General features: G+C 52.3%; 15 protein-coding genes across 24 annotated transcripts; 6 read left to right on the top strand and 9 right to left on the bottom strand.

Annotated features, from left to right (window-relative positions):
* Window positions 1-397: 397 nt before the first annotated feature.
* On the top strand, window positions 398-2,646 carry PERCC1 (proline and glutamate rich with coiled coil 1). Its single transcript, XM_058849704.1, has 2 exons — window positions 398-625; window positions 1,780-2,646. Exon 2 carries the CDS (start codon window positions 1,812-1,814, stop codon window positions 2,511-2,513), a length of 702 nt encoding a protein of 233 aa, XP_058705687.1. The 5' UTR covers window positions 398-625; window positions 1,780-1,811; the 3' UTR covers window positions 2,514-2,646.
* Window positions 2,647-3,299: 653 nt separating this feature from the next.
* Window positions 3,300-22,998, bottom strand: CLCN7 (chloride voltage-gated channel 7). The gene is given in 27 exon segments (XM_058849870.1): window positions 3,300-4,460; window positions 4,551-4,631; window positions 4,735-4,911; window positions 5,263-5,322; window positions 5,417-5,549; window positions 6,036-6,121; window positions 6,287-6,414; window positions 6,714-6,765; window positions 7,056-7,225; window positions 8,462-8,555; window positions 8,782-8,920; window positions 9,415-9,475; window positions 9,974-10,028; window positions 10,354-10,470; window positions 10,931-10,995; window positions 11,374-11,467; window positions 11,625-11,708; window positions 12,370-12,432; window positions 12,820-12,900; window positions 13,573-13,682; window positions 14,081-14,213; window positions 14,783-14,848; window positions 15,070-15,141; window positions 15,810-15,881; window positions 22,868-22,954; window positions 22,956-22,976; window positions 22,978-22,998. Coding segments are annotated over 27 exon segments (2,409 nt in total). The 3' UTR covers window positions 3,300-4,373.
* An 825-nt stretch (window positions 22,999-23,823) lies between these two features.
* PTX4 (pentraxin 4) lies at window positions 23,824-25,821 on the bottom strand. Its single transcript, XM_058849811.1, is given in 3 exon segments — window positions 23,824-24,040; window positions 24,042-25,175; window positions 25,298-25,821. Coding segments are annotated over 3 exon segments (1,614 nt in total). The 5' UTR covers window positions 25,697-25,821; the 3' UTR covers window positions 23,824-23,959.
* An 844-nt stretch (window positions 25,822-26,665) lies between these two features.
* ECI1 (enoyl-CoA delta isomerase 1) lies at window positions 26,666-32,698 on the top strand. The gene is made up of 7 exons (XM_058849945.1): window positions 26,666-26,750; window positions 27,034-27,180; window positions 28,126-28,253; window positions 28,823-28,969; window positions 29,825-29,946; window positions 30,671-30,849; window positions 32,192-32,698. The coding sequence occupies exons 1-7, from the start codon at window positions 26,711-26,713 to the stop codon at window positions 32,356-32,358; spliced, it is 930 nt and encodes a 309-aa protein (XP_058705928.1). The 5' UTR covers window positions 26,666-26,710; the 3' UTR covers window positions 32,359-32,698.
* Window positions 32,699-32,816: 118 nt separating this feature from the next.
* On the bottom strand, window positions 32,817-36,011 carry LOC131584613 (deoxyribonuclease-1-like 2). The gene is made up of 8 exons (XM_058849946.1): window positions 35,865-36,011; window positions 35,490-35,578; window positions 34,464-34,547; window positions 34,249-34,349; window positions 34,062-34,174; window positions 33,679-33,833; window positions 33,469-33,565; window positions 32,817-32,981 (listed from the first exon to the last, which is right to left on the bottom strand). The coding sequence occupies exons 1-8, from the start codon at window positions 36,009-36,011 to the stop codon at window positions 32,931-32,933; spliced, it is 837 nt and encodes a 278-aa protein (XP_058705929.1). The 3' UTR covers window positions 32,817-32,930.
* A 1,521-nt stretch (window positions 36,012-37,532) lies between these two features.
* LOC131584611 (deoxyribonuclease-1-like) lies at window positions 37,533-41,311 on the bottom strand. 2 transcript variants are annotated; one of them, XM_058849943.1, is made up of 9 exons: window positions 41,215-41,311; window positions 40,498-40,645; window positions 39,950-40,115; window positions 39,712-39,795; window positions 39,502-39,617; window positions 38,638-38,750; window positions 38,202-38,359; window positions 38,035-38,131; window positions 37,533-37,756 (listed from the first exon to the last, which is right to left on the bottom strand). In XM_058849943.1, the coding sequence occupies exons 1-9, from the start codon at window positions 41,263-41,265 to the stop codon at window positions 37,703-37,705; spliced, it is 987 nt and encodes a 328-aa protein (XP_058705926.1). In that variant the 5' UTR covers window positions 41,266-41,311; the 3' UTR covers window positions 37,533-37,702. The 2 variants fall into 2 exon arrangements, with proteins under 2 accessions (XP_058705926.1, XP_058705927.1); XM_058849944.1 differs by having other exon boundaries at window positions 39,950-40,038.
* A 1,889-nt stretch (window positions 41,312-43,200) lies between these two features.
* INTS15 (integrator complex subunit 15) lies at window positions 43,201-51,624 on the top strand. The gene is made up of 6 exons (XM_058849324.1): window positions 43,201-43,465; window positions 44,731-44,952; window positions 46,261-46,426; window positions 48,118-48,645; window positions 50,263-50,302; window positions 50,860-51,624. The coding sequence occupies exons 1-6, from the start codon at window positions 43,274-43,276 to the stop codon at window positions 51,065-51,067; spliced, it is 1,356 nt and encodes a 451-aa protein (XP_058705307.1). The 5' UTR covers window positions 43,201-43,273; the 3' UTR covers window positions 51,068-51,624.
* A 1,073-nt stretch (window positions 51,625-52,697) lies between these two features.
* Window positions 52,698-72,217, top strand: NAA60 (N-alpha-acetyltransferase 60, NatF catalytic subunit). Its single transcript, XM_058849326.1, has 7 exons — window positions 52,698-52,843; window positions 63,839-63,954; window positions 65,064-65,193; window positions 66,382-66,478; window positions 68,651-68,885; window positions 69,610-69,793; window positions 70,200-72,217. Exons 2-6 carry the CDS (start codon window positions 63,845-63,847, stop codon window positions 69,764-69,766), a joined length of 729 nt encoding a protein of 242 aa, XP_058705309.1. The 5' UTR covers window positions 52,698-52,843; window positions 63,839-63,844; the 3' UTR covers window positions 69,767-69,793; window positions 70,200-72,217.
* Window positions 72,218-72,695: 478 nt separating this feature from the next.
* NUDT16L1 (nudix hydrolase 16 like 1) lies at window positions 72,696-75,571 on the bottom strand. Its single transcript, XM_058849325.1, has 3 exons — window positions 75,298-75,571; window positions 74,620-74,880; window positions 72,696-73,704 (listed from the first exon to the last, which is right to left on the bottom strand). The coding sequence occupies exons 1-3, from the start codon at window positions 75,520-75,522 to the stop codon at window positions 73,258-73,260; spliced, it is 933 nt and encodes a 310-aa protein (XP_058705308.1). The 5' UTR covers window positions 75,523-75,571; the 3' UTR covers window positions 72,696-73,257.
* A 485-nt stretch (window positions 75,572-76,056) lies between these two features.
* On the bottom strand, window positions 76,057-130,043 carry MGRN1 (mahogunin ring finger 1). 6 transcript variants are annotated; one of them, XM_058849280.1, is made up of 18 exons: window positions 125,193-125,396; window positions 117,618-117,736; window positions 115,339-115,427; window positions 108,356-108,502; window positions 98,772-98,889; window positions 95,640-95,706; window positions 92,770-92,822; window positions 90,457-90,504; window positions 87,430-87,498; window positions 85,373-85,532; window positions 83,560-83,669; window positions 82,641-82,712; window positions 80,129-80,352; window positions 79,021-79,144; window positions 78,499-78,544; window positions 77,787-77,894; window positions 77,202-77,246; window positions 76,057-76,704 (listed from the first exon to the last, which is right to left on the bottom strand). In XM_058849280.1, the coding sequence occupies exons 1-17, from the start codon at window positions 125,278-125,280 to the stop codon at window positions 77,206-77,208; spliced, it is 1,683 nt and encodes a 560-aa protein (XP_058705263.1). In that variant the 5' UTR covers window positions 125,281-125,396; the 3' UTR covers window positions 76,057-76,704; window positions 77,202-77,205. The 6 variants fall into 6 exon arrangements, with proteins under 6 accessions (XP_058705263.1, XP_058705264.1, XP_058705265.1 ...); XM_058849281.1 differs by having other exon boundaries at window positions 77,202-77,213; XM_058849282.1 differs by lacking the exons at window positions 77,202-77,246; window positions 125,193-125,396 and adding an exon at window positions 129,372-130,043.
* Window positions 130,044-130,354: 311 nt separating this feature from the next.
* On the top strand, window positions 130,355-138,468 carry UBALD1 (UBA like domain containing 1). Its single transcript, XM_058849291.1, has 3 exons — window positions 130,355-130,650; window positions 136,256-136,315; window positions 137,341-138,468. The coding sequence occupies exons 1-3, from the start codon at window positions 130,543-130,545 to the stop codon at window positions 137,662-137,664; spliced, it is 492 nt and encodes a 163-aa protein (XP_058705274.1). The 5' UTR covers window positions 130,355-130,542; the 3' UTR covers window positions 137,665-138,468.
* A 4,553-nt stretch (window positions 138,469-143,021) lies between these two features.
* CDIP1 (cell death inducing p53 target 1) lies at window positions 143,022-162,887 on the top strand. 3 transcript variants are annotated; one of them, XM_058849288.1, is made up of 6 exons: window positions 143,022-143,133; window positions 159,570-159,668; window positions 160,199-160,297; window positions 160,713-160,859; window positions 161,132-161,396; window positions 161,638-162,887. In XM_058849288.1, the coding sequence occupies exons 3-6, from the start codon at window positions 160,213-160,215 to the stop codon at window positions 161,747-161,749; spliced, it is 609 nt and encodes a 202-aa protein (XP_058705271.1). In that variant the 5' UTR covers window positions 143,022-143,133; window positions 159,570-159,668; window positions 160,199-160,212; the 3' UTR covers window positions 161,750-162,887. The 3 variants fall into 3 exon arrangements, with proteins under 3 accessions (XP_058705271.1, XP_058705272.1, XP_058705273.1); XM_058849289.1 differs by lacking the exon at window positions 143,022-143,133 and adding an exon at window positions 143,162-143,667; XM_058849290.1 differs by lacking the exon at window positions 143,022-143,133 and adding an exon at window positions 158,776-158,971.
* Window positions 162,888-163,219: 332 nt separating this feature from the next.
* Window positions 163,220-176,030, bottom strand: HMOX2 (heme oxygenase 2). Of its 2 annotated transcripts, none has more exons than XM_058849286.1 (6): window positions 175,891-176,030; window positions 167,665-167,767; window positions 165,881-165,998; window positions 165,130-165,621; window positions 164,067-164,187; window positions 163,220-163,985 (listed from the first exon to the last, which is right to left on the bottom strand). In XM_058849286.1, exons 2-6 carry the CDS (start codon window positions 167,742-167,744, stop codon window positions 163,861-163,863), a joined length of 936 nt encoding a protein of 311 aa, XP_058705269.1. In that variant the 5' UTR covers window positions 167,745-167,767; window positions 175,891-176,030; the 3' UTR covers window positions 163,220-163,860. The 2 variants fall into 2 exon arrangements, with proteins under 2 accessions (XP_058705269.1, XP_058705268.1); XM_058849285.1 differs by lacking the exon at window positions 175,891-176,030 and adding an exon at window positions 171,336-171,477.
* Window positions 171,678-176,029, bottom strand: LOC131584323 (zinc finger protein 501-like). The gene is made up of 2 exons (XM_058849284.1): window positions 175,891-176,029; window positions 171,678-173,440 (listed from the first exon to the last, which is right to left on the bottom strand). Exons 1-2 carry the CDS (start codon window positions 175,985-175,987, stop codon window positions 172,254-172,256), a joined length of 1,284 nt encoding a protein of 427 aa, XP_058705267.1. The 5' UTR covers window positions 175,988-176,029; the 3' UTR covers window positions 171,678-172,253.
* Window positions 176,031-177,197: 1,167 nt separating the features above from the next.
* Window positions 177,198-199,871, bottom strand: SLX4 (SLX4 structure-specific endonuclease subunit). Its single transcript, XM_058849276.1, has 15 exons — window positions 199,787-199,871; window positions 197,491-198,192; window positions 196,447-196,686; window positions 195,515-195,689; window positions 193,639-193,854; window positions 192,501-192,715; window positions 191,320-191,633; window positions 189,588-189,867; window positions 188,234-188,322; window positions 185,081-185,227; window positions 184,054-184,223; window positions 180,811-183,278; window positions 179,836-179,938; window positions 179,171-179,623; window positions 177,198-178,574 (listed from the first exon to the last, which is right to left on the bottom strand). The coding sequence occupies exons 2-15, from the start codon at window positions 197,849-197,851 to the stop codon at window positions 178,214-178,216; spliced, it is 5,592 nt and encodes a 1,863-aa protein (XP_058705259.1). The 5' UTR covers window positions 197,852-198,192; window positions 199,787-199,871; the 3' UTR covers window positions 177,198-178,213.
* Between the last annotated feature and the right edge of the window lie 9,694 nt (window positions 199,872-209,565).

Genomic DNA, 209,565 nt, shown 5'->3' with positions numbered 1-209,565 from the left:
CACAGGTTCTAAAACCCCTCCCAGGGCTGGTCGGGGAGCCCAACATCCATCTCTAAGGGGCACAAGGCTGGAGATGAGTGGTCTGAAGCTGCATGAGGGTGGTGCAGGACCTGGGGGTACCCCACAGAAAGGCTTTGCCCACTGCAGCGGCAGCCCCTGTTTGCAGAGGCATCGCTCGATACACAGTATGTTCTTCAGAAGATCCCTACTCCAGGAGTCAAAATAGCATGAAATTTAATTTTACGCCTATTTGACAAAGCTTGATTTCGCCTCCAATCAGCAGGGAGATAAGAGCCCTCGGCACAAGTGTGAGGGCAGTTTGGCAGCTGGGGCTGCCGATTTAATAGGTGAATTTACAGGGACAACACTTGAAAATCCCCTGGCTAGTGAACCATTAAGGTGAGCCCTGCCTTCCGTCCCCGCGTCCCTCCCCGAGCCGCTCTCCCGTTGCTGGGTGCTAAAGCAAACCCCAGCTCTGTTTACCGAGTCTACTATTACAATACGGCTACCAAATATTTGCCAGCCGTCAGCTCGCTGCTCCGCTATAAATACTTCAGGCCCAGGTGGAGGGACGGGCAGGGGGAGCGGCGCGGGAGCCTATGCATGGCCAGGCAGCAGCGCCAAGGTGAGTGCGGAACCGCGGCCCGGGCGATGCCCTCCTGGCCCAGGGGTTTCTCTGGCTGAGGGTGGCGGTGGGACAGGCTGTGGTGGTCCTGCTCCTCTCCCCCCACAGCTCAGAGATGTGTGCTGCCTCGTCAGGCTGAGCCCCCATAACCCAGCCTGCGGCAGAACGGAGGCAGCACCGGGGCTACCGCGGTGGGGGTGGCACAAAGAGGGACATGGAGATGGCAAGGACAATTTTAGGCTGGGAGCAGGTCCTGGCACCACGCTTGGTGTGGTAGGAGCAGGTCTGGTTACCCAGGTCTGGGGACCCTCTCAGCATGGCCAGGGGTGTCCTGCAGCGAGGCAGGGCTGGGGACACTTCAGCACAGGTAGCATGAGCTACAAAGGGGCCACATCTGGCTCAGCGAACCCCAGCTGTGGCCAGAGGCCAGCAGGGCAGGGCAGGGACACGGTGAGTTCACTCTGTTGCAGGGAAACCCAAGAGGCCATTGTGTGGGCAGGGCATGGGGCCCTGTGGCACTGAGCCCAGAGGGGCAGGGTGGGTGCTGAGCCCATTCACCTCCATGCAGAGCCCCGGGCTGAAGGGGAACATCCCTCTGCCCCACAGTTCTGGATCACGCCCTCACTGTCCTGCATCCCATGGCCTGGTGTGGACATCCACGTCCCATGGATCAGTGCAAACGTCCCTGCTGCCCCATGTCCTATGACTTGGGGACATTCCCATTGTCCCACACCCCATGGCTTGATGGGGACATCCCTGTTGCTTGATGTCCCACGGTTCAGTTAGAACATCCCCACTGTCCCATGTCCTGTTGCTTGTAGGGGAATGGCATTTCTGCTGCTCCATGTCCCATGGCTCAAGGTTATGCTCCTGCTGCCCCATATCCCATATTTTGGTGGGGACACCCCTGCTGCCTGCTGTCCCAGGGCTGAGTGGGGATGTCCCAGGTGGATACCCCCACTGCCCTCTTTACCATAGCTTGGTGGGGACATCCCCGATGCCCCACCTCCCACACCCCATTACTTGTGGGGCACATCCCTGCTGCCCTGCAGCCCCACCTTAGCCATGGTGTGGCACAACAGGGTCCCCTGCCCTGTCAGGGCTGCTGGGAGGTGCCAGGTGTGTCACCCTGACCCCGCTGTCCCTGCCCACAGGGTGAGTCCTGGGGGTGCCTCTGAGCGCTGACATGGCTGCGGGTGTCATCCAGCCCCTGGCCGAGCTGCGGCTGCCCTCGCCCTTCCCTCACGGCCTCCTGCTGCCCACGCACCCTGAGCCCGACTTCCCCGACCTCTCCGAGGAGGAGGAGGAGGAGGAAGAAGAGGAGGAAGAGGAGGATGTGGAAGCAGTGGAGGAGAGCGTGAGGCCGGAGCTGGCCAGTGTCTCCAGCACTGCCGAGACCACCCTACGTCTCCTCAAGTTTTCGGAGCTCATCAGCTGTGACATCCAGCGCTACTTCGGGCGGCGGGGCCGGGAGGAGGCCAGCAGCCACCCCGTGCCCGCGGACTGCGGCTCACCCCAGAGCGCTGAGGCTGTGCCCGAGGCCGTGGCCCCGCGGGCCAGCCCGGGGGCCACGCACAGGCTGGGGCCGCTGGCCGAGCTCTTTGAGTACGGCGTGCACCGGTGCCTGCCCGCCCGGGTGGCCGGCGGCAGGACGCAGCGGCTGGAGAGGAAGTACGGCCACATCACCCCCATGCACCGCAGGAAGCTGCCACCCTCCTTCTGGAAGGAGCCGGGGCCAGGCCCCGCCAGCCTCCTCCACACTGGCACCCCTGACTTCAGCGACCTCCTGGCCAACTGGACAGTGGAGCCAGGGCCAGAGCTGCCAGGGGCTGGGCGGGAGCTGCCGGGTCGCCCGGGGCTGGAGGCAGAGCCCTTTGCTGGGCTGTGACCCCACTGTGGCCCCGGTCCCGCCACGTGCCACCCAGTTAATGATAAACCTGGTGGCCCCAGTGCCAGCGCCGGGGCACTCGGAGCTGCCGGGTCAAAGCTGGTGACGGGACGAGTGAATAAATGACTCCCGCCAGGCACCAGCGTGTGCGGTGTCCTTTGCCACCCGCCACCGTGGTGTCCCTGCTGCCAGACACAAAGGGGCACGGCTTGGCATGACCCTCGGGGGCTGCCCCTAAAGCAGAGGGAAGAGGAGGGAAGCGCGGTGGCGGCAGGAGCCAGCAGCCCGTGTTTACTCTGCGCCCCAAGTCGCTGGATCCCATCCCCTTATCTCGGCCGCGCCAGGGCAAAGGGCGAGCGGGGCCTCACAAAGAACCCGGCTGTCAGCACGCAGGGGGGACCCAGCACTGCCCGGGGCACCCACTGTGCTCCACAGCTCCCCTGCCCCAGGGCACGGCCAGGGATCCGGACCCACACAGGAGAGCAGGGCTGGCTCTTCCCCACGGCCAGACCTGGCTGTTACCAGGGCCCAGCTGAGGCATCCTCTGCTTTGTGGTGGCTTTGTGCTGGTGTTGAAAGGGAAAAGAACCAGGGAAGGGGCAGCCAGCCCCTGCCTTGAGCCCTGCTGGGGGGCAGCACCCAGGATGCAGCTCCCCACACCCCCCAGCCTGTGCCCTTCCAGCAGCAGGAGGGGGGGGACAGGGATCAGTTCAGCCCCAAGGGGACACCTGAGCCTGGACAGTGGCCTCAAGGGAAGATGGGAAGCAAGAAGCAGACAGCACAACAATCAAAGTACAAACAGACTTTATTTCAGCACAGATCCCGCAGTCAAAAGCCTCTCCAGGCACCAGGTTGCCTATCTCCAAGTGAGGAAGGGGCAGTCCCAGGGCAGGGGGCAGGGCAAGGCCAAGGAGAGGAACAAGGATGGGGGCAGATGGAAGAAGTGAAGTGCCAGGGCTGGCTTTGCTCCCACCCTCAGCCAAATCCAGGACTGGTGGTGGAGGAGTCTGGGGAGCCTGGAAGGCCCCAGGCTGCTGGAAAGGGCCAGAACATGCCCCAGGACTGACTCTGGATCCCAGTACAGGAGCAGCAGTGGTGGGATGACAGCAGGAGTGGCAGAAGGGCACAGGCTGCAGGACCAACATTGCCCCAGCACAGGCAGCTCTCCCCTCCCCATCCCTGCCCCAAACCCCAGGGCTGTCTCCCCACACATGGGTCGGGGTCAGAGTGGCTGAAGGAGCCAAGAAAGAGCCAGAGGCAGTAGCTGCAGAACCAGGGGAGCCCTTTTATTGCACAGCCAAGCAGGGCACGTCCCTCTCCTCAGTCCCAAGGAGCAGGGAGGCAACCCCAGAGCTCAGCCCAACCCAGCAGGCAGGACCACAGGGCAGCAGGGAATGGGGGTCTGGGGGCAGGAGGGAGCCCCATCGAGTCCCCTCTGCTCCTCTCACAGGCCCTGCAGCCGAAGCTGGGGCAGGGCTAAGTCCCAGACAGCCCAGACTGCATGGATGAGGCAACAGAGGCCACGTGCGGTGTCAGAGGAATGTGCCCAGCTCAGTAGGGCAGTCCTGCTCCTCATGGAACACTCTAGCCTTCACCCAACCTTCGAGGAGAGCCTATTCCAGGAGCTAACAGAGCCAAGGGTGAATTTTGATCCCTCAGGGAAGCAGAGCAAGGGGTGACAAGAGGAGGCAGTAGACGTGGGAAGGCAGCAACAGGCAGGAGGGCCGGGGCAGCACGGCCATGCCAGTGCTCCAGGCACCGTGACACCTGCATGGACTGGCCCAGTCCTCTCCCCACCTCCTGCAAAAGGGGGTCCCCAGCTCCAAGGGGCCGGGGCACATCTCTGCTGGGCCTCACTGCCTCACGTCTGTGCCAGCGAGAGCTCCTCCAGGCCCTCCTTCCCCAGCCGGTACCTGGCGAGGTCCTTGCGGGTCACCATTCCCACCACCTGCCAGGAAAGGGACAGGTTACAGCCTGATGTGGGCACACAGAGCTGGGGGACAACGTGTCCCTGTCCCCTGGAGGAGCCCAGACTCACCTCATTACGATTGTCCACGACCACCAAGTGCCGCAGGCCCAGGGCTCGGAAGAGCTTGAACACCCGCGGCAGAGACGCCTCCTGCAAGGCAGAACGGGAATGGGGGAGCTGCAGCACCCCCAGCCAGCCCCCACTGCCCACCCTGGTCCCTGGGGAGCTGTGCAGAGGGGTCCCTGGCTGTTACCTGGGGCACGGTGTAGGGCGAGGGGTTCATGAACTCGCTGAGGTCAATCATGCACTCGCGCTCGTCCTGGGAAACGTGAATGGACTGGATGGGGGGGAAGCGGGGGTAGGCATCCCGAAAATCCTTCAGCTTCAGCCGCCGCTGCACCAGGTTCAGGTTGGCCCTTTCCACAAAAACCTTGGGAGGAAAGAGATGGTTGGGGACTATCCCCACAGAGCTCACCGGCACCAAGACAATGCACAGGGCCAGGGAGGGGAAAGGGCAGAAGTGTGGGACAGATGAACCATCTGCAGAAGCACAGCCTGTTTCCCTGTTTCCCTCTCACTCGGGGTTTGTGAGCCCAGGGGTGTGAAGGATGACGCTGGGGTGACCCCACCACCGAATGGCAGCACCCACCATCCCCCTGGGTGAGCTGAGGGAGATGACAGGGACCCTGTGCCAGCTCCTCCTGAGCAAGGCAGGCAGCAAGGGGCCTGAGACAGGACTGGAACAGCAGCCACAACCCAGTCTCCAGGCAGCATCACCCACCTTGTGCTTCAGCAGGACGATGAGCTGGGAACGCAGGATCAGACCCCGCAGCCCGGCAACCTGCAACAGGGCACCGTGTGTAAGGGTCCCGCTGTGAGGGTCCCTTGTGTGGCCACCCCAGCTGCATCCCCCTCCCCAGGGCCACCCAGCCGACCTGTGTGGTGTCAGGGTTGCTCTCCACCACAGGGAAGCCGTTGTGGTTGGAGGAGGTGTCACTGAGGATGTCCACGACGGTGCCCACGCGCTCGATCCTGCGCAGGCAGGTGACAGGAGTGCTCATCACCTCCCTGCAGGGAAAGCTCTGGGTGAAACACAGCCCCATGGCAGCACACACTGAATAGTGCAATCACACATGGGTTGGGTGGGAAGGGACCTGTAAGCTCATCTCATTCCAAACCCTTTCCATAGGCAGGGATACCTTCCACTAGACCAGGTTGTTCCAAGCCCCACCCAGCCTGGCCTTGGACAGTTCCAGGGATCCAAGGGCAGCCACAGCTTCTCTGGGCACCCTGTACCAGGGCCTCCCCACCCTCACACCCTAAATATCCCCCCCAAAACACACAATTCCTCAGTGCTGATGCCTCCTCTGTCCCCAGAAGCTGCCAGGGAGAGAGGAAGGAAGACACTGCAGATCACATCCCTGCTGGGGAAGAAGCTGGGCTGTGGTAGCAGGGGACAGCAGGCTCCTGTAACCAAAAGGTCACCTCTGCTCCCAGCTCAGGCCAAGAGTGTGGTTCAAAGGCTGCTGCCACAGCAATACCCAGCCCACCTACCTGGCTGTGAGGGAGTGGGATGTCACTGGGGCCTCCCAGTGCAGGAAGGGGACGCTCTGCAGCTGGATGTGCATGTCATACAGTCCCTACAACAGGAGTCAAGCCATCAGGAGAAGCCTGGTGAGGTGCCAAGGGGCACAGCCAGGCAGCAGCTCATCCCTCAGAGCAAGCACATGCCTGTCCTGGCCCCCCACTGCCCCCCAGCACCACCAGCCCTGACCCACAGTCCTGGGGAGCACACCAGCCCTCACCTCCACAAAGTAATCTCCCACAATCTTTGCTGTCATCAGCACCAGCATGATGGGGAAGCCATAGGTGACGTTGCCTGTTGCCTCCATCATGATGACTGTGAGACTCAGCGTCATCCGCACTATCCCACCTGCCAGAGGCACCCAGGGAGGTTGGGAGTTTGGAAGGGCAAGGAAACACAGAGTGAGGGCATATAGAACACCTGAGGGCCCTGAATCTCTCAGTGATCTGCCTGCCCAGAGGTGCCCTGGGTGAGCCCAGCCCTCACCGGTGTCCCAGCACTGCCTGTGCTTGGCAGGGTCATGAGGAAGATGAGGAGGCTGACAGCCAGGCTGGGCTTCAGCTGGGAAGGAAACTGTCAGGGAAGCAGGGAATGCTTTTTCCCATGACATCTTCACCCCAACCACCACCGTGCCATGGGGAACTCACCCAACTGTGCAGCAGCTCCCATCAGGGCGTACTTCCCAGGATCAGCCCAGATCTGAGCACAGGAGAGAGAAGGAGCCAAGTCACCTGCTGGCTCCAGGGCATTCAGAGATAGTCAGCAGAGTCTTGGCCCCCAGAGCCCCCTCCAAAGTGGGGAGAGGTGCCTGAGGCTGCATTAACAACCCAGCTGCTGTCAGGGCTCCACTGGGACGTGGGGAGGCCCAGACCCAGCTCATGAAGAGAAGAGAGGAGCCAGCCCCCTTCAGCGCTCTCAGCCAGCTCCAGGCACGCTGTCTGAACATGCCACCAGCCCCAGGGTGCCAGGGCTGCCCGGGCAGGACTCACCGAGCCCTTGGTCAGGTAGGACAGGGAGATGCCGAAGAGCCTCCCCCAGGCTGCCCCGATCAGCAGGGAGGGGATGAAGACCCCTGCAGACACTGTCAGGCCGTAGGTCCAGCAGGCCAGGAAGAAATACATCAGTGTGAACATGCCCAGAGTCATGGGGTTGTAGGAACCTGGCATGGGGACAGAAGAGATTCAGTGCTGATCCCACAGCCCAGGGGACACTGTGATGGGCTGGGGCCACGGATCAGGCAGCAGCAGCACCACGACACACTCCCAGCAGTGAGAGCACCTCTTCTTGGGCTCTACCTCCTGCCCTGGCAGAACAGCCCTTTCAAACTGGCTCTTCAGGCTATTTCTGTCCCCTCCAGCACCCCCCACCCAGCCAGTGCCATATCCCAAGCCCTCACATCCCATTCCTCCATCTCGTGACTCGTCCCCTCCCAGCACTGTGGTTCCCAGACTCCCATGATGAACTTCAAAGCCCCAAGGGAGGGACTGCCAGGGCTGAAAGACAAGGCTGGGAGGACAGAGGTCCCACTGCCAGCTTTGGGATCAACTGAGCAGGGCAGGTCCTGCAAACTCCCTCCCATCTTGAAGCTCCCACAGCTGCTCCAGCCAGTGCCATGCTGCCCCACAGCACAGGCTGTGCCATCCCAGCGAGACCCTGCTGACCCCACAACCCAGCCAAGTGCTATTTTGGGATAGCTGAGCAGCCCAGTCTAGTTTAAACAAGTACTCAGCAACCTCTCCTTCAGACAGAAGCCTTGAGCCAGGGAGGACCCAGCACTGCAGGGAGCAGCCCCAAGACACAGGATGGTCATCTCTTGGCTGCAGGTGGCCAAGCTGCACCCTCTGGGCTGAGGATCTCTCTGTTCCCCACCCACGTGCAACTGGGCACAGAACTCAGACTCCACAACAGGCAGAGGAGACACTGGGGTTACAGCAGACCCAAGGAAAATGGAGCTAGAACCTTGGAACCAAATTGCATTTCTCAAGCAAATCCAAATCCCAAAATCCACCTCCACAACCTGCCCAGAAGGTAAAGTCATTATAGGGCAAGCAGCCCTGCTAATTAAGAAAACATCCCAGCAACATTTCCAGAACAGACTTCAGACAGACAGCAAGGGTCAGACACACTCTCACACAACTCAGAAGCAACACAGCCTGCAAATGTGCACGAACAAAACCAAGTCCTTGGCCCCACAGCCTCCCAACACCACAGCCCTTTGGCCAAGCTCACAGGTGCCACCAGGCACAGCACCCATCCCTCCTCCTTCCACCACTGTAGCGCAGTGTTTTGTGAAGCCCTCATGGGCTGATCATCCTCTGCCTTGCCCCAGGAGCGGTCAAGGAACACATGGACCCTTTCTGCTCACGTTCAATGCCTCACTGCTGGGTGCACTCACCTGGAGGGTCATGGAAGAGGTTGACGACGCTCTTCTCGGGTGTGTTGAAGAAGGCAGTGGCCATGGAGTTGTACTCTCCATCAGCACAGAAAAGCTGAAAAGGCAAGATAAGAAAGAGCTGGAAGTGGCAGGGAAGGCTGGGGGTCCTGTGCCAGTGAAGAGGCAGCTCTGGACAGGGAGGACACCTACAGCATCCTTGGGTCTCCAGCTCTGCTTGCACTGGAGGGCATCAGCTGCAAGGTCCAGTGCCCCAAACCCAGCAGGGTTTTGTCTCTCTGCTGAGCCCCCCACCCTGAATGCTGTTCTGCAGCATGTCCTACCTGCAGGGGATATGCCACAGAGCTCCCCTGGATGGGCTGGCAATCTCTTGAGCAGTAAATCATGACAAATCCCACGGTCGCTGTCACTGCTGCCACCAGCATGGCCTCAACCACCTGGAGGCAGGGCCGGTGGATGTACCTGTGAAGAGAACAGAGGAGCAAAGGTGGCACCCAGGGGTGTGGGCAGCATCAGCCCCAGCCTGGCTGGGCATGTCACATCAGTCTGGCTGCCTCTGCTCCTTGCCCAGACCCTGCCAGGCTGTCCTGCTGCTTGAAAAGCTGGTAACAGGTATTGCCTGGGGCAGATTGGTCTCAGTTTGCTTTAGCAGCTGTCTCCCTTCTTTTAGTCCTTTCAGAGCAGGTGACAGTCAGGTCTGCACTGTCTGCACCTCTCTGAGCCCTCGAGTCACTGGAGGGAAATACTTGTCAGGGTCAGAGCAGTGCTGGGATGCTGTAGGTCACAGCCTCGGCCAAAGGCAGTCAGAGGCATGTGCCATCTTTCAGGAACTGCTGTTGCTCACATTAAGTGAGAGATTACAGCCTTGCTCCATCTGGGAATGCCCCTTTGAGGGAAGGCAGAAGGCACCAGCCAACCCACATCAATCCCCTTCATTATCACCTGGGAGCTCTTACCTGATCCGGAACATCGTCAACCAGTAATTGAGGGCATTGAACAGGGCTCCAAGGATCCCTCCTGCCAATGGGAGAGAGGAAAAGCTCAGCACACAGGGCCCAGGCTGCCCACAACACAAGGGACCTCTGGAGATGATCCACAACCCATCCAGAGTGACCAGCCCTGGGACTTGTGGATGCTGCCCCTGCAGCCAGCCAGGACCTGGCACCACGAGGAGCCTGGCACCAGCAGCAGGTAGCCAGGGGCCAATATCACAGTGCTGGCACCAGGCAGGCAAAGGACAGGCCAAATCCATGGGGATATGGGCAGCTCACATGGCAGCAGGACTGCAACACACTGACCCCACTCAACATGGGTTAAAGAGGCTTGATTTGCTACTAGGGCTGGGCCAGGGTCCAGCTCTCATCCCTGCATAAGGCCCACAAGTAGTCTCTGCTCCAGAATTTAATGGATTCCCCATTTTCCCCAGGAAACTGGATGCCAGAGCTTTATAGACGCAGACAGAGAGCAGAGGAAATTATTCAGACTAATCAAATTGAAACAGCAGCATTCTCTTACCAACTACTCCCATAAAGATGAAGATAGGAATTTCCTGGATTGTGTATCCCATTTTCTGCAAGCAAGAAAGAAGTGGGTTTCAGATCTTCTGGCCCATCTGCAGTCCCACAGTCAGTCACAGACTGCTGGGACAGCACCACTCCACATTGGCACAAGGTTTCCAGATCTTCCCCAAAGTCTCCCCTGAACAGCCCACAGCCTCCAGAAATTCCTTCTGCTGGGGCTGGTGGAGCTGAGATCTGGCCAGACCCCACAGCCTGCTAAGACAGAGCCTGCCTCAGCCCCTGGGTGAGGTTACAGAAAAACTGATGTCCCCAAATCTGCTAAGGGCTGTTTCCAACCCCCCACCAGAGCCCCACGTGGGGAATACCTGTGCCTACCTCGCTATCAAATCTGCCAAAGTTGATAAGCCCAGGGCTGGAGAGATCCCAGGCATTGCCATGGTAAACGCTCAGGACAGAGTTCAGCGTGAAGGTGGAAATCATGGAAGCAAAGAACTGGAAGGAGATGCAGCCCAGAGTCACTACCCATGCCTCCAGCCCCATTTCCTCACCACATGCCCTGTGCACTACCCCAAACCACCCCCAAGGCCCTTGGGCAGGGCTTGGTGTCCCTGGTGTGGTGGGGACAGGAGGCCACAATCCCTGTGGCAGCACTTTGGGCAGCTTACGCTGACCAGGGTCTCACTTCTCCTTTTGCCTCTCTGTTGTCCTGGGGCATAGCCCAAAGCAGCTCCTTTGGAAAGAGGCTGGCAGCAAAATGGAGCTCAGCCAGGCCCAAATTCAGCCCCTGAGGAGCAGGGCACAGGGGGGGAGCTGGGATGCTGTTCCCTGGGATGGTTTACCCATGGGTCCTGGCTGGAGCAGGGGTGTCAGGAGGCCTGGGGCTGCAGGGCACAGGGAAAAGGCAATGCCTCACACCAGAACCAGCAGCTCTCCACTGCTTTCCAGCACTTACGATTCTCCATGTCAGGAACTGGTTCCAGAAGGATGCCCCTTCCTCCAAGCTGAACAGGACACCCCCTGCAAACACAAGACACAACAGCTTCACAAGGGGCAGGTGCCACGGCCCCTTGCCTACAGCACCAGCTGAGCACCCAAGATTCACCCCAGGCCATGTGCCCACACCACCCAGACGCTCTCACAGGCAAGCCCACCAAGCCATCAGTGATGCACTGATCACAGCAAAGCCCCCCACTGTCATTCTCCATCCCAGGGAGGCAACATTTGGGATCTGAGGCAGATGAGCCCTTTGGCCTTGGGCAGGGCCAACACTTTCACAGCAGGAAAACTTGGAAGGCCCCTGCAGTGCCCTACACAGATCCCAACAGCTGCTGCCAAACAAGTGGGAGCAACCTCCTGAAATCCATGTTCTCAGTGCCAGAGAGCCAAGACACACACCCACGGGGGCACCGAATGCAGCCGAGACACCGGCGGCAGCTCCAGCCGACACAAAGTCCCTCTTCTCTGTGTCTCTGCGGAAGTACTCGAAGATCTGAAACAGGAGTGAAGGCAGCCTTAGGGCTGGCCACAGGCTTGAGTTTAGGTGAGACACAGGAGATGACATGGATGATACCAAGCCAGCAGTGGGAACAGCCTGGTCTGGCACAGAGGGGCTCCTCCAGCACAACCCCTCAGACCTCGACACCAACCTTGAAGTCTCGCTTTAACGATGTGGATCTTCCCTGGGAGATCCCGGCAGCAATCACGGATCCAGAGTGAATCATGGGTCCTTCCTAGGGGCCAGAGAGCAGAGTCAGATCAGGGAAGGAAGAACAGGGATGGCTGAATGCTGCTCACCAGCTTGCAGTCCTGAAGCTGGATGGGAGTATTTCCCTCAGGGAAATACAGACCTTGACATCTTCCCCATTCCCATCCCAGAAGTGCTCAAGACCAGGTTGGAAAGAACTCTGAGCAACCTGGTCTAGTGGAAGGTGTTTCTGCCCATGGCAGGGGTTTGGAATGAGATGATCTTCAGGATCCAACCCAAACCATTCCATGGTTTTATGAAATCCTTATTCTAGCATGTCCCTCCCTTGCCCACCTTCTGCTCCCACCAGCAGAGGAAACAAGTGTTTCCCTTGCCTGCCTTCAATCCCAGCAAACCAGAGAGGTCCCAATGGGGCACCCAAGTCTTCCCCATCTCTTTGCAGGGACAACCCACTGATGGACAGAGGCTGCTGCTCTCCTGCCCTCAGCCAAGCCCCACACAGGCTGGCACCACGTACCGCAGGGGCTCCCCAAGCTTGGCAGTGCCGTGGTCTCCTTGGCCAGCAGACACCAGGGAATAACACTGGGAAGTCACCACAGGGCCCCCAGCACAGGACCGGTGACAGGCTGTGACACAAGTGCCAGCAGCAGGGACCAACACGTCAGAGAGCGCTTTGCACACATCACCTTCCCAACTGCCAGGCCACCGACCACCGAGAGGATGACCCCACAGACTTTGATCACCAGGGTCTGCAAAACAGAGAAGGGCACAGCACATCACAGGGGTGGCACGAGGAACAGGACCATGGCAGCCACAGGGGACACACAGCCAGTGGGCCCTAAGGCATGGGAGGATCCAACAACCCCGAGGGAACTTGTGACTCTCCACCCCACCACTGTGGCAACAGGACTTGTCAATTTTCTTCTTGGTCAGAGCAAAAATCTACACAAAGCTGCTCTTCCCAGTGCCAGCTGCTGGTTCCAGGGCAGGAGATTTAACCTCTGGGCACTGGGTGTGGGGGAAACAGCTATGGAGCTGGGAGCTCAGGCCAGCTCCTGCTGTGCCACAAAGTGGGCAGGGAGCACTCCAGGAGGACACAATGTGCTCAGGCCACCCCATCACCTCCTGCTTCCTACCTTGAGCCGGACAACATGTGGAATCTTCACGCCATTGAGGTAACATTTGATCTGGGGAATGCCACTGCCGGCTGCCACGGGCTGCAGGGAGCAGGGAGAGCTGTCACACTCAGGATACCTTACCCCTGTCTCTCAGCACAGGGCACACACAACACACCCTCAGGGTGGCTCTGAGATGAGGCCAAAGCTTATAAACAGGCTCTGGAGATAGGCTTGAGGGAGGCACCCACTTCATAAGGGCAAATGTGCCAGGGGAAAGGAGCTGGCTGGGTTCTTGGGGACACTCAGGTGTTCCCCCACCCTGTCACAGCTACAGAAAGGTCACACTTGGTGGCCAGGGAGAGCAAGGGCAAAGCCACAAGGAAGACACTGTGGATTAGAGCGATCCATAGGGACTCCAAGTCTCTGCCTCGTCCTTCAGAGGCTGTCCCTGAGGCACCCAGCCAGACTGGTCTCTGCTGGTACTCAGGTACACCCAACACAAAGAGGCTCAGCTAGGGCCAAGGCTTGGAAGAGCTGCGCCCCTGCCCAAGGCCAGGGCACAGCCTCTGCCCCAGGCTGCCAGCACATCCCAGCAGTGTGACAGCCCCACAGAAACCCCACAGCACAGCTGGAGCCAACACCAAGGAGCTGATGCTGCCAGGAGCCAAACTTGCAGAAATACATTCACTGTTTACAAAATTTTGCATGTTTTCTGGAAATGTGACCCTTCTTTGCCCATGTAAAGAGCCCAGAACAGTTTCAAACTCTTACCTCTATGAAAGCAACGATCAGAGAGCCCACCATCACCACACTGGCATTCAGGGTGGCCCAGAGTAACAGGGAGAAAGAGAGGCCTCCTTTGGCTGTGAACTTGTCAATGTCTGGGGCAGCAGCTCAGGGAAAGGCCAGTATTGCTTGGGTACCATCCCTCCCACCACAGCATCTCACAGAATCACAGGATGGCTTGGGCTGGATGCAACCTTACAAACCATCTAGTTCCAACCCCACTGTGTGGGGCTGGAACCTCTGGGATGCCATTCACTAGACAAGGTTGCTCCAAGCCCCCGTCACTTAGGGCATCCAGGGCAGCTGAAACGAGCCTCCTCTGTTATGGCAATGCCCAACCACAGCTCAGCCCTGCAGAGCAGCTGGGCAGCAGAGTCTGTGCTCCCAAACTGGGGCGAGAAAGCGCTGCCCTCTTCCCCCACGACCCCTCTCACGGCTCCCAGGAGATCCCAGAGGTCCCAGCTGGCCAGCAGCCACTGCTCTGTGAGGATACTGTCCTTCACCACCCGGTACTTGAGCCCAGCCAGGTTCTCCACCACGATGTCGATGAAGCAGGCGACGAGGCCGGTGAGGATGCCGATCATGGCGCAGATGACCCAGCGCTTGATCTCCACTGTCCGGAAAGCCTGAGGGGCAGACAGCAGTCACACCCTGCTGCCATCCAGGGGACCCCAACACACCTGCCACCCTCCCCAGCACAGTCCCAAGCCTGGGAAGCTCTGAGGAGGGCCAGGGAGCACCAATGCTGGCTGACCCGTCCAAGCCTGGATGCAATTTACTGATTTCAAGCAGTGCTCTTGTACCTCTGTGGGATCCCAGCTGCTTTTCCAGCTTGCCTGCCTTCATTAGGCCTATCCTGTCAGGACTCTTGCTGTGGCACTGGTTCCCAAAGCCCCCAGGGCAGATGTTTCACATGATTCCAGAAGTCCCTCTGCTCAGGGACCTGCCCCAGACCACCAGGCAATGCCACCACATGCAGCCAGATTAGCTCCCATTCCAACCACCTCATGCTGGGTCCGCAATACTGTGGCTTCACAGCTTGTCACAAGCTGGACAGTGCCCATAAACCCATCCCAGCTCAACCTAGGCTTTAAGCACAACCTCCTGTGGCACAAAGAAGCTCCCCAGCAGCCAGGCAGAGGGAACAGCTTGCCTTGTCCACCCCACCTGAGATGATTTGCCCAGCAAGACTCACCGCATGGTTTATCCTCCTTTCCTCCTCCAGGAACAGCTGGTTCTCACTGTTGTCATAGTCCAAGCTCTAGTTTGGGAAAGGGAGGTGCTGTTATTGTCTATCAGGCGCAGACACCCCCATGTTGGGGGGTGTTGCCTTCACCCTGCTCCTGTTATTATTTTCCTTCCTCAATTCCACTCCTTCTGCACTGAACCCACCCTCACTGGGCTGCTGTGAGCCCTCAGCCCTCACACCTCACCTGCTGCATCCCAGAGGGCAGACCTGAGATGGGGCAGACGGGCACTTACCTCGTACTTGAGTGACAGGAGCTTCTCATTGTGGGGGATCTCGTTGGGACGCTGCCGAGGGACCTCTGTCTCCTGTGGGATGGGATGCACAGCTCAGGATGGTCAGGTTGGAGTCCAGCCCTCCCATCCCCATGCAACTGTCAGTTTAACTCCTTTAGATGATCAGAAGATGCACAGAGGACTGTGCAGGTGCCAGCTGCCTGGCAGGCAGGGATCTGAGATGGTTTTCCACCAGTTGGTGGGTGTGTGGGATTTCAGGCAGCTGGACCAGCTGTCAGGGGTGCACCCTTACCAAGCACCCCCAGGCAGGATGTCTCCCCAGGAGCAGGTGGAGGGTTTGCCAGCTGGGTACCACACTGCCATGCTGACCTGGCACTGAATCCAAACAACTCCATACTCCAGTGGAGGGCAACCTTTCACCTTGGCAGGAAATTCCTTAGGCCAAAAGCAAGGAGCTATTTCAAGCAAACTCATGTTTTTGGGCAGAAACCAAGTTCTGTTTCCCAAACGCCTTTGACCATGCAAGCTGTTCCCAGCTCCGAATTAGGGCATTTACTGAGGATGCCAGAGGGGCCCCTGGGGCAGCAGCAGCTGCCCATGCCACAGAGGTCACCCCACCCAGGAAGAAGCGCTGGAGTCCTTGTGGAACAAGCAGAAAGTTAAGGAGGGAACAGCAGCAGCTGTTACTGGGAGAAGGGAAGGGGTCTCAGAAACAGTGGGCCCCTCTCTGTGCCACTCACCAGCTCATGGATGTCCTCGTTGAGGTCCACATTGCTCAGCTGCCCGATGCGCAGGAAGGGGGAAGGAGTGAGCTGAGGAGAGAAGGGGAAAGGAGGTCAATTCCTGAATGCACTTCAAATCTCTCAGGATTGCAAGGTGCGAGATACTCGTGCTCTGCCTCCTTCACAGAGGAAGCCTTCACAGCCTGCCTGCTGCTGCCAGAGCCCCTCAAAATGCAGCACCCTGCCCTGAGGACACCGAGGAGGTGGGATCCAACACCCCAGAGGGAACCAGAGGCAGCAGCAGCTCACCAGGATCTGAGTGAGCTGTTCCAGCCTGTCATCTGGCAGAGCCAGCTCACCTGGGGAGGTGCCAGCCAGCAGCGGCTCGCTGGGGACTGGCCACCAGCAGCCCCCGGCACAGAGCCGACAAAGCTGTGCCGAGCAGCACGTTCCCCGCTCCCCGGAGGCTGGGGAGGGACAGAGCCCCCGGACAACGCGCCACCTCCGCAGCCACAAGCTCACCACGACGTGCCCTCGGCTGCCAGGCCCAGCCAGAGGCAAGGGACAGCTGAGGGCACGTCTGGCTCTGCCATCTGCTCCACAGCAGCAGTTCCCAGCCAGGAGAGGAGCACATCGCCTCAGAGTGTTTGTCACCCCCCGAGCAGCTGGGACCAGAGTGACAGCCAGGCTGGCTGCCAGCCAGGAGACACAGGAGGAAGTGGGAGCACTGCTCCTGCACAGCTTTGGGGACTCTGGGGTCTCTCTGAGCCGGCCCCAGTGTGATGCTGGCAAGCAGCATTTGCACCTCCCTCTGGGGAGCAGGTTCTCCTTTCACTGCTGATCACTCAGGCTCTTTACTGGCAGCACAGCTGCAGAGCAGGGGAGGTTTTGGACTGTTTGGGGCACCTCTGTCTCCTGGATGAGGCAGGCAGGGGCTCAGGCTGCAGCTGAGCAGTGCCACAAGGGGACCCAGCTGGAGCAGGTGGGCTGCAGTCCCCTCCATCGTTGTGAAACACAGGGATGCACAGGATCCGAGCACTGACCCTAAGCACAGCCCAAATACCACTCCTCAGCATTAAGATCCTCCCCTCCAGAGCCTTATCCCTTCCCAGCTGCCAGTGAAAGAACTGAAGGATAAAAGAGGGATGGTGAACAGAGGGCTCTGGCATGTCGGTCTCTCTCTGCTGGCAGGTCCCAGATTGAGCCCCTCGCTACTTTAATCCCCACGATCCCGTCTGGAACGTGCAGGCCAGAGCTGCTGGGAACCCTGCACGTCACTGCAGAGGAAGAATATCCCTTTGTGTTTGCAGCCTGACATATTTTCCCATTTTTCCCTCTGCTCCACATCCTCCTTCACTCCCTGACCTGCAGATGGGTACTGCCCCAGCTTCTCAAACCCTCTCTGGTGCCCTTTAGCCCTCAGCAGCCCCAGCCCACAGTGCTCCACGCTGCCATTTTCAGACACTGCTTTGGCAAAATCAGCCTGGGCTTTGTTTCTGCTCCATGATGGCTCCACATTCCCAGTGGAAAGGATCCAGGTGGACCCTTTTCTCAGCAGTCAGAGCAGACCACTCTGGAATTCTAGGAGCTGGGCACACACAGAGCTGTCACCTCCCTGGACAGGAACTTAGGGTCACAAGCTGGATACAGGAGCTGCCTGTCCCAGTGCCCAGCTGCTCTGCTGGCAGGCTGAGGTCACAGCCAGGCCCCCATCATGCTGGGGAGGAGGAAGGACACATTCCTTGCCCTGAAACCTGGAGGGACAAAGCTGACACCTTGCAAAGGAACACATCCCACCTGGACTGAGGAAGCACAAGGATTTCAGGCTCCCGTTAAGTGCTGCACATCTAGGGCAAGATCAAGGCAAGGAGATGGAAAACGTCACTCATGCCATGTCCCTTGTGTAAGATCTCAGGCAGGACCAGCCCTTCTTGGAAAATTCTCCTTCTGTTAGCTATGGGGTCTGCAGACAGACCAAATGGGGCTGAACCAGTGACACCCCAACCTCTTCCCTCCTTCCCTGTGGAAAAAGCAGCCAGGGCACAGCAGGACAATCAATTCCCAATGGGTTAAGCACCAGCAGGACACAAGTGCAGATGAAGGGAAAGGAGGTACAGTGAAGCCTGAAGCTGAATTTCCTTAGACAAGCAGCATGTTTCTAATATCCTTCCCCCGAGTCCTGGCACCCCTCTGGCATCTGCAAGCAGAGGCTTGGCTCCTGTCTCACCCACCACAGGGATCACATGCCAGGAGGGCAGGAAAGAGCTACTTCCAGCAGCATCCAAGAATGATAAGAGAAAAAGGAGAGATTCAGGCAGCCTGGAGCCAAGAGAAAAGGTTATTTGTGCACAGCTCAAAGATTCACTCAGCAATGCCCTCCTTGGGATGTTTTCAAACTCAGCCAAGGCAGCTGCTGATCCTGGGTACGTGTGATGTTGGTGTGACTGCGCTGTGGTTATCTCCAAACAAAAACATGCACTGCTGCCGAAACCCAGGGGGCACAGATGGGTTAACAGCTCTCCTGCCCCAGGAGAGGCTCTGGGACACGCTGAGCCTCACTCTGCTGGTGGCACACGAGCACCCAGACCTCAGCCCATTTGGGTGGTAAAGTTAATTCCATTCTGAGCTCTGCAAAGAGATGTCTGGAGCACTGGTGTGAATCAAAGTAAGTTATCATCAGTGTTAGTGGGCAGGAATGTTGGCAGGCAGGGCTGCTCCTCCAAGGGACCCCACCAGGCTGCAGGGAAGCTCCCAAATTCAACAGAGGCAAATACAAAGCCCTGCACCTGGGATGGATGAGTCCCAGTGGTCAGAAAGGAGCTTGGTTGACAAAGTCTTGCAGTGACCTGGTGGATGAGTGAAGAGGTGTCACTGGCACAGACCTGGGGTGGAGGTGGTCAACCCCCTCCCAGGTGATGCAAGATCACTGCCAGAAGGTCTGGGAAAGGAATCCCACACCTCCATCTGGCACCTGCAATAGCACACCTGGGACTTGGCATCCAATTTGGGCTTCCTGGGACAGAAAAGGCACAGAAAGTGAGCTCAGCAAGAGAGCTGGGGGTTGGAACACATGTCAAGATATACAAGGAGAAGCTGGTGCTTCTCAGGGAGCTCTTCATGCCATCTCCAGACACCAAACAAGAAGTTACAGATGGGACAAAGACTTCCCTCGAAGCTTTGCATTGATGGGACAAGAAGCAGTGGATAAACTGCTGTAAGGGAAGTTCTGCTTAGATATCAGAGCCAAACCTTCACCCTGTGGCTGGTGACACACTGAACTTGGGACCAAACAGGGTGCAGAATAGTTACCCAGAGCTCCTCTGGATGTGTCCCTCAGAGATCTGCTCTTCACAGGGACTGGACTAGAGACCCTAGCTCATGCCCCTCTGTCATGTTGGCACCCACTCTGAGACCAGCAAGAGCAACCTCAACATGAAAAAAATCTTAGCAGAAGATCTCAACCACCACCTTCTACTCATGCCCTGAATGCATTAACTCCATGATCCAACCCAGGCTGTGTGCACAGCAACCAAGCTGTGCCCCCCAAACATTGCTCTGGAGAACCATCAGGTTCAGACAGGGAGGGCCTGACTCTGCTCCACAGCCCATTTCACAGGGATGAGCCAGTGAGGCTCCTCCCTGCAGGACACGACCCAGCATGAGGAGACTCCCCCCAGACACTGCCCCTTGTCACTGTCCTGTGCTCAGTAACAAACTGGCAGCACGTGACTTTCTGTTATCAATGAGATAAAGCCCAGCACAGACCACAGGAGGAGCCCACAGAAGCTGTGGGAGGGAGGGAAGAGGATTTCCAGCCCCCAGGGCCCTCTTGGCAGCAGAACACTGCCCCTCGTACCAGCCTGGGTGACAGACTCCAGGCTGTGTCACCAGCACAAGAACCCTGTCACAGCTCTGGCAGTGAATGGGGGGATGAGCTACAGGGCTTTTGAAACCCCCCTCCTCTGACACACAGCCACAGCTGAGACAGGCTTCAAACCAGCCCAGCATCATCTCCAAAATGCTTCACAGCAGGAGAGAACAGGGCTCCTCACCTCCAGGCTCATCACAAGGGACAAAGCACACATACTTCCCCCAAGGTGTCACCACTTGGCCATGGTTTTGCTTCCAGGCTCCTGCTGCCACTCCCAGGGCACAGCTGCTCCTCGACCCATGCCTCCACAAGGATGGGAAATGCTGTCATTGCCCTGGCCTTTCTCTTGGCACCGGAGCAGCACAAGGATGAAGCACTGCCACAGTCCCTGATGGCCTGAGCAACCTGCAGAAAGCTTCCTGAAGTTCCCATGCTGAGGGAAGCTCCTGCCACCACTCGAGGGCAGTGGCTCTCCAGACTCACAAGAGCAGGGACAATCAGCCTCTCTGCCAGTAACCTGGGCTGTGCAATCTGCAGCACATCTGCCAGGAATCAAGGCTCACCCAGCACTCAAACTTCCCTTTTTCTGCCTCCTCCCACCAAGATTTCTTGATTGCAGCCTGGCCACTTTTTTGCACTCTGTTACTTGAGATTAAAGAAAACGAGACCAGCAACAGCCAGAGATGCAGAATAAACACACAGGGGCTAAGAAGGACAACCTGCCCAGCAGCAGCCTGGTCTTCATGATGGTGACCCCTTGTTCCAGGCAGCCTTTAAAGTAGGAGCATGAAACCAATCCCAAAGTCAAATATCTTACAGCATATCTCTGATGGTAGCGAAGGAGAAAGGCTCTTCAACAAAAAAAAGTTTCATGATGGAAATTGGCTGCTCTTACTAAGATTTTCCACCCAGTCCCCAGCCTGAGAACCAACACACATGGCTGGAGAACACAGGAAAGGGACGGCCCACAGCAGGCGTGATGCTCAGAGGTACAGGCTGCCTCTCACTTCTTGATATGCTCAAGGAAGCCTTGGTGAGAGGATGAAGGTTTAGTCAGCTCAGCTGGCCACACACCCTGGGAAACCTCAGGGACAGACCCCTCACACCCCCTCTATGGCCACAGGTATGTTTATCCAGGCTCTCCTCATCTCCTGCCCACCAGAACTCGATCTCAGTCCCTCACAGCTGTCAGCTGGGGAGCTACAGACCCGTGTTTCCTCCGGTCACCTTAAGATCACTTTCATTTCCATTGAACAGGCATGTGAGAAAGAGAAGAAGCTCTGCTAGGGGACATTTTTATTGTATTACCACAACCCAGGTTTAAATCTCTCCTGAGCTAAGCAGCTCCAGCCTCTCTTTATTTCTCTGCCAAAGCTGTCCTGCCTTCCTGCTTCAACCCACACAACTGAAAGTCATCTGGGGCAAAGGGAGAAGCAGCTGCCCAACACCAAAATACAACTCCAGCCCTACAGTGACAACCCAGCTGCCACTGCCAGGGGCACGTGTGGTCTGCAGCTCCAGGAGGGTATTCCCTCTCCTCCCCTGCCAAGGAAAATGCCACGCAGTACCATGCCACCAGCTGAGACCTGAGCTGCCTGCACTGTGAAGGGACACAGTGGCAATAAATCACATTGGTAGGGCTGGGTGTCCACCTCCAGCTGCCCCTGCTTCTTCCAAACCACCTTTCCTAATGACCCCCAGCCACTAGATCTGGTTAATCCCTATTCTAACACCCTTCAAACCCACAGAATTCCCTATGTGCTGTAAATATGTGGGGTCCTGTTGCACTGCCCAGGAGGATTACTTTCATTTTCACCCCAGAACAGCTGCCATGGCACAGCTGCCTCCTTCCAGCTGCCATTCCCTGCTCCCAGAGCACTACACAAAGCTCTTCCAGCCTAACGAGCCCTGCATTTCCCTTTAATTAGCCCGCTGTTCTGACTTGCCCAGGAGCAGGGCAGCACAGAATCGTGCTGGGCGAGACATCCCTGCTAACAGCTGCCAGAATCTGGCACTGTTCCTCCCTAAGCTCAAGTCTCCCAGGAAACTCTGCACAGGAAATTCAAGGATGCCACCTGGAAGCAATGCCTGTCCCACCTGGTGCTGGCACTGGAGTGCTCCATGGTCCCATCCTGACACCCCATCCACACCTCAGCCCAGCAGAGCCTTCCTGCCCTCAGCTTCACTCTGGAACAGGTGCTGAGTGCCTCAGTTTTCTTCACTGAGCTGCATGTGGGGGAGAGACGGCCAGGCAGGCAGCCTGAGGATACACTGGAGAGAAGCTCTCCTCTCTTAATTACCCCAAATTAACCTGTTAGAAGGAGCTGGCCTCCCTCTGTAACACAGCCCACCTTGGACCTGCTTTTTGCCAGTGCAGCTCCATGCATCCCACAGGACAGCCTGCAGATCCAGTGTTAGAGGCTCTTGTGCCTGAGCCCTACCTGTTGATCTGAGCAGCAGCAGCATGTCAGGCTCCCACAGAAAGACATTTTTAGCAGAAATTCATTTAGTACAAATTAATTTTTCATGGGCAGATACAGACAGAACAAGGAGGAATGGCTTCAAACTGAACAAAAGGAGAATAGATGAGATGTCAGCAGGAAATTCTCCTTATGAGGGTGCTGAGGCCCTGGCAGAGGTTTCCCAGAGAGGTGGTGGCTTGTACTGCCCCTGGAAGTGTTCAAAGCTAAGTCGGACAGGGCTTGGAGCAAGCCGGTGTAGTGGAATGTGTCCCTGCCCACGGCGGGGGGTAGAACAGATGAGCTTTAAGGTCTCTTCTAACCCAGCCCATGACTCTCCGAACGAGGAGAGCAGCCCCAGCGGGCAGGAGCAGGGCTCCTGCTGCCAGGGACGGTCCCAGGGCGGCGGAGCAGCGGCCAGGGGCTGCAGCAGGGACGGAGCCGGCCCCGCACGGCGCCCGGCTGGGCACTGACTCAGTGCCACGCTCAGATTTTCCCTCACGAGTGCCCCCGGCCGTGGCTCCCCCCGGGCCCTCCCCGCCGGGTCCCGACAGGTTCTGCTTTCCCAGCCCACGGGAGCCCGGAGCGCGACCCCGACCGTCCCCGCCCAGCCCCGGGGCAACGAACGCGGTTAAAGGCGACCGGGGGAGTGCGGGGGGGCGCAGACACGGCCCCGCCCCGCGGCCCCCAACCCTCTCCGAGCTCCCTCCGGCGCAGAGCCCCCCGCTCCCGGGGGCGGTACCCACCTGCCGGCCGCTGCCCGCCGCACCCGGGCCGGTACCGTTGAGCAGCGGGGTGGTTTCACCCGCACGCCCGTCCTCGTCGTCGTCGCGGGTCGCGGCCGGACCAGGACACCCTTCTTGGCGACGTTGGCCATGCGGGGCGGCGGCGGCAGCTCCTCCACCGGGCCTGCCCCGCCGCGCGGTCATGTGACCGCCGCACCGCCATCACGTGGCCGTCAGGGCGGCCGGGGGCGCCCCGAAGCATCATGGGAGTTGTAGTTCTGGTGAGGCCTCCTCGCCCGGAGCTGCCGCGGGACGGGACGGGACGGAATAGGATTAAGATTAGGATTAGTGGTGTGGGCGGGCTGAGCGGGACCGCGGTGGTGACGGCCCGAGAGGTTGCGAAGCCGCCTCGAGGCTTTGCCCCACACACACTCAGCCGGCAGCACGGCCCCGCCGTCCCCAGGAACGTGGGGCTTCGGGAACTGCGGGAGCCGACGCTGCTCCAGCTCTCCAGGCACAGAATTCCTCAGAGCAGACGTTCGGGAAGCCAGTGTGCTTCGCCCTGAGCCCCCTTGAGCAGCATAGCTCGGCCCAAAGCCCTGCCCCGCCGAGGAGCGCCGCGGGCAGGGGCAGCGCACGGGACCGGCGGCGGCTGCCACGGCAGCGCTGGCTCACCCCGGTCACGGGCGGTCACGGGCCAGTCACCGGCAGTCCCGTGCTCCGCTCACCCTGCTCTGACTCAGGGGCAGGGAAGGAGCACGCGTCGCCCGCCTCGGTTGCCTGTGCTGAGCAGCTCCTGCCCGCCCGTGAGCGGCACCGAGAGTTACAGTGAATGAGCAGGACAGAAATAAAATCGGTTTCTCTAATGTTCGGAGTATTTTAATAGGAACGATGGGCTGTACATCCTCTAGGAGCAGGAGACCTCCGGCTTTGGTCTCACCTCTGCCGTACTGGCTGCCATTTCCCTTTTCCCCTCCTCTGGTGGGGCTGGTCCTGAGATGCTCTCCCTGCTGGCTGTCCCATCACGCTGGGCGGATTCAGCTCGTGTCGGGAGCGGCACCATGAGCCAGCCGTGACCGCTGGTAGCCGGCACCATTCCTGCTGTCAGCCTCGTCAAAGGCAGCGCTGGAGGCAGGGACACGCCACCCTCCGCACCCCGCCCTGCACCGAGGCATCGGCCAGTGTGAGGAGAGGGGCCACGGGGCAGCCCCCTCCCGGTCGCCATTCTGGCCACCTCCCCGGGCAGGAGAGCCCGTCTCCAGAGAGCGAAACCAGCCAGGTGACCCACAAAACCTCCTGCAGTGCCCAAGTCCATGTTGGGGCCGTCCTGCCCCCAGCCCAGCACCAGCGAGCCACCAGCGGGAATTTCATAGCCCTGCTGGAAGCCGGAGCCGGCAGCCAGCAGCCTCCTGTCCACGTAGAAGCGGTACTGGCCCTGGACGGAGGACCAGGTGAGGCACAGGTGGTGCCATTTGCCATCCAGGAGCGGCACCACCGGGAGATCCCGAAATTGCCGGTCCCCCACGATGAAGCGTGCAGAGCCGGGGCGATCCCCACCGCGGCCGTGCACGGCCAGTTCGCTGTGCCCGTCCTCGGTGCCGTAGGAGAGGAGAGGACCGAGGCGAGGGGCTGGGGTGGCCAGCCAGGCACAGAGGGACATCGCCCGCAGCCCCCGCTGTGGCCCCAGCCCCAGGACGGCCCTGTGCTCAGCGGAGGAGTTGGGGAAGAGCAGGAGGGCACCGGTGCGACAGGCAGGGGAGTCGGGCACCGGGGCGGGGGGACCGTACCTACCCTCTCCCGGCTGCTGGGGGGCCGGGGGCTGCTCCCGGGGGACCGCGGTTCCGGTGAAGAGCACCGGTGCCATGGTCTGGGGTCCTGGGGCTGCATCGCGAGGGGTCTCCTCATCCTCCCCGGGCGCTCCACCAGGCCCGGCATCAGCCGGCAGCCAGTGCCCTTCTTCCTGCCGATGTTGCTGCCACAACGGGACAGCCTGGCCCGGTGGCTGCTGCTCCAGCTGGCTGCCCCGGCCCCGGGCAGCGTCTGGCAGACCGTGCGGTTTGGTGCCAGCCTCCACCAGCGCAGCCGGCGGGTGGGTGAGCAGCGGGCTCAGGGCACCCACTGTCCCCTCCAGCCTCTTCAGCCTGCGGCGCAGCCGCCGGCCAGCGGTGGCCAGGCGGGCCAGCTCGGCACCCAGGGCGGACCGGGCAGCGTCGGCCGCCTCTGCCTGCTCCGCCAGTGCCTGGAAACGTCCATCGATGTTGTAGGAGATGTTGTAGTTGCTGGCGATGCTCTGGAGATGGTTCAGCGTCACCTCCTGCAGCCGGAGAAACTGCAAGGGAATGGGATGATGTGGAGTGAACCCATGTCCCCATGTCGGGTCCCCGCCCAACCCAAAATGCTGAGTGTTCAGCACAGGCTAGGCAGCACCCCCTCCCCGCCCCGGGCACCCACCTGCTCCTCCAGGCGCCGCAGCCGCAGGAGCAGGGGGCCGGGGCGGGCCGGGGGCCCCGGGGCCCGGGACAGGCCACCCTGCAGGGCGGCAGCGAGGACCAGGCAGAGGGGCAGTGCCATCCCCGCCATCCCGCTGCCGGACGTTTTCTGCCTGCACGGCAAGGCCGGCCCTGGCCCCCGCCGTGTCCCCCCGGGCAGCCTCCACCGTGATGAGATCCGCAGCCAGCGCTGGCACGGCCCAGCACCGGGGCTCCCAGCGCCGATCCCCGGGCCAGAGCTCTGCGGGGGCGGCTGGCCCCGGCCCAGACCGCCCGGGGCTCCGGCGTCCCGCGGCGGGGGCCGGACCGGGGATATTCGGCTGAGAGGCGAGGAGAGGTGTGTGAGGAACACTGGGCACATGGCTGGGTGCAGAACAGGGGGGACAGTGCCGGCAGGACAGGACAGGGCAAGTAGGACGGAGTGGTCAGTGCCGGCCGGACAGGACAGGACAGGACGGGACAGGGAGGGTAGGACGGAGTGGTCAGTGCCGGGCGGACAGGACAGGGAGGGTAGGACGGAGTGGTCAGTGCCGGGCGGACAGGACAGGGAGGGTAGGACGGAGTGGTCAGTGCCGGGCGGACAGGACAGGGAGGGTAGGACGGAGTGGTCAGTGCCGGGCGGACAGGACAGGGAGGGTAGGACGGAGTGGTCAGTGCCGGGCGGACAGGACAGGGAGGGTAGGACGGAGTGGTCAGTGCCGGGCGGACAGGACAGGACAGGACAGGACAGGACAGGACAGGACAGGGAGGGTAGGACGGAGTGGTCAGTGCCGGGTGGACAGGACAGGACAGGACAGGACAGGACAGGGAGGGTAGGACGGAGTGGTCAGTGCCGGGTGGACAGGACAGGACAGGACAGGACAGGGAGGGTAGGACGGAGTGGTCAGTGCCGGGTGGACAGGACGGGGAGGGTAGGACGGAGTGGTCAGTGCCGGGTGGACAGGACAGGGAGGGTAGGACGGAGTGGTCAGTGCCGGGTGGACAGGACAGGGAGGGTAGGACGGAGTGGTCAGTGCCGGGTGGACAGGACGGGGAGGGTAGGACGGAGTGGTCAGTGCCGGGTGGACAGGACAGGACAGGACAGGACAGGGAGGGTAGGACGGAGTGGTCAGTGCCGGGCGGACAGGACGGGGAGGGTAGGACGGAGTGGTCAGTGCCGGCCGGACAGGACAGGACAGGTAGGACGGAGTGGTCAGTGCCGGACAGAGCGATGCGGCAGGGCCACCACGAGGGGGCAGCACGTGCGCGCCGCAGCGCAGCCGGTGGGCGGGGCTTTGCGGTGTGGGCGGGGCTTCAACGCGGCTCAGCGGGATCCCGCCCTTTCCTGAGCCCCGCCCCCACAGGCCCCGCCCCGTACCCTTGAGCCCGGCACAAGATGGCGGCTGTGGCGCTCGCCCGCTGGATCGGCCGCTCAGGTGCGCCCACACCCTGCCCCGACCGCTCCCTGCGGCGGGCTCGGCGTGTCCCCGAGCCCCCGCTGCCTCTCTGTGCCCCTCCCTTACCGCCAGGGTGCCCCTTACCGTTAGGGTGTTCAGTGTGTCCCCCTGCCGTGGGTTGGGCTGTCTCTATATCCTTCCTCCCTGAGGGGGTCAGGGTGTCCTCATGTCTCGCCCTGCCCGTGCAGAGCGGTTTTGGGGAGCGCACCCCACACCCCTGGGGGCTGTACTCTTCCCGTCCTTACCTGTGTGTGTCCCCCAGGTGTGGTGCCCCTGTGCTGCCGTCCCCCAGCGTGGGACAGGGCCGCCCGGCCGCCCCCCGGCCCCCTGCAGCCCCCTGGCCTCCCGCTCGCCCCGTGTCGTTCCTTCAGCAACAACAAGATCCAGGTGGATCTGGACGAGAGCTCAGGTACGGCGGGTGGCACCTCTGCGCTGTCGCCCTCAACCCACGGGCATTGTGGGGCACGGGCAGGGTCCCTTCCATCCCTGTCCCATGGCATGTGTGGCTCTGGGCATGGGAAGTCATCAAAGCCCCAGATGTTGCAGCTGCTTAGGAGCCTCGGGGAGAAGTGTTTGGGGCTGGGAATCTCACCAGTTGTGGGCACTTCAGGTGGTCGGTGCTACAGGCAGATCCTGGCTGTCATTGTCCTCTGCCTGTGCATTGTCCCCTCTCTGGGGGTCCCTGGTTTGGGCACCTGGTAGAGTGCCAGTGCTCCATCAGGGAAAAGCTGCTGGGAATTTCCATGACCTGGCTACCAGGAATAGCTGTCACAGGGCCATGTCCCTGCACTGAACAAAGGTGCATCTTCTTGTGGCTTCCCAGGTCCTGCTTCCAGGTGCCTGGCTGTGTCCTTACGCTGTTCCCAGCTGAGCATGGCTGCTGCACCCAGGCTAAGCACTCAGGGAGCACCTTTTGGGTAGGGAAGTGCAGTTTGGGCAGGGACAAGGGCTCAGAGCCCCTTTGTGACCCCCTGGACACAGGCTGTTTGCTGTGACAGAAGCTGCATGCTCAACCTTCCCCGTTGAGCCCAGAGAGAAGGGAACTGCTGGGCACCGTGGCCAGGAGGGTGGCTGGGCCTTGGGACACGTGGGGTGCCACCACACATGGCCTGGTCTGTGCTTCAGGTCCACCACCTGCTGAGTGACCCTGGCTCATGGGTGGATCTGGGCCAAGACAGGACCTTGCCCTTGGCTCTGCTGCTCTGGAAGCTTTTAAATAGCCAGGAGTGCTGTTGGTTTGGAGTGGGAAGACAGTTTGGTGAGGGAAACAGGGAGGTGGGTGAAGCTGCCCTGGGCAGGGCAGTGTGAGCTGCTGTGGGGTGGAGTCTGATGTCCCTGTGTTTGCCCTGCATAGGCATTGCCCTGATGAAGTTCAAGAGTCCCCCAGTCAACAGCCTCAGCCTGGAGTTCCTCACAGAGTTTTCCATAGGCCTGGAAAAGCTGGAGAACAACCGGGCCTGCCGGGGTGTGATCATCACCTCTGTAAGTGTTTGCCCTGGTTGGGTCACTGCTCACTGGCACAGGAGGGCCCCCAGGCACCTTGGATTGGCTCTGGGAGGAGGGCAGGGGGCTCTTGGAAGGGCCATGGTCTTTCTTCTGTTCCCTTTTCTAAGAGAAGGACAACAAAGTGTTGTTTTTGTCATGAAAATCAAATCTGCTTATCTGCCAACCTGACACATCCTGTGATATTTCCTGGCTCACCCACAGGGAACTGGTGGGAGATGCCAGTGCTTATTTTCAGATGTGCTGTGGGGACAAAGTGGTGCCTGGGAGTGGGACAGGACAGGTTTTTGTGTTGTGTGGCTGATGTTCTCACACAGGGACCCTGACAATGAGAAACTGTCTTGCAAGCTGAGGCCCAGCACTTCAGGCCATGGTAGTGGGATAATCCAGACTGTGGGAGCACTGGGGAAATATTTTCAGAACCCCAGAAGGCCCTGATTTATATCACATATTCAGCACTTTCCCTTCCCTCAAGCTGCTGGGCCAAGAGCTAAAGGGCCCTTCCTTCCCCGTGACTCTCAGTGACATCTGTCTTTTCCCAATTCCAGGCTGTTCCCAAAATATTCTCATCTGGCCTGGACATCACCGAGATGTGTGGGAAGAGCGTGGAGCACTACAGCGAGTTCTGGAGAGCTGTGCAGGAGATGTGGCTCCGGCTCTACGGCTCCAACATGGTGACAGTGGCTGCAGTCAATGTAAGTCCTTTGGGCCTGCCTTCCTTAGGGTGGGATTGTCACCTGCTGCAGCTTCTTTGGACTGTGTGGGCAGGGACAGCTGAAAAGCCAGGCTGAAATTCATCCAGGGATCTATCTGTTGGGGTGTTTGGGGGAATTTCATGTCTGTCAGTTCTGTGGGGCGTGGGAAGCTATGGAAGCGTGGGATGCTGCAGGCTCTGTGTAAGCTGCAGACACTGTTGGGTTACAGCAGCATTTCAGCATTTCCAGCAGGTTTTGCTCTTCCAGCCAGGATTCTTGGCCAACAGGGAAGTGCTGCTGGAGTCTCCGTGTCCATGGATGGGTCATGACATTTCTGGTGTCTTGTTTTCATTTTCCAGGGCGGTGCTGCCCTGGCAGCTCACGGTGGTGTCTGTCCACAGCCCCCCATTGAAGGCATTGGGTTTTCTCTCAGGCATCCTGTGCAGGGCTGAGCAGCACTGAGCCGTGGAAAAGATGGTCACAAATGGAAGGGAAATCTTCCCTGTGAGGGGGGTGAGGCCCTAGAACACGTTGCCCAGAGAAGCTGTGACTGCTCCATCCCTGGAAGTGTCCAAGGCCAGGCTGGATGGAACTCTGAGCAACCTGATCTAGTGGAAGGTGTCCCTGCCTGTAGCAGGGAGCTTGGGATGAAATGGGCTTTAAGGTGCCTTCCAACCCTTCTATGAAACCTTTATAAACTTCAGAAATCTTTAGGGCTGTTTCAAATCAGGTGATCAGAAATTTGGGGAACATCTGCTCTGTCTTCCTGGTATCTTCCGTACTCTGGAGTGATCAGCAAGGCTGGGGGGTGTTTGTAACCATGTCCTGGACTCACTCTGTCCTTCTCTCTGCCAGGGGTCCAGCCCGGCTGGGGGCTGCCTCATTGCCCTGTCGTGTGACTACAGGATCATGGCAGAAAACCCCAAATTCAGCATCGGCCTGAACGAAGCCCAGCTGGGCATTGTGGCTCCCTTCTGGTAGGCCAGTGCCTCCCACTTCTAGTATCATGTGTAGGTCTCTAGAAAGAATTAATCTTTAAGGAGTTAATTAATCAGTTCAACTGGTCATGGCAGTGTGGTTTGTGTGTCAGGGATCAGGTATTTGCAGCTGTAGCTGCAGGAGATGACACCTCATTTCTGTCCTGTCCTGCAGGTATCTGAAAAGCTTTCAGGCTCCAGAATGTCCTCACATCCTGCACCAACAAGGAGCTTATTTCTGGCCCTGCAATTAACTCCTGAACTAGTGCTGGGAGATCTCATGGGTCAGGCTCAGTCGGGGCTTTTCTCTGGGTACACACTGTGTACCTGCAGAATCCCATGGTGTGGAGATCTCTGAAAGCACGGGGGCACTAAGATACTGACACACCAAGGGCCCCTTGTTTGCCCTAGGAACATATAAATGTACTGTTGGGAAGGAGTTTTCAGTCACAGCAAGGGGGTCCCCACAGGCAGTGAGAGTAAAAGGAGCAGCTTTCATGCAGAGGAGGGGGAACTCTCTTGGGGTACTACCAAAACTGGCTCTTCTCACACCATTTTCACATCGTGACTGAGCCCACTGCTGCTGTTCAGAGCACCAAACCTGAGCAGTGAGACCAGGATACTCTGAGAGCCCCGAGCCTGGGGAGTGGGACCAGGATGCTGTCAGCTCTTGATGTCTGGGTGAGCTGCCCCTGAGTGTGGCTTTCCCTCCCATCTCTTGCAGGTTTAAGGACACATTTGTGAATGTTGTGGGACACCGAATTGCTGAACGCTCCCTCCAGCTGGGCTCCCTCCACCCTGCACCTGAGGCCCACAGGTTGGGCCTCGTGGACGAGCTGGTGCCAGAGGAGAAGCTCATGGAGAAGGCTGCAGCTGTCATGGCACAGTGGCTGGCCCTTCCTGGTAAACCTCTGGCAGAAGAGGAGGGGACCTGGTCTGAGGAGGAAGTGCAGATGCCAGGGCTGGTGCCTGGGAGCTATGTAACAGTTTCCATTAAAAGGGGAAGTTTGGTGGGCTGGGAGGTAGGAAAGGTCAGCCCAGCAGTCTTGGCAACCTTGGGCTAACGGAGAGGGACACTGTGCTAACGTTCAGAGCACGTGGCTCCAGCTCAGCTCATCCTGCTAGCCCTGCTGAGTCAGTCTGGAGGTGTCTGAGCTCCACAGACAGACACAATCTCTGTCTGTCAGTGGAGGTGTTAGCCCAGGAAAGCTGCCATGGAGCTGAGTGAACAGGCTGGGTGAGAGTTCCTGGTTGGCTGCCAGGCTGCTTTTGTGGTCTGAACTAACTCTTGTCACTCTGGATGGCAGTGATGGGGCCGTGGATGAGGGCAGGCAGACAGCACAGGCATCGTGTGTTTGGGCTGTGACTGCAGCACAAGGTTCCTGGGCTGGGAGAGGGCTCTTCACAGGTCTGAGCTGTCCCAGCCTGTGCCACTTCTCCTCCCTGCTGTCCTGGTGTTAGAGTGACACCTCAGTCCCCAGACTGAGTAGCATGTCTCAGGTGTGCCTTCTCCTGATTTCCAGGAGGTCCCCTGCAGATTCTTCCTCTAAATCAGAGCTGTGTCTGGGTGGAGGTAGCTTCAGCACCTGGAATTGCTGGAGCAATTCAGGGTTCCCAGTGTGTGGGTGAAGGGGGTCACTCCTCATTTCGTTATCTCTAAGTGCCTGAATAACCATCTGTGCAGCAGATGTGCTGCCCCATCACTGCACCTGGCTCTGTGAGGGTGTGAGCAGATGTGTGCTCCAGGCCTCAGTCAGCTCCAGCAGTATCCACATATCCATGTGGAATGGCACAGGCCCAGGGACGAGGTCGAGGGAAGTCTGCTGCCTTTTGTACAGCATTGTTGGCAGGGGCAGACTGAGTGAGCAGGGACTGAAGGCTCTGGTTCAGGGAAGCTTAGAGCCACAGCAGTTTCCAATAAGAAAGAATTTTGTTTGGCTACTGGTGTTTATTGGAGGTGGATATTGGGCTCTGGAGGGCACAAAGAGAAGGAGATACACAATTTCTTGTTGTCTTTGCCAGTAGATTAGTCATTTCCCCACTGAGCAGTACAACCATTATTTATTGTATGAGAATTTATCCAGTTCAGCTCCCAGCTGGAGGGTTTTTCTTACTCTTTTCCCTGCTGCTTTCAAGAGCACTTTGCTGTGTGATCCCTCCCCATTAGTGCTGCATTTGGTGGCACTGAGTACTGGTCAGGGGTGAGGACAAGGCATGTTCCTCATCCTTGCTGTCCTCTCTGCAGACCATGCCCGCCAGCTCACCAAGACCATGATGAGGAAGGCGGTGTTGGACCGCCTGGCAGCTCACCGGGAGGAAGACCTCAAGAACTTCATCACCTTTGTCTCAAAAGAGTCTATCCAGAAGTCACTTCGCATGTACATGGAGATGCTGAAGAAGAGGAAGAGCTGAGGATCCAGCTGGTCCCTGGGAGGTCGAGTCACCCTCTGAAACGCTGCAGTAGCTGTTGGTGTCACAGCGAAGCCACCTGCAGTGCCAGCAATTGGTGACGTGCCACCTGCTCCCACGGCCGCCCCAGCTGCCCCTTCCCTTTGTGCCTCGAGTGCCTGACACCACTGCTGCCTTCCCCAAGGGCAGGGAGAGCCCACTCAGCCCCCCGAGGAACGGACAGGGACAGGGTCTCAACACGCTGTGGCCTGAGCCCGACGGTCCTTGGATGTCTTCCCTCCTGTCCAACAGTTAATCATGAAATGAGGTTTGTCAATAAATCTTCCATGAGGTAGGAGATGGATGCTTTGTTCCATGGCTTGTCTGTGGTCACAGTGTCCTGGTTGGTGGCCTATCCTCAGGCTCTGGTTCATGGTGGACTGGGGGTCTGGGCACAGCCAGCTTCCATCTTTCTCCAGACCAGGATCTAGGGCAGCCCATGCACAGGACTTGTGGATGGGGCTGAATAGAACATCTTCATGGGGATTGGTGGTGGGAGCTGGAGCTGGATCCTGGTCTGTGGCTGCAGGAGGAGCTCAGGCTGCCAGCTTCACCTCGACAGGGTAGTGGTCACTGACTGCCAGGGCCTGGAAGAGGGCAAGAGTTAGGAGATGCTGAGTGAGCCACTCACCCCTCGCTTTTAATTGCCCTGCCAGAACCTTCTGCCTGCTGGAGGGGGAACACTGTCCCCAGCCCCAAGACACTCAACACACAAGGCCAAAACGAGAGTTTTGGCACCTCTCATGGAGAGGTGCCCAGGTGTGGCTTGGGGCAGGCATGACCACCTGCCCTCCAAGCTCCCATGTCTCATCTGGGGGCTCTGTGCCAGTCATGGGTGGTTGAAGGTTGGCTTGGGTTACCCCATACCTTGAGTCCGGCCCATGGAAGACCATAAAAAACCCTGTGCATCTCTTCTCTTCCCAACGGGGACAGGCAGTGACCCCAAATCCCCGGTTTCCACCCTTGGGTCTCTTGTCACCCTGAGCCCCTTGAAGAGACAAGGACAGCCCTGCAGCCTGCGCCAGCTCAGCTTTGATGCCTGCTAGAGCCCCCAGTGTGTGATCCTGGGCTCACCTCCTCCTGGTCCAACTGGAAAGCACGCTGAAAATTGAAGATACCAGCTGAGTTGGACACGATGCTTCTCTTCAGCTTGTTGCCACACACCACGATCCTGCAGGGGAGATTTGGATGGATTGTGGGTGCCACTCCTGCCCTGGCTGTCAGTGCAGGGCAGGCAGGGGGCCACTGGGGTGCCAGGGAAGGGACAGTGGTGGCAGCGCTCACCTGTCATAGGCACAGTCTGACTTGCCCACGGTGGTGTCGGCGCTGTCGGGGATCAGCCACTTGAAGATGTCGCTGGTGCGCAGGCGGATGGATGACCAGTCGCTCGGCTGGACGTAGGAACAGTCAGCATTGAAGTCCCCCAGGAACATCATGTTCTGCAGGGGAGATGGGAGGTTCATGCTGTGGGTGATGGGCTGTTCCTGCCACCAGTCCTCCCATGGGGGTGGCAGAGACCGCCCTGTCACAGGGCAGGAACAAGGTTCCCACCCCATGGCTCCTGCACCATCTGTGCTCGCTTCAAAGCAGGGTCCCAGTGTGGGTCAAACAGTCCCTGGGGCTCAGTGTCCAACCTCAGTGTCCCCCCCAGTGCTGGTGGCACTCACGTCAGTCCCCCACTTGTTGATGATGGCCAGGTAGACATCGTAGAGCGCATCAATCTCAGCGACAGCATCATGTGGGGCCGAGTGCAGGGGCACCAGCACAAACTCCTTCACCTCTGCCAGGGGAGAGGGATGTCAGCCCCATGGCCACCCTATGCCACAACCCATGGCCACTTGTTCCCCCACTTACTGGTGCTGGGTGCTGAGACCCTCAGGATAAATGGCTCCCGGCTGAAGACATCCTGGGGGTCCTTATATTGGTAGGTGTCCACCACAGACACAACATCTGTCCTGTGGGAGCAAAAGAATGGTGACCCTGGGACTTGACACAACCCGTGTCCACTCCATGGTGCTGGTGGCCCTGCAGTGTCATGGCACAGGCAGCAGCACTGCCAGCCCCATTACCTGTAGACAAACAGGTACATCTCCTTGTAGTTCTCCCGTCCCAGGGGGCCGCTGATCTCGTAGTCGTATGTGGATGTGGATGCGCTGCAGAGACACAAAGGCAGGACAGTGATGTGGCTGGGACCATCCTGCATTTGTTTTGGCATGTCCAGGAGCTGGGTGGCCCCAGGTTTTGTACCAGCTGGTCCTGCCCTACAGTCCCCATGGGTCACTGTGCCCTGGTTGTGGGGTGACATGAGGGTGACTCTGAAGTCCCCAGTGCCTCTCCCCCAGGTGGCTCCTTGGGTACAGCATGGCATTGGGCAGTTCCTGCCACCCTTTCTGTGCAGGGACATTCCTCACCTTCATTTGCGGCAGAGCTAAATTAGGTCAGTGAGCAGCCTGGGGCTCTGCAGCACGCAGCGTCACCCTCCCTGCCCTGGCTGCTTTGTGGCCTGCTGGAGGGGACACGGAAGGGGCGAGGACATGGGCTGGGTGCACATCACCTCCTGAGAGCACTAGCTGCCTTTTGACATGGCAGCAGCAGCTTCCCCATGCCCTCTCCCAAAACAGGGTCAGCACCCAGCTGGTGGAGTGGCTGCCACCCTGCTGGGGCAAGTTTTAGCCCACCCCAGCAGCCCCTTTTCCTCCTAGGGTGCCAGAATGACCCCCCCTCAAAGCATCATCCACTGCTGGGTCCATCCTGGGGTCACCCTGCCATTCACAGGGTCTTGGGGTGCAAGGTCTGTCTGTCCCTTCCTCCCCCTCTCTTGCTTCTGCCCTGTCCTGCTGGATTTTGGAGACAGAGCCTGCCAGAACTGCAGTTCCTTTCCATCCTGCAAGCTCTGGTGAGCCGACAGCTTTCAGAGGGGATTTGTATCACTTGTATCCCCATTCCCTCCACTGGGTTATTCCCAGGGTTGTTTTCAGTGTCTCCACCTTGCCCCAGCACATTTCTCCTATTCATCTTTCCAAAAATAAGCTCTCTGTTGATGGACAACTTTTTTTTTCCTCTTACTGCCATCCCAGTCCCAGCCCCTCTTGTACCTGTTGAGCTGCTCCATGAGCTCGGTGACGGCGCTGAGGTCGGAGTCGCGCACCTCCTGCACCAGCACCACATCGTAGCGGCGCAGGACCTGCGAGGCCGAGAGGGACAGCTCAGGGCCAGTCTCCCACCCATCTCCCAGCCAGGCACCTGGTTCTGGCTTCAGTACCCTGGGGACTTGCGTGTTCCTTGGTGCCAGAGCAGATGTCCCCAGGGAGGGCTCAGAGGGACTATGGGCTGTGCCTGACACCCCACCAAGCCTTCATCTGCCCAGCCACCCATCTTCAGCCACCTCCCCACATGTCTCTGGCACAGGAGCTGTGCTGGGGTCTGTCCCAGCACACAGACGATCCCCACGGAGCACTGGCTGCACTCACGTCGATGATGATCTCTGCCACTTCCTTGTTGGACATCTTGGTGTCACCGAAGGCCTGGATGTTGAAGGCACCGATGCGGAGCATGGCAGTGGCTGGGCACAGGAGAGCCACAGCCAGCAGGGACAATTCCAGTGTCACAGTCCCCATTCTTCCAGGATTGATGCTGGGTCACAAGGATGCAAGGATGGGAGATGAACTATTTTGGATTTGGAGGAAAAAACATGTAGATCCTTCCAAAGCCCTGGGGTGTGACAGTGTGTCATGGTGGGCATTGCCCAGAGCCGGCTGCAGAGCTGGTGTGGGCAGTCTGCCAGCTCACGAGTCCCAGGAGAAGATAAATCCTGTCCCACTGGTGTGAGTCTGCCTCTTCCAGCTCCAGGGATCACCCAGCTCCACTCCCCCAGCAGGATGTCTTCACTGCCCTCCAGCCCCATCCACCACTGCCAGCATTCCAGGCACCCCAGGCTGTTCCACATCCTTAAACTTCACCACAGCCCCCACTGCTGGGGTGAGGAGCGACTCCTCATCCCAACTCATCCCAGTGCATCCCAGTCCCACCTGGCTGGCAGTTGAAGGCTCTGAGCCCGGATCCGTCCTTGCCCTGCTGAATGCGCAGCACCTCTGCCCTCCCGGCAGCAGGATGGGCGGCTTTATCCCAGCGGAGGTGCCGGCAAAGCAGGATGAGTCGGACACCCCGTGGGGGTTTTGGCATAACTTTGTGCTCCTTCCCACATTGGGAAACCAAAAATCCCACAGGGCGACAGGGTGGGGCCAGCCCAGCCATCCCTGTGCTGACACAGCAAAGGACAGACAGGGAGACTTGGAAATGCTGGGGCATCCCTGTGGGACTGGATGGGTGTGTGGGACTTAGGGGGCTGCCATCTGGGGTGGCACCTGGATCACAGAGTGGGCACGGTGGCCAGGCAGGAGGTGAAGGGCGCTGGCCTTCATTGAGTGATTCAGATGGTGTAATTAGAGGGAAGAGAAGGAAATGGCCGGTGGCTGGGTCAGGCAGGTGAGCACTACCAGCCATGGCAAGAGGGGATGGCTGTGAACCCCTGCAGCAGCCCCAGTGTCACCCAGAACAGCCCCACTGGGGATCCAAAGTAGCCCCAGGAGGGCTGGCATTCCCCGTGGCAGTCCATGGCATCACCATGGCCCATGGCATCACCCCAGGATGACAGCAAAGCAGGTGGCTCTGATGGCTGCTCGTGCCAGGACTTGCCGGGTTCTCATGTGCGCCACCAGGTTTTGTATCCTCACACCCAGTCTCGGGATGAGTCCCATGTCCCTTGGTGTCATGTCGGTACCGAAACCCCCTGGGAAGCACCAAACCCCCTGGGAACTGACTCACATCCTCCCTGCACCCTCGCTGTCAGCGCCCTGTCAGCAGCCCCACGGCCAGGCAGGCTCTGTCAGGATGTGGCTCTGTGAGCTGGCAGAAGAGCATCCTGCAGCCTGGAAATCCTGGAGCCCCCCAGCCCCTTCCCAGAGTCCTGCCTTTTGCAACCATCAGCTGAGAAGGAAGCAGCTCTCACCACCCAATGGGTCCAGGTCTCTTAATGGCAGGAGGTGCCCCAGCCCTGGGGACCTCTCTGGCTGAGGGGCTGGGGCACCAGGGGCTGCTGGGGAGACTGAAGAGACCTCCCTTCCAGAGCTGCAGAGGCAGGAAAAGGCTCATTTTTAATGGAAGCAGAAAGCATTACACTTCCACAAGAGCTCAAGGACTCCTTGCAGAGACAGTGGGCAGCCTGGCTGGCACCACTGGTGCGTGGGCTCCCACGAGGGATGCAGGTGTGTGCTGAGGTGTCCTGGTAGCCATTGGTGTGGGGACAGGCTCAGCGAGCTTTCAGGGTCACCTCCACTGGGAAATGGTCGCTGACAGCCAAAGCCTGCATGGGAGGGAGAGCAGAGTCACCCTGACCAGAGCCAATTCATAAACCCTGAGCTCATCTGGACCCACTGCTGCTGTCATGGCCGGCTGGGACCCCAATGCTCCACTCCATACCCCAAAATGCTCTATCTGGAGCGTTGGTTCAGAACAACAGCTGGGGTCAGGCCACCCTCAGGTGCACCCTTGGGAACAGGGAGCCCTCCCAGGCTCCCAGGAGTTATGATGGGGCAGATTCCAATGCTGGTGGACTCGTGTCCCACCCAGCCCCTCACTCACATCCTTGATCTGGAGGTGGAATTTCTTGTCAAAGTTGTTGACGGTGGCGGAGCCAGGTTCAATGTCTTGGCGCAGGGCAGTGCCGCAGGCGACGATGCTGCCGAGGCATCACAGGGGTGTTAGTGCCCATCAGTCCTCCCCTTACCAGCCCCTGCCATGGCACCCACCGGTCGTAGGCACAGTCGGTGGTGTCAGCCACGGTGGTGTCGGCGCTGTCGGGGATGAGCCACTCGCAGGCGTGGAGGGAACGCAGGCGGATGGACGGCCACTGGGAGCTGGTCACGTAGGAACAGTCAGCATTGAAATCACCCAGGAAGATTATATCCTGCAGGGCAGAACACTGAGTCCCTGACCACACACACCTTACAGGGCAGCAAGGGCTCCCTAAAATCTTAAGAGGTGGCTACAAACCCCACTGAGGTGCCCCAGTGTGCAGGGACAAACCCCCAGTAATGGCAGGAGGGCCATCCACAGCTCCCTGCCTGGAGACTGCTGGGCTGGCACCTGCTCTGATGGGTACAAGAGGCCTCCCATGGGACATGTTCATCCCACTTGCCCACCTGGCTGCCCTGGGGAGGAGCCAAGCTCCCCAATGCTGCTTACTTTAGTCCCCCACTTGTCGATGACATCGGTGTAGACATCGTAGAGTGCATCAATCTCCTGTGCTGCGTGGCTGGGCTCGGAATGCAGAGGCACCAACACAAACTCCTGTACCTCTGCCAGACAGCTGACCATCAGCCCCTGGCTTGAGTGCAACCCCTGAGCAGGGAACAGGAACCCCTGGAAACCACCCCAGGCCAAGCCCCAACTACTGGCCAGGAAAGGGAAAGGGTGTGTTGAGTTTGGTGCTCTGCCTGTCCCTCAGACTGGAAATTCCAGTGGGGAGCTGCATGACTTTGTGCATTGTTTGGGGTTTTGCTGCTTGTTTCCCATTAGCATTTCCAAGCCAATATGGTTTTGGGCAGGAGATGGGACAGTGTGTGTATCCTGAGGAGGTTCTCAGGAGGTGGAGGTGATGGCACGGGATAGGTGGTGGAACTAAGTGGGAAATGGGACATGATGGGAGACAGAAGGGATGGAGATGACAGGTGATAGGAGGTGGGACATGATGGGAGATGGCACCTAGCCAGAGGAAGCAGATGGTGGGATATGGCACAAGATGGGAGGTAGCACATAATGGGATGTAGGACACAATGGGAAACAGCTGGAGGTGTGAAAAAGCACACAGCTGGAGACAGCTCATGGTGGGAGATGGAAGATGATTGGTAGGAGATGGCACATGATGAGAAACAGCAGGCATTGCTGGTCTTGCTGGGCAGGGACATAGGACCCCTAGGCACCCATGGGTGGGACCCTAGTGGAGGCTTGCAACCCCTCTATGCTTGGCAGGCACAGATCTGGGCTCAGCCCTGCGTGGAGGGGACCCTGTGCCAGGTCTGGGCATCCCCCAAGACCAGCTCTGCTCACGTGTGGTGGGTGAGGAGAACTTCACAATGAAGGGCTCCCTGCTGAAGGTATCGGTCCCACAGGACTCGCAGCCATCATCGTAATAGTAGCTATCCAGCACGGAGACCATGTCTGACCTGAGGGAGGAGACCAGGGCAGCCCTCAAAGGTACCCATCCCTTCTGGGGACTTCTGGGGAGGGCAGCAGGTGACCCCTGGCAGCATCCCTTACCTGTAGATGAAGAGGTACTGCTCCTTGTAGCTGGTCCGACCCAGGGGGATGCTGACCAAAAAGTTGTATGGGTGCCTCCCAGAACTGGAAGCAAGTTGTGGAGAGGGTGAGAGGAGGTTCCTGGTGCTTCCCAGCATCCATCAGGCTCTCTCCAGCTGAGCCAGAGGTGCCCTGGCATGGCTGGAATCCATCCAGGATCCCCTTTGCAGTCACTCCCACACCAAGCCATTGAGGTCACCTGTTGAGCTGGTCCATGAGGTCATTCACAGCACTCAGGTCGGCATCCCGGACCTCCTGAACCAGAATGATGTCGTACTCTGACAGGATCTGGGGGGACAAGCTCAGAGCTGCTCTCCCCTGGCCAGGAGCTGCTCTGGGGAGCACCCATGGTTGCCTGGTCTGGTCTGCAAAAGCTCCCAGGCTGTCAATGGGAGGGCAGCAGGGACCTCAGGGCCAGGGAGGGGATTCCTGTGATGGTGTGCTCTGGCTTGGAAGGGCCCTGTCTGTCCACCACCCACCTATCCAGCAGCTGCTCCAAGGGAGGAACCTGGGCAGCATCAAACGTCACCCAGCCTTGATTGGGGACCAGCAGGGCTGGAGATGGCCTGAGGTGGGAGATTCTGATGGGATAAGAGCAGATGGATGGGTAGATGAAGGGATGGATGGATGGATGGATGGATGGATGGATGGATGGATGGATGGATGAAGCAGATGTCCCGTTGCCCAAGCTGGCTGCATCCCAAAGAGCAGAGCACATCCAAGCCTGCTCCCATCCCCTCGACTCACAGACACGATGATATTTGCGATGGTCTGGTTGGACATCTTGGTGTCCCCAAACGCTTTGATGTTGAAGGCGCCGACCTTCAGCGTGGTGGCCACATTCAACAGGAGAGCTGCCACCAGCAGTGACAACACCAGCCTCGAGCCTGCCATCCTGTGTAGAGGTGCAGGAGGGGCTCAGCCTTCCTGACTGGGAGAGGGATTTGGGACAGACAACAGGGATAACTAGGGTATTTGCACTGGCCATACTGGTTTCACTGGGAGGTGTCTGTTTTCTGGTGAACCACCAGGATGCAGGAATTTTACACCTCTGTTGCATGGGGCCTCATCCTACCTGTTCTTCCTGGAAGGAGGCCAGATCACTCACAAGGCTGGAGTGGAAAATTTACTGGCAAACAAGTAAATGCCATTTCATGGTGACACAGAGCAGTCACTTCCTCATTCTCCATGAGGAAGAGCTCAGCCCAGACACCTCTTCTGGCCTTGGATTGGTGGCAGTGACCAGGGACCCCAAAATCCCTTGGCTTGTGCCTCTCCTGCCTTTCCCTGGATCAGTGACAGAGACCCCAAAGACCCTACAGCAGCTGTGCTGGGACAGAGCAAGGGATGGATCCTCCCTGACACCCCTCCCCACCTTCCTCACTGCCTGCAGCATCCTCACCTGGGGTAACTTATCCCTCCCCTGCCCCCCATCCCCCAGGAGTGCCCTTGCCCCTTCCTCACCCAGGATGGCTCCCTCAGGATCCTCTGCAAAGGCAGTGCTGCAGCTCCCATCCACGGGGGAAAGCGTTTGGGAAGTATTTCCCATGGCACTCAGCTCCCTGGGGTAATATTTCACCAGCATGTGGGATCTGAGCCCTGAGCACTGCCCAAGCCTGGGTTCCTGAACTCACCCAGAGCCTGATAAACGGGCTGAGAGGACGGGCAAATGCTCCAGCTTTTGGCGCACAAAATCTCAGCCTGAGGAAGGATTTACTGACCCCAGGCTCATTTTTCCTTCTGAGACAGCTGCTCTAGTTAAATCCTCACTTTTCCCACTTGCACTTTTGCTGTGAACCCTTCCCCCTAACACCACAATCCCTTCAGTTGACAGTGCCATGATTTGGTCATGCCAAAAATTGCCCAAAGCCCCATAAATCCTCCCCACTCCTGGAGAACACGGCAGCCTCTGAACCTCCCAGGCAGGTGCACCTACAAGGGGCATATTCATCCCTGAGCTGCACTCAGATTTGGCCCAGCAGAGCTTCGTGGTAAAATTGAGCTGGAGGAGGTGACACTGTCAAGGGGAGCTCCTGGGGGGTGTGGGAAGAGAGGGGAGCAGGACCTACCTTTGATGTTGTCCAAGGACTCTGGGAAAGGGAAGGATCTGCACCTGCATTTATGGAGAGGGACGCTCTCTCCTTGCCAGTTGGTTGCCCAGCCAAGGATCATGTGAGGCCGCAGGCTCCATATGGCATTTTTCACGGAAGCAGAGGTCTGCTCAGTGAAAAAAGAACCCTTTCAACCTTTGCCAGTGCCTCCCATCACAGGTAAGGCCGAGAAGGGATTAAAATGCCAACAAGAGCTCTGCAAGGTGAAATGGATCCCAGAGACCTCTTGTGGGTATCAGCAGCTTCCCAATACGTGGCATGGACAGATCTCACTAATCACCAGATACAAATTTTCTTAAAAAGTGTTTATTTCACCAACACGAATCATTCCCATCCAGCATCCCACATTTCCAACAAGCTGGGAATGTGCTGGGGCCAGCAGGAGCCATCCCAGCGTGATCTTCGGGTGTGAAGTTAAAAGTCCCAAAAAAATGACAAATCCCTGCCATGGTGCCCATGCCCAGACCCTGCTCAGGAGTCACCCGGCTCAGGCCCCATCCCTGGGAGGGGCACGCAGTGCTGGTGGGTGCCAGCCTTCCACCCCACGCACTCCCACAGCTCACACAGCGCTGTCCCAGCGACCTTGGCTGATGTCCCGGCACTCCTGGCCTCCAAAGGCAGCTGCTGTGTTTCCCAGGAGAGCCCCTGCAGTGTGCAGTGATCCTTCGGGGGCTGGGGGGCCCTGTCAGCCCCTCCCTGGAGCCAAACACCCTCCAGAGAAGGATCAAGGCTGGGCCTAGACCCCCCCAACAGGCCCCCAGGGCCAGGTTTCCCCAGCCAGGACCCTCCATGGTCAATCCCTCCTCAGTCCCCTGGGAACTCCCCCAGGGGCCAGACCCAGGACCAAGGCCCTCCTGAGCCAAGGTCCCTCCAGATCCTGTCTCACCCAGGCTAAGACCCCCTCAAGGCAGAGTCCCAGGGCTTAACACCATTTCCGGGCCAAGACACCACTAAGATCAGACCCTTTTCATGCCAACACCCCCAGGGCTGGACAACCCTCAGGGCCAGTTCACAAGCCCCTGAGTGAGCCCAAGGACCGCAGGGCCGATAGCCCCCCACGTCCAGACCCCTCCAGGCTGAGACCCTCTGACCCAACCCCAGCACCAGCCCCCAGGGTCAAGACCCCTCCAGGGCCAAGACCCCCTCATGGCCAGGCTCCTCCCAAGGTTGAGACCCCCTGTCTCAGTCCCTCAGGGCAAGCTCCCCGCCATGTCCAGGTCCCCCGGCCCAGGCCCGGTTCCCTCCCGGCCGAGCCCCCCTTACCCCCCGCGGGTGGGCCCGCCAGGGGGCGCTGCCGGCGGCGGTAGCGCGTGACCATTTTTGTCCTGGCCGGGCCGCCGTAGCGCCCGCCTGTCCGCGCTGCCGAGGGGAGGCCGCGCCGAGCGGGGCCGGGAGCGGGCCGGGCCGGGGCCATGAGCGACATCCGGCACTCGCTGCTGCGGCGGGACGCGCTCAGCGCCGCCAAGGAGGTGCTGTACCACCTGGACATCTACTTCAGCAGCCAGCTGCAGAACGCGCCGCTGCCGCTCGTGGACAAGGGCCCCACCGATCTGCTGGAGGAGTTCCTCTTCCAGGTCCCCAAGGAGCGCGGCGCGCCGCCCAAGGTGCGGCAGGGACACCCCGGGCGGAGCGGAACGGGCCCGGGAGGCGGGGGGACACAGCCCCGGCGAGTGGGGAGGCAGGGCAGGCCCCAGGAGCTCAGGACAGGATCCCTGCTGGAGCCTGAGGCCTCAGGACGGGGCTCAGGCTCCCTCTGGCACGAGCTTCTGCTGGAGACTGAGGGCTTAGAGGGGCAGGATTGGGTCCCTGAGGCTCTGCTGCTGGAGACTGACGGCTGTGATGGGCAGGACTGGGTCCCTGAGGCTCTGCTGCTGGAGACTGACGGCTGTGATGGGCAGGACTGGGTCCCTGAGGCTCTGCTGCTGGAGACTGAGGCCCCAGGACGACAGCACGGGGTCCCTGGGGTGCTGGTGACTGAGGTTTTTTGGCAGGAGGGGGCTGGTGGCAAGTCCCTGATGGATTGGCCAGGGTTCCGGACCTGGAGGCCCTGGGGACTGCCCACAGCCCCGAGTGCTGCAGCTGGGCCCTGCCGAGGCTTTTGGGTGGGCATCGGATGAAGCTGGGAGTGGGGGGACTCAGAGGAGCAGTCAGAAGCTGCTGGTGACTATGAGGGCACATGGCCCTGCAGCCTTCAGTGCTGCTGAGTCCTGTCACTGTTGGACACGATGTAGAAGTGTGGATTCTGTGCAGCACACCAGAACGAGTTGCTAGAAAAGGCCTTTATTCCCCAAACTTTTCAGCCTTTTACAGGGTATTACGCTACAGGTTTAACATGATTGGTAAAGGGAACACCACCTCTTGTCCCATTGGTGGGATAAGAGAAGAACACACTAACCGCAGCTGTACAGAACTGTTTTGAGAAAATGAAGTAGTTTACAAAGATTGTCCTTGAGCGAGAGATGCTCTCAAGAGACTTTCCCTTGGGAACAGATCAGCCACTGTCAGGCTGTAATTCTCTCAGGCTCAGAAAAATCAGGTCCACAGAGTCCAGCTCTGCCCCCCCAGCTGCCCAGCAGTGTCCTCAGTGCTGTTATCTGCAGAGGGAGGAAATATTCCCCTCCCAGCAATGTCAGTCAGCAAGCACCAGCTTTGGATATCCAGGTGTTCAAGTGAAACCTGCAGCTCTTCAGTGTCACCAGTTAAATGCAGTGGTGGTTCAAGAAGCTCGAATGTGTGTGCTGTGCACAAAGACTGAGTGCCTCAGCCCAAAGGGAAGCTCTCAGCCTTTACTGTTCCTGTCTTCTCACTTGGCTCATGGCCCTTCAAGAGTCTCAGTCTGTTTTACAGCTTTGCTTTTGTTTTCTTTCAGAGACTGACCCCACTTCAGGAACTTCAGCTCCTTGAGATCATGTGCAATTATTTCCAAGAGCAGACCAAGGATTCAGTCCGGCAGGTCATCTTTTCATCTCTCTTCAGCCCCCAAGGGAACAAAGCAGATGACAGCAGGATGGCTTTGCTGGGGAAGCTGGTTTCCATGGCAGTGGCTGTCTGCAGGGTTCCTGTGCTGGAGTGTGCTGCCTTCTGGCTGCAGGTACAGCTCCTGTGCAGGCAGGGATGGCTTGGGGAAGGGGTCAGGGCCTGCTCCATGGTGGGCACAGTGAGCTGGGGCACAGCTGGTCACAGTCAGCTGCTCCTCCCTGGCAGTTTCAGCTGCCCCTGTGTCTCTGCTTGTGTCCATCCCTGTGCTCTGGCATCAGGGAGAGCTTTGCCAATCCATTCATGTGCTGCAATGGAAGGAAAAAATTGGGTGGGTTTTTTTTACTGTCAGTGAAGGTTTTAATAATGTCCCCCAAATGCTGCATATTGAACGGGCTCAGTGGAGGGTTTGACCAACACATGGAGCAGACCTTGGCAGTTGTGGTCACATTGCCTGAAGAAGCTGACTCTGGAGTTTGGGAAATAAACCCTTCCTGATGTGCAAGTTTGTGTGTGGAAGAGGCAAACCCTTGTCTTGAAATTTGGGCACAAAATACCTGTGTCTGTCTTCTATGAATGCAGTAGGTTGGGGATCTCCTCTGTCTTCTCCTTTCCCCAGCTGTGGGCTTTGGGAAGTGCACCTTTGTTCCTGCTGTCCTTGTGGGATGTGCAGAAGTCACAGTTGACAGAGGGGCAAGAGCAGGAAGGCTGTGCTGGGAGAGAAGGTGGGAGCAGACAGACCAGCACTGTTTCCTTGGAGTCCCTTTCCTCCCACATGGTGAGCCTTTGGGAGGGCAGGATCCATAACCTGGATAGCAGAAGGTGTATTTTTATTTCAGATGGAAGCTTTTAAGTTACATGAGGATTCCACAGAATATTTTCCACATTAAAAATATCAGGCATGGCTACTGAACCAGTTCCTCTGGGACTGAGCCAGTTGAACTACAGACCTGTGTTAGAATCATGGAATCACAGAATGGTTTGTGATGGAAGGAACCTTAAAACTCATCCCATTCCACCCCCTGCCATGGTCAGGGACACCTCCCGCTATCCCAGGTTGCTCCAAGCCCTGTCCAGTGTGGCCTTGAACACTTTCAGGCCAGGTTGGAGAAGCCACAGCTCCTCTGGGCAACTTGTGCCAGGGCCTCACCACCCTCATAGCGAAGAAATGTTGCTGAAGGAGTAAAGAAAAATCTCTAAATCAAAATATTGATCTAAAAGGTTTCAATTTTAAGCCACAGATACCATAAACTCAAAATATCACCATCTATTTTAATATTGCAATACAGTGATTTTATTTCTGTGAGAGTGGATGTTTGAAGGGCTGAGAGAGAGCAGCCCCAGTGCCATGTGGGGAAGGTGGGGACACAGGCATTGCAGCAGCCTGTGACAGGGTCTAATCTGGTGTCCCCTGTGCCTGCAGCGCACCCCAGCTGTGTTCTGTGTGAGGCTGGCCCGAGCTCTGGTTGATGACTACTGCAACCTGGTGCCAGGCTCCATCCAGACCCTGAAGCAGATCTTCACTGCCAGCCCTCGCTTCTGCTGCCAGTTCATTACATCAGTCACAGCTCTCTATGACCTCTCTTCAGGTAAGTGTTTTCCAGCTGTGTCTTTTCAAGTGAGAGCTGCAGTGTAATACGCCATGAATTAACTGTTGCAAGAGAATCCTAATGAGGTGTTACCACGTAATTATTGCCAGAAGCAGCTCAGGGGTGTGGCTGTTGCCTCATCTGGCACTGGGGTGAGAATAAAAATAACCACTCTGTGGCTGACTTAGAATTCCAGCGTGGTTTGGGTTGGAATGGACTTTAGAGCTGATCTTTTTCCATCCCCTGCCATGGGCAGAGACACCTTCCACTAGACCAGACTGCTCCAGGCCCTGTCCAACCTGGCCTTGGGCACTTCCAGGGATTTGGAGTCCGCAGCCTCTCTGGGAAACAAGGGAGAGTCTTTGCTGGAGAAGCAGCCAGGAACATCTGACACAGAGGGCGTTGTCCTCCACAGAGGGCAAAGGACATGGGACCTTGTTGACTGAGCAGCTCTGGAAGTGAAAGTTGATCTGTCTGGGATGCTCAGTCAGCCCTGAGAGAGACTCAGGGCTGCCTGTCAGTCTGATCCCTTCCAAAAAGGGGAGAAACAAGTTCTGAATGTTGGCAAGCTGGAGCAGGATTTCTGTGGAGCACTGGTGAGAAACACAACAAACAACATAACTCCAGTGCACTTTAACTGTGTGTGTGACCTGCCAGTGGTACAGCCTGTCTCAGGTTGTTGCTCAGACACTTGTAGCTGTCTAAAATAAGATTGATTTAGCTCTACTCAGCCACTGAAAGCTCATGTTGGACTAGAGGACAGCCATACACTAAATACCAACACCACCTATAATCCAGAAAAGCAAATGCTACTATGGATAAAGGAAGTGCTTTGCACACTTTTCTCCAGATAAAAATCTTGGCATTACTGAAAGAGAGGTTCAGGCTTAGTCTTTATGCTGTTTTTATAAAGTATTTGATAGAGCTCAGAGTATATTTTATATCCCCCCATCGTGTCAGAAAGGAAATTACTTCACACAGGAAGTGATTTTTTAATTCCTTAGTTTATTTGAGATGTTTTTGGTGATGCAAGAAAAGGGAGCTTGCTCTTCCAATCCAGCACTCCCCCTGTGACAGGATGATGTGTCAGGGTTTCTCTTGTCTGTAGCCAAGTTCATGACCATCTTTTACTTCTCACCTGACGCTTTACATAATCTTATAATCCTTTACATGGGATCCACATCATGTGATTGTATTGTTGCATTGTGTTTTTCCACAAGACATGTTTGTTTAGGTAAGTAAGTATTAAAATAAATGAGTTGAATTATTGGCACTTCCTTCCCTTCACCCAACAAGTTTTTCCTATTTCCCTTGCCCGTTGTACTTCCTGTGGCAAGGGATAAATGGAGACTGAAATTAGGGAAAAAATGAGCAGATGATGGGTGGCAGAGAAGAAAATGACAAAAGAAGCTTTGCTGGGAAATGAAATAAATATCAGTGTTTGGTGGTATCTTTGGGATAGGTGAGGCAGCTGAAGTTGACAGAAAGGAAGTTCCAGAAAGACAATTGTATCTTCCCTGGAACAAGCTACCTTTAGTGTCTTGGGAAAAGGAGCAGAACTGGGGAGGTTCTGAAGCTGTAATTGGGACAGTGTAGGACGGGTGTGTGTGAGAGACTAATTAGAGCATAAATTAAAGTCCTGTGCTTCAGTGCAAGGCTCAGTTACCCAACAATAACTTTCCTGTCTCCAGATGACCTCATTCCTCCCTCGGATCTGCTTGAGCTGATTGTCTCCTGGATCTTTGAAGACCCTCGTTTGATCCTCATCACCTTCCTGAACACTCCCATTGCAGCCAACCTGCCCATAGGGTTTTTGGAGCTCACGCCGCTGACCGGACTGATCCGCTGGTGTGTCAAGGCTCCCTTGGCCTACAAAAGGAAGAAGAAAGCCTCTCTGTCCAATGGACACACTCCCAACAAAATTGCCAAGGACTCGACTTCAGGAGAAGACAGGGATTGCCACCAGCTGTATTCCAAGCTGCATCTGAGTGTCCTGCAGGTTCTTATGATGCTCCAGGGACATTTAACAGAGAAAAACCTTTATGGGCGCCTGGGGCTGGTACCCTTTGACCACGTGGTTCCTCTGGTGGAGGACATTAACAGACTGTCTGATGAACTCAATCCTCTCAATGCATCCAAAGAGATTGAACTCGCTCTGGACAGGCTGGCTCAGGCTTTGCAAGTGGCAATGGCATCAGGAGCTCTCCTGTGCACCAGAGGTGAGTTGTCTGTGGGGCTGGCAGAGACCTGGCACTGGATTCTTCTCCTCCAGGGTGCAGAAGTTGTAAGAGGCAGTTTTGGGGTGAGGGGAGTAAAGATCAAAGTGTTCACAGCATAATTAGTAGTTTTCCCCTCCTAGAAAGTGATAGTGCACAAAATAGTTCAGGAAAAATTGCTGGATGGAGAATAGGAAAGGAGAGATCACTGCTGTGGGTGAGTCAGGCAGTGCTTTGCAGAGCTGGGGACTGATCCACAGCCCTGCACTGTGCACCAGGATGTTGTATCTGTGTGTCTGGCATGGGGACACTTTGTTCCCCTCAGAATTGCCAGTAATTATTAAAAAAAAATTCCCTTTGATTTTGCTTCAGTTTAAGTTCTCTGAGTTTACTTGCCGGAGAAGAGGCCATGAAGCACATAAACCCCTGGGTGGGTGTGCTAGACAAAGGATTTGAAAAGCAAATAATACTTCTTAAACTGAGACTTCTGTGACTTCAGCTCACCTATAATGAGACCCCATTACAGTGTGTCCAAATTCAGTTAACTCAGTAAAAAAGGGCTGCTAATGTGGCTTTTGTCTGGCTTTCCTGTCTCCAAAGCCAGATCTTTCCAAAAGACACGCAGAGAGATAAAAGGGAAGTGGCCCAACACAGGGCAGGGTCAGCCACACATTTTCTTGTTATATTCTCTTGAAAATGGGCAATTTTAGCTTATACCAGAAGGCTTGAAGCTCTCAGTCAGCTGGGACATTCAGTGCAGACCACAGCTGCAGAGTAGGCCTCTGCCTAAGCAGGGATCTGATGCTTTTGTCCTGACAGAACCAGTGCTGCTGCTCAAATTTCAATGCTCTTCTTCCTAATCTTTTATAAAGTAACTCTGAGTGTTATAAGAACATATAAGAAATCGGAGTTTTTTGGTGTGAGGGCTGATTTGAGCAAGGTTTGTTCTTAGCTGGAACATTCTGAGCGCTTGCTCTTTGTGTAGAAGGTAATTCGGTGTAAGGGGCTGCTGCAATACCAGATATTTCAATGTTTTGGGGTTGTGTTTGTCTACAAAGGCAGCAGTTTGTTCTCAAGCTATTCCTGAAAAAACTTAATCAATGGGATATGTTGTTAAATTCCTTGGCTCTAGCTATTCTGCTTTAGCAGAAGTTTGAAGATGGTAAAAAAGGTGCAATTTCTACTTGATAGATTCAACAGAAAAAGCCCAACCCATTCTTTACAGTTGCAGTGGTTAAAAAATCCCAAACCAATACAAAACAGGTATTGGGCAGAGTCACACCTTGTACTTCCTGTGTCTGTTACATCTTGTTGGTGTATTGGTATTGCAAAATCCATCCTAAGGCTTGTGTGTCTTAAGTGTCAAACATGCAAAAAAGGAGCTGGTGGGGAAAGTTGGTGAAATGGAGAAACGTTTTCTCTCCTGTGGAGGTTTTGGACCTGAGAGAGGGATTCTGGATTTCCTGCTGAGATGATGATGACAGATGACTGATCATTCAGTAGTCAGTAATTATTCAGTAAAATTACTAATTATTCAGTAATCTGACCTTCCTAGAAAAGACAGCAGAGAGAAAAACCACTCTAATTTTTGCTTATTGTTAATCTTGTGTCCTTTTTCAGATGACTTGAGGACTGTGTGCTCCAGGCTACCACATAACAAGTAAGAGACTTTTTGCAGCTGTGTTGGCTTTGATGCATGTTCCAAGACACTCGAGGGCTGCTGAGACAAAATCTCCTCTAAAAACTTGTCTGTGGAATTTGGCCTTTACTCATGTGCACTTTAGAAGAAGGATGAAGGTGACACAGTGCTGGCTGCTTCTTCCCTGGATTCCTGACAGAAAGGGGCTTCAGTGCTCCCAGCTGTAGGTGATCTTGCCCAGCCTGTGTTAGAACAAAAGCACAGGAAAGGGAAATTAAATTCCAGCAAGGAACCTGCCCCTAAACTGTCCCATCTCTAAATCCCCACTGGTTTTACCTGACTCTTAGCTCAATTGCTTCTTGTCTTTTTGCAAAAAGAGCAGAGCTTAAAAAAAGTGGGGAGAAAGGGAAAAAAAGGGGGAAAAAGGGAAAAAAAGTCTTCTGGAAGCTGTTAAGAACATAATTGTGTCACTGTTCTCTTGGGTCTCAGCAGTGCTGTGAGTTGGATGTGAATTGTCCTTAGAGCCACGACAAAAGCTCCTCTGATAACCTCCCTCCTGTCTGAATTTCTTTCCACAGCCTGCTCCAGCTGGTGATTTCAGGTCCAGTGCAGCAGCCGACCCACGGGGCTCTGCCCCCAGGATTTTACCCCCACATCCACACCCCTCCCCTGGGATACCCCGCGCACGCCGCGCACCCGGCGCTGCCCGCGCACCCCGCGCTCCCGGCTCACCCCGTGCAGACCTTCATCCCGGGAATGACATTCCCATACCGGCCTATCCGCTAGCACACAGAGTCTCCCAGCTTCCCTGAGTCTGAGGAAGCCTCAGAGACAAGAACCAAACGCCTGGGAACCACATTTTCCTCTTTGGAGCAAAGCTGAGCTCCCCCCGCGCCAGGAGTCGGCCTCGGGCGGCGCACGGGGGCTGCGGTGGGTTTGGATGTGGGATGCAGATGCTAAGGGAGATCACAGGGACAAAAGGAGGGGATGGGAATAAGCAACATCAATTCCAAACCTCTGCAGTGTGTGGAAGTTGTTTTGCTCCAAGGGTATGATATTCCTCAGTCGTGTTTTGCAGCAGTTTGGGGCTGTTTACAGCGGGGTGAGCCCGGCTGCTCTGGCTGTGGGAGGGCCAGAAGGGAAGGCCTTGGGTGATTTTTTTCCAAGCTATTCCACTCCAGCCTGCTTGTTTCTTTGTAAATGTTTGTATCTATAGCTACAGAGTATGTGTACACTGTATATTTTTGGAAGGCAAACGTTTGTTTCCGAAGCACAAGGTAGAGTAAAGCAGCACTTCCTATTAAAGGAAACAATTTAAGAAGCATTAAACAAATCTGCTGCTTTCTTTTTCTAACAATTAAAAGAATTAGAACAATTTCAAACAATTAGATTAAATCACTCTTTCCAGTGATCAGAAGGTCCAACTCGTCAGACCTGTGCTGGGGTGGGGACAAGACCCATCTGTGGCTGCAGTGACCCATTGACCTCTCTGCTGGGAAAACGCCCTGTAAACACCTCAGTCAGTGCTTCTTGAAAATTTGGGGTGAGATCTGGGGTGTTTCGTTAATTCTGGCTGGAAAACCGGCCAAAGGCTGGCAGTGCTGTGCTGGGCAGCTCTGAGTGCAGCATGGGAATGCATGGAATCATACTGGGAAGGACAGCAGAGCTTGCCAAAGGTCGGGTCCAGCCCTTTATTGTCTTGCTGGGCTTCTCTGAGCCCCCCTCTGCAGGATGAAAGAGCAGCAGGAGAAAAGGGATTCTTCCTACACGTCAGAGGTGGTGACAAAGGCCTCTGCTGCTGTCCCTGTGTGAGGTGTGGCACCTGTGGTTCCACAATGACTGCCAAAAAAACCGGGCAAATTAGCTGGAAGGTGAGAAAATTGATTTGAATGGAACAGCTGGCAAGAAAACTGCGGAAATGGAAGGTTAATAATAATAATCATGGAGTAGTTAGGGTTGGAAGGGACCTCTGGAGATCACTAATCCAACCTCCAGTTCATCTAGTTGAACCTAGAATAAAAATAGCATCTTTAACTTTTGGTCAGGCAGTTGGCCTAGGCACTCCTTTTAGGTACTTTTCGACTGCAATATCCTGCCTTATCTCACTTTTTAGCGCTTCAACGAAAAGGCAAAACCCTTAAGAACGTCTAATTTCAGGATTAGAGCCATTAATGGCGTCAGGTCCTTATACTGTATGACACTTCTACCTCCTGTTCCTTTGAATGACTGAGGGAAATTTCCGGCCAGGTGACCCACGGACGTGACCAGCCCCACCTCCTGTTTCTCGAGCGCTTGCGCTCAAGGACGCCCCTTTAATTAGCGCTCCGTTAATTACCGCCAGCGTTCCCCGCTCGGCGCCGCCCACGTGGCCTCGGGGGACCGGCGAGCCCCTGTGCGCATGCGCGGCGCTGCTGGTCACGTGCTCGGCCGTCAGCCAATGGGGAGGCGCGTTACTGCGCGGTGCCCCGGTTGAGGAAGTGCCGCCGGTGCCCGTGCCCAGCGCTCCTCCGTCCGGTTCCGCCTCCCGGGATGTGCTGAGGGCGCGTCCGCCGCCCCTCCCAGGTGAGCGGGGAGGAGCTTGGGGGGGTCTCTGCGGTGGGTAGGGGGGCTGGCGTTGTCATGGCGATTTCGCCTGGGACGGGCCCGGGCCCGGTGCGGTCGCCATGGCAACCCCTGCTCCCCCCGCCCTTAGGTCGCAGCGGGTCCGGGGCCTCCGGGACGTGCTCCCGTCCTTCCCGATAACCGGAGAGCTCGCTGCCGTTGTCTTCACCTGTGTCCGTCTCCATTTCCTCCTCCGCAGCCCAATTTGGCCCGGGCAGGCCGGGATGTGCCGCGTGTGGCCGGGTCCGGCCGTTCCCCCGCGGGGCGAGCGGAGCTGCTCGGGTTTGCTCGGGGCTGTTGTTGAGGGCCGGGTGTTTTCCAAGGGTGTGTTGATGCCACCGACACTGCTGTGTCCAGCCAGGAGCTAAAACCTATCTTGGATAATCCACTCTTGATTATAGGCACCAGATTATTGTCGTATCCCACTGCAAGCTGTCTAAATGTTTGATTATGTGACCTATGTTGAGTTTGAGCTCTGCCCTGTACCTGTTTTGATTTTGTTGTGCTACAGCAGCTCCCAGCCCGTTCTGGGTGATCTTGCTGAGCTGCTGAACCTCGGCCACGCTTCCTTCTCCTCTGACATTTTATTCACAGACACACAGAGACATGAAATAGCCGTACCTACCTCAGGCCACACTCTTTATAGTCGGGTCTTTTCCCACCTCTGGGATTGTTCTAATAATTCCCTGTGTCCTTCTTTGCTGCTGAGCCACAAATGTTCTCAGGGAGCTCATTGTGAGTGTGGCTGCTGTTCCCCCTTGCAGTGGTCAACACAAATTGGAGATGTTTGCATTCCTTCAAGATGCATTCCTTTTTTTTTATCTACAGCTTACAGTTTTACTTGGCTTTTAGTACTGTGGAAGCTTTCTGCAACTGCCAATAGCTTTAGATTTTCCCATCCTGGAAATCTGTGCCCTATCTCAAAGGATCATCAGCCAATTTGGTTGCATGTCTATTCTTCTCCCATCTAGTTGTTATGAACCTGCTGAATGAACCTCTTTTCACTATGGATTCATCCCAGATGATTTTAATCTAATTAATTCTTGTAATTAATTTATTTTAATCTGCCACAGACTCTCCTTAGCCCAGGTCAGTATCCTCAGAAGCCTTTATGGAGGACACTTGTGGGAGCATTTTGGGAGCACTAGAACTTGGTGTGTTTTCAGATTATTCAGTTGTCTGCTGGAATAAACTCTAGCAGGTGTCTTACAAGTGAGGTGAAAAAAAACAAACCAAAAAAGCCACCAAAACTCCCCAAAACTGCTGGGTCTGTGCCAGTGTGTGATAATTAATGTGTGAGCTCATTTACAAGATAAACCTGAGCAGCCTCAGGAGCAGTGACAGGGACCAGGCTTTTAAAGCAGAAAGGTTTCTCTTGCAGGTTAAAAAGTAGTTCTATTACATCTTGTAAACTGCTCTAATTAGTGTTCCCACACCTGGTGGCAAAGGAAAAAAACATTTGTTAGTGGTGCTGAGACAATGTTTTGCTCTTTGCTGCTGCTGTTGCTCTCAGCAGGTTGGTTGATGTTCTTAAGGCAAATTGACCTCTCATGTCTGACTAGTTGGGAAGTGGCTGTCCTGTGAATGCCTCTTAAAACCTGTGGCATTCTTAATTTTCACCTCTTTCCCTAAACCTGTGCCACTCATCCTGACCCCAGGTATCCAGACTGGAATTGAATGTGATGAAACATTGTGGGAACTGCCAGTGGAATTCAGAAAATGATCTTTAGTCAAAGAGCTTTTAACAGAGCATGTGCATTTATTTTTTATTAACAAAGTCTGATGCTTCTCTCGTGTCTGGTGTTATTTCTTTCCCAGTAAGGATGATCTTTATTTGTATTTTTCTCCTGTTGGAAGGTTTTTTGGAGGGTGTTATTAATGCAGAGGTTGGGCCAGTATATTCTGTCAGTCAGTGCCTCAGTGCTGGGCTCGGAGCCTGCCAGCTGATGGGAGCTGCTCCTGCCACCCCAAAAGCCATCCTCTCATTTCCTGCCATTTTCCACCTCTCTGGCCCCCACCCCAGCCACTCCCAGTGTAATTTCTGGAGTGAGAATGTGAAACTCACCCGGGCTGACGCTGGGTGCCAGCGCTGTTGTAAATACCTGAGAAATTACGGGTGCAAACTCCGGGACTTCCTGCAGAGCTGATTGAGAAATCCTCGGAGCTCTGCCTTCCTGCTGCTCACAGGCTGCTGGGCTGGAGGCAGCCCCGGGGCATGGACAGGGATTCCCTTCCGTGACGTGTTCAGATGCTTTTAAAGAACCAATTGGGCTTCAGCTGTTTGGAGTGACAGCAGAAAAAGATCTGCCTTAGCTGAGCACCTCATCTACAAACTTGGAAGCCAAGTGCTATCCAAAATCACTCTCAGAGTGGGATCTCTCCTACCTTCCTGTTTTTTAACCAGTCACAGCATGTCTGGCAGTTTCAATGTACAGCGTTGCAAAACGACTTTGAGCTTCACATCTCATTCTGCATCCCCCCGCCCCCTTTCCTCCCTGCAGAGAGGTAGGAACAGGACCTGCTCAGTTTTCAAACTGAGTTTTTAATTAAGTTTTTAATTTGTGCTTCTCAACTTATTGTTGTGGCTGTCAGAGCAGACACCTGTGCCAGAATCCATTTTAAATATTGTTAGTTTAAAACAGCAACAGTGGAGTTTTTGAGTTGAACCCAAGTGTCTCATGCTTGGAAAACTGCTGGAGAAGGAAAGGAAAAGGAGCCATTTTGGCTCAAAATTTAAAGTCGGGATCTTGGGGAGGTGTTAAGTTTGGGGCACTTGTCTTACAACTGAGGAAGGAATGTTCTTTTCAAGCTTTTTCAAAATTTATTTTATTTGAAAGCACCTTGTTTGCAGTAACCTCTGGAAAGTTGTGTTGGTGTCTCCTGTGAGTGTGTAGGTGGAGGGGCTGGGTTTTGTTGATACTGCTCCATAATGAGGACAGTGTGTAGGAAATAGAGGCAGCCTCAAATTCCCTTCTGCAGGGGTTTGTAGGCTGCATTTCTGGCTGTTTTTTAGTCACTACACACGTTTTCTGGGTGGATGTTTATTCTCATTCAGAAGGGGCAGTGGGCCTGCAGATATGATGGATTGTTTGGGGTTTTTTTGCTTGTTTTCTGGAGGAAGAGGTGCCTATTGGAAACTTGCTGTGTATTAAATCTCCCCTCCAGCAAGGAGCTTGTTGCCAATGTGCCTCTTTTGTAACCCTTGGGTTTGAACTCCCCACAGTGCCACTGTCACAAAGCAGATTTTCCCTTCCTCATCTTAACAAGAAGAGATTTAACAGCAAAACCCTCTTAGAGATTCTTGTTTGCCATTCCCTGGAGGAATTGCTGTATCTGGGGCAGCAGGAAGCCAGGCCTTGTGCAGTGTGCTTTAAAGATACTTCATTTGGGGACTGGCTCCTGTGAAATCCACAGCTCCTGTAATGTTTCCAGAGCTGTAAGGTGAAAAAACAGCCCAGAAGGTGACCCACATGCAAAACATTAATGTTTTCTGCTGCTGGGAGTCTGACAAGTCCAGCTCTGAGTGTGTGGAAGATCAGGGATACGAGCATAAAAGGATTTTCACTAACAGTAAGTGTTCTTTATTTCTGATAAATAACCACTGCTTGCTACACAGGTAGAACTACATTTTGCCTTCTCATTTCTTAATATCCTTTGGGGGATTGTTTCAAATCCTGATCCTTCATGGCAGGAGGCCAAAGTGTTAATGACAGTGATTCTGGGTGTTTGGCTTGGAGGCTTTGGGTGCTGTGGTGTGCATACCTCGATGCGGGCAGAGTGGAAAATTGTGTGGTGCTGGTGACAAGGCACAAATGCGTTCTTAGAACCGTGTTTTCAGGATTTCTGAGCTGAGGAAAAATAGTCTGAGCCATTTGGGGTGAGCCTTTGGGAGGAAGGCTGATTGCCAGAATGGTTTTCCCAGGTTGTGTGTGACAGTGCTGCCTCCCCGGCTGTCAGAGTTCCACGTGCTCTGGCCAAGCTCTTGTAGCTGTTCCACACGAGGAGGGTGTAATATCCAATTGATTTATTTGGTGTATTTGGTGTTAGGTGGGAGTCTGATTTAGCAGGGTGATACAGCAACACGCTGAAATCACAGCAGAAGGTTAACCCATTGATGGCAGTGTGTGTTTGGATCCAAATTCAGGTGTGGTGCCTGTTCCTGGTCTCCATGTGCCCACTGTCAGGGTGCTCAAGAAGGGCTACAGGTTAAAGCCTGCTTTGCTCCCTTCAAAATTTACTTTTTTATTGTCCAGTTTTTATACTTTGGGCTCAGCTGTATATTCCTGCCACGTTGGTCTGGCTCTCTCAGGAAGATGTGATTCATTATTAATTGGCTCAGGGCACCTGGCAATTCACTGGTGCAGATGTCTTATCTCAATACAAGGTTACCCTGCAGCCTCCCTGGGGTTTAGACAAATTCAGCTTTCCTTACAACCCATCCCTCCCGGAGCTCACTGGGTTTTGCTCTCCTCCACTGTGGGGTGCTAGTCAAGCACACTGCCCTGGATGGATTTACTGGACAAGAAAGTCCAGGCACAGACAAACTCCTTTCTCCAGAGTGATGTCTCCAGGAAAATCCCATTAGTGCTTGGGATGTGCTTTGGGGGCAGATGGGATCCACATGGCAGGGCTGAATTAACCTCGTGTTCCTCGTGTGGCAGCCTGGGGAGCTGTGCCAGGGCAGGTGCTTGGGAGGGCAGTTTTCTGCTATTGGAGGAATTTAAATATGGAGGAGCTGCAAGTCTTGAGCTAGTGCACACCCCTGAATGATCTGGGGTCCACAAGGGGCTTTGAGGCCCAATGCTTTTGATTCTGGTAGAAAAGGTAGAAAAACATGGATCAAAAGGGCTGTTGTAAAGTCACATAGTAAGAGCCTGCTTCCACCCCTGTTACTGCATTTCTTTCAGACCAAGGCACAGAATCAGTCATTTTGTCCTAGATTTCTCATTAAGAATCTCACTCCAAGCTTCTGCTAATGTAGGGAATTAAGTGCTGGCAGTTTTGGGCAGCACTCCTGTGGGATGTGATGAGTGTACAGGGATGGAGGTGAGAGGATGAGCTCCAGGCTCTGTCGGTTTGCATAACAAAATGGGAATGAGGAGAGCTGTAAAACCTCCTGGGGTTTGTGTGCTGCCTGTCCCAAAAGAGCCCCTGTGGCATTCCTAGAAGGAGCAGGAGCATTAAATGGACAAACAGAGTGTAACAAATGTCCTGTCAGGAGTGCTTGCATTGCACACTGGCAGAGCTGGGGGTGTTGGTGCAGGCAGCACATTTGATGACCCAGCTTCCAGTTGTGCCTTTAGATCCAAAGGAACTGGTCTGATTCCAGGCAGGGTGAAGAGATTTGCTCCTCACTGACATTATGTGGGCCTAAGCAACCTGGTCTAAGTTGGGTTAAACCCCACAGGGTCTTTCCAGCCTATGGGTTTTTTTTTATTCTATGACCGTACTTGAAGTAGGAGCGAGAACTTGGCAAGCCAAGTATTTAAAATATTTTAAAATATTTGACTCCTGTTGCTTGGATAATGTTGTTCTAAGACCTGGAAGCACCTTTTTGAGATTCTTAGTAATGAATCCATGTTTTGAAATCTAGTTGCACCTTTATTGTATTAAATGAAAGGAGCTTGGTGACAGAGGTGTCTGTGTGGAACATTCCCTGCGAGACCAGTAACCTAAAAACACAGTAAGCTGAAAATGAAATGCAGCAGGGAAATCTTTACTGCTCTGTGGAATTAGACTGGTTCAGACTGAATGGTTTAATGTAAATCAAATCCCCAATGCCAGATGGCACAAAGTAGGGAGACTTATAGCCGTGAAATTCCTGTTTGTGTTCTGGAAGATAATAACAGACTTCATGGCTGTTTTGGGTACTGTGGTGCTCAGTCACAGCTAAAATCCTGCAGTGTGGTACCTTTAAGATTCTCTCTGGGCTTTGTTTGATCCTATTTACTTACAAGTGAGAGAGGATGCCAAATGTTATAAATTATTCTTCTCTGGAAATCTTGTGTCACTGGGATCTGAGGACTGTCCAGACTGTGACTGGAGCTGCAAACAAGGATTTGGTGGTGACACTGGAGCAGCACCTCTGGTGTGAGAGTACCAGGCACAAGGAAATCCATCTCTGTGCCTGTGTGCAGATCTCCCAGGGAGTGTCTGTAGGGTGAAAAAGAGCCACATGTCCTGCAGTGCAGGGCAGGAGCTGACAGGACAGGGCCAGCCCTGGTGCTCCCCCTGCCCAGGGGGTTTTTGGTGTCACTGCCATTCCTCTGGGACAGCCCCATCGTGGTGTGTCCTCAGGAGTCATCTGCAGGAATTTAATCTTTTCCTTGTGTGGAAGGACAGTGGATAATCCTTAATAATCCAGCAGGAGTGTGCTCAAAGTGAATGCTTTGGATTCCTGAGGTGAAAATCTTCATCTCAAGGCTTTGAGGATCCGCACTGTTTAGTGCTGGAGGTGCTGGGACACCCTGGGTGTGCCTGTAGGGACAATGCTGCCTGAATGATGGGATCCAGCTATAAACACCCACAGCCTGCCAGGGCTTCTGTTTCTTCTTCCCAGCAGCTCTGCTGCTTTCTGTAGGATGAATTGATCTCAATTAGCTTTTAAGTAAAGTAAAAGGTATCGATGAACTTCGATCCAGCTTTGTTTCTGCAAGTGAAGAAGATTCCTTCACGCTGGTTTTTGCGTGAGCACTAAATTTAAAGTCAATACATCCCTTACTGGGAATTAGAGTTGTAAACAATCCTAGTTACTCTCTGTTTGACTTTAGTCTTAATTACCTGGCTTTTATTCTGCTAGGAATTTTAGTGATAGTTGTTGCTAGATGATAAAATTTTTATTTCATGGGTTTATCTGCTTGGAAGCTGAAGTCAAAATAAAAATTAATGAAACCAGCATCTTGTTCAATGGTGAAATCCAAACCATTTTTGCAGGATGCACAAGGCAGAAACATTGTTAAAACATGTCTTACAGTGCTAAAGAAGGGAAATCTCAACTTGTAGAACCACTTGGCCAGGTCTTTGTAGATATGGAAATGCTCAAGGGATTTTCAAACACCTTTAAGCAGCTGCCTGCCAAAGCTTCAGGCTTTATCCTGCATTTGAGCACCCTGCTGGATTAAGAGTGGTGATTTGGTATGGCTGCCTGTTTCTCTAGAAATTGATCTTATTTAGATTTTATTATGATTTTTATTTATTTTTTTTTTTTTAATGCAAGGTCTCTAAGAGGGATTGAAAATCTCCTGCTCTTGAGAAAAGCTTGCACCTTGAGCTGAGGTGTCTTAGCTGTGAAGCATCTGGTCAGTGTAAATAAACTGCTCCTGGCCCTAAACAGGAACTGCTCCTTCTCCATAGGACCTGGAAGTGCTGGTGGTGGGAATGTCAGTGCCTCTGCTTGGCTCCATCATGCTGAGTGAGCAGGGACAGTTCCTGGAGACCTGGCCATGGCTTGGGCCAGTGCTGGAGCCAAAGGCTCTGCTGCCTTTTAGACAGAACTGTGAAATGCTGTTCTTTAGCTCATTATAGCTACAGCTTATTGATGCCAAAGATCTGTTACATCATTTTAAAATAATAAGTTCAGGCCTCACCATGTACTTTAATTTAAAATTATGTGTCAGGTCAGCTTATTTAGTAATGCATTTACTATTTCTTTTCATCCAACTTCCATTACTGTTAAATATTTGTCATAAGAATTTCACAGGTCCCTCTGAGCTACACTTGAGGCCAAAACATTTTGCTAGATTTGTTTCAATAGAGCGAGGCAGAAAACTGCTAAAAATGCTTACAGCCTTTATCCTTTCCTGTATTTTTGAAATGAATTTGTTATGCATTAATATCTGCAGGTTTTAGGTAAGAAAGGGAATTCAATGCTCAGTTTCTAGTTCTACTTGCTCCTGACTGCAGTATTTTGTAAGAGGGTGTCCGTGGTGCTTTTTCAGATGTTTATGTGCACTATCCCTTCATAAGCATGAAATGTTAAATAAAATATGAAATGTTGGCTCATTTTCTAATCCTCCAGAGCAAATGCTTGTTTTGACAGGAGGGTGAGGTCACTGTGCCCCCTGGGAGGAGACAGTGGGCGATGTTGGCCATGTCACCTCCCAGACAGTGGCCATCATGTGAACCAAAGGCTGACACCTGAGAAAAAATATATTAAAAAATAAAATAACTTCACTTTGGCTTTCCAAAGTGGCCATGGGCACCCTTGAATTAACCACATGTCCCTGGAGCCTGCATTTGGCTTCACAGCAGCCACCATTTGGTCTTAAAGGTCAGAATTTGTGTTGTCAGTGTTGCTGCCTCTAAACCCCCAAAGGCCCTTTTATCTTCCAGGGTTTTGTTTTACACTGATACTGTTTTTGTTTTATTTTGTGCTTTCAAACCTGTATTTTGTCCTCTTAAGTTGACTCTAAAAGTGATACTTAGGTCACTGTGTTGGTTGAGACCTGAGTTCAGGACTTTGGCTGTGCTAAGGACAGCATCGCCACAGGCTGTGCCCAGGGCCAGGATCTGCTCTTGGGTGTTTTTCCAGGTATCTGGGAAGACCCAGAGGCTGGAATTCGCCTGGAATTTCCTCTCTCTTGGTCATAGCAGCCACTGACCACAGCTCCTTCAGCAGCAGTGACACCTGGCCAGGGAGGAAGGGGCACAGGCCTGCTCTCCTGAACCCCTGTGGCAGGACACGGTGACAGATGGGTGTCCCAAATGTCCTTCAAATGTGCTGGAGCATCTGGATTAGGTCATGGAATGGATGGAGCGAGTCCCTGCAGACACAACCAGCGTCTGAATTTGAGAGGAGGGGGATTATCCTGTTCAACAAAACAGTCATGGATTACTTTTTTGAGGCTGGCTTCAGCTACAGGATAATGCTTAATGCTTGCCCAGCTCTTTGAGAATATGGTGTTAAATACACAAGGACTAATCCTCATAGGAATGTGTCCTGTGCTGGCTCTGCCTCTCCAGCAGCGCCTGCTCATTAGCAAAACCATGGCTCTGGCACGGTGGTTTCATTTCTCTCTGATTTATTAATGCTGAGAAGGGGTGTTCCCTTACAGGAGCATTGAAACTTTGCAAGAAAAACGATCCTGTGGTGTGTCACAGCTCTGAAATGGCTCAGCAAAGGGTTCAGCAGGGCTGGGGAGGGGGGTGTGAGACTGGGGTCCTCATCATCCAGACCCAGTGGTGTGAATCAGATGAGCCTCAGCCAGAAAATGTTTGCCTTTCCTTCTTCGAGGTCCCATGGGGTGAAGCTGAGGCTTCTTAAAAGGTCACTGGAGGCTGGGGGTGGGGAGCATGTGCAGGGTACAGATTCCAAGCCTGGCCTCTGAAGGCTTGAGCCAGTTCTGGAAGTGTAAAGGAAGTTTTAAAGGCACCAAGGAGTGCAGGTTTTGTAGGTGCTTAAGTTGTTTTGAAACTGGTGCCTGGACTTTGTGAATGCTGTGAGCTGCTCAGTAAACATGCAGCCACAGTCCTGGAACAGGCTGGGAAATAGCTTTGATGCTTTTTAAGGAATTCTTTGGAGAGGAACAAGTGATTCATTTCAGCACAGAGTGACTGTAACTGGCAGAGTAAAATCATAGAATATGCTGAAGGGAAGGGACCCATCAGGATCACTGAGTCCAACTCCTGGCCCTGCACAGGACACCCCAGGAATCCCAGCATGTGCCTGACAGTTTGTCCAAGTACATTTAGCAACTTATTAATTTACAATTAATTGCTGAAGTGTAAGTGTGGCAAATTAAAATTACCCAAACTGGCAATTGTAACTTTGCCAGTTACAATTTTTGTGTTGAAGCTGCTCAAATGGCATATGCAGTCCAATGGGGAGAGTGTTTAAATCTGTTCCTCCTTGGGCTCTGAGCTTTAAATCAAGGGCACTGGAGAGCTGAGCATCCCTTTTCACTGGAGGGCACAAAAATTGCTCTGTGCAGCTGTTCCCTTATAAATTGGCGCTTTGAAACCAAGACTTGAGACTCTTAAAACTGAGAAAAGAAAGTAAAAAATTTAAGTCATTTGTTTTTGTTAAGGGTGGTGGCTTTGGTTTTTTAAATTTGTATCGTGGTCTGGTTCTTTTACATGGGAGGGTCAGAGTGGGAGAGCTGAAGGAAATGACGACTCCTGTCTCTACTCACCTTGTCTGTCTCATGTGGGGCTTTGTCCTGCCTAAAATGTGTTCTCCAGTCATCCACCCAGGGCTACAAATGCTTTTACAACCACTTTAGCTATCGCTTCTTTCCCTCTGGTGCTTGTTAAAAAAGGCTGAAGACATTGCAGCAAGTGTTCTGTTTGTGCTCAGCAGATTGTGGCAGGGCTATGGAGAAAAGGTGTCCTGGGATTTCTGTATCTGAGCACTCTGTGCTGAGCTGGGAGGAGCTGTGGCACACAGGAATGAGGGGAAGTGGAACTAGATCTCATTTCACCAGCATAGGTTAAACAAAATGAATATTTTAAAGAGTTGGAATCCTTTGCAAATGTACTCACTGGAGATGGCAGGGTTGTGCAAGAGGACTTTCTAAATATTCCTCTGGCAGTGTTTCCTTTTTAAGCTGTTTGTTCAGTTTTGTTTTAACAAAACATTGGTCCTGCATGGACGTTTGAAGAGCTCCATGCAGCATAAGGTACACTTGGCACACTGTTGGCTCATTTAATGCTCTTTTTGGAAGGGCTGGTGGCCACGTGCTCCTCACACACAGAGTCACCAGACTGTGCTCCCGGGGATGGGGATGTGCCTGGATATGGGGCTGGAGGGATGGGTCAGGCTGAGCTGAGAGCTGGGCTTGCCCCATGGCCAACACAGCTTTGAGATCCTTCTCAGGTTAATGTTGCCGTGTTTTGCTTAATCTCTCCTGAAAACTGACTTTTCTGGGAAAAGCAGCTTTATCCACTGCAAGCCCCTCCTGGAGCTGTTGGATCAGAGCCCGTGTTCCATCACTCCTCTCGTGCTTCCTTCCCTTGCAGGCGTGAATGACAGAGGAGGTGCCCCCGACTGCACTGACGGATGTGAACCTGCGCCTGCTCTGCCACGATGACATAGACACAGTGAAACAGCTCTGTGGAGACTGGTTCCCAATAGAGTATGTGACTGGTTTGGGGTGGCAGGAGGGGACCTCGGGACAAATGGTGTCAACCCCCACTGGTCCAGCTGTGCAGCCTCAGGGCTGTTGCCAGGACAGCAGCAGGTTGGGAATCTTCTGTGCACTGTGGTGGTGTTGCTGTTAAAGGTCCTTTGCTGCCTGTCCTGGAGTCATCAGAAACTTCCTGTATGCGGGTTTTGGCAGGAAAATAGGTCATTAAAGGGATGGATCAGCTTCTTGAGAAAGACTGAATGAGATGGGGAAAGGAGGATACCTCCAGGAAAAAGAAGAGCATCCCTGTGCTTGTGAAATTGTGTCCTGGAGGGTGGTGCTGGGACAGCACCCTCAGAACCCAGCTGGCACAGAGCTGCTCCTGGGGGGACTGAGCAGTACTTGGGCCTCTGTTCCTCCCATAGTCTGGGGTAAAGCTGATCTCAGCCTGGCCCAGGCCAGCTCCCCAGACCCACATTTGGTAAATGCCCATGACTGCACAAGCACAGGAGCTTTTCTGTGGGACACTGACAGATTTCTGGCCTAAAGTATCCAGGGAAACCACAGCTGTAAACTTTATGGATTTTTAACTTTAGCTTCACAGAGGTTTATAGAGGATTCTAGCAGATTATAATTAAGGTTGAATTAAATGGAACAAATCAGCAAAAGCATTCATAATATTTTGAGTTTGTAGATTTTTTTTAAAGGCAAGACATGCTGAAATCTCACTTGAAAATAAATGAACATATATTAGTTTCTCTTTAGTTTCAGAAGGAGGAGGAGACCTGGAGGCTGGTGGTGTGATTTTTTTTTTTTTCTCCTATCAATATGGAACATGTTTTTTACATGTGTATCAAATTAATGAGATCCTTACACTCTTAGATGAGGGCAGATGGATCTTGCAGTTAAAAATAACTTGCTAAAGATGGATGTGAAAGCTCTGGGCAGAGACTATAAAATGAAAATGTGAATCTCTTAGCAAGGCAGGAAGCCATTATATGAGGAAAGAACCCATGGCACCAAATGGGATGCAACAGCTATTTCCAGTTGAGGAACATCTCATGCCTGTTCCCATGGCTTTGCATCCGCAGACATTCCTGTTTCTGGTTCCTTCCCAGGTACCCTGACTCATGGTACCGAGATATCACTTCCAACAAGAAGTTCTTTTCCCTCGCAGCCACATACAGAGGCTCCATCGTGGGGATGATCGTGGCAGAGATCAAGAGCAGGACAAAGGTGCACAAAGAGGTGTGTGACTACCCTGGCCTCCAGCAGGACAGAGCCCACCCCTGCCGGGGGGAATGGGGATGGGACCTGTTTGGGGTGGGGCTTTTCCCTCCCCTCTTCAGACACTTGATCCTGAATTAATGCAAGGAATGAAGCACTTGCTGGTTTCCAGTTAATGGAGCAGCGGTGGGTGTGTGGTACCACTGAGGCTCTTCCTGCTGGGGCATGGCCCCGTGGGGAGCTGAGGGACCAGATCCTGCAGGCTAATCCCTGGCCATGGCTGCTGTAGCTGTGGGACCACAAACCTCTGGTTTTCTTAGGAGCTTCCTTAGTGGTACTGGGTGAGTCATTCTGGTGACTTCCTGCAGAAACTCCTCCCTTTACACAGTCCCTGTCCTGAGCCCAATGGGAGGTCACCTGTCTGCAGAGAGCTTGGACTTCAGAGATACCAGAGCTTGGAGGCCAGGAGAGACAATCCAGTGCAGCAGAGAGGGAAAGAAGAGATGGTCAGCGAAGACAGCACGGGAGAAGAGCACAAAATAAAAAAGCAGGGGCAGTGCAGGGAGTGCCTAACTCCTGGAAGGCCCTCAGTGTTGTGGTTAAATAATAATCCCAACATGCACAGGAGCCAAGAGCACAGAGTAGCACATGGGTCTCTTCACCTCAGCTGTCTGGCTTCATCTCAAAGCTCATCAAAGTCAGAAGCTGCATCTTCAGCAACTTCTTGTTCCAGCCAAGCTTCATGAAAGCCAAAGGCTTATTCAGGCACTGCTCTGGGCCATTGGGCCTGTGGAATGTGCTTCTTGTCCTCCCCAGCTGTGCAGAGATCTCCAGCTGACACAGCTCAGGTGAAGCTTGCAGGCCACAGGGACTTGCTGGGTTGATCTAAACACTGCTGGATGACTCCAGAACTGGCACTTTGAATCCTTCTGGTAAAGAAAGCAAGGCTGTTCTGTCCCTAAACCCACAAATAATGTGCATAGGTAGGTAATAGCATGGTTTGTGTTCTGCCTCTGGGAGGATGATATGAAAATAGGAGTAGCCCCATGCTTGGATATTTTCCTTCCATTCCAAAAGCTTCCGCTAAGACTGTTCAGTGAAGAGAAATTTTCTGCTTTAGCCTTGTTTTCAGGTGTTCCAGTATAGGGTTCTTGCTTTCTCCTGTGCCTCCCCATTTAATATTTAATAACCTGTCCTATCTCTACACAGGATGGAGATATCCTAGCTTCCAACTTTCCTGTGGACACTCAAGTTGCTTACATCCTAAGTCTTGGAGTGGTGAAGGAGTTCAGAAAACATGGAATAGGTAAGATGCTGCAAAGTGCCAGCTGTTGGTGTTGTTTACCAGGTGTGCCCAGTGGGTGGGACTGAAGGAGCTCCAGAATCTCCCTGCAGTGTCCCATGGGAAAGGCTTAGCTGTCACTGGTACCAGCAGGTGGGATAGTGCAGGTCCACTGGGAGGTTTTTACTGGTGTGGCACAATGTGCAAATATTTCCAAAGAGTACAAGCCTTTGTCAGTTTTATTCCCAGGGGCCAGCTGAGCACACCAAAAACTCACACTAGTGCTGCTGAGACTGTCTGAAAGTGTAAGAACTTCACCCAGAAGTAGGGTTTGAAATCATTTTCTTTCTGGGTATCTGGGTCTGATCCCTGAGGCAGAAAACAGAGCTGCTTTTAATCTTTCAGCTTCAACAGCTACAACAAACTGTGAGAAAACCACAAAGGGAACTTGGAAATAGTAACTTGTGCCTGATTAGATCTCAAACCTACAAGTCAGCTCTGAATGTCTGTTGCCACATGCAGCATTCCTACAGCCATTTGAAATCCTGGAGCCAGAAAGGCTTTGTGTCTGTTTAGAGCAGTTGTGTTCTGTCACCCAGTGCTGCTCTTCTGGCAGGATGTGGATCTTTGATCTGCAGAACAGAATGGGCCAGGTTTGGCAGTGTGACCCAGGGGTGCACACCTGGAGTCTCTTCAGTGGATATGGGTATAACTCAGCACCTCCAAGTCCTCCCTTCTCCCCCAGGCATGTTTGGAGAGGTCTAAACTTAGAGGATAAACAAATAAATGACCACAGAGTCCTTGGTGAGAGCAGTGTTTAAACCTTCCATTAAAATGCCACTGGAGAGAATTTTCCACTAAAAAGAAGAAAGTGGTAGCACAGAATTATCACAGAGGGTGGTAAAGAGGTCTTTCTGTAAAATTGTGGTAGTTTTCAGTCTCCTCCTAATTTCCAAATCCTCTTTTTTTCCCCCAGTTCCATCTTGCTGGAATTTTCTCCTTTCAGAGTCAGTATTTCCTGTATCCATTCCATCTGCACAGTGTGTTGCTGTGCTCTCTCAAAAACTTTGAGCTTGCACCTGTAGCAACACAACCTAAAAAAAGCTGCTGCTGCTTTTTCTGAGGTCTTTGTGTTGAGTTTTTCTAGTGGTGTTTGAAGCTGTAGCCTTTCATGCAGGAGGTTTTCACTCCAGCCATGCTTCTTTGCACTAAAGCTCTGATTTTCCTCTGATTTTTGTAAAAGGGTTCAGTTTCTAGTTCTCTGCCGTTCTTTAACCACAGGACAGCTGCATTTCTGTGAGGTAGAAGACTGGAATATCTCCTAACAAAATTGAACTGCTCTGTTGTCGATGTCTCAGTGTTTTTTTCTTGGCTAATACATATTCTCACTAAGTGTCAAGAGAACATGAAGTCAGTGCTGTTGACTTCTGCTCTGAAATCCTGTGGGTCCTCCAGGTCCTGGGGATTGTGAAACAGCAGCAGCCATCTCTCCTGTGTGTTACCAGGCTGATTCTTTAGCCTGGTGTTACCACACCTGCTGGAAGAAGTTCCCATGCAGGTTCTGCTGGGTCCTTCATGCCATGTTGAGGTTTTGTGGATGAACCCCCACGTCTTGTCTCTTGGGGCTGGAGTATCCTCTGTACCCTTCTCTGGTTTTTCCTGCTGGCTGCAGCAAATCCAGATTGGATGAGACTGTCTCCACTCCTCCTTACATGGCATCTTAAAATTCCAGCAGTTCTTAGATTTTGATTCAAATTCAGCAGACACAAAACAATAACCTGCTTGTGAAGTCCTGTTTTGACGCTGCTGTATCAAATGACTTTCAAATAAATACATGTAAGGGGTGGAACTGATACCATTAAAAATGAGTCACTGACCTTCCCCAAAGCCAGGAGTTGCTCTGCTGGGGATGGACACTATTGTCAAGATTCTGCCTCATCCTTGTGGTTATTGAGTCAGAGGTTTGTATCTTTAGAATCTCTGGGTTTTGAAGCCGTGCTCATAGGTGAGACCATGTATGAAAACCATGTAGGAAGGTCTTGTGGGAACTGGGTGGTATTTGGGGTTTCCAGGTGTGTGCAGCAATCCCTGGTGAACAATCCTGGTGCAGGAGGGCTCAGCTGGGCCCCACACCCTCACACTGAGGGTCCCTGGGGCTGCACACACACTGTGATCCTGCTGCCTTCCCTTCAACAGGTTCCCTCTTGCTTGAGAGTCTGAAAGATCACATTTCCACCACTGCCCAGGACCACTGCAAAGCCATCTACCTGCACGTGCTCACCACCAACAACACAGCAATAAACTTCTATGAAAACAGAGACTTTAAACAGCACCACTATCTCCCCTATTACTATTCCATCCGAGGGGTCCTCAAAGATGGCTTCACCTACGTCCTGTACATCAACGGTGGGCACCCACCCTGGACAATCTTATATCCTTTCCCTGCAGGCTGCTGAGCAAAGGCAAACCCTGTTTTGGGTTAACAACAGCAAAGTTATATGGGAACTGAAACCTGCTCACATGTGGGTTTAATCTGGAGCCGGAAGGAAGGGGCTGTTAGAGTTATTTGATGTAGGATGGTTGGAGCACGTTGGATGCCAGTGAGAGCAAGTGTTGGTGTTAGGCCAAAGTGCTGGGTGTGCTTTGGCTTGTGGGATGCAGGATTTGGCCAGGAACAGGGCAGAGAAACCCGTGGTCTTTGTTCCTGTGACCTGGGATCCCCTGTGAGCCTGGGCTGGCCTGGATCTCAGCAGGCTGCTCCCACACTGACTTAGGGTTTTTGTTTTGGGTCAATGGATCACGGAGAAGAAACTTGATCCTTCCTGGGTGTAGCTGGTCAGTTCCAGCCTTCCTGGGCAGGTGGATGGATTGCTATCCTCACAGGATTTTCTGTGGAGTGCAAAGGGAACTGGCAGCTGCCTAGGGGAGGTATTTCCCACACAAGCTGGAGCTGCCATTTCCAAATTGCCATCCTTTACAGGGCAGAGCAGATCTGTTGGTAGAAAGGTGGAGGCAATGATTGCAAGGAGCAGATCTGACTGAGCTGAACAGCTTCCACTGTGTCAGGGGTCCCTGCAGGCAGGGCAGGTCCAGGAGCGATTTATGTTCTTTGCTAAGTTACAGTGTAAGTGTTGCTGTCCTTAACTGGTGGCCACTGACTACCTACAGCACATTGGCTCCACACTAGCCAGCCTGAGCCCGTGCTCCATTCCCCAGAGGATATACAGACAAGCCCAGAGCCTCCTCTGCAGCCTCCTGCCCTGGTCTGGCATTTCTGCCAAGAGCAGCATCGAGTACAGCCGGACAATGTGACGGACTGAGGGTGCACAGGAAGCACAGGTGGGTGCTGGGGACAGCTCCCTTCCCTGCCACGGCCACTGTTCTGTGACAGAGATCCTGGAGTGAATCTTGAGATCTTGGATCCTCGTCCTGCTGCTGTGGAAGCTGTGTGGGCATGGCTGTGCTCCAGCTCCAGACAGCAGCTGAGCTCCTGCTGGTTTCATCTGAAGGGAAATCAAGCTCTGACCTTGTTTAATTGAGCCCAAACCCCAATAGCAGGTGGAACCTGCTGTCCTTTCCTTTTCCCAGCTGCTGGAGCAGTGCCTGAGCCCTCAGAGTCCCAGCACAGTAACTGGAAGCCCCATTTGCTGCCAGTGCCATTGCACATGTCTGACATTTCCAGGACAGTGGCTGCCCAGCACACTTTCCCTGTTTCCCTAAAACATCTGCTCTTTTCTTTCCATAGGATTGTTTCTCCTTCCACCTGACACCTGGCTCTGCACTGGTTCCAGTGATGACAGCTCTTGGCCGGTGACCCAGCCCGCGGATGGGACTCCCTGCTCCACAGGGACTGACCTTTGGTAGAGCTCCACCCTGGGGCTGCAGCCCCGGCTCCCCACGTGGGCTGGGTGGGCCTGGCCGTGCCGCAGCCGCTGGCCCTCGGTGTCACCACTCCGTGCATGTTGCACTGTCCCCGCCACTTCCCTGCCCCGGTTTGCTCCGCCCCGCAGCCGGGGTGTCCAGGGCTCAGCTGCTGCTCCCGCTCCATCCACAGCTGCTGAGAGCAGCTGAGGGAGGTTCATGGATCCGCACTGAGGAACCACTTTCATCAACTGGGAGAGCCCCGGCAGGCCCCCACTGCCAGGGCACAGTCTGCCCTTGTTGCTGGGGAAGGGGGTGGCTGAGGGAGGGGAAAGGGAGGGAATGGGAATCATGTTTAGGTCCTGCCACATCAGCTGCTGGTGCGTCCTGTGGGTAACTTCCAGGGAGAGCAACTGCCTCGCATGAGAAATGACCCAGCCCCACCAGCCCTCTGGAGTGATGTACAAAGAACTATATAATTCAGGATGCATAAAGTAGAAGGCAGGGAATGAAATTGCTATTTCATAGTGAAATATATATGTATTATACTGTATAGATCTTTCTGCCTTTGTCCAGGATGGAATGTAGCAGGGGCAGGGAGCTTGGATTGTAGAGTCTGGTCCTGAGCCCTTCTCCCCTTCCTTGGCACCAGGCTGGACTTTGCAGGCTCTTGAGGGATGGGATGTGTGCACAGATCACAAGAGCCTTTCCTTGCTGAGGAAGATCCCCCAGCTGCTCAGTGTCGTGCTTTGGGCTGTGCTGGGCAGTCTCTCGCTGGCTGCCTGTGTCCTGGCTGCGGGACCCTCTGGCTGGACTGAGCAGCTCATGTGCAGCCTGTGTGGAGGCCCCAGAGCTGCAGCCAGGCTCAGAGCCCTGCTACATTCCCATGGCAAATCCCCCTTCCCTGGCCAAGGCTCTTCCCCTTTCAGCACCATGTTATTCCCACCTCATTTTGTAACTGGGACTGGAGCAGAGGGATCCATGCCAGGGCAGGGATGGGCTGGCACTGCCAGCTCTGGCAAGGGCTGGGCAGGACCTGGGGGTGACACAGGGCTCGGGCTGGGCCTTAGAAGAGCCAACAAGCACATGATGACCTTGCAGCCTGGATGGGCACAGAAAGCCCTGTCAGTAACTAAGCCCTTGGGTGGGAGTTCAGTAATAAAAGGATGCAGGAAATGAGTTGCTGTGACTAGTGCCAGGCTGGAGAGCAGCAGGCAGCCCCAGGGGCTGGCACATTTGGTGTCTCCAAGCAGCAGCAGGCTGTTCTGGGAGGTGCTGCTCCTTCAGGGGCTCAAAGACAAGGTAAAGAGGTGTTCATGAAGAGTCAAACAGGGCACTGATGGAAAGTCCAGCCTTTGACACCATCAAGCCCCAAGATGCCAGGGCTGCCCTTGGAGTGGGCCTCTTCCATCCTGTGTGATGTCTCTGTTCAGCAGTGTGGGTGGCACTGGGCAGGCAGCTCCTCCCCCAGCCCCAGTGCTTCCTCAGGGCCCCTGGCACCTTTCCAGCCTCAGTTGTTACCAGTTTGGGGTATTTTTGCTTATCCACTTTCACTTAACACATCTGTTAGTTGAGAGTTTCTTTAGCAGCCCAAGCCCCTGTTTTTTCTCAGCACTTGCTTTCTCTGGACCAGAATGAAGCTCTTCTCTCCTGACTGCCTGGGGCTGATGTGTGTCTGTGTCCCATTTCTCTCCTGCCCCTTGCACAATCCAACTCCAGTACTCCAAGTACACATCCCAAGAGAGCTGTGACTGGTCTGTGTATCCTCCTGTCACCCTGTCCTGAGGTGTCAGCCCTGTCCCCACCTTAGCCCTTTATTTATTGAACAACATCTCGCTAAATGTCTTCAATTAAACCAAACCTCTTTTTTGAGTTGTCTGTCCCTGCAGAGAATCTGCCTGTGACCAGCTGCTTGTTCTCTGCCCCATGGCAGGGTGACCACAGACCCTTTTCTCTGGGGCCAGGGGGATCCTGCGGGAGCTGCTCCTGCTCCAGGCCAGGGATGAGCTTGGAGCAGGTAGAGGGGGGACAGGGAATGGGAAGCAGCTCTTCCATGGCTGAGCCTGCCCTTCCAACAGTCCTGCAGGATGGGTGGATTTTCCTAAGGCTCTGCTGAAATGGATGGGGCCTTGTGCTGTTGCAGTGCTGGGCTCTTCCCTGGCTGTCCCCACTTCAGCCTGGAGCCTGGGGGAGCACAAGCCCTTCTGGAGCTCCAAACTCTCAGGAGCTGTAGTGGTGCAGCACCTGAGTCAGCCCACACCTCTCCTGCCACCCGTGGCTCCAGCCCTTCACCTCTGGCCTCTGTGCTCCCTGACCCTGCACCTGCCCAGCTCTGGGTGCCCACTGGCTCCACACCAGCCCTCAAGAACAATCCCGAGTGTTAAACTTTCAGCAAAGCCATTTATTCCACTTTCCTTCTCCCACAGATCTCCAGATAGGGACCCACATGAGCATCCCCAACACCCCAGAGGGAATTCATGGCACAGCTGCCCCATTGTGCCAACACCCCGAGTGGGAGCCCGGCCACTATCATGGGCAGAGGTGCTTAACTGAAAGCCCCAGGCCTCAGCTGTGCCCAAAGCCAACACAGCCACATCCAAGTCAAGATGGGGCATTTAAAAAATTTGATGTTTTGTTCCTTACAAACGAAAGGGGGACCTGACAGCAGCAGTGTGTCCCTGAAATCAAAGCGCAATTCTAAGGCTCTGGCGCCCTCACATAAGCACATGAACTCTCTGCAGGGGCTGTGCAGGTTGATCTGGGAAGCTCGCTAAGAGTTTAATGGCCATAAAAATAAAATTGCTTTTCCCTGCTTTAGACAAACCCAACCCCTCCCGGCTGGGCAGTGGGATCGCGTGGGCAGCCACTGCAGCCAGCCACGGGTCGGAAAGTTAGAAGTCTCTCAGCTCACCCACTTTTAATTGAGCGCCAACACGGCGGCATCACTCCATCACCTCGGCCACCGCCTGCTCCGCCACAGCATCAGCGCCCAGCCCCACTGACTGCTCCAGCGCCTCGGCCCCCGCCAGCTGCTCCGCCAGGGCCTGGCCCTCCAGCCCCACCAGCTGCTGCTCGGCCCCCGCGTGCACCATGCCCGGGTGCTCTGCCCTCTCTCCCAGCTCGTTGCCCGCTTTAGCCAGCTCGTTGCCCGCCTTGTGGGCAGCCAGGTGTCCTGCTGCCCCTCCGGCGTGGTCGATGGCCGCCTTCTTCGGCCTCTGTGTGGCAGCCACCGCCTCGGCCAGCTTCTCCTCCGGCACCATGTTCAGGATCTTCAGGGCAAACAGGAGCTGGAACTTGGCGGTTCCTACGAAGGAGTTGGCCAGGAAGTTGGGCAGCCCGCCCATGCGATCCTTCTGGGTGTAGAGGGGGACACGGACCATGCCCATCACCTGCAACAGCACGGGCACATCTCAGCAGGGGCCGCGGCAGCACCATCCCCCCCGCCCCGCACCCCCTCTGCCCCACACCCTCACCCAGTGCCCGCCAGCCCTTGGCCCAGGCTCGCCCTGCCCCAGTGCCAGGTCCTGTTCCTCCCTCCCACACCAGCCCCGGCCCTTGCCTGCCCTCAGTCCCACCAAGCCCCTACACTGCCTTCCCAAATGCTCCCAGGCCCCTGCTCTCCCTGCCCAGCTCTGGCTCTGCTCCCCCTTCTGCCCCTTTGGAGGGATCCCGCTGGCCCAGGCCACTATGGGGAGTCCCACTTTCCCCTCCAGCCCTGCCCTGCGTGGGGACACCACGGCTGACCCATGAGTCTCCCTCAACCAGGCCACAACCCAGGGCCCGCTGCCTCTGCTCACATGGCTGCCGACACCCACCGAGCGCCCCGGGGGCGCGCGGGGAGGCCCTGGCTCTCGCGCTCTGCCCCGGCCATCAGCCGGACTTGGCTGCCCGGGAGCAGGAAGGTGCCTCCCGCACGGGAGGAACTCGGCTCACAGCGACATCACCACACCGAGGTCACGATCCAGTCCGGGGCACTCAGCCCAGGGCAGGGGGAGATCCCCCCCAGCTGCAAACGGCCCTCGCCCACATCCTGAGGCCAAGCGGTAACACGGGGCTCATCCCTGCGTGGGTGGACACCGGGAAAAGCTGGAGCTCAAGCTTGCTATGCTCTGGAGCCTGTGGCACGACCCCGGCCACAGTTCCTAACGCCGATGCCACGGGCGGTGCGGGCACCTGCCGCCGGCAGCTCTACCTGCGGTGCATTCCCCGGCCGGGCTGGCCAGGGCAGCCCGGCAGACCCAGGAGGGAAGCGGTGCCTTCCCTGGGCTAACTGAGAGCTCGCACACCCCTCCCGGGTGTCCCACCTCCATCCCGTGGTCTCGGGAATGCACCGCGCTGATCTCGATGGTGTGCAGCTCCTCCAGGGTGAGCTGCCTGGCGTAGAAGTGTGCCACCACGCGATGTGGCCCCTCTGTCAGGTGCGAGCACAGATAGTCAGCTTCCGTCAGGCGCACACAGCCTAAACCCAAGCCCAGCACCCGATTCAGACCGTCCTCCAGGGACCAGTAACGGCGATCCACGAACCCCCCGGGAAAGCCCAGCAGTCCGTCAAATCGCATCTGCATCTGCAATAGAGGCGCAGGGTGTTAATGGGGCACGGCGCGGCCCCCGACGGGGGGCGAGGGGGCGTCTCGGAGGCCTCCGGAGGAGCCGGAGGAGCGCGGGAGGCGTCGCGGCCGCTCCGTCGCGGCCCTTGCAGCTCCGGCGCATCCAGGACCATTCACCGACAGCGGCCCGGCCGCCGGGGCTCTCCGCCCCGGCCGGACGAGCCCGCGGGCCCGGGGGCTCCCCCCTGGGCTCGGGCCCGGCCTGATCCTACCGCCCTGCACGGGAACTACCGCGGAGCCACCGCCCCTCAGCCCGCCGCCCCCGGAGCCCGCGGCCCGACCCAGCCCAGTCCGCCCCGACCCGGCCCGAGGGCCCGCCCGCCACCGCCGCCCTGATCCCAACCCCGGCCCGGCGCGGCCTCGCCCGCCCCTCACCAGCACGGCGTAGCGCAGCGGGATGCGGCCGAACAGCATGCCCGGGTTGGGCGCGTACAGCATTGCGTGGCACGAGTGGCTCCAGCCCGGGCCGAGCCGCATCGCCTCGTAGCGCGTGAGCGGCTTCAGCTCGGGCACGCCGGGCACGCCGAGCGTGGGCAGAGGCGGCAGCGCGCCCATGGCGGGCAGCGGGCCCATGGCCGCCATCGTCCCCACGGCCGCCATCGCCTCGCGCCACCGCCGCCCGCTCCGCGCATGCGCCGCGCCCACGGCGCCGCGGGGGCGGGACCGACGGTCGTCTCAGCCAATGGGAGCGCGCCGCGCGCCACAGGGCCAATGGGCTCCCGGCGGGGCCCGCCAATCCCCGCGCGAGCCAGAGGCGGGGCAGCCGGCGGGCGGTCAATGAGGGGCGGGCGTGCTGCGCGCGCCGCTCGCCTTATTAGGGCAGCGGCGCGCGCGGGGGCCGGAGGCACGCGCGGCCAATCGCAGCGGAGCGCGGGGGAAAGGAGGGGCGCCGCAGAGCACGCCGGGAAGGAGGCGGGGGCGGGAACGCGCTACCCCGCCCACTACGCACAGACCACGCCCCTTCGCACAATCCCCGCCCCATCAGTTTGGCCCCGCCTCCTGCGCATCAGCCCGGTACGGGCACTCAGCCCCGGCCCCGCCCCCCCGCCCTGGCCCCGCCCCTCGCCACAGGGCTCCCCCCCCAACCCCGGTCCCGCCCTCCCCCCGCTCCCCCGGCGCACACGGACTCGCGTGGCTGCTCCACGGGTTTATTACTACAAACATAGACGGGGAGGTGGGGGGGATGTGCCCCGGGACCCCCCGCAGAAGCAGAACAAGGCACACGGCGTGGGCAGCGCCGGGCTCTGCGGGACCGAGGGGCGCGGGGGTCACCCCGAACGGGCTGGGACGGGGCTGATCCCCGCGTCCCCCCCTGCCTCGGGGTGGGCCGGGGTCGGCCCCCGCAATCCCCCGCTCCCGCGGAGCCCTGCGCCCCGGCAAGGCAGGGAGGGCCACAGCTATGTACAGGGGCAGTGACAGCAAAGGGCTGTGCTCGGTAAGTACAAAATATACATCGGTAGTGTCCTTCATCTGCCGACTCGAACCGCAAACCCCCCGCCCCGGCCCCACAGACACCTCCCACGTAAAAACACGACACCAGCCCCTACCCACCGCCAGGGAACATGCACAGGCTGTGCCGAAACCGCGTCGGTGCGAGACCCCGCGCTGCGTCCCCGGGAGAGCCGGCCGGGCTCCGGGCTCCGGCGGCACGGGCAGGGTCCGGCCCCGCTCACGAGAGGCTCTGCTCGTCCTCCAGGTGCAGACGGGTCTGCTCGAAGAGAAGGGGCTGCGTGGGGCTGCCGGTGCCGCGGACAGGGAGCGTCTTGCTGAAGTCGGACGAGCCTGGGTGAGGAGATGGAGTTCAGCCTCAGTAATGGGAGCCCTGAGGCAAAGAGCCGTGGCTGGGTGCTCAGCCATCCCTCCTGCCCTGGACTGACCACGGGAGATGGGGCTGGAGCCAACCACTCATCCCCTCAGATGCAGACTCAGTGTCACGCGTGGGACACAGGACACCGAGGGGGAACACTGTCTGCCACAGCCTGGGAGAAGCCAGCAGGGGCCTGGATGTTCGTGGTGTCCAGGAGGCAGTAGAGCCCACGCTCAGCAGAAACCAGCGGGGAGGGGTTTCTGCTGCCCTGCCTGGTGTCCTGGCACTCAGGGGTAGCAGGGATGCTGTGCCAGAAATGGGAAGGGAGTGAGGACAGAGCCAGCAGTGCAGCCTGGCTGGTTTGCTGCCCCGATGGCCAGGACCAGCCCCATCCCCACTCTCTGCCAGCATTCCCAGGAGGGCCCTGCTGCCCCACACAACAGGGATGCGTAAGAAGAACGAGAAGACGTACCAGCTTACTCCTCTATACCAACAGAGCAGGAATCAGGACCCAGTGCTGCCCAAGACAGGAGGGAGGAAGGCAGACAGAGAGGGAAGGAGACATTAGAGAGGTAACTCAGAACAGACTGCGACTCTACGGAAGAAAACAGGCTGCAATGACAACAGTCAGAGGTGAGGACAGCACAGTGTCCCACAGGAGTGGCACATGGGGGACCCTCCCCACCGTGACAACACTGCCCCAGTCCCCTGGCCCAGGTGGTTCCCCTCCCTCACCCAAAAGCAGGAGCACATTTGGGAGCACACAGGAGGCCTTTGTCATACAGAACTGTGCCAGGGAGTTACTGAGGCCCAAAGAGAAGAAAGGAGGGGAAGGACAGAGACACAAGGGTGAGGGAGCAGGAGAGAGAAGGGGGATCAAGCTACCTCTGAATAAGCCCCCCTTGCCCAGCGCTCACTCTGCCCACTGTGAGGAAGTCGAGCCCATGCACCAGGCAGGAGCATTCCAGTCCCGTCCTAGGGCTGTGGGACACTGCTCCCCACACCCCCAGCCCTGGAGCCACGGAGGCAGCTCCGGCCCCAACGGCGTGGCCATTACCTGGCAGGAAGACGTCGACCGGGGGGTCACTCTCGGACCGCGTCAGGCTCCGGCTCTCGCCGCAGCCGCCGTCCTGCAGCACATCTTCGACCGAGGGCGGGCGGCTACCTGGAACCAGCCCAGAGTGCGGCCCCTCAGCCCCCAGCATGGACCACGGGCACTCACAGCCAGGGTGGGTTGAAGTCTTCCATGTGAGGAAGCTCCCCAGGCCCCACCAGCCCCACTGATGTCCCAGGAGTGCTGGTTGGATTGGCCCAGGTCACAGTGCCAAAGGGCCACCTCTTCACGTGCAGCCTCATGGCCCAAAACGTGCCCATCGCTCCTCTCTCACCTTGTGCCCTCTGCTCTGACTGAGCACCAGAGAGCCATCCCAGACACCCATTCTGCGTGCCCAGTACTGTGGATGTGCTCTCACCAGGACCCCAGTAGTGTCCTCACTGGTGCAAGGAGAGCTCATGGCATAGAAAACTCTACTTAAGTAAACCTCAGTGCAAGGTGAGATGCTTGGCAAATAAACCAAGGAGACCTGTGGATTTTGCTCCCTCACCAACAAGAAAAGAACCCAGAACCTTTCCCTGGTAAAGATCAGAGCCTCAGAGATGGACTTAGGGGGCTGGATGTTTCTGAGCTCATTTGTTCCTTCCCCAGTTGTCCCCATCCCACCACAACAGCACTGAACACTGAGCTGAGGTCTGGCTACACCCACACCTACCCTGCTGCATGGATGAGGCCTCCTCCATCTCTTCCCCTGCCACGCTCTGTAAGGAGAGACAGCACAGGTTACTTCTGCAGCTGGAGGCCTTTGCTGTGCCATTCTCCTGCTCTGGTTTTCTCCAGGAAGCTGTGCTCAGGGCCAGGGCTTATTCAGGGCAGGAACAGGGGGCTATTCCAGTGCTGTAGCACCACAGGCTGGAATGGAGGGGTCTTACCAGCAATGGGCACTGGAAGCTCCTAAGGCCCAGCTCCCACCCCTGCCCCAAACACTGCTGGGCTTGCCCAGGATGCTGGGGAAGGTCAGCTCTGCCATGGCTCCAGCTGAGTGGTTTTCCACTCCCAAAGAGGTGTCAGGTACACAGGGAGTGGCTACATCCTTCCCCATGGAGCCCTAGGGGTAAATAAAGCAGCCAAGACTCTTGGCTCCGGGCAATGGCCCTTCAGGAGGCACTTCCCATATCCCCAAAGCCCCCCCAGAAGAGCTCTGGCTCAGAAGCCCCACAGCAAAGCACACACTTACCTCTGGAGAGCTGGTCTCCCTCAGGACCAGCTCACCCCCACTCAGCACCGCCTGAGAGTCCGAGTCCTCGGAGAGCTTCTCCTCATCCTCCTCATGGATTGGGGATGAGGGAGACCGTAGTGTGCTGCAGCAAGAGAAACTCCATTTGCAGGGAGCTGCCAGCACCCTGGGGCCTGGAGGACTTGGGGGCAGCACAAGCCAACTCCCATGAGCTCAGACTGGGGAGCTGAATTTGCCAGGGCCTCCAGTATTGGCCACATGGAGAACAGCAGCAGCAGGGTGGGACAGAGCCAAGTGGTGCCGAACTTCAGCACAGCAACAAGAGACCCAGGTCCCACGCTGCTCCTCACACTTTCAGGGCTCCCTTCCCAGCTGAAAATCTGGGCTGGAGTACAGTGAGAAGTGCCAGGAACAAACCCAGTCTGATCTGATCTGAACAGGCCCCTATCCTCACCTAAACCCTCCATCACAGGGCCAACAGAGGAGCCTTCAGACAAGAACTACAGGATCTCAATTCAGCACTCTGTGCTCTGAAATCCAGGTCACTCCTCTCCCCATTCCTTTGCTCCTGAGGAGTTCCATGGAAAGCTGAAATCCAGTAAGGTTTGGACATGAAATGTAAATTCTAGTGCATTGGGAAGGAGACATTTCCACCTGAAGTCTTCACTGTGGGGGTGGGGAGGCCCTGGCACAGGGTGCCCAGAGAATCTGTGCCTGCCCCTGGATCCCTGGAAGTGTCCAAGGCCAGGTTGGACAGGGCTTGGAGCAGCCTGGGATGGTGGAAGGTGTCTGTCAGTGAGGGGCTGCAATGAGATGAGCTTTATGGCCCTTTCCAACACAAACCATTCTGTAATCCTATGATGAAATTCTCCTTGTTAAAAATCCTCTTTCTTTGGGTGACAAACCCAGCCCTTAGGAGACACAAGCTGTAACCTCAGGTTGAACACAGGGACAATGTCCCTGGCACAAGTAGCTGTTGGCCTCCTAAAATTCTGAGTTAGCTGTGCTAGCAGTGATGGGACCAGCCAGGTCTGTGTCCTGACTCCCAGCGCGTGTGGCCACCAAGCCTCAGGGCTTGCATGAGGAGCGGGCCCCGTGCTCTGCTGACCTGTCTGGAGACTTGCTGCACTTGCCCTTTTGGTGGCCACCCTCCAGGGCTCTGTCCATGGCCACGAGCGGGCGGCTGGTGGGAGGCATCCCGTCCACCACCCCGGAGTAGCTGATCTCGTCGTACAGAGGGGCCGAGGGGATGGAGGGCGACACCGAGCGAAGGCCGTTCAGTGCTTCCAGCAGTGAGATGGGCTCGTAGCCTGGGGGGATGTTGTCAGAGCTCTGCAGGTGAGAAACAGGGGGGATGTTAGGAAAATGTCACCAGGCTGGAAGCCTCCTGCCCCACAGGCAGCTCAAACCCACAGCCACCTCTCCAGAACTCCTTGGCTCCTTCCCTGGCAATAGCCACACATTCCCCTCAGGGCTGCAATGCTGGTGATGCTCCAGGTAAGTTCCCGGAGCAGTGCTGGAGAGATTGGGCATTGCCCTGATGTGCTTTCAAGAGCTAGTCAAGGGGGGTGAGAAAGCAGGCTCCTAAAAAGCTGCTATAAAATACATTTGGATTTTTTCCCCGGAAAGCTCTTCCAGTGGTTCAGAGACCCTTCCAGCTCAATGAACATCCCGCTTGTGCTCCCAGCCATGGAACATGCAGCTGTTTCACAGCACCACCAGTGTCACCAAGGCAGAGCTGAAGGAGGGGAGCATGTGTGCACCAGCTGAGAGATGTTTCTTGAGGCCTACCCCAATTCCACTTCTCCCATGTCCTCTCAGCTGCTAACAATGGCTCCATGCACAGTCACCTCTGCTAAAAGGCAGGAAAGGGATCACAGAACCACTGACCTTGTAAGGAGGAAGGAAAACCACACCAATTCCCATTCCCTCTGTAAATCACAAAGCTGCTGGTCAAAGGGACCCTTGCAAAGCCATTAAATCAACACCAGTTTAACTCCAAAAATCCTCCTGATCATAAAGACCCTGTGGGAACATGAGGTTTATGCTGCAGCCCAGGAGGCCACAGGTAGCTCAAGCCCAGCCTGATACAAATCAGGAGGTGACAGTCCCACAGTTCAGGCTGCATTAAATTGAGCTGTTTCAGCCCTGTGTCCTCAAGGAGGTGGTTCTAAATTGTACAGAGGATGGCACAGTGCTGCTAAGCCTGGCCATGAACCTCCACAGCTTCTGTGTGCCCCATGTCCCAGTCACACCTGCAGATGAACCTGCCCAGCAGCCTGTTCCAACACAGCCACTAATTTGGTGTGAGCTGAGTGCTGAATTGACTCACTTGTGGTCACAGGAGGAGTTAGGTCTGATGGAGAGGGAAAAATGAGTGGCACCTGGGGTCAGTCACCAACTCACATCCCAGTATTGATCCTGTGAGGTTATGAGGTTTGAAGATAAACAGCTCAGCTAAACAAGGAATGGGTTCCCAGCTACTGCCAGCTGTAGGTGGTGGGGGCAAAAATCTTTGCATCAGCAGACAGCTCAGCTGTACTGTTCTGGGTACAGAAACGTCAGGAAGACAAACCCCATTGGATCCCTGTTTGAGACTTTTTCTCTTGGCTGTGCAGAGCAGGCCCTGAGGGTTCAAAGGCTGCTCACTGCTGTGCTGAAAGCTCAGGTTGCACAGCACAACTCAGAGGCTGGAGGAGGATTTCCCAGGAGATGGCTACGACACCCTCACTGTGACACCGCTCCCTTCTGGGACACTCACACCACACCCCCAGGAACACTGACAGTCCCTGTGGGAGGCTTGCAGAGAGCCAGGTCATGCCAGAATGGGTTCAAACCTGAACCAGCATCAGGTTTTCTCCAGACCTGACAAGCCCAGCAAGCCATGTTCCTAAAAGGGCAAGCATCTGAGCCGGCTTGAGCAAAAGAAAACTGCAACCTCCTTGATAGAGATGACAGCCATGGCTGCATTTGATGGGAGTAAACAAAGAGGGGACAAATAGCCTTACTGGCCTGGGGGCTCCCTCACCTTTCCCCTTCCCAGCTCCTGGACCCCCACAACTGCCATTCATGCAGCACTCCAGTTACATATTCCCAAACCAACTCAGAGGGTCTCAGCCAAGACAAGCTCCATCCTTTCTGTTCCCATTAAAGCAAACCAGCCAATGCTCCTGAATGCAAGACCAGCTCCAGCTGCACCTCTACATCCCAGCACCACAAACCACACCAAGATGTGCCCACACCAAACTGCCAAGGGGATGAGCTAAATGCAAGGAAGCTTTTGGGTGACTGTGGGGACTGCAGCTTGCCCACAGTCCTATGAAGCTGTCAAAACATCTTGGCCAGCAACTATAAATCAGCCAGGGGACAGTCCTTGAGAGTCAGCTGTGCCAAGCTGCTTCCTTCTTGCTTGTTCCTCCACAGGCAAACCAGGGATGTCAGTGATCATCTGTGCAGGGTGTGAGCATCTCACTGCCAGTGTGAAGGATGTGGGGTGTCATAGCCTGGCAGGGGCACAGGCCAAACCCAGAGTGTCAGCAAGCCCTTGTGTGTAAAACTGCCACGTGCAGGTGACACTGCTGGCAGAGAGCTGCCAAGTGCAACCAGCCGAGTCCACTTACTGTTCTTACTTCCCTCCTAGGCTTCCTGCTGGGCAGGGAGACAGAGCTCACCTTAAGGGGTTTAAAGGGGTGCTGTCAAGAGAAAACCATGTTTTAAAGAAGTTCTTTCTTGAGGTTAGTGACAGGAAGAGACACACAGCATCTCCTCACCTCGCTGCAGGTGACAGTGCCCGCGTCCTCCACACGCCACACTCTGCTTCACAACAACCCTCAGGGCTTCTCCACCACCCTATTCCTCATCCCCAGCTGAAGGCAGCAGAGGGCAGATGGATAAACCCAACCTTTTTTTGTGACAGTATCTGTTCCCATGAAGGCCTGTAGGATGTTCTAGATGCAGCTGCCCTTCTCTTTATTTTAATCTTGGTGTCTCACCCAAGCCAGCTGTGCAACAGCACTGCTCAATGAGCTGCTGCCCTTACCACACTGGGGATGTGCAACTGGGCCCTAAGGCCACCAGCACAACACTTCCCATCCCACACTCCCTCAGATGCATGCCAAGACACCCAGGGAAGCTGCCACAAGGAGCCATGCCAAGAGAGAACCCCAGTGCCAAGGGCATTTCATCCGTGTGCTGCCACAGAGATGATGTGTGTGCAAGTCAAACTGGAACTCCTCTGGTCTGTTTTCACACCCTGTCATGCCCAGAGTCTGCCACTTCTCTGTTGGGACAGACAACAAGAAACCTTCCCATCCTGAGATTTCTGTGGATTTGTTTCCTCCAATCCAGTTGTGTTACTAATCCAGCAGGTTGATAAGAAAAGGTGGCACTGCTTGGGAAGCCCTCAGTGGAGGGTGTGACCAAACCTCCTGAGGTCCCAGGGCCACCAGCCAGCAGTCCAAACAAGTCATGCACCCACCAGCTGCTTGGTCAGGCTGAGACCAGCGGCCAGGCTTTGTACAGAGATCACCAGATACTCACAGAGTGCTCATCATGGTCCACGCTCTGTGCCAGGACAGGGCTGAACGACACCGGCGACAGAGCCCCCGGCTTCTTCCTCACCGCCCGGATCTGCAGCAGGGCACGGAAGGCTGGAGAGAACAGGAGGTGGTGACTGCCCAGCCCAGCAGGGCCAGGCCATGCCAGAGCTCCTGGCCTTGCCACAGACACACTGCTGGCATGGGGGAACTCCCCTGCGCCTGGGGAGTGGGGCGATGGAGCGCCCCAAAGCCAAGTGATGGGGCCGGGCTTCCAGTCCATTGATCTGCACAGGGAAGGGATCTGCTGGCTGAACAAGTCTGGGTACACAGAGCCCTTGTGGAGAACTGCCCCTGCCTGCCCCAGTGCAGCCATGGACAGGGTACTTCAGCTACTGTACAAGTGTAGAGGCCCAGAGAAGTTCCCCTTAAAGGTAGGTCACAGCAACATAAGAAAATTTTTTCATAAGAAAAACATGAGCACAGCCTCAGGAGTGCACTGTATGCTACAGCTTGGGTGGGAGACCCATTAAAACCTCTTTGGGTTCCTTCAGACCCCACAAACCTCAGCCCTGGGGTCCAGCTGTAGTGGTGAAGGGCTCCAGCTGAAGGGTTAGTGACTGTCCCCAGCACAGCCACCCCTCAGTCCTCCCACCACCACAGCTTTGATCTCCACTCCCTGCAGATCTCTTCTATCTGCAGATCTTTAATATTGCTTGTTCCTCTGTGCCAAGGGTGCATACAAACGAGCCAGACATCTGTACTGATACAGCTGTGAGAACTTGCCAGGCATCTCCCTAGTTCTTGCTGCAGCCAGCCCCTTCAGGATCAGCCTAGAGCCAGAGAACAGAGGTACAAATCTATCCTTGCTGCCTCTGCACTCCCCAGAAGCAGATTCCCAGGAAGTCTGAGATGGGGGCATTTTCCAAACAAACACAACCTACTCTCCTACAGCCTGCAGATGAGACAATCTGTGTTTTATAATGTGCTACTTATAGTCAAAGCTGTCTGGCGCTTCCTCTGGTGAGATCTTGCTTTTGGTTACTGCTCTTTGCCATGTTTGGACTTAACTTCTCAGGCCAAACATCCATCTTAGGTTCTTTATTTCTTTCCCTGAGAATTTTCAGTTAGAAGCAATCAAATACCTCAGAGACCAGGGGGCAAAACACACACTCTGCCCCTTCCAGCAAAAACACACATTTCTCAAGGGCCTCCCATGCCTCTGTGCTTTTGAGAAAATACACAGAATTCAGCAAATGCTGCCTGAGTGCCAAAACACGTATTTAAGTTTCTTCCATCTTTTGAGAGCTGAGCAATGAAGGGGTTAAGCAAATCCTCCTAACTCTTGGCAGAGCAAAAGACTCCAAACTGACTTATCTCATCCCTGCCTCCTGGTGAAATCTGGGTAAAGTTGTCAGAAGATTAAAAAAATCATGCTATGTACTTGAACAGCCCTCCAGTGGTACTGGCTGCTCTCTCAGCCAGAAATTCTCAGGATAAAGCTTCTCCATCCCTTCCTTTGGGGCATTTTCCATCATCTTCACCAAAACACAAGAACTGCTGACATGGCACAGCCCAGAGCACCTGCACCTTCAGATCCACCCCAGGGAGAGGTGAGTGGCCAGGGAGGCACTGGATAGAGAGCCACTCTCCTCTCCTGTCTGAGGACGTTTATTCTAGGTGCCAGCAATCTCCAGGTGCCAGTGAGAGCAGCAGCACGTGCGATGCTGAGCCTTAGGGTGGGGTATTCAACAGAGGCCGCTCCTCCCAGCCTGCTGTGCCTTATCAGGGGCTGGGGAGGGGGCCAGGGCACTCACGGAGCCTGCAGATGGGGCAGTTGTTGGCCTGGTAGCGCAGGGTGTCAGCACAGGAGTTGCAGAGGCAGAGGTGGCGGCAGGGCAGGATGAGGGTGTCCCGCAGGTCCGACAGACAAACCACGCACTCGTTGCTGTTGTCGCTGTTCTCGTCGTCTGAAGGCTGCAAGGGGAGGCAAGGGGTTGGCATGGGAGCAGTGGGGGCTATGCCAAGCTGCCAAGGGACAGGAGCCTGATGGAGTTTCCCACCCAAAAGTCTGGAAAATCTCTTTTTGCAGCTCTCAGCAGGAGCTCCTCAAGGAAAGCAAACTGTAGCCCACACAGCCCTGCTCTCATTCCTTCCTCTCAGGGCACTGTGAATTCATGGCAGAGTTGTCTTTCCCCAGAGCCATGTTCTATTCAGAGGGGACCCATTTTGGGGCAGGGATCCCCTTGACTGAGGCTGACCAGGAACAAGCTCCTGCCTCCCATCCTGGTGGCTCCAGGGTCAATAGGGAAGTGAACTCTTTGGTACTCTGGCCTTTCTTCCCCACAGACAGACCAGCCCCAAAAGTGTGCTTCCTGTCATTCCAGCTATGTCCAGCCCAGCTTCCACAGATCCCCAGAGCAATTGAGTGATTCTCCTGCACCCCTGTGCTGGCACAAGCTTTGATGCAGCTGCAGAAGAACCAGGCCAGGGTGCTCACCTGCCCACAGCTACCCTGGTAAAAGGCTCAGTGTGCACCCACTCAACATGAACACGCTTCACACCCATCTCAGAGCCCCACAAATTGGATCACAGACACTGATCAAGCTGGAAGAGAAACTCACACTCCAGCCACAAGACTTACACCAGAAAACTCCACAGTCTCCCCACTGATGTCACAGGAGTTGCCAGAGCCCACCATGATGACCCAGGATGGGGTCCTCTCCACCTTCACTGGGGTCCCCTTTGGTCACCAGGGCGAACACATGGGCAACCTCAGTGTAAAAACAGCAATTGTGCTGCTGCCACATCCTCACCCAGCCTTTTTTTGAAGAGAGAGCAGGCTCTTTGCTGTCCCACTCACATGGTCTGATGAATGAGGAAGAACAAAAATGGCCCCAGGCCACTTGTCTGATGGGCCAGGAACATGGGATTGCTGGATCACGAGAATCATCACAAGACCTTGGTAGGCCCAAAAAGAAACCCTCAATCCTGTCAGTAGATCCTGTGCAAGAAAAATCTTGGAAAATACTTTTCCCTCCTGCCTCTTTGGGTGCTACCTGTTGGCACAGGCAGACAGGGACCACAGGATGCTCTGGGAAGGACACTGGAGAGGAAATCCTGCTTGTCTTGCTCTGTGGCTACTCCACTGTGTGCAAATCATGGACTCCACAGCCTGGAGCAGTGTGATCCCAAGGCCAGCACTGGCTACACTCCACAGCCCAGGTGGCAGCAAAGGGCAGCTCTACAAAGGCTAAAGGAAGAATAAAGCAGTCACACAACCTGTGCAGGGCTGTGCAGCAGGCTGGGATCCAGCAGCAGCTCCTGCCTCAAGATGGGAAATGTTTCTGGTTATGGCATTTGCGTATACATCCCTTAGAGGTGCTGTGCTCCCTCCTGCTGGGCAAGAGGAATGTCTCTGGACACTTGCAAGTCCCAGAGAGCTCAGTTTGAAACACTACAGGAACATGCAGAACCCCCAAGCAGAACATGAAGGAGCCACAAGAGCAAAGCACAGACACCATGACTGCCTTGACTGCAGAGAAACAGCAACACTGGCTCTCTACAAGCCCTAAAAAATCCGACACACCCCTAGGGCACTGATGCCCTTCTCCCCTAGCAATCCCAGCCACAGGGAACATCCTCAAAAGCCTCATGCTGCCCAAAATTACCTCAGCACAACTCCACTGCCTGTTTGGGCCTGACACCAAGGATGATCTGCCATCCCTGGGCTTCCTGGGTGCCTGCAGGAATGACACAGACTTGACTCTGGGAAGCACCTCCACATTGCCCTGACAATCCCCATTGTTAAGCTCAAAAGCAGAAGGTGCAGGCAGGAAACTCCCAGCTGAGGGAGCCTCCTGGGCACCTTTACCTTGGTCTCCTGGTTGTTTTTGTTCTCGATGCCGTAGATCTCCTGAAGCAGGTAGCTCACCCGGTCAACCTAGGGGAGAACACCACAGCTGGAGTGACAGCTGCTCTGTCCTTACTGGTGTTATGATCACCTTCCCTCCCTCCCTGTGTCAAATGTCCATGTTACACCCAGAGCTCCCCTATAGTGACATGAAAATGCAACAGAAACAAATATTGCAAAGGACAGCTGGAGAATGAGTCTCTCCTTGCTCAAAAAGTAGAGCCCATCCTGCCTGGTCTGAGCAGAGAGTAACGAAAGTGGCTAGCTGGGATATCAAAATCATCTAAAAACAAGTACTCTGCCTGTCCCAGACATCAGGAATACACACCCACAGCTCAGATAATCCAGAGGCAATCACCCTTCTACAGTCCTCACCTCTGTGAGGCCCTGCTTAACTTTAACCAAGATGAACTTTCACCCATTTTTGCAATCTCAGAGGATGGGCTGTGCCAACAGCTCCTTACTGGCACACCAGTGTTCATCATGCACCTCTCTGTTCATCCCCTGGGAGCATAAGGTTAAGCTACTGAGGACAGACAAACCATGTCCCTTAGCAAGAGAAGCACTTGAGGAATAACTCTATGTTAGTGCAGTGTCATTTACTGCCATCCCCACACCCTTGGTGGCATCTCTAAATTTGGGGTGTGGTGGCAGAAGGTGCTTGAGGCACAGGTGGAAGTTGCTCAGAGCCCCAGCCTGGGAGAAATCCAAGCCATGACTTCTGGAAACTGGCAGCTGCCTGCAAACCCCACTGAGCAGCTGAATTCCAGCACTGAGGCAGTCAAGATTCAGTCCTGTTAAACATCTTCATTGATGATCAGGATGGGGGGATCAAATGTAACCTCAGTAAGTTCACAGACAACACTAAGTTTGGTGGGAGTGTTTATCTGCTGGATGGTAGGAAGGCTCTGCAGAAGGATCTGTAACACCAGGGGAGGAGCAGGTTGGACACCAGGAGGAATTCCTTCACAGAAAGGGTTGTTAAACATTGGAAAGGGCTGCCCAGGGAGGTGGTGGAGTCACCATCCCTGGAGGTGTTCAAGGAATTACTGATCTGGGTGGCATGGTGGTGATCAGTCACAGGCTGGACTCGATGATCTTGCAGCTCTTCCCCAACCCAAATGATTCTGTGATCTGGTGCTACACAGCAGCTTCCCCAGAGCAGGATGTGTTCCTCCACAGAAACCCTCATGACAGGTAAAAGGGTGGTTGCAAAGTACCAAAGAGGCACATCTCACAAAAAGTGGGAGGAAACACTTTCCTGCCATCTCCAGTAGCTGTCCAGCTCCCAACATGCAGTCAAGCCAAGCCACCAACACCCCAGTGCTAAAAAGAGCTCATCAATCCCAGTGCCTCTGTAATTTCCATGTCAAACTGGCCTCTCTCCTCTCCTCTTGTCACTGCTCAGAAGAGGAGTGGCTTTGCCCAGCCCATTTGCCAGTTCAGAAATGCTCTGAGCTGGGACACAGCAGTGATAACAAACCAATTCCAGAGTCTCCCTGTGTAACTCAGTGTGCAGCTCACAGACAATCTGTTCTAGGCCTGCATTTCATGGCAATGAGATCAGCTGTTGGACTGCTGAGCAAAATCCTCTGCAGTGGCTCACAACTCACCCAGGAAGTTTGGGAACAATTATGTGGGAGATGTTCTTTTGTAACTTGGCATTTCAAAGAGAGCCTTGTTCCAGCATCCTGACTCCTCAGAGGATCATGATGAGTGACTGTGAGTGCAGAAGTTGTCAGCTCAAAGCAGAGAAGAGGTCAGGAAGAAAGAGGCCCAAATCCCTGCAGGAATCTGTGTTCCTTTTGACTTCTTCCCTCTAAAAATCCTGAGGAGCTTCTATCCCAGTAGGGAAAGGGTGAGCAGTGCAACAAAGCTCTTCCTGGGAAAAACTCTAGGTTTTCAGAGTGGGAGTAATTCAGAAGGAGCAGGTAGCTGTACACAGTGCTTCACCTTCATGATTCTCCAACCCATCCCACACCATGTCATCCTTCCAAAGGCTCCTGCTGCTATTTACAGCCTCAGCAGATGCACATGGAGCCACTGGCCAAGTCCAGGTCATGGTTTTCTGCTGACCCATCTGTTTGTATTCATCCATGCTGACTTTCTTCAGACAGGTTGGTGCTTACACTACAACTGATCTCAGCACAGAGCAGCTCAGCTCATGCACTGCTGCTTCTTGATCGATGCCCACAAAAGGCACCCACAGCCCTGGCAGTGCAGGGAGGGGAAGGCAAAAGAAAAGCAGGAATGGCAAAGAATGTACAATGTTACACAGATGGTTTACTCCAGACACAGACTCTACACCTCTGCTCTGCTCTCCTAAGGGTGCAGATGCTATCTCAGTTTCAGTGGTGCTGTGTGTTTTTCTAAATGCCATCTTGAGCTATGATTACTGATACTGCTTGTAGTTCTTTTCCGACCCAGGGATTGGAATGAACATCTTAGAGCAAAGAGTGTCTTATTAAGGCGTTTAATGACCTTCTTTGTAACAAAAGGCACTTAATTCAAATCAGAAACCCCTAGCTACCAAGTAAGCAGATGAAGTGAAACCCATTTAAAGCTAAAACACAGCACACAGGTAAAGCTCAAAGGATCAACCACCAAAATTTCATCTCTTTCCTGAAGACATTTCAAGCTGATCCTTGCAGCAGAATCACTACCAGATTTCTTTTCAGAAGCTGAAATTCTTGGCAATCTTAGCAGCTTGCAGTTGCTTATGTATTTCTGGTTATGCAGGACTGGATGCAACCTCAGTCTTTGTAAGACACTACCCAGCTTCTGCACATCACACCAGACCAGGATGGGGGACAAAACTGCAAAATTAAGGGTGCCCAGTACCTCACTGCCTTTGCTTACAAGATCTGAGCTAAGAAGGTGAGATCTCAGGCTCCCAGTGAACACCAAAGCTTCCCACTGGGGACAGCCAGGCACCTGTGGGACACCAGCAAGTCTTTAATCAAGAGTAGAAAGGAAACAAGTACTTACAATTTGCTTCTGTTTTAGCGGTTTCACAGAAAAACTGCCATCAACGTGCTAGCAGAGAAAAAAAAAAGACATTAAAGCATTAAATAGCTGGAGTGTACAAATCAGAAAGGGTCTTGTTTCAGAGCTGGTGTCTGCTAGCTAAGGGGAGAGTAAGGTGTGTATCAGCAGGACAGTCTGGATGGCAGCAGTGCCCCCCAGCAGAGTTAGTGGAACAGGATATTGGAGAGCTACTGGTCTGCTCCAGTGCAGAGCCAGGTGGACTTGGCTCCAGTTAAACCTGGCTGAAGTGGGTCAGAGCCCCCACAAAACTCCCCTGGCATACTGGATGCTTTCAGGTCCAACTGGGTGCAGACACTTCTTCAGCCAGTCCAGCAAGACTTGGCAGGGATATTTATTAACACCCAAAATAACACCAAGTGACAGAATCACTCAAGGCCAGAGCCCTGGCAGAGCAAGGGGCTGCCATAAGGCTGAGAACAAGGTTTGTCCACTGAATGGAGTCAGAAACAAGTCCCATGTGCTCACATCCTCAGAGCTGTGGAGCCTTTGATTTGCTCAGGGGCAGCAAGCATAGCTGGAACAATTCTGTGTGTGCTTGGTGCCAGAATTAATGATGGGAGTAGGGTGCCAGTTGTACTTTCCCCATTATCCACAAGGGCCACTACACTGAAAGAAATGAACTCCCCTGCCATAGCCTAGGGAGCAGCATCAGGGGATGCTCCAGCAGGTCCTGTGAGCAGCTGCAAATCTGCATCTGTTTGCTGAAGGAGTTTCAGAAGGAAGGGACAACAGCATTGCAGCACAGACAAAACAGTCCTGTTTTCAGGCAAACAAGTTTCTGCCTTTGGAGGAGCTGCAAGGTCAGACTACACACAGGATCAAGGTTATTCCTCTGATCTTAAAGATACATACATAGCAAGTTACAAAGTCCTGCTGGTCTGTTTTTCCTCTGAACAAGCTCTGGGGATCAGCAGTGCTCATTTATCAAGGACCTCCCCTGGATTTATGGACCTAGACTTCAAAAGCTGCAATTACTTTAAGGATGGGGAATATATTTTAACCAAACAGGGAGGATGAGGAACTCAACATGTACTTTGTGACTTTTTATTAAAAGCAAGATTTTAATCTTGTTTTAAGCATTCAGTGGAAGATGAGAGGTAAGAAGTGGCTGAACTATGACTGAAGGATTCCAGTGTGTTGTTTTTTCACATCAGCCAGAGAGGAAACTCCAGTAACATCCCTGCCCTGGTCCTAGGGGTGCTGCAGCTGACTCCATCTCATTTCTGACAGGTGTCCAATTGCAGGAGTAAAGCTACCAACAAAGCAAATGCTAAGAGCAGCCTTTCTAACAGGGGAAAACTCACTTTTTCACAGACCAAGTCCAACAAAAAAAGCAACCTAGAACACTTAGAGCATCTTCCAACCATATGCTTCCTTAGGACTGACTGTGCTTGCCATGCCCTCTGACTCAGCTTGTCATCATCCACATTATCCACCTTGGAGGAACAGAATTAGGACCTGGCAGGAACCAGGCACACTGAGATACAGAAGTCAGCCACTTGCCAGCTGGGAAGTGGAGAATTTCCAAACAGCATAGCACTGATGCTGCTCCCTCTACACTTCCAGCTCTGCTCCAGCACCTCTTGCCTCACCTCAGCATGTCACTACAAGTATCACCTGCCCAGAAAATGTGTCTGCAGTATTAGCACAATCAGACACAACAGGGTTATGCTATGGATAGGTCCAGTTATGGATATTGCATTTGTTTCCAGGGTCCAGTTTCCAAGGGAAGAGAGTTTGTTATCAAGGCTTGTGCACACAGCTTGGCCCTACCATGCAGACAGGGTTCAGTTACATCAAACACACCACTCAAAAGCAGTGGAACTCAGCCTTTACACAGGATGCATGCCAATCCTTCCAAGAGGCCTTGGTCCTATGTGTAAACTCAGGCTAACATTGATGCAACAGAGTCTGGACACAGCAGATCCAGTTCTCCAAAAATCATGAAACCCTGGAAAACTGCATGGAAGCAGCCATGGCCAACACCTTTCACCCTCCACGGGAGGAACACACCCTTTCCACACACAGGAAACACCCCTGCTGTTCTCTGAGTGACCAGCTCGGGTACAAATGATAATTACAGGCTGCACAGGAGCTGCTGCAAACGATTCTTGGTAGTACAGCAGCATCCAGGAACCCCAATCACAGGCCAGGACTCGTCTGTGCCAAGTGTTATATAAATACAAACTAATGACCTGTGGAAATGTTTACATACACAAGAACTGGGAGAGGGATAAAAAACCTCTCATTTACCTTTTCAAATGCAGCCAGAAGAACATGGGCATGACCAGTGACCTCAACCACCACTGCAAAAAAAGAAAGGGCAGAACTGGTTAAACCTCTCAAGCAGCACAAGCATAAAAGTACCCTGAGCTGAATTTTAGTCCACTTACAATTTCTGAGCTGCCATCTGTTCTATTTTCACCTTCTCCTGCATTTAGAACTTTTCTTATCTTGTCATCAGGTTGGCTCAGAACAGAGCAAGAACAAAACCCTGCTGGGCTCTGTGATGGACCCTACACAACCATGCCTTCATTGTGCTGGGTGCTCCAAACCATCCCACTTTGTTAGCAGAGGTTGGAAAGGGACAGTAAAACAAAGCACTTAGTGGGATTCTCCTGTCCCCTGAAATTCCTGGGCTTAATTACCTGAATTTATCACAGATCTATCTGGTTTAATAGCAATTGGCAGCACTTGTAGCCCTGTTATTTATTACTTTATTTCAGTCTAGTCAGACATGCTTATAAAACATTTATTTCTCATACTGACTTCAGACACTGAAACATCCCTATCCAGCTTTGTCCAAAGATAAGCATTTTCTCTCTTCCAAACTTGAGGGTTCCCTCTTAATCCCACAGCAATGGGAAGGGGCTGTCAAAGGTTTCAGTATTGCATTCCTGGCTCCTTCAGCAAATAGAGAGAAGGTGAGGTACAATCCCAGTCTCTCTCACTCAGCACTCTGAGGCTCTGTTCAGCTCTAGCTGGCTGGATCCTTTCCCTGAATCCTCTTCAGACTCATCATATGGAAATGGGAGACAGAGCTTGTGAAGGAGTCCCAGAGGGAAGGGAAGGCATGGAAGCACTCATCCTGCTTGGAGTGATGAGGGCTGGGCTCAGCACAGGCAGGAGAGCTGCTGGGCAGCTCTGCCCAGAAGGTGCAGCTCAAGGAAGAGACTCCTGCTCTGTCTAAAAGGGAAAGGAGCTCCACAGCTTCCTTTGGACTCCCAGAACAGCAGAAACAACAGAGGAACCATTCACTGGACTATGGCACACAGACCGTGTTTGGAAACAGCTGTACGTGAAAGAGGGGAGATTTGCCTGCAGATTTGCTGGGTAACTGAGGTTGGTGATGGCAATTTGGAATCAGGAACACAACAAAATACAGAAAAGGGGGTTAAAACTGGGAATTCTGCTTGCTCCTCTCACTGCCAGCCAAGAGCAAGGCTACTCTATCTCTCAGAATAAACAAAATTCACATCCCTTCCCTCAGCCTGAATGGCCAAGGAAAGGTAACAATTCATATCCTCTGTGCATTCCAGGAGCGTGTGTGGCCAGAGTGGTGTGAGTGTGACCTGCTAACACTGCAAGCCATGGCAGAGTTCAGTCCAAACCAGCATCTCCCCAACTGCTATTTTAATTTACCATTCAACCTTATTTAACATAAGTGGTTCCAGGCCAGCTGTAATTTTCCAAACACACCACACCAGCTCCTTCCAGGCCCATCAGTTAAAAAAAAAAAGAACCAAATTACAAAATTTCCTCAAATCCCACTCAAACTCACACATTTTTTTGTGCTGATATTCTTTCCAGGAGGGGATTTAAAAGTTTAAAAGTTTTAAAGGTTTTCTAGGTTATTAAAATAGATGATAGTACATTATTGGCTAAGATTGGGCATGGAATGTACATAAATGTATGCTTCCCATACTGCCTCCTGTTCTATTTTTGATCCTTCTAGACATGCCCAACATTAAAGAGTATAAACACCTTGCCAAATGTTCCATAAACAGAGGAAGCTGGTTTATATTTATGGTCAAGAAATACACATATATGTCGATTTTACTAAGGGTGCCTGAAATCACTAAAAATAGATGCACTTTAGAAGTAATTTCCTTTATGTTGCACTGTGCTTTGTTAGTCACACTTCAAATTGGCTTATTCAGTTCTATTTCTGTCTGCTTGGAAGACTGTAAAATAATGTAATGAGTTTCTGGGCTTTTTCACATCTACAACATAAGAAACTGAGCAAGTGACTGACCTGAACAATGTGATCAACAATGGATTTTTTCTTTTCTAATTATCTTAAATTTTGTACAAAATGTTACAGAAGTGAAATGCTGGTCCTGCTGGCCATAAAACCCCCCAGTTTCAAAGAAAATGTGATTTCCTTGTGCCCTGTTTATTGCTGATACTCCAGATGAGCCCAAAAGCACACATCCCCTAAGGTAAATACCATGTAAGGTGGGTAATAATCTAAAAGCAATAATCTAAATAGTCACTGGACTACCCTCTCCAAAACAGCAGTGTGCTTTAAAAATAATCATCAATTAAACATAATTACGAATTATGATTAGTTATTATTTTTAAATAATCAATAATTATTTTTCCTGAAAGATTATGCTCTTCTATTATAACCATTCAACATCCTCCAAAAAAGCATCATTTTAAACTGCTGAATGAAGCTGCATTTGGCTGAAGAGTGACCTGAGTATTTTAAAGCCATTTCCTTTTCTCTGCCCTTTTCCAGGTTTTTAGGAAGACAGCTGACCCCTCAAGAAGGAGAAAAGACCAGCTCCACCCTCTTTGACCTATAAACTGCAAAAGCAAAACCCAACAAGCAAAGATGTCATTTGCTCTAATTTGTGTGCCTGGCACTGGTGGCAGAGCCAGGAGCTCTCCTAAACACTATTCCAACACTAAATAAATACCTGGCCATTTTTCCTGTAGAAAATGAAGGCTATTTTTAAAAGTATGTTTGTTATGTGGTTAGCTTGGCCCTTTTAATAAAGGGAAGTTTTGGTGAACTCCTGAAATATTTTTATTCCAAGGAGGTTAGTCCTGAAAGGGGTCACATAAGCTCAGAGGGAGCCAGGAGAAGACCATGGGAAGAGAAGAGCAATTCTTACCATCCCCTTCATCCACCACTGCTCGGATGACCACAGGGAACACGCCACGGTCCAAGTCAAAGTTCAGCTGAGGGAAAGAAATGAGTTGAGGTTACACAATTCACACCAGACTTGCCTGAAGACAGCACTGGTGATCATGTTAGTTCAATGAAGGGCTCTTCAGACAGACCCCCAGTTCCTGTTTTCAAAAGGACATGACAGAGCAGGAGGATTTAAAATTCCAAAAATTCAAATTCCAAAAATTTAAAATTTGAAACATCAACTTTAAAAGGGAGTAAACTCCAACATACACACACTCACATGGCACTAAACACCAGCAAAGCAAGGCAAAGGATCTAGGTTTGAATTCCAAATGGTATTTAATTCTCATTAATTCATGTATCCTAAAAGTCTTCTGAGGGATTTCCAGTAGGACAAATTTCTCAAAATATATCCAGTGTCACAATTTTGCCTACATACAACAGGATATATTTATTGGCTTTAGCACAGCAGCACATTGTGCTCCCAACACCACAAAGAGACCTTGGCTCTGGTATGAAGTTCCTGAAGACATAAGAGGAAAATCTGCAGAACTTCAAGCTCACATAACACTTTAACACCAGACTGATTTTCATCTCTTGGCATGTTATGAAATGCAGGTCCTTGAGCTTTTAATTGGTGAGAGTGAAAATTTGAGTGCAAGGGAAACAGTCTCGGTTTCTCCCTTTGCCCTACACTTCATTAAAGCACATCAAAAGCTCCGTGTCATCTTAGAAATACAAGGAAAAAGCAACCTTACAAATACTGTCCTAAGCCAGGAATGGAAGTGGCTCAGGGACTGAATTTCTGCTGTTTTTGTTAATTACTGACTTGGATGTTTTTGTCTCATCTCTTGCCAAGAGTGAAAAAAAAGATGTCATTTCACCCTGATGCTCCAGGTAATCTGTTTTCAGTTTCTCCATGAAAACTGAGACTCAATTCCAGGTGCTGCAGCGCTGTTCAGACAGTGTTTGGGGCTCCCACCACTTTGCCACAGCCCCAACATCATTTGCAGCCTGATTTGCTCCAGTCTCTCAAAAGATAAACCATTTGAAGGGAAAGTCTCATCACAGAACTGAGGTTGCTTTACCATATAAACTCCAGTGTTCTTGAACAAAAGGCCTCTTTAAGGCACCATTTCACATTAATTTTTAGGGCCCCGAACACAACTCACTCGACACAAGCCATACTCTATAATTTCCAAGCAAATCACTAAATGAAGAAGATAAAATAAACTTCTATAAAGCTTTTCACAGAACAACCCAACATAACATTAGTCTCCCTTCTTCCCCAGCCAAGACCTACGTCATATCCAAGTATTACACTAAGCAAAAATATTAAATAAATCTGGGGGTTTTGAACAACACCAATAACAAAGCTGGAAAGAAATCTGAAAAGTCAATTGTATGCAGCTAAGACACTGCCAGCTCTCTCAGATAACAGTGCTTCATTTTGGTGGCCAGTTAGGAAGATTTAGGACAAGGACCAATATGTAACACAGAGCTGACATGGGAGGGGAAACTCTTTGGAATCAAAGTGCTTGTTCCACATTTTTTCCAGCTCCCAGTAACACAAGTGAAAAAAGAAGAATCAGAGGATGCAGCAGAACAAGCAAAGAGAGCTGGAAACTCACTTTTCCTTTAAGCTGTCAAAGGGATGTGACTTTAGTACTTGAGTTAAAACCTTGCTGACAGGAACAAAAGTGAAAATTAAGCTTCTCAATTCTTTAAGAAGAAAGGGAACTGAGCTCTCTCAGACAACAGAAGGGATTGAAAAGCAGCTCTTCCAGGCTTTTGTAGGCTGAACTTGTGAAATCATCTATTGGCAGAGAAGCTAAGACATCAGGAGACCAGACTCTGCAGGCTCTTGGTAACTACCACAGCATTTGTTAAGGCACGGGACTGATTATAGTTGTAATTGTAACTTCAGGACAATAGCTATTCAATCTTTCAAATACATGAAAGATTACTTTTTTTTTTCCCTTTTTCTCCCCTTTTTTGTCTTTTTTTATTTTCTTAATAGGTAGAGTTATCTACCAAGGTTCACATACACAATACACTTGCACAGGCTTGGGTCAGGAAATGAACACCATTATCAGTGTGCACTTCCTGGGAGAGGGGTCCACATTTCTGTACATATTCTGTACATATTCTGTAGCAGTAGCTACAGAATAACTATTCAGCCTTTGAAATCTCTTATCACAATTCTGCACAGAGCAGGGGAAAGACCAAGGGTTTCCTTCCCTATGCCAAGGAAGCCCTTGGGTCAAAGTTTTAAGGCTCAGAAATGAGAGTCTTACTGTCCACGTTGGAATTTTACAGATACCAAAGATACCAAAATTAACAGGACTCCACAATGTTTGGTATGCAGAAAAGTCACAAAGCTTAATTAAAACCAAGCCCTGGTCTGTTTGCAGTTATGGGTTAAATTAAGAAGAGGAAAACATTCCTATATTCAGCATTGATGCACCAGTGTAAATCTGCCCCAGAAGAATATCCCTTCACTACACTGTACTGCTACAGATAATAGTGTAGGATGTGCCCCTTTAACAGAACAGGACTCTTCAGAGCAGTGATTTCCAATCTATTCTGACTATTCATATCATCTGTAATGTGTTTTGAGCACAAATTCCTAATATATGTGTGTTTATCATCTGTTGGTTATATACCTGTATTTCTGAAGTCCTCACCACACCCTGATGAATTGTATTGCATGCACCTCACTTCGGAGACCCCTGTTCTAGAGGACCACCCAAAAAACTGCAATATCTTAAAACTAAAACCCACAAAAACAGATCACAACAGACATTTGTTCCCACAAGCTCTTTGGCTGGCAGGGAGAAAGCAAAGTAAGGCAGGTTTTCCAGGAAAAGCTCCAGTGTCAATCTCTGCAGCCTCCCTCCCTCCTAAATCAGCTGATTGGTGATATCAAAAATCACCTCTCTGGATTTCCTCTGGCTTGATCTGCCTGCTCCTCCCAGGGCAGTACCCACAAAACACTCTGGAGGAACTTGGAGAAAGTGTCTTCCAGCCATAACTTTGTGACACTAAACAGAGGCCAGTGCTTCTGGGACAAGAGGGTGCAGAAAGAAAGGGACACTGAGAAGACACTTACCTCATCATCCTTCCACTCTGAGAAATCAATCTTGAAGGAAGGCAGGGAGAATTGCTGGCTTACCCCTCTCTTGTAATGAACTGTCTCGGACTGCAGAGAGGGATTCTTTGTGCTGTATCTGAAGGAATGGGGAAAAAGAAGAAAACTTGGTGTAACAAACAACTGCTCCCTGCTCGGCTCTTGCTCACTCCCGCCCATCGGCCTTTTCAGGAACCACAAGTGGCAGCTCTAAGGGCAGAGCTGGCAGGGGCTGGCAGCCATTCAGTGGGGACACAAAGAGGGAAGGGAAAGGTCAAAGCAAGAAGGTGAGCACAGGAAAGAGAAAGCAGCGCAGACAGGCAAGGTCTGATCGTGTCCATACTGACCTGCCTGGGTGTTGGAGTACAGGGGGGTGCAGCAGCTTGGCAAAGGCCTGCTCCCTAAATCCATGGCCTAGGCAACGCTGGCTTTAAGCCCAGCACAGTCCTGTTTCTGCAGGAAACCCAGGAAGAATGAGCTATGATCTAACACTGAGAGCAGACAACCCAGCACAGCACCAAAAGCTCTCCTGTGCCTCCCTAAGACAGCTCCACAGTGGGAAATGATGCTTGGCTTCCACCATCCTGCTAAGCCATTCCAATCCACTCCTCAATCCCTCCTGTGCTTCCCCAGGGGTGTTGCAACACCACCTCAGAGACATCAACCATCCTCCACCCCAGCCACCCAGAAAGAGTCACAATTCCACTGTCTCAAAGCTTGTCACTGAAACATCAGCACTGCCAGGCTGGGATAAACATCTGGAATGGGACCACAGCTGCCATCCACCATCTTCTGCACCCTGAGCCCACCTGGTGCTGTCCTCCCCAGGAGACATTTCCCTGCCCACTCCCCCTTTCTGGAGGGTGATGTCTTGAGCTGGATGTGCACAGCCTCTCCCAGTTCTGGCACAGGAGAGGAGGCAGTGAACCCCAAAGCAGGGTGGGAACAGCTGAATCTGCCTTTATCATCAAAGCCTTTCTTGTCAAATTACCAACTGTGTGTTCAGAGCACACTGACAAACTGGAGAGAGATCCCCTGCCCAAGAGACACTGCAGCAACATCCTCCCTCAGCACAGTGACAAGACAGGCTCCAGCTCTACAAGAAAATCCTTTGCCTTTCTCTGGAAAGCTACAACAGTTCCTGCACTCTCTGAGGATCCAGAAGGCCAAGTGTCACAAGATCCACGTTAAATGCTCAAAGGTCGTGACAAAGGGCAAGTTCACCACGTGCACTCTGCTCTTCCTACCAAGACAGGTGCATTAAGTTATCTATGACAATACCTTCAGAGCCCATTCTGTACTGTGCTGAAATTGTGCTGCTTTACTAGAAGGTCTCACTCCATCTTTTGCATTTCAAGCATGGTGAGGGGGAGATCAGAATGACAGGTCTTTTATATGTGAATTACAGAGCGAGCAATTGAGTGAAGTTTTATTTACTGAGTTGTCAAGCACAATGAATAGAGCTAGTCTGTATCTAGCTCCTTTTGTGGCACTCTCAAAGCTTCCCAGCTCTGCAGAGAAGCACAATTCTCCCTCCACAGCTGGGAAAGCAGGGGATGGAAGAGCGACTTATCTAAGGTGACAGCAAGTCAGGAACTTACTGGAAATAAAGTGCAGAGGAGAGAGTGGAGGTGGGAAAGGGGTGTAAACATGATGCTGCTGTGTGAATGCTGGAGGACTTGCATTTACAGCACCAGAAACCCAAACTAGGCTGCAACACAAAAACAAACAACACTCTTACAAGAAGGACAGGGCAGAATAATAGATTGACTTGCTGCTCTCATCGTCCCTGGGGAAAAGAAATAAGCCAAGCACATAGATTTTCTGAGCTGAAGAGTAGGACAGAATTATTAAGGAGCCTTCCCCAAGTGAGCTTTACGCCTCAGACTGTGTGACTACCTGGCCCCCTCTGCCAAAACACTTCAAACTTGGATCTGAACACCCAGATAACTCTGAACACATCCAGCCAGCAGCCAGTGGGTTGGTAAATTCCCTGGAAGTCTGATGACCCCTGACTGATTCACAGAAATGGATCATACTTCCAATGTGATGCAAAGGTTCTGTGCACAAGACCACATGCCCTGTGCTACACGGGAGGGAAACTTGACAAGCTGTTTCAAAGCAGATATCCTGCATATCAGGGTCTAAGGGGCCTCTACCCATCCCCTGCCCCTTTGGTTGGCATCTGCTGTATCCACAGTCATCTATTCCCTGCCCATGCTGCTGGGGGCTTACAGCAAACAATAGAAGGGAAGCTCTGTAGAGCTGTGCAGATGTGTTACAGAAAAAGAGAGCATGTATCAAAGAATAAAGGACAGCAGAGAAGCAACATGCTGCCTCTCTTTGCATGAATATGAAAGCTGAATGTTTGGGCTGCTGTTGTTCAGACTGCACTGGACCAGGCCTCCATCCAGGGGGACAAAACCCTCTTGTGACCACTGGCAGCTCAGGACAGTGGAGAAGTGAGGGAGGTCTGTCCTATAAGGTCAGGACCAAACAGAAATCCTCGGTCACATTATTTTAAACCTGTTTCTTTGCTCAGGTACCCCTGACAGCACAAGAATCACAAGCAACCCGAGGTACCCCCACTGCTGGCTGCAGCAGCAGCCCCCAGCTCTGTCCTCAGGGTTCCTGCAGCCCATCTCCTCCTGTGAGCTCTGTGACACACCTTTACTCCCAAAAAGCAAACTACACTCTGCACTGACTTCTTCTTCCCTAGTGTCAAACCTTTCTACCCCCAAAGCCAGCTGTGTATCAGAGAACCAGCAGGTCAGTGCCCCTGTGAGTATATCCCAGTGATTTCTGAGAGAACAGGAACAAACTAAAATTATTCCCCAGTCTTACTCTTCCTCTGCCAGCTGAGAAGCACTCAGTGCCTGCATGAAGAAACTCAATCTGTGGCACCTGCAGACCCTAAGCTGCTCCCTAGACTAAAGTGCCATGCTAGAGTTTGGCTAAACAGAGTTAAACTTCTGTTGCTACATGCTCACTGGGGTGTTTCCCCCTCTTCCTCATCCCTGGTCTGTGCCTGGGGAAGTTCTCAGCAGGGCACCAGTCCCAGCTCCTGCAGATTTCTTCACTGCTGTGCTCCCACTCAGCTGTGCCTGGATCTGGGGCTGTCTCAGGCAGGGCAAGGACAGTTCCTGTTCCCACAAGCACACTGGAACCCCTGGCTGAGAAATGCCACACGAGGATCCTGGCCAGGCTGACTTACACAGAACCCTGTCCAGACCCCATTCCTCAGGAAAAGCAGGATGCATGGAACAATGTTGCCCCTAGGTAACAGTTTTGACTAGAAATGACTGAAAGAATATGTGCTTTGAAGAACCTGTGGACAAAACAAGAGTTCTCTTGTTGCAGCTATAGGTGTTTCATGGCAATCTGGAAAGAACCAAGGACAAAGAGAGCTTCAGAGGGTACTCAGGAAACAATTCTGCCACTGCCACAGGCTGTGACTGCCTGGCAGGCTCCATGTCCTCTTAGAGGTGATGAAGAAGGAGTCAGTCAAGTTCTGCTGGTGTTCAACAGGGACACGAGGTGATGTGGAACAAGTATCCTCTCCTCTCTCTCCCACGTGCTCATTTTGAGGCAGGATCCCACAGGTCAGCTTTTGGGGAAGAGGGAAGTTGAACAAATGTTTCAACTCTAAGTGACTTTTACTGATAAAAGAAACACTACCAAACTACAGGAAGGCCATAGCCCTGGGTCTCAGTCAGAAGTAGATGAGATCCACCCCACAGAGGCTCCCACAAGGAGCATGCAGGTTAACCAGGTGCTAAGGCATTGCACTGCAATCTCTGAGTCTTCTCCTTCCCTCCTGCTTCCTTCAGGACCGAGTTTCCACTCCAAGCCAGGCAAAACAACCTCTCCCCATGCAGCTGAGACCCCAGTGCCCACATTCCCCTTCAGCCCCTGCAGAGCCGTGTCCCAGGAGCTGCTGGGAGCACCACGCTCCCGGCTCCAGCCAGGCTTCAAAGCTCACACAACAGCTACACAGAGAGGCACAAAGGCCACAACTCTTAACACAGACAGAGGGTTTGTGTGCTCGCTGAAATCTACAGAATTTGGCTCTCCAGCCTGTGAACTCTGCACACTCCAAGTGTTCCCTTGGGGACTGGTGTGTGCCTGGATCAAAGCCATAAAGGCTCGTTCCTAGCAAAACCCAGCGCTCGCCTCTGATTTCATCACACAGAAGAAATCTCTGCACAAAGAATTCATATTAATCACTACAGCCAAAAGCAGCAAGAGCACCTTTCAAAGGCCCTGAACAGGCAGAGGCTATTAAATAACCAAAGGAACATCTGAGTGTCTCTGTGTCCTACGCAAGCTTGAATGAAAACAGCCGCGGGCTGAGCTACTCGTTGGATTTCATTTTGTGACCCAACTCTTCAAACTTCCACACGCAGACAGAGCAGAGAATCATTGCAGTGTCATGTCCCCCATCAGCTCACAAGACTGTGGGAGGAGGTTTGGGATGAATGTAGCAGTCATTGCAAAACAAACAAGGAAATGGGGTTTATTTTTTTTTAATAAATCCATTTGCACATCAGCAACACAGACAGCACAGCCCCGGAAAGGGCAAGGATTGCAGAGCTAGACTGACCTATTTTCATTCTGTTTTCTCTTTATATTGAGAAAATAGAACTTGGCAACAGCACTGGGATATGGGAGAGACTCTTTTCTGTTCAAAAAGGAAGATATTTTTCATAAGAATGGACTCAAAGACTCAAACCTCTCACGTCATATTTATCATGAACTCCTGATCTGCCTGGATTGCTCATGCCTTCAGAACTGGCTCTTTTAAGTGCTTCCAGCTACAGGCTTGGTTTGACTTCTTCCCCTGAGGAAAGAACTGCTGCTGTCATGTTTGAACTGCACAATCCTTCCTGCTAGTCAGCAGGACACCTACAGCTGGAAAAGTCCCAGGGGCACTCCCAGGAGCAGGTTAATGGTGTGCATATCCAGGATTTTGCCAGACAAGGCAGGGATGCATTCACAGGCAGTGGAGCACTCATAAAAAGAGAATACAAATATCTCTGAAGCCTGCTCCAAAAACACACTTGTCTCCCAAACCAAGGGTATCTAAGGTACAAATACATGAACCAGGGCATGCAGAACCTGCAGGAGAAGGCAGGCTTCAACTGGAAGTCTTTTAACTATTCTCTACGAGCTGCTGCCAGCCCTGCAATGGAAATGCAATGCAGAGTACCCTCTCCTTTGTCTGGAGGGAAATTACATTATGGGCAATCACTAGTGAGTAGCTGAGGTACAGCTCACACACCCCCATGCTTCTCCTGATTTCCAAAACTATGGAAAACGGACACAGAAAAATAAATAAAGCTGAAGATACTGGGGGTCTTGAGCTCTTCAGAGACAGGTCAGTGCTAATTCCTTGCCACTAAAGAGACTTAGGCATAGACAAATCTCTGTTACCCTTGGGGTGATGCACTAGCTCATCCTCTGAGAACTGATGTGTTTAATCTTTAGAGTGAGTTCTCACCACAAAGTAACCAAGCAAAATACCATTTCAAACGTAAGAGAAGCAGTCCCCTCCAGATTTAAACTAATCTCTGTTTCATCCAAAAGGCTTCTACAGATAACTGCACTAGCACCAGGAAGCACAGGAACCTTCCCCTGGGCACAGGGCTGCAGAGGTGAGCACACCTTTATAATCATGAACACAATCACCCTCACCAGACCTTGCTGGTCATCTCTGCTCCCACAAAAGCGATGACACAGCTCCTTGTGAGTTCAACAGTTCAGGACAAGAGGCAGGCAGCTGTTGAGAGCTACGTGTTCCCAGGATCTTGGCTAGGAAACACTGCAGCTGAGCGTATCTCCCAGCACAATTACCTGGGAAAGTCTGCTGAACATACTTTGAGACAGGTTAGGACAGGACTGACAAAGCCACCAGCTTTTTAAATGGAGCCCAAATAACTCCAGGAGAAAGCTTCCTGGCTTGCAGAAAGGCTTCCCCTTGGTCATGGAAACCAGCTAATCCCAAAGCCAGGCCCAAGACACAGCGCTGTAGCTCTCAGGTGAGGAGAGGCTCCACAAGTAAAGCCACTGCTCAGGGAAAGCCACCTTCCCCCTTCCCTCCCCTCCCTCCTCTCACCCCAAACTGCATGACCATAACCACGTTCCTGGCAGGAGTTTTGCAGGAGTGCTGATACTATCAGGATCAGTGGCTGTTCCAGCAGAGAAGCAGGAATAACTTGTTTAGCGCTTCTAAGGAGCCATGCTGCAGGCTGAGAGCTGAGAGAAAATTCCTGCTTTTCACAGGGGGCCAGAAAGTTTCTCCCATTTTAGGATTCAGCATTGATTAAGGAGAGTGGAAAAAAAAAAGGTGTTTTGTTTTAAAGAGCATCTTAATCCAAATCAAGTGCAATAGAAGAAGTTTTGAATTTATACACAGGACAGCTTTTGCACATGCTTGTTCCATGAAGGCAGCTGTTAGCACCAAAAGAGATTGAGGAAAAGGAAAATCCACCATCCCAGACAGGGGAAAGCTGCATTCCTGTTAGTGCACTGAAAATGCACTCGCTCCACTCAGAGCTCTAAGAATGCAGCCCAGATTTTTTTTTTTCCACTAGAATTTCTAAAGAATAAATCAAAGTAATTACAGCACTGCCCTTACAGAATTGCTTTGCAAAGCTAAAATCAGAGCTTCAAAAGGTTTTTACTAGCAGCCAGCAAATCCAGAGAAGCAGAGATGCCTACTTGGGCAGCTGCGCTGGCCCCAAGACGTGCTTCAGGAGCAACTTCCACATGGAAAAATAGCCTGGGTTGAATTAAAGCAGCTTATAAAGTCTATATTTGTATCTGACTTCCCCCCTACACATCTGCACGAAATCAGGATCATGTCTTCCAAAAAGTTCCCTGGCTTCTGGTGCAACCCCTGCACCCACATTTACATAACATTTATTGTTCAAGCACCCCAGAGCAGAATCAGGCAGTTCATCATTCCTGTATTATGGAGAAATGAAAGTATGATTTATTAAATGAAAGGCCAGAAGTGGAAGAAAGAGTTGAATGTGGGTGCTTTGACCTTTTAGAAGGTTTAGTGCACCAGGGACTGCTGCCACCCCAGCAGGACAGCACAGAACCATCAGCTAATTTTTCATTAGTGGGGAAATCACTGCTGATCCTGGTTTCATGCAGAGGGTTCATGAACACAGGCTTCAGCTCTGCCATCTAACAGAGATCCCTCTCTCACTGAACCATGGACAGGGTGGATTAAAAAAATTCACATTTAAAAAAAATTCTCTGAAGTTGACAGCTCTGTTCATGTTCAGAAATTCTACCTAGGAATTGTTCAAATTTAATTTAAAAGCCATTGGGTAGTTCATGTTTGCTGCACAAGTTTTAAAGGACAGAGAACAGCACTGGTGACAGTCACTGGCTCAGTGCATGGCACTAAGTTTCAGAAAAAAGTGTTCTTTGAATCAAAACCTGTGTTTTCTTCCTCCAACCAACCAACCAAGAGGAGAGCTACTAGCTACAGAGGACTGAAAACACTCTCTGTCCAGAAACTGTTGGTTATATTTGGTAACTAAAACAATTATACTAAGCAATTATTCTTCAAGGCACAACTTGACAAGAGGGTCTCTTAAGAGTCCAACATGAGCAAAACAAGATCAAAAACACTGCTGGTCACTCAGGTACAATTCCAGCCCAACACAGCCTGGTTCAAGACGTGGGCTAAAAATAAAATTTTAAATGTTTCTTTTTAAAAAGATAGATTTAAATAGATTTTAAACTATATGGATATTCTTTACAGATTGTGGCATAAAAAATATAGCACAAGGTTTGATATGAAGCTCACTGTGCTGTAGATGCAGATGTTTCATTACTACTGACCAGTGACAATGAAATTCTCCTTCAGGTTAAACCAACAGGGGAAAAAAAGATTAAAATCAATGATTTAAACCAAGCCTTACTGATTTAAGCCATGGCTTAAGTCTAGCAATGTAAATACATCCACCCTGGCCATAGAGGCCCTCAGTTCTCCCCATTAGCCCATGGATGGTTTCCTTCTTAGGTCAAAAACCAAGGAACACTGCAGGGCAGCACGAGGGACACTCCATCTCTCCACGTTGTACCTGTGTTAGGGAAAGAGGACTTCAATCTCCAAGGCTGCCATTCCAACACCTTCACTAGCACTAAATTCACAGGAAACCTAAGGACCTAAGAGACAGAACATGGAAACTTTATCAGGATTTCTAAGGCATCCTGCTGCATTCAGCTCTGCTCAGGAAAAGCTGGATCTAAAGAGAAAGTGTATTCAGAGTTCGTTGAGAGAACATTTTCAAGCACATTAAAAAAGGAGCTCATTTATTACCTCCCAAAAATAAAGGCAGCCATAGGCTTCAAGAGAAGAAGGGAAAGGTGCCTAAACAAAAAATTCTGGATCAGGATATCCTCCAGTTTGAAGGAATGCATATCTGGATTGGAGAGTTAAGCCACTCTCATTTCTAAAAATACACTATTCATTGATCATTAGTGGGATGTTTATACTTTGCATAAAACAAGTAAGCCCTGTTATGATTTGTCCTAGATACTTCTCCCTGCTGCAGCCTCTGCAGGTCCCTTCAACCAAGGCAAAGTTTAGTCCCAGCTCCAGAGCATCATTGCAGAAGCCATCAGCACTATGTCCAGGGGCCTCTGGTCAGCCAAAAGCCTCTACTAGAGGAAGCCAAGAGCTTCTGTAGCCTGAATCTTCATTTACCCCTGGAGCCAAAGGAATTCTTTGTCCCATGGCCATTGGAAGTGCACCACACCACACCAGCAGCTCACGTGCACCCAACTCACACCAGGCAGAGCACATTCCAGCCACCTTTGCTCTGAACATAGAGAGGAAATTTTTCGTGGTCTTGTGGGATACAGTGTTGACTGGAATGGTTTAAATGTGCTGATTTAGATAAAAAGGTTTTAAAATCTGGAGGGGATGTACTGTCAGGATATAAGAACGTTCCCACAGATGACATTTGGGTCATTCTTTCCACAGCTAACCAAAGACTGATGTGTACATGGCAGGAAACACACACAGACAGGGTTTCAGGAAGCAAATCCTCTCCCATCTCCCAACATCCAGCGCTGAGCTGGGTATTTATCCCAAAATGGGCTTTGTGTGGGCCTCAAGGCTTGCTATGTTAATGTCAGACTGAACTTTACTTTGATGGCCCAGATGCTCCTGTCACAGGGAACACAGAAAGGCAGTGAACTGGGTGATCTGGGAAAAAAAATAGGTAGTATTTAAAGGGAAGGGTGGCTGGTTTTTTAATTTCACTGAACACCTCATTCACAAAACACAGCTGTGAGTTCCCCTCCTTTGTTGCACACAGAATGGTTTCCCTACACCATGAAACCAAACCAAAAAGGGAACAAGAGAAGATATTGGCTATGTGAGGGAATTGAAAGTAATATTCAAAGTTATCAGAAAAAAAATTAATTCCCACTCTACCATGTGTGGCAGCACTGCCACAGGGGTGATTAGTGAGAGATGTTTGACAGCTCATCATCCCAGCTCCTGTGCCCCCCCATGTGCCCACAAGCCCAGGACTTACACGGCCATGCCACCAACAAACTCCTCTGTAGCCTGGCAGTAGATTGTGATGGCAACACGGGCATCTGCATCAAAGGTGAATTCCAGGCTGTACAGGACCTTCTGCTTCCCATTCTCCTCAGTAGGGCTGTCAACATCATCTTTATACCTGAAAGATAATGCCAGAAGATTAGAACATATCTTTATGAAATATCAACAAGATCACTCTGGAAATAAAAGTACCCCAGCCTTGGTGTTCTGGGCAAGCAAAGCAGCTTGGGCTTCCACCTTCTGGGCTTCCCAGATTTCCATTCTTTCCCCTAAGGAAGGCCTGACTGAAGTTATTAAAGTGAGTTAATGATGGTTTTGAGGGATCTCACCCAGCCTTACAGTGCCAGGACACAGAATAAGACAAGAAAGGGAGATCCTGAATATCAAATGCTGAGGAGAAGAAACATTCTCCTTCCTTTTAAATCTTTACATTAGGCTCAGTATTTGGGCTAAAGAAATCCTGCATGGGCTTGAGAAATCTAAAGTGTAATTCTTTTAATTCTGCAATGAAATGGTGCATGACAGACAAAAAAAACAAGGTTTCTGTAACACAAAGAACTCCTGAAGCTCAACAAAAGGTACCTCCAGAATCACACAGAAGATGATATTTAGCTCAGAAAGCATCCAGATATAGGAATTTCAATCACCTTTAAATGTACAAATGATCAACTAAACCTCTGGTGCTGTGAGGGACTGGAGCTCACACGCATTTATCATATGAACAAAAATTAACACATCTAACTGCAAACAGACACATGATAACCAACAGTATGAGCTTAGAAGTTATTTCAATTAATGTAAAAGTGAACCCTAATTTGGCTAGGGGCTCCTGCACAGCTGGATCCCCCTGTGTGATCACCACTGCCAGGGTTAGTCCTTTCCCTACTGCAGGAAAAAGCACAAACCCAGTGAGGAAGGGGTGTGAAGCCAGCTCTGGGGCAGTGAGCTATGGCCATGGGGATGTACAGCACGCCAGGAGCGGCCACAGAAACCAGCTGATCTTGGAACAAGCAGCTGACACAACACACAAGAAAATTACAGAATGACAGAATATCTTGAGTGGGAAGGCACCCCTAAGGACCTCCAGTCCAGCTCCTGGCCCTGCACAGGCACCCCAACAACCCCACCCTGTGCCTGAGCAGTGTCCAGACACTCCTGGAGCTCTGGCAGCCTTGGGGCTGTGCCCATTCCCTGGGCAGTGCCAGCACCTCTGGGGGAAGAACCTTTCCCTGATCTCCAGCCTGAGCCTGCCCTGGCCCAGCTCCAGCCGTTCCCTGCTCCTGTCCCTGTCCCAGAGACCGGAGCTGCCCCTCGGGAGGAGCTGCAGCCCCTGCTGAGCCCTGCCCTCAGTCTCCTTTTCTCCTGAACTGATCAAGCTCTCCCTGCCTCTAAGAGCAAAGTGACAAAGGGATGTGATTCACTGTCAGGGCAGCAGCAAATTCTCCATAAATTCAAATCCCATGAACACTGTGAGCTCAGGCACCGTGTTGGAATGGTGAGGGCAGCAAAGCTGCTTTTGAGAGGTGTAACAGCACTGACCTGTCAGCCAGCTCTAGCCTCACTTGTTTATCAGTAATACCTAAATTGCCATGATGGCTGGGTCACAACCAAACAGCTGAACTATTCAGGTAAAGCTTGGCATTGTCTCTGTCTTCAGTGTCAGCCTCTCCCCTCACTAAACAGCTTTGATGAATACATTGTACTGTAAAAAATACACAGAAATGGGTCAGACATACCTCTATAATTCAATCTAAAAATTGTCAAGGGAATCCTTATTTACCACATTCACTGACATATAACAACTGCTGCCTCATTAAGAGGGTTCCAGCATGAATTTGATTGAACACCACACTGAACGAGAATGAAATGTTCAGTTTCAGTAATTTAATACAGAAGGTGCAAAATAAAATTTAAGAGCAGTATAATCAAATACCAAACACAAGTACTTGTACTAATGTAACCCCAGTGAGCCACTACAGCACACACCCTCACTCCTGTCTGAATGGCTTGGAGAGGCTTTTGCCAGAGATTCACCTAAGTCAGAGTAGCAAATCAAGCTAAAAACACCCATCATTACCATATAAATAAACCAACAAATCCCAAGAACTGGAGTCTTACCATCTGCAGAAACCTGGACACAATATACAGTACAGAGCAAGATGGTATTTTCACACAAGCTAGTTGCATTCAAAGTGAAAATCATTGAAGGCTGTAAAGAAGAAACACTGGGCAGAAGGGGAGATTTGCCTAAAGAACACTGGAACCATCAACATTTTGTGCTGGACTGATCCAAGAACACAGATGGCAACAACCCATTCACAAGTGCTGTGTGTGTCCAAGAGAGCAGCAGCACAAGTCACCTCTTGCTGTGCTGCACTCCATGGATCTGAGGTTGGAAACGAAGGATCCAGGCTATGATAGACTTGCCACTTCTTCCAAAAGCAGCAGGGTGGAAGAACCAGCACCTCTTGCAGGCAGAGGCTCCTTCAGACTCACCCCATGCACAGGTAGGTATTAAATAGAGATACCCAGCACACATGAGAGCTACAGCACAGATTGAGATACCTGTGACAATACCAAGTAACAACAGGGACACCTGGGCAGCTCACACACAAACATCATTGGCACAAACACTGCCTGCTTTGGCTTCTCATGGAAGTCACAAAAAGCACCCCAGATCACCCTCCTGCTCCCAACTTCACCCTGCACCTCTCTGTCAGCACTCAGAATGTGCTTCCATCCTTCCAAGGAGATAAGGGGTTAAAGCTAGGCTAGACTAGATCTGTTGCCCTGGGAAACCACTGAGGGGCCACTGCAGTGCCTGGAGGGAAGGTTTCTGAAAGATGCATCTGCTGGGAAGTAGGAGAGGCTGAGCCTTGTCTGCCTGGAACAGCACCACTGGAGCAGAGGGCAGCAAGGTACAAGTGCCTAAATGGTGACAGACACAGAAAGACTTTGCCCTTCTGCTCTAACATCCCTGCTGCTGGAGGCACAGAAAATCGTTCACAACCTTCCAGTACCTGAACGGTACAAAAAGATGCAGAGACTATTTACAAGAGCCTGGAGTGACAAGACAAGGGGGAATGGTTTCACACTGACAGAAGGCAGGGTTAGATTAGACAGTAGGAAGAAATTCTTCCCTGGGAGGGTGGGCAGGCCCTGGCACAGGGTGCCCAGAGAAGCTGTGGCTGCCCCTGGATCCCTGGAAGTGTCCAAGGCCAGGCTGGATGGGGCTTGGAGCAGCCTGGGACAGTGCAAGGTGTCCCTGCCCATGGTAGGGGGTGAAAGATGAGCTTTAAGGTCCTTTCCAACCCAAACCAGTCTGTGATTCTTATGATCTGCCACAGAGCAAAGAGTTCAGATGAGAAAAGATTGCACAGATGGTTGCTGGCCCAAGGAACAAGCAAAGACTACTTTGGTGCATACTTTGAGAGCATCTCATGTCTCACCTTAAGGTGCAGGAATGGTGGGATGTAATATCAGGGGTGTAACAAGACAAAAATCACATATTTTGCATTCCTCTTTCTTTGAAGGGGACGTGGCAGACAAGGAGGTGGTTCAGGAGTGGTTCAGGTGTTTCAAGAGCTCGTCTGTCTCCACTGGAATTTTATGGTGCCCATTTAGCCAAGCCCTACAGACAGTGTCCATGTGGGGTGGCCACAGATGCATGCACAAATTTGGGAATCAGTGACTTTGCTGGGTGTGCCTTTGGGTCATGCACAGAGGTGCATCACAGAGCCTTCACAATCACAGGTACAGAGGAAAGAGACTGACCACCTTTGAGAACAAATAGCTGATCCAACGTTTTGATGCAAAAGGCAAAGCAGGATGACCAAGGGAGCTGAGGCCACCTGGTCTGACATCACTCCTGGATAAAACAATGGAAATGCTGGAGCTTTTTATTGTCTGTTGAAGAATTAAAAGATAAAAATATAATTAACAGCAGCCATGACAGTTTTATAGAACAAGGTTGAGCCGAACACAATTTCATCCTTTGAGGAGATTCAAAAGTCTGACCAACACAGTAGACATGCAGGATAAATGTTAAATATCCCTTGACTGAGTGCTGTGAGATCTGCATTTACCCAGTGTTTGAGCAGGCAGTACATGAGAGCAGAATGAGTGACACCTCTCAGTCAGTCAGCACTGACTTGCACAGGGGAGAGCATCACCAAACACAGGGGTTCTCCAGTTTGGGGTTTCTGCAAAGATCTGTCCAGTTTAACACCATCCAGGGCTGCAGAGCAGGCAGTCCCAGTCCCTCACCACCTCCACCATAGGATGAATAGATCCAAGGACCAAGGTCAGCCCCTTTGTGCTGGAGAGGGAAGAGAAGGGATTTCATTTCTCTCACTCCCTGCAACTCAGCTGTCTCACCTCAGCCCCCACCATCCACCTCTCTCAGGACCTTATCCAACACACTCAGGGGTAGGACTATTGTCCATGATACTCCTGATGCTTCAGACACATTCCCAAACCACCATAGTTGCTGATTCCTTCAATGCTTTTGTTCCATGATGCTATCCAAAGCCCAGAAGCTGAAGTAGAGAAGCTGTCCCAGGGTGCAAGAACAGACATTGTCTCCTGAGCTGGTCTTCCTCCTGCAGCTGGAAGTGCTTTCATTTCAGGAGAAGAGGGAACAGCCAGTACCAGCACACCAGGTACTGGAGCTCCAAAATAAAGCTTCCAGTCCAAGGCCAAATGTGGGACACAAGACAAATAGAAGGAATTCTTTCTCTGTTAGTGGTTAAAAGCAAAATTCCTGCTACCCTGCTCTGAGGTCCACAGTATCCTCCTGCCAGAAATCAAACACAATTCACATTGAAGACTCAGAACTTTAACACCAATATCCACAAGTTTATTGTTTATCCTGTAAAAATTCAGGATCTGGCAAAGCTCAGAATTTTGGTCAGAGCTGGGTAGGAAGGTCAGAGTGGACGCTTTTATTCCTCCATGGCACTTCTACAGGGACAAGTTGAGAGTTGGTGGTGTTCAGCCTGGAGAAGAGAAGGTTCCAGTGAGAACTTAGAGCCCTTCCAGTGCCTAAAGTCCAGGAGAACTGGAGAGGGACTTTGGACAGGGGCCTGGAGTAACAGGATGAGGGGCAGTGGCTTCACACTGCCAGAGGGCAGGGTTAGATTAGACATTAGGAGGAAATGCTTCCCTGGGAGGGTGGGGAGGCCCTGGCACAGGATGCCCAGAGAAGCCTCAGGATCCCTGGAAGTGCCCAAGGCCAGGTTGATCAGGGCTTGGAGGAGCCTGGGATAGTGCAAGGTGTCCCTGCCCATGGCAGGGGGTGGAAGGAGATAAGCCTTAAGGTCCCTTCCAACCCAAACCAGCCTGAGATTCTATGAAAAAAAACCAAATGTGGGGATTTACCATCAGAACATACACTTATACACCTGGACACTTGGCTCAGTATCACTGTATCTGGTGGAGGATGTGGTAAATTGACCAGTTCTGGAAAGAATGAGCAAACCTCGACCACTGGTTGTGAATAAGCCAGGTTGGAGAGGGCACAAAGTGTCCTTTACTTGCACAGAGGGAGGAAGACAAAGCCTTTGGGCCAGAAGAGTAGAAAAGCACAAGACAGAATGTACCCTTGGGGACTGCCACTTAAAAACTCATTTTGAGTCTACATCAGTGCAAAATTCAATAGAGTCATGTTGGCAGTGTTGTCGTCAGCACTGACACAGCAGCAGCACAAGAGGCTGTGAGAGCTCATGAGGCAGAAAAGGAACTGCTAGTACCAGGAATTAGATGGATGAAAACCTAGATACTGTCAAGGTGCATGGACACTACATTCCAAATAGTCCAGAGCTGCAATTCTGCTTGGAGAAATGAGACGTGAGACCACAGAAAGCAGAATAACACAACTACGTGTACTAAAGCCCACCAACTGCTCCATCCACAGCCACGCCTCTCCCAGGGAAAAAAGCCACTTCCCATTTGGCACATACTCCTCTTTTTTCCTGGAGAAGTACTTCACCCTTATGGTGAAAAACCAAAGAGCTTTCAGAGCAGTTTACCAATGGTCACTTATTTAGAAGTTCAATCAGCTTTGAAACCACAGGTTTTGCTCATTTAAAAAACAAAACCAAACCAAACCAAAAAACCCCACGTTTTCACATAAAAACAAACTGAGGGGTTTTGGTTATGACTCAAAGTGCTCACGTTACACCACACTCTCAGAGCCACCTTGGCTGGGAGCTGCAGCTGGACCCCTGCCAGCGCTCCAGCCCCGAGACGCACAATCCGGAGCGACTCCAGCCAGGATCGTTGGGAAATGCTCTGCCTGGACATTTGCCCAGTGCTCTGACCCAAACAAAGCACTGAATGCTGGGCCCTGTACCTCAGCCATCTGTTGGAAAGGGGAGAGCTGCAGGTCTGAGTGTGAGCCAGAGCTTTAATCCAGCTCTGCTGGTTCAGATCTCAGCGTGGAGCAATGAAAGGTAACATCTCCATGACTGTCCTTCCCCCACGCATGGGACACAAGCCATCTAAACAAATGCATAACACTAGGACCAAACTTTATCTTGGCAGCAGGAGAAACCTGAGAAAGTTTCACTCAAGATCCATCAGTCTTCCTGGCTCGTGACTCGCACCAGAATCAGCTCCTTTCTGGCTTCTCCTTGCACAGGAATGCAGGAAGGAATCTGTCCGTAAAGTTTATTGACCTGACTAATATCTTCCGCTCGTGCTAATGATTTCATGGCTTTGTTTACCACTCTTGCAGAAACAGACACATCACTGGTGCTGTTTGGAAACACAGATTGTTTGGATAAGGAGCATATAAACCACTTGAAAGCTCAAAAGGGAAACAGAAACCTCCAGACATATCTAGCAACAAGGATCTGGATATCAGCCATTCTCCAAAACCTTACCAAAGCAGTTTGGCTCTGGCTGACAGATGACTGGGTTGAGTAAAATGAAAGGTTCAGGTAATGGCAGTACCTCACAAGTCGGAGAGAGTCTTTGCGGATGTTCACCAAACTCCTCAGTGTCTTCACTGGCTCATGTGGAGCTGGAGTTATATAGGGAAACTGGAACAAAGAGGCAAATAATCCTTCTGTTATTACACTATGAAAGGTAGCAGCATGTTACCTAGCATGCAATTTACCCAAATGAAGAAGCATGTAGCTTTCAGGGTACTCAGTACAGCAGCCACGAGGAACAGCAATAGCAGGTTTTATTTACAGATAAATCAAGCACCTTTCAGGGTTAAAATCCTGCCCTGGCCCAAAAACAGCTCATACTGGAAATACACACTTTAAAAAAAGGGCATTTTTACATAGTCTTTCTCTCCACCCTGAATTCTCAGTTAGGAAAACCCTGGTCTCCCAAGTTTTTATTTCCACTAAAGAAACCACCTCCAGCTTGAGCAGAAGAAATGCAGTTCTTTCATGTGCATTACAGCATGCAAGCAGTGATCTGACTGCTAATCGGCATGCTGAAACCCTGGATTACTGGGGGAAACTCTTTTCATTCTGAAACAATAGGGCAAATGTTCTGGAAAAGAAAAGAGACAGGGATAGGGGGCCTCATTCTATTCTACAGTCAAGAAACCTTCTCTCACAGATTGTCCTTTAAATAGGGACAATAATGCTTCAGACTGTAATTCTCCTTAGTGGGCACAGGATCTCCAGTGAGAAATGCAAAGGAAAGTGCTTATTGTGGTGATCACAACCTGTACAGCTGCAGACCTGCCTGCTGGGCACCAGGGACCACCAACACACGTTTCCTTAGAAATAAAGCAAGACCTCAGTTACTCCAAAGCAAGAACTGGGCCCATGTCCAGCAAACAGTGCTGTTGCTGTGTTTGAGTGGTTCTTTTTTTCCTTGAAGATTAATCAGAGCTGCCAAAGCATTTTAACTTTACATAGGCATACTATATTCCACAACAGCCTCCTTCTCTTAAACCTACTTGGCAAATGTCCCACGGTGTTAATGGCCTCTCACCCACTCCGCTCCAGAGAAATGATGAAACTCAGTGCTGGGATGTCAGCAAGGAAATCCAGGCTGAGACATGCAGGTAATTTAACTCTGCCAGGTCAGCCCCTACAGGGAGGGCCCCGTGTGCAGACGTGGCACAGGGGATGTGCTGAGCACCCCCAGGCCTGCCCATCACTGATACAACCACAGATTTCCAGCTCAAGTCCCTCCTTCCTAATTCTGTTGCCAAACTGCACCTCCTGCTTAAACAAAGACTTTCCAGATTCCTCCTTGTCCGTCCTGTGAACTGAGTGTGGTTCTAGAGTGACCAATGGCACAGCCTGAGGAGAAACTCAGAAAACAGAATGTGCCTGTAACTGCTCCAATTCCAACTTGCCTCAGCTTCCCCCACCTGTACGACCAGGATGATCCCAAACAGCCCCCAATCATTACAAATATGAATTTATTAATGGTCACAGCTTTTCTGATGAGGAGAACCATGACTTCTAGTTCTCATTTTCATGTCTGGAAGCTGCAGAAACAACTAGGAAAACAGTGACCAAAGCAAGCAGCTCTTCCCTTTCCTCTCCAGCACTCAGAAAACATCTCCAAATGGCTCATAGTTTTGGTTCTTTTTAAGCAGTTCTGAGATGCAAGAGAAATCCAAAACATAACACTTGCATAAAATTCCTGTCTTTCCCTCACAACAGCATTATTCTCCTTTCAAGAACAAGCCAATCACTTGAGCAAGTAGCTTTTCACAGTCTCACAGGCACTTGAGGGCCCAAAATTACATTTATGTTCCAGCTAGGAAAAGAGAAGGAGGGACTTTCTGAGCAGCCCACCAAGGTATAAAACCCACAAAATGTCAAGGTCTGTCTTAACACTGCCCTACACCCAGTCAGGCCACTCATACACAGAAAACAGCACGTGCTGAACACTGGCTGGAAGCCATCCAACATGCCCTTGGGAAGTTCAGGCTCTGCTTCCCAGACTTCTATGCAGCATGTTTTATACTTGCTCAGGCAGGCAGGCAGAATTAGCCCCAAATTCTGTGCTCCTGAGTCCCTGTTCTTCTTCCCCCACCATTAATTCCTTCTGTCCTGAGTGAAAATGAGCCTCCAAGGTGAATTCAACGTCTCAGTAAAATTCAGTTTGCATCTGAACAGACTGGAATGACATTCCCCAAGCAGTGAGGACTGCTTAGGTCTGTGCTACTCTCCTCTACAAAGCCTACAAAAGATTTTCTAAAACAGGCAGGAAACAGAAAAGAGTAAAACAGACAGAACACAGGAACTTGCCTGAACTGGTCTATTCCCAAGGAAGTTTAAGTCCATGTTCTCACCAAAAAGGTAACCCTCAGGGTGAGGGGTGTCAAACTTTTCGCCTCCCATAAAGAAGTGACTTGCAAAGTAGTTTCCTAGAAACAAAAAACACAAGAGAATGAAAAAAAAAAACAACTCTAAATGAGTGTTTCCTGGAGAAGTCTGTGCAGTTTTAAATTCACAAGTATAAAAGAGCCACAACACACAGAAAATACTTGCTTATTCACCCCTTTCCTGTAGTACTGAGGGCCACTGCCAACAGCAGAAGAGAGGAAAAAAACAAATAAACAAAACAAAAATCTAGGAAAAATATTACAGTGGAGATAATTCCATTCCAACTTTTTCCAGAGAAGGGACAGGGAACAGGAAAAGTCAGCTCTTTCCAATATTGCTCCATTCTGGCCAATTCTTCCTGTTTTCTCCACTTCCCAATGTGAAGCCCAGTCCCATAAACACCATGGGCCTCCTCAGAGAAGGATGAGGCTTCCTCCCACTGCAAAAGTTCAGCACAGCCAGAAGGTCTCCTGTTAGGCAAAGTTTGCCTTTTGTCCCCTCTTTCACTCCCACATCCCAAGCAAGAACCACTCCAAACCTTTACTGGGAGTGCTGAAGACTGCACTGAACCCTGATGCTGATTTAATTAATAACACTGACAGTTCTAAATGCAGAAATGTGGATGTCTGGGAGAGGAAACAAGGACTGACTAAAGTGAACATCATCTCTGAAAGTTTCACCACAAATTTGTTTCATTCCTCTTTAAGGTGATGCACTACAGTGCAAATTTCAGGACACAAAGCGTGTGCAAGGTCACTGGGATTCTGGAGCATGGAACTGACTGTAAAATGAGCAGAATTAATACAGGTGTGTGAGCCCACCACAAACATAGCTCCCTCCTAGAAAGACTTCAGGGAAACACTCTCAAATGTGAACTTCACAGAGTTACAGTTTCAGAGAAATAAGTATCAGGAGAGAACTGAAATAAAAGGCTCCATCCAAGCCACTTCCCTTCAAGTTTCAGAGAGGGGGATGAGAGGACTGAGCCAAATCTACATTTGCTTCCCTGGGTGCAGTGCACAGACAGCATAAATTTGTGTAAAAATGAGTCATTCCAGAAGCAGTAACTAATCATCTGAATGGCTATGGAGGCATTCTGGAGGGATCTGCAGTCCCTCTAGCTAGGAGCAAGCAGGATTTACTCTGAAATTGAAGGGTTTTCATGAATGGTCCTGTTTTTTCCATTAAGGCTTTTTTCCTTTATGCTTCAAGAAAGGCTCTTTTCACTCTGCACAGATGGCAGCGCCTTAATGATGATGGTAGGGCTCAGCTATTGCTGAGCTCAGCTTACAAGCACCCAGATGTTTGTAGTACTGAAACACATCTTCTTTCCAGATACAACAATCACCTTCAGCACAGGTCCAGCATCTACTCAGAATCTGCCCTACAGAATCAGAATAACAAAATCACAGAATCATTTAGGTTGGAAAAGATCATCAAGTCCAACCTATGACCTATCATCACCTTGTCAATCAGAGCACTGAGTGCCACATCCAGTCATTTCCTGGACACAAATGTAGGTGCTCCAAATGACAGGGAACCTTTTCCCACTCCTCCCAGGAGCAACAAATTAAAAAACTAATCCATATATAATCTCCAAGCTCAGCCAGCCTGACACTGCCTCTCCACCAGAGATACACCACAGTGGTTTGTGTTTGCACTGAGGTTCAGAGAACCACAATGAACGCTGGAGTTTAGGAATAGATTTCACATTTTATGTAGGTCAAGCAGGATTATGTTTTGGAACATTTTATTTGATCAACGGTGAAGATAATGCGTGTGCAGGATGTCTCAGTACCACAGCAGCTGGTTATCTGGGATCAGAGTCAGAGAACTCCCTCTTATCCAGTGAGAGAGAAAGAATTACAGAATCATAGAATTGCCTGGGCTGCAAGGGACCTTAAAGATCACACAGTTCCAACTCCCTGCCATGGACACCTTCCACAACACCAGGATGCTCCAAGCTCTGTCTCCAACCTGGCCTTGGACACTTCCAGGGATCCAGAGTCAGCCACAGCTTCTCTAGGCAACTTGTGCCAGAGCCTCTTCAGCCCTGCCAGGAAGAATTTCTTCCTAAAATCCAGTCTAACCCTACTCTCAGTTTGAAGCCATTCCCCCTTGTCCTGTCACTCCAGGCCCTTGTAAATAATCTTGTCCCATCCTTCCTCTAAGCTCTCTCCAGATACTGAAAGGCCACAATGAGATCACCCTGAAGCTTCTCTTTTCCAGGCTGAACAATCCCAGCTCTCCCAGCCTTTCCTCCCAGTAAAGCTGCTCCATCCCTCTGAAAATCCTGGTGCCTCCTCTGGACTCTCTCCAGCAGCTCCAGGTCCTTCCTGTGCTGGGCCCCAGGGTTGGAGGCAGCTCTGCAGGTGGGGGTCTCACCTGATAGGGGCAGATATCCCCTGATAGGGCCTCCCCTGCTGCCCATGCTGCAGGATCAGCCCAAGACATGGTTTGAGAGCATCTCCAGAGAGGAAAAGGTCTCTCTTGCTCAACTGGAACAACACCCAGACACAAAACCAGCACGTGCAAGGCACCTGCCACACTGTCACTGCTTGACTAAGAACTGCTTTCGGCATCTCTACCACATAGTTGAGATTTCTCACAAATCACACAGTAGATGGAATCACAGCTTCAGTTCCACATTCAGACTGAACTTTCTTCATCTTCCTGCTAAATCACCTCCTGCAATGTGAAGGAGAGAGGTTTTTTCCCCCCAAGGCATTTCCTTCACAAGCAAACAAGTAACAAAGTGCCAGGCACTAGGAGCACAGGGAAAATCACTCGGAGGTGCTCAGAGGGGAACACAGTGGTGAGCAGAACAACCCCGAGGCTCTGGCACTGCTGCTGCACACACAAAAGCTGCCACATACACAAGAGGTCTCAACAGACAAACAAACTAGAATGGCAGCAAACTGTCTCTGCAAATTTATAACACAGTTTTCAGCAGCTAAAAAAAGATATTCTGTTGCAAGCTTTCGGAAATCACTTGCTACAAATGACACCCAAAGTTCAGAGCTCTCAAGGTAAGACCAAAGTCATGCATTAATCCTCTCAACCACTGTTGCAACCAGCTCAGAGTTTGCCCAAGTCAGAGGCAGAACATTTTAAGAAAGCATTTCTTAAATATCACACCAGGGACTAAAACGAAAAGGAAACTTCCAGATGGAAAATATGAGGCATCCTTTTTTGCAGTCACTGTGACATTTAGGATTTTTAGTGTCTCTAACAGGCGTGCGTATATTTTCTATGCATTAGAACACTAGGTTCCATTTCCAAATCCATTACAAAGATGGCTTTACAACTTTAGCCAGGCTATCATGCCTCTGGAGCTCTGTTCTCATATGTCCCCCCAGACTATAAAACCACCTTAAGCAGGTGTTCCAAGGCCAGCTTTATACAGAGCTCTGCAGCTATGGGCACAAGGAGGAAGAAAAGTGCCATCCTCTTTGGCAGGAAAAAGGAAAAGAAAAAAATCCTTGGATTAATCCTTCACGAGACTGCTACAAACAGAAACCCTCCAGGAAAATGCAGTGACATGCTGACCAGGAAAGAATCACACATAAATAAAAAAGGATGGAATAGGATAAAAATGCCAGAGCAAAGAAAAACTGTGGCTTTACTTCCCCAGAGTGAATCAGTACAAAACACAGAGGAGTGTGAGATAAAAGAGAACATGACCAAGTGACACTGCTTAGGTAGCTGAAGCCCAAGCAGTGGTTTTAAGAGAAATTGTGGTGGAAAACTTTACAGTGGCTGGAAAAACTGGGACCACTGGGACACCCAGAGCAGCCAATCTGACTCGTTTGTTTGTCCCATGCAAAACCAAACAGGAACCCAAGGTTCCTCCAAGGCATCAAATGACACCAAAATACTTTATATTTAGTATAACATAGCGATGGGCGTTTATTATCATAATTGCACCGGCATTAAGCACCAGACTGCACCAGTCATAATTACCTCTCCCTAAACCAGCATCCTAATCCCATATCCATGCAACACACGGATGTGATGCACAAGACACACACTGGGAAGGGACACAACCTACAAGAGGCAGGAGCACAACTGTAATCCCATCAAAACATGGGCTGTGTCGTACATTCATTAACAGAAAGCAATTAGGTGTCCATTTAGGCTTCTTGCCATTAACACAATTAACAGTGAAGTGATAGAAACTGAGTTCTCTTTAGTTATTCAGCCAGACTGACAGCACAGTCCCAGGCACAGCCTGAACCAGCAGCAGTGTGTGAAACACAGGGACACTGACACTGTCATGGTACACAGCAACACAGAGATGGACTGGGTGTGCCTCTGGATACTCTTTTCCTATTTCAAACTGCTCTTCCTTTGATTAAAGCTTCATTCCCAAACAACAAAGCCTCAGCTTCAGAGAAAAGCAACCTACTTCCTTTTTTTCCTCACAGAAATCTCCAGGGAATTCTCTTCCAAGAGCCTACTCCAGAGGAGAAGGGCCATCCCAAGGGCACGTGCTCCACACTGCAGAGGAGCTCATGGAACGGGAGCAGAGCTGTGGGAAGCACTGGGCCACTGCTCACTGGTTCTAAAGCATTAGGGGCATGGGAGATCCTTTCATGGCTCCAAGCACTGAAGCACCACAGAGATCACGATTGTTCCCTGCTAAATGGGGAAAAAAATAACTCATTTTTAGCCTGTTTCACTGAGGCACTCTTCTGTACAAACAGGGCCTTCCTCCCATCCAATCAGGCAGGGACAATGCCAGCATGTGCTCCATAAAGCAAGAAATTTTGGTTAAAAGGTACCAGCAAAGAGGGGTGAGAGAATGGAATTCAGTATCACCTTATAGCAGCCTCAGTCACCCAGATGCAGGAGGAAATATGTAAATTATACCCACCCAGAGCCTTGGAGGAATAAACAGGGCATTTTCAGAGGATTTTTGACTACAGCACTGCACACAATTTCCAACAAAGCTGTTAACCAACCTGCTTCACTGCGGACTGGCTCATGCAGACCAAGGTGGATTCCACAGCAATCTGTTCCATCCTCCCCAGAGCACGTGACTGACCCAGCAACAACCACATCAAAAGCCAATAAAGGAGAAGTGAATATTCACCTCTGCCTTTGCAACCAGCTGTGACTCAACAAGGCACAGTCACAGTGTCCCTTTCCCCAGGCAGGTTGACATGCAGCTGAAATCACAGCCAGAATACCTGTATTTAGGGTTTATTTCCTTGCACAATGTGTCCTTGCGAGGGGGTATTTGCTCCTTTATCAAACACAAACCCTCATCCTTCAAACTGATGCCAACCATGGACAGCAGCTGAGCAGGCATTTGTAGTAAGTCAAGATCTGTTGAAACCAGAGACAAGGAGAGGTAGAATGGAAAAGGAGGAGGACAGCCCTTGGTGCTGCACACAGGATGGGTGACCTCAGGTAATGCTCCCTCACCACTCGTTCCAGTCTTTCAGGGGTGATCTCGGAGCCAGGAGTGCATGTCAGGCTCACTCTCCAGCACACTCACACACCCAACACAGCTCACAGAAAACCAGCTTCTTCCAGTCAGGGCTCACAGCAGCGATGTCCAGATAGAAATCATTTAGCCCAAGAACATTTTGTACTACTTCCAGCTTGCTTCCTGACATCAAATCCATACCCACTCACTTCCAGTCATCCTCACTGTCAGGTTTGGTACCAACCTTCCCATCTCCAAGACCATCACTCTGAAGATGGCAGGACCACAGAGGACACCATCCCTCTGAACATGCTCCACCTGAAGGAGGGAGGGGAGCTACCATCTTAACAGCCCCCACTGTTCTGGGCTTTGAACCTCCACCTCAGAGGTGTTCACCACCTCTTCTTCTGCCTAGAGCTTGAACAGCTCTTCTCCCTCGCCAGAGCCAAGAGGATCGTTGTTAGATAAACCCAAAGAATGTGAAGAGAAAGCCCTGGCTTAACACCAGCTTTCAGAAAGAGCACAAGAAAATGCCACAGAGAATTAATTAACAAGCCTCTAATTGCATCCAGAGCCTTTGTAGGAAATACAAATATTTTTATTTAACCAGCTGCTCGAAAGCACTGGCTGTTCAGTTCTACAAGGGAGGCATCACACATGGAACACTCTTTGGTAGCATTATGGTCCAGAGATCCCCTTCCAGGGAGCATGGTAACACACAAACCCAACCTCAGGTGTGTGATGGGGTTACCTTGACAAGCTCAAAACCCAACACACCATTAACTTCCAGTTCAACAGCACAGGAACAGCAGGATGACAATGTGAAAGAAGTTTAATGCCCATTGCATACAGTGGTTATAATTAATCCATTCCTCATCTAAAATGCTGTCACATGCAGATCCTGCTGCAGCCAAGCTGTGAAACTTGCCTTTCCCAGTTGCCAAAATCTAGCTCACAACCCCCTAAAGAAAGCAGGTTACATTTTCTAAGAGAGCCAACACAGCTGTTGGATTTTTCTAGGCAGGTTTCCCCTTCCACTGCCTCCACACCACCATTCCTGCTAAAGGCCAACCTGCAACACGACAAGGTGTAATGATGACAGGACTTTATTTGAGATGATCCTGCACCCCCTTCAAACCAAACAGGGGTCCTGGTCCCCTCCATCACACAGCCCTGAGGATGTCACAGCCAGCTGGTCATGGACACACACAGGACATGAATCTCTGAATGAAATGTCTTTGTATCTGAGAGCCAGGGGACCCAAACTGCTGCTCTGCAAATTCTTCAGCCTGCCAGGAAAAGCCCTGACAGAACCAAAAGCTAGAAAAAAATGGTAAGCAAATGGATATTGCAGGGGGAAAGAGCACCTGATCACTTGTTTTCTGAGAATAATAAGTAAAACTCTTTAAACACGTTAAACCTGGTCAATCTCAAAAGCTGGCCCAAGACAAGGTGAGACATGGGCTCATCCCAACTGCACACAAGTGGCACTGACAACTCTCCAAGCCTCCAGAACAATTTCCTGTGGAAAACAGCCTCCCAGTAGGCTGTGTCAGCCCAACAGCTGCTAGGTGAGAGCCACTGCCATTTTAAGCAGTTAAAGAGGGTTGTCATGCGGGAATGTGGCGATCCTTCATTCAGCCAGAACCAGTTCTGTTCCGTGTCCCCACCGAACTCCGCCGTCTTTACCAGCAGCAGCCGTCGCACTCATCAGCGACCAACAACTTGCTGAGGCCACGTTTCCATGGTGGGGAGCGGCCTCAGTGACCCCCGGGACCACGGGCGGTGACGGCACCAGGCGGGCCCGGGCAGCGGGACAGCCGAGGCCTGGATCCAGGGCACGGAGTCACCCTCACGCCTGAGCCCCCCGGGCAGAGCCGGCCCTGTGCCACCGCTGTGCCCACAGACATCCATCCACGGCCTCTCGGCCAGCGCGGGCGGGCTGGGCCGGAGCCAGCCCAGGCCGGTGACTCCCGCAGCCCCTTCCCCGGCCTCCCCGCTCTGCCCGGGCGGCACCGCGCCCGGCACGGCCTGTCCCCCTCCCCGGTCCCCGCGGCCCTCACCGGACTTGGGCGGGTAGCGGTAGGCCGAGTTGGCCTGGATGTCGATGTCCTCCACGCCCGCGATGCGCCGGCTGAGCAGGGAGCCCATGGCGGCCGCGGACAGGGCGGGCGGCCCGGGGGCGCAGAGCGGCGGCGGCGGCGGCACCGGGACCCGCACCCACGGCGGCGGCGCGGGGCACGCCGGGACAGCGAGTCCGCCCGCCCCGGGACTACAGCTCCCGGCAGCCACCGCGGCGGCGCCTACCAAAGGCGGGGCGGGGGGGGCGATGGCGCCTCACGGCCTCCCCCGGGGAGCGGAGTGAGCTCCGCCGGCAGAAGGCGCTGCGGCTGAAACGGGGATGGGAACGGGATGGGGATGGGAACAAGGATGGGAACAGGAGTGGGCCCAGGGATGGGCATGGGGCACTCTGCGTGGGAGGGGCATGGAGATCACCAGGGGGCACACCTTAGATGGAGAAACCCTTGGGACGTCGCCCAGGGAAGCACAGGAAAGATGGATGCCCAGGGACACACCTTGCACAGGGATGCACAGGAAGAATGCCCAAGGTCATGTCTGCACAGGATGTGCGGGGCGGATTCCCAGGGACACATCTGGCACAGGGAAGATGCACAAAGAGACAGAACCTGCACAGGGATGCCCAGGGAGAATTATCCACGACAGTTCCCAGAGGTGGGACCTGCTACTGGCTGAGGCTCAAAGCCAGCAGGAAAGGTGATCAGCCTCCCATGGGGAAGCCTCTCCATTCTGGGTTCCTCCCCTCACAGGTATTGCTCACACAAAAGCAAATAGAGATGCCTGAGGTTTGGATGCGAGAACAGGGAATGGCCACGGGATACCTCGCATGTGGGACACAACAGTTGGGAGGACAGCGTGGAGGAAGAGGCACAAAAAGCCACCAGTGTCCCAAGACCAAGCCCTGTCCCCTCTGGCACCGAGGAACAGAGAAAAGTGATGGGAAATACCATCCTGCACATATGCTGTAAAGGAACTGAGGACCCAAATTCCCAGCAGTGGAGTTGGGAATCACTGGGAGACATGAAGGAACTGAGGTGGCACATGTGAAATCACTAAAATTTGCCTTAGGAGCAGGGAAGAGGACTGGGATTCAGGGAATTGGGATGGAGCAGGGAGCAGAGCCTGCTAGCATGGGAGGATTTTGTGATAGCAAGTGAGCAGGCAGTGGGTGGAATTTGCTGGCTGTAAACACAAACTAAAACACGCCCAGCGGGAATAAGCAAACAATCCCGAGGCAAAACGTGCTTCCGGACAGTTCTTATCCTTGCAGCTGTTGTGGCCACACGAACACAGCCAGGGGGGCTGTAAGAGGCACAGGATGCAGGGGAACACGTGCTGGGGGTGAGGACAGAGCAGAAGCAGACCTTCTGCATCCCGTTGTGCAGCAGGGCTGGGAAGGAGGACAGGGAAGAAATATGGAATGAGCAACAAGTCCTGCTGGCCAACTACAAGAGTTGGGTACCCTGCACCTGGCACAGGGGAGCCCCAGGCTCTGTCTGGCAGTGCCTTGGCAGTAACTGTGCCTGTGTCCCCCAGGATGTGATGGTGCCTCTTGCTCAAGCAGCCTCTTTGTGCAAGAGTTTCTCATAGCAGAAGTTACACAGGGAGGGAGGCATGGAGTCTGCTGACCATCACAGTGACAAGGATGGAGCCTGCTGACCATCACAGTGAGAAGGATAGAGTCTGCTGACCATCACAGTGACACGTACACTGATCCAGAGCATGTCCAGTGCTCCCTGCCTACACAGTCATTGGAACAAGCTCTGGGCAGTGCCCTGGCACCAGTGGGGTGATGCAAACAGCTCCTGTGCCACCAGCAGCCCCAAACTGAGCAGGGTGAATCCACAACCCCCGAGGCCTCACTCTGCAGGCCAGCAGCTGATTTAGGGCTCAGTGCTGGAGCAGACTGGGCACAGCAAAGATCACTGGCTCCATCTCCCTGTGCAGTCCTGAGAACTGGTGGCCAGCTGGCCACAGTCGGGGGACAAAGCAGGGCAGTGTTTGTACCATGAGGCAGGCAAGGAAGGGAAGAGACAGAAGATAAGAAGAGTCCTTCTCCCTTTCCTCCCACAACCTGAGCACCAAGAGCTGTTCTCCAGCTCAAAGAGGCAACTGCTCCAAAGCTGTTCCCCGAGGTTTTTTTTGGGACAGAATCATGGAATCCTGGAACAGTTTGGGCTGAAAAGGACCTTAAAAATCATCTTGCTCCAAATCCACATTCTCTGAGCAGCTGCCCGTGCTGCTCACCGCGAGCCCGGTGCCACGTGGGTTAAGCAGGGGAGAGCCAGGTCCCACAGCCGCGGGGTGTTGGCTCTGCCCGGGAAGCTGCGGCAGGAGGTCTTTTGTTCGTGCAAAACCTCCACCAGTGGGAAGGTCCCTCCCGGGCCGCCCGGCTCTCCGGAGCGCTCAGAGGAAGCCGTCGGGCCCGTGGGGGTTTTTGCCATCTGGGAGGGCAGGGGCTTTAGCTGGAGAATCCGTCCCAGAGGGCTCTGCTCCGTGACAGACAGCGACAATAGCAGCAGCATGCCACGGCCTGGCTCAGCCCCTCCGCCCCGAATCCCAGGGCCCGGAGTGAGCGGAGCTGAAGGGGAGCAGCTCCTTTGCCCCTGCTCGGCCGGCGGGATGCAGGCGCTGACACAAACAAAGGCAGGATATTGCAACATGGCCTCCTCCATCCCATCAAGGGCCACTGCCAGCAGCGTGGGGAAGGAGAGTGGAAGGCCCGGGGCAGGGAGCAGGGCTACCCTGCCAGCCCCCCATAGCTCCTCAGGTGGGTCCCGTGGGCTGGAGGAGCAGCAGTCCCCCAGCCCATTGTGCAAGAAGCAGCAACAGCCCCACAAACCCTGGTGGTGGCACCTGAGTGGGTTTTGCACCTTCACCTCTGGGTTCCCTGAGATGTGTTTGTTCCTGTTTTGGTGCTGCCAGCCCCAGCAGGGTCTGCTGGCACCATGAGGGAGGAAAGCTGCAAAGACAGGGGGCCCTCTGTGAGACAGGGATGAAAATACTTCCACAAGGTTCAAGGGAGCCCGAGACCCCTGAGTGCCATCATGGTGTGGGGTGAGAGTGGTCAAACTGGGGAGGACCAGGGTGAAACTGGGCCAGGGCTGCTACCACCAGGAGGCTGCAGAGCCACAGGGGTGGTGAGGAGACCTCAGCTCCTGCACTGCCTTCCACCTCTGCAAAACCCACTCAGGAAAAGATGACCCTGGAGCCATTCTCCAGCACAATGTGGGGAAGAGCAGCAGGAGAGAGGAAGGATCATTTGAACCCCAGGAAGAAGAATCCACAGAGCTGCAGCTCAGGGGAAGCAGGTGGGCCAGAGGGACACCCACCCCTCCCACTGCCACCTTTCTCCAGCCACCCCCAGCTGCCCTTCAGGAGTCTCCTTGGACATGTCTGCTGAGGAGGCAGCTATGAGCACACCTGTGTAAACAAGGAAATATGTTTCCCTGCAAAGTTCCCGATCACCAGAGCAGCTCATCCAAAGTCCAGCTGCTTGGGGGTTTATTGCCCAGTGAGGCAAATTGCTTTGTGTCAGTTGTTCCCACTGCCACTCGCTGTGTTTGTCGGGTAAGTGTAGAACAACAAGGTTCAGGAGCCCTGGAGACAACGCACGGAGTTACAGCTCACCAGAAGGAGTGGTGAGCCCATGAACTTTGCCTCCCTGAACACTGCCCTGCTCTGGAGAGAGCTTACAACCCTTCCCAAAAGCCCTGCTGAGCCAGGCCCAACCCTTCTCCTTCCGAACACCAAACTCCAAGGTTTCTAAACATGCCTGGCTCTTTCAGATTAAAATAATCATTCAGGAGATTTGTTTTTCCAGCTGTATTTACACCTTGGTGACTACAAATCTCCCTGTGCCACTTTTCTCTGGGGGTTGTCTTGACCTTGTAAGAAATGAGCGGTCACATCTTGATATGTCCCACTGCCAAATACAGCTGCACTCTCACTTGGATTTAGGCAGTGAGATATATAGAACAAGAAAAAGGAAAACCCCTTGGCCCTGAAATTCTCCAAGGCTTGGAGAGGCTGAATGGTTGTGTAACGCCAGAACGGTTACTAAAGAACACGTGGGAAATGGTGACTAGCTTTGGACAATACCAGAGCAATTCCTGTCCACACAGTGGAGGCTGCAAACCCCACGGATCAAGTGTATTACCTACCTGAGCTTCAGCCATTTAATCCTCACGGCTCAGAAACACCTGCAAAATGCCAGCCAGGGTCAGAGGTGTTAGCGAACAACGCACTCACGGCCAGGCTAAACCCCTCCAAACTGCAGGAAACAGCCCAGAAGTACCGCTCAGGAAAGGTGGAGGCGGCTGGAGCGGCAGTTCCCTTCCCCCGGTGTTATTAGCCCCGGCCACTCAACCGCGTGTCCGTGCCTGCTTATCCTTAGCAACAACCATTGTGCTCTCTCCCGGGCCCTGCAGCGCCTGCCCGGCCGCGAGCTTTCATCTGCTGGGGCAATGCCGTAAATGTTCTCAAAGGAGCCTTTCACGGCGCCAGGAACCCCCCGGCACCTTCCAGAACCTTCCCTCGCTGCCGCCTCTCGCTTCAGCTCCCGTCAGCCGCCTCAGTGATGCACGGACACGCTGCGGCTGAGGGGAAAACGGGACCAGGAAGGGGTGGTAGCGCTGATGGAGGGCGCGGGGGCCGAGGGGCTGCGGCTCCACCGCCTCTCGGGCCATGGAGCTGTACGGCAGCTACGAGCCGAGGCGGCTCCACCAAACCCCCGTAGGCTGCAGGAGGGTAACGGCAGGGCCTGCAGAGGTTTTACGGTGCCGAGGGGCGGCGGCGCGGCTCGGCTCGGCTTGGCCCGGTTCTGTTCTGTTCTGTTCGGTTCGGCCCGGCCCAGCTCGGCCCCGCCACTCCCTCACGTCAACAGGAAACCGCACGCGGCCGACTGTAAACACCGCCCGCTCCCACGTGACCGCGCGGCCCCGCCCCGGCCCCGCCCCGCGCGCGGCCCGCCCCCGCCGCCCTCCCATTGGGGGCCGCGCCGTTGTTGACCATATACGGTCAGGTACTACCAAGCCGCGGGCGGCGGTTGGCCGGCCCCGCGCGTCACTCAACGCGCGCCAAGCGCTCCGCAAACAAAGCGGGGCCTGCTGGGAGTTGTGGTCCGGGCGGGGGCAGGGCGGCGAGACAGCGTGGTGAGCTGGAACTACAAATCCCAGCGGCGCCGCGCGGGCCGGGCCGCACCGCCCCGCCCCGGGTGGCCGTGGGCGGGGCTGGGCGGGCGCCGTGAGTCAGTGCCCGGTAAACATTGGCGTGAGCCTCCGGCCCCGCCGTGCTGGCGGCGCCCTGAGGGCGGCGGGGGCCGGGGCCGGGGCCATGGACGAGCTCAAGCACCAGGTGATGATCAACCAGTTCGTGCTGGCGGCCGGATGCGCCGCCGACCAGGCCAAGCAGCTGCTGCAGGCGGCCCACTGGCAGTTCGAGGTGAGGCCGCCGCCCCGGTACCGGCCCCGGGCGGGTCCCCGCGTGGGAGCATCCGGAGGGGGTTCGGGCAGCATGGATCGGTGCCCGGCCCTGCGGACGCGCCGCTGCTCCCCGGCCCGCCCACACGCGCGGCGGCGGCGGGGCGCGGGCCGGGCCCCCGGGGGTGCCCGAGGGAGCGTGGGCGCCACGCGGGGCGGGGGATCGGGAGGCCACGTTGCGCGGGGGGTGCGCACGGAGGGGTTCGCAGCCTGCCGGGGCCCCGCGCCGGACCGCGACCGGGCCGGGGGCGCCGAATCCGCCGAAGCCTCCTCCTGTTCCCCCCGCCCCCGCCCCAGCCCTCCCGCGTGGCCGTGGGCTGGAAAACCCCAGCGCAGCCTTTCCCACGGCCCTGCCCCGGGCAGTTTGAGTTCTCGGGCAGCCGAGGGAGAGGAGACTTTGTAGGTCAGAGCTTTTCTGGCTCCAGACGCCTTTTCCTCTCGCTCGCGGGCGGGATACTCGGTGACATTGACAGGGGTTAACGCCGCGCGTGGGGCGGGGGGTGCCGGGGGAGCTCCCCGCTGCCTTTCAGCGTGCTCGGCTCCTCCGGAGATGCCCGGACCTGAAGTGCAGGGAGCAAAGGGGAGTGCGGTGGCTGTCGCCAATAAATTGCTTTCTGAATGGGATTTTTCCTTTCCTTCTGCAGCTCCCTAGGCTGGAGCTGATGGATTTGACGCTAATGGCACCTCGGTAATTGAAGTGTCTGTGCTGTGCTGCGGGGACAGGTCTGAGTCAGGCCGGGGAGCGGGAGGCTCCGTCTGTGCCTCCTCCGGGGCTGGAGCACCTCTCCTCCGTGCCGGGGGGAGCGGGCGCTGCTGCCCGGGCCGTGCCGGGGTTGTTCCGTAGCGGAGCAGCGGCCGCACGGAGCCGGCACGTTCGCCGTCCATCGGTGTGCGGGCACGGCATTCCCAGATGCTCCATCACAGGCCATTCCCAAACCGAGCCGTGCGTGGCCGGGGAGCGTGGGGTGGGCTTGCAGGGATGTGCTGAGGACCGGGCCGGCGATGCCCAGCGCCGTGCCCGGTGAACGGGAGCACCGCTGGCGTGGGATGTGTTGCATGTGTAACGTGCTGCGGCGTTTGTTTACTAACACAGCCTGACAGTGGCCCTCTGGGACAGGCGGGATCCTCTTCCACCACCTCCGTGCGTGTCGCAAAAGAGCCGGGGAGGGATGACAGAAGTTTTAACGTGTCTTTCAAAGGGCTTTTTTGCAGAACTTTGCCACCGTTTGGCGAGTTGCACAAGTCCAAACAGCCGTCTCCTGCCGGCTGGGCACTCACATGACTCAGAGGAAGCCGGGCTGTAAACAAACGCTGCCGTTACCATGTTCCCACTCACTTTTGGTGCAACGGTCAGATAATTCCCTTTGCAAAATGGCCGCTGGGCACGGCTCCTTCTGGGAGCCACGCTGGGGAGGGATCGCCTCCCGACCACTCCAGCCTGCTCTCACCTCTTTCCTAGGATACTCCCGAGGCTTTTGTTATTCCAGTGCAGCACCCGTTCGCTGGCTGGTCTGCATCTGCAATGAGTATAAATCGGGGGAGTTCAGGCAAGTTCATTACGAGGGAAGGCAGCATAAATTAAGCATCTCCTTGGAGTCAAAGCGCTGCTCCAGGGGCACGGCGTGAATTGGATCAGCCTGTTTGTACCTGAGGATTTTGCTGCTGCCTGTGAGGCCACCACGGGGAGAGGTGTTCTGCACAGGGGAACCAGGCTAGCTCAGTGGCCCAGTGACACACAGCAGGATTTGGGTTGTCCCAGCTCTGTGCCTCTGTCAGGGCACTCCTGGCATCCATCTGCCCTGCCCAGGATCTTTCCTTTGTGGGCAAGTGTCCCACTTGCTGTCTGTGACAGCCCCTGGGGTATTTAGCAGGAGGGAGAGGGAGGATGCTGTGAAACACAGTCAGCTTTGGGATGCTGGTGTTTTGGGACCACTTCCCTATCCTTGTGTTGCTTTGAGGTTGGCTGCTCAGGGGCCATTGTGTGTAGGAAGATGAAGTGAGGGCTGCAGAGCAGGTTTGCTCTGTGTCTCTTTCCAGACCTGGTAGATCCAGGGTGGAAGAAATGTGATCCAGGACAGTGAGCAGGGTGGGAGGTCAGGAAAACATTTGGGATACCTTCACCTTTGGCTGTGGTGTGAGCTGATCAGAGTCTGTCCCATACTCAGGGGGTTGACTAAGGAGCCATTTTTTTTTCATCCCATCTATCCCTGGGGAGCAGGGCAGTTCATGGGTAGGGTGTGGATCGCCTCTCCCACTCACTGTGACTCCACTCCTGTTTCTTAGGGACCCTGGGCAGGCTTTCTCTTGTTGTGCCCAGTTTAGTTTGCAGCTCTTGCAGCTCTGGGGGCCCTTCCATGCTTCCAGAGATGGCTGCTGTGGGTTCCAGCCAAAATGGCACTGCCAGCCCAGCCCTCCAGCAGCTGGAGCAGTGCCATGGCTGATCCCAGGGGGAGGTTTACAGGCCCAAGAAAGCAACTTGGAGTGTCTCTGGGTGAAAGCTGGCACTCGGCCTCCAGGGCTTGGCTTTTTGGGAGAAGCCAGGGAGAGCAGCTCTTCCACGGCTGGAACCCAGGAGGTTGCCAGGCAGACATTTCAGTTTGCAGAGTCTCACATGGGGCTGGGCAGTGGATCAGGCTCTTTCTCTGGTAGAAAGATATTATTTGGCTTTATGTGCTCATTGCCCTTGGGGCTGTTTGGGAAGGATAAGAAACTGCTCCTAAAAAAACCCACCCATTCCTTCCTTTTCCTGGTGCTAAGAGCCTCCATTCAGTATAGAGAGGTTGTGTGTGGGGAGCAAGAGGAGCAGGTGCCTGGCTTTGCTCGCTGTGTTCATGGCTGGATTTTGCTTCCTCTCATGTATTTCTGTTTCATGAAGCCCCTTCCTTGGTGGTTCAAGGACGGGGTGCCCCCAGGGCTGCCCCTGCTGCTGGGTGCCCTGTGCTGGCAGAGCTCACACCTCCAGCCACCCTCTCTGTGACTGAGTCACCACAGGTGCCTCTTGGCACCCTGGCTGAGTCCCTGTGTGATCCATCTCCTGTGAAGCTCCTGGTTTTGCATCTGGGAGGGGGCACAGTGGCCTGGTCACATGCTGAGCTTGGTCAGGCCATGGATGTGGAGCTGTCCTGCTCCCACACACACCAGGGTGACACAGGCAATGGGGCCTTTGGTCCAGGGTCAGAGCTGAGCTGGGCTTTGGCTCCTTCTCCAGAAGAGGAGCCTTAATTGGCTTTGCCATTGCACCAGTCACCGTGGCACTTGTGATGCTGTCTGGAGACCAGGTGGCATCAGTGGCTTTGGTTACGTGTGTGTCCCTGGCCCCTGTGGCACCAAGGGGAGCATGGGGTCCTCACTCGCCAGGCTGGGGCTCTGCAGGTCCCTTGGGAGGTGACTGCATGTCCTGGGCTTTGTGCTGGGCACAGGGGCTGTTTCTGCTGTGCTTGGAAAAGGGCAGATGGAGGGGAAGAGACACTGTTCTAGACAGAGGGGCCTGCACTGGCAGAGTGCTTCCTCTGCCCAGTCACAGCTTTCATCCCAGCACTGGCAGGGATTGGTGGGCAGCTCAGGGGGACAGCAGGGACCTTTTCTGCCCCTGTCTGCCAGTGGCACAGTCCCAGATACGAGGCCATTTGGAAAACAGGAGCACAGAGCAGATTTAATCAGCTTATGGTATCTGGCTGTGCCCACACCTCTGCCTGTGTTTCCCGTTTGGTGTTGCCCCTCTCTTATCACGATCTGTCAGCGATAGGGCCCGTGGGTGTTGACATCCAACCTCGCCCAGGACGAAGGGTGGTGTGGCTGGGGGTGTCACTGCCTCAGACGTGTCTGTCTCTGTCGGACATTCCCTTATTCAGAGCTGTGTGCTGTCCTGTGCAGAGCTCTCTCCAGGGCTGCAGACCCTATTCCTGCTGCGTGGCTGTCCCTGGGATCCAGTGGGTTCTGCCTGCAGGAGCTGAGGGCTCTGAGCTCGCAGCATGGCCGGGTGCAGAGTTCAGGTGCTGCAGCTATTGCAGGGAAGAGCCTTGCCAGCCCAGCTATTGCACGCTCCTCCTGAGGTCTGGGAGCTGCCAGACTCTTCAGCAGGAATTGCTTCCCCCACCCAGGTCTGGGTCATTGTTTATAGACATCGCTCTGGCTGCCACCCGTACCAGTAGTTTTCTGCTGTTTAGCCAGGTAACCATAAACCCCTTTGCCTCCCCAGGGCCTGCCAGCCTGGATGTTTGTTGAAAACTAGTTTTCCCATTGGATCAATGAGCTGAGCTGACTTGCTGTCATTCATCCTGGCCCTTGGAATGACACAGGAGCATGTGTGGTGGCAGGACTGTGGCTGCTGCAGTTGAGCAGGGTTTGGTACAACCTCCCTGTGCTTCTTCCAGGCTTTTCTGCCTCTTTTTCCCCAGCAACTTGGGTAACCCCAGTCCCTGGCTTTCAGGAAGGGAGCAGAGTCTCGAGTAATGTGGCAGCACACAGCCACACCCCAGAGTGGAGACCTGAAGGCCCTGGGGAGAGGCCTGAAGGGGGCTTTTCCTTCAACCAGAACTGAATCCAAACCAGGTCTCTTACATTTCTATCAAGTCTCATCTACAACTGAATCATAACATTGTTTTCTAGCCCTGACTCAGTTGAAGCCTGGTGCAGAACAGGAGTCGCCATCATGGAATCACAGAATGGTTTGGGTTGGAAGGGACCTTGAAGGTTATCTTGTTCCACCCCTGCCATGGGCAGGGACACCTTCCACTACCCCAGGTTGCTCTGAGCCACATCCATCCTGGCCTTGGACACTTCCAGGGATCCAGAGGCAGCCACAGCTTCTCTGGGCACCCTGTGCCAGGGCCTCAGCACCCTCTGAGTAAAGAACTTTTCACCATTCCTGCATCAGCTCAGTGCTGTGCACCCCCAAACCTCCTGCTGCTTTTGCTCCTCCCAGACGTGGGCTGGGTGTCCGCCCTCCAGACCATCCTGTTCCCCTGGCCTTCCCTACCTGTGACCCTTCTTGTCTTCTCAATGCCTGTGGCACATGACTTACCCACGAGACTATTACTGGTTTTAACTGGAAGCTACAAAACAATGTCAGTCCTCATCGTGCTCTGTCTGCAACTGAATTGGAAATGTTCTGGCATATGGGGTGAGCACCTGCTGCAGCCCCTGCCCTGGGGATCTCCTGGTGGGAATATGGGGACTGTGATCATGTCCTTTTGAGGACGTGCCTTTAACTGGTTCCTCCTGCTGGGGTTGGGTTTGGTTTCCTTTGTTTCCCAGCACACGATGTCGTTGTGAGTTGTGAAATGCCTGCTGGGCTCTGCAGGTGCTGCTTCTTGCAAGGATGGTGGTCCCAAATACACATGGCTACCACCTGCCCTGGTGTGAGCAGATGGCAGGCACAGGTCCCTGCTTGGGGACAGGGAGCAGCTGTGCCCCATGGCCCCCCAGGGGATCATCTACTACACCCCATCTTTGGGGTCTAGCAGTGTGCAGGGGTCAGGTGGGTGCCTAGTTTGGATGCTGGTGGGTGCCCAATTTGGATGTGGGTAGTAACATCATCTTTCCCTTTTTTTTTTCCTTCCTTTCAGACTGCTCTCAGTGCTTTTTTCCAAGAAACAAACATCCCCTACAGCCACCACCATCAGATGGTAAGTGCATTCCCAGCTCCCCAGTGCTCTCCCAGGGCAGAGCACCAGCTGGCGGGTGCTTCAGGCTGGTGCTCACATCCAGCTCGCTGCTTCCCAACTCCAGGAGTGCAGGCAGGGAGGTCTGGCTGGGCACTGCTAGAGTTGTCTGCCAAGGAAGGTTTTCCTGGAGAGTAGCTGGTGGCATAGCCTGCCCTAAGCAGTGGGACAGCAGAGCCCTGCAGATGGTTTGGGGCTGCTCTTCCAAAAGGGATAATATGAGGGAGGACGTGTTGGGCATAGCCAGTGATCCACACCAGCCCAGCAAGGCAGAGAGCCTGGAGGAGCCTGAAGCACTGACCTGTGTAAATACACTCACAGATACATGGTGCTTCCCATCCTGCAGCAGCCACACACACAGGTCCTTGTGTGCTCGCTGGAGCGAGCAAATTCCTGGAGCGTCGCCGGAGTGTGGCTCTGGTGTGGCGTGCAGAGCGTCTGGAGGTGTGTAAACACCCACACGTGGGTGCAGCCTGCCTCTGCTCTCTTCCAGCTGTCCCCAGACTCCATCCCTTAACTCTCATGGCCTGGCAGCCCGTAATCTGCTTGGGCAGATGTGTCTTAAGGATTTACTGGCTGCTGCGGCCTTGTTTGACTCTCTGGGACAATTGGGGATTTGGAGCATGCAAAACCCAGCAGGGCTGGAGCGTGCCCAGTCTCCTGGAGGGTGGGAGCTGAGCCTGAGCCTTGTGCCCACAGAGCCAGAAAGCTGCAGGCTCAGGGTGGCACCAGTGGGTTATGGAGCAGACCAAGTGGGTTCCCGACTTGGCTGGGCACAGGGGGTCCTGTCTGGGCCCTCTGCCAGGACTTCTTACCGCAGCATGAGCCTTCAGACCCTTCAGGAGAGCTGCTCGTGGGCAGCACAGTCAGCAGAGCAAAGGTCTGGGGGCTCCATGTGCCACAGCAGGGGAGGCAAAGGGGTCTCGAGCCATGCCCTGGTGGGAGGCAGAAGATGGGGGCTCCCCTGACCCCGTGTCTCCTTCCCACAGATGTGCACTCCCGCCAACACGCCGGCCACGCCGCCCAACTTTCCCGACGCCCTCACCATGTTCTCCCGCCTCAAGGCTTCCGAAAGCTTCAACAGCAGTAGCCCCGTGGCCTCCATGGCGACTTCCCCGCCGCCCCCGGCCCCGCCGCTGCCCCAGCACGGGGCCTTCAACCCCGCCTGGCCCACGGCTTCGCCGCCCGGGCAGCAGCAGCAGAGCATGTGGACTCCGGCCGCGCCGGCGCAGCCCGCGGGCTGGCCCGCCGCCGTCTCCCAGCAGGCCAGCGCAGAACAGAAGGCCAACGTGACCATGGAGGCAGAGAGATGAGGCCGCGGCGGAGAGCGGACGCGGCGGGGACCCCTGCGTATAAATATATATATTTTTTTTCTCCCCCCCTCCCCAAAGAGGAGAGGAACTCCGCTGCCAGGGCGTCTGGCAGCCGCCGAGACACATGAGCAAATAGCTGCCTTGCATGGGTTTGGTTTGAAGTAGTTTTTACTTGTTCTCGAGCTGAATGGAGCTCCCCAGAGACAGCGGGAGGCTGCGTGGGACCGGTGCCTCTGCCTGGGACCCTGACGCTGCCAGACTCTTGGGGAGGGAGCACCCCCTCCTCTCTTGGGACACCGGAGTTTGCATGCCAGTGACATTTACAGAGGAGGTCCCTTCCTCAGGGTCCCCTGGGCCACCCCACCAGGCAGAGTGGGTTGTGCCTGAGTGTTTCCCCCCATCCCTCAGCCCCGATCAACTGGGTGGGGGGCAGACACCCCATGAGGCTTGTTTTTGTAAGGGGGGGAGAGAGCGAGGGCTGTTCCTGCACCACCACAGCCTCCACCCCACGTGCCCCGTCCTCGCTGGTGAGCAGGGCTGGGGGACACCGGCCCTTGGGGAGGCGTCTGGCCCCTCGCCCAGCCCCAGATGGGGAGCAGGGGGTGAGCACTGGTGGTCCTGCTGGGCCAGCACACCCTCCCCTCAACCTCCCAGGATGGGGTTTGCCCCAGGGCTGTTTTGCATGACACAGTGTAACCCTAGAGACTGGGATCGTTTTTAACCCCTCTGTTCTTTTCTCCCGGCGGCTGGAAGTCTCTCCGGATGCGCCGCAGCCGCTTGCAATACACGCTCTTCTGCTTTGAACCCCGTGTCTTTGCTTCGTTTGCAGCAGTGGCGGGACACAGGCAAACACTGAGCCTGGAGTGTTTCAGGATCCCCTCTCCCAGTGGCTCAGTGCACCCCAAGAGGGCTGGCTGCATCTCCAGCTGCTCCAAACACTCTGTTCCAGCCGTGCAGTGACTGCCAGCTGCTTTTGGCCAGGTGCACCCAGGGCTCAGCTCTGCCACATCAGCTGTGGTGACACCCCAGCAGGCAGGGCTGTGCTGAGTCCTCAGGATCCCCTGTGACATCCACAGGTCCTGGGTGTTTTGCTGTGACCTGGCTTCTATCCCCTCTTCCCCAGGTCCCTTGGAGGCTGCTGTCCCGTGCCCCTGCACTCCCCAGTCAATAATTAATTTCAGTCTCTTATTTGTGTTGCTAAAATAAACAATGTAGGAAGGATGGTTTCACCCGGGGTGCCTCTTGGACAGCCTGGGCAGGGCCTGGGAGCAAGGGCTGGAGCTGGGGCTGTCCCTTGTGAGCTTCCCTGCATGGAGTGCTGGAGCTGCCACCCTCAGTCCTGCCCCACTGAGATGAAATGTGCCAAGCTGGTGGGCCCTGGAGTGAGCCAGGGCTGTGTACCTTCTGTCTCAGCTGTGGTGAGCACATCCAGGCCAGTGTGGAGTCCTGCTGGGAGTGGGGATGGTCTGTGAGGTGTGGGGGTGCAGCACAGAGCCACCCAGGATACACAGAGAAGGGATTTGTCCCCAGCCTTGAAGAGAGACAACTGCCTGAGAAGTGAAGCCACACGGAGACCTAGGTGGTGAGGAGGGAACCTGTGACTGTCCCAGGGCCACCAGGATCCACAGGATTGGAAAATCATGTGCCAGACCACAGACCTGGTCATCTGGCTGGTCAGAGAGCTGATGGGGACGTGGCACAACCCAAAAGTGTCAGATTCTGGATGCCCTTTTGTGTCCTCAGGAGCTCAGGGACTGTACAGGGAAGGCAACAGAGGGGGGAGCATCTCTGGCCTGTGGTGTTACCCCACTGCAATGAGTGGGTGCCAGGGCAGTGTGACTCCAATTCCACCAGTCCCCCGAGGCCAGGCCTTGCTGCAGGTGCCTTTCTGCAGCCCCCTGTGACACTTCACAGCCCCCTGGCCAGCCTGGACACCTGAGCTTTGCACCAGCCCCCCAGGAGCCTGGGTTCATCACCTGCAATGCACAAGGACAAACAGCCTTTCATGAGGCACAACACCCTCAGCAGCTCCCCTGGGAGTGCTCAGCAGCACTGGGCTGGTGGCCCAGGGGACACTCAGGACAGGCACCTGCGTAGGTACCTGGGGATGCAGCGTGTCCCTGTTGGTGTGCCAGGAGCTGAAGGGGAGAAGCAGAAACAGTACAGGGGGACAGCCATCCCCTGCAGACCTCTGCCCTGCCAGCACCCCAGTGCCAGTGCTTGTTCACAGCCCCCAAGCCCTGCTCCATCAGCACCTTGTTCATACCTGGGTGCTTCACCATCTCGCCATCCCCTGACGTCCCCTCAGCCTCCTCGGAGCCAGCCACCATTGTTTGTCCCCAGCTCCGCCAGCATGGCATAGCAACAAAATCCTGAAACGCTGAGCTGTTTCTGAGTGGGGATGTGCCAAGTCTGGGCAATCCTGTACACAGCCTGGTTCAGGCACCAGCTGTGGCATGAGTGGCTCCTGAGCTGTGCCTGGAGACTGTCCTCACCTGGGTGTCCTCACAGCTTCCTGCAGCCTCATGCACTGCTCCTACAGCTGGGTCAGCACCTCCCTAACAAAACCCAGCCCCTGGGGAGGACATGTGCCTCTTGGTGAACCTGGGTGGCTGCAGAACCCAGGCAAGGCAGGAGGTGTGTTTATGGGAGCCCCAGAGAATGGCTAGTGAGAACTTCCTGAGAGATGCCCCAATGTGTTCCTGGTGAGTGGGATGTGGGGTTGCAGCCCCAGGCCTTTGGGCAGTACCTCCTGAGACCACAGGCAGTTGGGCACTTCCTACACCCTGCAGCTGCTTTATCTCACCCAGCACCTTCTCCAGACGGCAGCCACGTCCTCCAGGTCTCTGAGCTGGCTGAAAACAGACACCAAAACTTTGCTCTGGGCAGCACCAGCTCCTGCAGGCCCCCAGCAAAGCAACATCCCAAACCTGGGTGGACTTACAGTGGAGACCCCTTGGCACTGCTGGCAGGCCCTGGGCACAGCCAGCACTGGAGTGCCAGAGGACAGTGACCACATCCCCCCCATCCATGTCAGTGGCAGAGGGACAAGGGGGCTGCAGTGGCCTGGGGACTCAGATGGGCTGACTGTGGCCCTGATATTCGCCTTGCAAAGGTCTGGTGGCACAACCTGGCACAGTGGCCTGGCATGACAGAGGTGTCAGTGCCACGGAGCTGTCATGTGGCTGACAGGTCCCTATGGTCTCATGGTGCTCCAGGAGCCAGCCCAGCCTGCGTGGAGATCTGTGGGTCAGCACTGCAAGGCCTCTGGCTTCCCAGCCAGACCTTCTGAAACCAAACAGCCCCTGAGATTTTGGGGAGAGAGAAGAGCCCCAGCCATGCTGGAGCTAAGGGGCATTGCCAGCAAAGGAGCCTGGCACTTGAGAGCCTGCAGCACTTCACCAGCAGACACCTCACAGAGAGCTCTGGTACAGCTCCTGAGACACCTCCACTGTGATCAGGAGAAAAATCAGCCCTTCTGCCCTGCTCCAGGAGGGGAGAGCCTGGGCAGCCAGCCCCTGGGATGGGGCAGGAGACTCCAAACCTTGTCAGCATCCCCAGTGTCATCACATTCCCAGCCCAGGATATCAAAATTTTAGAGGGTAAAATCCTCCTGGCACTGCAGGAGGGACAAAAGCAGTGGAGGTGGCCAGGACACTGGGATACCAGGGATGGGTGGCTGCTCCTGTGGCTGGGAGGGAGATGTGGACCCAGGCAGGTCACTGCAGCCAGAGCAGCCTTTAGGAGGCTTCAGTGCATTTTCCATAAGGATTTGTGAAAAATTGTCATCGCAGTCATCACATGCACCTGTGCCATTCATGCTGGTCTCTGGGGGGCCCAGCCTCTCTGCAAAGAGCTCTCCAGTAAATGACCCAGCTCTGCTGCATGCACCTCCTGGAAATTTGTTCCAGCTGGGAGCCCTCAGCAGTGGCTTTCAGGGAGCAGGTGGTGGTGATCATCTCCTGCAGTATGTCTGTGACCTGGGGAACATGGGTTTGACTGCTGGTATTGGGTCCCACAGGCAGGGGGACGTGGAAAGAAGGGAAGCTAAGAAGTGTGTGGAGAAGACCAGGGCTTGGGGATGTTTCTCTGCGACCCACAGCATCAGCCACATCTGGCCAGCCCATAGTGGTGCCCATGGAGTTCCCCCAAACTGAAATGAAAGATGACCAAAGAGGACAAACGTCCTAGCTTCAGCTTCATCACACTGGCAAAATGCTGCTGCCTTTTCCCTTCGCTCTGTGGTTGTGCTCAAAGCCAAGGTCAGAACATGTGAGGTGAGACTGGCCTGTGACCGCCAGGTCTCACAAGGCATGAAGTGCCAAAATTGCTACAGACCAGCCCCATGCTGCCTGTGGAGAGGACAGGAGGGCACAAGGCTGCCACAAGACATTCTTGTGCTGCAAGGTGCAAGCAAGGCAGGTATTTCAAAAGGCCCGTACAGCATTTCCCACTTAGAGACTAAACTTGAACTTGGTGCTGTGGCAGTGTCTCCCACTAGACTGAGCCTTGATGTGGGGACAGCCTGCCTGTCCCACTGTCACCTGCACTCACTGTGACACAGGGAAGAGAGAAGAGGAGCCTGCAAGGCATACGGCTGTTCCTGCCTGGGGGGTGGGAGCTGTGTGCTCGAGCCCAGAGTGACCCCAGGCAGAGCTGCCAGGGCAGGATGTGACCCAGAACACCTAAATCTCAGGGCAAGTATCTCTGGAGCCCTAGGGGCAGGTGAGAAGTGACTGAAACCACCTGTGGCTGTGTTAGAATACTGCTCTTTTAATTAGTCCCTGCAGTGCAGCTAAGACCACTGGAGCCAGAGAAGTGCCTTCGTGGTTCCACAGGCTCCCAGGTGTGGGGGCAGCCAGAATGAATCCATGGCATGGGAATGTCACTGTGTGGGGCAGGACATCGGCCAGAGCAGGGCATCATGTGCGGTGTGAGCTGGGACACCTGGTAGGGAAGGCACCATGTACAGGACAGGGAAGAGACAGCTCCAGGGAGACCTCAGAGCTCCTTCCAGTACCTAAAAGGGCTCCTAAAGAGCTGGAGAGGGACTTTGGGCAAGGGCATGGAGTGACAGAACAAGGGGGAATTAAGATTAGATATATGAAAGAAACTCGTCCCTTGGAGGGTGGGCAGGCCCTGGCACAGGGTGCCCAGAGAAGCTGTGGCTGCCCCTGGATCCCTGGAAGTGTCCAAGGCCAGGCTGGATGGGGCTTGGAGCAACCTGGTCTGGTGGAAGGTGTCCCTGCCCACGGCAGAGGGTGGGACGGGATGATTTTTAAGATCCCTTCCAGCCCAAACCGTGCCGTGATTCCCTGAGCCCCTGACTGCCCAGCGCGGCGGGAGCAGGCCCGGCCCGGCCCCCGGCTGGCCCAGCGCGGCCCAGGCCCGCCCCGCCGCGGCACCGCCCGCCCAGTCCGGCCCGCCCCGCCCGCCGCCGCCAGGTGCCGGAGCTGCCGCCGGGAGCCGGTAGGTGCCTGTGGCCGGTGGGGATCGGCTGCGGGACCGGGGGGCTGCGGGACCGGGGGACGCGGCGGGAAGGCGGCCGGGCCCCCTCAGCCCCGGACAGGCCGCGGCGGCCTCCCGGCAGCGGGGCCGGCTGGACATACCGGAGGGGGACACCGAGCACCGGAGGGAGACACCGAGCACCGGCGGTGACACCGAGCACCGCGGGGGACACCAAGAGTGGGGAAACGCTGAGAACCGGAGGGGGGATACCGAGCACGGGTGGACACTCGGCACTGGGGGGACACTGAGCGCAGACGGGGACACAGGCAGGAGAAGCCCAGCACTACGCTCTTGGGAAGAAAAGGGATGGAAATGAAGCCCTGGTTAACTCTGGGAGGAGGAGGCAGGCCGAGGGAAGGGCTCGGTGCTCAGCCGCGGCTGCTGCGTTTGCTGAGGAGCCGGGGAGGTGCGGCTGGATGGGGACGAGGGCCGGGAGAGCAGCGGGAGGCAGCCCTGGCCTCGGACGGGCCTTTGACGCTGACAGAGTGTCGCAGGGTACTGCTAAAATCTTAAAAAGCTTCAGCTCTGCGCCCTCAGCAGTGCCGGGAAGGGGTGGGACGGGAGGGCTGGGTTGAAATTTAATCGTGTGGGTAGCGAGGTCGCGTACTTGGGAAAAGACTTGCCGGTGTAAGGCGAGCGCTGCTGCCCGGCCGAGGTCATGAGCTGGCGGGGGCTGCAGGGAGGGCACGGCTGAGAGGGGAGCAAATGTGATCCCGACAGATCCCAGGGAAACAGGCCTAGGAACGAATGCGTGTGTATCCTCTCCTGCTCGGGAGAGATGAGCTTGCCCAGTGATCAGGGATGATGAGCCCATTTTAGAGGAGCCGAAAGAAGCTGAGATGTCTTGAAAAGCTGGGAGAGAAATGATGATGGTGAGGATGATATTGGCACATTGGCAGTGTGAAATGAAGAGAGCTCCTTCAGTTAATATACAGCAACAAACACCAAGGAATAAACATTAGTGGGGAGTTGTGGGGTTTTTAACCATTAAAAAGGTGAGATCTGGGTTGTCCCTCCCAAGGGGACTGGAGAGGCAGAGGGTAGCAGTTCTAAGGCAGCGTTTGGTTGCTTTAGGAAAAGCATAGGGGGTGGTGATTGCTGCTAAACAGAGGAATGAGGTTGGGGAGAGCTCCAGAGCTGAGTAGAGGAGTGGGAACATGCAGGCTGGGGTGGACACTGCCATGCCAGTGTCCTCTGGATCCTCCACATGAGCCATGCTCAAGGTTAAATTTCTCCAGGTCTTTGCAAGCATAGGTTTGTGCCCCTTGGCCCGAGGAAAAGCTGCTCTGAGGTGGTCTCCTTGCACCAGTGAGAACTGGGGAGGGGTCTGGTGGTTGTCACATTCTAGGCTGAGCCTAAATTGTCAGGTGGTAGAGATGAGGTCAGGCACCATGATTTTAAGTAGAAATGTTTTAAATTATAATTCTAGTGGGTTTGGGCTGTATGTAGAACTCTGAGAAACTTTGGGAATATGCACAAGGGCCTCCTGCTTGTTCCCTTCACCCAAAGTACTGAAAATGGAGCTTTAATTTCAGCAGGGGCCCTGCTGATTTCAGAGTGTGACCAGAGTAGGCAGCAGGGAAAATTACAGTGAGTATTACATAGACATGGCGTGGTATATAACCACAGTATGTCATTAATTCATGTTCAAGAGCTAAACAAACCCCTGTGGAAAGCACAGGCTGAAAACTTCCCTCTCCCAAAGGCTTCTCTGCCTCAATGCTTTGGTGACATCCCAGTGCCCCAGGAAATCCCCGGAAGTGTTTAGCAATGTTCCTGCTCTGTTCTCCTTAGGTGTTACGTGAGGAGCTAATTCTGGCTTGGAGGTAGTCAGGCAGTGACTTCATGGCTGTAACGAGGGCAGGGGGATGGAGCTGTGTCCCCAAATGTCCCCAAGCAATGCCCCAAACGTGGTCAGTCCTGTCCAGCTGCTCTTACAGGGGTGGTGGAGCTGCACTCAGGGCTGACTCACGGTAGGGCTGGGAATGTGTGTGTTCCTACCGAGTAGCAGAACATCCTGCCACAGGTGTGGCAGGGACAGGTAACAGTGAGGGAGCTTCTCTGATTTCAGAACCTTTCCTAATAAGACCAAAGACCATGCTGAGCTTCTTGTGTTCCCTCAACAGGTCTTGCATCTCAGGTTTGGTTCTGAAACTCACTTCTTCGTGTTCCTGTTCAGCTCTGTCTCAGCTGCGGTTACAAAGAGGTGCAAATATCTCCCTCAGCACCTGGTGTTGGTTTATGTTTTTGAAGGTCGCTTCCAAATGGACTCTTTCTGTGCCTGGGAAGCCACAATGGGCACTGCTTTCCTTCTGGATGAAGCACAGGTGGCAAACATGTCCTGGGAGCACAGCTAAGGCCCTCCTGTAGCTGAGGGGTGTTCAGGCAGGGGCCAGACTGAAGCCTGTCCACAGCATCTCTGTGTTTTGGGTGGAGTTTGGGTCCTTGTCCACGGTGTTGGCACCTGCAGAAGTGTTGCTGTTGCCAGTCTTACTCACTAACACAGCCAAAGAAGGGATGAAAGTAATTTTATTATGTAAAAGAATATATTTTTTCCCTTTCAAATGTGAATTTTGCAGATAAGTGCATGTGTTTAAAGGATGTTGTTGATTTTCCAGTGTGAGGCTGAGTGGTTTTGGAAGGAAATACACATACTTGTTAGTATCAAGATCCAAGACTTGTTTTCTGCTTGTGGGTAAAGAGAAGTATGAATTTCAGTGAATTTCAGTATGTCTGTTTGTGGTACGTGGTAAAGCTCTACATTTCATTTCTTATGATTGCTTTAATCCAGAGAGGATATCCTGGCTTGAAAGAAACTAGATTTTTTTAAATAGTGGGTTTTGGTGGGTCTGCAGTGGGGCTGGTGCTTCACTCCTGCTACTATTAGCAGGGCTCTTTACCATGTGACAGTTTTCCTGTACCTTTCCAGGAAAGGCTGCTGGCTGCCAGGTGAGCCAGAGAGGCAATAAATAGCATTTCCATAATATGGAGAGTAAAATAATGACAAAGGCAGCAGGACTGAATATATCTGAGCTTCTAGACAGGTGTGCCAGCTTCTCAGAAGGTGTTCTCCCAGAGTGGGCTGTGCAAAGCTGCTGAACACGGTGGGCAGGAGAGTTGGGAAACAGAAAATAGATGCTGATATGCCTGGTGGCTCTTAGCAGCAGTCAGTGATGGCTTAAAAGGACTTAATTGTGCACTACTCTTCCCTTTTCCCTGATACAAGAACAGTAATGGTTTGTAGTGGGAACTTGAATAGTTCTGCAGGACAGTGGAGGTTTTTGGTTGGTTTTGCTTCCAGGATCTGATTTTGCAGCTCTTATGCAGGCAAAGGACTCTGGCCTGGAGCCAGTCAACTCTCCTGAAGGTTTCAGAGCAAGGCACCTGAGCACACAAGTGTGCAAACACAGAGGTCTGTGTACACTTTTTCCTTCAAAAAACAGGATGAGCAACTTCTTGCTGTTTTCCTGCTGTTCCCAAACAGCACTGGGTATCCATCTCACAGCTGGAGAGAAGCAGTGCCACTTTCATGAGCAGTGTCAGATCTTTGCATGCTCTGCATAGGACCTGTCTCCTCCTCTGATCAAAGGGAGTGCAATTGGAGCAGCTGCCATAGGAAACCACGATCCATTTTCTCACCAGAATAAAGTCTCTGAGGCAGGGGCAGCTCAGATTTTATTTCCGGCGTGAAACGCTCAGGGAGACTCTTGGTTGCTGTTAGAGTCTTGCTTTGAGCCCATTTGTTCTGAGCTGCCTTGTGGCTGCACTCTTAAATTTGTGTATTTGTGGTTGTGAGAAACAGCTGTTTGAGAGCAGCCCTGTTCTGGTCATCGATCTGGGTGGAGGATGGAGGCAGGAGTAAAGTGCTTCATGCTGCACATCTCCACATGAGGCACTTCAGTGCAGCTGCCTTTAATCTGGGCTCTCTTAGCAGGCCTGCAATTAGGGTAAGAAAATAAAATAAATAGCCCCAAAAGGTGGCAATGTGATTAACATCTTAGGAACTGTGCAGAGCAGCTGCTGGCAGTGCGTGTTTGACTTTGTACCACTTGGCACGATGGAACCTGAGATCATCAGAGAATGAAGAGCTGAGCTGGGGCTTTCTGTGCAAATTAAGTAATATATTTAATTGTTACTGTGATTAGTATGGTTACTGTGCATTAGTAATAGTTCTTCCCTTTGCCTCCTTTATACATAGGAAAATGGAATATTACCCAGTTCTCCTATAGATTTTAGGGTTAAGCATTTGTGCTGAGATGGGGGTCCCACTGCCCCAAATGCCCTGTGTATGTTCCTGAACCTTCTTTAACAGCCAGTCTCTGCATTTAGAAGGAAAATCTTCCCTACCTTGCCCTGACAGCCTGGTTCCCTATTAACAGTTTTGGAAAAAGTATTCTACTTTAAGCTTACACATTTATTGTTCCATCCTGCATTCTATATGACAATCCTAAATTCCATCCATCACACCTTACTGTGATGCATGCACATCAGCCCATGCTGTAGCTGTGTTTCATCTTCATTTGCTCCTTGCATTGTGTGGTTGCAGAGAAGAGGGATTTTACTCACAATCTTAACCAGGAGAGCCTGTTTGTTTTGGGACAGTTTCCTTGAGCTGTCATTCTGGAGTTAGTCTCAAGGATGGGTCTGCATATGAAGGGCTTGTGATTTTCCCAGAGCTGGGAAGGGGTGAGCAGTTACACCTGAGCACAGGTGATCTGCCACAGTCTGGGCACAGCAGGCTTTGTCTTGACCCACTCTCCACAGGCAGCAGCTCTGAGGGGCTTCCCACTTCCTACCTTTGCAACTTTGATGTGACACTACCTCACAGGGCAAGATAAAATGAATTAAAAGGTGTTTTTCCAGATCTGTTTCAAAGCATAGCTGTTTGATTGAAAAGACAGATACCCCCCTTCCCTGATTTGTGAGGGATCATCAATGAAAGATAAGCCCCTTATTGCTCAGAAATCTCTTCCTCCCAAAGCCCCACAGCTGGAGAGCAGGTGTAATCTCTCAGATGATGGGTGAGTGAACAAGATTACTGTCCTGGGGAGAATTATTGTACAATTGATTTCATTTAGGTCACAGAACAAAGATTGTTATGTGGGAAGACTTTTGCTGGGGGCCAGACAGGCGCTGCTGAGGCTGGATGTGAGATGGGAGCACTTGGCTCTGGCTCATCTGTTCACAGAGTAATGGGAAGCCCATCCAAGTCATGTTTTACCTCGTGCCCTTCCACTGTGGGGAAGAGAAATGGCTCCTCAGCCTCTGCTGATAGCATCCCTGAGATGGACATGCTTTTCCAAAGGGAAAGCACTTGTCCAGCCTGTAAATCTTTGGGGTATTTGGATGCTAATGCTGCAAAGGAGCGAAAATCAGGGCACAAACTGGGAGTAGTTGCACTGGCAGCCCTGAGTGACCGAGGGGTGCTGTAGCCAGGGGCTGGTGCTGGGAAGCACCAGCAGCTTTTCCTGGTACAACAATTTGCTTCCCACGAGCAGAGGGAGGGTCAGCTGCATTTTATGGCAGTACCATTTGTTTGCAGAGCTTTTGAAAATAAAGATTGACTAATATGTTCTGGATTAACTTGTTCATATCTCCAAGACCCAGAACAGCTGCTGTCCCATGTTTTTTTCTCCTTCCCTTTTGGGTTGGTTTGTTGTGGGTTGTTTCTTTTTTTTCCAAGTGGCCATGACTCAGCCCTTCCCTGCTGCTCTCTGAGTTTCCTGGTTTCTGAATAGGCTATTCTTGGGACAGCAATTCCTGACAGATAGGAACAAGGGAAGTGTTGTGTTGTTTTCTTCTCTATTTTTTCTGTGGCCTGTGTAAATTCTCTGCTTCCCTCTGATTTTTGCCTTTTTCCCACATTACTGAATTGTCCTAAATTGTTGGATGTCATCTGGGGCATGTTTTTGCCCTTGTAGCAAAGGAGCCCTCTCAGACATGATCCAGACTTGCACAGCAGCAGCTTTTCTTTCCCAGCAGGATGGTGGTGACAATCCCAAGCAGGGAGGGTTAGACTGCTACAGCTCTGTCTATTGTAAAGCTTAAATGTGCCTTGTTGCAGCCCCTCTGGCTCCAAGGAGCTGTGCTTGGCTCTCCAGTGATCTCCTGGGCAAGGGGTAGGTGCATCCAGGTGAGGACCAGCACGTGGTGCCACGTCCATGGAGGATCAGGTGGCTCAGCCTGGCTGTGGGTACACACTGCCTTTGTGTGTACTGTCACAAGTAGAGGGAAGATACCACCTAGAATTCAAAAACAATGAAAAAAAACCCTTTCTGATGGCTTATTTATTGCCCCCTGCAGATGGCAGAGGCTGGGAAGCTGGAGGATGCTCTCTCTGAAATACTTCATGGTGCAGTTACCCAGCCTTTTCAAACAAAAAGCTTTTGGATTTGTTCTGGGGTTTATTTCTCTGTAGTGTGGGCTGGGGAAAGTCACCTGCTGTGGCAGGGAGCACCTTCAGGCCAGGTGTGCTGGCTGCTGCTCTTGATTTGCAGTTGGAAGTGAATGAGTTGTCTAATACTAAACAACCTTTGCTGGGTTTTATTTTTATTAAGAGCCCAGCTCTTTCTGTCAAGACACAGTTGTATGTGAGGGGGAAATAGCCTAAACTGTTGTATATTTTGCCTTGAAAATACAGTTGGCTTTTTGAAAAACCAGAGGGACTCTATGTTTTCTCAAAGCCTGTAGTTACCAAGAGAAATTTCTCAAACTAGAGGGCTCAAAACACAGGGGCAGTGTTCTTCCTTAGCATCCCTCCACGTTTTTGGATATGCTGTATTGTTGTTAAGCCAACCAAGAGAAAAGCTGCTCTGTGTGAGGAGGCTTTGAGAACATTCACTGCCAGATTAAATTAGCCTTTCTGAGAATAAATTAGTCGTTGTGATGCAGGCAGCCCCACTCTCCACAGCTGTAAAATCTGCGCGTGCTGGTACCCGCAGCAGATAAATGATGTGTTCAGGGCCGTGCTGTTAACAGCAGATTAGATTTCTGGCTGGGGATGAATGAAAAGCAGCCTGTTAGATTTTATTGATTATTTCTCCAAATGAGAAGCAGGGTACCCTTTTAAAGGAGGAGAAGGAAACCATGGGATTCAGTGCAGCTCCATTTTGGGAGGAAATCATAGACTAGAGCCAAAGCTGTACCCCTGCTGCAGTGACTCCAACCTGGGATGCTTTTGAGGTCCTCAGGGGTCCCAGGCACCCAGCTCATGGCAGAAGTGGAGCTGGATCCCTGTGTTGGAGGGAGGATAAAGCCTGGAATTTGGAGTAGACGAGGGGATGGGATTTGCTGCTGCCCACTCTTCTGGGCTTGTGTTTTTAGCTGAGCACTGGATAAAAAGCTGCTGCTGGCGTGTGCATGCTGCCCCTTTCTTAGAGGCGTATTTGGTTTGTCTCCTAATTAACTTAATGCCTTTATTCTGCTTTGTGCTATATCGGGAAGTGCTCACAGGAGGCTGGGCCTGTGCTGAACCCTCAGCTTGTCCTTCCCACCTGCGCTGCTGGGACCACTCAGCTCCTCCAAAACCTTCACGTAGTCTCCTTTCCACCCGTGTTAAATATCAGCTCTTTCCCTGGGCTTGTCGCAGGTCTTCCACAGAGATGTCTTTGGAGCATATTTGTGTTTTGAGAATGGAGGATTCCCCCAGAGTTCGTGGCTGCCACAGGGGGTGTTAATTTAGCCTTTCAGACTCTCCTTGCCATGATTCAGGATGGTTTAGCGTGGTGGGAGCTCACTTTGGAGCTGCCTGCTGGGCTGCTCTGATGGGAGAGAAAACAGTTCCCAGCCGGTTTAGTGTCGTAACTGTGGCAGCTGCTCCATCTTCCTCAGGCTCAGGAGAGGATTTGAGCAGCTGAGCTATTTACCTGCCCTGAGGGCATCCTGCTATTATGGGCTTGAATCTTCCCTGTCCCATCCTCTGCTGTGGGAGCAGTGACCCGGCCTCGAGACTGTTCCAAACCCTCTGCCCAGCGATGCTTTTCGTGGAGCAGCAAAGCAGTGAGGTGTTGTGACAGAGGAAGAGTTTGGAAGAGCCCAGAGCAGGGACCTGGGGAGGGTGTTCTGTGTGTTAGGGCTGCTTGGAGTCCAGCTCTGTCCTAGGTTTTTTGTAGGAGCTTTGGGGAAAGGGTTGTGAAGGAGTTGGCAGGAGCTGGTGCTGCAAATTGAAACCACAGTCATAGCTGGAGTGAAAATGACTTTACTGGACCTGGAAGTCAATGTGGACTAGCCAGGTCTGGTGGGAAGTGGAGGAAGAATTGGGGATGGCAGGAGCTGTGTGTAACTCAGGGGTGCCCAGCAATGGGCACACTCAGTGGCTGTTGATTAATCCAAGGGTTTTCCCCTCTGGGACATCATCACCTGTCTTTGTGCAGCCCAAACGAGTTGGGTGTGGGAGCAGGGCACTGCCAGCTACCCACCTCCTGTCCAAATGCCGTGGGACAATCCAGCCCTACACTGGTGGCACTGGGCAACTCCAAGAGAGATCCCAGTCTGGAACTGGGAAACTCTGTGGAAGCAAGAATGTGACTGTGATAACACAAATGGCCTCAGCATGGAAAAGTTCCTCCAGTGCACATCTTGGGATGAGTGTGGGTCCTCCTTGTTGCCAGTAGAACTCAGGAGAGATCTCAGACCTTACACACAAGATCCTGCTGAACCCCAAACCCCATTCCTTTGCAAAGAGTGAGCCTTGGCTTTACATAAAATTGAGTGACACAGAGCACTTTGCACTAGTCCTCAAAAAAAAGTGCAAGGTGACATTGTACCAGTTAAATCTGAGTGTCAGCAGCTTCTCTGGCGCCGAGGCAGGGGGATCTGTGAGCATGGGAAATGCTAATGCTGGAGACTGGAGCCAGTCCTACAGCGAGCTGGTGCTCTCCTCGGGTAAGCAAACATCAGTGCCGTGGCATATGTTTTGTACAGCACTTGAAAATGGATCTGGAATCACCAGCAATGTATTCAGAATTATTTCATTGTGTTGCAAAATCTGCAAGGGAATTCTGAATACGCTCTTGGGCTCTGATTAATTCTGAAATGCAAAAGTGCTGATCATCTCTGATTCTAATTTCCTCCTCCCTTGGAGCTCACTGTGTCATTTAATGGACGTCACACACGTACTCAGTTTGATTCAGCAATGATGTAGCTGTGTTATTTGACTTTCTCTCAAAAAAATCTATAGAAGGAGGGAGAAATGAGAGTGCTTAAATAAATAAAATAATTTTAATTTGGTGTTAGAAAGGGAATCTATAAAACCCTGGGTTTTGCTGTGAGACATAGTGGGTACTCATTCTGTATCCACCTTCTCTGTGCTGATGTCTCCCGAATGGGAGGCAGCAGATGCTGACAGCAGGAGATTCTTTTTTGTGTAGCTAACTGAAGAGCAGTACTTGGTGACTGGGAATGACCTGGGGTGCTCCATGGAGAACCTCCAGGCTGCCCAGTCTCCAAAACCATGAGTGCTGGGAGTGGGAGGGACTGACAGTTCTGCCTTCGATCCCTTCCTAGCTCATCCTTAAGCCTCTGTTCTGGGCTGCTATCAGAGGTGAGCTCAGATCTGTGACTGTGCTTAAGAGCTGTGGAGCTTCTCCCGACCTCCTGAAGCTTCTGCTTGTTGTTAAGCTTCTTGAGCTGAGGTATTTTTGTTTGCTTGTTTAAATGAACAGCTATTCTTATAGCACAGTTGTGTTTGACGCTACGTTAAAACACAGTGTTGGTGTAGATGTTGGGTTTAATTGCTTGAGATTCTGGCAGGTTGTGTTATCACCATTATTAACAGATATCAAAGGGATGATGTAATGCAGGATGTATCCTCTCAGGGGGAAAATTAAGTAGATACAGAAGTCTGGAGGCAACAGCTGCTGCTATCACTGGATGCTTTCCCATGGATGTTATCAAGTGTTAGCTTGGATTCTTTGTGAACTGCAGTGAAAGTCTCATGGAAAAGCTTTCTGCTTTTGGGATTTGGCTTGCAGCACCTTCCTCTTCTCATCTCTCTGGAGCACATTGGTAGGGTGCAGAGGAGCTCAGCTTTAACGTTATTTTAATCACATCCATGAGCACACCTGGTGTTTTGCAGCCTGTCTTGTGTGCAGCCAGGACATCTGCTGGAAGGGTATGAACAGTGAGCACCTCCTGAGGGGGAGAGTGGGTTTTCCAGGGCCAGTGGCAGCCTGTGGGGCAGCCTGACTGCAGTGTGCTCCTTGCTTACTCCCTGTTCAGAAAACTGGCTTTTGGGGGCCAAAGTCAATTGCCCTGGTGGTGCAGAGTGCTCTGTGTACACCTCAACTTTCCCCAGTGTCCTGACACATGGAGGGGCTGGGATCCAGTTTTGAAGTGTGGGGTTGTGACCTCTCCTCCCTTGCAGCCCCTCCTGGATGTCACCGTGAGCTCTGCCAGCACCTGATGCTTCCCACAGCCACATCTTGGGTGCTAACAGCAGAGAGAACGAGCTACCCCAGTTTGTTCTTTTCATTTTGGCTGGTTTTTCTTTAAATATTCAGGTTAAGCAGGTCCTGGCAAGGCTGTTTCTGCAGCCCCAGTGTGAAGAGCCAGGAGCGGTTGGTCAGCCCATCTGGAGGCGAATAGCACTGGAGAGAATCCCAGAGGCAGCAGCAGGTCCTGCAGGAGCTCCTCCCGCACGTAACCCTTTGTGGGTGTTGCAGATAAAGCCTCCTTAAGCAGGGTGGATTTTGTGTCTGGTTTTCCTGATATCCATGCAGAGGAGCTGCTGGAAGTGGTAATTTGAATCTCTGGCCAAGGACAGCTGAGCCGGGGCTGCGCTGTGGAGATTATCTGATTTTGCTTTGGATTTAATGCCCTGAGAAATCTTGCTTTGGATACAGCACCTGGCTGCCAGCGAGGATCCCACTCTGAGGTGATTTGTCTGCTGGGTGATGGTGGCACACAGGTCAAACGATATGTCCAAGGTCCCCAGGTAAATGACTGTGATGGGGAAGCTCCTCTGGAGATTCACATACTGGAGAGCAGAGCAGGGAGCTTTGGCTGTCTGACATACCTGGTTCAAATGATGGAAAAGCTCCTCCAGCATTCCTTTGTTTGAAAGGAGAGCTGCTGGCCTGCCTTGCCAGCTGAGCTCTCTCTGCCTGCACTGAAGGAACAGCCTGACCCTCCTGGAAGAAGCAGTTTTCTGCAGCTGAAATCTTAGTGCAGAAGTGTGGAAGAAATCTGCTGTTCTGGGAGCAGCCTGGCTGTTCCTGAACCGTAGGTTTGTGCTCCCTGGCAGTGACTTGAACTTGGAAAAGCACAGCTGAGTTGCTCAGAAAAAGAACAGACCTTTCCTTCAGTCCTTCACTTGGGTTTCCGTTTCCATCGGTGCCTTGCAGAGCGTTGCAGGCATGCGCCCTCTTGCTGCCTTGTCCAGGACCAGGATGAGGAGTTGAGGAGGTGCTGCCAAGGTTAACAGCGGGTAAAGGAGCGGGTACATGGTCAAGGATTGCCAGGACATCCTTCTCTCTGAGGGAGGCTGAAGCACTCTGTGCTGTTTATTCCTCCCCTCCTGGTTCCGGGGAGGTGGTGTGCAGGCTGGGGGCAGCAAATGCGCATGGGAAGAGGCAAAGCTGAGGGGGAGCTTCAGCTCGTTTGCAGGGAAAACATCTTTGTGTTGTTCTGCATAAAAACCAGGCAGAAATAACCACTGATACTGCTTGTTCAGCAGAGATTTATACTGTCTTTCCTTTGGAGGTAAGAGCTGTCCGGTGGGATTGCGCGTGGTGGGAGCTGAGCCACATCCCTGCAAACTGTGCAAGCGGGCATGCACATGGAGAGGGCAAAGCCCTGGGAGCCCTGGGCACAGCCTGGGCAGAAGGAAAAGCCCTGGGCACAGCCTGGGCAGAGGGCAAAGCCCTGGGAGCCCTGGGCACAGCCTGGGCAGAAGGCAAAGCCCTGGGAGCCCTGGGCACAGCCTGGGCAGAGGGAAAAGCCCTGGGAGCCCTGGGCACAGCCTGGGCAGAGGGCAGAACCCTGGGAGCTCTGGGCACAGCCTGGGCAGAAGGCAAAGCCCTGGGAGCCCTGGGCACAGCCTGGGCAGAGGGAAAAGCCCTGGGCACAGCCTGGGCAGAGGGCAGAACCCTGGGAGCTCTGGGCACAGCCTGGGCAGAAGGCAAAGCCCTGGGAGCCCTGGGCACAGCCTGGGCAGAGGGAAAAGCCCTGGGCACAGCCTGGGCAGAGGGCAGAACCCTGGGAGCTCTGGGCACAGCCTGGGCAGAGGGCAAAGCTCTGGGAGCTCTGGGCACAGGTGTAGCCCAGGGAACGTGCAGCTCCATGCTGGATTTGGAGGTGTTCAGAAATGCTGCTGTGGAGGAGGGCAGCTGGGATTGCCACAGTCAGGGTATGGCTGTGTCCCCCTCAGCACACCCTGCTCGGTTCTCCCTCCTTGCTGCCCCTAAAGCTCCTTTTGAAGAGTAACAGACTTCGGCTCAAATGAGATTTTACCAGCATCTGATTGGCCTTTGTGCCTTCCTAGTCTCAGTAGTTCCCAGTTTCTGGAGCACGTAAACTGGCACACAGGTATCTTTCCTGGAGCCAGGAAAACTGGGATGGTGTTGGCCACAGTGCTGTTCCTATTTCTAAAGGAAGGGTGCTGGGTTCAGTGAGGGCCCAGCGTCTTCAGGACTCTTGGCTTTTAAAACTGTGTTTCCAAAAGCCTGGAAGCTGGAATCTGCATCTCTTTGATGTGCAGTGAAGCTGAAAGTGCTCGTATATTTTCTCTTATTTATTCATTGAATTTTAGTGTGGGTTTTTTTTCATTTTTCAAATATCAGAAGGGTTTTTCTTATGGAGGAAGAGCTCCAAAAATGTGTAGCAGCAGCTTTTGAAGTGTCAACGTCACTGAACATGGTTGAGCATGAACAAATGCTGCTTGCTGTCTCGGTGGCTGGACACACTGCTCCCATGGAGGAAACAAAGCTGAATTGCTGTGCATCTCAGTTATAATTGCAGCAGGAGCAAGGACAGCACAGGCTGTTTCAGCCTGTGGGATGGATCTCAGTGGTGCTGTGAGGCTGACTCAGAGCTGCTGGGGCCAGCGCTGCACCATCAGGGCTCACACGTGAGTTGGACCTGCCAGCATCTGCTCTGCCCTTGCCAGGTTTGTCTCACCCGTGGAGATTTCATCCGGGAGGAAGCAGCTTGAAGCACAAACAGCTGCTGCTGGGGAAGAACGGCATTAGCAGACCAAATCTGAATTATCTGTGTCTGTCTTCTTCATGGCATCATCTATTTTATGGTGTTAGGACCTATCCCAGTGGCACGATATTCCCTGGTCTCACTGCACACCAGTTGTTTTTGATGAGTGGTGCCCACCTTACCTGTTTGGAAAGTGGGTGGGATGTGCAGACCTTTCCTCTTGCCATGTTTGAATCCCAAACTGTTTCTGCAGTGATGTAACAGAGAAATCCAACCAGCATGGGACACTGGACCCTGACACATCAGCTCCTCTCATCACTGCTGGAAGCTGCTTTGTATTAGTTTTGAACATGTCAGTAATGGGAACTAGGGGCTTTGGGGTATTGATCAATGCCCTCTGGACAAGGGCCTGGAGTGCCAGGACAAGGGGAAGTGGCTTCATCCTGCCAGAGAGCAGTGCTAGATTGGAAATTCGGAAGAAATTCTTCTCTGTGAGGGTGGGCAGACCGTGGCACAGGGTGCTCAGAGAAGCTGTGGCTGCCCCTGGATCCCTGGAAGTGTCCAAGGCCAGGCTGGACAGGGCTTGGAGCAGCCTGGGATAGTGAAAGGTGTCCCTGTCCATGGTAGGGTGTTGTAATGAGATGGGCTTTAAGGTCCTTTTAAACAAAACCATTCTAGAATTCTACAATCCCTCATTAACTGGATTGGGAGCTGCTGAGCACAGGAAGGAGGTGGATCAGAAAGGATTGTGTTTCCACAGGCAGGGCTGTGTGCTGCCCCACGGCACTTTGGCTGTGCTCGCTGTATGAGAAGCCTCAGACAAACCTCTTGAGGCTGAGTTACACCTCTGAGCTGAACAGGGCACCTCGAAACCTGTTGCCATCTTCCCACCTAAAAGCTGTCTGGAATGAGATCAGGGAGCACAGAGCCAGGGGAGGACACAGGACTGAGGCCACAGTCAGGATGGGTCACGCCCTTTCTGCTTGGAGGCTGTGATGGAGCTGTGCTGTCCTGGTTGTGTCTGTCACACTGCTGTGCCCCAGCAGCTTAATGGGAATCTTTTCTTATTCATTTTTCTTTAGCAAATATCAGTTCCCTGGGGGCAGGGGGGTCCTTTACCTGTCTTCTGTGCTTAACTGAAGCAGTGCTTGTGATGGTTCTGATTCCATAGTGTATTCATCCTCTGTAGTTAGTTTGCAAAGAAAACCACTGTTCTTCCAGTTGAGAAGAGTTCTTCTGCATTTGTAGCTGGAAATAGCATCTCCTCTCTCCATCCTTCTACTTTTTCTACTTCTACATCCTTCAACTCCTTTTGAGAGTCTTAGGATTTTGCAGTGTGTCCTTGCTCCAATGGACCTACACAAGACATTGGTGACTCCATCAGATCTTGAACTTAAACCTGGTAATTTTGGAATACTGCGGGGCTGTCAGTGCCAGGGTGCTGAGGGATGCTCCTGCCCAGTGCCAAGGGGAAGCCAAGTGCCCTCTGGTTTCCCACGGAGCTCTCTGTCAGAAATGGACTTGGTTTTGTGCTGCTCACATTAAGATGAAAGAAAGCACAGGAGAGAAACAGCTTCTAAGAGGCTTAAAAGCAACAGGCTTTCTTTTCCTCCTGGGAAGGGCACACAGCCAACATCTTGCTCTTTACAGATCTCTCTTAATAAGCAGAATATTGCATTAGGAGCAAGTGAGCCTGCCAAGTAGGAGCAGAAGTGCCCTGCATCCCACAGCTTCCTTCATCCCAGTGCCCATGTGGCTCTGGGACCCACGGCTGTCACCTCGTGGCTGCCGTTCCCTCGTGGGCAGGGTGGCAGCATTGATGGCTGGCTCACCCTGGGGCTGTTGCTTCATCTGCTGGGTGTTGGTGGAATGGCTGCTGGAGGACTCCTCCTCTCCTGCATTTTCTTGCCAGCTGCTTTGATGGGGGGAGTGAGGCTGGGGAGTGTTGAAAGATTATTATGGGAAAACAGCATCTGAGCAGGAATGGGAGGAGATCTATTGTGTTAGAAAAGCTGTGGGCACAATTGGCCTGTCAGGGCAAGGAAAGCTCCCTGGCAGGCTGGTGTCCCCAGGTAAGGACTCTGGGATGCTCTGGTTGGACTGGGATCATCCAGAACCCCTGCAGGCATAGGGACAGGAAGGACTGAGGCTCCTCGATGTGCAGCATTGGCTACTTTGAGAAGAATAAATCCTTGTTTTCTTCACATCTCCAGTGAGCTAAAAGGAGCACGGCCCAGTTTGTAGCTTTGTAGGTCACTGAAGGAGAAGGCAGGCTCTGCAGTGTGCCTGGAAATGCTCTGTGCCATGGCAACTCTGCTTCCCTGGGCTCTTAAGGAAGAAACTGGAGTGAGAAGCAGGAGGAAGATGACCCCCAGCTGCCCCAGTGTTACTCTTTGAAGCTGTGTGGCTGCAACACCACTTCAGACCTTGGGGGAAAAATTTCCTAGTCAGGAAATACGGACATCCTGGGGCAGACCCTGTGCCTGTCAGGAGTCTGCTCAGCTCCTGGGGGATCAGTGTGCTCCTCTGTGAGCAGCAACAGGTGATGGTGCTCCTCTAGGGATTGATTAAATTTCCTGATACCTTGCAGGAGGCTGCTTGGTGGCAGGGAGCAGGAACTGGGAAAAAAGGAGTAGAACAAAGCAAAGCCATGCAGGTGAGGGAGGGATGGGTCTTCCTGCCTTGCTGTCCAAGTCTTTGGCTCTGCTTGACCCAGCAGCTGCAGGTGGAGGTGGCTGAGCCCCACGGGCACCTCTGTGGGCACACCTGCAATGCAGGGCTGGGGCAGCACTGCTGCCTGGCCTGGTGCCTGTGCTGTGCTGGGGAGGTTGGCGTGCTCTGGGCTGGCTGCCCAGCACGTGGCACTGGTGCCAGCAGTGGGACAAGCAGGGTCATATTTGCTCCTGGCTTGCTGGGGTGAAGGATTGAGCTCCCAGTGCTGCTCCCCGGGCTCTGACAGCAATGTCACCCTGTCCCAAGCACTCAGTGACCAACCTCTCACTTGCATTTTCCAATTTAGTCACATCCCACCAGGATAACTGAACCAGGGGGAAATCAGGTTTCTTGGTATTATTGTACTCCCTTGGATCTCAGAGCGTGTCAGTGGGGCTTTGCCACGTGCCAAGCACACAGAGCCTCATGCCTGCCTTTGAGGGGGCACATGGGGAGGCTCCTGCCCAGGGAAGAGAAGGGTTTTTTGTGGCAGCTGTGGCTCCTCCATCTCTGTGACTCACTTGCTGTTTCCTTTTACACAGATCCAGTGGAAGAAGCCGCCTTCCAAACTGTGCTGCTCAGAGCAGTTGCTGCTCTCAGCTGTCAAGGCCTCTGAGCTGTTGCTGCAGGGAAGAGGACAGGTAAATTCTACCCCATGTAAAATAACAGCTCCAGCTGTTAAATATGGTCTTAACTCACTGGGTTTATTTAGAGATTTATTTAGAAATGCTCTGTGGGTTTGCACCCTCTGTCCTGGAGTTTGTGCTTCAGGCTCAGGGTGGGGGTCCTGCTGTCCCTCAGGGCAGACCATTGTGTCACTGAGGGTGGAGTGGGGGCTGTGGACAGCTCTTCCCCACCTTTGGTACCCCAACAATGCAGCCAAGGCTCTGCATGTTCCAGCCCAGCACTGCCCAGATGAGCTGCTGTGCACCAGGTGGGCTTTACAGGGAAGCCCCATGGAGCTGGCAGGAAGATTTTACACCTTGGAGTCAGAGCCTGTCCAGCTTTGGGACATTCATACCCCTGGTTCTGCCTGGGGGGAAGCTGAGGCTGCTGCATTGGTGACACCAGCCCTGGCCTCCTCCGTTGCCTGTCACCTCTGTCCCCAAGCACCATGCCAGCTCCATGTGCACCAAAGGCTGGTGTCACCTGAAGGCTTCTGTCCCTACAGGGCTGCCTGGAGCCATGTCCAACGATCCACCCCCACCCTACCCGGGGGGCCCCTCGGCACCGCTGATAGAAGAGAAGCACGGCCCACCCTCGGCACCAGGTACTGGGGGTGTCCCAGCTGCTCGGGGGGACATTGCCAAGCAGACAGGACCCAAGGAAGTGTGGTTTCCCTGGGACTGCCCTGGCTGTGGCCTGGTCTCACAGCACACTGGGGAGGGTGGTGCTATGCCTGGTTCCATCTGTCCCCATGGCACCCTTGGGGGGAGGTATGAGGGGTCCTAGGGGCAATGACAAAATGGGAAGCACTCCCAGCTCAAAGCTTGACACTGCTTCCTACTGTGGGGTGAATTTGGGTTTCTTGGGGCTCAGAGGATGCAGCTTAAGGGGGTGCTTGCTCCCCACCTCTTGCCACCTCTTGTCTCCCTTCCCTGTTGGGGTTGACACCCCACAGCCAGGACACCATCTTCCCCCTCCATCCTCCTGCCTCCTTGGCTGCTGACTGTGTTTCCTTTCAGAGGGTGTCACCCCCGTGGTGGGACAGCCCCAGGGGGTTCCCATCCCCCCTCCTGAGTTCGGACCCCCCCCATATGAGCCCCCCTCGCAGCCGGGGTTTGTGCCCCCCCACATGCCCACGGATGGCTCTGGGCCCTATGTGCCACCAGGTGAGTCCTGCAAGGGGTTGGGCATCAGCAGCAGCACGTGTTTCCTGGTGCCCTGGGGAGTGGGAGGGACACAAGGGGGGGTGGGGCTGCCATTTGGAGCTTGCAGCGAGGTTCACTGGGATGGGTTGGGGGGCACAGTGCCTGTAGCAGGGCTGGCCCCGAGTCTGTAATCCAAGGGTGGTGTTCCAGCAGGGTGGGGGCCTCCCCAATAAGGATCTGGCCTCTCCTGCCATGTATGAAGGTGCTCACTTGTTTGTGCTTCCCATTCACAGCAGGATACTACCCACCCCCAGGCCCTCACCCCCCCATGGGCTACTACCCTGCCCCAGGCCCCTACCCCTCTCCTGGTGGCCACACGGCCACAGTGCTCGTCCCACCGGGAGCTGCCACCACAGTCACAGTGCTGCAGGGAGAGATCTTCCAGGGTGCCCCGGTGCAGACCGTGTGTCCCCACTGCCAGCAAGCCATCACCACCAAGATCTCCTATGAGATTGGGCTCATGAGCTTCCTTCTTGGCTTCTTCTGCTGCTTTGTGGGGTAGGTGCTGCAAGTAGAGCTGGGGCCTCACGTTGCTCATCCTGGTCCTGGGTAGCCCCAGTGTTGGTGGCCTTGGCTGAGCTGTTGGGCGTGGTGGGGACCTTGGCACAGAGGTGGCACTGCAGCAGCAGAGGGGTTCCTGCGGTGACAGCCCCACTCACACCTCTTGCCTGTGGCCCAGAGTGAACCCAGGGCCAGGGGCTCCCCCAGCTCAGCATCTCTGCCTCTCCCTGTGCTCCAGGTGTGATCTCTGCTGCTGCCTGATCCCCTGCCTGTTCGATGACTTCAAGGACGTGACACACACGTGTCCCAACTGCAAGGCCTACATCTACACGTACAAGCGCATGTGCTAACGGCACCCGGGAGCCACTGGAGTGCCGCCGGCCCTGTCCCGCTGCCGTCCGTCTCCGCGTGTGCATCACCCCTCGCTTCCCCCGCCGGTGGTGTGTATGTGTTATCCCCGGCTCCCTCCCGCGCAGAGCTGCCACCACCTGCCCCCAGCTCTGCTCCTCACTTGGAATAGTTGGATTGGTGACACTGGTGCACAGGGGAGGTGGGCCCAGGTCTAGACGCTGTGTGGGGGCTGCCCTGCAGTGCACAGGAGTGGGAGGCAGCGCTCTGCACCCCACTATGCTTCAGGGTGTGAGCGAGGCCCTTCTCACCTGGAGCAACCCTGGGAAGAGCAGCAGCTGCTGGAGGTGCCCACCCCAGTCCCACAGTGCAGGGGGTGCCTGGCTGCAGGGATGTGCTGGGATGGGAGCCCAAGAGGGGACCCAGGCAGCCCACGGTGCCCTCAGGGGATGCAGCACAGCCTTTGTGGCACTTTCAGGAAGGGGCTCAGTGACAAGGAGACAGGGCAGTGCCACACACCAGGTTTCCGTGTGGTTCACAGCCTCCTCCAGCCCCGCGGCAAAGCCCCTTCCCGAGCGGAGGCAGAGCAGCAGCACTGCCCCCTTATCAGCACCTCCGTCCTGCCCGGCGGCCACTCCAGCTGCATGCGCCTCCTCCCGGCCCCGCCGCGGCTCTGGGGCGGGGACAGCCCCGAGCAGCCCTCGCCCCCCGGCAACCTGAGAGCCAAAACCGCACCCGGCATGTCCTGGCTGCCCGGCACGTAGAGTAGAGGAGTTTGTTCCCAGGCCGCAGCTCCGGAGCCGTCCTGGGCCCGGCAGGGTCTGTAGGGTTCTCCTTGCATGTGGTGTAGGGGGTTATTTTTAGCTTCTGTGGGGCAGAAGGAAGGGGCAAGCAGGCAGCGACAGGAGCTGCCAGCAGCACTCGCACAGCAGGGGCAAGAGGAGCTGGGAGCCAAGTTCAGCCTCTCAGGGCTGCTCCTCCCTCCCCTGCCCCTGCAGCTCCCAGAGCGAAGTTGGGGGGCGTCTCTCAGAACACAGGTCTGCAAACACAGCCTGGCCTGCACAGGCTGCTGCTGTTTGCTCAGGGGTGGAACTGTGGCACTAGTCAGTGTTTTTATGTAAATAAATAACAGACCCTGAACTCGTGTGCATCTTTTCTTCTCTCCTGCTCAAAATTCACAGCCTGTCTGCCTGTAGGGGCGCTGAGGATGAGGGTGGGGGTACACCAAGCATGGGAGGAAGAGCAGCAGGCTCTTCTACCAGGAACCCCCTCAACACGGGAAAGGCCCAAGCACCTGGCTGTGTCCTCTGAGTGTGGCAATGAACCTCCCCACATGGAAACCCCAGGGGAAATAACAGGGACAGTCTGGTGCTAGGGCAGGAGTTTCTCAGGGACTGCACTCCCTTTCTCCCCCTTAACCCCCTCCCCAGTATCCCCATTTTCACAATGATGTGCTTTTAGCTTGCCCCAGCTACAGCATTGCAACTTTTTATTCCAGTCAAGGCTTCAGGAAAAATAACCAACAACCAACCCTGAACCCCAAAGTTGCACAATACACATCTGTCACCTCCATACCCCACCATGGTCCTGCCCCCATCCCCAGGGAGCTCCCTCCAACAGGACTCAGACTTGGTTCCTAGCACATTGCACCAGAGAAGACACTCCTTGGAGCTAACAGCCCCATGGCACAGCCTCAGCTTCTCAGGGCAGGAAAGCAAGTGCTCATCGTTTGAAAGGCTGATGACATTCTGCAGATGCAACCCAGGGCAGGAAACTTCCTCCAGACACTGCTTCAGTGATGAAGATGAAAAGCCAAGCATGTGAAGCCTTTGCTGGGACAGGACAGGACATCTCTAGCCTTAAAAGCTGCCCCAGCCTGGGCAGGGCAGTGCTGCAGTGGAGTCCTCACCCCCTGGCACCAACCAGTCCTGTACACTGGTCAGCTAAAGACCTCGTGTTACAGCGGTGTGCAAGGAGGTTTGGACAGTCCCACAGGATTCCTGTTTATTTCCTTACTCCCACTCTGCAGCCAACTCACCACCAGCAAGGGAAAGGTCGGAAAAAGGGCAGGGCACGTCCCCCCTTGCCCCCAAGCAGAGACACACGGTGTCCGTCACAGGATGTACCAGGCTGCAGCTCCTGCTGCCACAGCCATGCAGGCTGCCAGCACCAGCTGCACCAGGGGCTGCCTGGCCAGGCCCACAGCAGCGTGGAAGGGGCAGCTGGGGCTTGCCATGCCTGCAGGACACAGAAAGCATCGTTAGCACTGCCAGCCCTGTGCCACACGCCCATGGCAGCCCTCTCCTTGCCACCACCTACCCAGTTTGTCTGCATAGTAAGGGCATTTGCGGATGTCTCCTTTTCCATCGTGGACTGGAAAGCCTCCATCTTGGGCTTCTTCTGCCAGTGACTTGCCGATCTTGTCCAGCTCATCAAACACCTGCAAGTGGTCACAGTGAGCACGTGAAGCAGGCAGAGCCAGGCAGCTCTCAGCCAGACCCCTGGAATCACCTGGGGAACAGGCAAGCACCACTCCCTGCTTCCCTGTCCCCAGACACCTTTGGGACATCCACTGCAGAGCTGTGGTGACACCTGGCACACGTTGCAGCTCCAGGAAGGCACAGCCTATCCCAAGAGCATTCAGTCAGAGCCAGGAGCAAGGCAGCACCACCCTGCTGTGGGTGGGAGTGTGGGGCAGCAGGGTCTCCCCCTCCCTCCCTCCTGATCCTTGGAGGATCCCAGCTCCTGCAGTGGTCAGACAGCCCCTCTTGCTGCCATGGGATTCTGTAAGGATCCTGACAAAGGAGCCAACCACACCTCACCACGTTTCTGGCCAGTTTAAATCACACTGACCTGCTACAAGAACAAGATTACTGGATTCCATCCAGTAGCTAAATCTGTGCTCATCCCCTGGGGCAAACAGTAGCTTAGTCAGGTTTGATGAGAGGCAAATGCTATGGGAGGCTCCAGACATTTTTGACCATAGGGCAACAAGTGAGACCTGAGACAGGAGATGAATTGGCACCAGGGCAGAGCAGCACACTCAAACTGTTTGAGGCTGCCTTGGCACAAGAGCTCCGCTCCCCTCACTGCTTCACAGCCACACTGCCTATGGAAATAATCTTGAAGCCATATTAATTTTGCCTTAATCAAAGGGCTTGGCTTTGGTATTGGAGCAGGGGAGGAATTCCTGCCTGACACCAGCTCCAGAAGCCAGTGAAAGAGCTAGTTCAACTAGAATCCCAGCCCCTCAAGGAGGGGCTGTGATGGTCTCAGCCCCAGACCACTGCTTGGGTGAGTGGTGTGACTGAATTAATCTGAGCCAGACCTAAAAGTCAGACCTAAACTACACACACAGGAGATCAAGGGATTTCTTTAGTACCTGCATGTTAAATCTGAAGGCTTTGTTGGCCTCTTCCACGATCCTTTCCTTGGTGTTCTTGTCCAAGTCTAGAGCATTCATTCTTGCTCTGTAAAGCTGCTTGAACTGCTGTGCGTTGGAAATGCTGTCAAACACATAGAACTGGATCCCTTCCTCAGTACTGGGCAACTTCAGGGCCCTCTGGGCTACCTTCTTCAGCACCTGGCCACCTGAGAGGTCCCCCATGTAGCGTGTGTAAGCATGAGCCACCAGCAGCTCTGGCTCATGTTGTCCCACATGATGGATTCTGTCCACATATTGCTGAGTTGCCTCTGAACACTGGATCTTTTCTTTCCAGTCTTCCCCATAGAAATATTTGAGGTCTTTGGCCAAAGCTTCTCTCCGGTGAAGCTCTACGGGGAAGTACAGAGGAGCAAAGACTGGGTTGTCCTTGTTACGATCCATCTCCTCTTCCAGAGCAGAGTAGGTGAAGTAAAGGGCCACGGTGGCCAGCTACAGACAGAGCACAGCTCGTGTGAGAAGCTGCTCACTGGATAGGCACAACTCATCTCATGACTACTCCTGCCTACATGGAAGTGGGGTAAGCAATAAGAAACCCCCAGGCCTGGCACAAAACCAGCCTGGAGAGCCAGGCAAGCACTGCTTCAAGGAGCAAAGGCTCTACCTACCACCACAGCACCCCCAGGGCTGCCTTGGAGTCTGCATCAGTCACTGGGTACATCAAAGAGATGGGGAGCAGAGCAACACTCACCTTGAAGAGCTCCTTCTTGATGCGCCCCTTCAGGAAGTCCTTGACAAACTGAGTGTTCTCTGCACGGTCATGCGATTCCTTCGTCCCCTCCTTCAGCAGCTCCGAAAGATCCATGGGGCTGCAGGCAAACAGGGAAGCTCCTTTCACCCCACTGCCTCATGCAGCAATGAGTTTATCCTTGCTGTGTTTGGAGGGATCCCCCACTGCCATCCCAGTTTAGAGAATGTACAAGGTGGCACCCTCAGACCACCCCTCAGGCTGAGCTGGCACCTGCTGGTGGCAGCAGCAGGGTGGCAGCAGCCCATGTGCCAAGCAGATCTGCCACTCCACGAGGGCTGGGGCTTACCAGGGGCTCTGGCCCAGGATGCTGAGGACTGCCAAGGACCCTCTGATCCCTGCACCGTGACTTCTCCTTCTCATCCACGTGAGCCCAACAACACTACACAAGGAAGCCTTGAGCATATGGGGAGCAACTACAGCTTTAGCCCAGGGCAGGCTAAAGAGCATAGGGGCCTTGGTGGTATCTTCTGCTGGAGAAGAAAAAAGCCTCAGGTAGGTCCCCAGCTTTCCCAACTTGGATATCAAGAAGAGAACTGAATGGCAAAACAGGGCAAAAACACCCTTAAGAAGTTTATTTCTCCTGAATTATACTGTTTTTTTCAAGTTTCCACAAGGTGTCTTATTTTAAAAAAGACCCAAAACATTAAAATCTATGATTTTAAGCTACAGGCACTGCACCTACCTGGACACAGAGTCACAGAATGAACTAGGCTGGAAAAGATCTCTGAGATCAGCAAGTCCAACCTATGACCTAACACTTCCTCATCAATTAACCATGGCACTGGGTGCCACATCCAGTCCTTTTTTAAACATGTCCAGGGACAGTGACTCCACCATCTCCCTGGGCAGATGATTCCAGTGCCCAATCACTCTTTCAGCTGAAGAATTTTTTCCTGATGTCCAACCTAAACTTCCCCTGGTGCAGCTTAGGGCTGTGTCCTCTCCTGTCAGTGGCTGCCTGGGAGAAGAGACCGACCCCCACCTGGCTACAGCCACCTTTCAGGTACAGTATCAACATACAAACTCACTCAAATCATGCCCAAGTGCACATTACAGTTTTTATCACTAGTTTCCTACAGCTAGCACATTCCTGTTAGCTTTAAGAGAGACACTGAACACTCCAGACCCACTGAATGTGCCAGCAAAGCCAGCAAACATTAACTTCTCATGAAGCTGAGCCTGTCAAGTCAAAAAAGTCAACCAGCCTGTCTAGGTCTTTTACAAAGCACCCTAGTCACCCTTCCTGTTTTTAAAGTCTGAAGCCTTGGCTTTGAGAACATGTGTGTGAATTTGTTTTTTAAAGTAACTTCCTAGAAAATGTCCTTGACTAGACCTGGGTATTCTGCAAAGGCAAGAGTGCACCACAGCAGAGTTCACATGTAGAATAAGTTTTCAAAACAAGAAGTCTGCCCAGCAAGCCATGAAAAACTGGCTCTCCTTGGCCAGAAGACACAAACACAGCTGCCAAATAGTCAGTGTTTCTGAAATGTGACTTCCATAGTAGAGACTAAAAAACCAACTATTGTCAGCCCTGACAGATTACTCTTTCCCATCCCTTCCACCCTTACAGTCCTGTTTGACTGAAGAGATCTCACAGCACATGTATTTGATTAGTCACTTATTGAGGTCCCTCACTTCTTTCAGATGAGGATAACTCCTTTACCTGGAAGATCTCTTGCCTTGCCCAAGGCCGTGTCTGTGCCATTGTGTAGGACAGAACTCACCTGACAGAGTCATCTTCCACTTCGTCATAGCGCAGGATGTCCTCCTCTCCCCCCTCGGGGCTCTCCAGGGCTGATGGCATTGTGGTCACTGCTGGGGATCAGTCTGAAAAGCAAAATCAGAGAGGGATTTTCAGGGGAAGCTGCCTTAGCAAAGGGATGGGTGTGAAATGTTGAAGAGTCCAGCAAAGACCTCTCTGAGCAGTGAGGAGCAGCCTCTGGCTGTTTCCACCTCACACCAGGCACTTCCAAGGACGTAGATTTGCCTGTTCTGTTCAGCTACCTCAAGTGAACTTCAACACTGACAGCCAGTTCACAAAACATTAACCTCAGAGGAGACCTACAACACAGCAGCCTGCATTCAGCATCCCCCTTCAGGACAGCTCCTGGCTGAAGACGAGACCTCTGCGTTGGGAATCTGCACTCGACTTGTGAGCAGGCTGCTTTCCCCTGGTGCTACCAAACATTTCCCTCAATGTCACACTCTGAGCAGAGTAACTGGAAAGAGAAGCCACTCTCCTTCAGTCAGAATGAAGAATAAACTACATTTCCACACCAGTACAAAGCTTCCTTGGAAGAAAGCAGTGGTGAACTGGGTCAGCTGAGCTCTGAAGTCAGGCAGCTCACAGGGGAAACAAGAACATTCCCTGTGACAGAATAGAGGAACTTCCAAAGCAGGGGCAGATTTCATTGCTCTGCCTTTCCTGGGCCACTCTCCAAGCAGAGTGAGCTGCAGACAGCTCCTGCTCCCACTCACACCCTCCTCTCCTGCCTGGAAGAATTTACTTCAAATCCCATAAGTAACTGGGTTCCCCCTCCTCATTTGCAAAAGGAAATAAAATCTCTTTGGATGTAACAGGATGCACAAGCCTTACCCAGGAGCAGGAACAAGACACCTGGATTACATTGGCTGAGCACAGAAATCCAGGCCCCTCATTTATAAAATGGACCTGTAATCAGCTTTGTGCAGAACACCACCACCACCTCCACCATCTTTCAGGGAGCCTTGGGAGAGGAGCAAGGAGCTAAGCAGACAAACTAGTTCCAATTTATCTTATATTCCTAGAAAGCCAGAGTCCTGGAGGTGAGGTGTGCTGTCTCCCCACATCTGCAACAACCACTGATAAAAAGCAGCAGCTGAGAGCAAAGCTACAGAGCACTTGAGCCCCACTCATCCCTTGGGAGAGGCCTGAAGGCTGACATCAAATCCAGTCCAAAGGAACACACCAATCAGGCCTCAAAAACTAGTGGTTAACAGCAGCAATGGCTCATGGTTGCCAATGGCCAGACAAGGATAGCCCTGAGATCATCATGTCTGCTCACTCATCAGAACCTCCGCTCCCACAGCCTGAGCACACTCGTGTTCACACAGAACTTGGCTCTCTGTGTCACACAGGGAACCTCATGGGGTCTCAGAAGCTTTCACCCAACTCTGTTACCAGTGTTGTAGAAGCACAACTAATGGGAATGGTGAATGACTGTCCCAGGAGCACAGTCTGCTGTTGGGAGCAGGGGACACCATGGAAAAAGTCATTGAAGGCCTTTGATGCTTTCTCAGGCTTGTATTTCCCCTGGCATGTTTTGCAGGGCTCAGCCTGACAAGTTCTCTGTGGCAGTGAGCAGGGCAGTGATAACACCAGCCCCTGTAGCCCCAGGTGAGGGCAGAACTCATGCAGGAAAATGCAGAAGTTGAGATTTTTCCTGATACAGTCTCTAGCACAGACACCTCCCCAAATAGACAAGTCAGCACAAACCAACCCCATCCTTCCTCATGCTGGCTTATTGCACAGCTGGGAGGAAAGGCAGTCACAGCCACTGTGTCTCCTACCACTACACACCGTTGCTTCTACTCAAAAACTGGCAACTGCAGCCCCAGTTTGTGGTCACAGCCCTGGTTTCTCTGCTCCTCTGAAAGGAGGCATGCCCCACATGCCACAGAGGAGGCTCAGGCAGTGCCACCTCCTCTGCAGAGGCTGGAACATCATTTCATTTGCTGCAGGGAGCTCTGCTCATCCAGGACCTGGCTGATGTTCAGGGCACCTCCCAGTGCCCAGACAGAGCCTGCCTGGGAGCAATCCAACAGCTACCAGTTGGGATTGCAGAGTGGGGAGGAGGTTTGGTACAGGACACCTCAGCATTCCAAACATTTCTTTTCCAATGACAGTGTTCCAACCTGCTGAGAAAACACCTCTAGCTCATCTAGATATGCAGTTTGTCCCTACACACATCTCCTCATCAAGCTGTATGTCCCAGATGCACAGCTGTTCTTCTCAACGCAGGAAGACATTTAATGCAAATAATCCCAAACCTTTTGAAGGAATGTACTGCTGCTGCAGGGAAGGAGCCTGGAAGCCCTAGATTTGCATGGGCACTCTGGGAGAAGTTTGGTAACTCACAAACACCCAGGCAGTACTGAATTTTTATCTGCTGCTTAACTTTCATGCAATTTCAAGGCATTTCCCCACACAGAGAGCTCAGAGTGTGGCTGCACTTACCATCACTGCAGCAGAAACAAACCTCAAAACTCCACGCCTAGAGGTTTGAAGAATCATCCCAGAGGTTACCTGGCAATCCCAGCAGGAGAGATTCTCATCTCCATCTCCTTCTGGGGAGGGTTTTGGCACTGGCTGCTGCTGGAAATGGCACCTCATAGACTAAATGAACACATTACCTGATCCTAGGAAGGTTGAAGATTTCACCTGGACACAGCCTAAACTGAGGCAGTAATTCAAGTCCCAGACACTTCTAACAGTGCCCACACAAACACTATTTCTCTCCTTTAGAGCTGCAGCCCAGCACCTCAACAAACTGAGCAAAGGAAGCTCCTGGTGAGCTCAAAGACCTTGTCCAGTTGTGCCCTTTGGTGGCGGCCCTTGTGTCAGGCAGCCCAACAAACACCTAATTTCTCACCCCGGTTATGAGACTCAGGGTTGGATCTGGGCTGAGGAAGAACACATTATGACAAACACACACAGATATACCAAACAGCCTTTGTTCAGCGGAGAGACAGAGTTTGCCCTGGCGGTCACATCGGCTGTCAGCTGTGCCTGGGACACGCCAATCACGGCCAGTGACAGGCACTTCGGGCTGATATGTGCAATGCGGTGCTGGGTGTAGCTGCTGCGGCTTGAATAGCACAACTGCCAATAATGGAAAAGGAGGAATGGCAAGAGGCTTTCATTCTCCAAGTGCTTCTCCGAGCTCTGCCGGGCCACGGAAAGCCAAGTGGCCCCATCGCCACCGGGAGCACGCAGCGCAGGGCTCCAGTCCCGAAGCCCCCAGGCGTCGCTCACGAGCAGCCGTGCAAAGTCACTGCGGGGCTCTGAGGGCCCGGTGCTGGCACACACTGCCGGCCGCTGGGCAGGCGCTCGCCCGTGGGGACACACGGCAGGAGCAGGGAGGGCTGAGAACGGCGGGTGGGCAGCGCCGGCCCCGCACGGGCTCGCGGCCGGCAGTTGTGGGCCCGGGCGGCCCGGCCCGGCCCGCGCGGTCATGTCGGCCGCGACAGCCCCGTCCCCAGCGCGGAAATACGGCTCTGAGGCGGTCCGGGAGGGCTTCCCGGCCCACTCACCGCCGGGAGCAGGCAGAACACCGCAGGGTGAGTCCCAAGGCAGGGGAAGACCCGCGGGGCTCAGGCCCGACCGCGTTGCCATAGGGACGCGCCGCGCACTCACCGCTGCCGCCGCCGCCCTCGGCCCCGGTGAGAGACAAAGGCCGCGCTCGGCGGGCCCGGCTTTATTGCCGAGGGGTCACCGCGCGGCCAATCGCGAGCCGCGCTCCGCAAGCGCCCGCGATTGGCGGAGGCGGCCGAGACGCCGCGCGAGCCGCTCCCCCTCACAGGCGGCCGGCGCGCGAGGCCGCGCACGCGCAGAAGCCGCCGATGGGTGGGGAGGGCAGGGCAGTCACGTGGCGGTACCGGCCACGCCCCGCGCCAACCTGGGCGGCACCTCCTGAGGCCCCGCCCACGATCGCGACAGGCGCGCGAACCCCGCGCATGCGCACACGACGCTGCGCCCTGGCAACGGGAAACGGCGGCCGAGAAGGAAACATGGCGGCCCCGGGGCGGTATCGGCGGCTTTATTGGCGGCCGCAGCAACGGCGTCCAGCGCAGCTGCCGCCCCACAGCCCCTGCAGGGCCGCGGGGACACACGAATAGTCAGCGCAGGGGGCCGAGGGTGCTTCTTTGGGCTTCGGCTCCAGCCCGTGGGCTGAGGGAGGGAGGGAGCTCAGCGCCTCTGAACACAGAGGAGGAGCTTTTGTTGACCAATGTTGCAGACTCTGAAATGGCCCGTGTGCTTCACTGTATTCATTGCCCACATGTGGGCACAGAGTCATTTGCCTTCCTCTGAAATACACGAAGCACATTCCAGCCTTTTTAAAGCACTTCCTTTCCCTCCCAAGAGCTTTCCCTTTGAACACCAGAAAATGCCCCTGCTGTGTTCACGCTCCTCTCCAGGCCGGCAGCTCCTCGCACTGACTCTCCCCTGTTTGCACCCCTCTCCTTTTGGACTCGTTCTCCTAAAGGAAAGCGCCTTCCCACTCCGTGAGCCGGGCAGTCAGTGGAGAGAGCGCTGACCCCGGGATCAGGCTCGCTAGGGCTGTCCTGCCCTGTGGACGTGCCGGTGCCGCAGGAGCGCGGAGCTCACGGCGAAGCCTCTCCCGCAGTCGGCACAGGCGTAGGGCCGCTCCCCGGTGTGGGTGCGGCGGTGCTGGGTGAGGTGGGCGCTCTGCCTGAAGCTGTCCCCGCACTCGCTACAGGCGTACGGCCGCTCCCCGCTGTGCACCCGCCAGTGCCGCAGCAGGGCCGACCTCCACAGGAAGCTCTTCCCGCACTCGGTGCACTCGAAGGGGCGCTCCCCGGTGTGGAAGCGGCGGTGCTGGATGAGGTGGGAGCTCACCGTGAAGCTCTTCCCGCACTCGGAGCACCCGTACGGCCGCTCGCCCCTGTGGAAGCGGCGGTGCTGGATGAGGGCCGAACTCCCGGTGAAGCTCTTCCCGCACTCGGAGCACTTGTACGGCTTCTCCCCGGTGTGCACCCGCTGGTGCTTCATGAGCTCGGAGCTCTGGCAGAAGCTCTTCCCGCACTCGGCGCAGACATAGGGCTTCTCCCCGGTGTGGACGCGCCGGTGCCGCGCCAGGGCCGAGCTCACGCTGAAGCTCCTCCCGCAGCTGCCGCACGTGTAGGGCTTCTCCCCGGTGTGCACTCGCCGGTGCTGCACCAGCTGGCAGTTCCCGGAGAAGCTCTTCCCGCACTCGGCACACCTGAAGGGCTTCTCCCCGGTGTGGGTCACCTGGTGCCGGAGCAGCTTCGAGCTCACGCTGAAGCTCTTCCCGCACTCGGAGCACTCGTAGGGCTTCTCTCCCGTGTGGATCCTCCGGTGCTGGATGAGGTGGGACTGCTGCCGGAAACGCCCCCCACACTCGGTGCAGGAGAAGGGTTTCTCTCCAGTGTGGATTCTCCGATGCTGGACGAGGTTGGAACTCACACGGAAGCTCTTCCCGCAGTCCCCACATATTCTCAGTCTCTCCACAGAAGAATTTCTCTGCTGGATAATATCTGGCAGCTTCCTGAAACTTTTCCCACACAGCATCGCTTGGCGTTGCATCTTCTCCAGAGGACTCTGAACATTTTCTGACCTCTGTGGGACGACTGGGTCCTCTGCAGAACTCTGGGAATTGTTCTCCTTGGAGAGTCCTGAGAGTAAAACCTCAGGCTCTGCCGGCCCAGGGATGCCTTGGTGGGAATTATTCTCTTTTTTGCTCACAATCCCACCTTCAGCTGCAATAAAACGAGAATCTGGATAGAAGTCACAGACAGGAAACCTTAGATAGGGGAAATCAAAAGGGATCAAATGACAAAGATTCACCAGATTGACTCTTATAGAAAGTTCTGATATTTCCTTTCAAACTACACAGTGGATTTCTCAGTATGTTCACATGAACAAACTCTGGGAACAGCCCTGTGTGCTCTGACAGAACCTGAATCCACTGAAATTATTGGCATACTAGGGATAAAAATTTAGTGCTTGAATGGGAAAGATGGCTGCTCCTCTAGGATATCTGAAAAGTTATTAAAAGCTGAACTGAGAGTCATGGAAGTGCCACAAAGAACTGTCCTACTCAGCAGAAGAAATGCAACACCCCTGACCTGCTGGTGCTGCAGAGAGAGGCACTCCCAAAGGAGGCACTAAGGGATGAAATCAGACACCTCAAACACGGCTTATGCCACTCTTAGAGGCAGAAGAAAGGCAGCTTTATCCTCCCATGGATGTGTGGGAGAGCACACAGAACTGGGATGAGGAAGTGCTGTCTTGGTGCAGGAGAGGCACTGCAGAAATAAGAAAAGAAGAGTCCAGAGTTAGAGTCCAGATGATATAAGCACACATCTGATCTTCTTCTTTCTGGGCAGTGTAAGAAAACAACACAATGTGATTTCACAGTGAACTCCTGAGATGCTTTTTACAGCTTGGTGTGACACTGACACTTTATGTAGTTTTCCTTAAAATGGTTCCATGAGAGTAACAGAAACTGGAACATTGATAGCCATGTGTCTGCAGCTACTCCATCCAGATGGGATCTGGAGGAAAAGAGAAGAGGGACATCCAAAGACAGGATAAGGACATTTCTGGCAGCCCATCATGAAGTCCTTGCCCTGTGGGTCAGACTTACTGAACAGACAGTGAGCTTGGGAGCAACAGCTCTGTTGCTGTGGCTGTAAAGGGTTTGATCAAAATCATGATGCCAAGACCCCACTGGAAGTGTTTTAAGTGAAAGGAGAATAAGTTCACAATGCTCAGGAATTCATACTGGAAGTGTAAGGCTGAACTGGGAAAAAAACCCAAAAATCGCAACTGGAGTGTGGTTCTTCCTCAGCCTGTGTCAATTTGGGTTGATCTCAAGCCTCTGATATGCCCAAGGCTGCCAGTGATAAGATCTGAGTCAAGCTCCAGGTAAGCAAAGTAAGTGCAGACACTGGGAAAAATCTAAATATCACCTTAAATGTACCCTTGGACGGATCTTTTTCTCATGAGAATCCACTTGGAGTTCTTCAGAGATGTCACCAATTTTAGCAAAAGGAAGTTCTGGAGACCAAGGGCATTCTCAAAGACATTAATCCTTGGCCAAAACTGGTAAGGAAACTCAGCTGCAGTGGATAAATGACCCTCATGAGGTGGGAAGGGAAAGAGGAGGTGCTGATGATTCTGTTATTCAGACACAAAGGCTGACTATAAACTGTGTCAGAGCCTTATGGTTACTGACCAACCAGGTGACAGGGGAATGACAGAGGACATTCACTGCAGGTAAACAAAGAAGTGCAGAGGGGAACAGCCTCTATACCAGGAGCTGGTACAGAGGGCTCCTCTATGGATGGGCCTCAGATGTTCTTGATACCATTCTGGAACAGCCCCTTGGAGCAGATGGATGAAAACTGCAGCTCCCAGGCAGACAAAATAGCTCATCAAATGTTAATGATTTTCAGGGGAAAAGAGAGAATAAAGAAAATGTAATGGTGCCCTTGCAGCTCAAACCCCACAGCTTGACTGTGTGCAAGGGCAGGGATGGATCCTCCATTTCAGAGAAATTCCAATAGAGCTGAGGAAGATACAGAGCATGACATGAATAATAAAAGGCACAGAACAGCTTCTGCATTGGAGATAAAGAATACAGCTGATAGAGGTATTGCAGAAGACTATGAAACCACAAGTGGCCCGTGGGGTGGGTGGGGATCCCTCCTGCACCATCTGCTCTGAATTAAGAACAACTGACATGAAGTGAGCTATCAGAAGGCAGCTTCAAAGTAAATTAAGAAAGCAGCAACTCACAGAGCAGCTGAATGTGCTGTGGAACTACTGGCTGCAAGCTGTCACCGATGCTAAAACATGCACAACTTCAGACAGCAAGAAAATACAGAGAGAGCTGTTAGATACTGAGACATTGCATGTCTGCTTTAGTAGTTTCTGAAGTCACAGAGTGCCAGGGCCTGGGAAAGCATCCAGGAACACACCACAGCCTGTCTGCCTTCTCTGGTCCCTGCTGCTAGGGACCACTGGGAGGACCGTGGTCCATCCTGGTATTACCAATCCTATGCATTCCGGTAGGGTCTGGGAATCCTGGAGCAGTTTTTTCTCACCGACAGGTTCACATATGCGCTGGGTTAATGGGCAGACTCCACGATCTTAGTGAGATTTTCCCAACCTTAATGACTGCATGATTGTACCATCACCTTACCTGCACAAGTGCTGCTCAGCACTGTCTGAGACTTCCCCCGGTGGGCGCGGAGGTGGAAGAACCACCGTTCCTCCTTCTGATCCATGTGGGAGATCATTTCCAGCTCCTTTCAGGGGACGCGTTCCGGGGGGAAGACACGGGGCGGGTCAGACTGGCTGGGATTTACCTACGGAGCAGGGGCTGGCTCTGCGGGGGTGCACCAGGCCCCCTGAGCCGCTGCAGACCCGCGGGAGCTGTGGGGCGGGAGGGGGTCCTGTCCCACCCCTCCGGTGTCCCCGGTGCCAGCTCCGCCGCTGTTCCCGTCCCGGCCCCTCAGCTCCGCTCGGCGGCTCCGCGGCCGCTGAGGCGCGGTCACGTGACCGCCAATGGTGGCCAATGGCGGCCCCGCCGGCCGTGAGGGCGGCCCGCGATGGCGGCGCGGGGCTGAGGTGGCGGCGGCCTCGGTCCCCCTGAGGGCTCGGTACCCGGTTCCCGCTGCCCGCTCGGTCCCGAGCCTTTCCCCGTGTGCTGGGCGAGCCGCCACGGCCGCCGGGGGGGTGGATTCCCTTTGAGACCTTAGCACGGCTTCAGGTGGGAACACGGAGCCTTCACTGCAGAGGCCCAGGGAACAGGATGCGATGGCAGCCAGCGCTTTCTGAGGGAAGAAGTTTTCCACAGGACACCAGAACTCTGGAGATCTGTATCTGGGCTCCATGTTCTTCTAGAATATGGGTGCCCAATCTGGGCTGGAGTCACCCAGGTCTAGAAAGTGTTGTGAAGAGAGCAGTGGGATTGTGCCAATCTTGGGCATGAATCTAAATTCTTAGCAATCACACATGGTTTGGGCTGGAAGGAGCCTTAAAACCCATCCCATTCGACCCCCTGCCATGGGCAGGGACATCTTCTACTATCCCAGGTTGCTCCAAGCCCCATCCAACCTGGACTTGAATGTTTGCAGTGATTTGGAGTCCACATCTTCCGTGGGTAATCACAGGGATGGCTCTGCCAAAGGCTGCATCACCTCTCCCAGCCACTTTAATTCCATTAGACATCTGACATAAAATGCCTCCAGAAGAAATTTTATACTGGAATGATATGGAAAGCAAGCCAGCACTGGGCACTGGGATATTCCTGCCCATAGATGTTAGGAACCCCTTTTGTTATTAGAAAAATAGGTTTCCCAGAAGTCTTCTGCAGCCCCAGTTAAAGTTCTTCGAAGAGTTCAAGTTTAGGTCTTTTAGGCATAGGCTTCATGTTATTGCCCTGTAGTTGAAGCTGGGAAGAGTAGTCTAGTTCAATAAAGTTCATGCTTTCTATACAGTCCTGTGTTTGTTTACTGTTCCATATGAGAATGAACATTATTTAAATTGTTTATTGTATATAATGTAAATCAAAAGGAAATTCTGTATAAAAAATATATATATTTAACACACACAAAGGTATCTCTAAATCTGCCTTCATTTTGTGTTGTATCTGTGGTTTTCAGTGAGAGTTTGCACACTTAGAACTGCCAAAACAGTCAGAAGTTGTTGTGAAGGTCAATATATAAAATACAAGAATTTAGGGTCCAAGACTTCCCCAGGAGTCCCAGACATTTTACAACCGAGACCAGTCCAGTTTGGCAATGGGACTGATCCAAGGAGTAGGTTTATCTCAAGCTGTGAGAAGTGCTGAAAAGGTCCAGTGCTCACTTAAATATTTTCCTAAAAACATCTCTGCTGGGGGCTTTCCCATGCCATGGGGTGTTCTTTGGGAGGTGTCACAAAGGGAACAGAACAAACCCCTGCCCTGTTCTGCAGCCATTTCAGAAACCAATTTAGGAGTTTTAGTACAGATTGCCAAGTGAAGCAAGAAAAAAATGCCTTTTCTGTATTTTCACAGCATTCCCTGCCTTAAAAATCAGCGGTGCAAACTGTGCTGAAGAAATGAAGATGGAATTCACAGGATTGTAATCAGGCAGTGCTTGACAGAGTGGACTGAATCCCAGAACATGAAGGGTGAAGCATTTCACAGCCAAACCCAGAGAACAGGTGCTGGCAAGTGTCACTAAGGGAAGCACCAGCACAAAGAAAAGTTTGAGACCTAAAATCTATTAGAAAAATGGAAAGAAAAGGCACAATAGTCAAATTGGGTGAAAAGAGGTTTCAGGTGAGCTGTGTGCTGAAGGCAGGGCAGCCATGGGACATTTGTGCAATCAGAGCAGAAGGGCTCAGGCCTGTTCTCCAGGATGTCACCTGGGATCGGACCCTGAGGAGCAGCAGTGCTCCACCCATTGCCTGCTGCTGGAGCACCAGCTGGGAATGGGCTTTCCAGCTTGGCAGCAAGGCCTCCAACAACAGAGATTTCAGCGGGTAGGAGCGGACTTCACTCGGTATCGTCTTCTCTGTTTTCTGCTCTCCTTCCTTTTCTGTTCCTGCTCCTTCCGGGCTCTGGCCATGGTAGATGTGATGCACTGAGAATCCAGAAAGTCCAGCAGCTTTGCCTTGGAAATTTTGATGCCATTCTGTTTGAGCTCTGCATGCAGATCAGCCAGCTCGATGGGCTCATAGAAGAGAATCCTGTTGTACAGGGCTGTGTTTGAGCGGATGTAGCACCTTACTGCCTCCAGCTTTTCCTCTTCCCGAGCTGCTGCTTGAGATGCTGGAAATTCCTCTTCCTCCTCCTCAGATTCAAAAGCACAGGTTTCAAATCCATTTACAAAGGAACTAAAAGCAGGACAAAACAAACCAGAGGTCAAGGAAAAAACAGGCCAACAAGAACAGGACCAGAGCTCCCCAAATCCCTGACAGTGAAGCCCTATGAATTCCCTCTGTGGGATCACAGACCCTGCACTACTAGCACCCACAAAATGAATGAGGCAGAACATGGCAGGGCTTCTGCAAACTTCCCATCACAGCCAGGACAGCACTGGTCCAACTTGCCCAGCCCACAGCTGTATGGAATTCCTGGCTCCTGGCCCTTCCCTCCTGGCAGGCTCTGCCAAGGGGTGCTGTGCTGTCCTCTCCCAACTCCAGCTGCAGGTTCTCAGGCAGCATGGAGTGCTTCATGTCACTGACCTGCAGACCAGGCACACCAGATTTGGGCCTTGCTCATAAGCAGCCCTTTTATGTTCTGAGAATAGTTCAGTAGAAACTGAAAATCCACAACCTGTTTCTTTTGTAGGAGTGTGCTGACCTCCCACGTGACACACTCAAGGCAGGGCCACTGTAGGCCACAGGGACACTCACCTCTGTCTGCCTCATTCCTACCTCATCTCTGCCCAGCAACCCTGAGTGTTTTGCCTAGGATCTCACTGCCTCACCTCTGTGAACCGAAGGAGATGTCACTTCCATCCACTGAAGAACCTGCCGACTCCTGGGATGCCGGGAGCTCCTCGCCATCAGCTGCCAGGGACACCGATGGCCTTTCCTGTTCTTTGGCTCCTGTTGGGTGATGTGTCACTTTAGTTCTGTCCTTGGGTGAGGCACAGCCTGTTCCATGGGATGCACCATCAGCCTCATCCCTAGGGAGCACTGCAGAAGCCTTGGCAAGCTGTTTCCTCTTGCCCACAACCCTCGGGGCGCCGGCGCGATTCCTGCCCGCAGCCCGGCCTGCCTTTGCCTGCCTCGGCCGTTTGGCTGAGGACTTCTGTGGGAGGGGCTGGGAATAGGGGATTTCATCCTCAAAGTCAGAGTCCCCATCCCGGTGAGTGTACTGGAATATCTCCTTCAGCTGCAACACCATCTGGCGTTTTGGGAGAGCACGGACACCGAATCTGAAAGAGAAGGTGGGAATTTAGGTTACAATAACACTGCACCTTCCATTGTCACAGCTCTGCAAGAGGCTCAGGCCAGGGGGCGCAGCTGGAAAAGTGTGATGTGACTTCAGAAAGCACTGGCTGGAGCTTCAGCATGGTTCCCCTTCTTTCACACTACCTGCCAGCAGGTTCCTCTTGTAAGGAGCCATCCTGGGGAAGATAATGCTCACCTGCTCAGCTCCTTCTTCAGCTCCGGGGTCTCCATGATGGAATAAGCTGGCATGGGTGTCACTGGAGTGCTGGGGGACCTGTTGTTCTCCTGACAGGAAGATTCTGCAGCAGAATGCAATTACTGTGATGAGAATCAGTACAGAAAGGAGCTAAGATAGCTGGTAACTTCTCCTCTTAGTGGCAGAAATCTAATATTAGCCAATAATTGTTTAATAGCAACTACTTCCTTATAAGCTACTGTAGTTATGACTCAGTTTCATATTGGATAGTCAGCACTTTTTCCTCGCTCCTTAATCAAGATACTTGGTTTTCATTGACTTTACATATGTCACATCTGAAAATGAGGCCATTCAAGGGCTTTGTTAGAACAGGCAACATTTAGAAAGCAGTTAAAACTATGTTTACTGAATTCTTTGCAATGGTCCTTCTCCCAGGAAGAAAATTTCTTAACAGAGACTTGACACATAAAAAATTAAGCAAATCGAGCTACTGGGGTCTGGAGTTAGATACTGATTTAATGATACCAGCTTACTGATATTGTGAAGCACAGCCAGTCTCAAACATCGTGTTCTAATCACCCCTTAAACTAATAATTTAGTATGGCATAATTAATAATATATTTAATTAGACACTGCATTACATCAACTCACTGGCACGCAGGCTGGAGCCAGTGTTTTGTTCTGTTTTGGTTGTTTTTTCTCTATCCATGAACCCACAGCTTCTGCAAGGAGTCACTACCAAAGGACTAGTGGAAATGAAACATGCATGGCTATACTCCAGGAATCCCACATTTAGACAGGCTCTTTCCCACAGCAAATGCCTGCACCTTCTTTGTGCCTGGTCCTGCCAACTATTTTGCATCAGAAAGCCCAAAAACCCTTTCAATGTGTCAAGTGCATCACAGGTAAGATAATCACTAAAATAAAAGCAGTTTATTCTAGACCAATAAATCTAGTATCAATACAAGCTCTCACCAGGAGTCTTGATAGGATCTGTCCGACTGGCCCCTGCTGCAGCTGCCAGCCTCTGAGACAGAGGAAGAATCTCTGGAAGTTCATCTTCCTTCTCTTCTCCATTCCAGTCATCCCAGATTTTGGAGTCCAGGTAACTGGCTCTGCTGCCCACTGATGAACATGGCTCAATAGGGCTCTTCTCAGGGCAGTGCAAAGTTGTCCTCCTGCCAGCAGGACTTCCTTGGAGAGGGGTGCTGCCCTGAATTCCCTGCACCTGGACTGGGCTCTCCCCCTGCTCCTGCCAAGAGCCAGGGCTGGGGCTGCTGGTCATGCTGGTCTTTGCACGGCTGACCTGGCCAGAGTTGTGGCTGTCACCTCTGGCTGGTGACAGATACCCAATGTGCCAGCAGTCAGGAGCAGGGATTGGGGGCTCCTCACACAGCAGGACACTGCTACCCAGAGAAGGCAGACTTTCTTCCCTGTCACTGTCCTCCAGCTCAACCACACTGATGTTGATGTTATCTTCCAGTGGCTGCTGCTGGCATGGAGGCACCAGTGTGGGCAAACCTGAGATACTGGCACATTTGCTTTCTGTGTTGGTGTAGCCAGGGGAGAGGAGAACTGGATCTACTGGAGAAACTGGAAGGCGGTTCTTGGAAAAGGATTCTGTTGCTGGGCTGTTGGGTGGGCTCCTTCCACTGGCTGAGTTCTCCATAGGCAAATGTTTGTCTGACAACGTTGTTTCATGAACTTTTATTAAATTTCCAATCATTTCATGGTTACTATTACCTACTGCTAAGTTCTTTGTGCTGAGTTTAGATCCTGGACCCTTTAAAGAATTACTACTTGTGACCTGAGTCTGTGTTGCGAAGCTTCTGCTTTTGCTCAGAACTGGTGTTCCTGGCACAAGCCAGGAGCTGTCTGTGCCTGGAGACATTTCGTTACTGAGCCTTTTCCTAGGGCTTGGGTTTGGACTCTGTTTGATCTCTGTACAAGCACCTGTTTGTCTGCTGAGAGGGAATTCAGGGGACACCTTTACATGGGAGACACTTACACATACTGAGTCTGTATTGCCATGTAAGACCTGGGTTGATCTCTGCTCTGTTTCAGGAACTGATGAGTTAGGGTCAGGTTTAGGTATCTCAGGACCTTGTTCCATGTCTGTACATTTCAGATGCCCAGAGGTTTCCATTTTTTTCAGAGCAGAGTCAGACTCTGGCAACCTCTTGCCTTGTTGAAACTCCATTTCATCGTCAGAAGAAGATAAAACAATAACATCACCCTCCTTGATCCCTTGAGCTCTGCCCTGATCATCCTGAGTCCTGCTTGGTGATGACAACACTGGGACATGTGTGTGCTTGTTTGATTCACTGTGAGGAAGCTCTGCTGGAGAAAATAAGATCTCCTTTCTTAATGCAGCACCCAGCTCCTTGGCTTTCTGGGAGTGTATTTCATCAAATGGGAATGATTCTTCCTTTTTGTTTTGCTTTGGTGTTGACACATGTTCCCTGGCAAACTTTCCCTCTGATTTTGGAGATGCAGGTGAAGAGCCAAGAGCAGGAAAAAGGGACACATAGGGCTGGGGACTTGGATTCCCACAAAATCCATTCTTACATGGAGAGCAGTCTTTTTGTGACTTGCTGAACAGAAGTGAATCATTAAAACCAACATGTTTTTCACTAGGGGACTTTCCTGATTCTTTGGTAACTTCTTTCACTGGGGAAGGCTCACAGTGATCTCCCTGAGAGGCAGAAAACAAACGTTCATAGCTGTCATTTATATCAGTATCACCCTGGAAACCAGGAAACTGCTCTTCACAGTGATCTGCCTTGTCATGTGAGACCTGAGGTGACTTGGAATCCTTCACACTGTCACATCCCCCAACAGCCCCCCCTTCATTAGCACCATGGGATGTTCCATCCCATTTCTGAGGTTCACTGTGGTGAGGCACAATAGTGGTCTGTGGATCATTCATGCCCTTGCACCTGTTTATATTCTGCATCTTCTCTTCTTGTGCAGACAAGTCACATTTAGATCTCTCCACTCCGCTGCCATCCCTCAGATCTTTGAGGCTGTTGCTTATTGAAGCAGATTCAGGTCTCTTTACCTCTTCCTGCTCCGTTTCCTGGTTTGTACCTTGGACTGCCTCGGTGTCACTGCAGATGCTGCAGTGTGTTCCCTCGCTCACCTCTCTTTCACCCTGAGCCATCTTTCTCTGAGTTGCAGCAAACTCATAGATTTCCTCTAGCTCTTGTTCTCCCATCTCACTGTCATCTTCCTTCTGGCACTCAGGGCTCAGCATAGCTACTTCTTCCTCATCTTCACCCACCCACACTGACTTCAAGAGGTCTTGGAAGTTCTCAGCTCTGTCCTCACAATCTTCATCATCCCTCACAGAGATAAGGTCATCTTCTGAATCCACTCCAGAGGACGCCTGGCTCTCTCCAGGGTTGTTTTCACACTCTGCCATCAGTTGCCTCACACCAAACCTGCAAGGATACAATAGTAACATTGGTATTTTTCTCCTCCAGTATTTCTTCACCATTTGGCTGTCAGATCACTTTTGTGAGCTTTGTAAAGAATTTACATGAGGATGTTGAGTTTCCTAAGATGTACAAAGTCCAGTGTACTCCTAAATTCCAAATACCCTTTTCCAGGTGTCACATGAAAGTATCAGGCACATTCTTCCTTTCTGTGTTTGAGACTGACTACACTAAATCCCCTTGGCAATGGTAATGTCCCATAGAATGGCTAGGGCTGGAAAATATCTGCCATATGAAAGATTCCTGGCTTTTTGGAGTGACAGGGCACCTCTCTATATACATTTGGAAAGCCCCAACCATTTCCCACTCATATCTCAGCAACTGCTCCTTTTTCAAGCTCTTAGTGCACACGCCTAGGACCACGACTGAGAGCATGGCTGACACAACACATTAAAGCCTGAGCATCCAATACATTCTACAAGTGTTGTTCAGATGAAGTGAGAATCACACACAGAAGTTGTGCTCATCACCTTCAACATCAGCTGCCAACAGACATCCTGAGACAAAACTCAGCCAAAGTCTGCTGAGCACGTAATGAACACAGAAACTCTCATACAGGCAGAAAAGCTGAGGGCAGGATGTCCTTACTGCCAGGTTTCATTTAAGATGTAGCAAAAGACTATGGAATTTGTAAGCCACTAAAACTGCAACGGAAGATCTCAAACTGGGATCTGTGTGGCTGAAAGCCTGAGGGGGTCCAAAACATGCTCAGGGTACACACCTGGCAGCCAGAGCCTGCAGCTGGGGCCGCAGCCCGGCAGGGAAGTTGGTGTCAGCAGCATAGAGGTACCGTAGGAAGGCAGCCACAGCCTCGGCCGACACATCACTCAGCAGCACCCGGTGCGTCGGCGCGGCCCCGTCCTCCTCCACCACCAACCCCTCGCTGTGCACCTGGGCCACAGAAAGCAAAGTCTGTTTGCTAATAAAGCAACATAACACCTACAACATTCATCCTGGTTCCCATCAGCTCCTTCCAATCACTCATTCCCAGCCCTGGGACCAGGATGCCAAGGCAGGGTTATGTGGAGCTCCCTATGGAACAAGCCATGTCCCTCCTGACCCTATGGCTCTTAACTTTGTTTAACTTCTTGCCTTAGTCACACATATAAAAGATGGTCTTAGAATTCTCCACTTAGTTTTGCAATCAAATTACTTCCCAGCCCAATTTCCATCTACACCTCTCTGTATGAGCTTCATCTGGCCTGTTTTGAATTTACCTAGAAGCTGCACAGGAGCAGGCTGGGAGCTGTTCAACCTAAAATGCTCTGGGAACAGTAGAACTCCTTCACTAGCCTTGCAGAAAGTACAGCCAGTGCAGGTACCTCCAAAGCAAGAGTGACAAAATCTCTATGTAGATTATTTTAAGTACTTCCCAGAATCTTCCTATTCCCTGCTCACACCTCCCAGCCTGTGTGAAAGGCAGGACACACCAAGATGGACAAGGCAGTCTGTGCTTGCACAGGGACAAAAATGCAAGGGCAAGAAGCACTTAGAAAGCTTCCTTCATTGCTCATGGGTGGAATGCAAGGATCCTTGAATAACCATAACCTTAAAGATAAAATGGCACATCTTTCACCACTTTGTCAGGATTTATTCTGATTTCCTAAGCTGAAAACCACTGTGGGTCTCGAGGCAGTTGCCATTAAGCCCAGCAGTGCTCTGTGCTGGTTTGGGGCTCCGGCTGGCACTGGGAGGGGGCAGTCTGGGCTCTCCTAACCAGGAGCAGAAGGAATGCCAGCAGCACTCACAGCCTGAGCTGCCGCCGGGCACCGCGCATACAACACGAACAGGTGGGCGTAGAGGACATCCCCACTGTCCACCTGGAACTGGACATCACTCAGGTGGGGGTTGTTGACCATGGCACCGAAATCTTGAGCCAGCAGCCTGAGAGTAGACTAGGACACAGAAGGAGCACAAAGACAGGTGTTAGGTTACAGCTGTCAAGCACTTTTCCAGAAAAATAAGAAGGGAGTAACCCAGTTTATCAGCACTGCTGTGCGGTGGGCCCAGCCTGGACACACCACCTCTGCCGCCTGAAGATAATCATCAGCTTCAGGAAATTCTGGTCTTCCACAGGACAAGCAGACAAGTCTAACAGACATTCCTGCTTTGTTTTCCTCTACTTTTTCCCAGCCTGCCCATGGTGGAGAAAGGGCAGTTGTGTTGTATTGTGCTGTACGTGTGTCACAGCACATTATCACCCACAGATCTCACCACATGTTTCCTGCTGTGGTCTAGCCACAGCCTATAGCTGGCCTCTTGATCTACTGCCTCCCACCACAATTTTAGGCAACTGTAACTTCCACTTCAACAGACTTGAACTCAATTCACTGTAATTAGGGTAAGAGGAAAGAGGATGACTCGGGAGGGGGTAATGAGCCTTTCTTCTCTCTTTTCACTGTCTGGCAATGACAGCTGAGAAGAGCAGCTCTGCAACAAGGGGCTCCAACAGAATAAAACTAACATAGGCATCCAGCTTAAAGGGATTTATGAGCATGCTAATGAAACCTCTTTTGTAAATTCCACTCCATTTTAAAAAAGAAACACAACTTTTATTATCATTCCAGAACCTTTGGCTAGAATTCTGGGGAGGGCTGAGTTACCTGTGATATGATGTGTTACGGTGACAGCAAGGTCAGGCTTGGGGTACACTGCCAAAGAGCAAGGATGGCAAGACAGCTCCTCTGGAGCTGCTTCAAGGCAACCTCCTGAAGACTCAGATCCTTCCTAGTGTTGCAGCTCTGGAGGTGGCCCTGGAGTGCTTCAGGGAAGTGTGAAACACCCTAGGATCACAGCTGGCTTGAGAAACTGCCTGACTGCACTTGGAAACCAGTTTATGGTTAACACCCTAATCACTGACCTTGTGCTTTTCAAACCTACTGCAGAACTGAGGAACTGCAAGTTTTATTCCAGGGAACATCTGCAGGAGATGCAGTTCCACCTGGAACAACACAGATCTCCATTTTCTTAGCAGGTTTCTACACTAGCAGTGGCTTGGAGAGCCAACCTTTCAACTCACTCCAGTGGGCAGGAATTAGCAGCACACACCAGAACACGTCTCCCAGCCTTCATAGGTGGGCTGGGGAACATTCTGCATGTTGTGGCAGTGCTGTGGACTGATCTCCAAAGGGAAGACAGAAAACTCAGTTTGGAAACTAATCTGACTCTTCCTGCTTTCTTATTCTTGGCAGGTGGGATACCTGTGAGGCTGCTCTGGGGCTGCCAGCAAACACAGCTCCTGATGCGGCGCTCCAGGCAGTGAGCCCAGAACAGCTTTCCTGCTGGTGCTAAAATTATCAATCAAGAATGGGGAAATTAAGCAAGGCCAGAAGCCTCCTGGCTGCTCCATTCTCTGTGCAAGGCAGAGAAACTGGCCAGAAGACAGCTCTGAGCAGGTTTGAGCTGTGTGTTGGAGAACACACCTGAACATTCTCTCCTGCTGAGGAGGCCACTGAGACTGGACCCCACTGATGTGGCCAAGGGTCTTCAGCACAGGGGATGTGTTACCAATGCAATGAGTGCATTTGCTCTACATGGTTACACTGTTTGTGCTCATATAAAGCACAAATCTCTCCCACTGACAATCCAGCTCTTCAACACTTCATCTGCTCAGGAAAACTATAATGGAATCAAACAGACTGAAAAAATGACCATACTGGTTTTGTTGAGAGCAACTGAGTTTCAACAACAGCGTGAGAACAGTTTGTGTATTGCTAAAGGCTTCTGGCTTAACAGAAAAACAAAACAAGACATTTTCCTGCTAAGGATAATTTTTTTGAATACTCCCAAAGAATATCTAGAGTTTCTGTACCAAGTAGCTGGGATGCTCAAGTTTGATACCAATTCTCAGCTCTAGGAATTGTCTCCTTTTAGAGGTATCTTAATCCTTTAAGCATATGGAAGTATGTTGTCAGAGCATAAAAATTTATCCAGCACCAAAATGTACTTCCTTTCAGGGCATGATTATCCATTATCAAACAAAAGATAGTAAGTTTTATCAGATAAAATGGATGACCTAGGTAAGAAAATGAATTAGTTTTATTTTGTATGAACTTCAATTGAATACAACTGATTGTACATTCATGGAAAATTACACATCCTCTGGTGCATGTGGGATAAGATGACATCTACAGAACACCACAGGCTTGATAAAAAAATAATACTCTGTGACTTACTAGGCTGTGTTTCTCACTCAGTCACCACAGAGCACACACTGATTTTCAAACTAGATCCTCTGTGTTCCCACAATTGAGGGTTTTCTACACCAAACCCTTTAAAAGCTCAATTAGTAGCAACAACTGCTCATCTTCCATGGCCCTCACAACATTCCTTCATCTACCAGGCTTTTGTGCCAGGATTTAGTAGAAGTCAACCAGTCATTGCAAGAATTCCCCCTCCCACAGCAGGACACGGCATGGGGAGGAAGGTGCCAGAGGAGGTTCCATTCAGAACCATCCAGGGCTGGGTGTGTGAGCCCAGAGGGAGCAGCAGCAGCAGCTTTGTCTCTCCTGGGCTGCTGCCAGTTTTCTCCTGGGCATTAAAGCACAGTGCTGCACAACATGCTGCAGCTGCATCCCTGCTTCATACCCCCAAACACTCTCAGTGCTACAACACAACCTGCACAGCCTGGCCTTCTGTTCCCTGGCATTAAAATAATCTCTCATCAGGTAGGACAAGAACTGGAAAGTCCCCAGGCTCTTGTGGGCTTTGATGGAACACCCCAGGTGTGATCTCACCTGTGCCTATGATGAATCCTCAGTCACTGGGAACCTTAAGCACTGCTGTTTCCACAGAAAGCAATGGGAAATAGTCCACACTTCTTTGAATTGCACAAATGCAACAGCTTTTTTAAAATTGTTATAGATGAATATGTAAAGAGTGGAAAAAAAGGTTATTCTTACTCTTTTACTGCTGCTCCTGAGGAGGCTCTTCTCCTTGGATGGGAGCACAAAGCCACTATGTGGAGGATCACTGGGAGTTAGATCTTCTCCTCAGGGAAGAAAATGCACATCACAAGTCACATACAACTTCCTTGTGAGACAGAATGTTCTAAGAACTGCTAAGAAGATCCTTGCTGTGACACCTGCTATGACCAGGCTGGCTGGGCTGAAGGCTCAGCCTCTCCCTCATGCCTTTTTGTAGGGCTTGGCTCTGGGTTGTGACAGGCTGAGTGTACCTAAGCACCATTTCACTGTTATTTATACACATTAAAGGGCCAGGGACCATTTACTGCAGTTTAGCAGAGGAAATGAGGAGTATTATATCCAAGTGCAAATGCAGACAGGTGAGCTTAGGAACTGTGCTCTCTTTCACAGATGAACAGGAGACACAGTAGATTCTACTGAAGAGCCAGAACACTTTAAGGGGTCCCACTGCCCTTGAAATGTGCAGTTGTGCACCACATGCAACTGTGACTGGGGACATTAGAGAGTTGCCCACAGAGGAATTCCAGGTGTTGTATTTTTTCAACTCTGAGTAGGCACAGATAAACTTCAGGTTTCTGTAATCGATGTTCAACACAAAATCATCCCTCCTGTGCATCTCTCTCATCCGACTGTCTCAAGACCTGAAAAGACAGTGCACATAACAGAAAGGCTGTCCAGGCAGAATCATGGAATCGCAGACTGGTTTGGGCTGGAAGGGACTTTAAAGTCCATCCAGTTCCATCCCTGCCATGGGCAGAGACACCTTCCACTATCCCAGCTTGCTCCAAGCCCCATCCAGCCTGGCCCTGGACACTTCCAGGGATCCAGGGGCAGCCACAGCTTCTCTGGGCACTCTGTGCCAGGGCCTCCCCACCCTCCCAGGGAACAATTCCTTCCCAATACCTAATCTAAATACAACCTCCTTCAGTTTGAAGCCAATCCCCCTTGTCCTATATGTCCTTGTGAAAAGTCCCTCTCCAGCTCTCTTGTATGCCCAAGATAAACAGGAATGAAGATTTTTTGTTTGATTGAACACATCCAGGTTCCCTCCTGGCAGAAAACACTTTGATATCTTTAATTTTAAAATGAAATTTAGTATCTGCTGTCCAGGACTTCTCTTAAAAGCTGGGATTTATGACTCATTTCAGAAATAACAGGTTGATTGTATCTACATCTTATTGCAGGAAAATGTGCCCTCACAGTATCACCTCTTGGATCAACACCAACAACCTGTGGATGCTGCCATGGCTCTCTGACTCAGCCCAGCCACAGTCTGGCTCTGTGTAGCTGAAGGAACCAGCTCAGGGCTCAAACAGCTGCCAGAACTCACCTGGCTGCTCTGCTGCCTGAACATGGCCAGTGTCAAGGTTCCACTGAGTAAGGGTGAGTCCTTCCCTGGCCAACTCCACCAGGTCCTGCAGCGTCTGAATGTCCTTCTGGCTTGGGGATAAAAACTGCCCATCTCCTTCAGGACCTGGCTTGGATTCATCAGAAATTTGGCCTCCAACCTTTGTGCAAGTGGGTCCCTGAGAACTGAGGTCAGGCTGAGTTGGCTGGGACACTTCTGGCTGGTGAGACCCCACTGATGGCTGAAGGTTCTCTGGCTTATTCTGTTCAAGTGAGGAGGAAAAAAGACACCAATAAATTAGATCCTGGTTTCTGTATTTGCAGAGCTTGAAGTAGAGTGTCTACTTCATAATCCTGAAACATCTATGAAGGATCACAGAGCACTGCCCAGGTATAGGGGATTCTGAGGAACAGCTCTCTGCAGCTCTGTGAAGGACTCTCCAGAGATAGGACATCTCTGAACAGAAGCAAACTACAACGGAAAATGCAGAAAAACTGCCAAGCAGGGAGAAAGGATGGGATAAATGCTCCCAATTCAACATCTAAACATTTCATTATAGCTCCATATAGCATATGGAGTTCCTGGCAAAAGTCACAGCTGAAGCTCTCCAGGTGCTTCTGTTCCGAGTTCTAAAATGCTTCTGCAGTTACACATAACTAAATCAAACTTTCACCTTGGAGTGGTTATTTTCCAGGTTTGGCCTTCATATCCCAAAAAGTAGTTTTGCTTGTTTATTTCTAAGTAAAAATAGTTCAGCCATTTCTGTGAATGGAAAAAAATCAGAGGAAAAATGCACTCTTGCCATGATTTTAAAGACCTTTCTGCTTTTTATTTTTAAACTTCTCTGGCAGTTTTTGGCTTGAATTAAAGGTCAAAACTCCATAGAACAGAGTCACTCCTCTCCAGCCTCAACCTCTAAAAAGCCAGAGAAACATTGGGCTTTGACTAGGGAAGAAGTATTAAATAAAGTACCTAAATATGAACAGTAGATTTTGTACAAGAGCACCAAATACTTCTTCAAGAGAAGAGGGAAGAAAGGGAAGTGCTATCCTTCTTGGAGAAAAGAGACTGAGAGAGCTTGGTCTGTTTCTGTGGGCACTTTTTATAAAAATACACAACACTGCAAGAGGCAGATCCAGGTGGAACCAAAATGAAAGAGTGGAACTGCGATTTGGATCAAAGCTCACATGCACTAGGAGGCAGTGGGATGCACAGGGAAAGCCTGAGTGCAAATGCTTTGCTGGACAACTCCAGGCACTCCCACCTGCTCTGTGCTATCAAATATCAGGTTTAAACTTTTCTCCCCAATCCTAGCTGAGTGCACCATGGGCAAAGTTCACACTAAAACTGTCCAGAAAGAAGTGCCAAGTACAAAAACAAGAGTCAGGCTGCCATAAATCTGGACAAACTAATGGCAAAATGATCAGGATGGGATCCCTTTACTCAGTACTCTCTGCTCCCATCCCTTTTATTTTCTGAAAGCTCAAAAACCATGGTAGCATGAACCTTATTCTCCTCTCCAAAAGGCAGAAATGAAAGTTCAAGATCCTCAAACCTGACTGTGTAACAGAAGGGGAGAACAGATCACGGGCAGTGAGTTTGCAGAGAGAGGGGATCACTGGTTTACATTCCAAATGAAGATACAGAAGGGATCTAGGGCAAGTATCAGGAACTAGGGCACACACATATCAGAGCAAGGACAACAGAGCCCCACCTGCACAGGTTTCCAGGGTACAATTGGAGGGGTTAAGGCTGCAGTGTAGAATGATTCGGGGTCACAGGGTCCTGTCAGAGCACTGCTCTTCCATAAAAAGCATTCCTTGGCTTTGGACAATGGCATGAGCCAGGCTGCTTTTCCAGATTCATCCTCCAGAATCCTACTAATGGGCAGCTGAGGGGTGGGAGGGAATTCCACCTCTTCAGTCAGCATCATAGCTACTCGCTCCTGGATCCTCTTTTGGGCCTTCTCCGGGTCCTGGAGCAGCAGAGGTGGAGGGGCACTGGCGCCTTTTCTACGCCTTTTTTTGTCTTTAAAAAGAAAAGGAACCCAAGTAAGTAAACAACTGAACAGACAGAGCAGCTTCTTCAGTGCTGTAATCATTGACAACCAAAAGGCATGGGAACACAACTCTTAAGATTGTGCAGGTAGTCCAAAACCTCACATGGCCCTTATGGGAGAAATGAACACCAACAGGCCCATGGACTCCTTTTCTTGTGTTCTGGTCATGGGTGATATCAAACCACAGCTCACACAAACACTGGGCAGCTTTTATTTGGAAATCCTGTGTCTTACTACCTTTGCCTTACTAATGCCCAACTCCAAATTCAACTGGGGGAACCCATGGGCAGGAGCAGGGTTGTGAAGAGTGAAGTTTCACCTCTGTACAGCTCTCAACCCTCTCCCCTGGCAGCTGTCTGCCTTTCTAAACCTTTCTGCACTCTGAAATGGCAAGGCCCTGCTCAGCAGCATGTACTGGACACACATGGCACTGCAGAAAGGACAAAATGATACGAGATAATGCTGAAAAAGCTGCATTAATCCAGGCTGCAGCAGGAGGAATAGGAAAAGAATCTACTACAGGAGAAATAACTACCATATTTTCATGTTATATCTCCTCACTTCCACAATTTACAAGAAACAACAGCTTAAGACTATTTTCCAGATTAAAAACAACAGATCAGTGAAAAAAAGCACAAGATTCCTGAAATCCATGGACATCCTACAGTCATTCTTGACTGTCTGGATACTGCATATTGTTGAAGCTCTGACAGCTTAAACAAACCAGGAACAGGGCTGTCATCCCTCCTGTATCCAACAGGGAAGTTTTGGTGGAGAGCAGCCATGTTACTCCTGCAATAACACAGCCTCAGAAACTGCCTTGCTGTAACACATACCTGATCCTGGCTTCCATTTGATTGGGAAAGCAGCCACTGCTTTCACATTTGTAACTGATTTTGCTTGTTCCTGCTTTTCTTGCTCCAACAGAGAGCGTGACATTGCTATGGCAACCTGCAAATCTTCATCCTTAGGCTCTATTTTGGCCTTCTTCTGTGTTTTCCTCGAGTCCTCGGTGGAGGGGCCTTTCCGTTTTGCCCTGCTGGGCTGATTGCTGAAATCCAAGAATGCAGCAGGAAGCCAAAAGTTAATGTGACTGGATCAGACACAAAAATCACTGAGTACTCCTGAGCAGCTGTTCCATTTGCTCAGAGAGATTCCCATGTCATGCATAATAAAAACTATTCAATACTTTCTTTTCTAGCAGAGAGCACAGGATTTCTTACCATTCATGGAATTTAGAGCAATTTAGAGAAGTCTTATTTTAGGATGTAAACATCTGCTATCTCTACCTTGAATGATTTTTTTTTTTACCAAAGGGTAACAAATAAGTTGAAGCAGGGAGAAAACCAGATCACCAGAAAATGCCTTCCCACCCCTCTGCTTCCACAAGGAACAGTCAATCCTTCCTTGGCACAATGGGACTTATGAGCCCCTCCACAAATTCACTCAGGCACCACTTGCTGCACTCTGAAGATTCTGCTCAAATTCAAGTGAGCAGTTCTGTACCACATTCCAAAACATCACATCTGCTTCCTCTTTGGCTCAGGGTGAAAGGATGTTCCCAGGACAGCCATGAGCTGAGGGACTGGCACCACAGATCTCAGGAAAGGCTCCACACTCTTACTCTGGGGTTTGCTCAGTCAGCTCAAACACACCATTCAGCTTTACTGAGAAATTGCCTCACAGAGCACAAATCATTCTGACAAACCACTGGGAGGTTATTTACTCCCCATTTGCTCCTGCCTGCTGGCTTTTAAAGTCATCTGACCTCTTCTGAGGGAAATTAAGACAATTTCTCCAACTGACTGCCACATCCTCCTCACCTGGTACTGGGTCATGGCTCTACTTGACCTACTCTGGGCTCAGGATTTGCCCAGTGTGAGTGAGCCTTGCATTTACTGTTCTTCTCAACTTCCAACAACTCTCAGGCCAAAGGAAGCAACCAGCATCTTTTTTTTTATCCTACCAGCTTACCTGGGACACTGAAGAGCTGCATCACCAAGCGTGGCCACCTGCAACTGCACTGCCTGAAGAAGCAGATTAGGAGGCACATCCATCTCCACAGCACAGCGTTTCAGGTGACTGACTCGGCTCTGGGGGGTTTGGAACTGCTTCCCACAGATGGGACACTCAGGGACCACTGGTTTGCTGGAGGATGACATCTGTGATTCTTCCATCTCATCCAGACACCTGGGAGACAATGGCAAAGCTTACCTATGGAGACTTTGAAGGGTCCATGCTAAGACTGAAACCATTAAAAGGACCAGTAATAATAATAATAACAACAATAATTTTTTTAAAAGCACAATCACTTCTAATATTGGTAACAGCCATGAACATCCACTAAAGAAACAGGAATTATGTGCCCACCACTGTGGTGAACATGACATGGAATAATTACATGGAGATAATGATCTCAGAGACATATTAAAAACATATTGCTCAAAGGCAAGTGAAGTGAATAACATGAGAATCACAGAGTCCCACAATGGTTTGGCTTGGAAGGGACCTTAAAGGCCACCTTGATCCACCCCCCTGCCATGGGTAGGAACACCTTCCACTAGAACAGGTTACTCCAGCCTTGCCTTGAACACCTCTAGGAATGAGGAGTCCACAGCCTCGCCGAAGAACACACTTCATCTGTGTCATCCCTCTTTCTGCATTCATTCTAACATTCCAGCTCATTTATAAACCCCTGCTAACAGAAAAGGGAGCAGCTGAATTGACACCATGCTCCAGAGTGCAGCATGATGAACTTCCAATAACTTCTGGCAGACCGAAATTATGTAAAAATTTATACTTGCTCTTTTTATGTTCTCTCCAAAGAGATTCAGGGTGTGAAATTCTTGATCTGCAGGACCTATTGCAAAAGTCACTCCCTGATTAGGTAATGACACCCACAAGGCTGTGCTAAGAGACCATTCAGCACTGGTGATTACTGCTGTGTCAGTGCATCTGTCCACCTACAGCTTCATTCTTGGGATGAAGGCTGCTATCAAAAAATCCCTGGGTAATATAACCTTGTAATCTCTACATATGATGACATGTTAATAGTTCAGAAAGCCTGACTTTCCAAAAAATACATCTAGCACACTGTCACTGTTTTACAGCTTTTGTCCTCTCAAGCAGCACAAAATGTCTGAAAACAGAAACAACAGTAACACTTAGAAAGCTGCAGGTGCAAACAAGCCTGATCAGTGGGAGCCACTGATGTAGGACTGGACAATTTACATCACTCCTGCTTTCTTGAAGTGCTTGAATTAAGAATTTACAATCATTCAAATGTGTTGTTTCTGATACTTTGTCAACAGAAAAGCACAGTTTCAATTTCCAAAGAATTGCCTGTACATAATATATTATATTTGATATTTATCACTAAGGAAATTGTTAAATGAAAGGCAGTAATTTCAATTGAGTCATCTCTCTGAGTAGTGTCACATTATCCTAAGCAAACAGCTCAGGTACAGTGACATACCAGATATCCTTAGATGAATTTTAGCAAAACAGAGCAAACATAATTTTGTTGGCTGAACTCAGTAGATCTCAAAATTTTCATTAGGGAGTCATCACTAAGGTTGCAAAAGATCTTTAAGATCACCAAGTTCCTTTAGAATGTCAGCTCCTCTGCCATGCTGCTAATGAAAGCAGATTTGGCCTGGCCACACACATGCAGAAGCCCTGCAGGGCAAGGCAATCAGCCTCTGCTTTCCCATCAAAATGACTCGTTAATTCAAGCCAGAAAGGTAAAGACTGTCATGCAGAATCCCTGCTCCCAGTTCTTCCATGGCTGGGCTGAGTGAGGAGTCTATGGGGGGCTGGATGGAAAGGACAGGTCCTGCTGGTGTTTCACCTGTTGACGTGCTGCTCTCGTCGCAGGGTGTTCATGGCTGTGAGATCCTTCTGGCAGATCTGACAGAAGAACAAGCCTGCATCTTCCAGGCTTGCCAGGGCTTCCTCCTTGGATTCCTGCTGAAGAGCCAAAGCCAGAGCACTGTCGTGTTCCACAGATGGGAGATGGTGGATATCTGGCAAAGAAGGCAGAGATGATATAAGATGGAAAACTAAATGCTGTATGGAAGGTGAGAAACTGTTACACATGTCATTATTAGCTTATTAAAATAGACACACAAAAATTAATTGCAATTTGTCTTTTGCACCTTCACACCTGATTTCTCACTGGGAAAGGTACAACCTGCTCCTTTCCAACACTCCAAGACTGGACCTAGCCCAGGAGCAGGAGGTGACAATTAGCTCACAGTGCATCACATACCAAAGACAATGAAGGGACAGTTTTGGCTAAAGTTTCTGGGGAGAATATGGAATTTTTATACACTGAATGTATAACACAGCAGATTTTCACATCCATAGAGAACCAACAGGACTTGATGTATAAAGAACCAGCCAGAGTAAATTTGCTGTGAATTCAGTTTATCAACACAGAACGTATCACCTTAGACATGGAGATGTACAAAGATGGGGCTACCTAAGAGCTGCCTAACACTGTCCCAAGGGAAGGATGACCAAGTTCACTGTTGCAATTTCAACCTGTTTCCAAAAAGACAATTATTCCTCTAGAATTTACATGAGGTTAATCCAGCCCTAGAAAAGAGCTGGGAAAAAAAAGTATGGATAATCCTTTAAGGAAGTTTTCTCAGGGATCTGGAGTGATTTGCACACCAAGCCACTAAGCCAGCCAGGAACAAAGCTTGGGGATCCAGGACCGCTCCTCATTCTCACCAGCCACTCATTCTGCACACACCAGAGCCAAGAGGAGACACGTACCATCCTCAGGAGGGTTCTGCTCCTGGCTCCTGGCAGGGAAATCCCCGCTGGCTGCAGCCTTTGGCATGCTCTCATCCGAACTGTGCTTCAGCTGCTCGGGTGCCACCCTCTTGAACTGCTGCATTCTCTCCACCACCAGCTCTGCCACCCGCACCTTTGGGGTGGGTGAGGAGCAGGTTCCTGCAGGAGTAGCAGGAAGGAAGGGTAAGGTAGTCTGGGAACAGACACTCAGAGGATTTACTAGAGGAGGAGAAAACACCAGTTTCACCAGGCAGCTTTAAACACACTGAGAGCTGCTGGGAGGCCCTTCCCTGAGAGCAGCCTGGGCCAGGCCCAGTTCTGCAACAGCCATTCTCAGAGAAGTGAACAATTTGTGTAGCCACAGTAACAACTCAGGGTTCTGTGCTACAGGGGTGTTTAGGGACCTTTGTATCCCTTCCAGAGGCAGGAATATTAAGGAAGCCTTGCATGAAGGTCTCCAGCAGGGACAAAGAAGGCAGTCCCACAGCCCTACTCTCCCACCATTCCCACCACACAATGCCCCATTCCTGACTGACCTAATTTATCAGTTTAAGGACTTCAATCACTGGTGACTGCATTCTGGCCATCGTGTTTAACAGCTACTGAAGGACTAATTCTTTATGAATTAATCCAACACCTTTCCTAACTCATTCATGTTTTTTGCCCTTGACAGCATCCAGTTGATGTGACAATATGCTATCGTACAATGAAGCATTGAGTGAAAAAGCACCACAATGAGCTTGCTTCTAGATGATCTGAGAGTATTTTTCTCACTTCTGATACTGCAAAAAACAGTGAATAATGACTGGCCAACAAATCACTTTGTACCAAGGCTTCACCTTACTGAAGGACTTTTGCCTGCAGCACAGAACACACTCCTAGGTTAAACCCGTGTAAGAGGCAAACCTGCTTCCAACAGTGCTACTGTGTCCCCTCCAGATGGATTTCTTAAAACCTTCACTGAGCTGCAGAGTCTCTCCAGTCCTTGCCTATCTTCTGTTTGAACAACTTCAGATCACTCACCTGTCAGAGACCTTTGGCTACACTCAGTGGTCTCTGTGCTCAGCTGGCTGGCAGGGAGAGGGCTTCTTGCTCCATCCTCCTGTGCAGTCTCACAGGCTGCAGCATCACCATCTTCTTTGTGCACCAGTCTTTGCTCCTTTGGACCCAAATCTCGAGGCAAGTTTGTCTCTTTCACTGCTGGTAAGTGATGATGGGTTTGGCTCTTAGCAGCAGCTTTGCCTCTTCTTAATTTGCTTTGTGTTGTGGTGCTCTTTGGCCTGTTCTGAGCCCTCTTTGTTGCCTCAGCATCTCCAGCCTTTTTCTTTGCCCTACTCAAAATATTTGCCCACAACTCTTTAAAATCATTGTCCTGTTCATCCATTGGCTTTCCAGTAACACTGTGGCCTATGAACTCTGAGGACTGGAGGGCAGGGGGAAACACCAGAATCAGCTCAGATTTGCATCAGCCCTTCCAGCACCTCAGAGATGTCCATTCTCCAGACTCCAGTGAGGTTGCCAGACAGAGTGGGCACTTCCAACAGTTCATTCTTCCACACTTAATTCACATTCAGCAGAGCATGTTTTCCTCTCTAAGGAACCTGCTTTCACAAGCTAGTTCTTCAGAAGACTCTGGACCATAAATTAGGCACCTCAGTTTGTGCAGTGCATGTATAGGATCATCATGGTAATCTACAGAGCTTCAGAGAGACACTTAGGAAAGCCCTTAAACAAAGAAATAAAAGCAGGTGGTCAGGCACAATTGTACAGGCAGATGCAGTGAGGGACAAGTTGCAAACTGCTGAAGAGAAGAGAATTTGCATGAAATACTAAGATTAGAAACAGCACATACTGACCCCAAACAGTGTCCCTATAACTGTACAACAGACATGCCCAAGCATATTTATATTTATAAATATAAGCTTATATTTATATGGCACAAAACCAGAGAATGAAACAGGAAAAAAACCCCATCCTTCAGCTCAAGCAGATTTTGGAGTGTTAAACTCCACTTTGAGACATTACAGTTGCAGAGAGGAGAGATCAACTTCATTTGGAGAAGTAAATAAATGGAGTTTCTGGCAATTCAGAAGGGGTTTTGGGACAAGTCAGAGAACAATTTTATTAAACATGTTCACATTTTCTCCTCTTACTTCTACAGTTGCTCACTTAGGATTAGCTCCTGCTGAATTCTTCCCCTGAATACTCAAAAAACCATGGCACTGACCATGTTTCCCAAACTGCTGTCACTAAATAAATGGTATTTTAAAATTAATTTCTTAATCTTTCCAGATACAGCAAGAACAGCAGTACTAGGCAGGGATTATCTGGAACAGCACTGGGTACAATGTCCAGATGGAAATGCCATCAACTCCCAGGCAACATTAAAACTAGAGCTCTATTCTTACATATTTTCATTGTCCCCTTTGTCCTAGTCCTGAGTTCATGATGGTTCTGGCTATTTTACCAGGGGTTTTATATTGCTCCCAAACCCCACTTCTTTCAAACCTAAACCAGAGTGTTTCACTTGGAATGGCAGCAGCTGTGGTCCAGTTTCTCCAGTAAAGCTCTGGGCACAGAAAGACTCAAAAAGCAAGAAAAACACATGGGAGATTATTTTCTCAAATGGCTTGGCTGCAGACATGAGAGGCAGAGGAATGCTGGTTACACACTCCCATGGGTCAGTCTTTCCTATAAGCAATTACAGATGTTAATGGATTTATTTATTTTATACTCAGGCTCCCAAACCTGCAGAGGATTTTGCTGTGAATCTTGGAGTAATCTTCTGTTAGGGAGAAACAAAAGTTTTATGCAGCTGGCTCATAAATTTACTTTTTCTGGACAGAACCCTGATGTAGTTATAACTATAATTGACCATTTTCTTTTAAGGAGACAGCATGTGGAGAAGTCCCAAATCTCACATCCTACATGGCTTTAAATACCTCAGACACATCTGTACTGCTGGATAATTTATGGTGAGTTCCTGATATTAATCTTAGAAACAGATCAGCATTTTGGCATTTGCTATCAATGTTCAGTGTCCCAGGCAGATCAGATCAGACACACCTATGATGCAAAACCAAGAATTTATCTGTATTACTCCTCCATCTCCAGACCTGCATTTACAGGTTCTTGCTCTGTTCAACATCTCAGTACTTCTGAAGTTGCTGCTATTGCTGCCCATAACAACAAGCTCTGGCACCAGTTTATTAACCTCAAAAAGTGATGATTTTGAAAGTAATTTCTTTCAGTATAATAGTCAATTTTGCAGGATTTTAGGACTCAACAAATCACAAACAAAATAATCAGCAGCACTTACCTGTTCACTGAGATACCAAATTTATAGCCCAGCTGCACCCTTCAAGTAAACATGGATCAGCAAAATGGTGCAAAGCAGGACGTGTAAGAATGAAAGATAGAAGCTGGTAAATGGAGGAAAAAGGATGGATTTAGTGTATTTTGAAATGACTGCTCTTGATGATCATTTGCACCATTTCAATAGGTACCAGACGGGAGCCTACAAAAAATATGGAGAGGGACTTTGGACAAGGGGCAACAGCTTCCCACTGCCAGGGAGTAGGATGGGATATGGGGAAGAAAATCTTCCCTGCAAGGGTGGTGAGGCCCTGGTGCAGGTTGCCCCATCCCTGGAAGTGCTCCAGGCCAGGCTGGACAGGGCTTAGAGCAATCTGGAATAGTGGAAGGTGTCCCTGCCTGTGGCAGGGGGGTGAAACTGGATGATCTCTGAAGTCCCTTCCCACTCGAATTATTCTGTGATTTAAAAGTATGCACGTATTACATGCCTTCAATTTACTGCCTTGTAATTACTTAAATCATAAAACCCTTTAAAAAACCCAAACAGCTAAAACATCTGTTACACTCCCACTTTTCAGAGCAGCCTCTCTTTTAACCCCTGAAAATATTTTTCCACCAGCAGTCCAACTTGACATGCTCTCAAACACAACATTTGGGCCTGCTCACTTGCTGCTTTACACTGTGTGTCTGTTCCAGGAACAATTCTCCTGCCATTTCAGTCTCCAGGAATATGTCATCACCCTGGCTACAACAGTCCATCAGTGCTAGGCAGGCCTCCACAACTTGCACACAGCAGATACCTTCTCCCCTCCCGAGCACCAGAGCGGTGCCTCAGGACATCTCCTCCTCAATTCCTCATCTTGAAAGAAAAATTCACTTTTATACTTCCAAAACCAGGAAGGCACCTTGGAAGTAATCTCTTGTATTTCACAGGAAATGCTAAGGGAAATGGGATTATTTAACATTAGAAAGTGAGGCAAAAACAAAACCTGAATTATTGTCTGGGGTCCCCAGTGCAGGAAGGACGTGGACCCGCTGGAGTGAGTCCAAAGGAAGCCACCTTTCTCCTCCACCCCTCCCTCCAGCTTCACCTCAGTCTACAGAAATCAGCTAATTGGCAGGGCCTGCATGACCCCAGCCACTAACACAGTGTGATGGCAGCAGCAGGATGATGGGATGCACCATGCTGGCTTGGCACTGGAAGTTTCATCACCTTCTTCTCCTTTTGTGGAAGCTGCAGCCAAAATCTGAGGGTTAGTGATAAAACTTTCAGCCAAGCCAGATCAAGCACTGTGAAAGGGAAGAATTTCTGCATTTTTTTTCTGTCAACCACACCAGAAGGAGGTCCCTAGGGACTCTTCCAGACCAAATCTTGTACCAAAAAATCTTTCTACCAGTTCCTGATGGAGAAGAACCTACATGTCAACAGTGTGACTTCTGAAAAAGCACATTATCTTCCATCTTTTGTGATATTCTTCACCAGAGCCTGTTTTCTGCAGGTTCCTGCACTAACCAACACCTTTATCACTACTTCATAAACACATGACACTGCATCAGTACAGTGCAGATCTCTGCAGCTGTAAAAGTGCAAAAAAATTTAACACTGAGGACAGCAGAGCTTGTTCTGTGAGGAGAGAAAAAATGTAAGTGTAAAACAGAAATCCAAAGAGGGTACAACTCTCTTGTCTTGGTCTCTGCCAGCTTCCCTGTGCCAGAGAAGGGTAACAAACCAGATGCAGAAAATAGGAAATGAGAAACGAATTCAAGTCTCTATAAACAAGGGAATGCTAGGTAAGAAAATCATACTGAGATTCCAGGGCACAATCTCAGCAGCGATCAGCATCAGTGTCCATCTGACACCACCTACTTCCATATCTGATATCCCTTCAATCCTCACATTTCTGTTCAGGGCTACACCTCCCCTTGCCAGCACCCTGTTCATATGGTAAAGAATTTCAAAGCATTTCACAGTCACTAAAAAAAAATCTAACACATTCCAGACAGAATTTTAAATCATTACTTACACAACAAAGTGTCCTTCTACCAACACATCCCCAGAATAGAAAATTCACTTTATACCTCTTCTGGAAGGATAAAGGGGAAGTGAAGAGAAAAATAAAAACTAACGATCGTTCAGGTGCAAGTGCTCCTGGTTGTATGCAAACACAGTAGCACACAAATCACAAACAGAAGCAGCTGGTGATGCAAAAATCAAATTGGTTTGACTGAAAACAACAAGCTATTAATTTTAAGAGAATAATACAATTGATTTTAAGGACTGAACAAAAACATTTTGGTAGAGGACCCAAAAATCAATAAAGAGAACCATATTTGATAAAAACTCACCTGGTTTTCAGAGAAAGAAAAGTAATCAGAGTGATAATAAAAACAAAGATGTAAAATAATATCATGGTGATGGAATTGGATTCTGAATAGAAACAAAGAATTTAAACAATGCAATGTATTAAAACTAGGAGGCAAAATTACCCTGTCAGAAAAAGGACTTTCAAAAAAGTCCTTTATTGGAGTACATGAAAACTAAGAATAAAAATCTACCGAGGCCACTACATAAACTGTGGAACTGTTAATCCTGCAAATACTAAATATTTCCATAATATCCATCCCCTGATGGTGCTGAAAGCAGCCTATTTTAGGAGCAAGCCAAAGAACACTGAAAAGCAGCTGCTGAAGGTGTTTCTGTCAATAGAATCGGATCATTTGCAAGCAGAAGTCACTGTGATTTTTCAAAAAGGACAATTAGGGAAGTAAACACCCATCTTGAAGATTGAGCTCAACAAAAGGCTGATAAAGAAAGGGCTTATATGGGAATTGATGAATAAAGAGGGATAATAAAATTAAGCCAAGTCAACACAGTTTATAAAAACCCAGACCTACATTCAGCTGATAATGAGAGCTCTCTGTGTTATCAGAGGGGTAATTCTTCTATAAACCACTAAAGGAGTATTAAGGGACAAAATGATTAATTAAAATCCAACAGAATCAATGCAAGGCATTCAAAATTATTAAAATGCAGCTAAGTAAGTTCCAAAATGCAGCTGCAAACAGCTGTCATTGAGCACTTATGTTTCTAGTACCACCCCACAGAGATTAACTCTCTGCCTGTCCTGTTTTTCTGTTCTTTACCTTAAGAAATTAGTTGGAAGAGACCCCAACTACCAGGAGCAAGCTGTCAGAAAAGGGAACCATTGGAACCATCATCATCCTTCCAAACCACAATGTGGCCTCATCCCAGGTCTCCATCCCATGACTCTACCCCAACAGGGATTATTGTGACCATGTCAACCAATTCTGTTATTTTGTACATCAAGAAAGGAGCAGTGATATTTGTGGCAAGAAGATGAACTGAATAATTAATGAAAAAGTGAAAATAAAGGGAAGTAAGACCACTCCCATGTTAAACATTCAAGCCATTCTTTTCCAAGAAGGCAGCATTATTCTGAAATACACATTCACTTAAAACAAGGTCAGTTCTACTGATTTTTTCCCCCAAAACTATGTCTTCTGATTTGTGATTATGTTGAAGTCAAATATTAAGTGAAATTAAACAGAGTATCTTGATTTCTCTAAAACAGGAAGATGCTTTCTTTGAAAAGGTGACCAAACTCAGCATGGATTTCTTCAGGTGACCTGATAATGCATCTTTTACACCAACATTTCACTAATTTGTTACAATGAATAACTTCCTCTCTTCTCAGCTAATATCACACACAAGAGCTACACTCAACCCCTCAACACTCTGCATGTAATGAAAATTGACCCAGTGGGAAAAACAAAGAGTCAGAAGAACTTGAGGTCCATTTTCTTCCAAATGTAAAGCTTATAGTAACAATTCTTTTACTTTCTGTTTCCAGTTTGCTCTGACACATCTGTACTGGTGTCCAGACAACTGTTCTAACCAAGCACCAAAATCAAAGGGGAAAGAAGGGACCAGGACAGGAAGAACGGTGTTTTAAACAGATATAAAAGCCAAGCACATAAGGGCCTTTTTTGATAGACAAAACCCAGTCTGTGATTTTTAAGAGCTCATACAGAGCCAACAGACTGAGCAACAGCCAATGTCACTGCCTTTAGGCTTTACTGGAGTCAAACTGGTTTTGCCCAGCTGCAATTTTGGCTTTATCTAAAATATGAATGATTAAAATAACCTGTCTGCAGGTTCAGGGACCGAGTGCTGTCAGTAAAGCAGCTGACACTGCCTCCCTTCAAGGCAGGCCCACATCACAGAATCATGGAATGGCTGGGGCTGGAACACACCTTAAGGCTCAACCCATTCCAGCCCCTGCCATGGGCAGGGACACCTTCCACTATCCCAGACTGCTCCAAGCCTTGTCCAGCCTGGCCTTGGACACTTCCAGGGATCCAGGGGCAGCCACAGCTTCTCTGGGCACCCTGTGCCAGGGCCTGCCCACCCTCCCAGGGAACAATTCCTTCCCAATATCCCATCTATCCCTGCCCTCTGGCAGTGGTGAGCCATTCCCTGCCTTGTGCTGTGGCTCCAGACTCTTGTCCAAACTCCCTCTTCACCCTTTTGAATATGGTGTTCCTTGTGCCCCTGAGCCTGAAAACAAGAGATAAAATTCCACTTTGCTTCATGAAGCAGCGACAAATGAATCAGAATTGCTTTCCCTGGTAACACTGCTAGAAAGAAGTCTGCTTTGAAGCTGGACACGGTGAACGTCTTCAATGAATCCTACCGGCTGTCAGTGAAGCGTCTGTTCGGACCCTGACGCCCTCGCCTCCTTACCCTGAGCAGCTCTGCCTCTGCTTTATGCCCGAATTTCTGCCTTTGACGCCACGCTAATACCGAGGATGGCGCCCCATCCTCCAGCACCGTTCATCCCCAGCTGCTGCCCCGGGGCTCAGCTCCAGCCGAGGGCCGCGACCTGAGCCCCCCTCAGACCCACACAGGGACCGCCCAGCGGGATGACGTCATTGTGGACGTCACGTCGATTACGTCATACACGACACGTAACGCCTGGGATGAGGCCAGCCCCGGGTCCTAACACCGCCCCCTCCTCTCGCCACCAGGCGGCGCCGCGTCGCGCTGAAGGCGCCGGCGTCATGACGTCACTCACTCCCGCCCGCCCGCCGCCGTTGTGAGGCTTCTCTCCCACCCTGGCGGGGCCCGCCGCCGCGGCCCTGCCGCCCACCCACCTGTCGGCCGCGGCCCGGGCTGGCGGCCCTGCCCGCGCCCCACCGCCACGGCGGGGAGCCCCGCTGCGCGCCCCGAGCGCATGCGCGGGGCGCCAGCCGTGTCGCTCGGCTCGCTGAGGGCACCGCGCATGCGCAGACCGGCCGGAGGGACGTTGACGGGGCCCTCGCGCTACCTGCGCATGCGCGCGGGCTTCCCGCCACCGGTTGTCATAGAGACCGTTCCTACCCGCCCCCCCCCCCCCCCCCCATTCCCCTCATGGCGCCGCCGAGCTCCTCCTGTCCCGGCGGCGCGGCCGGGGGCTCCGGGCGCTGCTGCTCCTCGTCCCGGGAGACCAGCCTGAGCCTTTCTCCGACCGGGTGGCGGCGTCCCCTGCGGCGAACCCAGCCCGGCCCGCCTCATGGCCCCAACGAGCCCGGCCCCGGCCCCAGCCGGGGGAGACGTAAAGAACAGGGAGGGCGTTTGATCAAGTCCTTGGCACCGCCTGTCACTGAGGGGAATGACCAGAAAACCACCGAAAGAGAGCATATGGTACAGCACGGTTAGTTTTTATTTTTAACAAGTTCCAGTGTATAGAAATCAATCAATCTATAAAAATATAAGTTTTAAGTAGGGAGAGAAATACACACCACCTGCTCGTTAGCACGGAACTGCCATTTAAAATCACTCGTCTCCACATTAAAACTTCAGGGACCCTTGTGGCGGCTGTGCAGCTGCAGCTGAAGCCCGTTACAATTGTAATGTTCTGGGGTTGTAATCAGTGCTGTGCTGCTCGCATGGAAATTGATGGAAACGTTGACATTTCACAGTGAGCAGTGGCATAGCTCAAGCTTTTCCCTAGTTTTTCTGTCAAAAGAGAGAACCTTTTTATTTTGTACTTTTTTCTGCCTGGAGTTGAGCAAGAAAACAAGTGCTCTCTTCTACATTCGCTTCTTTCCACTACATTTAGCTCTGGCTCAGGATTCCCATGAGTATCACCTTGGGGTTGGGATCAACAACAATTTCCTCCAAATCATTAGATAATTGTAGCTAAAGGTTTGCAGGTGTAAAATCGCCTGAGTTGTGGTGGGAGGGTTCATACACTGGATCTGAATTTTGAATGTGTGATTCAAATTACGATTTCAATGTTGAAATCGGGACTTCTTTCTTAATGCTTAGTCTGGCTGTGGCAAGAACCAAAATCTTTCCTGAACAACAGTTCTTAACAGGCCAAGAGGCAGAGGAAAGAGGTTTAGTGGTACACAGAACATGCTGGAGCTTTGCAAACATTAAGACAGGCACTTCACTAATAACTACAAATCAATTCTAATAGTGAACAATATGATGTCTCCTTTACACATAATATTGTCCCATAATTGCATCTCACTCCATAATTTGACATCACTAAAAGAACCTGAGGCTGTTACAGCATTGTCTGTTTGGAAACCTTAAGAAAAAAGAATCTACTACAACTTTTCAAAAGAAATAAGCTCTTGAGGCACTGTGAGTTTTCACTTCCAGCAAAGCAATTTAATTTTTAATCTGCTCAAACAATTTTAGCTGGAAACCTTGGATTTTAAGCAAAGAATGGTTATTTTGGCAGAACTGAGGGGTGTATTTTCTGCAGTAAATCTCCCCTGGAGATGCAACATGCCCCTGTCAGTGCAAAACTGATGTGAAGAAATCCTTTGGTTTGTGTCTTTCAACACTTCTGCTGGTTTATTCAAGTTCTTGCTGAAGTTGCTGCGCTGATGGGAATTGGGATCCCTCAGAAGAAAATCCTGCAAGAACTTATAAGTGCCCATTGCACAAACAGACTGAAAGTGCTCTGGTTCTGAGCCAAGACACAGGAACTACACCAAGGCACAGGAACATCTCGTTGCACAATGCCCTAAACTGAGCTCAAAAGCACTCAAAAGCCAAAGGAATTGTGGTATTCCCAGTGAAGATGCATCCAGAAGCACTGCCATTTAATGGTCCATATCCTGGCTACCAAATGGACATCTATTTCACAGGACATTTCAAAGCCATTCCTAAAGGCAATAAGGACATGGTTCTCTGGTCACTATTTGTACCCAGCATCAGCTGGAGGATGCAGCCACAGTGACAGCAAGGAGAAGCAACCCTCCCAAAATCAGGCAGCTGATCTGAAGCAAACTGGACTTCCATTCTCAATTTTTTAATAATTCACTTTTCCTCCCCCCCACTCCAGGGAACTGCTCTGTATCAGATATTGTTCAGGGCTCCAGTGTTTTAGGCTCCAGTATGAAAATTTTGGCTTAATCTAATGTATACTCACCCCTGAGTTAGAACTGTGTGGATGCAGGCCCTGAAATAGCAGCACTTGGGATACATGCTGTGAGAGGCAGGATATTTACTGTCACACTGTGGCTTTGGGTTGTCTCTGCAGAAAACAACGATTATGGGACTTATGAACATTATTACTGACATGAAAAGGTTTTCAAAATAACTGCTAGAATTTGCTGTGCAGTGGGATTTATAGTAAATATGATTATCTACATATCTATGAATACACAAATTACATATTCTACAGAATGTACATAATCATCCCCATTACTGTGCTGCAGTCAGCATTGCTCAGAATTTGTTTCACTTTCTCTCTGCTCAGTTTAAGAGCAGATTCCCTGCTTTCTGTTAAGACTTGTAACACTGGTGGCTCTTTAGCATCTTCAGATTAACTTGTTTAAGCTTTTCATACAAACTGATTCAATTCAGATCAGCAGCCTGATCAGAGAAGGAGTCACAGAGGCCAATTCCAATGAGGAAGGTTTGGGTTTGCATCAATTTATTGTGTTAATCTCTCTTTTGGATGACAGAGCTCAGTGCAAACTCAGCACAGAGACTTGAAAGGGCCAAATGAAGAAAAATGCAGCATTTTCCTCAAGAGCAGTTTGGTTTGTTTTCCTCTCAAGTGTGAATTTTTGGGATGGTGCAGGTCACTATATCCATCTCCTCTTGTAAGCCTGCCAGGAAAACAAGCGTATTTCCATTCAGTAACTCACATGGCACAAGTTTGAGTGGTATAAACCAAAATTTATCTGGTTCTCTTGGGAAGTGAAATGAATTATCATTTCCAAGAAGAATCACCATCATTCAGCCAGGGCACTGGGCATTAAAGAATCTATAAATACATTATAAATACAGTTGCCATCTAAAAACCCTAAGCCTTATCCTTTGATTTCCTGAAGCCTGTTGCAAGATAACTTTGAACACTTGTTTTTTAAAACACCTGCTAAACTACTTGGGACAGAGCAAGTCTAGGGATCGAGAGGCACCAGTGAAACAAAACAAGCTGAATCTCCCTCTGCCTCCTGCCACAGCTCTGATTTCCCATGTTTCAAAGGATTTGATGTGACACAGTTCCATGAAGGACAGGTTTATTGATCTAGTTCTGTGCTGGTTTTAACTGCAGTTACCCCTCATTTACTTGGGCTGCAGAAGGAGAACAAGCTCTGCTTGGCTCCTCAGACTGCTGGATTAATTGACCCCAAGTCCCCTGCAGATCCTATCATGACATTTGGAATAACACTGGATGGATGTTTAATGGACAACTCTTTACAATGCCTTTTGCCATGTGGATTTAAAAAGAGGAGGAAACTCTGCTTCTTTCCCTAATTTTTCGTCTTTCCTGCTGATGTAAATAGATTTAACAATGAGACCATCAGGAGTCTTTACAAATTTAAGTGCTTACTAAAGCCTTTGGTCCCTGTGCTTCTGCCAGCTCTTCCATTTCGGCCAGACTTTACTTATTCCCACTTGTTTGCACATCAAACTAGTTCCAGGAGGCATGTGATGGGAAGGAACTTGTGAGTTTAGATTAAATTCTTGTTAGAAGGAGCTTCAGCACCAAAGAACAGCATTTATCCTGGGAGAATGGGGAAATGAGTGTCCAGGCAGAGAAAATCCTCTCCTGCTCTGGGCTGCATTGAACCACAGCATCAGCCATGAAGTCCCCCAGGGAAGAGGGAGGTTACAGAGAAACAAAAAATGATGCTGGGAACAGAGGGAGAATTAATGACTTTTTTTCCTGGAAGAAAATCTTCCTCCTGATGAAAGAGTAGGAAAACCCATGTTTCACTCAGTCCAGAAGCATCAAGAGGTGAGCAGTTGTGGGTAGAGAGCAAGACAGATTTTAGCATCCTTCCCAAACAATAGGGGAGAAAACCATCTGGAAAGGACTTAGTGCAGGATGATTCCACTAAGCAGCCAAGCTTCCATAGATTCTCTGAAATCCCAGGAATTTTTGAACCCAGGAGTTACTGGGAAACAACATGATTTCAGTGGGTAAGGTTTGGGCAGACGCAGAACTGCCCTGGGAAGAACTTTGAGCTGGATGTTGGGCAGAGCCTCTTGAAGGTGCTCTCAGTTTGTGTTTACTGCCTCACCCAAATCCAGCAGGTCCTTTTTTTCATGCCTCTGGATTTTGGAGGGGTCTGTTTCACTTAGTCCTGGGATTCTGGAGTCCTGTGCTATGTCCTTAGTGCAGATGGACTGTGCCTCTTAAAGAAATCTATTTAAGCTCCATGCAGACCTTATTTGTACAGTAAGAATTATTCTGACTCATTTCACAACAGGAGCAGGAGGATTAATTAATAACTGCAGAAGTGCTA

This window comes from Poecile atricapillus, chromosome 14, assembly GCF_030490865.1.
Source record: "Poecile atricapillus isolate bPoeAtr1 chromosome 14, bPoeAtr1.hap1, whole genome shotgun sequence".
NCBI lineage: Eukaryota > Metazoa > Chordata > Aves > Passeriformes > Paridae > Poecile > Poecile atricapillus.
This window is presented reverse-complemented; position numbering and strand designations above follow the sequence as displayed.

Coding starts and splice junctions, on each gene's coding strand:
- PERCC1 (XM_058849704.1), top strand. CDS start 1,812: ATGGCTGCGGGTGTCATCCAGCCCCTGGCCGAGCTGCGGCTGCCCTCG.
- INTS15 (XM_058849324.1), top strand. CDS start 43,274: ATGAGCGACATCCGGCACTCGCTGCTGCGGCGGGACGCGCTCAGCGCC. Junction 44,953..46,260: donor GTGCTGCCTTCTGGCTGCAG/GTACAGCTCCTG, acceptor CTGTGCCTGCAG/CGCACCCCAGCTGTGTTCTG. Junction 48,646..50,262: donor AGCTCTCCTGTGCACCAGAG/GTGAGTTGTCTG, acceptor GTCCTTTTTCAG/ATGACTTGAGGACTGTGTGC.
- NAA60 (XM_058849326.1), top strand. CDS start 63,845: ATGACAGAGGAGGTGCCCCCGACTGCACTGACGGATGTGAACCTGCGC. Junction 63,955..65,063: donor GGAGACTGGTTCCCAATAGA/GTATGTGACTGG, acceptor GTTCCTTCCCAG/GTACCCTGACTCATGGTACC. Junction 65,194..66,381: donor GGACAAAGGTGCACAAAGAG/GTGTGTGACTAC, acceptor ATCTCTACACAG/GATGGAGATATCCTAGCTTC.
- CDIP1 (XM_058849288.1), top strand. CDS start 160,213: ATGTCCAACGATCCACCCCCACCCTACCCGGGGGGCCCCTCGGCACCG. Junction 160,298..160,712: donor CGGCCCACCCTCGGCACCAG/GTACTGGGGGTG, acceptor GTTTCCTTTCAG/AGGGTGTCACCCCCGTGGTG. Junction 160,860..161,131: donor TGGGCCCTATGTGCCACCAG/GTGAGTCCTGCA, acceptor TCCCATTCACAG/CAGGATACTACCCACCCCCA.
- SLX4 (XM_058849276.1), bottom strand. CDS start 197,851: ATGGATGAACAGGACAATGATTTTAAAGAGTTGTGGGCAAATATTTTG. Junction 191,634..192,500: donor CAAATGGAAGCCAGGATCAG/GTATGTGTTACA, acceptor TTCTTTTTAAAG/ACAAAAAAAGGCGTAGAAAA. Junction 179,939..180,810: donor AGATCCTATCAAGACTCCTG/GTGAGAGCTTGT, acceptor ATTCTGCTGCAG/AATCTTCCTGTCAGGAGAAC.
- LOC131584323 (XM_058849284.1), bottom strand. CDS start 175,987: ATGATCTCCCACATGGATCAGAAGGAGGAACGGTGGTTCTTCCACCTC. Junction 173,441..175,890: donor GCTGAGCAGCACTTGTGCAG/GTAAGGTGATGG, acceptor GTTTTATTGCAG/CTGAAGGTGGGATTGTGAGC.
- MGRN1 (XM_058849278.1), bottom strand. CDS start 125,280: ATGGGCTCCCTGCTCAGCCGGCGCATCGCGGGCGTGGAGGACATCGAC. Junction 108,503..115,338: donor GACTCTCTCCGACTTGTGAG/GTACTGCCATTA, acceptor ATTATCTTTCAG/GTATAAAGATGATGTTGACA. Junction 95,707..98,771: donor CAGAGTGGAAGGATGATGAG/GTAAGTGTCTTC, acceptor TCTTTCCCTCAG/CTGAACTTTGACTTGGACCG.
- NUDT16L1 (XM_058849325.1), bottom strand. CDS start 75,522: ATGGCGGCCGTGGGGACGATGGCGGCCATGGGCCCGCTGCCCGCCATG. Junction 74,881..75,297: donor CGCTGCGCTACGCCGTGCTG/GTGAGGGGCGGG, acceptor CCTCTATTGCAG/ATGCAGATGCGATTTGACGG. Junction 73,705..74,619: donor CCCGAGACCACGGGATGGAG/GTGGGACACCCG, acceptor GTGCTGTTGCAG/GTGATGGGCATGGTCCGTGT.
- LOC131584613 (XM_058849946.1), bottom strand. CDS start 36,011: ATGGGGACTGTGACACTGGAATTGTCCCTGCTGGCTGTGGCTCTCCTG. Junction 35,579..35,864: donor TGGCAGAGATCATCATCGAC/GTGAGTGCAGCC, acceptor TCGGCCTCGCAG/GTCCTGCGCCGCTACGATGT. Junction 34,175..34,248: donor GGTCTCAGCACCCAGCACCA/GTAAGTGGGGGA, acceptor CTCCCCTGGCAG/AGGTGAAGGAGTTTGTGCTG.
- LOC131584611 (XM_058849943.1), bottom strand. CDS start 41,265: ATGGGAGCTGCAGCACTGCCTTTGCAGAGGATCCTGAGGGAGCCATCC. Junction 39,796..39,949: donor CTCATGGACCAGCTCAACAG/GTGACCTCAATG, acceptor ACTTGCTTCCAG/TTCTGGGAGGCACCCATACA. Junction 38,132..38,201: donor ACCGACTGTGCCTACGACCG/GTGGGTGCCATG, acceptor ATGCCTCGGCAG/CATCGTCGCCTGCGGCACTG.
- HMOX2 (XM_058849286.1), bottom strand. CDS start 167,744: ATGCCATCAGCCCTGGAGAGCCCCGAGGGGGGAGAGGAGGACATCCTG. Junction 165,622..165,880: donor TCAAGAAGGAGCTCTTCAAG/GTGAGTGTTGCT, acceptor CTCTGTCTGTAG/CTGGCCACCGTGGCCCTTTA. Junction 164,188..165,129: donor CCTTCAGATTTAACATGCAG/GTACTAAAGAAA, acceptor GACCACTTGCAG/GTGTTTGATGAGCTGGACAA.
- UBALD1 (XM_058849291.1), top strand. CDS start 130,543: ATGGACGAGCTCAAGCACCAGGTGATGATCAACCAGTTCGTGCTGGCG. Junction 130,651..136,255: donor CGGCCCACTGGCAGTTCGAG/GTGAGGCCGCCG, acceptor CCTTCCTTTCAG/ACTGCTCTCAGTGCTTTTTT. Junction 136,316..137,340: donor ACAGCCACCACCATCAGATG/GTAAGTGCATTC, acceptor TCCTTCCCACAG/ATGTGCACTCCCGCCAACAC.
- ECI1 (XM_058849945.1), top strand. CDS start 26,711: ATGGCGGCTGTGGCGCTCGCCCGCTGGATCGGCCGCTCAG. Junction 27,181..28,125: donor GGATCTGGACGAGAGCTCAG/GTACGGCGGGTG, acceptor TGCCCTGCATAG/GCATTGCCCTGATGAAGTTC. Junction 29,947..30,670: donor GGCATTGTGGCTCCCTTCTG/GTAGGCCAGTGC, acceptor CATCTCTTGCAG/GTTTAAGGACACATTTGTGA.